At 37.9% G+C, this 279,956-nt stretch overlaps 15 protein-coding genes and 1 long non-coding RNA gene across 28 annotated transcripts; 11 read left to right on the top strand and 5 right to left on the bottom strand.

Annotated features, from left to right (window-relative positions):
• The first annotated feature begins 5,452 nt into the window (after nucleotides 1–5,452).
• LOC123877601 (cGMP-specific 3',5'-cyclic phosphodiesterase-like) lies at nucleotides 5,453–74,117 on the top strand. Of its 4 annotated transcripts, none has more exons than XM_045924411.1 (20): nucleotides 5,453–5,718; nucleotides 29,859–30,573; nucleotides 51,932–52,045; nucleotides 57,230–57,347; nucleotides 61,888–62,014; nucleotides 62,899–63,017; nucleotides 63,373–63,638; nucleotides 63,970–64,146; nucleotides 64,645–64,821; nucleotides 65,175–65,300; nucleotides 65,875–65,992; nucleotides 66,803–66,894; nucleotides 67,691–68,014; nucleotides 69,136–69,289; nucleotides 69,767–69,926; nucleotides 70,081–70,301; nucleotides 70,883–71,060; nucleotides 71,710–71,854; nucleotides 72,360–72,395; nucleotides 72,580–74,117. In XM_045924411.1, exons 2-18 carry the CDS (start codon nucleotides 29,944–29,946, stop codon nucleotides 71,846–71,848), a joined length of 3,240 nt encoding a protein of 1,079 aa, XP_045780367.1. In that variant the 5' UTR covers nucleotides 5,453–5,718; nucleotides 29,859–29,943; the 3' UTR covers nucleotides 71,849–71,854; nucleotides 72,360–72,395; nucleotides 72,580–74,117. The 4 variants fall into 4 exon arrangements, with proteins under 4 accessions (XP_045780367.1, XP_045780364.1, XP_045780366.1 ...); XM_045924408.1 differs by having other exon boundaries at nucleotides 64,645–64,830; nucleotides 71,720–71,854; XM_045924410.1 differs by having other exon boundaries at nucleotides 64,645–64,830.
• A 5,492-nt stretch (nucleotides 74,118–79,609) lies between these two features.
• Nucleotides 79,610–80,521, bottom strand: LOC123877626 (39S ribosomal protein L35, mitochondrial). Its single transcript, XM_045924451.1, has 2 exons — nucleotides 80,345–80,521; nucleotides 79,610–80,181 (listed from the first exon to the last, which is right to left on the bottom strand). The coding sequence occupies exons 1-2, from the start codon at nucleotides 80,364–80,366 to the stop codon at nucleotides 79,670–79,672; spliced, it is 534 nt and encodes a 177-aa protein (XP_045780407.1). The 5' UTR covers nucleotides 80,367–80,521; the 3' UTR covers nucleotides 79,610–79,669.
• A 168-nt stretch (nucleotides 80,522–80,689) lies between these two features.
• Nucleotides 80,690–92,739, top strand: LOC123877603 (MICOS complex subunit Mic60-like). The gene is made up of 18 exons (XM_045924416.1): nucleotides 80,690–80,786; nucleotides 81,407–81,585; nucleotides 81,991–82,147; nucleotides 82,680–82,770; nucleotides 83,833–83,904; nucleotides 84,703–84,872; nucleotides 85,092–85,218; nucleotides 85,685–85,848; nucleotides 86,494–86,619; nucleotides 86,933–87,005; nucleotides 87,287–87,375; nucleotides 87,890–88,000; nucleotides 88,253–88,370; nucleotides 88,984–89,118; nucleotides 89,551–89,654; nucleotides 90,433–90,534; nucleotides 91,229–91,314; nucleotides 91,692–92,739. The coding sequence occupies exons 1-18, from the start codon at nucleotides 80,742–80,744 to the stop codon at nucleotides 91,867–91,869; spliced, it is 2,127 nt and encodes a 708-aa protein (XP_045780372.1). The 5' UTR covers nucleotides 80,690–80,741; the 3' UTR covers nucleotides 91,870–92,739.
• A 1,384-nt stretch (nucleotides 92,740–94,123) lies between these two features.
• On the bottom strand, nucleotides 94,124–99,759 carry LOC123877514. Its single transcript, XM_045924316.1, has 2 exons — nucleotides 98,992–99,759; nucleotides 94,124–94,720 (listed from the first exon to the last, which is right to left on the bottom strand). The coding sequence occupies exons 1-2, from the start codon at nucleotides 99,757–99,759 to the stop codon at nucleotides 94,223–94,225; spliced, it is 1,266 nt and encodes a 421-aa protein (XP_045780272.1). The 3' UTR covers nucleotides 94,124–94,222.
• A 3,314-nt stretch (nucleotides 99,760–103,073) lies between these two features.
• On the bottom strand, nucleotides 103,074–103,474 carry LOC123877628. The gene is made up of 2 exons (XR_006798632.1): nucleotides 103,214–103,474; nucleotides 103,074–103,138 (listed from the first exon to the last, which is right to left on the bottom strand). It is a non-coding gene; the product is annotated as an uncharacterized LOC123877628 (long non-coding RNA).
• Nucleotides 103,475–105,736: 2,262 nt separating this feature from the next.
• On the top strand, nucleotides 105,737–119,649 carry LOC123877605 (MICOS complex subunit Mic60-like). Its single transcript, XM_045924417.1, has 18 exons — nucleotides 105,737–105,832; nucleotides 106,503–106,690; nucleotides 107,454–107,647; nucleotides 108,359–108,394; nucleotides 109,216–109,379; nucleotides 111,293–111,419; nucleotides 112,003–112,166; nucleotides 112,822–112,947; nucleotides 113,921–113,993; nucleotides 114,507–114,607; nucleotides 115,390–115,500; nucleotides 115,801–115,918; nucleotides 116,669–116,806; nucleotides 116,919–117,022; nucleotides 117,104–117,205; nucleotides 117,469–117,560; nucleotides 118,365–118,545; nucleotides 119,482–119,649. The coding sequence occupies exons 1-17, from the start codon at nucleotides 105,740–105,742 to the stop codon at nucleotides 118,540–118,542; spliced, it is 2,109 nt and encodes a 702-aa protein (XP_045780373.1). The 5' UTR covers nucleotides 105,737–105,739; the 3' UTR covers nucleotides 118,543–118,545; nucleotides 119,482–119,649.
• Nucleotides 119,650–122,355: 2,706 nt separating this feature from the next.
• Nucleotides 122,356–132,517, top strand: LOC123877610 (cytochrome P450 4C1-like). The gene is made up of 11 exons (XM_045924426.1): nucleotides 122,356–122,572; nucleotides 123,142–123,293; nucleotides 123,808–123,897; nucleotides 124,491–124,601; nucleotides 125,316–125,501; nucleotides 126,167–126,363; nucleotides 128,154–128,223; nucleotides 128,746–128,938; nucleotides 129,698–129,849; nucleotides 130,739–130,918; nucleotides 132,294–132,517. Exons 2-11 carry the CDS (start codon nucleotides 123,152–123,154, stop codon nucleotides 132,455–132,457), a joined length of 1,485 nt encoding a protein of 494 aa, XP_045780382.1. The 5' UTR covers nucleotides 122,356–122,572; nucleotides 123,142–123,151; the 3' UTR covers nucleotides 132,458–132,517.
• Nucleotides 132,518–133,839: 1,322 nt separating this feature from the next.
• LOC123877512 lies at nucleotides 133,840–227,352 on the top strand. The gene is made up of 21 exons (XM_045924315.1): nucleotides 133,840–133,996; nucleotides 134,580–134,742; nucleotides 135,175–135,264; nucleotides 136,031–136,141; nucleotides 136,374–136,559; nucleotides 137,403–137,599; nucleotides 138,250–138,319; nucleotides 138,416–138,608; nucleotides 139,228–139,379; nucleotides 140,104–140,283; nucleotides 140,733–140,891; nucleotides 142,266–142,415; nucleotides 143,724–143,813; nucleotides 144,480–144,590; nucleotides 144,963–145,148; nucleotides 168,305–168,501; nucleotides 169,073–169,142; nucleotides 169,824–170,016; nucleotides 170,734–170,885; nucleotides 171,367–171,546; nucleotides 226,839–227,352. The coding sequence occupies exons 2-21, from the start codon at nucleotides 134,595–134,597 to the stop codon at nucleotides 227,000–227,002; spliced, it is 2,979 nt and encodes a 992-aa protein (XP_045780271.1). The 5' UTR covers nucleotides 133,840–133,996; nucleotides 134,580–134,594; the 3' UTR covers nucleotides 227,003–227,352.
• Nucleotides 153,420–161,085, top strand: LOC123877612 (cytochrome P450 4V2-like). Its single transcript, XM_045924434.1, has 10 exons — nucleotides 153,420–153,720; nucleotides 154,943–155,032; nucleotides 155,449–155,559; nucleotides 156,443–156,628; nucleotides 157,770–157,966; nucleotides 158,319–158,388; nucleotides 158,556–158,748; nucleotides 159,387–159,538; nucleotides 159,874–160,053; nucleotides 160,864–161,085. Exons 1-10 carry the CDS (start codon nucleotides 153,573–153,575, stop codon nucleotides 161,001–161,003), a joined length of 1,467 nt encoding a protein of 488 aa, XP_045780390.1. The 5' UTR covers nucleotides 153,420–153,572; the 3' UTR covers nucleotides 161,004–161,085.
• On the top strand, nucleotides 170,234–198,990 carry LOC123877608 (cytochrome P450 4C1-like). The gene is made up of 12 exons (XM_045924424.1): nucleotides 170,234–170,245; nucleotides 186,809–186,813; nucleotides 192,788–193,008; nucleotides 193,298–193,387; nucleotides 194,108–194,218; nucleotides 194,512–194,697; nucleotides 195,057–195,253; nucleotides 195,860–195,929; nucleotides 196,361–196,553; nucleotides 197,339–197,490; nucleotides 197,941–198,120; nucleotides 198,816–198,990. The coding sequence occupies exons 3-12, from the start codon at nucleotides 192,861–192,863 to the stop codon at nucleotides 198,977–198,979; spliced, it is 1,491 nt and encodes a 496-aa protein (XP_045780380.1). The 5' UTR covers nucleotides 170,234–170,245; nucleotides 186,809–186,813; nucleotides 192,788–192,860; the 3' UTR covers nucleotides 198,980–198,990.
• LOC123877606 (cytochrome P450 4V2-like) lies at nucleotides 173,322–190,885 on the bottom strand. 3 transcript variants are annotated; one of them, XM_045924418.1, is made up of 11 exons: nucleotides 190,669–190,880; nucleotides 190,154–190,246; nucleotides 189,861–189,971; nucleotides 188,678–188,863; nucleotides 187,950–188,146; nucleotides 187,383–187,452; nucleotides 186,584–186,776; nucleotides 186,158–186,309; nucleotides 185,462–185,630; nucleotides 174,359–174,369; nucleotides 173,322–173,990 (listed from the first exon to the last, which is right to left on the bottom strand). In XM_045924418.1, the coding sequence occupies exons 1-11, from the start codon at nucleotides 190,814–190,816 to the stop codon at nucleotides 173,815–173,817; spliced, it is 1,506 nt and encodes a 501-aa protein (XP_045780374.1). In that variant the 5' UTR covers nucleotides 190,817–190,880; the 3' UTR covers nucleotides 173,322–173,814. The 3 variants fall into 3 exon arrangements, with proteins under 3 accessions (XP_045780374.1, XP_045780376.1, XP_045780375.1); XM_045924420.1 differs by lacking the exon at nucleotides 188,678–188,863 and having other exon boundaries at nucleotides 190,669–190,885; XM_045924419.1 differs by lacking the exon at nucleotides 174,359–174,369 and having other exon boundaries at nucleotides 185,475–185,630; nucleotides 190,669–190,883.
• Nucleotides 201,218–224,047, top strand: LOC123877619 (cytochrome P450 4C1-like). Of its 2 annotated transcripts, XM_045924444.1 has the most exons (9): nucleotides 201,218–201,241; nucleotides 201,581–201,783; nucleotides 207,204–207,323; nucleotides 209,621–209,710; nucleotides 210,937–211,047; nucleotides 211,802–211,987; nucleotides 214,406–214,602; nucleotides 223,449–223,523; nucleotides 223,878–224,047. In XM_045924444.1, exons 2-9 carry the CDS (start codon nucleotides 201,624–201,626, stop codon nucleotides 223,905–223,907), a joined length of 969 nt encoding a protein of 322 aa, XP_045780400.1. In that variant the 5' UTR covers nucleotides 201,218–201,241; nucleotides 201,581–201,623; the 3' UTR covers nucleotides 223,908–224,047. The 2 variants fall into 2 exon arrangements, with proteins under 2 accessions (XP_045780400.1, XP_045780401.1); XM_045924445.1 differs by lacking the exons at nucleotides 201,218–201,241; nucleotides 207,204–207,323.
• A 7,584-nt stretch (nucleotides 227,353–234,936) lies between the features above and the next one.
• LOC123877609 (cytochrome P450 4C1-like) lies at nucleotides 234,937–244,578 on the bottom strand. Its single transcript, XM_045924425.1, has 11 exons — nucleotides 244,424–244,578; nucleotides 242,622–242,839; nucleotides 241,907–241,996; nucleotides 241,649–241,759; nucleotides 241,276–241,461; nucleotides 240,745–240,938; nucleotides 240,160–240,229; nucleotides 239,065–239,257; nucleotides 236,963–237,114; nucleotides 235,854–236,036; nucleotides 234,937–235,107 (listed from the first exon to the last, which is right to left on the bottom strand). The coding sequence occupies exons 2-11, from the start codon at nucleotides 242,770–242,772 to the stop codon at nucleotides 234,950–234,952; spliced, it is 1,488 nt and encodes a 495-aa protein (XP_045780381.1). The 5' UTR covers nucleotides 242,773–242,839; nucleotides 244,424–244,578; the 3' UTR covers nucleotides 234,937–234,949.
• Nucleotides 244,579–246,189: 1,611 nt separating this feature from the next.
• On the top strand, nucleotides 246,190–260,005 carry LOC123877607 (cytochrome P450 4C1-like). Of its 2 annotated transcripts, none has more exons than XM_045924423.1 (10): nucleotides 246,190–246,357; nucleotides 253,230–253,319; nucleotides 254,163–254,273; nucleotides 254,382–254,564; nucleotides 255,644–255,843; nucleotides 256,862–256,928; nucleotides 257,010–257,211; nucleotides 257,788–257,939; nucleotides 258,139–258,318; nucleotides 259,722–260,005. In XM_045924423.1, the coding sequence occupies exons 3-10, from the start codon at nucleotides 254,183–254,185 to the stop codon at nucleotides 259,889–259,891; spliced, it is 1,245 nt and encodes a 414-aa protein (XP_045780379.1). In that variant the 5' UTR covers nucleotides 246,190–246,357; nucleotides 253,230–253,319; nucleotides 254,163–254,182; the 3' UTR covers nucleotides 259,892–260,005. The 2 variants fall into 2 exon arrangements, with proteins under 2 accessions (XP_045780379.1, XP_045780378.1); XM_045924422.1 differs by lacking the exon at nucleotides 246,190–246,357 and adding an exon at nucleotides 248,351–248,841.
• A 2,031-nt stretch (nucleotides 260,006–262,036) lies between these two features.
• On the top strand, nucleotides 262,037–271,911 carry LOC123877611 (cytochrome P450 4C1-like). Of its 6 annotated transcripts, none has more exons than XM_045924427.1 (11): nucleotides 262,037–262,186; nucleotides 263,439–263,612; nucleotides 264,227–264,316; nucleotides 264,869–264,982; nucleotides 266,235–266,420; nucleotides 267,353–267,543; nucleotides 268,130–268,196; nucleotides 269,061–269,247; nucleotides 270,463–270,614; nucleotides 271,100–271,279; nucleotides 271,740–271,911. In XM_045924427.1, the coding sequence occupies exons 2-11, from the start codon at nucleotides 263,471–263,473 to the stop codon at nucleotides 271,901–271,903; spliced, it is 1,473 nt and encodes a 490-aa protein (XP_045780383.1). In that variant the 5' UTR covers nucleotides 262,037–262,186; nucleotides 263,439–263,470; the 3' UTR covers nucleotides 271,904–271,911. The 6 variants fall into 6 exon arrangements, with proteins under 6 accessions (XP_045780383.1, XP_045780389.1, XP_045780384.1 ...); XM_045924428.1 differs by having other exon boundaries at nucleotides 262,047–262,122; XM_045924431.1 differs by having other exon boundaries at nucleotides 262,047–262,186; nucleotides 263,453–263,612.
• Nucleotides 271,912–272,297: 386 nt separating this feature from the next.
• On the top strand, nucleotides 272,298–279,691 carry LOC123877617 (fumarylacetoacetate hydrolase domain-containing protein 2). Its single transcript, XM_045924439.1, has 6 exons — nucleotides 272,298–272,902; nucleotides 274,691–274,910; nucleotides 275,440–275,604; nucleotides 277,676–277,842; nucleotides 278,239–278,426; nucleotides 278,610–279,691. Exons 1-5 carry the CDS (start codon nucleotides 272,628–272,630, stop codon nucleotides 278,393–278,395), a joined length of 984 nt encoding a protein of 327 aa, XP_045780395.1. The 5' UTR covers nucleotides 272,298–272,627; the 3' UTR covers nucleotides 278,396–278,426; nucleotides 278,610–279,691.
• The last annotated feature ends 265 nt before the right edge of the window (nucleotides 279,692–279,956 follow it).

Genomic DNA, 279,956 nt, shown 5'->3' with positions numbered 1-279,956 from the left:
AGTTTCCTGATGTTTTCCTTTAAGTATTTTTATTGTTAAGTATCTGAATTATTTAGAGTGACCGAAATATGTAACGTAAATAAACGAATTTTGAATATGGGGTCACTTTTTTAAGGCAACTTTAGAAAAAAAAAAAAACAGAAAATAGTTCTTTACTTAATAGACAGGAAAATCCTTAGGAAGTCTTTACGCAAGTACCTTCAAAATAACACAGTAAGTCTCTCAGTATAGACGAACACAAAATATCCATCGTAAGGAACCCAGTCCTCACGAGTTCATTTCGCTCTTGCCCGGTTTTTTACAACTAGGTACGAAAACTCAACTTTATGTAGGTACTAGGTAGTGCGGTTGCGTGCGGCATTTGCGGTAATGTGCCCTCACCTTTATTTTAAATATTTAATATTGGCCTTTTGCGTCGCTTGCTACAATATCCTATCAGCTTAATAATTTTCCAGCTTGAAAATATTTTTTAATAAAAGCTCCAATAGCTCTTTTGTTCCTCTAACATTCTCGCATTTCATGTTTCAAAAGACATCCAACTTTGTGTCGCTTTACTGACAATGACGTAAGACCACAAAGAACTACGGGCGCGTCACACAGGATGCGCGAGTAGGCGTGTATGATTTGTCAAACTTCAACAAGTTTTTTTGTACCCTATCGCTATCTGGGGGCAGTTCGCGGGTAGTAATCGGTTTTTAGTGTTGTTCAACTTTATCTTGTTTACTTATCTTAAGTATTTTATTAAAAATATGTAAAACCTAGCCTACATGTAGTATAGAAGCAGGCGTTATTTTGCGGAAGTCCATGTCATACAAGGAACCAAAAGATTAATTTGCTATAATCCCCCAAACCAAAGAAATCTGTATGGTGCAACATGCAGCATGCGACATGCACCGCCCTCCCACTGATAAACATGCAGGAAAAGCCTACCACCAAGCAAGGCCCAAGTACCTACAAAACAAGAGTGAATAGGCACCTTCTAGGTAAACGCGTCCCATCTTAGACCACATCATCACTTTCCATCAGGTGTGATTGTGGTCAAGCGCTTACCTATAGTGAATAAAAAAAAAACCACCACGCAATACCACACAAACCCACCAGAACACATTCAACGCACGTTTCGCTCCGACTCCGGAGCATCCTCAGGAGATGTAGACCTTACAATGCACGATTGCAAAGTACTTAGTTAAGTATAAAGGGGCCCACGCACTGCAACTGAAGTCTGAACTGAGCGTCGCGGCTGGAGAGAATATCGTGCAGAGCGCTACCGCGACGCGCAGTTCGACTGCAGTTCAGTTCGAGTGCGTGGGCACCTTAAGTATTCCGTGGTTAGAGTTATAACATTGTAAACTCGACCCTGCCTGATCCCAAGACTGTATCGATTAAAACTTTGGGTTAACAACAGACTTGTCTAAACTTTAGAACAAAAGCAATTTCAACTCTTTGAGATCTTATAAATAACGCCGTTGACTCAGGGTTGACACTTATCTAGCTGCTCTTAGCTAAACCTTAGATAGAGTATGGCACTTTATCTGATAAGTGAGTGATAGTTACGTATAGTAGTAGATCGAGATGGTAATTGGGGTGGGGATACCCCGTAACCCGCCCTGCCCCCGCGTTAACCCGGTACGGGTAGCGCGGGTGACATGCGGGAGTACGGGGCATCCCCGCTTCTCATACACCGATAGCCATCTCGATCTGTCGCGTACTATAGCTACTAAGACCGTAGGCGCTCATAGAACCTGACAGAAAGAGTATACTGCTTCGTGTACTTTTTTTTCTAAGTAAAGTCCGCGGCAGGTCAAGATGGCAATTGGGGTGGGGTCACTCCCCAGTTCCGCTCTCTCTCAGTTCTGGGGTCCGCTCAGAATGACAGTGGCTATCATAAAGTTGTTTTAGATCATGCCCGTGACTCCGTCCGTGTGCATGTACCTAGGTTGTGAAAATCCCGCGAGAACTCTTTGATTTTCCGGGATAAAAGTAGCCCTGTGCGTTAATTCAAAGTATGTATGCCTAAGCTATTTTCGACCCACACAGCCAAATCAGTTATGTCGTGAAGGATAACAAATATATACAAACTTATAGAAGTAAAATCTACTTAATTTATTTTTAAAACGATAGAAGTAATTATTTGATTTTTTGTTCTCATCGTAGCCAACTTTATTGTCATCTCTTACATGCTACAATGAATAATCCTATCTTTCTAATACTTTTGCTAAAAATCAGTTTCGTTACGGCCCCTTCGCTTCAAAACCATCGCGGGTTGTGTGTGAACAAGTCTTTATATTTACTTAGTCTTTTCACTGAAAATGACGTGAAAGCCTTTACTGTTTTCACTTTTTCAACCACAACGTTATTGTTTGAAAGAATAAAGGAGTAACTTTTAGTATGCAACTATTCAGTAAGTACATCACAGTAGTTTTATAATAGCCTGAAGTTTATACGGCTTTTATAAGTAGAGAAAAAACAACAGTTTTCATTATTTTAGCGAGCTTTTGTTCTGCATGAATAAGATGTCTAGCTAGCCATAAGGTAGAAATATCATAAAAGTATGTATATGTTACGGGCAATTTGATAAGTCTGGGCACTATTAATAATGGCCCGTCTGTATTCATAATGCCCGACTAAATTAGACAATGTGATTAAAACATCATGATTAATCACTTTTCCCGGCCATTATCAAAGTCCAAGTGATAAATTCAAGCTATCTCAAACACTGACTTATTACATGGACCACAGGCCGTCGGGCATTATTAATAATGTCCGGTCAAAGTGATAAATTAATCACTTTGCCCATCGCTCTTGGGCATTATTAATAATGGCCGGTCCTTATTAATAATGCCCAGTTAATCACGTTGCCCGTAACATATAATATATGTATTTACGTAAGTTCATTATTTGTATATATTTTTTTAACAGAGTATTAGCCATGCTATTCATGACTAGTACTCCCTTTTCCCGTTTAGGCGATGGCCGTGGGAGCCGAAAAGTCCTTGAGTGGAGACCGCGTTTAAGCAAACGTAGTGTGGGACGCCCTCCAGCACAATGGACCGATGATATTAAGCGGCTGGCGGGAAGTGGCTGGATGAGGAAGGCTGAGGACCGGGTGTGGTGGCGCTCTTTAGGGAAGGCCTATGTCCAGCAGTGGACGCCACAGGCTGATGATGATGATGATGATGATGACTCCCTTTTCCCCTCCAATTAAGCGTAAAGCTTGTGCCAGGAGTGGATACGACAATAGTGCAACGGGTGGGGCTTGAATCGCCGATCTTTTCGGAATTCAGTCCGTTCCTCAACCGTTGAGCTATCGAGGCTCTAACTCTACTTTAATAGTAGAGTTAATAAATATTAATTACCTACATAAATCTAATCTTGAATATTATTTACATAAATCCCATTTTCTACCTTTATCATACCTATTTTTCTTCCTCTACAACCTTCGACTGCCAAGGGTCACTATTTTCAAAATATTTTGTCTATCTGTCTGTCTGTCCGCCCGCCCGCCCTAAGGGAGTAAGAAAATTAAAGTTACTTAAAAACTGGATTTTTTAACTACAAAATACAATTCAATACAATACAAAAGTGCAATATTTATTCCCGATTGGGAATTTTCGCAATAGTATATTTCATTACAAGTGCGGAAAGGCTGTCATTGCAAAGAGTTCCGACAAATGTCTACCCGAGCCGAGGCGTAGCTGAAGGCGAGGGTTGACAGTCGGAACGAGTTGCAATGACGGTTCCGCACGTGTACTGAACGACTATTTTTAATACAGTTGCGAAAAAATGAAGCAATTTAATAAAATAATAAAAACACAATAATCTCAACTAACTTAATTTAATTTAATTTAAAACAACTTTATTGCTAATAGATATAAAAAACTAGGGTCGAAATTACTCATTTTAGGCAACCAACAACTAAACTCGCAAAGAAAATTTCTGAAAAATGGCGCCAACCGTAGAATATAAGCAGAGTTTTTTTTTTCTTCACCCATTCTGGTAGGCAAAGGGAACTATGCCCATACAGCCAAGTCTTCAGTAGAAGTTTTTATTGATATGAAATGAAAATGAAATTTAATGAGATGAAATGAAATGAAACCTAACCAAACTCATTCAATCAAATCATTAAATCTGATATTGAAACAAATTAGTAGCTTCTTATTAGAAATACGTATTTGCATGAATCATAAAAACTTCTATGAATTTTTTTAGTAAAAACTTCTTGGTTGGTTTTTCTTTTTAATATTTTGACAGTTGGGAAAGAAAAAGCACGAGTGCGGGAAAGGTAAAGAAAAAGCACGATTATGTAATAGCCCACATCCCGAACGCTATACGTCCCTGCAATACGCCACTTTTTGAGCAACTGTATTAAAAATACCTTTTTGTTTCACTGAAATTTTTTTCACCACGCGAAAACCCCTAAAAAAAGTAAGCCTGTATCTACCACTAAAATTTATGATGATAGTGATTACCTATTTCCTAGTCAGCTAAAATGTGGTAAATACGCTGAAGATTGGAAAAAACTGAATCCTAGACTAATTGTTTCATGAATCAAACCCATTTTTAAGCCTGAACAAAAACCGTAGGGACTACGGAGCCAATATACGGCATAGAATAAGTTATTGCCAGATAGGTAGTTACTATAAAACATCTAATTGACTCTGTGAGACTAGTCGCCCGGCAACTCGGTCGACGGCGACCGTTGCGATTTGCGAAGTCTGCGTGCATATAGACACGTTGACTTCCATACAATATTTGCAGTCTTTGAATCGAAAAATGGTTTTCACACCACGCAATAGTATTTTTGAAAGACCTTTCCCAACGATACCTCACACTAGAGATCTAATAGAATAGAATAGAATATATTTTTATTAAAATAAACTTCTACCCAGTGCTTTTGAATCGTCAAAATAATTTACCACTGGTTCGGAATGCCGTTCCTACCGAGAAGAACCAGCAAGAAACTCGGCGGTTGCTCTTTTCAACTGTACAATTTACAATAATATGCAATACTATACAAGCAATTGCAGCCCCGCGCATTGCTGGAGCGAGTCAAATCCTTGCTTTTTTATTATTTTCATAATCTTCGATTGTATAATAATATGCTTTACGAGGCGAGAAAATAAATCGATTTCCAAAATTTATTTTTCGACTTTGAGATGTCAGTGATAGACAGTTCAACCTCATAGGTATTTGCACTTCTGTGGAACCGCCCAGACACTATTTTCTGATCGACGAACTTCTATTATCTTGAGACATCACGGTTTACTTCTGATAGAATGTCTTATGGAAAATTTAGGCAAGTGGCATTGAAAATTCGGAAAATCTTTATGAAGAGTGGTCTTGTCTTATCTTGCGAGTAATACCATGTCGTATCTGCACTTGGGCCGAATTATCTAATCTATGCGTATCGTTTGCAGTCCGTGCCTGGGCGGGCGCCGGGCAAAGGGGGGGACCGTCCGATTGGCCCGGTTCACCTCAGCTAAAGCCTTCAGTCTGCCTCCGACAGGCGTACGGGGAGAACGCATGCCGTCCTGGCGCTGCCCCATCCGTGTGACCTAACAACGCAAAATCTTCAATAAAATCGTGTGTGAAACCTATATTTTCCCCCTGTGATTTGTTTATTATCATCCATGACGTATCTCCAGTACGGGGGAACTGCTAAATAACAAGTGAAAACTCCGAGAGTAACGCAATAGCGATACATATTTTTCGGGAAAAGTAAGTAGCTACATAGAGTAGATGTTTAATGTATTTGTGCTAGAAATAAGTTAGGGTTTGCATTATGTAATTGCTTTATGTTGTTACACTGTGACCCTAGCGCGAGATTCGTAGTGATATGACGAGATAATGTGCCAAAGTAGAGAGTAGAGACAATCAATGCGGTGTGCGAAGACTTATAACAGGTAAACACAGTAAATGTTTATTGAATAATGAATGGTTTCAATTGCATACGGCTTCGGGGGCAAGGTTTCACTTATCCCTTTAACGAACAAAGAGATACGGAGACCACATGTGTATGTAGGTAGGTCCTAGTAAACGCTCCGTAGTTTATGTGATGAACGACCGGTCTAAACGTTTTCCGGTGCACGATTTTCTTGTCCTAACTACCTAAACTAGCAAAACGCCTGTGACTTCTCTTCAAAATATAAATAGGTTTCTCAGAATAAGAGAAGCTATGACTGATCTATCAAAGCAAAGCTCAAACTACGGGACAGATCGAGCTGTTTGGCATGCAAGTAGCATTGTAAAGAAAGGATCGACTAAGAAAAGATTTGAAAATTCATCCCCTAAGGGTGTAAAATAGGTCAACACAACTGTTGTGGTGGTAGGTGCGGGTGAAGGTAGTCGATAAAAATATACATCAGAAGTGGGATCCTTATTCCTGATCCCACTTCTGAAAAAGAAACATCAGAAGTGGGATCAGGATTAAGGATCCCACTTCTGACGTCTCTTTTTCAACACAGAATGTCTCAAGGTACTTGAACTTTAAACTTTATCGCATTAAATAAAGAGGCCTGCAATACTTCTTAAAGCTAAAAACTTAACTAACAGGTGGGTTCCACTCAAAGTACCAGCAACGCATCAAGCTAGCTTCGTAGAACAAATTAGCGATTGACGTTGCTTAATTGATCCAATGAACATAGTAACCTATACTATTTACCCACTTGTTCTAGAGCATGCATAGTGCATACACGATAGAGCATATGGGCACACTTCACGAAAGTTAGGGAACTTCTGACAAAACGTCGACGTGACTGGCAGGCGTCAAATGCTGCTCAAATGTTAGTACATTTGACGCAAGTAACTCTATCATAGCCATATTTTTCTATGATTTCACGCCGCCGTACCCTAATATTTGACATATTGTCCATTCAGGAAGAATGAAGTGGGTTTATGGTATAGGCTCGGTATAGGTCCATATTTTCGTAGCTTATGGGGCTTGAAAAAAATATGAAAGCTGGTGCCATAATTTGCAAGTTCATCATATAATTTTTTGAGTGGCAACAATAAAAAGAATTTTCATTCTTTTTTTTACTGTCCACATCCATTTTTAGCACTTTCACGCTTAGTTGAAGGGGAAAGAGCACGTTAAAATATATATTTAGTAAGTATTTAGTTATTTACCTATCCTCGAGGCTCGTAGGTAGTTTCTCTGCCAAAACAAACAATCGATCAATGTTTTCCTTATTAAGTATCGGTTACAGGTCATTGTGCATTGTTTGAATTATTAATTGAATTTTGTTATGGTTCGGCCCCACTACCGGTTCGGCAAATGACTCGTGATATCGCAAATTGGGATGCCTATGTCAAAAATGAATTATTTCTCCGTGACTATACCTAACTATTTTTAACGCCCGACCCAAAAAGAGGGGTGTTATAAGTTGACTTGTGTATCTGTGTGTCTGTGTATTTCTCTGTGGCATCGTAGCGCCTAAACGAATGAACCGATTTTAATTTAGTTTTTTTTTGTTTGAAAGGTGGCTTGATCGAGAGTGTTCTTAGCTATATAATCCAAGAAAATTGGTTCAGCCGTTTGAAATTTATCAGCTCTTTTCTAGTTACTATAACCTTCACTTGTCGGGGGTGTTATAAATTTTTAATTTACACTTGTAAATTATCGTTTTAACGAAAAACTCAACTTATTTGTTAAACTTGACTCATTGAATTTATAAGTTCAGATTTCATGCTTTTCCTTTCATTTAATTTATCAAGTTTCTTAGAGAGATTTTATCCTTTTAAATTAATCCTTACGATCTATGCAATAAAAGTACAGGTTGTATTTTTACAGATTTTAGTAGGTTCGATTCCCGGTTGTGGCAAGCGAATTTTCGAAAACCTTTGAATGCTATTCTCTTTCTATTCAAAAATAAGGAATGTTTCTTTGAGTAAAATTTTCTATCTACAGTATTAAGAGTATTTTTCTTTCAGGTGGCATCCACCCTGTATAATCGTAAACCATAAATATCTAAGAAATTCCTCCAAAGTGATTCCTATAGAATGCAAAAATCTACATTAAAATGAGTCGTCCTAGTGACGTTTCAGGAAAATGGTAACAGGCAAATACACCCACAACACAGCTCAGTCATAAATCGTAATTCTGTCTCCGGTCCGTACTGAATGAAAATACGTTTAAGTAAAAAATGCCTTAAAAAAGTTCCCTTTAGAACAGCTTTGCGTCACCCATTTTGTTTTCAGTCAATAAGCGTACAGAGAATCAGCCATTTTATAACTTCGAAAGCAAGCTACTTCTATACAAAATTTCATACAAATCGGTTAAGTGGATGGGTCTTTAGGAATCCCGCGGGAACTCTTTGATTTTCCGGGATAAAAAGTAGCCTATGTCCGTCCCCGGAATATAAGCTTACCCTGTACCTTTCGTCAGAATTGGTTACACTGTTGGGCCGTGAAAAGGTAGCAGATAGACAGACAGACACACTTTCGCATTTATAATATTAGTATGGATTTACTATGACAGGATTTTCAGAAATCCCTCCTGAGAAATTTAATCAATCATTCAGCCAATTTGCGTTATGTGGTGGATATAACCTTTTCCGAGAGCTCGCCACCATATACGATTCTCCACCTTCTACATCCACCCACTTCTCGCCACTTTAACGTCGTCACTCGCGAGTCAATTTTTTATTAATTAGATACAAGTTAGCCCTTTCCTACCTAATTTAGTTACCTACAGTATACATATAGCAGTAAACTGTAATCTCACCTGGTGGTATGTGATGATGCAGTCTAAGATGCAAATGGGCTTGCTGGATTGAGCGCCAGCGCGTTTCAAACCTTCGTTATTTTATAAAAGCTAAAGGTTTCTGTGCGTATTGTCCCCAACACAGGGAGGTACGATCAGCGACTATGAAGTTCGGATCATGGTGGCTTTGGGAGACAGAATACGCAAATAAACTTTCAGCTTTTATAAAATAACGAAGGTCTGGTACACGCTGGCTCTCTCTTTGTCAATCAATCAACCAGTTTGTCATGTTCTGGATATAGGCCTTCTCGAGAGCTCGCAACTGCTTTCTCCATCCACCCACTTCTCGCCACTTTAACATCATCACTCATCAGTCCTGTGTTTCTACACCGCGCTTGCTGATACGCGGTGTCCACTCCAAAACACTGCCCCAATGGCCATCGGTTCTGCGATAGATACCTCATCATCACCATCTACAGCATGTTGCACTTCTTGCACGCCATTTACTTCTCATTATAAGATCATCCATCTCTTTCTCGCCACCTTTTGCGATATCGTCGTGCCATCATGCACGTGGTCATCCAATGTTTTTGTCATCTGTGGCCATGTTATTCTATTTCTAGGAGCTCTTAGCTGTAGCGTCCTTCTTCTTACGATATACTCACTCTTGTTCTGGGCCGCTGTTCTTTGAGCGATATCATCCCCGTTTTCTTCCTTATCTCCATATTAGGTAGGAATAGTGTAAGGTTATTTTTAAAAATTGATTTGAGTTGTCAAAAATAATATAAAATTATTAATTTACCTAATGCAGGTAGTTTGATAAAATCGATATTTGGCTCATTCGATGTCATACAATCTGTTGCTAGGCGGTCAACAAGATTGAACTTGCATAAATACGGGTGTTTCGAAGGTTTTAGTTCAGTCTCCTTCCGAGATTCGGAGCGATATCGCATATTTTCGGTATTTGAATTGTGAACTGGATAATTAGATGTTGTGATAGCAATCACGCTCTAATTAAATTATTTATTTTGGCATTAGTTTGTTTAGATTAAAACTCTCGGATAACCTTACACATTAAACTTGTGTTTTTTTGTGTTGGTTTTGGAGAGGACATTCCAATAATTCGATAAAAATATTTAAAATAATACCTGCTTTTCTGAGTGACGCCAATAATAGGGACCCTACCAAAGAGAAACAGGCCTAAAATTATATTACCCTGTTCCAGACCTAACGTTATTTTCGTTAAAATAACTACTCCCTAACTGATATATTTCAAGCGCGGCGTTGAAGTCGACTTGACCTTTGCAAATTAATAGGCAGTGCGCTTTCCTAGGCAGCTAGGTAACAGGCAATATACTCAGATTAATTGGATGCATGCGTTGCACGTGCAGGGTTGGCACTCCTGAAATTATACGTATCATTCTTAGATTTTGTGTAACAATAAATTGAGATGGATTGAGGTCGATGGATTGCAAACTAATAAGAGACAGTGGGCTATGCCTAGCAGGTAGATAGGTACTGGGTCATACTCAGATTAATTGGCTGAATGCTTTGCATGTGCAGGGTTGTCAATTCTGAAATTATGATGCGTATCATTCTCTGTAGAAATGGAGATGGATGCAGGTCTTGAACTTTGGAAATTAATATGAGAATAAGAAACGGTGCGCTGCCCCAGGCAGATAGATGGTTAGGGAGTTACTAGGTCGTATTCAGATTAACTGATTGAACGCGTTGCACTAGCAAGGTTGTTACTTTTAAAATCAATCGTATCATTCTCTGTGTAACTATAAATAGAGATGGATGGTAGGCCTGGACTCTGGAACGTTACAAATTAATAAGGAATTGTGCGCTGTCCTAAGCAGGTAAATATGTAGTTATTAGGTCGTACTCGGATTAATTAATTGGTTGAATGCGTTGGCCGTTGCACAAGAGGGTTGTCACTTTTGAAATTATACGTATCATTCTCTGTGTAACTATATTTAAATGGACTTGGATAAAGGCCTTGAACTAGGCTTGAATAAGGCACGCTGTCCCAGGCAGCTAAATACCAGATGCGTTGTACGTGCAGGGCTGTCACTTCTAAAATTATACGTATCATTTACTTACTTTGTGGCTAAAAAGAGATAGATGCATATAAGGTAAATCAGAGAAACCACGTATTATTGAAATAGTTTCAACAAATAATTGGAATGTCCTCCCAAAACATTCGCGAGGTATACAGGGCACAACGCGTATCATGCGTAACAGGTAATCATTAATGGCAAAATAAATTATTTAGTTAGAGCGCGATTGCTATCGAAATTCGCGACATCTAACTATCCAGTTCATGATCTAAACACAGTTTTTTCAAAAATCGTTCTGAGTCTTAAATTATTTCCAAAAACTCAAATCAATTTTTTAAATAACCTAACACCTACCTACTTTAGAATCGGCAAATAAAGTTTTTATGTTATTAATATACTTAAATATGAACCATTCATTCATGGTGGTATTTTTTGAGAGGAGTAGGTAGGTCTGGTAGGGTTTCAGTTTTTCAACAAAACGAAAGCAATATTACTTAGGTATGTAAATACCAACAACCATTCGATTTTGAAGATATTAAGAACCACGCGCAGGAACCACGGAACAAATGTATTGTTTCTATTCTATTGATTTGAACTGATAACATATCAACACTTGACTCAGAAGAGTATTGTGTTTATCTTTACTTAACCTACATAAATACCTACATAATACAATTCCATAAGAATGTTATAAAGGCAAAAGTGTGTCTGTCTGTCTGTTATAGGTATTTAACACAAAACAGACAGACAGACAACAAGTGATCCTATAATAAGGGTTCCGCTTTTCACTTTGAGGTACGGAACCCTAATAATGTAAAAGAACGCCAACAGCAATAAATCGATTTGCTTAGATATTAAGTACTCGTAACTAACCACTAGCCTAATTCTCTAAATATTTAATTTAGGTTTAGATTCTAAAGGAGGATCCACATCTGCGAACTGATCGTCTCGTGGTCGTGAGTCGCTCAGTTCGCTGGTGTGGACGGGCTATAAACTTAGCAACAACTTCAATTTGGCCCACGTACACATGTACGAGCTGAGCAGCTCATGAGCCTCTCAGCTCGCAGGTATGGATGGATCTTCTTTAATATTTTTTACTATGTTTATAATAGTAACTTAAAACATTATTATTTATTAGGTATGTGCTTACTTACCAACAAAAATGTTTTATAACCTAAGCTATAATAAAGAGGACCTTGTAGTGTAGGTAATCACTCGTCCAGTCTACTGACGAATTTTATCATTTCTCTGTAATTCGCGTACCTACGCCTTGCCATTTTACCTTGAGGAAATAAAGGTAAGGTCAATTCATCCATAAATGACACATACCTAGTAAGAAACCGTATCTATAGGTATGTAGATTTTAATGTCAATCTTATCACACTTCACACTAATATTATAAAGGAGAAAGTTTGTATGTGTGTGTGTGTGTATGTTTGTTACTCCTTCACGCAAAAACTACTGGACGGATTGGGCTGAAATTTAGAATGGAGATAGATTATATCCTGGATTAGCACATAGGCTACTTTTTATCCCGGAAAATTAAAGAGTTCCCACGGGAATTTTAAAAAACCTACATCCACTTTTCTTTATAGGTACATATTTTCGTCCATATTAGGTACTACGTGTAGGAATGGGAACTAATTTATTTTTGTCATATCAGCTTAGCCAAATTAAATTTAAAGAACCTACATTTACGTAAGAACAAAACAAAATAATTTAACAAAATAATTGTTCTGTAAACATATCAATCATTTATACAAAAAAATCTGTACCAATTTTTAGTATATTTATGTACCCAATCCAGTTTAATAATCCTATATTATAATCCGTAATTTTCTAGAATAGAATTTTCTCATATTGGGCTCAATGTAGTGCGTAAACAGCCTAAGATTTCATTTACACGAAAGCTTTTTAACGTTCGTTAAAAAAGCGTCAAAAAAAATGTTTTCCCAAGTATATGTTCACACGTCAATACATTTTGTTCTATTTGGACGCTTTTTTAACGGACGTTAAAAACCCCGTGTAAATGAGGCTATATTGTCGAATTCAGCCCGTGTTAGGCAGGCCACACGCGTGACGTGTACGTGCAAACATCACATATTATGATGCGATTATGTGGATTTTATCGCTATCAAAGGCGTAAAATAAACCCGTAGTTTTCTAGATTAGAATTTTCTCAGATTCGGATCGATGCAGTAGGTAAAGAGCCTTATTATCGAATTCAGCCCGTGTTAGGCAGGCTGCACGCGTGACGTGTACGTGCAAACATCACATATTTATGATGCAATTATGTGGATTTTATCGCTATCAAAGGCGTCATAAGTCCGTAGTTTTCTAGATTAGAATTTTCTCAGATTCGGATCGATGCAGTGCGTAAAGAGCCTTATTATCGAATTCAGCCCGTGTTAGGCAGGCTGCACGCGTGACGTGTACGTGCAAACATCACATATTTATGATGCGATTATGTGGATTTTATCGCTATCAACGGCCATAAAAAATTTGTGCCAGATGCAACGAACAGACTCATAATATTATTTGTGTACATAAACATTTATTGTGGGCAATGAAAGCGAAATATTGGGAAGAGGAGATAAAAATATGTTATTATTGATATTACTAGCTTCTGAGTAGGTACCTACTTCGGTATCCTTAAAAAAATAGTAAAAAAATAAATAGTAAAATAATTTATTTTAAGTGTATGTAAACAATTAAATGTAGATAGGTATTATTATAAGATATAACTAAATGTGTAGGTACCAACTCCAAAAAACTTTAAAGATATTTTTAACCCCCGACCTAAAAAGAGGGGTGTTATTAAGTGTGAATTTTGAAGTGTTCCCTTTTCATTTATCTAGCTGATTTGTTTTATTTTAACGTTTATGTTACTGTTATTTTATGCTTAACATACTTAAACATTTATTTAAGTGGACTAAATATTCAAATCAAACGCATCATTTAATCATATTCAATCTTTTTCAATGAAGCTTCAAAACTCCGGAACTCCGGACTTGGAACGCTCAGCTTCAAAACCCGACTCCGGAGCTGAAAAATAGTCCGATTTTAAGCCCCAGTACTGAGCTGGGCGCTGCTCAGTACCTATTAGGTGATGATGATGGTGATGATAAGCATTGCTTCACGAACGTAGGGAATAGGGATAGGTATGGATAGGTACCTACCCAACTGAATAATTGTTAACAAGGTTCACAAAGGCAGTACACGCTACATACATGTTTATCTGTGTGGGTTATCCGGTCGATATAATATCTTCTCGTTGAGATAATATTATGATCTTTTGATAGCTACGTCGCGGACACTTCAAGACTGTTCTACACTTATATGTGTTTCAGCGAAATGGCATAAATCGAGAGTTGGCCATAACTCTCAGGGATATAACCGGGAGATGTTAAAACGACAATTCAATAAGACCATTTCACAAGTGTAAATTAAAAATTTACAACTCCCCCGACAAGTGAAGGTTACAGTAACTAGAAAAGAGCTGATAACTTTCAAACGACTGAACCGATTTTCTTGGGTTATAGCTAAGAATACTGTCGATCAAGCTACCTTTCAAACAAAAAAAAAAAAATCCAAACCGGTTCATTAGTTTAGGAGCTATGATGCCACAGACAGATGCACAAATACACAGATACACACGTCAAACTTATAACACTCCTCTTTTTGGGTCGGGGGTTAACTAAACAAATCTAGTGATATCATAGAATACTGTACACCGTAATGACCACCATATTGTACGAGGTCAAGTAAAGGCAAATCTAAGCACGCGAGTGTCCAAACGTGATACGCATCAAACATAAGCAATCAGTAGTAAGGACTTTTATTAGTAAAGTGGGCAACAAACCGTACGTATTGTGTACTAAGGTTTCTCAGTTGTGGCATAGAATAAAAAACATTAATAGAAGGTTCACAATTGTTACGATATATTTTTCTAAGCCCCGACTCAAAAAGAGGGGTGTTATAAGTTTGACGTGTGTATCTGTATGTCTGTGTATCTGTGTATCTGTCTGTGGCATCGTAGCTCCTAAACTAATGAACCGATTTTAATTTAGTTTTATTTGTTTGAAAGGTGGCTTGATCGAGAGTGTTCTTAACGATAATCCAAGAAAATCGGTTCAGCCGTTTGAAAGTTATCAGCTCTTTTCTAGTTACTGTAACCTTCACTTGTCGGGGGTGTTATAAATTTTTAATTTACACTTGTTGAATTAAATACTAAGAAAAATACTAATTTAATAAGTACTTAAATATTTGTTAATTTAAATATTAAGTAATTTACTTTAAACAAGTAGGTGTAGAGCTTAATTAAATCTAGATTAATTAGGTAGATCTATTACGAATTTTAATAACACTTATTTCATAACCAGCCAAAAGTTATATTTTTTAATTTGATTTGATTATTTATATTACTAAAAATGTAAAATATAATTTAGTGAATAAAATATAATGTCGAATATTTTTCATAAGGTCAAACGACATCGATTAATCTTATTTCTGAAATTCTACGCACGCGCCTTGCACGCGCGTTCAAAACCGGTAAAAAGCATGTTAACAAAGACCTTAACACTATTTTAGCACCTAATTAATGATTATCACTACTAATATTAAAAACGCAAAAGTGTGTTTGTTTGTCCTTCAATCACGTCGCAACGGATCGACGTGATTTTTGCATGAGTTAACAGGGCTCTCTCCGTCACTTACTCCATACAATCGTAGTCCCAATTTCATTTGAATATTAAGCAACCAAAGTCCATGAAATTTTGCAGACATATTCTAGAAACTAATACCTGTGCCTGTGGTGTTTTAGATTTTTCTAAAAATATGTAGTTTTAAAATTACAGGGGGTCAAAGATTTGTATGTGAGTTTTTAAGACCGCGTAACTTTGAAACCGAATATTTTAACAGAAATCTGGAAAACCACAGGCATAGAAATTAGTTTCTAGAATATGTCTGTAAAATTTCATGGACTTTGGTTGCATAATATTCAAATTAATGTGGAACTACGTTTGTATGGAGCAAGTGACGTAGAGACCCCTGATAAATACAATGCTGAAGTTAAATAACGAAATAAAATTATAAAAATTTCCATACAAATTTTTTTTTTTTTTATGTCCAAGTTTTCATGGCCCTAACGTGCCCTAACCAGAGACGTGCTACCTAAACATGATTGTGCACTTCAGCTTTAATTCCCTGCAAAAATAAATTCTGTTGCATTAGCATAAAGTCCAATTTCTAATACAATTATGATAAGCGGAAAAACGAGCCGAGCGAGAGGTCTCTAAATTGGAGTGTGTCACTGTCTAATGGATTGCAAGCATAAAAAAATATTTTCTATGGTACGAATTATGATGTAGCTCACAAAGTTCTTATTCATTGTTTATTTAATATCAAACAACAAGATTACTTTCTTTTGTTTTCGCAGTAATTTTCATACTGTTATCTATATTTTATAATGTCATTAAAATATCATTTAGTTTAAAAAGTATTATAAATATTTTTTTAAATTAATAGGATGACAACACTGGGTGTCAAGCAAAACAATATGGCGAACATTCTGTACTATACTATACAGAAGTAGTAAGGTAACCATAATTTGATTGTTTAATGGAAGTGTTTTTTTCTGTTTATCGATAGATTTCCCAAAAATAAAGACTTAAGGCAAAAATGGATCGCTGTCGTTCCAGGAAATATCACCAAATATTCGGCAGTTTGCGGAATGCATTTTAAAGCGGAAGATTTTGCTACAGCTTCGTGTGCACTGAATGTTTTTTTAAAAAGAAACGCTGTACCATCAATTTTCCCAAAAGTATGCCTTGCTTACGAACTTCCTAAATCTGTTTAGGACCTAAACACATGCACCAGATTATACAAAATAATTTTACTTACCTATATTATAGGTACCCATACTACTTTTTCGGAGAAATTTAACAAAAAAAAATTGAATTTTGCTACTTTTTTATCTACAGCACGGCAGACTATGGCCTAAACCTTTATCATTCTGAGAAGAGACCCGTGCTCAGTAGTGAGCGGCGATGGGTTATCATGATGATTTATTTCTCCTATTCTCATATAATCCGTCAAATGTCTTACATTATCAAATCGTGTTGTCACCCTAATAGAAAGGGACACACTCCAATTTAGCGCTATCTCAATAGGCTCGTTTTTGGTGTCTCAGTGCACAATCTTGTTTAGGTAGCATGTCTCTGGCCCTAACTCACTGAGATCGTTGGCCTTGGACCATCTAAACATGGCCAACGATCTCAGTGAGTTTTAGCACGTTAGGGTCATGAAAACTGTGACATTTTTTTTTTTGTATTACCAATTTTCCTCAAAACTAATGGGCTGTCAAAAGATTAAAGACAAACACACTTTCGTATTTATAATTTTACGCTTATAATATAAGTACTTAATAATTAATAAGTATAGATTAAAAAATAAATATTGTCCATTTTTTTTAAGGTCAAACAACTTTTTATTCAAATTAAAAATTTTAATTCTATGCACGCGTGTGCAAAACCGGTAAAAAAATGTTTATATAAAATCTTGTATGTAATATACGTATTTAAATAGCAATATTATAAGTACTGATTATAATTTATAATTAATTAATAATAATTTATAATGTCAATTATTTAAGGTCAAGTTTAAATTAAATGAATTCAAAGCACGCGCGTGCATAACATGTATATGTATAATATACTAGAAAGTGCCCGCGGCTTCGCCCGCGTGGATTTCGGTTTTTTAAAATCCCGTAGGAACTCTTTGATTTTCCGGGATAAAAAGTAGCCTAAGTACTAATCCAGGATATTATCTATCTCCATTCCAAATTTCAGCCAAATCCATTCAGTAGTTATTGCGTGAAAGAGTAACAAACATACACACACACACACACACACATACAAACTTTCGCCTTTATTATAATATTAGTGTGAAGTGTGATTATATACGAATTTAAATAGCACGATTAATTAGTTAAGTAACTGATTATAATTTACAATTAATTAATATTAATGTCAATTCAGCATTTTATTCAAACATTTTGAAGTAGGTATATGCCGATATTCTACCGTCAGCCATCTTAATGGAAGGAATAATTTCAAAAAAATATTGACATAGTTGAATTTGTTAGCAATTAGCATAGTTATCTTCGTTTCATTTTGTGCCATGCGTTTTCCTTATGGTCTTATGGTTAGGTATGATTCATATACTTAGTACTGCTACTAGGTACCTACTTGTACATAGTACTATCACTAACAAATTCCCGTAACGGTTTTACCAGTAAGCGGAAATAATATGAGTTGCTCAAAGGTCATAGCTCATTAGAGCCACGCGGCACCCGATTTACACTGCCTCGCCTAATTCGGTTAGTTTTTCTATAATATGGCTTTCTATGGACTAACGTTCACTACATCAACTACGTAGCGTCAGCGTATCGCCTCGCTCGCAAGCTGTCTATGCGCGGACCGTGACTCTGGTCACATGCTTGCCTTGAGTTAACTGCTCATTGCCAACGCGCGGGACCCGAGTTGACCACGCGCTGCCCGCGACTGATTAATATGCTAGGAATATTTGAGACATAGTGTCAACAACTAACAGACTAATCGAAAATTTGTAGACCACGCGGTATCCATTTTTTGACCACGCTACGTTCACTCGTTGACCACCCGATCATCTGTCGACAACGAGTGGACACCGAACGACGAGGTGGTGCTCATCGGGTGCCAGGTGGCTCTTATGGAATATAAGCTTTAAAGTTTGGACCACGTGATATCTATTCTTTGACCACGCTACGTTCACTCGTTGACCACCCGACTACCTGTCGACAACGAATGAACGCCGAACGATGAGTTGGTGCTGGTCGGGTACCAGGTGGCTCTTATGAGCTATGACCTTTAAATTTTAAGCAGACACATAGCGCGACGCAGCAATCGCAACTGCACGTCAGCCTGTCATTCTTAGGGCCGAAATTCATACTAATATGATAAATGCGACAGTGTGTCTGTCTGTCTCTCTGTCTGCCTTCTAGCTTTTCATGGCTTATCTATTTCAGAAATATGTACTCTATGCTTTTACATATTTTTTACCTGCAGACGCAGAACAAACTGTTTGAAAGTGCGGCATTTCTTGAAAGAGAAAATTGACGATAGCTTCATCGTCGGCAGGCAGTAATTGTCTACATCATCTGACTAGTGACTACCAATGCTATAAATGTAGAGGTTATGGCGTGAGAACAGATCAATATTTATTGCTTTCTCGGGCGCGCCTATTATCCTGATTCATCATCATGACAAACTACCGTTACCGATCAACCCATCGCCGGCTTATTACTGAGCACGGATCTCTCTCGGAATGAGAAGGGTTTTGGCCATAGTCCACCACGCTGGCCAAATTACCTGCACAATTATTATCCCCATTGAGACGTTCTGAATCTACCACTAATGAATGCGAGACGAACCAGCAAGAAACTCGTGTGTGTGTGTGTGTTACCTTTTCACGTTTTGATTTTCCGGAAAGCGGATATAGACTAATTTTTATCCCTGAAAATTGAAGAGTTACTGGGATTAAAAATCTAAATCCTAGCGGACATTATAACATTGTACCTACTGTTTTAAATAAACTGCACCATACCTATTAGTATACCGTTAGTAATGATATGAGTATATTCCCGATCCAATTCCAATTTACCAAGATTTTTCAAAGGTGCCACCTGCCATCCACAGAAATCGATTTAGGCCACGTTTTAGCATAATAACGACCCAATCCCGTCGCTATTCACAATCCACACACTGCGATTCGACGATAGGGGTTGATTGACATAGGTAATGTTAGAAGTTCTTAGAATTTGGAAAGCTACTACCTACCTACTGATTTTTAGCAAAAATGTAACAAAGATTTATTTACTGACTAGCTGATGCCCGCGACTTCGTTCGCGTGGATGTAGGTTTTTTAAAAATGCCGTGGGAACACTTTGATTTTCCGGGATAAAAAGTAGCCTATGTGCTAATCCAGGGTATAATCTATCCCCATTCTAAATTTCAGCCCAATCCGTTCAGTGGTTTTCGCGTGAAGGAGTTACAAACATACACACATACACACTAACTTTCGCCTTTATAATACTTACTAGAGAATGCCCGCGGCTTCGCCCGCGTGGATATCGGTTTTTTATCCCGTAGGAACTCTTTGATTTTCCGGGATAAAAAGTAGCCTATGTCCTTCCCCAGGATGTGTCCCAAGTCTGTACCCATTAATATCGGTTCAGCGGTTGGGCCGTGCAAACGTAGCAGACAGACAGACACACTTTCGCATTTATAATATTATAGTATGGATTAGTATGGATTAGTGTGATGCTTACGCATGCAAGTAGTGTATGTAATAATATAACGCCTTCATATCTAATATATTTCTGTTAAAGTCAAGCCTTTTACCATTTCACATAAGCTCAACGATTTATCTTCAATTCGGTACGAGGCGACAGAAATTAGATTCAGGATTTAGTATTCAAAGGGGTACATTATATGATTATTTTGATCACCCACTTATTTCTGTAGCCTACGAGCTTAATCAAATAACGTGCGACTATGATATTCGATTTTCCACTAAGAGCGGTTACGCACTAATCCGATCTCTGATTCAAATCCAAGCTATTCAGTGGACATCTTTGACATATCTACGTCATATTATGTCCGATTTAAATCCGAGGCACATCCGAGATATTCTCACGGATGACGGAGAGAAATCGGATGACGGAAGTCGGAGCGAGTATGTATTTGTATGGTAGCTGCTACCATACAAATAGTTCTATGACTACTTAGGAACGTATTTTCACGGATTCGTATCGGACGCAGTGCGTAGGTGGTAATCGCCCTTATGCGCTTCTCCATATTTACCTATTATTTTATGATTTATTGTTCTAGATCTAAAACTAAGCCAGATATCGATTTATCTTTCCATTTTGCATGGCCTAAAACAATAGATATCATAAAAAGTTTATTTATTTTAAAAGTTTTGACTGAAAGATGAGTAAAGAAGTAATCACTTACTTTTAAAAGTAATAAGAATATACTTTATACAAAAAGAAATACAAAAAGTTTTTCCTTACTTTCAAAATATTTTTTTCAGTTAAAATGGAACAGTAGATAGCTATCTGCTAAAATATGAACAAAACGATGAAATCTCCTGAGAAGGGTCGCTTTGCCACAACTTCAAATAAATACAGAATTCCGAATGAAGCCCGGGTTTGGACGGGAGGACGTTAATCTAAAATTTAAGACTCGCTTCGAACTCGAAATTTAAGAAGTCACAAAAAGTAAATTTACGGGTAGGTATGGCTGTAAGCCCGTTCTACACGTGCACGTTAATCCATCGCAATTTAGATTGCGATTAGAGCGTCGATAGCTCAACGGTTGAGGAGGACATAGGCTACTTTTTATCCCGGAAAATCAAAGAGTTCCCACGGGATTCCCAAAAACTCAGCCGCTTAATCGATTTGTATCAAAGGTACCGAGGCCGAGGTAGCTTGCGTCCCTGTAATTGACATAGGCAACTATTTATCCCGGAAAACCAAACAGTTCCCACGGGATCTTCAAAAATCTAAATCCACGCGGACGAAGTCGCGGGCATCCTCTAGTAAAATATAAATTAATATCATTCTTCACTCGCAGTTTTTTAATTTTAACCAACTTTCAACAAAAAATAGGTTCTCAATTCGGTGCGTTTTTTCACATTCTAGCTCACAGTTTTACTTTGTTACGAAGTATTACCGAAATAGGGCGGGGAACGCTGCGAAACATTTGCACTATTATGTCGCGGTTTTCGTGGGCTGCGAAAACGTTTTTCTTAGCGTCGCGGCGCTAAGATGAGCAGGCTTTAAATAAAATACGAATCGGAATGTAGGTAGCCCGGGTTTGAACAATTTGAAAACAAGTTAAAAGAAGATGGAAAGAAGTCGCAAAAACTTTTACTGGTGGTATAATATTATTATCTTTAGGAATGGAAATTATATTTTAGGTAGACGAGCTTTTCCCCACGACTTATTTGTTTTTAGGGTTCCGTTCCTCAAAAGGAAAAACGGAACCCTTATAGCATCACTTTGTTGTCTGTCTGTCTGTCTGTCCGGCTGTCTGTCGGTCTGGCTGTCTGTCTGGCCTCAGTCCGTCATGTCTGTCAAGAAACCTATACTATAACCTATAGTATTTGGTAGGTAGGTAGGTCTTATAGCACAAGTACAGGAATAAATCTGAAAACCGCGAATTTCTGCTTACATCATTTAAAAAAAAATTAAAATGTGTTTCAATTTTCAAAATAGCTGTACCAAGTGGGGTATCATATGAGAGGGCCTTTCCTGTACATCCTAAAACAGATTTTTATTTATTTTTATGTACAATAGTTTTTTATTTATCGTGCAAAATGCTGGAAAAAATACCCGAGTACGGAACCCTCAGTGCGCGAGTCTGACTCGAACTTGGCCAGTTTTTACATTCGTTTATAATTTACTAGTCGATGCCCGCGACTTCGCCCGCGTGGATTTAGGTTTTTTGAAATCCCGTGGGAACTCTTTGATTTTTCGGGATAAAAAGTAGCCTATGTGCTAATCCAGGATATTATCTATCTTCATTCCAAATTTCAGCCAAATCTGTCCAGTAGTTTTTGCGTGAAGGAGTAACAAACATACACACACACACACACATACAAACTTTCGCCTTTATAATATTATAGTGTTAAGTACGTCCGGGGAATTTCAACTACGTACAGATGCAGACCTTGACGATGACCTGCGGTACGATGATAGAAAAGTGAAGGAGGAACCAAGTCAAAAACCTTATGACTTTTTTGAGAAGTTGCGAGCTTATAAACGACTAGATGATGCCTGCGACTTCGTCCACGTGGATTTAGATTTTTTTAATCCCGTGATTTTTTTAATCTAATTTTCCGGGATAAAAAGTTGCCTATGTCAATTTCCGGGACGCAAGCTCCCTATGTACCAAATTTCGTATAAATCGGTTAAACGTATGGGCTTGAAGAATCCGATGGGAACTCTTTAATCATCCGGGATAATAATAGCCTATGTCCCTTCCCGGGATGTAAGCTAGCTGTACCAAATTTCACCAAAATCGGTCAGTCTGTTGAGCCGTGGAAAGCTAGAGACAGACAGACAGTCAGACAGACGCACACTTCCGCATTTATAATATTAATATGGATTTCTAGTTTGCCTATCGTGTACTTTTTTTTTAAAAGAATATTAGCCATTTTAATCATGACTAATATTCCCCTTTCCCCTCCAACTAAGCGTAAAGCTTGTGCTAGGAGTGGGTACGACAATAGTGCAACGGGTGGGGTTTGAACCGCCGCGCGACCTTTCGGAATTCAGTCCACTCCTATAACCGTTGAGCTATTGAGGTATATGTACTGTGTATAGATCACCGATTTCTTCTCGAAGGCATATTTTATCGTATACTTTTAAACATAAAATAATAGTAAGATGTATTAGAGAGATAGAGAACCCAGAAGATTGTTTTCATATCCTGCAAGGGTTTTTCCTCGCGAAGTCGCCGAAGCGTTGCGTTGAGGGTTTTCTCATTGAAGATCAATGAGGTTTGAAAGTGGCGGGTTTATGGAGACGGATGTGTGACATGACTGAGCCTTTGTTTTATGGATATTGTGACAGGGTGACCATTCTTTCCGTCGGGATATGTGACAACTCCTAGGCGCTCGCTAGCTCCTATAAGCGCTATTTTATAATAAAATTCCACAATCAATTTTAGACTTGCCTTTACACAAGTTTAAAAAATCTATTAAAAGTATGCTCCTGAAATAAGCTTATTTTCTTGGATGATAGCTAAGAACACTATCGATCAAGCCACCTTTCAAACAAAAAAAACTAAATTAAAATCGGTTCATTCGTTTAGGCGCTACGATGCCACAGACAGATACACAGATACACACGTCAAACTTATAACACCCCTCTTTTTGGGTCGGGGGTTAAAAAATATTTTGAATTTGAACTCGATTACGGTAGAATGACAGCTACAGTGTGACGATCGCAATCACCTCTGATTGCCGACACTCGCTCACACGCACACAAAATATGTAAGAATACCATAAATTCAGCCAATCACAAGAATTGCGATTGTAATAATGATTGATGCAAGTTTTCTAGAATCGACTTATTCTCACTCTGTATGCATGCCTCGACCCTCGATCCTCAGTCGACCTAATAAACATAACGAGGTTCATTCACATACCTACTGCTAAAAACATAACCGGTCGTTTTAACTTCGCTGCAATCGGATAAAAAATTGGCAATGTTTTTGTATTCTTCTCATCAGCCACTTTCATTTGATATAATACGGTTATAATACGGACATCAAATTAAGGGGTGTCCAAAACATAATTTATTTATGATAATTATTATTATAATCCAATATTTTTGAGCAGATTTAAAGGCATTTCCCATAGGTATAGAAAGTATCCTTTACTGATACCCAAAATTAAGCCTCAATCGCTCAGCGGTTACAGGAGCGGAGCGGTCGGGCGGCGGTTCAAACCCCACCCATTGCATTATTATCGTACCATAGTGGTCTGTGTATCGTACCCACTCCTAGCACAAGCTTAACGCTTAAATGACTAATATTCTTTTTTTTTAAATTAGATAATTTAATTCAATGTTTAAATATCTATTTTGTGTAATATTTACACGTACTTACCTTTTTAAAATATTTCAATCTAAAATGCAGCGGCGACTCTATTCGACGGTTCGGAGTCAATGATATTAGATCGGAGTTCTCAAACATCTCTAAAGTTTTCGAAACCATATGCGTTTTGAGCAATTAAATATTACTTGATTTAATGATGAAGGAAAAACAACATGCTTTTTGCATGTCTGCAAGGTCTTCTTAATGTCCCTAAAGGTTTGTGAAATCGGCCAATCCGAACTTGTCCGCCGAGGTTGATTATGGCATAATCCCACAACATTCTGAGAAGACAACAACAAAGTATTAACGGATATTAATAAGACGTTGACAACCCTACAGTTTTGTCCCATTCTTGACCTATAAAGCGGTCATATTGCGAGCCGAATCAAAACACGACATCCTTTGATGTCCATTCTATTAGGGTTGCCTGTTATTTCAGTGCATCGGAATTTCTACCAATATTGATCGAAAATGATCCCGAGCTATTACTGAAAGTAACCATCGCATCTGCATGTTGTTGTAAAAATAAACAATCCTTATTTACCCGACAACGGATCAGTTTCTTATTTGCACTATTTATGATACTATAAATAAACGATTATGGTTATGGTTTTTAAAAATTGTTAAGTACCTAATTGTATAATAACCTAGACTTAATACATTGTTCAACAGTGTTTAAATTTGTGTGTTTGTGTGTGTATGTTTTGCTCAATCGGCCACCCTGGCGCAGTGGTAAAGCGCTGTGGTCTTAAAAGTGGAAGGTCCCGGGTTTGATTCACGGCGAGGTGCTTCGAATTTTATAGTTTCTAAACGGGTCTGGTCTGGTGGGAGGCTTCGGCCGTGGCTAGTTACCGCCCAACCGGCAAAGACGTGCCGCGAAGCGGTACGTTCCGGTACGATGCCGTCTAGAAACAAAAGTATGGGTTTAATGAAAACTGCAATACCCCTTCCAGGTTAGCCAGCTTCCATCTTAGACTGCAGCATCACTTACCACCGTCTATCGGTTGACAATGATGGTGTCATACCTACATTTGAAAATTCACTTAATAAATATGACATACGAAATGACGATCGTATTTACAAGCGAAGTGAGCGAGGCCGCGCAAACAACCCAACGTTACCCACCAATTACCCGATATTGTCTAGTTTATTTCTGGTTTGGGCCCGGCTTTGACGCAATGTCTCTCAGAGACACTTTCCATTGCTACGACCCGATAATTTAATCGTCCGATTTATTGCCGTCCGTTAGTTTTGTCTAGAAATCCCAACCTTATTGCCAATTAAATCAATGATCCCTTGGGAAAACACTAGGGAACAAAGGAAAACGTTATTTGCTTCAAAACGGTTATATTCCAACTACTGACGATTGACTATCGTAATTGGTGTTAAGTAATAGCCACAACTACATCATTATATTACACAATTCTACTTTATTATCATACCGGTCGTCTTCGCACCGCTGGATGTTCACCGGACATAGGATAAGGTATAAGTCGGTATCATGCAGGGTTTTGAAACTCGACGGTCTAGTATTGCATGTATCTATCTATCTGTCAACCTAGTGGATGCTGAAGGGTCTACACTCTACCGATATTAAAAAAAGTATTTATTCCACAGTTGTATTCCAAACTACACTTTAACAGATATATTGAGTAGTTGGGTTTTTATGCCTCGATAGCTCAATGGTTAAGGAGCGGACTGAATTCCGAACGGTCGGCGGTTCAAACCCCACCCGTTGCACTATTGTCGTACCCACTCCTGGCACAAGCTTTACGCTTAATTGGAGGGGAAAGGGGAGTTTTAGTCATGATTAACATAGCTAATATTCTTTTTAATAATTTATTAATAATAATAGTCATGTAAATTTTGTCTGCCTTTGCTTGTTTTTGTCCTCGTATTGGACAGTGGACTATCGGAAGTGACGTTACGTTAAAATATAACCGGTAACAGCTAACAGTGGAAATAAACTGTTATTGACCGACATCTTTATAAGGGCTGTAAGTGGTTTCATATTATGACCGGCCATTTGTCCACGATAACATCTATAATCTTCTTTATGAGGTTTTAAAGTGTAAAAAAAACTAAACTACTTCTTTGATAGGCTTCTTTGATGAACTTTGCCGCTGTATGTTGAGTTTGAATTTCACTTCCCATTAGATATTTTGAGTTTCTTAAAGTTGCATTTTCAAAAGCAGATTGCAGGTTAGAATAATAATGTACAACTGTACACATATTAACAAGTAATATAATTAAGTTATAGTGTAAGTAGGTATTAAATACTTATGTTAAAAAATTAGTAAGTATAGTAAGTAGTTAATATTAAAATATTATAATGTATGGTGTAACCTTAAGTAATGACTTCCAGCAAATAAACCGTATGTGGTTTTAGCTGGAGCCAACATTTTCATTTGAAAATTTAAAAAAATACTTTAAATAAATAAAAACCTTTTTAGGTATACCATGAAAGTCCCATCAAAATCGATAGAATTTCAACAGCTTTCTTGCTCTGCGTACTTGTACGTATAGTACGCGACAGGTTGAGATGGCAATCGGGGTATGAGGCGGGGGTACGCCCCCGCCTCATACCCCGATTGCCATCTGTACCTTTGGTCAGAATCGGTTAAACTTACATATCTATGGTTAAACTGTTCGGCCGTGAAAATGTAGCAGACAGACAGACAGTTAGACACACTTTCGCATATAAATATCAAGTATGGATTTGTTCCCTAAATTTAAATGAAATTAAATCCATTTCAGCTGTTTTATAAAGAACTTGTACATAAACAAAAGTTGGACTTGAGAAAATAAACAAATTATGCCTCCATTAGAGAAGTCCTTCCATAAATTGCCCTGTAAACTGTCCACCTATTTGCAGCTAACACCAGTTTATTTCTAGCCCTGTAATCAGGGTTGCCACCAGTTATCACACTAATATTATAAAGGCGAAAGTTTGTATGTGTGTGTATGTGTGTGTGTGTGTGTGTGTGTGTATGTTTGTTACTCCTTCACGCAAAAACTACTGGATGGATTTGGCTGAAATTTGGAATGAATATAGATAATATCCTGGATTAGCACAAAGGCTACTTTCTATCCCGGAAAATCAAAGAGTTCCCACGGGATTTCGAAAAAGCTAAATCCACGCGGGCGAAGTCGCGGGCATCGGCTAGTAGTAACTATTGGGATGATGTGTATGTCAAAAGTAAATTATTTCTTAGGTATTACTTATTAAATACTTCATAAATTCTTGAAATCCGCGTCCACTGTTAGTTTTAAGTTCCATTTTAAATTATTTATTTAACAAAAAAAAAAGTACGTCAAATTACTGATAAAAAGTCGCTGATTTGACTAGTAGTCATCATCCCTATTAACAATCTCTATATTTCACACTATACTCTATCATTTTGCCGCACGGTTGGTTCGTCAGTCAATCTTTGGTTCTGTATCAACTGTATCTAGATATGACTAGAATAGGTCAAAGTTGAGTCTGTTATATCACGAAATGTAAACAAAGTTGCCCTGAAAACAAACAAGATTTTAATTAAATTCGCGTCAAAATTGAGTTTGCAAGCCAATTTTAACAACAGTAGGTTTGACCCTTAGAACAAGTAGGTAGGTACTCGTACGTACTTATATAAATTAATTTGACCTAAATCATTGTTATGTTAGGTAACCCAAGTTAGTTTGTTAGGGTATTTGTTGTTGTCCCTTCTCATTGTGAAGGGAAACCCGTTCTCAGTAGTGGGCTGGCAATGGGTTAAAATGATGTTGATGACGATTTTTGTAGATTGTTAGACTAGTAGCTAGTGCTTAGACTTGGTTCCTGACAAACTCAAAATTTGTCAAAAAGCTATGGAACGCAGCATACTTTTTTTTTAAATACCGAGCAATCGGGTCACCTGATGTTAGGTGATTACCGCCGCCCATGAACATTTGCAGCACCAGAGGAACCGCCGATGCCGGCCCTTTAGGAATTTGTTGGTTCGTCCCTTGAATAACCCCATGTTGTAATGTATACTTGGATTAAAACTAGCAAATCGAATGCAGTGAAAGAGGAAGTATGTAAAGGGAGATGTGGAAAAATAAGAGTGGTTTGTTCTTCAATTACGTTGCAACGGAGCAACGGATCAACGTAATTTTTTTATGCTCTATACGAGTAGTTAAAGACCTGGAGAGTAACACAGGCTATATTTTATCCCATAAAGTCAAAGAGCTCCCACGGGATTTTTAAAAACCTTATTTCACGTGGACGAAATCGCGGGCATCAGCTATCACACTAATATTATAAAGGCGAAAGTTTGTATGTGTATGTGTATCTGTGTATGTTTGTTACTCCTTCACGTAAAACTACTGGACGGATTGGGCTGAAATTTAGAATGAAGATAGATTATACCCTGGATTAGCACATAAGACACTTTTTATCCCGAGAAATCAAAGAGTTCCCACGGGATTTTTAAAGAACCTACTTCCACGCGAACGAAATCGCGGGCATCAGCTATTTTACATAATATAAACAATACATGTAAAATGAATTGCGAATTTTATCTTTCAGCATATTCGTGCCCTCTTCAAAAGGGCGGAATCAAGCTTGTAGCTTTTTTGGCAGCCCTATGTTATGCCCTTTTAATATTCATTATCAGGCAAACACTTTTTATTTGACTCCATTTACGCTTTATTTTCCTCATGTCTCTACATAGCCCATTACGGAAAATTCGGTGCTTGAATAACTTGGTGCGGAATAGCGCGGATGACGTATGGGTGTGCGGGGCGTCCCCCCCGCCTCTTACCCCGATTGTCATGTCGACTTGTCGCGAACTATAAGTACCTACAACGTATATTTCGTGTAGGTAACTGATGGAAAACATCAGCAGAACTCACAGACATACAGGTTTCTCACATTTAATTGATTAAACTGCACATTGCTCCGAAAATTTAGAGCGCCCGGGATCGAACTCCCGACCTCCCAAAAAAACTACTTAACCACTAAGCTATCACCGCTCAAAGGTGTATGAAGTCTCCCAATCTACACTGAGCCAGCGCGATACACTATACATACCCTTCTCATTCCGAGTTGAACTATAATGAAAAGATTACTTTTAATTTATCATATTTTAAAAATTCATTCTATTTTTAACCCCCATCCCAAAAAGAGGGGTGTTATAAGTTTGACGTGTGTATCTGTGTATCTGTCTGTGGCATAGCTCCTAAACTAATGAACCGATTTTAATTTAGTTTTTTTTTGGTTTGAAATGTGGCTTGATCGAAAGTGTTCTTTGCTATGATCCAAGAAAATCGGTTCAGCCGTTTGAAAGTTATCAGCTCTTTTCCCGTTACTGTAACCTTCACTTGTCGGGGGTGTTATAAATTTTTAATTTACACTTGTTGTTTCAGATATGATTGCGGTGCCAAAGAAAAGATGTCCCAATATACAAAAATCGTAAACAGTACCACCGCAACAAACTGAACCGTACCTGCCATGACATCCGAGGAACCAATCGATGTGGTCGCAAAGAAGGCTGACGCTAAGAAACCAAATGCAAACTTCCCCGACGACAATCCCGAAACCAAAACGGATAAGCATCAAGAACACCTCAAACGTACCCATCAGTTAATGCAACTAGTGTACGAACTTCCAGATGAACTAGAAACAGTCCCAGAAAACAACAACATGCTTAAAGAAAACCCACCGATAACTATCGTCGAAATCACGGAACAGAATGGTTGTGAAACTGAATTAGGTAGTGCGAGATGTGATAGTGATTATTTCCAAGAGTCTAGTCCCGATTTAGGCAATAAGGTCGTATACGATGTGTTAGAAACTAACGAACTATTAATGCAATGTGCGGATGAGTTCAAAGAGGTTATAGACAGGACTTCACCTGATGATACGACGGATGAGGATTTGCTAGAGTTGAAATCTTTATTGGAAAGTAAGCCAAAGTTGTTGGAGAGGTATATTAGGGAGTGTGCGAGTGTAGATGAAGTGAATAGGTTGCATAAGATAACTTCGTGCGGTTCGCTGTCACCGAGGCCACATCATGAAGCGAGGAGTACGTCGGTTACGTCAGATCTCTTCCAGTTATGGCTGTCTTCGTCGCCGGTTAAGGTGAGTGAATAGTGTGATAATAGTTTTATTATGTCACGTTTCAAGGCCACTATAATTAAATTATTAACCTTACAGACTGATAAACAACACGAAGTAATCTTTATCTATACCTTAATAAATAAAATTGGAGTGTCTGTCTGTAATTTCGAAATAACTACCGCATATTAAGGTCATATGGTTATTTGAACGATACTATAACTGAATCACACGTTTTTAAAATTTTTGTCTGTCTGTCTGTCTGTTTGTTTGAAAAGGCTAATCTTCGGAACGGCTGAACCGATTTTGACGGGATTTCACAGACCAGTAGAGAATTGACCAGGCAGTAACATAGGCTACTTTTTTAACCGACTTTCAAAAAGGAGTTGTGTTTTTCTACCTATGTACACCTAAATCTCCGAGATTTCTCAACCGATTTGCGTCATTTCTTTTTTAATCGATAGAGGAACTTTGTGATATTGTTTCATAAAAAATTTGGATTCCAACTCTTCAATCCTGATGCTACAGGGGATCTGACCAATTCACGCGGGCGAAGCTGCGGGCATCAGCTAGTATAATATAAACCTACAATAAAATTGAAAGATAATAATTTGGAGATATTTAGGATTTTTTACAATTCGAACCGAGCGAGTCGTCTCATTTTCACCATCAGGAGTAGGATAATAATTTTAGGGTTATTTAGATACTAGCTGACGCCCGCGACTTCGTCCGCGTGGATTTAGTTTTTTCAAAATCCCGTAGGAACTCTTCGATTTTCCGGGGTAATAAGCAGCCTATGTGTTAATCCATGGTATAATCTTTCTCCATTCCGAAATTTACAAAGAGTAACAAACATACATACACACAAACTTTTGCCTTTATAACATTATAGTAACAATACATAAAATTAAATAGACTCTACATTTTCAATTTTAACAAATGACACGAGAACGAAATATTCTCCTTGTAAAATGATTGATTTTTTAATTTTATTTTATTTGACTAACCAACAACTTTTGCGATTGTCTCTCGTAAAAAAACCTAAAGCCCGTATATTTGATGCTGGTAACCCTTAACAGGGCTCTCTCCGTCACTCGCTTCATACAATCGTAGTTCCAATTTCATTTGAATATTAAGCAACCAAAGTCCATGAAATTTTGCAGACATATTCTAGAAACTAATATCTGTTTCTGTGGTGTTTTAGATTTTTCTAAAAATATGTAGTTTTAAATTACAGGGGCTCAAAGATTTGTATGAAAATTTTTAAGACCGCGTAACTTTGAAACCGAATATTTTAACAGAAATCTGGAAAACCACAGACATAGATATTAGTTTCTAGGATATGTCTGCAAAATTTCATGGACTTTGGTTGCTTAATATTCAAATGAAATTGGAACTACGATTGTATGAAACGAGTGACGGAGAGAGCCCTCTTAAATCAATAAGCGACAGGTGACAACCCTATATCAAAAGTGTTTTTATTTCCATTTCTTCTATTTCATTTCTATTGATTGGCATAGCGATTTGAGTGCAGCGCAACGCCAGTAAACAGATAATGCTATCACCAGTGCTTCACACTCGAGCATCTGATAATAATGTTTAAAAGCCTCTAGTACTTCCATACACTGTTATCAATATCAGTTACGATACTAGAGCACCTCTGAAGTGGATTATTCATATCAATAACACCTACTCCTATATTTTTATACCGAAATGCCAAATATTCACAAAGTGTAAATTAAAAATTTATAACACCCCCGACAAGTGAAGGTTACAGTAACTAGAAAAGAGCTGATAACTTTCAAACGGCTGAATCGATTTTCTTGGATTATAGCTAAGCCACCTTTCAAACAAAAAAAACTAAATTAAAATCGTTTAATCAGTTTAGGAGCTACGATGCCACAGACAGATAGATACACACGTCAAACTTATAACACCTCTCTTTTTGGGTCGGGGGTTAATTACAAAATATTTATACTCCATACAGTATGTGATAGTAGGTATTAATTAATATCACTTGTTTTAACGGTAAAGGAAAATATCGTAAGGAAACCTGCTTGCTTGAGGGATCTCTATAATGATGCTTTCATAGGTGTATGAAGTCTGCCAGCCAGCCAGCCAGCCAGTGCGGCGTGGCTGACAGAAAAAGAAACCGGTTTTTTTTTTGCCCTAGCATAATATGTGGGGTATCATTGTCTAGAAGTAGAAGTCATTGAGTAGAGTAAGAATATATTTTTATTAAAGAAATTGGGGGCCATCAAAATTGTCAGTTTAGACCGTTTTGGTGACGGGGTCTATCTCAAAAACTAAACTAGTTAGGAATATGAAATTTCGGTATATTATGTAACATATACAGACCTACTTTACAATAAATACCGAAAACAATCTATACTAATATTATAAAGAGGAAACCTTTGTATTTTTTGTATTTTTGTATGTTTGTATTGAATAGGCTCAAAAACTACTGGACCGATTTCAAAATTTCTTTTACCATTACTTAGAGGGATTCTTCCGAATCCGTATAGGCTATATTTTATCCGTATAGGCTATATTATTAATATTTAATAGATAGAATTTATCGTGGTAGTGAAAATTGTGGAGTAAGGCGTCGAAAAAACTGCCGTACGTTAACGATTCTCGCGAACGCTGCCTAAATGGTTAGAGATGTATGGTTGACTTCTATAGAAAAGTTGTAGAACTCAATAATGCCTACAAAAAAGTCCGCGATAGTATAAACCAAACATTTATATTTTAGCCATTATAACCACTTTTCCATAGAATAAAAGTAAATGTCCACCCGTGCGAAGCCGGGGCGGGTCGCTAGTAATTCATAAAATAGTTAGTAAGCTGTGACCAAAACAACTAAGTACGGAACGCTAAAAGACCGAGGCTCGACTCGCATGTGGCTAGTTTTTTGGATTTTACGGAACCCTTTTCGTCCACTCCGCCTAGCCATCAGTCCGAAAGCCATTCGGCCATTTTAAAAATAAACTAGATATAGGAGCTGGCAAGTTGAAATTTAGAAAAAAAGTTTTTGGGATAGGTACCTCCTAATCATGAAAGGGAGCGAAACCGTGGTCGGTTGTTAGTATAGGCTGTTAGAAGCCTAAGCGAAGGTATAATTTATCCTATTATAAGATTGAAACTGTTTATAGCACAATGGCGTATCGCGTTACCCGTAACGTCGTTCACAATGGAGCTTTCATATTATATGAAACGTATTTACATTCCATTTTCACCTTACATGTCACGAGGTCATAATATTATGATACAAACTAAGACGAACTAGTTAATGCCTGTAACTTCTCCCGTGGGATATAATTTTATAGCACTCAGGGATGATGTAGCTATCTCTCAATGAAATAATTTTTGAAATCGGATGAGTATTTTCGGAGGCTTCCTTAAGTACCTCATACATCTATACGGGAGCTGTGTTTCTGTATGCTCGACCGTAGCAATAGGGAAATTTCCCTCCGAGCGGGTGTTGTGCTCGGGGCGCCAGCTGGGCCGCGGGTCGTGACTCGTGAGTTATCAGGCTGAGGTTCGTGTTTCGAGCGTTGTTGATTGATTGAGTTTAGAAGCGACATCTTGTGAAGGTGGCAACCGCTACACATCGAAACTTACAAACTTTACCTCTTTATTATATTACTAGATGCCCACGACTTCGTCTGGATTAAGGTTTTTTAAAAATCCTGCAGAAACATTTTGATTTTCCGGGATGAAAAGTTGCCTATGTCAACTTCTGGAACGCAAGCTACATCTGAACCAAATATTCATATACTTAAATCGGTTAAACGGATGGAGCTTTATGAGTCCCGTGGGAACTCGTTGATTTTCCAGGGTAAAAAGTAGCCTTTGTCCGTTCCCGGAATGTAAGCTGACTCTGTACCAATTTTCATCAAAATCGGCTAAACTGTTGGGCCGTAGAAAGCTAGCAGACTAAATGTAATTAATAAAGTATGGATTGACTTACTTAGTTGTAGCATAAGGGATTTTTCTATATTCCTAGGGGAGCGAAACCGCGGGTAGTTGCTAGTAGGTTTTCAGAAACCTAATCAAAGGTACTTAATTAATTCTATGAAGCTGCTTACGGTACAATCTAGGTATAGGTGTTAAGCTTTTAAAAGTTCCCTATATACTTAGCGGGCTCAGGAAAATAAACTTTTGTATATAGTGCCAAGCTTTTGAACCGTTTCTAAACACGGCACGGCTTTACAAATGCTTTTCAATGAAAATATAATGTGGGACCTCGTGAAGGCTTTAAAATAGTGTAGGTAATTTTCCAAGAGCTAACATTCCTTCCCTATGGAGGATTTACTAACTCTGTTTTGTATGGCACTGGGTGGACGTACGTTAGATGGTTAGTTTGTCCTTCTATCACGCCGCAACGGAGTATCTGGTCGACGTGATATTTTGCATGGACATAGTTAAAGACCTGCAGAGTGACATAGGCTACTTTTATCCCGGAAAACCAAAGAGTTCCTATGAAAACATTGTGAGGAATCTTGCATGCCTGAGAGTTCTCCAAAACGTTCTCAAGGGTGTAAGTATAAAGTCTGCCAATCTGGATTTGGTCAGCGTGGTGGATTATGGCCAACCACTGATTATTCTTAGAGGTGGTCCGTGCTAAGTAGTGAGCCGGTGTTTTTTTTTTAAATAAAAATAGCGAGCAAACAAGCAGGCAGATCACCTGATGTTAAGTGATTACCGCCGCCTATAAACATTTGCAGTACCAGAGGAACCGCCAATGCGTTGCCGGCCTTTCATGAATTTGTTGGTCATGCCCCATGATGCTATGAGTTAAAGATGATGATGCGGATTGGCAGACTTCACCCACCTTTGAGAACTCTCAGGCATGCAGGTTTCCTCAGATGTTTTCCTTCACCATTAAAGCAAGTGATATTTAATTGCTTCAAACGCACATTAACTCGAAAGTTAGAGGCGCGTGCCCAATATCGAACCCCCGATCTCCCGAATAGGAGGTGGTAGTCTTACCACTGGACTATCACGGCCTCAGTACACAAATACAGTAACTTTATTTTAACAGAGAAACGGCATGCCAAAAATAAAAAAAGTCTCTTTCGCGTCAATTTCCGGGACACTCCGTTCCGAAACAACAGGAAATGAGTCGCTACGTAAATCGCATTTTCTTCTCCGACCGCTCCTACTGTGCATTTCTCATTTAGTTAATGGAAATTTTACCCACTCTTGATTTACTTTTTTAAATGGGCAAAACATTGCAACAAGCTTGCAACCGTTGCTTTTTTGGGTTCCCTATCTCCAGAGAAAAAACCGGCCAAGTGCGAGTCAGACTCGCGCACCGAAGGTTCCGTACTCGGGTATTTTTCCAATATTTTGCACTATAAATCAAAAACTATTGTGCTTAATAATAAATAAAAATCTGTTTTAGAATAGCCAAGTAAAGCCCTTTCATATGATACCCCACTTGGTATAGTTATCTTACTTTGAAAATTTTAACATATTTAATTTTTTTTTCTGTGATGTAACCACAAATTCACGGTTTTCAGATTTATTCCTTTATTTGTGCTATAAGACCTACCTACCTGCCAAATTTCATGGTTCTGTTGAATGAAGCAGGCAGCCATGTCTTATTACAAAAGGGAAGCGAAAAATCCGAAATCCGTGAATTTTTGGTAAATCACAAAAAAAAAGTATTTAGGAGTATTTATTATAAATAAAATACATATATTTAATATTTGTTCATAGAAATATTTAATAAGAAAATGACAGACAAACATATTTTAATTTAAAACTTTCAAACCTCGTGAATTTAGGCGCCAGTTCTGTATCACTAACATTATAAGTTGTTAATTTAAAAATTATTATTTTTCGTCCTTTTTTAGCAATATGAAAAAGAAGAAAAAGATGCAGATATTCTAAATTTAGTTTAGAGAAGATTATCAGAATCGACGCCATTATCTCTAACATTATTATTATAGGTACTTATCACACTTAATATTATAAAGGAGAAAGTTTGTATGTGTGTGTGTGTATGTTTGTTACTCCTTCACGCAAAAACTACTGGACGGATTGGGCTGAAATTTAGAATGGAGATAGATTATACCCTGGATTAGCACATAATCTACTTTTTATCCCGGAAAATCAAAGAGTTCCCACGGGAATTTTATAAAACCTACATCCACGCGAACGAAGTCGCGGGTATCAGCTAGTAATACCTATAAGGTAGTTAGCAGGTACTATCGGGTGTCCATGCACATCCCAGAGCTTTTAAGTTTAGAGAGCCGTAACGCAAAAGCTTTTATGGACTAGAGTACGGCTGCACTTCAAATATAATTTTCTTTTATGCGGGCTTTTTGAATCTATATCAGGTACATACCTAACTAACTTTAAAATTAGTATCTTGTCGACACTAGTTGAGCTGCCCCGGCTTCGCTCGCCGAATTCAACCGAATCCATACTAATATTATTAAATGCGAAAGTGTTTTTGTCTGGCTGTCTGTCTGCTACGTTTTCACGGCCCAACCGTTGAATCGGTTGTAATGAAAGGTACAGAGTACAGACTTGAGATACATCCCGGGGAAGGACATTCGTTCGCGTGGATTTCGGTTTTTTTCAAATCCCGTAGGAACTCTTTGATTTTCGGAATAAAAAGTAGTCTATGTCCGTCCCCGGGATATGAGCTAATCCTGTACCAAATTTCGTCAGAATTCGGTTAAACTGTTGGGCCCTGAAAAGGTAGCAGACAGACAGACACACTTTCGCATTTATAATATTACTAGCTGATGCCCGCAGCTTCGCCCGCGTGGATTGGTCAGATCCCCTGCAGCATCAGGATTGAGGAGTTGGACTCCAAATTTTTTATGAAACAATGTCGCAAAGTTCCTCAATCGATTAAAAAAGAAATGACGCAAATCGGTTCAGAAATCTCGGAGATTTCGGTGTACATAGGTAGAAAAACACAACTCCCTTTTTGAAAGTCGGTTAAAAAGTAGCCTATATTACTCCCTGGTCAATTCTCTACTTGTCTGTGAAAATCCCGTCAAAATCGGTTCAGCCGTTCCCAAGATTAGCCTTTTCAAACAGACAGACAGACAGACAGACAGACAGACAGACAAAAATTTTAAAAATGTGTGATTCGGTTATAGTATCGTTCAAATAACCATATGACCTTAATATGCGTTAGTTATTTCGAAATTACAGACAGACACTCCAATTTTATTTATTAGTATAGATAGTATGGAGGATATGTCGGATTACAGGGGGTGCTGGATCAGACAGGGGCCGGAATACCGGTGGGTCCACTGTATTAGTAGGTATGGATAATGTGGATTGATCAGAAAAGCAATAGGTACAATACCCACCGCTGTGAGAACTGAGACGTGTCGTATAAGCCCTAATCCCTGCTAATAATGACACGGACGGCGCTAACGACCAGTCGTTTGTTATCCCTTAATGACTACTCTGAATTAACATTCATTGGCATTCGAGCTGTGTTCATTTACGCTGAAAAGGCTCGGGTAGCCACGATTAGCGTTCCGGTACGATATCCCGTAGTATCATGATCAACCGATTTTTTTAAAATAAGAAACCGGCCAAGTGCGAGTCAGACTCGCGCATTGAGGGTTCCGTATTCGGGTATTTTTTCTGACATTTTGCACGATAAATCAAAAACTATTATGCATAAAAATAAATATATCTGCTTAAGAATGTACAAGTAAAGCCGTTTCATATGATACCCCACTTGGTATACTTATTCTTATCTTACTTTGAAAATTTAAACACATTTTAATATTTTTTTTAATGATGTAACCACAAATTCAAGGTTTTGGATTTATTCCTTTACTTGTACTATAAGACCTATCTGCCAAATTTCATGATTCTAGGTCAACGGGAAGTACCCTATAGGTTTACTTGACAGACACGACGGACGGACGGACGGAAAGACGGACGGACGGACAGACAGACAGACAGACAGACTGACAATAATCCTATAACGATCTTATAAGGGTTCCGTTTTTCCTTTTGAGGTACGGAACCCTAAAAAGCTATCTTTGTACAAACTAGATGAGGCCCGCGACTTCGTCCACGTAGATTTCGGTCTTTTATGAGCCGTGGGACTGGGAACTCTTTGATTTTCCGGGATAAAAAGGTTATGTTGTCATAACACAAAAATAATTTTCTATTAAAAAAACACAATGCAACGAGAGCAAAAATTATAATTGGTAGCCGTATAACAATGTTAAGTAAATAATGTTATAATAATGTTATATTTATTTAAATAAAGAATTGTTTTCGGTGTTTAAACTGTAATTTGCAATAAATAATTAATTCTTCCGTTTTCACACACAAACTGTTTTACCATTTAATGAAAACGTTGTGCTTACAAACAATATGTGTAAAATAACATAGAGTAAACAAGGAACCAAAAGCTTAATCCATACCTACTAATATTATAAATGCGAAAATGTGTCTTGTCTGTCTGCTACGTTTTCACGGCCCAACCGCTGAACCGATTTTAATTAAATTTGGTACAAACTTGGGATAAATCCCAGGGAAGGACATAGGCTACTTTTTATTCCTGAAAATTGAACAGTTCCTACAGGATTTAAAAAAAAACCGAAATCCACGCGGGCGAAGCTGCGGGCATCCACTAGTTTGCTATAATCCGCTAAACCAAACAAACTGTTGGTGGAATATGCAGCATGCGACATGCACCGCCCGCCCTTCCACTAATAAACATGCAGGAAAAGTAAAATTGCATTTGGAATTAGGCCTTGTAAGGTCAATATCTCCTGAGGATGCTCCGGTGTCGGGGCGAAACGTGCATCGAGTGGTTTTGGGATTTGTGTGGTGTTGCGTGCTGGTGGTGCGTATGGCTTGCTTGGTGGCTGACTTTTCCTGCATGTTTATCAGTGGGAGGGCGGGCGATGCATGTCGCATGCTGCATGTTGCACCATACAGATTGGTTTGGTTTACCGGATTATAGCCAATTAAGCTTTTGGTTCCTTTTACATATGTATATCATGGACTTCCGCAAAATAACGCCTGCTTCTCTACATAGAGTAAACAGATGTAGATTGTAGGTAGACCGTAAATTAATTGCATACTCTGCGTTTACCGTTCTCTGCGGTATGCCTTAACAGGGCTCTCTCTGTCACTCGCTTCATACAATCGTAGTTCCAATTTCATTTGAATATTAAGCAACCAAAGTCCATGAAATTTTGCAGACATATTCTAGAAGTTAATATCTGTGTCTGTGGTGTTTTAGATTTTTCTAAAAATATGTAGTTTTAAAATTACAGGGGCTCAAAGATTTGTATGTAAATTTTTAAGAACGCGTAACTTTGAAACCGAATATTTTAACAGAAATCTGGAAAACCACAGACATAGATATTAGTTTCGAGAATTTTCGAGAAAATTTCGTGGACTTTGGTTGCTTAATATTCAAATGAAATTGGAACTACGTTTGTATGAAGCGAGTGAAGGAGAGACCCCTCTTAACGCAAATAAATAAGACGAGAGAATATACAGGGGAATAGTTCCCAATAACATCATGTAGGTATCTACACAACAAAATTGTTCTGCACTCTGCAGTCTGCATTAGTGCAAAAGCGATAATATATTGTGCAAACTGCAAACACTTCAGTTACATAGATAGACACTAAACAAGTGTAAATTAAAAATTTATAACACCCCCGACAAGTGAAGGTTTCAGTAACTAGAAAAGAGCTGATAACTTTCAAACGGCTGAACCGATTTTTTTGGATTATAGCTAAGAACACTCTGGATCAAGCCACCTTTCAAACAAAAAAAACTAAATTAAAATCGGTTTATTAGTTTAGGAGCTACGATGCCACAGACAGATACACAGATACACATGTCAAACTTATAACACCTCTCTTTTTGGGTCGGGGGTTAAAAATACGATTACAATAACTATAAGGTACGCCTACCAATACCTAATAGGTACTATGGGGATGATCGACGCTATACTTTTATCTAATGTTATGTCAAACTTCTACAGGAATTTTTTTATTGTTCTAATTATTTCTTCCATATTTTTAGGGTTTCGTACCTCAAAAGGAAAAGAGAAACACTTATAGAATCACTTAGTTGTCTGTCCTTTCTTAGTTGTCTGAAACCTTTGGGGGTACTTCCCATTAACCTAGACTCATGTATATGGCAGGTAGATAGGTCTTATAGCACACGTAAGAGAAAAAATCCGGAAACCGTGAACTTGTGGTTACATTACAAAAAATTAATTAAAATGTGTTCATGAACAAATAAATAATTAGTATTTTCAACTTTCAATGTAAGATTAATATACCAAGTGGGTATCATATGAAAAAGCTATACCTGCACATTCTAAAACAGATTTTTATTTATTTTTATGCGTAATAGTTTTTGATTTATCGTGAAAAATGTTGGAGAAAATAACCGAGTACGGAACCCTCGGTGCACGAGTCTGACGCGCACTTGGCCAATTTTTTTATAGTCACCATGCACTGTATCAATTTGCCTTTTTATTTATTTTGCCGTCTTCAATAAAGTAAAACAGGCGGCGCGCGGCGGTCGCTTCGATCGTTAAGAATTTAAAATGATTGTTTTCCAATACCGTATAATATAGAGTCCGTAGTATGTACGAGGACCCATGTTATGGGCCAAGCGCCAGGTTGTACAATGTTGACAATGCCCGGGAAAACACAAGAAACCTCCATGCTTGAGGGTTCTCCAAAATGTTGTTTATAGGTCTGTGATGAATGCCAATCCGCATTTTTTTTTACGACCATCTTATTCTGAGAGGAGACACATCCTCAGTAGTGGAGTCGGTGATAGGTAGAAATGGTGATGATGATGATGATGACGGTGACAGCCCTAGGCGTTACAACTGTGATGACGGGTCTTCCGGAATCATCAAAGCCGTTGGCTCACTGTAAGGTTTTATTACTAAGCCTCCGCTGTCTGTCCGTCTGTACGTTTGTCAGCGGGCTGTATCTTGTAAACTGTAATAGGTAGAGACTTGAAATTTTCAAAGAATATGTATAACCAATAACTATTGCCGTTATAACAACAAATAATGCAAATTTCAAAACAACCGAAAAAGTATTATTTCTAGTTCTACGGTACGGAATCCTTCGTGTGCGAGTCCGATTCGCACTTGACCGATTTTCTTACTTGTCTTACTTTTTGTACTTAATGCTACTGTTACTTACTGTTTGTTGGGTACTTGTTGTCATCCCTGCCGGGCATTTTCAACATCGCACATCCTACAGACTTGTTCGTAACATACTTATTATACAAATTGCTGCAACACTCTTTGTATTTTCTAGACAAGGAATGCAATTGAGCGTAGTTCAATGCAGAATGCAAAGAAATTGCATTCACGTGAAGTCCGATCTAACAAGATAAAAAATACACGGGATACTAGTATATCTTTTCAAAATAACGTTAACATTGCGTAAATGTCATTTTTAGGGTTCCGTACCTCAAAAGGAAAAACGGAACCCTTACTATATAGTATCACTTTGTTGTCTGTTTGTCTGTCCGTCCGTCGAATCTGTCAAGAAAACCTATAGTTCCCGTCGAACAACGGCGACAGAAAAACAATTTTACAATAATATTTCAGCGTTTATTAAGACGATCGCAGTCGGGTTTTAGTTTTCAACTTTATTTGGAAATTCAATCCCTAAAGAGGTAAAACAGGGGTGTGAAATTTGTGTAGCCCTCGCAGGCGAAATGAAATGAAAGCTAGTTAGGTATTTATGCTTCCAAAGAAGAGATTACATCGAATTAAGCTCGCTTGTGCATACAGAAATATTTTATGCGGACTTTAGAGATATTCATCTTCTTAGCAGACAACTTTTACCTCCATTTTATGCTAAAAGGCAAAGCTTCAATAGGGATAAAATTAATTGGACGTAACTGCGAACGTTATTAAATTTCTATCAAAGAGCCATTTTTCCCCCACTTTTTCCTATAAAATCTGAAAGTTACTTTTTACCACGATTCTCGATGAAGACCTTCTAACTACTAGGGTTACCATACATCACACATACGAAATTGGGATGTCCTGACAAAAAAGTTCTTATAAAAACTGAGGCTTCCCGTGTTCGAAAGGAATGTGCTCATAACTGTATTTGGCCCAGTCTAGTCTCAGTCAGTCAGTGACTTCCCTGGTTTGATGCCAAATATAAGGGTCGTTAAAATTATGAACAGGGAGATGGCTAAGCAGACCAAAAGGTCGGCCAAAAATAGCATTGAATGGAATGCGTAAAAGAAGACCTGAAGAGAATGAGAGACAAACTCGAGAACGCAGACGAAGGACCTCGATACATGGAAGAAGATTGTGGATAAGGCGGGGATCCACAAAGGCTTGTAGCGCCGCAAGATCATGATGATGAGGATGATGTTAAAAAGGTCTTGCACCAGAGTTTAACAGCTACAGTGTGACGATTACAATCATCTATGATTGGCATGACTCTTTTTACTGTTTACAAGGATGTAAAGTTGTAGCAAGAGTACCATAAATTCAGCCAATTATAAGAAATGTTGGAATGTAAGAATCATAACTTATGCTTTAGCCTTCCTGGTTTCTAATGCTAAGTCCTGGCATTGAATTGACTAATGTAATATTATGCATACATTTAAGGATAAGTTACATTAACTGCCTACATAATATCAACATACAGTTTAAATCGCTGGATCTAGAGACTTGAGTTTTTTTTTTATTTATGTAGGTTTTCTATGTAACGTAAACCTCTAGTAGAAAAAGATTTTCAAAAGTTACACCTGATCGATTGCGAGACGTGTCACCTTATAATTAGGGATGTTATGGATATACATATAATTTCGGATCCGGATATGGATATGGATATTGGTAAAAAATAATATCGGTTTCGGTTACGGTTATGGATATTAAATTATTTCGGATTATCCGATAGTTTCGGTTACGGATATTAATTTTTTAAGGAACTGTAAAATGTGAACTGATGAATGTGTCGCATTCCAGCGGAGTGCACAGTTAATTCGTACGAGTGTAGTATTTAGTTAGACCCCGCCCTATCCGAAACTATCCAAAACTAATATTACGGATTCAGTTACGGTTACGGATATTTTTTTATTTCGGATATCCGATAGTTTCAGTTACGGATATGGATATCCATAACAACTACTTATAATTAACATAAAAAATGATTCATACTCAAAAATATTGATATTGTCAAACCCAGCTATAATTTTGACAAACAACTAAAAATCCTGACAAGTCGTGATAAGTTCTGACGTCTGGTTACCCTACCTCTATCGCGCTATTTGAAATATGCGCGTTTAATTTAATTCCGCTGCTCTTTTCCAACTGGTACAAGTTGGAATTAATTGCATCGGGCTTTTAAGCTCTATTCAATTTTACGTCGTATTTCTCATTGATGATCCCTAGGTAGTAGTCATTGCTGATGTCCGTGACCCCAGGGTAATTAATACTGAATGATAAGGGTCAGTATTTGATTGGAATTGCAATGTGCTTTCCGCTTCATTTCTTCTGATACTACTCTATCAAATTAGATTTATTATTTTGACGATTGTTGAGATAATGAATGATGCTCGCAATTCCGTCCGCGTAGATTTAGGTTTTTTCAAAAATCCTGTGGGAAATCTTTGATTTTTGGGGTCAAAAAGTAGCCTATGTTCATCCCCGGAATGAAAGATATTTTTGTAGTCGTTAAAATCAGTTATACGGATCGCCCGTGAAGTGATCACCCCCTATCAGATAGACGGAAAGACAGACACTTTTACATTTATAATTTAACTAGCTTGTTCCCGCGACTTCAGCCTCGAGGACTACACAAATTACAAACCCCTATTTTACCCCTTTAGGGGCTGAATCCTAGAGGATGTCTACGCCATAATAGCTATTGCATGCCATTCAGCCCGATCCATCCAGTAGATTGAGCCGCGCATTTATAGATCAGTCAGTAAGTTAGCTTTTCCTTTTATTTATTTAGATATTATTAGCTATGAGTTAAGGTAGATTTAGAACAAGTGACAGAATGCTCGCTTTATCTCCAATTTGTTAAAGTCTCTTTAGATAAACAAAGAACGAACTCAATCCCTGAATTATTTAAAGAGAACTTGACAGAGTGGGGATAGAGGCTTGAGCAAGCATTCGCTCGCTTAGCCTAGATCCACTGAATAAGTAGCTTGGAAATAATATAATGTGCATTAAATTTTAATTCCTCTGCACTTACTCAAGTTATACGATTAATTTCTCCTGGGCTTTTGTGTTTATTTTACACAAGTCTCTCATTACTTAGGGTCCTGATTGTTTTATATTTTAAGAAGTTACATACTCCAAACAATGCTATCCTTCTATCTTCAGTCTTTACCGACAAATCCAAATAAATCCTGACATCTGGTTACCCTACCTTTACCGCGCCATTTTACATAATGCGCATTTAAGTAATTCTAAATTGTACAGTTAATTCCTTTTGGGGCTTTTATGTTATTGTGTTTTTTCATTGTTTTATAGAGCCGTGATTGAAATGGTGGAGCCGTGAGAGCCTCCTATTAGCGTTTGAAGTAATTTTATTAAAATTGCTTGCTATAACAGCGAAGGAAAACATCTTGAGGAAACCTGCATGCCTAAGAGTTCTCCATAATGTTCTCAAAGGTGTGTCAAGTGCCAATCCGCAATTTGCCAGTGATAGCCAAACCCTTCTCATTCTACGAGGAGACCGTTCTCAGTAGTGGGCCGGCGATGGGTGTATCATAATTAATAATCATGTTTAAGGATCAAGGATCAATAACTCATTGCTGAGGGTCTTGACCACATTTCCAGATAATCCCGAAATCTGGTTACCCTACTTCAACCGCGCCATTTGAAATAATGCGCACTTAATTTAATTTCGCTGCCCTTTTCTAAGTTGTATAATTAATTGCTTTTGGGGCTTTTATGCTCTTTTTGCACGAATCTCTCTCTGCGTAGTTTTCCTCATTGTTGAAGGTCGTGTCCGTTTCCACTAATCACATAATGGTTGGGGTTTAATTGGGATAGCGGTCAGCTTCATCCTTCCGCATACGACTCGTCTAGCGAAAAGTATATGGACGATGTTCAGAGTTCCGTACCCAAAGGTGCCCACGGGGCCCTATTACGTTTCCGCTGTCCGTCCGTCCGTCTGTCTGTCTGTCATTGGACTGTATCTCGTAAAAATTACGAAAATAACAAAGAATCTAATCGAAGAAATCTTTACCGAGTTTCTTGCTGGTTCTTCTCGGTATAAAAGGCATTCCGAACCAGTGGTAGATGCATTTGACGTTTCAAAAGGAAGTAGATCCTTGTAAAAGTTTAAGTGCATAAAAAATATTTTGCTTTTAACTTTATTATTTGTTATTTATTACTAGCTATAACGCCCGCGACTTCGTCCCCGTGGATTTAAGTTTTTCAAAATCCCGAAGGAACTCTTTGATTTTCCGGGATAAAAAGTAACACATGTGTTAATCCAGGGTACAATTTAACTCCATTTCGAATTTCAGCCATATTATCCGTCTAGTAGTTTTTGCGCGAAAGAGTAACAAACATACCGCATACACAGATTCATATACCTACATGCAAATTTTCGCTTTTATAATATTGTGTGAAAGCGGCATTAGAAATAAACAAAGAAATACTCTTTGAAAATTTCAACTCTGCCTTTTGGATTGGATGGAAGCTTGGATTTGACTCGCTCCAGATTCCAGCAATACACGGTGCTGCAGTTGCTTGTTTAGTACAGTATGGGGCATATCATTGTAACTTGAACACTTGAAAAGAGCAACCGCCGAGTTTATTGCTGGTTCTTCTCGGTAGGAACGGCATTCCGAACCAGTGGTAGATTATTCTGACGATTCAAAAGCACTTTAAAAGTTTGTTTGAATAAAAAAAAAATTTGAAATTGAATTTGAAATTTGAATATTACGAGATAACAGCTCGCTGACAGACAAAAAGAGGGATGGATGGACAGCGGAGGCTTAGTAATAGGGTCACGTTGGCACTCTTCGGAACGGAACCCTAAAAAGTGTCATAAAACATACTCGTAAAAATCTTATGCCAACTGCCAACATACGAACAAATGAAGCCACTCACAAAACTACTATCTCAGCAAAGAAATGACTCTTCAATCGCTATTCAACTGCCTTCTTTCCTTTGTCACATAAGCGAAAACCAAAGAGAATGTGAAATGTGATAACTCGAGTGTTTCTGAACATGGAATAGGAATATTATTGGTTGGGACTAAGAGCCCGTGAAGGCCAGACCTTCGTTATTTCAAAAGCTGAAAGTTTCTTTGCGCACTATCCCCATCACAGGTAGGAACGATCAGTGACTATGAAGTTTGGATCATCGTGGCTTTGGCAGATAGCAGGTAACAAAGATGAATAAAATATTTCGTCAAAGTATAGTGTCATTTTTTAACCCCCGACCCAAAAAGAGGGGTGTTATAAATTTGACGTGTGTATCTGTGTATCTGTGTGTCTGTGTATCTGTGTATCTGTCTGTGGCACCGTAGCGCCTAAACTAATGAACCGATTTTAATTTGGTTTTTGTTTGAAAGGTGGCGTGATCGAGAGTGCTCTTAGCTATAATCCAAGAAAATCGGTTCAGCCGCTTGAAAGTTATCAGCTTTTTTCTAGTTACTGTAACCTTCACTTGTCGGGGGTGTTATAAATTTTTAATTTACACTTGTTTAATATTTTCTTCGGATCGTGGCAACCATGCCAATAACTTAATAAATCATTCTTATTATCTCATTTTATACACTACTACCTGTCATCTACCAAAGCCACGATGATCCAAACTTCATAGTCACTAAAGCTCTGGTTTCCTCTAACAGCCAGCAACGCGATGTGCAACGGCGTTTCCCGTTAAACGTAGATTCAACCACGATCAACGTACAACGGCATTCACGATGCCGTTTAGCATTAGACGATTTTAAATCCAATTCTAATTGGCATTAGACGTGGCCACTCAGTTTTAACGCGTTGATTATCGCGATAATTATGGTGTCGTTGGGAATCGACGTTAACCTTAATGCAGCTGCAACATTATAAAATAACGAAGGTCTGGCCCTCATAGGCTCTTTTTCTAGTTTGGTAAAAGTCCGTAAAAGTAATATTTGCACGAATTCCTACTCTGGGAAGGTAACAGGTGTAAGGTTCCAATTTGGAGCACGTTCTTATTGGAATTTTTAAGGTTCATTTTGTAAGGAATATTTCAAAGAAGAAGCGGTCGGGTGCGAGTTGGTCTCGCACACATAGAGTTCCGTAGGATCGTACATAAAATAGCACATTTCAATTTTTTTAATTTTTATTGCGGCCATTTTGAATTTCTTATTATTTGTTGTTACAGCGGCAATAAAAATACTCATTCTGTGAAAATTTCAACTCTCTATTGTTGCGGTTCATGAGATACATGACAGACAGGCGACAGACGAACGGACAGCGAAGGCTTAGTAATAGGGTCCCGTTGGTATCCTTCGGGAGCGTAACCGTAAAAATTAGCATTTTAAAGCTTAATATTTTGGAAACAGATCCCTGAATCGCAAAATAGTTTCCATACACCCGCAATATTTTTGAAAGACCTATCTGGAACCCTAAGATCCTGAGTAATTGTCAAAGACTCTATAATATAAAGGATCTATCACAGGCTCTAGAGATCTCTAGCTTAAGGTACGTACAGGTGTTCAAGGCACAAAAGAAATCTGCACTTTTGTCGCGATTCTTTGAAGGGAAATCAATATTTTCATACAACCTTATTTATTCGCGTCACGTAAGCAACGCAATACCCCGACAAAGAAATCCAGTCTGACCCGGAGTGATTTAGGTAAAATATGAGGTCTCCAATCTCCCTAGAATGTTAATTAGTTATTTGTATAGGTAGGTATTTTTGTTCGATCACAGACACGCATCTTTTTTTTAGGGTTCCGTACCTACCGGTCGGTCTGTCGGTCGGTCCGTCCGTCCGTCCGTCCGTCCGTCCGTCCGTCCGTCCGTCAAGAAAACCTATAGGGTACTTCCCGTTGACCTAGAATCATGAAATTTGGTAGGTAGGTAAGATCCCGCCTTTGGTAGATCCCGCCGGGGATCGAACCCGGGACCTCCCACTAATAATACCACAGCGCTTACCACTACGCCAGGGAGATGGTCTAAACTAACTTTTCGGACGTTTCATGCAAATATTTACACATTTATGCAAATATTAGTTCGCGACAGATTGAGATGGCCACCGGGGTGGGAACGCCCTGCTTAGCCCCGCGCTCACCCGCTGCGGGTGAGCGAGTGACGTGCGGGTGTGCGGGGCGTCCCCCCGCCTGACATCCCGATTGCCATCTCAAACTGTCGCGTACTTTTAGTTCCACTCTCACACAGTTATATCGAGCATTATGGCCGCAGTAGGTGACGAGTTTTAGAGCAAAGCGCCCTGGAGGTTTCGTTTATTTGGCAAAGCTTCGTTTGCGGAACAGCGATGCTTTGTGTGTTTTTGTTCACTTGCAAAATATTTGCACATTGTATCCATTGTGCATTGTGATATATAATAAAGAAAAAAATTAAAACAAAGTAATGTCTACCTACATAGTAAACAAGTGTAAATTAAAAATTTTCAACACCCCCGACAAGTGAAGGTTACAGTAACTAGAAAAGGAAAAGAGCTGATAACTTTTAAACGGCTGAACCAATTTTTTTGGATTATAGCTAAGAACACTCTCGATCATGCCACCTTTCAAACAAAAAAAAGTAAATTAAAATCGGTTCATTCGTTTAGGCGCTACGATGCCACAGACAGATACAAAGATACACAGATACACACTTCAAACTTATAACACCCCTCTTTTTGGGTCGGGGGTTAAAAAAACCTACTGCAGTTTGCCTTGCAGACTTTTCTGGTTTAATTAAAAAATTAAAAAATAAATCATTACTTACTTAGCTTAAGATAATATTAGATCGATAATATCGCTACGATATACGACTATATTTCACCGTTTATTATGAGGAAGTGAGCTTTTAATTATCGTCAAAGTGATGAAAGTGAGGTCAAAGTGTATTTTGGTTCTGTTTCAGAATATTCATATTATATTATTGGATCAATTCTGGGCGAGTGATCTTGTGATAAAGGTCAATCTAAATTATATGAGGGACGTGGTGGTGAGGAGACGTATAGTTAGCGACAGGTCGACATGGCAACCGGGGTGGGGACGCCCCGCACACCCGCACAGCCCCCGCTCTAACCTAGTGCGGGATAGCGCGGCCGGGTGATGTGCGGGTGTGCGGGGCGTCCCCCCGCCTCATACTTACATACTTTAAAAAAAAAAAAAACTCCGATTGCCATGTCGACCTGTCGCGAACTAATAGGTACCTGTGTTGTACCTACCTATGTACATTCTAAAACTGATTTTCATTTATTTTTATACATAACTAGCCGATGCCCGCGACTTCGCCCGCGTGGATTTAGGTTTTTCGAAATCCCGTGGGAACTCTTTGAATTTCCGGGATAAGACGTAGCCTATGTGCTAATCCAGGATATTATCTATCTCCATTTCAGCCAAATCCGTCTAGTAGTTTTTGCGTGAAGGAGTAACAAACATACACACTACACAGACACACACACACATACACACAAACTTTCGCCTTTATAATATTGGTATTGGTCTATGATTAGTGTGATGGTTTTTGATTTATCGTGCAAAATATCGAAAGAATACCCTACGGAACCCTCGGTGCGCGAGTCTGACTCGCACTTGGCCGGTTTTTATTTATTAGTATAGATACAGATATACATTGTTCATCCTTTGCTCAGTGACCTGTTTACTCAGAGCTGAGCGTTTTAGCCTTTGACGTGGCTTTTCACGGCCCAATGTTTGTCAAAGCTTGCTTTTCGAGGTCGGGTGTGTTTTCGTTCGATGAAAAAAAGTTAAACGGTTCTATTCTAGACAGCTAAAGCCAGGGTAAGCATATTAAAGTATGAATTATTTTTTGGCAGGTCATAATGGCAAATAAGTGTTGATTTATTACAACTAGGGTAAGCAGTGCTTTTATACTTCTATGAGCTGCACGCCACTGGCTATAGCGGTGATAGCCTGCTGGTTAGGAGGTGCCTTCTTTCGAGAGGTCGGGGGTTCAATACCGGGCACGCACCTCTAACTTTTCGGAGTTATGTGTAAAAGTAGCTAATACCCGCGACTTCGTTCGCGTGGATATAGGTTTTTAAAAATCCCGTGGGAACTCATTGATTTCCCGAGATAAAAGTAACCTATGTGTTAATCCAGGGTATAATCTATCTCCATTCCACAGCCAAATCCGTCCAGTATTTTTTGCGTGAAAGAGTAACAAACATAGGTACATCTATCCATACATACAAACTACTCATCTTACATATATCTATCTATACTAATATTATAAAGAGGAAACCTTTGTATTTTTGAATTTTTGTATTTTTGTATGTTTGTAATGAATAGGCTCAAAAACTACTGGACCGATTTCAAAATTTCTTTTACCATTACTTAGAGGGATTCTTCCGAATCCGTATAGGCTATATTTTATCCCGGAAAATAGATAGGATTTTTCGTGGTAGTGAAAATTGTGGAGTAAGGCGTCGAAAAAACTGCCGTACGTTAACGATTCTCGCGAACGCTGCCTAAATGGTTAGAGATGTATGGTTGACTTCTATAGAAAAGTTGTAGAACTCAATAATGCCTACAAAAAAGTCCGCGATAGTATAAACCAAACATTTATATTTTAGCCATTATAACCACTTTTCCATAGAATAAAAGTAATTAAAATTATTAGCCTATGTTTATTGATCATATTATCGTCAAATACTAATCCTTATCCAAAAAAACTATTTATTGAGCAAGATTGTTTCAATAGCTATAAATTACTTTTTATTTTATTCCAATCGGACAATCCATTCAAAAGATATTACGAATTTAAAATTGTAATTGGTATTAAAAGGAATGATGGTGTCGCACGACTCGCACGGCGAAACCGCAGGGGTTCAGAGAGCTTAAAAAATAAATGTCCACCCGTGCGAAGCCGGGGCGGGTCGCTAGTCCTACATGCTATCCAGCTTATATGTATAAGCTATCCAGCTTGCTTAACGGTGAAGCAAATCATCGCGATCGTGACGAAACTGCATGCCTGATGAGAGTCCTCCACAATGTGCTCAAAGGCGTGTGAAGTCCGCCAATCCGCACTGGGCCAGCGTGGTAGACTATGCCCTAAATCCTTTTCATTCTGAGAGGAGACTGGTGCTCAGTTGTGAGCTGGTGATGGGTTGATCATGATGATGATAATGATTCTATACCAGTCGTGAGCCTATTATTTAGAGTTAGAAGTACTTATTAAACTATTTTAAACCCTATTTTCTTCTTTATAGAGATCGAGATCGCCCAGCAGCTCAGCGCAGAGGCAGCTCGAAGAGGCGGATCTTTTTATGGACCTCATCAAAGACGTGGCCAATGAACTGGACATTGACGTTTTATGTCATAAGGTATGTTTACAATCCTTTTGCCCTGTCCATCCATATTTTGCCTGTCAGATATCTCATAAACCGTTGGATAGTTAGAGAGTTAATTTTTTTTACAGAGTGTAGAGAGTTCTATTGCCGCTATAACAACAAATGGTAAAAATTTCAAAACTGCCGACATGCAAGTTAAGAAAAATTTAAAAGTAGGTACAAGGTACATAGTTATATCTTGTACGATGGTATAGATCGTCTGCAAGTCTGACTCGCACTTGACCTGTTTTTTAATAAAACTAGTATTTTAATAATACTAGAGGATGCCCGCGACTTCGTCCGCGTGGATTTAGGGTTTTAAAGATCCCGTGGGAACTGTTTGATTTTCCGGGATAAAGAGTTGCCAATGTCAATTACAGGGACGCAAGCTACCTCGGTACCAAGTATCATAAAAATCGGTTAAGCGGATGGGATGGGTCTTTAGGAATCCCGCGGGAACTGTTGATTTTCCGGGATAAAAAGTAGCCTATGTCCGTCCCCGGGATTTATGCTAACTCTGTACCAAATTTCGTCAGAATCGGTTAAACTGTTGGGCCGTGAAAAGGTAGCAGACAGACACACACTTTCGCATTTATAATATTAATATGGATATGGATTCTAATCAAGTTACAAGGTAATAAAAATAATATTTATAACATTAGGTATAGGACCACTGATTTTGGTGGGTAGGATTAAACCTTTAAATCTGGACGGCTCTGGTAAGTTCCGGAAAATATTGTGCTCGCGGCGGAAAAACTTATGTCACACATAAAAACAGGGTTCGGACAAATTGGTACGCTACGGGAATCCGTGTTACAAGCCCCTTTACACATTGCTACATAACGACTTTTTTCAGCGCAGTCATCGCATTTTAACGCCGCGCCGTAGCAGTGTCCGCGCATGTCGCATGCGATAATGAAACGTCCGATAAGTAGCTGTGATAGTCTAGTCAGAGTGAACAAGAGTAAGACAAGTGTAAATTAAAAATTTATAACACCCCCGACAAGTGAAGGTTACAGTAACTAGAAAAGAGCTGATAATTTTCAAACGGCTGAACCGATTTTCTTGGATTATAGCTAAGAAAACTCTCGATCAAGCCACCTTTCAAACAAAAAAAAAACTAAATTAAATTCGGTGCATTAGTTTAGGAGCTACGATGCCACAGACAGATACACAGATACACACGTCAAACTTATAACACCCCTCTTTTTGGGTCGGGGGTTAAAAACTCTCGGTTTTGATCCTGAATCGACATCTGTCAAATATTAGGCCGGGGGTGACGTGAAATCATATAAACACGAAGTACTATACTACCTACTTATGGTAAAATACCTACACATGCGTGAAATCAAAAATATACCTAGTAGTATCATAGCCTACCTAACGTCAATTAACGTAGGGTAACATTGGACGCTTTCCAGGCCTGTGAAGCCTCCGTTTTGTGATAAGTTTGGACAAATTGAAACGCCACAGTAATCCGTGTTACAAGCACGTTTACACATTGCTACATAACGACTTTTTTCAGCGTAGTCATCGCAATTTAACGCCGCGCCGTTAGCCTGCACAAGTGCACACCCACGCATTTCGCATGCGATAAGGCTCCGTTTACATGAATCCGGTGCCACACCTTCAACCACTTTAAGAGGGGGTTTTTTTAATAAGAATATCGAGCAAATGATCAGATGGGTCACCTGATGTTAAGTGATTACCGCCGCCCATGAACATTTTATTCGTAGTGCGAAAAAACCGTTTTGGCTCTGATTTGAATATCAATCAAACTCTATAGATTACGGTTTAGACACTAATATCTGTCTGCTTGTGTGTGTGATTACACCAGACCAGACCAGAGAAATTATAAATTCATAAAAAGCCCCTACCGGGAATCGAACTCAATACCTCCCACTGGAGGTCGTCGGAGGTCTAGTAAGGTCTTGCAGTGTAAGGACCTTCGTGTAGGTAGTTCAAGACCCAAGGCTTCTTTATAATTCAAGTCTACTAACAAAATAAAGTCTGAAACTTTCAGAAGTTGGTAAGGAAAACTTACTTGGTTACATATTTTATCTACATCATGCCCAATTTATTATTCGTAAAGTGGGTGGAAACGTGGGTGTTTCCAGTTTTCTACAAATCACACTATAATATTATAAAAGAGAAAGTTTGTATGTGTGTGTGTGTGTGTGTATGTTTGTTACTCCTTCACGCAAAAACTACTGGACGGATTGGGCTGAAATTTGGAATGGAGATAGATTATACCCTGGATTAGCACATAGGCTACTTTTTATCCCGGAAAATCAAAGAGTTCCCACGGGAATTTTAAAAAACCTACATCCACGCGAACGAAGTCACGGGCATCAGCTAGTATATTATAATCTTACAAGGAAACTTGTAAATTCGAAATCTACCAATTAACCCCCGACCAAAAAAATAGGAGTGTTGTGAGTTTGACGTGTGTATCTGTGTATCTGTCTGTGGCATCGTAGCTTCTAAACTCATGAACTGATTTGAATTTAGTTTTTTTTTGTTTGAAAGGTGGCTTGATCGAGAGTGTTCTTAGCTATAATCCAAGAAAATCGGTTTAGCCGTTTGAAAGTTATCACCTCTTTTCTAGTTACTGTTCGCACTTGGCCGGATTTTTAAATCCCGTAAACTAAAAAAATAAACTCTTTGATTTTCCGCGATAAAAAGTAGCCTAGTGTGTAAATAATTTAAATAATAATGAACTTACAAATCAGCCTTTCAAGTCTTATGGCGGCAAGGGTTGAAAGCTTGGCAAATTACGAGTATTTTGGCGAAAACCGAGCCGCTTTCTTGTTGTTTAATCAATATTATGCAAATTAATTTTGTGTACGCCCAAAGTTTCGGATCCAAGGTTGAAACAAGGGCTTTTTCTTACCGACTATTTATAGAGTAGCCTGTGTTTAAGACGAATTAGGTACTCATTAATTAACCTCGCAAGAGGCTGGTTTAACAGGGCTCTCTCCGTCACTTACTCCATACAATCGTAGTTCCAATTTCATTTGAATATTAAGCAACCAAAGTCCATGAAATTTTTCAGACATATTCTAGAAACTATAATATCTGTGCCAGTGGTATTTAGATTTTTCTAAAAAAGAGCTCAAAGATTTGTATGTCAAGTTTTAAGACTGCGTAACTTTGATACCGAATATTTTAACGGAAATCTGGAAAACCACAGACATGATATTAGTTCCCGGAACGTTTCTACAAAATTCCATTTAGTATGATTGGTTATTATTCCAATGAGAGACGAACTACGTTTGTATGGAGCGAGTGACGGAGAGACCCCTCTTAGGTAGTGCAACAAGGATGTTGGAAGGGGCTGAAAATATTGCACTTTGATTTGTCGGTTTTAGGAATATAGTTTTCGATGGCAATTGGAGCCATCGATAAAGGCGATCTTCTGATGAAATCTGAATTGCATGGAATTTACAATGAATTTAAAAAAAAACCGGTCAAGTTCAAATCGGACTTGCATACGGAGGGTTCCGTACCGTCGTATAAAATTACATTTTTTTTACCTCACTACGGCAAAGCCAAAAGGAAGGGTAATGATTTGTATGTTATGTATGGATTGGATATGTATGTATGTAATTTTTTTGTACGTATTGTATGTATGTATGTATGTATGTATGTATGTGTATATTATGTAGGTTTGTATTTATGTGTGTTCCACCGTAGCGCCTAAACTACTGAACCGATTTTGATGAATGAGGTGTCAGATAATTCGTTATTGTGGTACGGGTGACATGAGCTACATTTTGTCGCAAAAAATCGACTTGACGGATGTTACATTCAAAGTTTTTTTTTGCTATTAAATCAAATTTAGTGGGATATCAAATGAAAGAGGAAAAAATTCTGAGTTCATAAATATAAATACTATAAGTACCTATAATGTTAAAATACCCCGCCGACAGAAAAACTATTTTATACTATACTTACCTATCTATCGCTATTTATCGGCAGTTCGGGGTTAGTCGGGTTTAGTGCTGCTTTGTGATGTACCTAAGCACAATTTCAGTTTTCAGATTTTTCCCCTTACGTGTGCTATAAGACCTGCGTTTCATGATGCTAGGTCAACGGGTACCCTATAGCTTTCTTGACAGACTATCCTATAATGGTTCCTTTTGAGGTACGGAACCCTAAAAATGTACCTATAGTCTATACGTAATGTAGGCGCTCTCTCCGACAAATGAAATTGTTTCGTTCGCTCCTTAGATTAGCTTTATTCACCGGGTAGCTACTTCACTATCCATTTTCTAAATGAATTTTGTCGTTTCTACTTTTGTATGCTTATTTTGCGGAGGCAATTCCGTTTGCTAGAATACTAAGGATTTTACGTTAACGTTCAAGTTTCGTGATAGCTTTCAGGTAAGTACCTACTGAGTTTTTTAAAACAAAAAAATAGCGAGCAAACGAGCAGGCGGGTCACTTGTTGTTAAGTGATTACTGCCGCCCATAAACAGAGGAACCGCCAATGCGTTGTCGGCGTTTCAGGAATTTGTTGATCTGCCCCTTGAATAACCCCATGTTATAATGTAGTGGGAACATCGCCGAAGGGAGTTGGTTCCAATTTACATGTGCGTGGAAAAAAGGATCTGGTACAATAGGTGGCCGAAGTGCACCAGGCACCCAGGTGGTTAGGGTCAAATTGCTTACAGTGGCGTGCGGTGCGGTTGTAGAAAAAGGAGAGTGCAATGATTTCGTTTAGGTGCTTAAATTCATAAAAAACTTCGTCTTCGTCGTTTTTCGCGAGGAAAATCCGTCATGGATACGACGGATCGCCCCGTGTCTATCATCCACAGGTCCTCCCGAGGGCTAGGGTTTGCGGGAAGGGCAATTCCCTTTCATCGTTACCCATCCTCAGCATCTCTCTCGCCCGTCACCAAACTGGACAGGCGAGAAACTGATGGGACAGCCAGTGATTGGATGAATGATGAAACACTCATCACCAACCACCCAACACAGCCACACCCTCCGCTCCTGGGGCTATGCCCCATGGGTGCGTCTACTGCGCCTTCTGCTCGGGACACTCTGACCTAATCCAACCAACCTTTAAGTAGTACGTGTAGGGTAACATCAAATAAATTGAGCTTCGAAGCGACAACCTCCCTGGTATAATGGTTTTTTTTTGATTCATAGACCATCTTGCTTCTTTTTCAGATCCTGGTGAACGTCTGCCTCCTCACAGCGGCTGATAGAGGAAGCCTGTTCCTGGCAAAAGGCACCCCGCCCCACAGGTACCTGCAGGCGAAACTATTTGACGTCACCAGGGACACAGGTTAGTGAGTATTCTAGTATTTTCTATCTTCTTCATATCACTATCCTATGCCACGTAGAAAGCGATCAGGAGTAAGGCTAATTCTGTTGTATATACCACCACACCACGACAGCTCTACATATACCTATCGCTGTCCCTTTCATAATGCTCCTTGCAGAAAAAGAAGGTACCATAATCACCTATTGTTGTCATCGAACTATTGAATATTTTATGCTATTATCACCTATTGTAATCAGACTATTGGATATTCTGTGCTATTGGAAACAGCTGAAAAATCTGATAAGTAGTACCTACCCAATTTGGATGAAATGATAATACACAAACAAACCAACCCAATAAAAAGCTTTTAAAAGTTTGTCTGTCTATTTCTTGTGTGGTCTGCGACTTATACATTTTTGGGTAGGTACAAGGTATATTATATTGTTTTGATGAGCGTCTATACAGGCTGTAATAGGCCACTATTCACACATTATGAGGTCGTTTCAATGAAACATTAAAAGTTATTGCATAATGATTGTCATTATGTATTATTCATGAGTTATGACAGTGTCTTTTGTTCTACATTTATCCTATTCAAGATGATCACCTTTAATATAATAAGTTTAAATTTAAAACAAGTGTAAATTAAAAATTTATAACACCCCCGACAAGTGAAAGTTACAGTAACTAGAAAAGAGCTGATAACTTTCAAACGGCTGATTGGTTAAGCACACTATCGATCAAGCCACCTTTCAAACAAAAAAAGTAAATTAAAATCGGTTCATTAGTTTAGGAACTACGATGCCACAGACAGATACACAGATACACACGTCAAACTTATAATACCCCTCTTTTTGGGTTGGGGGTTAAAAACTTAATCCGTGATAGCCTAGTAGATATTCAGAAGGTCGGGGTTTCGATCCCGGGTACGCCGTACGCACCTCTAACTTTTTGGAGTCATGTGCGTTTAAAACTGCTTTAACGATGAAGGAAAACATAGTGAAGAAACCAGCATGCCTGAGAGTTCTCCATAATGTTCTCAAAGGTCTGTGAAGTCTGCCAATCCGCACTTAGCCAGCGTGGCAGACTATAGCTATAACCCTTCTCATTCTGAAAGGAGACCCGTTCTCTGTAGTGAACCGGCGATGGGTTGATCATGATGATGACTCATGACAATAAAGCAAATGAGTCCAAATTCGATTGTTCTACCATAATATGCCGCCCGTTGTGCCAGATCCTTTTTTCCAAGCAAATGCAAACTGTGGGATCAACACCCATCGGCGGAGTTCCCACTTGATTACAACAATATGTGGTTATTCAAGGAGCGGACCGACAAATTCCTGAAAGACCGGCAATGCATCGGCGGTATGTTCATGAGTGGCAGAAATCACTTAACACCAGGTGACCCACCTGCTCGTATACGCGCTATTTTATTATAAAAAAAAAATGCTTTTCTTGAAGGCACCTTATTTTTTTACGATCTCTGTGTACCGTACGGTAATTTTCTTTTGAAAATTCCTAAAATGAATAAGTGAATAAGTTTTTAACTAAGTAGGTATGTAATAGGAAAATATTTCCATCTCTCAAGTCTCAGCGATGATGATTAAAAAATTTTCCTCCACCTTTGATTACATTAAAAAACTTTTCGCCTCGGTATTAGGATTGCCATAAATAAAAACTGAAAATCAGGATTAGACAGATCCTCACATTTTGTAAATAAACAGGTACCTATTTAGAAAATGTATGTAACCACGTAAATAAATACGTAGTTGAGTACTTTTTGTACACTTGCTGATTGTCAAAGAATGATGTAGTGGTGATAATGAATTACGTTAAGTTAAAACTTAAGCTACGAAGGTTCCAAACGCGCCCGATTCTGAGAAGAGCCCACAACAAACTCAGCCGGTATCCTTTTTTTAACCCCCGACCCAAAAAGAGGGGGTGTTATAAGTTTGATGTGTGTATCTGTGTATCTGTCTGTGGCATCGTAGCTCCTAAACTAATGAACCGATTTTAATTTAGTTTTTTTGTTTGAAAGGTGGCTTGATTGAGAGTGTTCTTAGCTATAATTCAAGAAAATCGGTTCAGCAGTTTGAAAGTTATCAGCTCTTTTCTAGTTACTGTAACCTTCACTTGTCGGGGGTGTTATAAATTTTTAATTTACACTTGTTATTATCACCACTTTATAAAATCACTTATAAGTACTTATTAGAACTATCAAAGCTGTTTAGCAAGTCATTCCCAAGCTTTCTTATCATTTAAATAATCCTTTACATGGGATGAGCTAATATGGAATGATATTTATTAGGCTTTCGAGATGGTTAAGCACATAGATTTTTGCTTGAGCCAAGCAGGTTAAATTTATTGATCGTTTACAGTGTTTGCTTGATGCTTGAGTCAAGCATTTACGTGCTTGACAGTGATTGATGCGATATTATTGTTTGATGCGACGTTCGGACAGAGTTCGAGAAATGAGAAAAGTGACGTTTGCTGGCTTAAGTTGCTTGAGCAAGCAAAACCGAGCTACTTGCTTAACTGCTTAGTAACAGTAAGACGCTTGATCGTCTCGGACCAGCCAATTTTCAGATTTAAAAATTAAAAAAAAAAATTAAAATATTTTCATTCAATTAAACTTTTACAAGGGCTTTTGAATCGTCAAAATAATCTACCACTGGTTCGGAATGCCTTTCCTACCGAGAAGAACCAGCAAGAAACTCGGCGGTTGCTCTTTTCAAGTATTGGAGTAGATAAACCATTGCGATCGGAGGAATCTACTTTATCTATGGAGTAAACCAGGACGGATGGTTACCCTATCAAGGCGTAGGTAGATTATAGCCATCTGTAATATAATCCGAACAGAAACAACATTTACAAACAAACAAGAGGTAAACTTTTCGTATTGTTGATCCGGGTCCCTAATGAGAAATCGCTGCTGAAACTTGAGCGTTTATTAGCATTTCTTTTGTTTTCCTCCAAAGGAATATAAATAAATGTCAAAGTTTTCAGTTTTGGGAGAACTTCTGAAATAATATTTTAGTAATGTGCGGATAAATGGTGACTTTATCAGCGTGGTTTTAGGTTTTTAAGGCATAACAACTCTTTGATTTGATGATTGGGATAAAAAGTAGGCTATGCCTGTCTCTGGGATGAAAAATATCTCTGTACCAAATAGATGACGCCTGCGACTTCGTCCACGTGGATTTAAAATTTTCAAAAAGAGCTTACCTCTTTTACAGAAATAGCTTATACCTACTCCTGCGTACAAGCTATATTTCTGTTCCTTTCGTGAATATCGGTTAAACGGATGCGCCGCATAGCTAACAGACAACAGACAGACCGACATGAGACACTCTTTCGGATTTTTTTAATATAGTAGGTAAGGAATGTACTCAAAAAATTACATTTTCCAAAGAGATCCTAGCTTTAATCTTCGGGTCGAACAAAGGATAGGTATTTTTATCCCAGAAAATCAGAGTTTTAGACTATAGTAGAGTAAAGAGACTAAGCTGTGAGTATTAACTAGTTAGTGACATAAACTTTTTAAGCGGACTTCGTCTGTGATGGCGTTTGCTGGCGCGCGTGCTGTGCTTGTTTGGAGTGTTTTTTTTTTGTTAAGAGTGGCTGGTTTTTGTGTTAGTTGGTGTTTTTTGGTGGTGGAACTGACTGGGAAGCGCTCTAGGGAGGCGCCGCGCGTGTGTCGGCGGGCGCCGGCGCAGACGGAGTCCATACTTGTATAAATTCAATAACTTGAAAATATCTACACACTTGACATTGGCTAATCAGAGTAAAGCCAGATTTAAAGAAAAAAAAAAAAACTTTTTAAGCTGGAAAATATAGAATTTTATTTAAAAATCCCTCGCAAACTAGGTTAAGTGCATAGTGAAATGAGCAGCTGGATAAAATCTCTAAAAGATGCGTTTATGTTACAAGTGCTCCTGCTTTAGCATTCTCTTCTGCTTTCCCTCGAATGCAAAATAGATATTTAATTGCTGGAGGTTTAAAAACGTTGAGCAGGCTTTTTGGTCTTTTGTGAAAGTTTTCAAAAATGGAACATTTCATCGCTATCGTCATGTTATCATTCAAACCCTTGCCGGCACTCTAATGACCACAATCTCCTAATCTCCTTTTAGAGTTAAAAGAGTTTATGCCATATTTCACCACACTGCCCAAGTGCGGATTGACAGACTGCACACACCTTTGAGAACATTTTATCTAGAACCTTCAGACATGTAGGTTTCCTAACCATGTTTTCCTTCATCGTTATAGCAAGTGATAAGTATTTGATTGCTTAAAACGCAGTAACTGAAAAGTTAAATAAAACCCCGAAGTAATGAAGTTCTTCAATTCACTTTCTTGGCTTTCTAACAACGATACGACGATATGACATAGTTAAAATTCTATATCAATGGTTTAAGAGAAAGAGCTCCGGAAGGCCAGACCTTCGTTATTTTTAAAAAAAACTGAGGTTCTGTGTACCCAAGGACCTTTATATCTATGGCCAAGGACAATCCTGGTTTTTTTTTGTAAATGTGATAACCATAACCTCTGTTCTTCTTCACAGATCTCTTCACTGCACTGCGGATAGCACAGACGCAAGAGATCAGAATCAACTTCGGTGTAGGAGTTGCTGGGCTAGCGGCTCAGACGAAGCATCCTATTAACATTAGGAATGCGTATGCTGATCCTAGGTAAGACTGCGTTGGCCACACAGGCCGCGTATGCGTCGCGTAAGCGTAGACGTAGCGCGTACCATGACGTTGTAATGTATGGAACTGTATGAGACATGGCATACCGCTTCCGTGACGTGAACGTTCGCGTAGACGTAATGCGTTAGTTATGTCTATGGGTTCACGCGCGTCACTACGCTCTTGTCACGTGTACGTGCTGCATACGCAATTGGTGTGAATCGGCCATTAGTCAGTTTTGACAGTTTGTCTATGGATTCACGCGTTGCGTGGTCACTTGTACGTGCTTGGTGTGAATCGGCTCTTAAGTGGCAAATACTGATCTCGCAGAGGGGGAGCTTCTTTTAGTCCGTATCTTTAGAAAAAAAGAAGTCAAAACCTAATCTACCTATATGGAACTTCCCTTTGACCTAGAATCATGAAAGGCAGGTAACAATGTCTTATAGCACAAGTAAATGAAAAGTCCGAAAACCGTGAATTTGTGGTTCCATCACAAAAAAAAATGTTATTTTTGATGCGATGTGCTTGCCCTCTTGTGCGAGGCTGACTCGCACTTGATGGGGTTTTTAACCCCCGACCCAAAAAGACGGGTGTTATAAGTTTGACGTGTGTATCTGTTTGTGGCATCGTAGCTTCTAAACTAATAAACCGATTTTAATTTAGTTTCTTTTTTATGAAAGGTGGCTTGATCGAGAGTGTTGTTAGCTATAATCCAAGAAAATCGATTCAGCCGTTTGAAAGTTATCAGCTCTTTTCTAGTTACTGTAACCTTCACTTGTCGGGGGTGTTATAAATTTTTAATTTGCACTTGTTTGTGGATTATGTCATGTGATACTGCGTCGTAGCTCAAAGTTGCGTCGGAGATAAAATTGTGATGTCTTTTCCAGGTTTAACAGTGAAATAGACGCGCGAACAGGCTACAAAACAGAGCTAATACTATGTATGCCGATTTGCAACTACGAGGGGGATGTCGTTGGAGTTGCACAGATTATAAACAAAACAGATGGTAAGTTATTCATCTACTATTGAAAAAAAAAATTAAAAAAATCGACTGCCCAACCCAAAACTAAAAAAAAACTCATTTGAAAATGGTGCCATGTGCCATACAAACGCCATAATTTTATACCCAGTGTCACTCTGTATGATGTAAGAATTCTAACGATAGCTCATACATTTAGATCTGTTCTGGCATCTAGAAGATATTTAGGTATATGGTTGAATAAAGAATCTGACATTAGGTGTACCTAGTACGCGACAGCTTGAAATGGCAATTGGGGAGGGACCATCCCTCAAGCCAAGTTTCTAGAGTACCACTTCCACAACATTTTTAAAGCTTTAGTAGAGTTTATATTTACTTTCAGGTTCCAAAGAATTTTCCCCGCGTGACGTGGAAGTATTCCGACGGTACCTCACATTCTGTGGCATTGGCATCCAGAACGCTCAGCTCTTCGAATCCTCAGTTCTAGAGTACAAGAGAAACCAGATCCTCTTGGCATTAGCGAGGAGTATATTTGAGGAGCAGAGTAACTTGGAATGTTTGGTGACTAAGATTATGACTGAAGCGAGGGAACTGTTGAAGTGTGAGCGATGTGCGGTTTTTATTTTGGATACGGATCATTGTGAATCGGTAAGTTTATTTTCAATGTTTTGCAGGATGATACGCTGACTCAGTGAGCATCACTAAATGAAAGGCATAAAACTCATTTGACATTGGTTGGTTTTACGTTGCTACTTCACTGCGCGATATAAAAACAATGTTTTGTAGCAAACCTTCAATGGATTAAAAATTAAATGCCAAATGAGCTCAGTGGCTTTTACTCAGTGATGTTAGCGAAACACCTCAATGAACTCCTATTATTTATTTCGGCCGGTGAATCGGCCATTAGTCAGTTTTAAGTATTCCCTTATTTGTCGGTAGTTCCTACTGACTGCCAATCATTTGTTATTATTTTTTACAGAGTCATCTAGAACGAATAGTGCAAAGGCCGGGCGGGCGTCGCAGCGAGATACCCGCGTTACCGCCACCCGCACCCACGCGGTTTCACACGCTCTTCGAGCTTGGCGCTAAGCATACGAGGACGACGCTAACACCGCGACACGACATCAAGTCCACACTGGCGTGTATTGCGCTTGCGGTAGGTATTCTTTAGTGTCCGACCAAACCTTCGGCTTCAGTCACCCTCGGCCAAAACTACCTTCGGCCAAACCTTCGGCTTGGACCAAAATTTTCGAAGTTATGGCAAAAGCCAAAGGTTTCTATCAAGCGCTAAAATTGACCGAACTCTTACAAATGCGTTAGCGCATTGGAAGAGATGACGTGCGGGCACAAACTATGTTGTGCGCGACACCTTGCTTCAAAAAAATAAGAAAAACTAGCTGATGCCCACGATTTTGTTCATGTTAATAGGTTCTTTGAAAATCTTATGAGAATTCTTTGATTTTCCCGGATAAAAGTAGCCTATGTGTTAATCCAGGGTATAATAATCTATCGCAATTCCAAATTTCAACTAAGTTTTTGCATGAAAGAGTAACAAACATACACACACACACACACACGCACACGCACATAGGTCCAAATTTACATCTTAACACAATTAGTGTGGTTAATTAAGATTAAGTTTATTTTATTCTAGGTGGCCCAATCAAACAAAGCACTAAACATATCGGATGTGGACGAATGGCGGCAGGAAAACGGCATGGTGGTAGCGGATATTACAGCAGACGACGCAATCAATGTCAGGACCATGCTGTGTATGCCTATTGTCAATGCGAATAAGGATGTTATTGGCGTGGCACAGTTGATTAATAAAGTACGTACAGTAAGTACTACCATTTTTATAAGTTACGCCGATGTACCTGTGCAGAAATCTTATTTTTGAAGGACTTCCGATGAGACGGCAATCTGACACGATCGGAGAGACATCAAGCGTAGAGCCAACGGCCTTACATGCTATCATAATAATTATAGCTCGTTTATACAAGCTGCGTAAGCGTAGACGTAGCGCATTGCTTTGTAATGTATGGAACTGTATGAAACATGGCACACTGTTTGCGTAAAGCGTGGACGTATGTGTAAACTGGTGTGTTAGGGGTTTACGCACGTCACTACGCACGAGTCACGTGTACGCAATTGGTGTGAATCAGCCTTTACTCATGATTTCAGGAAAATGGATCGCAGTTTACTGACGGAGACATCTCAATATTTGAGGCGTTCGCCATTTTCTGCGGGCTCGGAATCCATAACACACAGATGTATGAAAACGCTTGCAAGCTGATGGCGAAGCAGAAGGTAACTTGGTTTTGATTTAAACTAAGTACATAAATCAGCGCACTAAGGCAGTCTCTTACTTTTTAGGGTACTGTGCTCCAGTGAAAAAAGGAATATTTATATATACCTACCTTATATGATCACATCGTTGCCTGTCTGTCGTGTCTGTCAGGACCGGTCAAGAGTAGGGTACTTTCCATTGACCTAGAATTATGAAATGAAGGTAACACTGTCTTATGGCACAAGTAAAAGAAAACATCTGAAAACCGTAAATTTGTGGTTACATTACAAAAAAACCGGCCAATTGCGAGTGAGACTCGCGCACCGAGGGTTCCGTACTTGGGTATTTTTCCAACATTTTGCACGATAAATCAAAAACTGTCATGAATAAAAATAATTAAAAATCTTTCATATTATGATACTTCACTTGGTATAGTTATCTTACTTTGAAAACAAAAACAACAACTTTTCTTTTGGGTATCTTTTCTTTCAGTATTAATCGATTCCCAATGATCTATCTGACACATTGCGTAATATATTCAAAAGGACATGAATAAGCCGAGAATTATAACCTCATTTAAAATTTTGTTATCAGGTAGCGCTGGAATGCCTCTCCTACCATGCGACGGCGTCTACCGAAGATACTAGCAAGCTGTGCCAAGACATCATTCCCTCGGCAGAGATCTACAATCTTTATAGCTTCCAATTTCATGGTAAGAACTACCTCATGATCAACCCATCACCGGCGCACTACAGAGCACAGGTCTCCTGAAGGGTTTTAACCATAGTTCATCACGCTGGTGTGGATAGATCCATCAAGTGTGGATTAGCAGACTTACACACTTTTGAGAACGTTATTGAGAATCCTCAGGTGTGCAGGTTTCCACATGATCTTTGCAAGTGATATTTAATTACTTAAAACGCACATAGAGGTGCTTGCCCGGGATCGAAACCCTGACCTCCGATTAGGAGGTAGATATCAATAGGCTATCACAGTTTAATAACTACGTTCAAAATATAACAAGATACAGTATGACTGTCAGTCAACCTTATGGTGCATGAGACGGGACTGCCGAAATTCAAATTTAATTTGGTTTTTCGCAGTTTGTAAATTAATACGACAAAGTAGGCTTATGGCTTTCTAATTCCACCAATGGCAGTATCATCTTCACAGGATTACATAAAAATGTTAACTTGAAAGTGTTCAAAATAATGAGTTTGACATGAGTTACTCACAAATTAGTCGATACTATGACTAAATTCTTAAACTGGACCCTTTCAAGTAAAGATTTTTATATAAACCTGTGAGGATGATACTGCCATTGGCACAGTTAAAGTGCCATCAGCCAACTTTGTCGTATTAGTTTACAAATAGTGAAAAACCAAATTAAATTTGAAATCGCGGGCAGACTTGAGACCAAGAATAAGGTGCATGCGACAGGCATGTAAGGTGCACCTTATTCTTGGTCTCAGGGTAGCATGCATTGAGCATTCCAGAAATGATAGATTATTATTGGTTTTAGATTTCGATCTATCTGATGAAGATACCTGCAGGGCGACGCTACGTATGTTTTTACAATGCAACCTAGTCGAAAAATTTCATATACCTTACGATGTGAGTACGACATAGTTTACAAAGTTGTTATAAGTATACAGAGTGTTTGGTAATTAGTTTATAATGACGACACGTACCCATACTACTTTGATCTAATAAATACAATGCTGAAGTAAAATTACGAAATAATATTATAAAAATTTCCATACAAAATTTTAATTTTTTTTATGTCGAAGTTTTCATGGCCCTAACGTGCCCTAACTCACTGAGATCGTTGGCCTTGGCCTATCTAAAGATGGCCACCGATTTCAGTGAGTTAGGCATGAGTTAGGGCACGTTAGGGTCATGAAAACTTTGACATATTTTTTTTTTTAAATTTTGTATGGAAATTTTTATAATTTTATTACGTCATTATACTTCAGCATTGTATTTATCAAATCAAAGTAGCATGGGTACGTGTCGTCTTTATATACTAACTAGTTTATATACTAATTACCAAACACCCTGTATAACGCGACAGATTGAAATGGCAATCGGGAGGGAACACCCCGCACAGCCCCTTACGCTAACCCGAAGCGGGCAAGCGCGGATGTGAGTCGCAGCTGAACAGCTGGATTTAGGCTGGATCCCTGTCCAGCGGTGGACATCCATCGTTTGATAATGATGATGATATATGAATCAGTACAAAAACGAAACCCCGCTGGAGCGCTGGCTGTGGATGTATGGAAGACATTATGCTTTAAAACAATTTTACTTTGACCATAAAATACTCCAACGCTCTAAGTCTAATCCTATCAACGTTGGTAAGATGTAAACTGTCATACTAACTAAGCTACTATCAGGTGTATTTTCGCAGGTCCTCTGCCGATGGATACTAAGCGTAAAGAAGAACTACCGTCCAGTCAAATACCACAACTGGAGACACGCCCTTAACGTTGCTCAAACCATGTTCGCGATGCTGAAGACGGGCAAAATGGAACGGTTCATGTCCGATCTAGAGATCCTGGGTCTACTGGTCGCTTGTCTATGCCACGATCTGGACCATAGAGGGACTAACAACGCGTTTCAAACGAAGACGGAGAGTCCTCTGGCGATTTTGTATTCAACATCGACAATGGAGCATCACCATTTTGATCAGTGTGTTATGATTTTGAACAGCGAAAGCAATAATATTTTTCAGGTTAGATATTATTTACTTGCAAGTTTTTGTTTCTCTCTCGTCTGGCTTTACACTGATTAGCCAATATAAAGTTTATAGTTATTTACAAGTTAGGGAAACGAAGTCCATACTTATACATATGTATAAGTATGGACTTCGTCTGTGCCGGCGCCCACCGACATAGGCGCGGCGCCCCTTTAGAGTGCTTCCCAGTCAGTTCCACCACCAATAAACACCAGCAGAATACAAAAACCGGACACTTTTAACAAAAAAGCACTCCAAAAAGGCACAAGACGCGCGCCAGCAAACGCCACCACAGACGAAGTCCTAGTTGCAAGTTAGTATTTTATGCTTGAAGTGACAAGACAAAATTTTGTAACTACCCGCGGCATCGCTTCGTGGGATTTTTTTGCAATTTTTGAATTTTTTGAGAACCTGGAGAGAAGTCAATTTTGCACATCGAACTTTTTTTTTTTTAAAGAATATTAGCCATTTTTAATCATGACTAACATTCCCCTTTCCCCTCCAAGTAAGCGTTAAGCTTGTGCTAGGAGTGGGTACGACAATAGTGCAACGGGTGGGGTTTGAACCGGCGACCTTTCGGATTTCAGTCCACTCCTATAACCGTTGAGCTATTGAGACTTTAGGAAGTTTCTGCTTGGTAGAGCGTCGTCTCTGTCACTCATACCTATAGTGCGCGACAAGTTGAGATGGCAACCGGAGTGAGGACGCCCCACACACTCGCACAGCCCCCAAGCTAACCCGCTGAAGGTGAACTTGATGTGCGGGCATCCCTCCGCCTCATATCCCGATTGGCATCTCAACCTGTCGCGATGTGTCGTGACTAGCGCTTGGCTGTAATCAGACCTGCTGGCAAGTGATGATGCACCCTAAGATGGAGTGCCCTTGCCTAGAAGATGCCTATAGTCACTCCTGACTTGAGGTTGACTTAGAGGGGAAAACTAATGCTGGAAGGGCGTTTCGTCGGTCTCATCGTCAGAGACAACGCTAAACGAAAAAAAAATCCTGCTGGTTTTACTTACTGTAGGTAAATTGTGGACTTCGGCTTTGCTTTTCCTTACGTCTACTTCGTAAAGCGTATGGTACCTATGTAATTAATATCCGGTAAAATTATTTTTTAGGCCTTATCACCATGTGATTATAAGAACGTAATGCGTGTAGTGGAGACGGCAATACTATCCACGGACCTCGCTATGTACTTCAAGAAGAAATCAAAGTTCCTAGAGTTAGTTGAAAACGGCGAGTTCGATTGGCAGAGTCGGGAGAAGAAAGAATGTAAGTTGACAGTTTTTAAAACTAACAAAAGTAACTTTAGGGATTTTTCTAACCATTTTCATTTTCAATGACAACACAGAAAAAAACATGTCTCAGCAGTTGGTCGAACGGTCGTAAGGAATTCTGATTGTCTGAGGTTGAAATCTATAGAACGCACTTTGATTTTGCTTAGACTTGTTTCAGTTGAAAAAAGAGGTAGATATATTACCAGCGGTATAACGCTGTCTCGTTTTAACGTCTATAGATCTCAATTCTCAGCCTAAGAACACTAAATCGCCTTGTGGCTTGTGGTAAGTCTTTGGTAGGGAGAACACATCGGCTCAAAACCTTCCACAGAACCAGACCGTATGCAATCTAGAAATAATAAATGCCCAAATTGCTCCTGGCGGGAATCTAACCCAGTCTTGCCGTTTATATGACTACACTCACAATTGCCAGAGACATCGTCATTTAACACTAAGTATTTGGTATTTTCAGTGCTTTGCGGTATGATGATGACAGCGTGCGACGTATCAGCGATAGCAAAACCCTGGGAGGTGCAGCATAAGGTCGCCAAACTAGTTGCTGACGAGTTCTTCGACCAGGGGGACTTGGAGAAGTTGCAGCTTAACCAGCAACCCATTGCTATGATGGACAGGTAATTTTTTATATAAAGAAAATACAATACAAGTTAGCCCTCGACTGCGATCTCACTTGGTGGTAAGTGATAGTGCAGCCTAACTTAGAAATGGGGTATAACTTGGAAATAACTCGTAGGGTGCATACATTTTGATGCCTTTCAAAATTTTCAGGGAGAAGAAAGACGAGCTACCTCAGATGCAAGTAGGCTTCATAGACATGATCTGCCTGCCGCTGTACAAAGTACTGTCAGACACGTTTCCCTGGATCCAGCCGCTGTACACTGGCACGATGGAGAACAGGCAGCGCTGGCAGGACCTCGCGGAGAAGGTGGAGATGGGGCTCACGTGGATCGACCATGACACCATCGACAAACCCATAGAAGAGTTCACAGGTTTGTAACTTTGTACCCTACTGTTTTAGTAAGGTGTGATGTGGGGTTTGACAATAGGAAGCTCGTCCGAGCGGTTGTTATTTGCTTAAGGACCCCTGGTCCAAAATTGTATTTTGAAAGTTGTATTAGTCTTCCAAAATTATCACATGGTTAGCGCGATTCAGGCTGTCTGTCTGTCTGTCTGTCTGCTACCTTTGTCACGGCCCAACAGTTTAACCGATTCTGACGAAATTTGGTACACGGTTAGCTTATATCCCGGGGACGGACATAGGCTAGGCTTTTTGTCCCGGAAAATCGAAGAATTCTTACGGGATTCCCAAAAACCCATCTGCTTAAGCAATTTGTATGAAATTTGGTACCGAGGTAGCTTATGCCCCTGTTATTGACATAGACAACTTTTTATCCCGGTAAATCAAACAGTTCCCACGGGATCTTTAAAAACCTAAATCCACGCGGGCGAAGTCGCGGACATCCTCTAGTATTTCTATAATAAAAAAACTTTTTGTATGTTCTTTAGATTTATGAAGAAAATAGCCATCAAAACTTTCAGTTTCAATGACAAACTCTGTATATCATTGCAGCATCAAACGAGCCCATCAAGGATGTAGAGTTCACGGTGACAACGCTGAACTGCGCGCGGCCAGTGTCCGACACTACCAGCGTGGCGGTGGTGAAACCAATCAAACCGTACTTCCATTCGCTCAGACGAGGGAAAAGTGGGAGCGTTACTTCACGCCCTGCTAGAAGTAAACTTACTAGGTAAATGTTCTATTTAAACCCAATATTAGCAATGCTAATCATGACTAATACCCCCCTTTCCCCTCCCATTAAGCGTAAAGCTTGTGCAAGGAGTGGATACGACAATGCAACGGGTGGGGTTTGAACCGCCGGCCTTTCGGAATTCAGTGCGCTCCTCAACCGTTGAGCTATCGAGACTATACTTTTACCTAAGTTATTCTATTTGAGTAAAATTTAAGACAGTAACCCAGCGCTGCGGCTCAGTTGATTGAAGCCGTCGACAACTTTGCCGGGCAAAGTTGCCATTGGCAAGGTCAGGCCTATAGAACATGTCGGGTTTTTTTTTTTTTAGAAATGATCGTTTTTAGTGTTCCGTAGAAGACTTAAGACACTGTTAAAATGAGACAGCGTTATACCACTGCCATAAATCTGTCTCGCTTTAACTGAAACTTAAGTCTAAGCAAAGCCAAAGTCCGGTCTATCCATTTTAACCTTAGACTAAGGACTAAAATCGTACCTTTGACATGACAGTTGACACAAAGCAAATATGGCGAGTGCGTACACAAATTGTATGTACTATTTGCACAGTTTCTCCTAGTCTATCGAGTCACCAATTTCACCCACGAACAGTAAGGACTCTGGCAGTCATATAATCGGAGTGAACCTAAAGTTTCCTTCAGATCCCTCTACGCGGCGCCAAGCTCGCGCGAAGAGAAAGATCCGCTGACGGTGAAGCCGACGCCGCGCGAGCGCAGCCAGCCGACGACGCCGCAGGAGCCGACGCCGCTGCCGCACAAGCAGAAACATAAAGGACGGTGCGTCAAACACTTGTCGCGTCCGTAGCATCACACTAAGACGAAGATCTGCCATGTTGTATTTATTGGCTCCAACCCACAAATTTTGCTTGCGCTCGGTCTTCGAAGTTGCACAAGATACTGGGACAGCAAATCTGTAACAGCGTTTGTCATTGTGCGGTCAGCCAAAATTTATATTTCAAATTTTATGCTAGTACACAAATATTAGCTCAAGCTCAATGTTTTATGCTTGGAGATGGCACTCTAAAATCCTTACAAAATGACTTCTCACGTGCTATTTCTCTACTCGCTAACTCTCGAACTCTATTGGTCAGCTATCATATCAAAAGTACGGCTCCCATTTAAAATAAGGACTAAAATCGTACTTTTGAAATGACATTTTGACACATAAAGTTAATATGGCGCGTAAGAACTCATTTTTACACATTATACTATATTATATTGTCAAAACAAATTATTCAATCTAGTGTTCTGGTGTTCTTATAATATTTATTTTTGTTTTCAGGTTATGCCATATGTTGTGACGGTTAAGTTTCAACTGGTAAGTTTAAAAAAAAAATATAGTACCTAATAATAAATATGACGGAATTCTATGTGCAGGGTCTGAATCATCTGGGATGCATCTGGGCAAAGATACCTTTGCGTTGCTGATGTTTGATTACCATGTTGTGAATGAAATTAGGGAGCAGTAATGATAGCATAATTATTTGTTTTGCTTGTTTCAGGAGTAGCCAGAGCAGTACAGATAAACAGGACAGAGTGAAACCGTCCAAATCAATCGACTAAACGAACCGAGGGGCTAACACGGAAGTTGTTATCACATAGCGACCATCGCAATCGTTGTAATTGGATGATTCTATAGCATTTTCGCTTTAACTGTGGATTCTAGCCAACAGTGAGAGAGTGAGCCAATCAAAGGTGATTGCGATTGTCAAATTGTAGCTGTCCAACTTAAGTGCTATGCCTACAGAAGGAAAACGCGCTGAATGAGTGACTTTCTTAAATAGTGTTGTTTCTTCGAGGTTATTAGATTATCTACTATTAGAACGGACCTACTTAGTAGTAATAAAGTAGATTTTTTATCGTCTGATTGAGAAAAAATATAATTATTGAAATAAACTATCTAGTACTTACTTACCCACGTAGGTAATTTTATTAAATTTTTTTTCGCAAGTAAATTTTTAGCACAATTCGTTTTTTTTTTTTTTTCAATTTTTAAGTACATAGCAAGCAATAAAATTAACAAGGAACGTATGCCACGTGCACACTGTATGGTGAATAATGTGCTTTCGCAACCTTAACATTATTTATGAATTGAAAATTAAGTGGGTAATTTTATATTCACTTTATCAAAGCTAAACTTTATTTGAAACTTTGTTCAACGAAACGGAGCTTATTAAGCAATAAATATTTCTTCTTAACTCATGTAACTATAAATATATTTTAATAGACATAGAATTTTAATAGATACAATTTTGATAAACTAAGCAGCTTTTCTTGATCAGACGAAACTTTAGAAAAGTTAACTACCTATCTAGATTGTAATTTATTTGCATTAAGAAAATAGTGATTTTAAGGGGTACATACATCGGATCGTAGCATCAAAATAATATCACATGAGCGTTTGAGATAGATTTAAATATCTAAATACTATACTATACTAAGTAAAATGGATGTAAACTGCATTATTTTAAGGCTCGAGTTCATTCAGTCACCAGCGCACCAAGTGGAAACTCTGTGAAATAAAAATAATAGTAATTCTGGAAATAGGATTTTAAAACCAAAGGCTTTAAGTCCATTTTACTCGTGACATTTTAGTGTTCCGATAATCAAAATCTAACAACGTTGTCGAGATGAACGAACTTGTACTAAGGGGTCGAGGATGTTATTTCTAAGGATAACTTAACTATTTTCACAATGCAAATAAACTACAGCTATTTTATCTATACGTCGTTTTGACGTGAAAATGTTTTCCTGTAAAACTACTCTTAGATAAATGTTTACGTATTTAAATATAGACTGTGATCTAGTGTTACTTCACGAGATATCTATTTTAAACTACTCTGTATATATGTGACTAGTGATGTCAATGACATATATTTCAATAAAAAGTGTTACCTGTCTATTTTGCGCAAATGGGCAATGTTAGATACAAAACCGGTAGTTGCCCGCCCGCAAATTGCATTGATGTGGGGCCGTGAAGGCCTATTTTTCACTAAAATTGCTGTGTACCTAGTTACCTAAACTGTTGTCATCTTAACAAGAAAAAAATTGTACTATTAAGTCTATATTTTTTTTCTTATAACAAGGAATATTATTATTTAATTATTTTATGACCTTTTTTGAAATATTTTTTGTGTTGGTAAACAAACTTACGGTATTTGTATGCCAATAGGCAGAGTTTTGCAGATCCTACTTACTTTATTCATTAATTTTATCAAAATTATCAGTGTAGGTACTTACTTTTGTGAGTGGAGTTAGCAGATGCCAGACTGCCTATTACCATTTGAATAGGGTAGGGTACTACTAAAGCATGAAATACTTTTCAAAAACGTGATGAATAAATTAATTATTTATTTTGATAATTATTTACCTACTTAAATGAATTTTATTTTATACAATTGAGTGTTTAAAACTGATTCATACAGATTTGAATCAGTTATGAATTTATTCGCAATAACTATTTACTTCAAATCAATTTAAATATTTGACATTAACAGTTAGTATAGTTATCTATTATTATTTATTTATTTATGATACAATTAGTATTACCTATGAATTACAATTTAAGACAGCCATATTAAATGCGTTTCAAATAGTTTCAAATAAGATGAGCTCCGACATCCGACATGATGGTTTGAAATTTTTTATGTTTGCTGGTACAGATTTCATACGCGAGTTACAAAGTGTCTTGCTGATGTTTTTCTTATTTGAAACATAGTACCTAACTGTTAGTTACGCGATATATTATCATGTTGCGATAAAAATCTACTTACCACTTGAAATTGTTAAGGTACCAGCTGTTGAATAATAAATAAACCGGGGTTGTTACGAATTTTATGAGTTACCTATGTGTGTTTACATTTTCAACTTTGTAATAGAGAATTATGTTACTAAAGATAATGTACGATATATTCAGTTTATTTTTCCTTAAATGGTAAAAGATAAGGAAGTCGGTTGTCACAAAAACTTGTAAACTACCTAAGCCATTTGTATCAGCCGTTAGCTGCATTGTTGTATTTTCGTTGTTTCAACCCTAGAATAAACCTTACCAACGTTTTGTATTTATAATTTAAAAAATACCCAATAGGGGGCTAACACGAAAGTATGATTATCACGTTGCGATAATCGCAATTCTTATGATTGGCGAATTAAGGGCATTTTTTCTGCGATGTGTATTCAAACCAATAGTAAGAATATCAGCCAATCAGAGGTGATTGCGATTGTCTCACTGTGGCTGTCAAATCTTGATACTACATAGTTACTAGTAACAAGGCCCACTTAAAATTATATCGAGTTTAAATCTAAAAACGTATGATAATGTTACAGAATATTTCAATTCAGTTGGTCAATTATTGATTTGTATTAATACTATTTTATTATTAAGCAGAAAGTATTATGATGCTAGTCGATTTATTTAACTTAAGCTGTTAATTATTACAAGGCTCATGTGATTATACAAACGAAAGATTAAAAAATACTGTATGAGTTATGACTATTCACAATAATGCCCGTGCCATTTGCCTAACTTTGCCAGCAGCTGGTTTCAAAACTATAATATTGTGTCAGTGCTGCGGATCAAAGTTCAAAATGGCTAAAGATACAGGATGTTAGCTAAATATAAAAGGTATATGCCAATTATAACATAAAGATAAACCTTCCACCAAACATTAAATCAATTAGACCAATATAGTTTTTGATTTTTTGACCATACTGTCCTAATTAACTGAAAGTTCTGTACCTGTTTAAACAAAACTACAACAACTACTTACTCAAAAAGTTTTTACAAGTAATAGGTGACTATCAGGAGACGTTTTATTGAAGGAGCAAAACATCTTTACCAAAAATAGTGGCTAGCATATATCAGTAATGGGCAAAGTTGGAGAGTAAGGAAACTCTGCCTAGCAAAGGCTTACAAAGTTTACACGTCCTGGGCAGTTTTAATTCCACATAGTTAAATACATACTTTTCCAGTGATGTAACATTGCCTCTTACTGATTTCGCTCCTGTTGACTAGGCAAAGTTAGGCATTGGGTAAGGCGTAACTTCAGTCTATCTTTTTTTGACTAGTCTGTTGTAAAACAAGAAATAGGTATGTTACAAAACGCAGAAAACTCAGAGCAAACGACCAGTGCACGAGTATTGAAAGGAGAAATGTCTCTAGGTTGTTATCTAAAGAGCGCACTTTGACTTGGCTTAGACTTAAGTTTCAGTTAAAACGAGACAGATTTATGCGAGCAGTATAACGCTGTCTCTTTTTAACAGTGTCTTAAGTCTGTATAAATCTCAACCTCAGGCTGAGGTTTCTTGCATACCTTGACTTTGCTATCATTGACACAAATGTGTCTCGTTTTTACAGCGCTTTCTCCGTCACTTACTCCATACAATTGTAGTTCCAATTTCATTTGAATATTAAGCAACTAAAGTCCATGAAATTTTGCAGACATATTCTAGAAACTAATATCTGTGCCTGTGGTGTTTTAGATTTTTCTAAAAATATGTAGTTTTAAAATTACAGGGGCTCAATGTTTTTTATGTGAATTTATATGACCACGTAACTTTGAAACCGAATATTTTAACCGAAATCTGGAAAACCACAGGCATAGATATTAGTTTCTAGAATATGTCTGCAAAATTTCATGGAATTTGGTTGCTTAATATTCAAATGAAATTGGAACTACGTTTGTATGGAGCGAGTGACGGAGAGATCTCTCTTAAAACGAGACTTACTTTGTAGAGACGTAAGTAAGGTACCTACCTACTTAAAGTATCTAATTAACAGGGCTCTCTCCGTCACTTGCTTCCACTCGCTTCATACAATCGTAGTTCCAATTTCATTTGAATATTAAGCAACCAAAGTCCATGAAATTGTGCAGACATATTCTAGAAACTAATATCTGTGTCTGTGGAGTTTTAGATTTTTCTAAAAATATGTACCTAGTTTTAAAATTACAGGGGCTCAAAGATTTGTATGTGAATTTTTAAGACCGCGTAACTTTGAAACCGAATATTTTAACAGAAATCTGGAAAACCACAGGCATAGATATTAGTTTCTAGAATATGTCTGCAAAATTTCATGGACTTTGGTTGCTTAATATTCAAATGAAATTGTAAATACGTTTGTATGAAACGAGTGACGGAGAGAGCCCTCTTAAGTTTTAGATCTCAGCAAAGCCAAAATACCTACTCTCTAAAGATCTCGACCTTAGTGCTTTCCTACATTCATGCGCTTGTTCGATGAAACTACCCAACTACATATTCTAGATTTTCTTACTAACGAGATTTACTTATAATTATTTATTCAAAAATTCGAGCCTTACGTCCAATTCGCTTATGAAGTTTATTGTGCAATAATAAAAAAAAACTAAAGAGAATTATTTTTAATAATACTTATTCTATTTATTTCACTAATGACAAGTGTTTTTGATTTTTGAATACTATATTTAACTATAAGTACTATAGTTTTTAAGACTTTACCAACATATTTGTTTTATTAATTTTAAATCTTGTATTTAAATAAATGACTACCTATTTGTTAATTTCATATTTGGTCTTTCTTAATTTAACGTATCTACCTACCTATAGTTCGCGATAGGTCGACATGGCAATCGGGGTATAGTGCGTTTCATCAAATAGTACCTATGGCGTTATGTTGGCTCCCCTGTCTGTTGGGTGGTCATTGGCACCATATTGGCATGAGAAGACGCAGATTTTGTTTATTTTCATTTCATTAATTCAGGAAAATCAAATGAAAATAAACAAAATCTGCGTCTTCTTATGCAAATGACTTGGACAGACAGGGGAGCCAACATAACGCCATAGGTACTATTCGATGAAACGCACTATATGAGGCGGGGGGAGGGCCCGCATGTCACTCGCGCCGCGTTATCGCAGGGGCTGCCCCCACCCCGATTGCCATGTCGATCTGTCGCTAATACTACCAACCTTTCTAGTTTCTACTTAGATGCAAGATAAACAGCACTAAATTCAAATTCAATTCAAAATATCTTTATTCAATTAGACTTTTACAAGTACTTTTGAATCGTCAAATGAATCTACCACTGGTCCGGAATGCCTTTCCTACCGAGAAGAACCAGCAAGAAACTCGGCGGTTGCTCTTTTCAAAGACTTGATACCTATAATATTATGCCATGTATAAAAGTAATTAGTCTCGACTCTCGCGCATTGCTGGAGCGAGCTGCAGGTCAAATTCACTCTCTTTTATCATTTACATAATCTTCGATTGTATGATATGCTTTTCTCAGGAGCATAGTTTTAATAGAATAGATTTTTATTCAAATCAACTTTTACAAGTGCCTTTGAATCGTCAAATAATAATTTACCATTTACCACTGGTTCGGAATGCCGTTCCAATCGAGAAGAACCAGCAAGAAACTCGGCGGTTGCTCTTTATAGAATAGATTTAGAATAAAATAAAACACGACTACTATTCGCGAACTGCTGATAGATAGCGATAGGTAAAGTATAAAATTGTTTTTCTGTCGCTTGGTTTAAGTACCTACCTACCTACTTATATTTATGAACTCAATTTTATTTAATATCCTACTCGACACGAGACCCTCACCTTTTTAGATGTAACATCCGTTATGTCGATTTTTAGGGTTCCGTACCTCAAAAGGAAAACGGAACCCTTATAGGATCATTTTGTTGTCTGTCTGTCCGTCCGCCCGTCGTGTCTGTCAAGAAAACCTATAGGGTACTTCCCGTAGACCTAGAATCGTGAAATTTGATAGGTAGGTACCTAGGTCTTATAGCACATGTTAAATATAGCCTATAGTATGTATATAGACATGTAAGTACAGTAGCCCGCAGGTAATATTGTACATCAACCTTGAGAAAGGGATTTCAGTTTAGTAGTGTTGTCTCTATCACTCATACCTACGTGACGTTTTGTCAGTCACAAGGACAGAGACAATGCTCTACAAAACCACTTCTCTTTCTAAAGGTTGATGTACAGTATTTCTTGCAGAGTACTCTACCCTTGCTAGTAAGGGTACCTGCATTTTAAACTGTAGTTAGATACTGTCTTGAATTATGGCACAGAGTATTAGGATGGTGCTACAAATGTTTATGGGCGGTGGTAATCACTCAACATCAGGTGACCTGCCTGCTTGTTTGCTCGCTATTTTATCATAATTTAAAAAAAATAAGATAGGACATAGTGTAGCCAGTTCACACTTGATATGTAATTACTCAGGTCCTAAGTTTGATTCCCAGTTAGTTCAATTATTTATGACTTCTTGTTTAGCTTAAGTCCAATCTGGGGAGGTTTTGGTCGTGGCTAGTTGTCACCCTACCGGCACATCTGTGCCACTAAGTGATTAAGCTTTCTGGTACAATGTGTAAAAATGGTTAGCATGGATTTAATAAGAACTGCTATACCAGATTCGCCCGCTTACATCTTAGAACGCATCATCACTTACCACCAGGTATGATCACAGTTAAAGGCAAACTTGTAGAATATAATTCACATGATTTTGATAAATTGAATGTATGAAAAGTAAAGATAAAGTATAAAATTCTAAATTATTCTTTATTGACTAACATAAATTAACAATATGATGGGCATAACGTCTAGTACGTCTCTCTAGGCTTCTTCCTTGTCAAATGAAACTCTTCCCTTGTGTGGTACGGTTCGTAAGGGTCATCCACATAGTACTTGGGTCTCTTCCAATACTTGGTTACCATTTTGTCTAATAACACAGACTGTGTGGAGTTAACGAATACATGTTGACGTAAACGTCTTTTCTGTGCCTGAGATTTTCTCCATAACTTCTTATGTCTACCAATTTTGGTCCTGATCCAGGCGCCCCAATGTAGCCTAAAGAATCTTTTAACAGCTGCTTTGACCGTCTTTCTTTTTCCTTTTTTCAAACTGAACTTAGTTACTGATCTGGTTGGGACTATTAAGTTGTTAGACACATCTAAAACTTGCTTGTTATTCACCAAAGATATGTTAGAGTTGGTACAACCAGTGTAAACAATTGAATTAATTCTTGTATTCAGTGCAGAGAAACTTCTTGGTTGGTCATAAATAATCCTGGCAACGTGATTTTGGATCACAATGGGTCGTATGGTCCGGATAGCTGAAAATTGGTGAAAAAGGAAACATAAACATAACCTAAAACTGAGACAGAGTAAATTCGCAAAATTAAAACAGACTGTAATAAATTTTCAAAGGAACACTTTGTATTTGAATTATTAACTATCTAAAAGTTTACTAAAATATAGGAATTTGCATTTATTTACCAGTCAATGCACAACGGAACATTTTACAATTTGTTTTTTTATATGAAATGAATAAAATTTTTAATAGTGTTGTAACTAAGACTGTAAAATCCAAATCCTGTAAAATTGACTATGACTTAATGATAAATCGGTAACAAACCATCACAGTTAAATCGGTGACTTTTTGAAGTTTGAACAAAAGTTGTAGAAATAAAATCAACCTTCTCGATTGTTCAATCTCACCTATCATGGCTAATTAATTCATAAACTGTTAAAAAATAAGTTTTCAAATTAAAAAAATCACTTTTGTTATTTTATCGGTTTTGATGAAGCACTAGTGACATTTTGTTTTCTACTTGTCTATGGCCTCCTTTCAGTTGCTTTTGACAGCCCGAGTGGAAGAAATTCAGTGCCGAAAATGTACAGATTTACAAACCATTTAACAAATCCCAATTTAGTTTTGGTAATTATAACTTTAACATTTCTATTTCCATTATTAAGTGGCCTTTCTAAAATAGTTCGTAAAGCAGAACTCATCTCTTAACATTCGCTTTTATTTCAAAGAACGATCATGTTTTTGGGTTAATAATATTGTTTAGATGTTTTTCAGCTTGTTTTTATGTAAAGGACTATTACTTTTTGGTTTTGGTTCTTATTTAAAATGTATTATCATAGCTAACATTGTTATTGTTGTCGCTTACATAATCATATAACGTCATTCTTAATTCTTGCAAAATAACCTAGAAAAATATTTGAAATTAGCGATGGTTCGCCGATCAGCTGGTTAATTTAATTAAGTTAAAAAATAACAGTGTCCAGTTTTTGTCATCCTTATGGTATTATTTATTAAACCATAATGGTATCACTTACTAAATATATACATATTATAGGTTTGCCATCACTAGATTTGTCCGAGTAGGGTTTTGTATCCTGCAAACTGAAACCTACATGCCTGAGAGTTATAGAGTCCATAATATTCTCAGAGGTGTTTGCCAATCCATACTGGGCAAGCATAGTGGAGCCAAACATTTCCTCATACTGAGCGAAGATCTAATGATAATAAGTATTATTTTTCTACCATAGGTTAGAAAACAAATAGGCGACGGATCATGCGCTGCACTGATAGTGATGCGGTCGCCGCGTCGGCAATACGCTCAGCAAGAGAGGTGCCCCCCGAATGAGAAGAAGCCAAAATCCAGGAAATTGTTCTGGGGGACTGTTGGTGCTACTGTATTGACTGGCGCGGCGGTTGTTTATGCTAAGTATGAGTTTAATTTTTCATAATCTAGATGACCGAAAGTGCTAGAAGGGTGACCTTACACCAGGAAGTGCAGCATTTGAACCCCTTAGAGTGAGTATCTTCTCAGAGTGAGAAGGGTTTAGGTCATAGTCTGCCACACTGGCCCAATGCAGACTTCACACACCTTTGAGAACATGGAGAACTCTCAGGCATGCAGGTTTCCTCACAATGTTTTCTTTCACCGCTAAAGCAAGTGATATTTAATTGCATAAAATGTACATAACTGAAAAGTTAGAGGTGCGTACCTGGGATCGAACCCACAACTTTCTGATTAGAAGCAGGACGTTCTAGCCCTTAGGCTATCACATTTTCGCTTTTCATGACTATGAATATTGATTTAGAATTCTGTGGTGTTATTTAATTGTAGATCAAGCCCTGATGCTCGTAATTGGCTAGAATCAAATGCACCATGGGCAAATGACTTCGTAGCACTCGTATACCAGGAGAACACAACATATTGGAGCTCCACTGTCAACCAGTTGAGCAAAGCATCCAGTTATGTCAGCAACTTCTTATTTGGGAAGGTCTGTATTATTTATTCATTCATTCGTTTATTTTACTTTCTTTCATGTACATTGATTGATTGAATTTAAATCTAAATATACATGAAGCCCTGTCAGGGCATCGCAAATACAAAATATTGTAGAATATGATATTATGAGTATTTATATGTGAGGATATGTTTAGTAGTTGTACATGTTTTAGTTCATTGGTTGCCATGGTTACCAAATTACTTAATCGATTTCGATAAAACAGGATTGTTAGTTTTTTACCTATTCTGTTACTAGTTAGCACCTTCGCTTTTGTGGGAATTTTGAAAATATGGCCTTATTCCTAGTCTATATTATTTTGGGACCTTAGTGAAAAATTTTCACTTTGTCCTAGGGTTTGGGCTGGGCATTGATGAGTAAATCAGTCAATGAGTGAGACTTTTTCATATTTGTAGCTAAAGAATAGCTTTCTCTGTCTGTGTCGTACATACTAAGAGTGATTATCTCTGTCATTGATCAAGTAATAAAGGGGATTTTCATGAGGTAATTATGCTACTTTTTGCAGGAAGGTGTATCCCCACTAGATTTCAAACAGAGGTCAGAGCAAGACCTGGAAAAAGATGCAGCTAAGATCTTTTCTAGCAAAACATACGAATGTGAGTAACATTTACACTAAACTAATTAAATAAATAAACACTTTATTTACATACTAGCTGATGCCCGCGACTTCGTTCCCGTGGATATAGGTTTTTAAAATCCCGCGGGAATTCATTGGTTTTCCTGTATATAAGTAGCCTATGTGTTAATCCAGGGTATAATCTATTTCCATTCCGAATTTCAGCCAAATCCGTCCGTTTTTGCGTGAAAGAGTAACAAACATACACACACACACAAAATTACGCCTTTTAGTGCGATGAGGCCTGTCTAGTCAAAAGCTACCCTATTACTATTGTTGATCTACAATATTTTGTAAAAAAAGATTTACCATGGAATTATACTGGTTTTTACCAGACTACGGCAAATCCAAAAGGAAGGATTATTTAACACTTCTCAATAATTATTATGCCCAAGGTATTTTTGATTGAATGAGCACATTTTTGCATTATGCTTATTTGTCATTTTTACATGCAGCATCGGATAAAAAACCTTTACAGGAAACCTCTAAGGCTAAAGGTAAATCTTGTAAAGAAATAATCTTTATGCTAGTTGTCAAGCGATTTTGTCAAGTGAAAGCCTTTCCCTTGTAAAAAGTAATTAGTGTCTTTTAAATTGCAAACAATTGTAAAAATTAAAAAGTTAAGTAGTTAAGTTAAAAATTTTCAACACCCCCGACAAGTGAAGGTTACAGTAACTGGAAAAGAGCTGATAACTTTCAAACGGCTAAACCGATTTTCTTGGATTATAGCTAAGAACACTCTCGATTAAGCCACCTTTCAAACAAAAAAATCGGTTCATTAGTTTAAGTGCTACGATGCCACAGACAGATACACAGATACACAAATACACACATCAAACTTATAACACCCCTCTTTTTGATTCGGGGGTTAATTAGTATAGACTATAGATTCAAAAGTATAGAAATCAAATTCTCTGTCCTTTCCTCACTAATATTATGAGAAAAGGTTCTGATTAATACAACAAAATTAACACTACTGATATACTGAAATATGACTGAATAACTGAAATAGCAATATTATCATGTCATCTTTGTCTGACAGTACCACCGCCGCAACTCGAACCATTGTATGTTGAAGAGAAGAAGCTGGACACGCCCGAAGTTGAAACACCAGGTTGGTTACCATTTTCATCCCACTATGAATACGTAGGGAGTTTAGTGGTCTGTTAGTATGTACGTTTCTCTATTCTTTCGTACCTCCCAAAGTCTCAATTTGATAAAGAGGAGGTATTGTATGCCTTGGTTGTTCAAGTGTCATAGGTTATCTGACGTCATGGTACATCAAATATGGCGAAGATGACAAAAGTATATAAAATAAAGAAATAAAATTAAATTTCATAATTTTTGTTTTTAGGGTTCCATACCTCAAAAGGAAAAACGGAACCCTTATAGGATCGCTTTGTTGTCTGTCCGTCCGTCCGTCGTGTCTGTCAAGAAAACCTATAGGGTACTTCCCGTTGACCTAGAATCATGAAATTTGGCAGATATTTAAATGTACGAAAATGTAAGTCATTCTTCTGTGACTAGAGTTGGAGTGAAAGAAAACCTTGTTTCAAGACGAAACAAGTTAGAGTATTGAAATAAAATATAGTTACCAGAATTACATTTTATGGCTGAGATATTTTCGCGTCATTCAAAACTAAGATTTCTGTGCAGGTACATTGGCATAACTTATAGAATAAAATAGATTTTTGTTCAATTAAACTTCTTAAAAGTGCTTTTGAATCGTCAAAATAATCTACCATTGGTTCGGAATGCCGTTCCTACCGAGAAGAACCAACAAGAAACTCGGAGTAGAACCAGAAAGAAAAGTATTGTACACCAGTTTATTAAAAAAAATTGGGTGGATTTTCGTGTTTTACTTGTTATACTATTTTACTTATTATATCATACAAATGTCCTTTTTTTATAGCTACGGTAATACAGACAGAAAAGTGCGAGCCTCAACAGCCGACCGTCATAAGGATAACCAAAGACATGGTAGAGTTGGAGCATGACATGCACGAGAACACAAAACTAGCCATAGACAACTACAAGAAGGCCTTACAATACTGCGCCGACTACAATAAAGCTTTGTATAAGGTAAGAATTTCAGTGTTGGCTTTTTGCAATCAAAAATCCAACACTACTGTTTGGTGTTGAAAGGATCTGCTTGAAGGATGATTGCTTAATATAGATAATGAAGAGATAAATTGATATATGGCTTAGTTTTAGATTCAGAATAACAAAAATTAAAAAAATCTGCATAATATGTGTGTGTGCGCTTGAGAACTTTTATAAAGGATGTAAGTTTTGTGGCAGGTTGTGGAATCATCTCTGAGCGATTTGGACAAGAAGCACTTCATGGCGCTGCAGGGCGCGCGCAACGAACGTGACGCTTACCTCGCGAAGGCTAAGGACGCCTCTGCTAAGGCCAAGTGTGCTATCGGTATGGACAACTTTCCACCTCTCACCATCCTGTCAGTTATATGAGCCGGAGTCCACTGGTACTTGCTCTTTGTGGGTTTCCTGGGGGCACCTTCTTGGCTCCCTTCAAATTACTTATCTCTGTCCATGACCCTTGTGAGTTTCTCCCATTTCTGGGGGAGACGTTCCTAAGTACGCAAAGCCCCGCGTGCCCCAAGTGGGTGTCATGTTTAGGGCCGTGGGTATCTTGGAACTTGTTTGGCTTCTAAGGTTAACACTTCATTAAGGTAATTCAGGGTTCATAGTGAGTGATCGAAGATAACCTGTGGTACCTAGTAAGGCCGTACACCGCTTGCTATACAGTTTAGTCATTATACAAATACATAGGCCCTAATCGTTCTAGCTTAAAATGTTTCGACAACATGTGATGTGTGTGTGTGTGATGTGTAATGACAACTTTCTTTGATAAAACAAACATTTTTGCGTAGAGACCCTGGACCGTATGATAAAAGCGGGCGTGCAAGCGCCGCCAGAAAGTATCGCGGCTACAAACAGATACATCAAGCAATTCCGTGCAGACCTCAGCGACGTTGAAAACCAGTTCAAGGAGTGCGCGAGGGAATCTGTGCTGAGTGACAGGTACTGGAACAAGGTAATTATTTACTTCCATCTTTATACGATAAATGGCGCTGTACGAAGTTACATCGCGCTATCGAAGTTAGCTTGAGTGGTATGGAAGCAAAATGTCAGATCGTGCAGCCCTCAGCAATGTTGAAAACCAGTTCAAAGAGTGCGTGAGTCAGTCAAAACAAAGTCAAAGGAACAACGTTACTATCTACTACAACTTTTCTACGATAGATGGCGCTGTATGAAGTTACAGCCCGCTATCGAAGTTACTCGAGAGGTTTTTTTAAATTACCAATGTACCAGCGTAACAACAGTTTCTAACAATTAAACAAAGAAGATGAGAAGTGGATAGGGAAGCACTTAACTTTATAAGAGATCTCTACCAGTGATCCCTTGTAAAGTAAAAATAGGTACAACTGACATAGATATATAGGTAGAATAAATGCCTTATACTAATAAGAAGAATACTAGGGCTTGTATAAATGATTTTTAAGGGAAGTGTGACTCAAGTCATTGAGGATAGCCATACTTATCTTACAGAGCATCTAGTACTGATCCCATAAGTCCATTGAGTCCATATACTAAAAAACTGGATCATAAAAAAATCGCTATTTAAAAAAAACTTTAAAAATCTTCCACCTCCACCCTAATAATAATTTTTTGCCTACAGGTGGACGAAGCCCGAAAAGCATATAAGGAAGAGCTGCAAATGTTGTTCCCTGGACTGGACCTCAGTTCTCGACAACTGGATATCAAAGGAGATACGGACCTTCTGTTGATGTATACTTTGAAACAGGTCAGATATTCACTAATTTTATGCGAGTTCCGTTAGATTTTCTTAAAGGCCGATTCACACCAAGTACGTACACGTGACATGTGCGTAGTGACGCGCGTAAACACACCGGGTTACGCATTCGTTCACGCATTACGCAAGCAGTGCGCCATGTTTCATACGGTTCCATACATTACAACGGCCGCAATGGTACGCGCAACGTCTACGCTTACGCAGCCTGTGTGAACGAGCTATAAGTTGATCTTCTCACGCTGATTTTGTTATTGGTTCTTAGAGTTAACATGTATGCATTCTCTAATTCTTTAATTTATTTCAGATTCAACACTTGCAAAATGAAATTGCAGAACTTCAAACAATAAGGGAATTGAAAATAAACAGGGCAATCGAATGTGAGCATTTTTTTAAAAATAGTAACAATTATAATTTACTAAGACAATAAAAATAACATAGTTCCATAGGCTTAGGTTGAAATCTATAGACAGCACTTTGACTTTGCTTAGTCTTAAGCTTCAGTTAAAATGAGATAGATTTATGAAACTTAAGGCTAGCCTTGTCTAATTAGTATACAAATAATGTCCGCGTGGAATGGTGCCAAGAATACTGGCTGCATTTCCGCGCTAGACAACCAGGCTGATCCGTTGACAGTGACACTATGTAATTTGTTTTCCAGGTCATGACGAGAAAGCCATCATTGAAGCGAAAGTGGAAGACATGATCAAAAGAGAGAGATTAGCAAAGGAGAGAGAATTCCAAATAAAGGTGAAAACAAAAAAAACACTGGTCAAGCGCGAGTCGGTCTTCACACGAAGGGTTCTACACCACTGTATAAGAAATACTATTTTTTAGGGTTTCGTACCTTAAAACGAAAAAAATAACTCTTATGTCTGTGAAGAAAAGGGAATCAAAACTTATAGGGTACTTCCCGTTGACCTATAATTATGGGCAGGTAGGTAGGTCTTATAGCACAAGTAAAAGGAAAAATCCGAACACAGTGAATTTGGGTTCACATTAAAAAAAAAATTAAAATGCGTTTACGAAGAAATAATTAGTTTACTAAATCACGTATAGAATCTATACATGTTTTAGTGAACTAATTATTTCTTCTATGTTAATTATATCTATACTATAGATAGCGCTGTCCGTCATTAACTTGCAGTGTTGCACATAAGTGTTATATCTTCACCACGGAACCCTTCTTGACCGTCCGACTCGCACTTGGCCGTTTAAAAAAAATAAAGTTTTTAATTAAATTTGAAAAATCGTTTTGTTATAGAGTTTGGAAGTTCAAGCGGAAGCGAATAAAAAGCTGAAGGAACAGATGAAGAAGCAGTTCGAAATTCAACAAGAGGTTATACAGGACAGGCTCGCTCAAAAGGAAAAAGAGGTACTTAAGAGGGGTCTCTCCGTCACTTACTCCATACAATCGTAGTTCCAATTTCATTTGAATATTAAGCAACCAAAGTCCATGAAATTTTGCAGGCATATTCTAGAAACTAATATCTGTGTCTGTGGTCGGTCTAATGTCACTCTGCTGTCTGTCTGACAGACAGACAGCAGAGTGACATTAATCGGGCTTCGTTTTTACGCTTTGGGTACAGAACCCTAATTATAAACACTTACCTATTGTTTTTATTAGGTAATGGGCAGATTCAGTCGCTCGGTGTCTGAGCAAGTGGAGAAAGAGCGAGTGACGTTCAAGAAGGAACTCGCCGCCATGGCGGGGAAACTACAGGCGATCGAACAGACGCTCAAACGTAAGTATATACCATTGAATTGGACATAATATCGTCGTATTTTACGAATCCACTCTGACCGTTGGGGCGATTTTAGGGTTCCGTACCTCAAAAGGAAAAACGGAACCCTTATAGGATCACTTTGTTAGCTGTCTGTCTCTCCGTCCGTCCATCCATCCATCCGTCGTGTCTGTCAAGAAAACCTATAGGGTACTTCTCGTTGACTTAAAATCGTGAAATTTGGCAGGTAGGTAGGTCTTACAGCACAAGTAAAGGAATAAATCCGAAACCAAGAATTTGTGGTTACATCATTAAAAAAAATTAAAATGTGTTTCAATTTTCAAAGTAGATAACTATACCAAGTATAACTTATACAAAGTAGATAACTATACAAATTAGATAACTATACCATATGAAAGGGGTTTACCTGTATATTCTAAAACCGATTTTTATTTATTTTTATGCATAATAGTTTTTGATTTATCACGCAAAATATCGGAAAAATTACCCGAGTACGGAACCCTCGGTGCGCGAGTCTGACTCGCACTTGGCCGGGTTTTTTTGCTGATTTCAACAAACAACCACACTTTCGCACTTATAATATGAATTTTGATTTATTTGTTTATTTAAACAGAGAGAGCGAAAGCGGAAGCGGAAGCGCGTCGCTCACAGTCTCTATGGGCGGCCGCGGAGGCGTTGCACGCCGCAACCAGGCGGAATACCCCCGAAACTAAACTAGACAACGAGATCAAGGCGCTGGAGACCGCTGGTAAGTCCCAACATTATCTTGAGAGTGATAGCAGACAGGACATGGATGGACTGGATGTCTGCATTAGTTTGTAAGTATATTAATTATATTAACTAGCATAGAATAAGTTTCTCACATGAATTTTATTTATAGTTACTAACATAAGAAAGGCCGATTCACACCAAGCACGTACACGTGAACCGTGCGCAGTGACGCGCGTGAATCCGTAGACATAACTGCACGCATTACGTCTACGCGAACGTTCACGCCACGCAAGCGGTATGCCATGCCTCATACAGTTCCATACATTACAACGCAATGGTACGCGCTACGTCTACGCTTACGCAGCCTGTGTGAACGAGCTGTAAGATGGCTACTAACATTGTATTGTGGGCCTTTGAAAAGAAAATTGGCAAATAGGCTGTCTCATGAAAGCTAAGATTTTGTTTCCAGGTAAAGACGACAAACTAGTACAAACAGTATTAAAAGGCATCAACCCTGAAGTACGAGAGAAGGGTATAGTCACAGAAAAGACCCTAAGGGATAGATTCGATACGGTAATCATATTTTTATTACTAGATTTTGTCTGGTAGGCGGCCTCGGCTGTGGCTAGTTACCACCCTACTGGCAAAGCCGTGCCGCCAAGCGATTTAGCGTTCCGATACGATGCCGTGTTGAAACCCAAAAGGGTATGAGTGTAATAAAAGCTACCATACCCCTTCCAGGTTAGCCCGCTTACATCTTAGACCGTATCATCACTTACCACAAGGTGAGATTGCAATCAAGGACTAACTTGTATCTCAATAAAAAAATAAAAAAAAATGATTATTTCCGCGATTTCGTCCGTGGATTTATGTTTTTAAAAAATCCGTCCAAGATACTGTGCCTGCTCACACAACTGCTAGAACCATGGACTATTCTAGAATAGAATAGAATAGAATAGATTTTTATTCAAATAAACTTTAACAACTTTTTACTAGTTCAGGGGTTCAAAATACTAACCCATCCTCCATACAGCCCAGATTTAGCTCCATAATATTTTTTCCGCCACGATGAAAGAATGCTTCGTGGGCAAAAATTTATCACTGCAGAAGAGGCAGTCGAAGAATTTGGGCGGTTATAAAATTTTTCGAAAGTTGATTCATCCGAATGCAACATTGGGGTTGGAAGGGAATATTTTGTGAAGCTACAAACAACTTTTTTCACATTGCTTTTCTGTTCTCAACTGTTTTTTATTTCATTAACAATTTCTGGAACAGTCCCCGTATTTTATTATAGTATCAAAAATGTAATTAATGAATCGATCAAGCTTTCAAGTATGGATTGTTTTGTTAGGTGGAGAAGACAGCCGCCAAAGTGGCCTTAGTCGGACGTGAAGGCGCCTCTCTACCTGTCTACTTCCTGTCATGGCTTCAATCCAAACTAATATTCCAGAAGGTCAGTAAAATATGTATAGTAGGCGACAGGTCGGACACGGCAATCGGTATGAGGCAAGGTCACCAGCGCTATCCCGCACTGGATTAGCGCGGGGGCTGTGCGAGGCGTCCCTACCCCGATTATACATCTCGATTTGTCACGTGCTTTATCAACATGCCAGGAAAGATGACATTTTTGTAAGTATCACTCAGAAAAGCGAGCATTATTGAAATATTTTAACAAAAAATAATAAATACACTGAATATAATTTGTTGTAATGGACTAAGAGCCAGCGCGTCCCAGACCTTCGTTAATTAATAAAAGCGGAAAATTTCTCTGCATATTGTTCCTAACACGGGAGGAACGATATTTAAAGTTTCGGGGTGTCTGGCAGGAGGTTGCCACAATATCAAGTGTCTGGGAATGCATGACGTGATTTCCGAAGAAAATGAAAAAAAAAATACTTTATACTTTGACGTAAGATTCTTTACACCTTTATTACCTGTTATCTCCCAAAGCCATGGTGATCCCAACTTCATAGTCGCTGATGGTTCCTCCCTGTGTTGGGAACAATACGCAGATAAGCTTTCAGCTTTTATAAAATAACGAAGGTCTGGCACACGCCGTCTCTCCCTCTATTACATTTTAGTGTCTAGATGTAAGATAAGCAATTCTATAAGTTAAAAAGCGAGTTATTTCTTTCCTACTATTTCAGTTGGCGGAAATCCCTAAAGATGAGCTAGATAATCAACCAACAGACTTTTCCAAGTTGGACACCTTTGACATAATTCAACGAGCCAGGTGAGATTTCAATGAAGCTTTTGATAGTCTCCAACATGAATTGAACAAATAAATTGAATGTTTATAGTGTTGAAATTACTATTTAATGTACCTGATGATATTATTAATTAATTAGATTACGCCCGTGAATTCGTCCGCGTGGATATAGATTTTTAAAAATCCTGTGGGATCTCTTCGATTTTCCGGGGACAAAAAGTAACCTGTGTTCGACTCCGATATGCAGGCTATCTCTGCACCAAATTTTGTCATTTGCAGTTCAAAAGATGGACCTTTATGGATAAAAATTGGTTTTGTAGATGGGCTGTGAAAAACTAGCAGACAGATAGACACACTTTTGAATTTATGGGCACTAGTGTGAATTTTTTACCTCTTTTCAGGTATCACATGGACCACGGCAACCTTTCAATAGCTTTACGTTATGTAAACCTTCTGCAAGGCGCTCCCAGAGCCATAGCAAAACCGTGGTCGGACGCCGCGCGCCGCCATCTTGAAATCAAACAAGCCGCCGAAGCTGTCATGGCGCACGCATCCGTTTCCGGATTATTGTACCTCTAGTCTGACAGTTCCGGAAATTGATATCGAGTCGAAACACACTCGTATATGGGTTTTAATTAATGACATTTAAAATTAATGATACAGACATTATGGCTTATTTGTTTTCGAGCAAAAATCGCAAATAAAATTAAAAAAAAGAAGGAAACGTTTTAGTTGGAATTTAGTTTTAATTTACAACATAATCACCACACTGAACTGTCAAAAACAATAATTGGCGCTCAAATGATCAAATTAAATAATACCAAATTATTGGTCAAAAGATAAAGGATTATTACGAAATTTTTTAAGATCCTTCGGCTAGAAAAATTAAAGGACACGTGTTTCCGGATTATTGTTACCCGTAGTCTGACATTTCCGGAAATTGATATTGAATCGGAACATATTCGTATCTTCATTAATCATTCATTAATGGTACTTAAAATAAACGTGAGTTATTTTACTATCGTTCATATGCTATCGATCAAAGATCGCAGATAAAATTAAAATAATAAACGTTTTTGATGGAATTTGGTTTTGATTTATACCATAATTTATAGTAAATAATAATAATTGGCGCCCAAATTATCTAATTAAATAATAATATGAAACGATTGGTCGAAACTTTATCTCAATTAAGAATTATTTATTGCATCTTGAAATGTAATAAGATTCTGGAGCTAGAAAAATTTATATGACGATGTTTTCCGGATTTATTGTACCTCTAGTCTGGCATTTCCAGAAATCGATAAGGAATCGATCAATTTTACATCGAATGATAACGTCACTAATTAAAGTAAATCGAGTAATATTCACTAATCGAGTAGAGTCACTACTTAAAGTAAATTTAAGAAAATTATTACTGCTTCTTCTGAATGGAAATCGCAGATTAAATAAAAATAGAAATAGTAAATATAATATAGTCTGGAATTCGGAAAATTATTACTTTAACTTAAAATGCTGTAGAAATGCCTATAATAATTATTATTATAGGCATTTCTACAGCATTTTAAGACCCGTAATTAAAATTACAAATCAGATAAAAGCATTTCTGTACCATTTTGAAATTTTTTAAGTTTCTTAATTCCATTGTTGAGAATTCTGGAAATCAAAATGCTAAAAAAGTATTTCGATCTATAAGATTATGAATTATTTATTTTCAAAAGAATACTACAATTTAGGTTACTTTGGTTCAAAACATAAGACGGGTAAAAGAACTTAAAAAAATGTTAAGCATAAAAGGAGGGGGTTTTGAAATAAAAAGCATACTATTTATTGTTATATATTTTATTTACATATATTATTATTTAAAGTTATATGAGTTGCGTGTGACATTTTAATTCGACACAAAGCAAAAGTGGTTTGATTTGATGACTTTATGATAAAAAATTGGGACAAGTACATCAAAGAGTTCAATATATAAAACTGCCATAATTTGAGTTATTGAAAAATGTACCTTACGATAATGTAACATAGATTCAAATTAAGTTTTCCTGCCACTTAAATGCATTTAATTGAAATTGAAAATGAAACGTCGACTTACCCATATTACGCCTTGGTATTGAAATTGTTTGTAATAAATGCACTGTGGTCATTTTAGTGAGCTGTGTAAATATAAAACAATGAATTTAAAATTAAATGAATAAAATTAGACAATGATTTTTATTTGCTAGTCATTTTATTCTACTGTCGATCTTAAGTGATTTTATTTGTTTAAAAAAAAAACTATGATCCCTATCTTCTTAATATTAATTACTTTAATTGCAGTACTAGTGAATATACGCAAGTACACTCAATTCGGGTTTTAATATTCAATTCGTCGATAACTGATAAGTTACTTAGCAACTTTGTTAGATCTTGTCTATTTTGAAATGACGCGCCCCACTACATAATTTTGCGTAGTAGTGATGTGTAAATTGCGGTGGTGGGGCGCGTCATTTCAAAATAGACAAGGTCAATTCTACCAATTTGCCAAAACAGATCATACAATTTTTGTCAGATAACAACGTTGCTTAACTCATTCAGTAAGATGGTATGAACTACTACATAACCAAACTACAAATTATAGATATCTTGAATATTGAAGCCCGACGTCAGATGAAAAATTATACATAATATCAATCAACAAGTGTAAATTAAAAATTTATAACACCCTCGATAAGTGAAGGTTACAGTAACTAGAAAAGAGCTGATAACTTTCAAACGGCTGAACCGATTTTCTTGGCTTATAGCTAAGAGCACTCTCGATTAAGCCACCTTTCAAACAAAAAAAAAAACTAAATTAAAATCGGTTCATTAGTTTAGAAGCTACGATGCCACAGACAAATACACAGATACACACGTCAAATTTATAACACCCCTCTTTTTGGGTTGAGGATTAATAACCGTCATCGTGATTGCGGGCATGCCAATAATGCATTGCGATTTCTTCCGAAGGATGTAAACTTATTTCTTTTAATATCTTTTGTTTCAGAGCTGTTTCATCGTCTTCAGACATACAATTGTAGCCTGAAATTAGTTCCATTACCAATAAATAGCCTTCAATAAAATCTTTGCTATCAAGGAAACTTTTTAAGGCAGTCATTTTATAAATTTTATCGTATTGAACATACTTGTCGAATATAAGTTTTAAAACATGCGCAAAAATTAGGTAAACTATTGGCCCACTGTTTACAACATCTTCCTTTAAGTAATCCAAACACAACCTGCCAAAAACAGGCGCTGTTTTTTTGTACAGATGTATCAACTCTTCAGACTTTTCTTTTGAATCATTAACTTTAGTTTTCAGGTCATACAGAGTCGTTATGAATCCTAAAGACAACTTTACATATGACAAGAGAAAATAATTTTCTTTTATCGATAAATTACTTTGGAGTTTATTTAGAACATCAGTATATATGGCAATGGGAAATACCATTTCTTTCTTCAAAACTAAATCTTCAAATTCCGTACTCATATACTCAAATATATCAAGTAAATTGTTTCGAGTGTAATAGATATTAACGTGTCGCTTATCCCACATAGCAACAGCTTTTTCCACTAGTGGTACAAATATTTGTTCATAACGCTCTCTTTGATCTGATTCAGACTTAGTTGAAAATAAATACAGGGCTATTTTTTGAGTGTATTCATATTTCTGCGTAGAAAACTTTTTATCAAAATTTTCGAGAAACATTGTTCTCATAAAACCAATATCTAAAAACTCCATGATATCGTTCATTTTAGTATTTAAATCATCGATAAAGATTTTACAATTTAATTTGGCTGGCGCTTTTTTTAAAAATTCATAACTCTTCATCCAAAATGCCGCTCTAGCAGACAGTGGAATCTTTTCAGCTTTGGTTAGAGTAAAGTATATTTTCTTGTTTTCTTCAAAACTTAGTTTATCGATAAACATGCTCAATAGCTCCCATACGTTTAAAATAACTGTTTCATTATTTTCTCTACAAAGCCTTTTATATGTCTCGCAAAAGATATCCTTTCTTATACTTCTGTTTTTACTAGATTTCCAAAACTCTGTAAATATATGTTTAAGCTCCTTATGATCTAGCCTAGCAAATGCAACTCGAATGCCATGTTTTTGCAAGGACACTGGTGTATTAAGAAGTTCCGCTACATATTTGCGAATGTGATCAGAGCTCATGTTATAAAATATTGCATTTAATGATGGTAGCACATAATGCAAATAATCTCCTTTAGCGTACAATAAGGCTACTCGGAGAGGGGGATGAAGTCTTGCTCGGTGCATACATGTAGCGATATTTTTGCAAATGCTGATCAATAAGTCGTCAGATTCACTGGGGTCAATTTTTGCTTCTTCCGGCACATATTTTTGAACAAAGTTCACCAGTTCTTTTTGTGAAAGTAATGTACATAGTCCTTTTATTGAAGTCTTATGAATGCTTCTTTGGTTAAGGTTCTCGTTAAAAGTCGTTTTGAATGAGTCTGCTAAAGGTCGATGCCAATCAATTCGAATTTTTTTCAGAAACCTCTCAAATGGTACGTTATTATTTATGTATGAGTTTATTTCCTTTCTATAATTTTCCAATAACTCTGGGTCATGTTTAAGAGCGTTGATGCAAGTATTTTGAGTGGGGCTTAAAATAATAGATTCAGGAAATAAAAGTCTCCTCCAGGACTTTTTGAAATGATACACACCCGATAGATCGCAACTCCAAGAGTTTTCTTTTCTTGTAATAATTAGGTCTTTAATTTTCTGCAGAATGAATGGATAATCCTTGAGTTCTTTGTTCCATTTCTCGAGAAGTTTGAAAACTATTAACATAATGTCCACAGTCTTATCAAATTCTTTTTCACTTTTCATATTATTTGTAATTTTTGAAACGTAATATTTGTAAAAGTAATTGAATATTTTCTCTCTTTCTTCGATGTTAAAATTATAATTTATGTATTCATACTTTATAAAATATTCAGAATCAAATTTATTTTCTATGTCTTCGGGAATATCTTTACCATGTGCTGCGTTATGTAAAATAATGAATTTCACACATGTTTCCACACTATCTTTGGATCTAGTAGACACTTCCAAGCTGTTAAAAATATAATTGAAATATCGCAAAGTTTCTTCATCGTAGTTGTCTGAGTTAGTTTTGGTAATGACATGGTTTACAAACTGAACTTTAAATTTAAAGGGTTCGCTGATATGATGTTCGTAGTAATATTTTAATAATGTGCGTATATTTTTGTTGTCATTGCCAGCGCATGTAAGCATTGTTCTCAAAATCCATAGTCTATCAGTAGGATTCGATTCATTACGAATCAAATGTTGCAAATCTTCAAAAGCCTTATCAAATGGTGCATACACGTACCAACTCCATATATTTTTAGACGATGATACATTAAATTTTACGGGTAGATTACAGTACTCCACTATATCATCCCATGTCTCATTTACGAGGTCTTGATCTTCACAAGATTTTTCAATAAACACTTTATTAACAAATTCGAATCTTTCCTCAAATGGTAACCGGTTCAAAAAGTATTTAATTTTCTTAAATGTGAACCATGAACGCGTTTCCTTATTTTTAATGTGAGTTAGTATAAAACCTTTAACTTCCTCTTTTTTTACATATTTGGCAAAAGTTGGAATATGAAGGAAATAGACGTATTTTTCAAGATTATTCATTACTCTTACCGGGTATTCTTCCATCACTATTCTTGTATATTTCGGACCAAAGCGAAAACTTTCACCACGTTTTAGCGATTCTATAATATACAGGAATTTTTCAAGGTTTCTTTTTAAAAGAAATTTTCCCGGTTCAATCATACGGTCTACGTAATACGTAGCTGTATAATTACGTAATAGTATTTCCAAAATAGAAATGGATTTTTCATATAGCCGTTTCAATACGTATTTTGGCATATCATTAGCATTGTTTTGGATAATTTTTTCAATAAAGGGAACAGAGCAACCCGGAAGCCACTTCAATGATTTTTCGAAATCCTGTTTGTAATAGTTGAAAAATTCTTCAACGCGTTTTTCGTCTTTCAAATTCAGCCTTACGTGCAGAATGAGTTTATTAAAAGCCTTCGATGTCATACGTGGATATAGATGTTGGTGTAAATATTCAGGATTAATGATATAAGAGTATTGCTGATCGGTTATCAGCCATTTGGATTGCTTGATAATCCGAGATACGTATAACATGTCTTCACATTTAAGCGCTTCAAGAATGTATTCTACGTTTCTTTTCTTGCATGCCATATCAATTTTAAATAGGTTATCCATATCAGACTCTTCGTAATTAATTGCTCTAATTTGTTGATCTGGATTGTTTTGGATTGCTTCATTTACTAAGTTGTTGTAGTTTCGATGTTTTTGTCCTAACGTTTCACCCTTTAGTATAAGAGGCTCCATTTTGTTCTAAAAAACAAGAAAAAAAAATTCTGATTAAAAGTTTAATTAAACATGTAACCTTACCTATATCATACAATTCTTAGAATCAATCAGGAAAAACGCTTTAGTCTTGTTATAAAATCAAAGCCTTTTGTACGAAATGCGTACGATTGTACACAGTTTGATTGTAAATTGTTGAATTTGTAAGATTGATATAATGATAATTACGCAAACTTCAAACGAAAGCTACAAGGGTTCCAAAGATGCCCTGATCTGAGAAGAAGTTCACAAATTACGACGCAATAAAGTGCAATTCACCTTATTCATCTCGCACAGCGCTGCGGCATAAAATTTAATAAACACCTCTCTTTCTATCGCGTAAACGCTTATCTCTCTCTCTATCTCTCGTGTCGCGCAGGGGTATGTATATTTATCGGGTCATTTGTTCAAGTTAGCACAGCTTGCTAACGTCTTAAAAGTTAGGAGTCTTTACTATTCTCTACTAGGAGCTCTGGTAAAACAGACAGGTATCTTGGGGCTATAACTGTAGTCTTCCTATATTCATTAGGCAAGATTTGTGGCCTGAATTCTGATAGCCAAGCTGGGCTGGAGGAATGGCAAAAGAACAGCGTTGGTGTTGGGAGGCTACAACTAGATCAAAACAAATCTAAATTTTTGATTTTTTTTGTTTAATAATGAATTTTAGCCCCATAAACTACCACTATACAAAACATCACATTATTTTATTAGGTACTACAGTCCAAGACCATTATGCATTTCAATTAAAAATCGTTACTGTCCTTGCATGTATGCCAATAATGCATTGCGATTTCTTCCGAAGGGTGTAAACTAATTTCTTTCAATATTTCCAGTTTTAGGGCTCTTTCGTCGTATTTAGGAAAATAATTGTAGCGTGGAATTAGTTCCATTACCAATAAATATCCTTCAATAAAATCTTTCCTATCAAGGAAACTTTTTAAGACAGACATTCTATAAATTTTATCGGATTGAAGATACTTATCGAATATGAGATTTAAAACATGTGCAAAAATTTGGTAAATTGTTGGTCCATGATTTGTAACATCTTCCTTCAAGTAATCTAAACACAACGTGCCAAAAACAGGGGCTGAATCTTGATACAGAATTATCACTTCTTCAGACTTGTCCAATTTTTCTTTAGAATCATTAACTTTAGTTTTCAGGTCATGTAAAATATTTATGAATCCTAAAGATAACTTTACATAAGACAAGAGAATATAATTTTCTATTATCGATAAGTGACTTTGGAGTTTATTCAGGACATCAGTGTACATGGCGATGGGAAATACCATTTCTTTTTTTAAAACTAAATCTTCAAATTCTGTACTCATATAATCAAATATATCAAGTAAATTATTTCGAGTGTAGTGGATATCATCGTATTGCTTATCCCACATAGCAACAGCTTTTTCTATTAGTGGTACAAATATTTGTTCATAACGCTCTTTTTGATCTGATTCAGACTTAGTTGAAAGTAAATACAGGGCTATTTTTTGACAGTAATCATATTTCTGCGTAGAGAACTTTTTATCAAAATTTTCGAAAAACATTGTTCTCATAAAATCAATATCTAAATACTCCATGATATCGGTTATTATGGCATTTAACTCATCAATACAGCTTTTACAATTTAATTTGGCTGGCGCTTTTGTAAAAAATTCATAGCTCTTCTGCCAAAATGCTGCTCTAACAGAAAGTGGTATATCCTCAAAATTGCTTAGAGTTAAGTATATTTTCTCATTTTCTTCAAAACTTAGTTTATCGATAAACATGCTTAACAACTCCCACACGTCTAAAATAACTGTTTCATTACTTTCTCTACAAAGCCTTTTATATGTCTCGCAAAAGATATCCTTTCTTATACTTCTGTTTTCACTAGATTTCCATAACTCTGAAAAAATATTTTTGAGTTCATTAGAATCTAACCTGGCAAATGCATATCGAATGCCATGTTTTTGCAAGGATACTGGTGCATTAAGAAGTTCCGCTACATATTTGCGAATGTGATCAGAACTCATGTTATAAAATATTGCATTTAATGATGGTAGCACATAATGCAAATAATCTCCTTTAGCGTACAATAAGGCTACTCGGAGAGGGGGATGAAGTCTTGCCCGGTGCATGCATGTCGCTATATTTTTGCGAATGCTGATCAATAAGTCGTCAGATTCACTGGGGTCAATTTTTGCTTCTTCCGGCACATACTTTTGAACAAAGTTCACCAGTTCTTTTTGTGAAAGTAATGTACACAGCCCTTTAATCGAAGTCTTATGACTGCTTTTTTGGTTAAGGTTTTCTTTAAAAGTCGTTTTGAATGAGCTTGCTAAAGGTCGGTGCCAACCAGTTCGAATTTTCTTCAGAAAGCTCCCAAATGATACGTTATTATTTATGTATGAGTCTATTTCCGTTCTATATTTTTCCAATAGCTCTGGGTCATGTTTAAGAGCGTTGATGCAAGTATTTTGAGTGGGACTTAATATAATAGATTCGGGAAACAAAAGTCTCCTCCAGGACTTTTTGAAATGATACACATCCGATAGATCGCAACTCCAAGAGTTTTCTTTTCTTGTAATAATTAAGTCTTTAATTTTCTGCAGAATGAATGAATCATCTTTGAGATCTTTGTTGCATTTCTCAAGAAGTTTGAAAACTTTTAGTATTATGTCCACAGTCTCATCAAATTCTTTTTCACTTTTTATATTACTTGTAATTTTTGAAATGTAATATTTGTAAAAGTAATTGAATATTTTCTCTCTTTCTTCGATGTTCAATTTGTTTTTATATTTGTTATAATCATACTTTATAAAACTTTCAAAATCAAATTTATTTTCTATATTTTCGGGTATGTCTCTGTCATGTGTTGCGTTATATAAAATAATGAATTTCACACATGTTTCCACACTATCTTTGTATTTAGTGGACACTTCCAAGCTGTTAAAAATATCATTGAAATATCGCAAAGTTTCTTCATCGTAGTTGTGTGGGTTAGTTTTGGTAATGACATGGTTTACAAACTGAACTTTAAATTTAAAGGGTTCGCTGATATGATGTTCGTAGTAATATTTTAATAATGTGAGTATATTTTTCTGGTCACTGCCAGCGCATGTAAGCATTGTTCGCAAAATCCATAGTCTATCAGTAGGATTCGATTCATTACGAATGAAATGTTTCAAATCTTCAAAAGCCTTATCAAATGGTGCATACACGTACCAACTCCAAATATGTTTAGACGATGATGATTTTTGTACAGGTATATTACAGTACTCTACTATATCATCCCATGTCTCATTTACAAGATCCTGATCTTCACAAGATTTTTCAATAAACACTTTATTAACAAAATCAAATCTTTCCTCAAATGGCAACCGGTTTAAAAAGTATTTTATTTTCTTATATCTGAACCAAGAACGCGTTTCTTTATTTTTGATGTGAGTTAATATAAAGCCTTTAACTTCATCTTTTTTTAAATATTTCGCAAAAGTTGGAATATCAAGGAAATCGACGTATTTTTCAAGATTATTCATTACTCTTCCCGGGTTTTCTTCCATCACTATCCTTGTATATTTCGGACCAAAGTTAAAACTTTCACCAGGTTTTAACGATTCTGTAATATCCAGGAACTTTTCAAGATTTCTTTTTAGAAGAAATTTTCCCGGTACTATCATATGTTGTTTATAATACCAAGTTGTATAATTTCGTAAAACTGTTTCCAGAATAGTGATAGATTTTTCATATAATCGTTTCAATAAGTACTCTGGTATATCATTAGCACGTTTTTGGATAAAGTTTTCAATAAAAGGCACGGAACAACCCGGGAGCCACTTTAATGATTTTTTAAAATCTTGTTTGTAATAGTTAAAAAATTCTTCAACCCGTGTTTCGTCTTTCAAATTCAGCCTTACGTGCAGCATAAGTTTATTAAAAGCCTTCGATGTCATACGTGGATATAGACGTTGGTGTAAATATTCAGGATTAATGATATACGAGTATTGCTGATCAGTTATCAGCCATGTGGATTGCTTGATAATCCGAGACACGTATAACATGTCTTCACATTTAAGAGCTTCTAGAATGTATTCAACGTTTCTTTTGTTGCATGCGATATCAATTTTAAATAGGTTATCGATATCAGACTCCTCGTAATTAATTGCACTAATTTGTTGATCTGGATTGTTTTGGATTGCTTCATTTACTAACTTGTTGTAGTTTCGATGTTTTTGGCCTAACGTGTCACCTTTTACTTTAAGATACTCCATGTTGTTCTGAAAAAAAAAAAACAACAAAAATAAAGTTTGAGTTAAATGTTTAAACAAACATGGACCCTCACTCATTTGATAGAATACTTACTTAGGATCACCCAGCAAAGACGTTTAAACAAATAGCGACTCTTCGTATAAAGTCAAAGACATTTATTCAAAATTGTACACTTTTTGATTGTAAATTGTTGAATTTGTAAAATATAATTGATGTAATAGTGATCCCATCAAAACATTTAATGTTTTGGTTGCCAAGACTAATTATTATTAGTTCATAATGCTTTCACTGTTAAAAAAGTGTTTCACTTTTAAAAAACTTTCACTGTGAGATTAAAATACGATGGTTCTAAGCCCAGAAATTACGACGCAATAAAGTGCCATTCAGCTCCTTTTTTTTCTTTTGTGAAGAAAACTCGTCATGGATACCACCGGCCACGGGGGTCACAGTGTTTATGAATAATTATGTCGCAGCGAAATGGCACTAACCGGGAGTTGGTCAACTCTCTTAGTGTCCGTTCACACAGACCGGCTCGGACCGGACAGCGGGTTTTGATAGCGATTAAAATAGAGTGTTGGATAGTTGAAATAAGGTTTATTTTTACATATCACCTCTTTTGTTATTGAGAATGCCGGAGAGCAAACCTTACGCGGTTAGTGTGAAAAAATAAAAGGAGCCGACCGGCTACGTATGATTTCTGATGACGCGCTCTTCGGCTCTCGCGCAGCCGAATAGCTTCGTTTGTTTGAACAGTGCTCTTCCAGCCGGTCTATGTGAAACAAAGCTTGGTCGCTCCGGCCAGTTCCAACCGTACGCGCACCGGAGGTCTGTGTGAAAAGAAGAGCACCGTCCGATTCTGCCCCAGCCGGTCTGTGTGAACGGACACTTAGGGATATGGCTAACGCCCGGGACATGTTAAAACGACAACTCAATTAGTGCATTTCACTAAACTTAAAACACACTCACTAACTAACTCCGAAAAGTTATAGGAAACGCCTGGAATCGATTTTAGCATTACTCGGCGGCAACTATTTAAAGACAAAATTAGGATTACATAATGTTAACAAATAAAAACGTACCTTTAACAACTCTGTTTAGGTTGTGCAATATTATATTCAGTCCAGGCCGGGCACAGAAGTTATTCTGTAGACACCAAAGACATGGATTAACATTTATATCGCTGAATGAAATAGATAGGTTTCTTATATAGGTACTTACCTTACTTATTTATATCAACAGTGTATTTATAGGTTTTCACACACAAAACTATGGAATAAAAGGTAAGAATATTATGTTCAAAGAAGTCCTATAGTTTGCTACTAGCCAGAATAAATTCACACCGGCTCGCGATGTGGTCGATGAGTCAAACAAAACATTCTATCGAAAACATGAAGGTCACTGTACAAGCTGTTTATCGTTCCGTCGCACTCATATCGCAAAGATAAAAACGAGATAAAAAGTGTGCGTGGATGTGGTTAAGCTATATTATGTAGGTAAATTCAAAATTGTAGTGATTCATAGAATTTTTTTTATTGTGCAATTGGATTTGGGTATATAGGTACCAAATGTTAATAATTACCTATTTAAAAAATCTGTCGCACTGTCCGTCCGATAATAAAATTGTAAGGTTTTGGTACTAAGTTTTTGCAGAGAATATTCAGACAGGCGCTCGATTTCTTCATCTCGCGCAAAGAATACCTGCAGTATTAGCTGCGGTATTATATTCCGTACAAAATGAGAACCATCGATATAATATGATGAGAACTCACTCGCCATTTTAACTATGTGTCAACTGTCAAGTCAAAAGTACATGCAACATAAGTACATGCACCATCAACCTCACGTGGGATACGAGGGCGGCACTGAAAATTTCGGGAATCAAGGAAGTGACACAACATTACTATTTAAAAATGTATTTATTGCTTTTCGAAGTATTCTCCGCGAAATTTGACACATTTTTCCATACGATGGAACCAATCTTTGAAGCAACCATTCCATTCGGAAGTTGGGGTCTCCAAAATGTCCGTTTTGTAGGCGTCCACAGCTTCTTCAGGTGATGAAAATCTCTGACCACGCAATGTTAGGGTCGTATGCTTATTATTGAGATTAATTACTAATATGTGATATAATTCTATGTGTAATAATATTAATTAAGAGCTTATGAGGCGCATGATGTATGAATTGTATGTCTGTATAACTTACGTTAGTTAATGATATAAAATTAATGTCATTAGTAAAACCTCTTTGAAATGGATTGCATAAACGATTATAAAAACTATAATGTCATAAAATGTATTCGACGTTCGATTCGGGGTTGACATTCGAGTAAGAAGACAAGATGGAACAGAATATGTTTTTATAGTGCAAATGTTCGACGAAATGTTAATTTATTTTATTATTAATAAATGATAAGAGAAGTAAGATTATAAGATAGAATGATAAAGTAATAAATGAGTTGTAAATATTGATGGAGTTGTTTAAGCTTTTGGCCGATGCCAACAGCAATGTATGCTTTATTTTAGGGAAAGTACAGAAATCATTAGGGCTTAGGTCGGGGCTGTACGGCGGATGGTCTAATAATTCTATGTTTTCTTGCTCTAAAAACTCTTTTGTTCTGTGCGCGGTGTGAGAACTCGCATTGTCGTGATGGAGGATGATGCGGCGGTTGCAGTTCTCTTTACGGAGTTCAGAAACGACCTGTGGCAAACAAATGCTAGCATACCATTCTGCATTAACCGTTCTTTGTCCCCCAAGAGGAATAGTCGCAACATGGCCGGTTTTGGAGACAAACGTGGCCACCATTTTTTTTGCAACACTTCGTGAACGAACAATTTTTGTTGGCTTTAACTCATTTTCGAACACCCAAACTCGTGACTGGTTTTTTGTTTCGGGTTCGTACGCGTATATCCAGGATTCGTCACCTGATACGATGTTGTATACAGCATTTGAGGATCCTGCGTGGAATCTTTCGAGAGTTCTGACGCACCAAGTAACGCGAGCCGCTTTTTGCTCTTCACAGAGCAAATGCGGTATCCATCGGGAAAACAACTTTTTTACACCTAATTGTTCATGCAAGATTATTTGTATTTGACTCATGCCAATGTCTAAAGTTGCCTGAATTTCGCGGTATGTCACATGTCGATTTTCTTCAATCAGCTTACGCACAGCATCAACGTTTTCTTGGGTGACTGCAGTTTTTGGACGACCTTGACGGGGATCATCACTGAGCTTGACACGTCCACGTTGAAATTCAGCAAACCAGCGATAACATGTGGTTTTAGATGGGGCTTCATCACCAAATGCAGAAATCATCCGGTCAACACACTGTTTTTGTGTTAAACCACTTCGAAAGTCATAATAAATCATCGCTCTAGAATTTTCTCGAGTCAATTCCATTTTCTCAACGACTTTACAATTTCGACAAGACCTTGTGAAAAGACCGAGAATCTTTTTTTAAATAAATAAATGGTATTCGATTTTTAAAACCAAGGAGTTTCCAATTAAAAAGCTTTTAATATGACAGGGACAGTGGAAATATTCCATTCCCGAAACTTTTAGTGCAGCCTATGTAAGGTCAGGAAGAAGATATTATATAGATACTGGTCGCACTAATATTAGTTTAAAAATGACTAACTTATGATTGATCAAACATGCTGTATAGCTAGGACTGCTAGGTGTATCTTTCACGCGAGTGAAGCCGGTTGCATCAACTGGTTTAAAAATAAAGTTGGCAGACGATGTCAGATGCAAGACAGAAGAAAAAAATGTATGACAGTATCGAATTTTACAGCAATGTTTAGAATAAATACAATTTTATGGACTGCAAGATCTTTACTGGTAGGTAAGCATTTTCAAGTCCGACAAGTCACGAGACACGGATAAAGCTCTGGTTAAACAAAACGCGTAACGGAAATGTCGTGACTCGTGACTCTAGGGAAGACGTCTGCTCGTCCACTTGAGACTGGTTGAACTGCAACCAGCTATATAAATATACGCAACGGTGTGCCAAGCATTTTGTGTGTACCTATCGTCCCGCCGTCTCTACGACACCCTTTCATATAAAATATCCTACCTACCTAGTTCCTAGAGGCGGATTTTTTAACCCCGACCCAAAAAAAGGGGTGTTATAAGTTTGACGTGTGTATCTGGGTATCTGTCTGTGGCACCGTAGCACCTAAACGAATGAACCGATTTTGATTTAGTTTTTTTTGTTTGAAAGATGGCTTAATCGAGAGTGTTCTTAGCTATAATCCAAGAAAATCGACTCAGTCGTTTGAAAGTTATCAGCTCTTTTTTAGTTACTGTAACCTTCACTTGCCGGGGGTGTTATAAACTTTTAATTTACACTTGTATACGTAAAATATTGAATTTTTAAAAAGTGCAAATGCCAAGTTTCTCGCTGGTTCTTGCCGGTAGGAAGGGCATTCCGAAACAGTGGATTCACTTTTCGATACGAAAGCACTTGCAAAAGTTTATTTTAATACTAATTACATACTTTTCTATTTAGCGTTACCGATATCTAGAAGTACGAACAGCAAGTGTGTCCAGATGTATGACGTCACAGAACAAAGTGCAAGTCCGGGACCCATGTCCACCGCCGCCGCCGCCGCCACCACCAAAGCCGAAAGATGACAGCGCCTTTTGGGCGGCTATGGCCGTTGTATTTGTTGCCGGTGGATTCGTGGTCATTGCTAAGTTAGTCAAAGTCCTTATCAAAGTCAAAGTCACAGGATATGTGACGCCACAATACAAAGTGCAAGTCCGGGACCCATGCCCACTGCCGCCGCCGCCACCACCAAAGCCTTAAGATGACAGCGCTTTCTGGGGCGCCATGGCTATGTGTTTCTTGCCGCTGCAGAATTCACTGTCATCGCTAAGATAGTCAAAGTCCTTATCAAAGTCAAAGTCGAAGTCCGAAATGTGTGACGTCACAAAACAAGGTGCAAGTCTGGGACCCATGCCCACCGCCGTCGCCGCCGCCACCTCCAAAGCTTAAAGATGACAGCGCCTTCTGGGGCGCTATCATGGCCGTTGTGTTTGTTGCCACTGGATTCGCTGTCATTGCTAAGTTAGTCAAAGTCACACACTTTGACTTTAGTAGAACGTCACGGGAAGTGTGACGTCAAAATACAAGATGCGCTCCCGAGTCCTGCCTCTCGTAATCCCAAAGATGATAGCGCGATTTGGGGAGCCATGTCGCTATTGCTATGTCGGATACGCTGTCATTGCTAAGTTAGTCCAAATCAAAGTCGTTATCAAAGTCAAATTTTTACGCGAGATATACCTATTCATATGTGTGACGTCACAATACGAAGTGCACGCCCGAGAGTCCTGCCACTCGCAATCCATATTTCCATATTAATAACAAGAAAGAAAGAAAGACAGACAGACACACTTTCGCATTAAAACGTTTTTTTCAATATTAGTATGGATTAGTTGACTCCTCAAAACCTTTCAGACGTTCTCCAGAGATTCGCGATTGGCTTACAATCCACGCTCCATGGTTCGACGACATAATAGCCGTAGCTTATGAAGAGAACTACACGTACGGGGAGTTTGCCCAGCGATGCTTGGAAGACCTGAAGAGCTACTTGAAGATTGTCATGAAGAACGAGCCCTGTCCGCCTGAGGGGGCTCCTAAACCGGCAATAAGTACGTTGTTATCATTATGATCATCGCCAGCTCACTACTGATTACTGAGCAAGGAAACTCTCTCACAATGACAAGTGTAAATTAAAAATTTATAACACACCCGACAAGTGAAGGTTACAGTAACTAGAAAAGAGCTGATAACTTTCAAACGGCTCAACCGATTTTCTTGGATTTTAGCTAAGAACACACTCGATCAAGCCATCTTTCAAACAAAAAAACTGAATTAAAATCGTTTCATTAGTTTAGGAGCTACGATGCCACTGGCAGATACACAGATACACACGTCAAACTTATAACACCTCTCTTTTTGGGTCGGGGGTTAAAAAAGCGTCAGGCTACTAGATAAAGTTGCGACACGATTACGACAAAATCCTGACAAGGTTGATACAAGACTACGACATTCGTTTTTCTAACAAAGGGTAGCGGAGTATAATAGAATAGATAGAACTATTTTAAAGTACTTATCTGCCTAAATAATATCTATATGCCTATATAATCGTCATATCTGCGAATGGGTTGATCCCAGTCAGCCTCGCTCACCATCTCAGGCGCCTGGGGTTCCGTGGCAGTTCGCTCGCAGCCAGGATGCAAAAAGCGGTGTTGCTGGACTCTGCTAGGATAGTTTCAACCTGTCGCCCTGACCCCCGGCCATTTGACCTCCGTAATCCTCCGCCCGATACAGATTATTAGCTATCAATTTTTCTTTTTCAGCCGTGCCTACAGAGGCTGAAGTCGAAGCTGAAAAAGGTAGGAACAGTTACTGAGGATTACTACCTATCCTAATTAAAACAAAAACTGGTTCGCTTTTGTACGAAGACTAAAAAGTCACCGTGTATAATATGATGTAGTCTATCGTATCGGGCTAACTTGGAAGGGATATGGCAGTTTTTATTCAACCCATACCCTTAGTGTGGTTTTACAGTGACGCTTTCGGTAGCGCGGTTGGTAAGCGTCGCGGGCCACGAGCTTTGCGACTCTTGGATCGTTACATAGTCGCGCGGATGGTCCGCGCTGACGGCAATTCGGCCACCGCGCTTACCACCCGCGCGGACGGTAAGCGTCACTGTAAAACCAGCCTTATCGGTTTCTACACGTTATAGTACCGGAACGTTAAATTGCTTGGCGGCAAGGCTTTGTCGCTAGGGTGGTAACTAGCCACCGTCGTAGCCTTCCATCAGACAAATATTAAGTATGCAGTTTATTTTAGACTGTAGTTTTTTATACTGTATTTGTAAGGCTGATTTTAGTCTCACTCTCACCGTCAGCGCTCAATGCTCAGCGCGTAGTTCGTCAGCGCTGAGGCTCAGCGTGCCTCGTTTCAGTATCGTACTGTCGGCGTGAGACAAAATCAGCCTAAAACTGTGTATATGTATAGGTTTTGTAAAACTAAGGCTGAGATCTATAGAGCGCACTTTGTCTTTGCTCAGAAGACACCGTTAAAACGAGACAACGTTATACCGCGGCATAAATCTATCTCGTTTTAACTGAAACTTAAGTGTAAGAAAAATCAAACTGCACTCTATAAGTAGATTTGAACCAAATAAATCACCCTGTACAACTTGACACAGAAGGAAAAAACGATGACACAGAGGATGGAGAGTCGTGTGTGAAGCCCCCGCCGATCGTAGTAAGAAAGACCGCGTGTGAAATTCTCGAGCGACTGAAAGAGCGCGGCAATGAGGCGCTGAGTAACTACTACACTGCACACAGAGCCTGCCTACTTTACAACCAGGTAAATTAAACGCATCGGAAAAGTTGAAGCAGATGGGTTGTCCACGAAGATCTCTTCAGTCTTGGCCAGGGCTATAGCCATTTTCGGTGAATTTGACTCCGCCGTCTACTACTACAGGCCGCTCACTAGATGGGACCACTGGGCCGTGATGTCTTATCCGGGGATTTCACGGTACACTGCGTGAATTCGCGAGCGATCGGCGAACTTCAACGCAGAGTGGTAGGTATATCCATTTTGGCTTACACCCGTCACTCAGCGAGATAGAGCAACCGTTAGCCAGCTGCGAGAAAGCGATTATGTCTACTCAGGGGATCAGATCACATGGCAGACCTCTTAAAAGTTTGACGGTCGCCGATGCCCTGCAAATGCTGGTCAGTGGATGGAGAGCCGTGCCTGAAACTCCCGCCTATCGTAGTAAGAAAGACCGCGTGTGAAATTCTCGAGCGACTGAAAGAGCGCGGCAATGGGGCGCTGAGTAACTACTACACTGCACACAGAGCCTGCCTACTGTACAACCAGGTATTAAAACCCGGAAAGTTGAACAAGTAGTAATTTTTTTTCAGTAACAAGATAAAGTTGAAAACTAAGACCCGACTGTAGTCGGGTCGCCTTAATAAACGCAGAAATATTATAGCTAATGTAAGGCTGATGAGGGTGATGTAAGGCTTCCAACGATGTCCCATACATCCAAATCTGTTCAAGCGTTTAGAAGTTATGGTTGAACAAAGAAACTCGAAGCACGCACCTCTAACATTTCATGCTTTGACGGTGTAGGAAATCGTCAGGAAATCTACATGCCTGAGACTTCTCCATACCTAATGCTTTCAAATGTGTAATGAGTCTGACAATCGCACTTGGCCAGCGTGACAGACAATGGCCAAACCATAGACAAAAGTTTCTTTCTTTATCTATGGGCCAAAACCCTTCTCATTCTTAGAGGCGACGTGCTCTGGATTGATCATGATCCCCACCATGACCCATTTCCACCCCACTACTGATACGGGTCTCCTCTCAGAATGAGAAGGGTTTAGGCCATAGTCTGCCACGCTGGCCCAATGCGGATTGGCAGACTTCACACACCTTTGAAAACATGCAGAACTCTCAGGCATGCAGGTTTCCTCACGATTTTTTGATCACCGATAAAGCAAGTGTTATTTAATTGTTTAAAACGCACATAACTGAAAAGTTAGTATCGCGTGCCCGGGATCGAAGCCCCGACCTCCGATTAGGAGGCGGACGTTCTAACCACCAGGCTATCACAGCTTCATCATGCTGATGGTGAAATATTCCAGTTCAAGGCCACACGTGCAAAGTCTAATGTCCTATTATTAGTATATAACTTAGATACATATAAACCTAAGTGTATTATTTATCATCAATTGAAAACTATTTAAGCTAGATAATAACAAATGATTAAGTTATTCCCAACTTAACAATTTGTTATTTACTTCGGGAAGTAATAAGTGGAATCATTGCCCTGATATTAGTACCTACTACGTATTTATTTAAACTGTATTAGTGATGGTGCGGGTTTATAAGTATCCAAGTAAAATTACAAATAATGAATTGGTTGTTCACCTATTGTTTACTGTGATGACTTTATTATCCTGTACTTAGTACTTACTTAATTTAAGTAGGTTTGGATTGGTACTAAGTAAATTACCATAGTCTACCACGCTGGTAAAGTGCGGACTTAACACACCTTTGAAAATATTGAGAACTCCCAGGCATGTTGGTTTTCTCACGATGTTTTCCTAAGTGATATTTAATTGTTAAAACGCACATAACTCCGAAAGTCCGACGCGTCCCTGGAATCGAAACTTAGACCCTCCGACTGGAAGGCCGAGGTTTTAACTACTAGGCTATCAGCGCTCGCCATACCAATATAATATATTAATAAATAATTGTTCTAGATTGTGGACGACACCATGCAAAACTTTTCCATAAAAACCATGAAAGAACTCCATGGTCACTTGGAGGAACGTGTGAAATTAGTTACTGAGGCTGTGGAGAAGGCCAAAGAGGCAACTGCTAATATTGGTATTGTTAGGTTATTTTTAAAAATAAAAGGGCTCCGCACTCGAGTATTTTTTTTTTACATTTTGCACGAAAAATCAAAAACCTATGCATAAAAATAAATAAAAATCTGTTTTAGAATGTACAGGTAAAGCCCTTTCATATGATACCCCACTTGGTATAGTTATCTTACTTTGAAAATTGATACTTGTCTGTCGGACATACCTACAGACAGACAGACAACAAAGTGATTCTATAAGGGTTCCATTTTCCCTTTAGAGATACGGAACTAAAAATTAAAGTGGATTCAGTTTTTTGAAAAACTTTTCGATTTCTGGGATAAATTGTACCCATATCCATCTACGGGATGTATGCAGCTATCTTTGCACCTTTTATATATAGCCTGTAACAGACATACAGACAGATAGAGGCACTTTCGCATTTATAATAGCAGGGTTTAATGTAACTGCCATACACCCCTTCCAAGTTAGCCCGCTTCCATCTTAGACTGCATCATCACTTACCATCAGGTGAGATCGCCAAGGGTTGTATCAGAATTTATAAAGGTATAGTATGGATGAAATGTCTGCTTTTATTCTCATTGCAGAAGAACTAACACGCTATATTGACTGTGGAGTCATGGGACCTAAGGATGAAGTAGAGAACCTCAAAATTTTGATGAAAGATTACTTGCAGCAAATAGAAGCTGCAAATATTCAATACACATGGGAAGATGATAAATCCAAAGTGCTAGACGTTCAGTGGCAGAAGGTACTTAGGTTTTCCGTTTTTTTAAATTATTATTATTCATTATAGGCAAGCGCTTGACCACAATCACACTTGATGGAGAGTGATGATGTGGCCAAGATGGGATGTATTCATTATAGGCAAACGCTTGAACACAATCACACCTGATGGAAAGTGATGATGTGGCCTAAGATGGAACCCGTTTACCTAGAAGATGTCTATTCACTCTTCAAAATTAAAAAAAATAAAATTATTTTCGGTAATAGGAGATTGGAGAAGAAAGATAATAGGTTGGAGAAGAAAGAAAATAGGGCTACTTTAGTACTAAAATTTGAAACCTGCCAGTGATGTCGAAGTCTCGACGTTTTGTTAGAAGTTCCCTCAGAACTTTGACAGTGTTAATACGGCGAAAGGTTTTTTTCTCTCTCGTCTGGCTTTACAAAGATTAGCCAATGTCAAGTTTGTAGTTATTTGTAACAAGTTAGTTAAACTATACAAGTATGGACCCCGTCTGTGCCGGCGCTCGCCGACAGACGCACGGCACCCCCTTAGAGCGCTTTTCAGTCAGTTTTAACAAAAAAAAAAAACACTCCAAAAAGGCAGAGCACGCAAAGGTAAAGTTTCATTCAAAAATATATTTTAACAATTTTTATTTAGTTACTGAGAGATTAATTAACAGGTGGAGAGTACAATAGATAAGTATTCGGAAGAAAACCAGACAATGTTCCCAGAAATAAATTATGAGCAGAAAAAGTTGCAGCTCAGTGGAGATACTGACCTATTACTCCATCATACCAGTAGATATGTGAGTGATTAAGATTAAGTTTATCACTACCCATCATTCCCCACATTATAAATGCGAAGGTGTGTTTGTGTTTTGTACATCAATCATGTCGATGGAACAACGGATCAACGTGATTTTTTCCGAGGGTATATACAGGGTGTTTTGTAATTAGTATATAATGACGACACGTACCCATGCTACTTTGATCTGATAAATACAATGCTGAAGTAAAATGACGAAATAAAATTATAAAAATTTCCATACAATTTTTTTTTTTTTATGACCAAGTTTTCATGGCCCTAATGTGCCCTAACTCACTGAGATCGTTGGCCTCGACCTATCTAAAGATGGCCAACGATCTCAGTGAGTTAGGGCACGGTAGAGTCATGAAAACTTTGACATGATTTTTTTTTTTAATTTTGTATGGAAATTTTATAATTTTATTTCGTCATAATACTTCAGCATTGTGTTTATCAGATCAAAGTAGCATGGGTACGTGTCGTCATTATATACTAATTACCAAACACCCTGTATAGTGATCAAAAACCTGGAGAGTGACATCGACTACTTTTTATCCTGCAAAATGATAAAGTTCTCACGGGATTTTCAAAAACCTAAATCCACGCGGACGAAGTCGCGGGCATCACTTAGTTATATGTACAGTCAGCAACAAAACTAGGATTACACCCGCCAGTACAAGTGACTATGGACTGGTGCAAACTTAGCTTTGTTGCTGATGTACTTACGATATACTAGCCGATGCCCGCGACTTCGCCCGCGTGGGTTTAGGTTTTTTGAAATCCCGCGGGAACTCTTTGATTTTCCGGGATAAAAAGTAGCCTATGTGCTAATCCAGGATATTATCTATCTCCATTCTCAATTTCAGCCAAATCCGTCCAGTAGTTTTTGCGTGAAGGAGTAACAAACATACACACACACACACACATACAAACTTTCTTCTTTATAATATTAGTGTGATTCTTTGCATTTGCAGACACGCCAACTGAAGGCGGAATTAAATGATGTGGTGGAAGGAATGACGGAAAGAGTTAATAGAGCCTACGAAAGTAAGTTTGTAAAATATCTTCATCTCTCTTTTGTTCATTCTTGGCAAAGTAACACCCGTATTCACAAACGTTACTATGAGGTCTCACAGTGCGCTCGAACGCACAGTGCAGGTTCCACCAATCAGATGACTGGGTCACGTCAATTTACAATGATCTGATTGGTGGAACCTACACTATGCGTTTGAGCGCACTGTGAGACCTAGACCCATCCTAGACCTCATAGTATGATTGTGAATACGGCCTCGATGTAAATCGTGGTTATGAGTTATCTTTTACTGCGGCTATTGTGATCTCAATTCAGCGACTCCTGTTGGCGGCATTACATACACACTCGGAGATAGACGAATTTGTTGACGAACGGATTAAATCCATTCATCTTGTTGGGTTGTAGTTGATAGGTGATGGTGATGCGTCGGGCATATTTTGCGAAGAGAGCAAGGAAGCGGTGTGCTGAAGTGGCGCTCCAAACTAAAACCTGGACCTAATATTTTAAAATGTTTTTAAACATTGCAGTGCTGCCTCAGGGTGAGAAAGAGAGAAAAGAGAGAGATGCGATGGTGCAATCTGTTCTCAAACAGAAGAGGGCTGAGATGGACAAGGAGTTTAGTAAACGGGTAAGTCTGCTGAAATATAAGACGAGAAACAGGAAACTGGTGACAAGTGACAATGCAAAGCTCAAACTGAGCTAGAATCTCAAGATTTTGCATGTAACACTATAACGTAGTGACCCATCTAAGAAGGGATTTTTGATGTTTTTGATGCTCCCTTAAAACGCTGACGAAGTCGAGAGAAAAATCTAGTTTGCGTAAGTAAGTATAATATTAGCGAAAACTAGTTTGTTTAAGTAAAGTAAAGTGTTGTACAGTTGCTAATTATAACAAGTGTAAATTAAAAATTTTCAACACCCCCGACAAATCATTTTCAAATAAATAATTATGTAAATCTAGGCAACGTCCATCTTGACAGCTTGACATTTGTCAATTGACACTTGAATATTATGAACCTAAGGGTTATTTAACCTTCTTTTCTACAAGAAAACTAGAAAAGAGCTGATAACTCTTAAACGGCTGAACCATTTTTTTTGGATTATAGCTTAGAACACTCTCGATCAAGCCACCTTTCAAACAAAAAAAAGTAAATTAAAATCGGTTCATTCGTTTAGGCGCTACGATGCCACAGACAGATACACAGATACACAGAAACACAGATACACAGATACACACGTCAAACTTATAACACCCCTCTTTTTGGGTCGGGGGTTAAAAAGGAAGAAACATGATCCTGGTTAAAAGAAAAATCTTATTTAAAAATTGGTAATATGCTAGGATCATTGTCGAATTGGAAGAAAGAAGTAAACGAAAGTAAAAAATATTTCAATGACACATAAAAATTGCAGTATGCTGATCAGCGAGAAAAGAATGATAATATATTGAAAGACTCCTTGAGGAAGCAACTTGAAAGACACCAAGACACTTTAGAAAAGAGACTGGTCGAGAAAGAGAAAGAGGTTTGTGTATTTTCATTTAACGATACACCAACTTAAATTTTTTATCCATACTAATGCAATAGTGTAAGGAAAATCATCTTTTGATAATAATCTTTTATCATCAGTCTATCGCGATTATAATAAATCTGTCGAATTTTGTTGTCTGTTGAATTCAATTCGCTATCTTTAAAGAAATTCTCCAGATATAAAAAGATCAGCCCCTCTTAAATAAAGGAAATCGTCAAATCGGAACTTGGAAATACATTATGCATTTTAGCTAAAAATATTAATTAGAATTAAAAATACTGCCTTAATTTTTAGGCTACCAGAAAATTGGACAAGCTTGTCGCTGAAAGGGTGGCGTATGAAAAGAATCAATTTGCCATTGAGCTTAAAGAAATGGCTATGAAATTAGCACTCATTCAGGACAAACTTAAAGGTTACTTAACATATTCTCTCTCTGCACAGTATTTTTCATTATTCTAATATTCACAGAAGGGTAAGGGGTTTCTTTGTTTAATAATGTGGTAGATTCTTACGGCCGTATTCACAAACGTTACTATGAGCTCTCACAGTGCGCTCGAACGCATAGTGTAGGTTCCACCAATCAGATCATTGTAAATTGACGTGATACAGTTATCTGATTGGTGGAACCTACACTGTGCGTTCGAGCGCACTATGAGATCTCATAGTAACGTTTGTGAATACGGGTGTTAGATCCTTCCCTATAAGATGATTTTGATGTTATAAAATAACCACGACCAACAGTTTCACATACACTCCAGAGCACGGAGGAAACGAAACTGCTATTTTGGACCTCCGAACTCAGTCACTCATTCTGGTACCGACTTGAGTAATCATCACCATCGTCAACTAAAAGACCACTGCTGGACTTTGGACACAGGGCTCCTGTAGAGACTTCTACATACCACAGTCTTTCGCCGCCTGAATCCCTGATGCCCACTTACTAGGACTTCCCAGTAGGTGGACAGTCATCAAACACATCAGCGTTGGCAGACAAAGTTGCGATTTCCGCTACGAGGTCGCCCCTTGGGACCCCAACATCTATCGATTTTTGAACTATGTGCCTTACCCATTGCCACTTTAACTTCGCAACCCGTTGAACCGACTTGGGTGAACGTTGCATCAGCACGACCTAACCGCATTGAAATTTTTATTTGTCAAATAGCATGCTTAAAGATAGAGCGAGAAACAAGACGATCCCAAGATTTGTGGGTTGCTGGAGCGTCGTTACTGGCAGCGACGAAGAAAGGTGACCCTTACGTTAACGTTGATAAGGAGCTGAGGGCTATTGAGAGAGCTTCAGGTATGTCCTTCCTGTTCAAGATCAAAAAAAAAAAAATTTATCTGCACACATTTAAGCCTATCGTTCTCAGAACAGATTGCGCAGGGTAGCAAATTATCTGACGTGTTCACAGGAGATGGCGATAAATTAGTGACCACTGTATTACAAGCGATACCTCGATCGGTGCGGGAGCAAGGATTGGTACCAGAGAGTGTTCTAAAAGACAGGTACCACCAGGTGAAGATGAACTCAATTTTTTCTTTAATCAATTAAACTTTACCAGATTCCTAATTATAATGAACAAACTATTTCTGGCAGATGGAGGATATTGCCCTCAAAGTGGCATTAGTGGAACAAGAAGGAGCGTCTTTTCCAGTTTATATCCTTTCGTGGTTGCAGTCGGCTTTACTTTTTATGAAGGTGAGTTTTAACGTCTCCAAATCATGCGAATTTCAGAATGAAACTTGCGTTGAGAATGTTTTAGAGGATTGGTGACGTATTGCTTGTTTTTGTTGCATGGATGATGTCGTTGTACCATACAGTATACAGATTTAAGTGGTTTGGTGCATTAGCAAATTAAGCTGGTTGTTTCATGTGTATCGTGGACTTTGCAAAGTAACGCTTGCTTTTATAACATTCTTGTGATATTCTGCTCAGAAACTCATGGTAATAATTCATTTCAGTTGTCAGGAATACCCCAGAAAGAGATTGACAATCCACCAAAAGAGCCTCCGTATAAAGAACTGGACACTTTCGAGTTGTTGCAGAGAGCTAGGTATTTATATGAATATTAATAAGCACTGAAGTGGAGCGCAGCGGCGCAGAGTGGAGCGGAGTGGATTAGAGTGGAGCGGACTGTATTATGTGTTCAGCAGAACAATCGCATAATTCAAAGATTATGAGAATTATACTTTTTATAAATTGATTTTTGTGTATTCTGAGTGGTTCACTGACAATGACTCCGCTCCGATTCACTTCAGTTGTCATCCAGTTTTATGCCGGATTGGTAAGAAAATCCGGTACAGCTAGGCTTTGGCCCTCTTCATTGGTCTTCATTGGCCCTGAGGTGATGATGGAATATGGATACGGAATAAATCGTCGCTGTGGCAGTGGCCAATGTTTGAACAAATAGTTCGCGCTCTGCTTTGCCTACCAACAGCCAATATACATGCATACCAAGTAATAGGAACCTACCTTGATGGAATCTATTTATTTATTTATTTATTTAAACATCTTTATTGCACAAAATTACAAAGAAAATAATAAATGATACAGATAAAAATACAAAGGGTGACCTTATCACTAAAGTGATCTCTCCCAGGTAACCCGTATGTTCGAACCTAAAGGATAAGACGAGGAGTCATCATGTACCTATATATACAATTACGTATACATAGACATACACTCTAATAGGTACATACTATACAATAAATATATAAATAAATAAATCTACCCCTATTTTTATGAAAAAGCCACAGAAATCTGTTTATGTTATAAAGGTTCCCGTGGTATACCAAGTAATAGTTATTGTTTGGTTCTATCCTTCTGTCCTTCATGCGACATTGTTTTGTTTTTAAAGGTTTTGGATGGAGCGCGGTAATCTCTCCAACGCTATACGGTACATCAGTGCTCTGGAAGGCGCGTCGCGGGCAGCCGCCTTGTCGTGGCACGACGCGGCACGCTCGCATGTGGAGACACGACAAGCTGCCGAGGCCATACTGGCACACGCTGTGGCCTTGGGCCTGCAGTATATCTGAACAGTGAGTTACCCTCCTAACGAACGCTATACGGTACATCAGCGCTCTGGAAGGCGCCGCCGCCTTGTATTGGCACGAGGCAGCGTCACGTGGAGACATGACAAGCTGCCAAGGCCATACTGGCACATGCTGTGGCCTTGGGCCTGCAGTATATCTGAACAGTGAGTTACCCTTCTAACGAACGCTATACGCTACATCAGCGCTCTGGAAGACGTTGCCTCATTGTGCCCTGACGCTATAGGTATAGAGCATAAGGGCCGGCGCACATATGGCGGAGCGCAGCGGAGAGAATTTTTCACAGTCAAAATATTATCGACATTACCCTCATTGAAATAATATCTAAAATCAATTGTACATTCGTGCGGATACTCGCGCATCCGCGCGCAGTCCCGCGCGTGCTCGCGCATTATCTGGTATAAAATCACGCGATTAGAAAACTTCGCGGGCATACTCTGCGCTGCGCTCCGCCATATCTGCGCCGGCCCTAACTGAGCAGACTTGTGGCTCCTGCAAGTAATTGGAGTGGTGTGGGAGGGGTGACAGCTGTCACAAATTGAATAATCACTGAGCTCTCTCGTTACGTCATCACACCCTCTCGCACCGCTCCGCTACCGCAGGAACCTTTTTTTTTATTCAGATACAAGTTAGCCCTTGACTGCAATTTCACCTGGTGCTAAGTGATAATGCAGTCTAAGATGGATGCGGGCTAGCCTCAAAGGGATATAACAGTTTTTATTAAAACCCATACTTGCCCCTTTGGTTTCTACACGGCATCGTACTAGAACGCTATTTCGCTTGGCAGCATGGCTTTGCCGGTAGTTACCTACTTAGTTAAATGCGTTATGCCTGTAACAAAATTTATGATCTCTATGGTAGATTTTTTTTAAATAATCATAACTCGGAGGCAAGTCAGGATTCATAGTTTTTATTTAATTTCAGGTTACGTAACACGTAGCAGATTCGGAAGGGAGGCGAAAAATTGGCACATGTTTGGGGAAGGCTTTTGAAAAAATTGATTAAGTAAAGTGTTTTCTGTTGTTTTGTTAACATCTGAAATTGTAAAATAAGTCTATTTTAAAACATTCAATAAAAATTGTACCAATGTAATTCTATTCTTTTATTTTCCTTATGTCCATATAATTAACATTTCTCACAGTTCCTTCAATTCACCTTTAGTTTTTATATTGTAGACTAGACGATGCCCGCGACGTCATCCGCGTGTATTTAGGTTTTTCAAAATCCCGTTGGAACTCTTTAACGTTGGACTCTCTTTCTTTCTTTCCGGAAAAAAGTACCTCGTCTATGTCCTTCATCGGGCCCGATGCAAGCTGTCTCTGCAGCTGATTGGTTAAACTGTAAAAAAACCAGCCAAGTGCGAGTCAGATTCACACGCCGAGGGTTCCGTAATCGGATATTTTTTTCGACATTTTGCACGATAACTCAAAAATTATTATGCATAAAAATAAATAAAAATCTGATTTAGAATGTGCAGGTAAAGCCCTTTCATATGATACCCCACTTGGTATAGTTATCTTACTTTGAAAATTGAAAACACTAATTAGTTGTTCATGAATACATTTTAATTTTTTTGTGATGACACGGATTTTTCCTTTACTTTTGCTATAAGACCTACCTACCTGCCAAAAGGTCAACGGGAAGTACCCTATAGATTTTCTTGTCAGACTAGACAGAACGGACAACAAAGTGATCCTATAAGGGTTCCATTTTCCTTTTGAGGTACGGAACCCTAGAAATTAGTTAAACAGTGAAAAGGGTAACAGACACACACATTCGTATATAATAATTATTAGTATTAGATTAAACTTTTCCATTTGGCTTTGAACTAAATGCTAAACACGTATGTCGACACCGAACGCGATATGAAACACGCAGGATGTCTGTCCGTGCGTGACGGCTGCGTGAACGTGTAACTATGCTGGAAACATACAAACACACAACCTCTAACCCCAAATATATTTAATGAATAACTAGATGATGCTCGCGACTTTGTCCGCGTGGATTTAGGTTTTTTAAAAATCCCGTGCGAAATCTTTAGATAAAAAGTTGCCTAAGTACCTATGTAAATTCTAAGATGTAAGCTACATTGTACCGAATTTCATAAAATTCGGTTAAACGGATGGGCCTTTAAAAATCCTGAGGGAACTTTTTGAAATTTTCCGGGATGAAATGTCGGGATGAAGGCTAATTTGGAATTTTATTATTTCTTAATTTCCTCTGGTCTGTTCTGGTGGAAGGCTTCGGTCATAGGTAGACTTACCACCCTTGCAAAGCCGTGACGCCAAGCGATTTTGTGTTCCGATACGATGCCGTGTAGAAACCGAAAGGGGTAGGTATAGTTTTGATGAAAACTACCAAACCCTTTCCAAATTAGCCCTGCAATACCACTTACCACCAGGTGAGATTGCAGTCAAGGGAAGAAAAAAAAACATGAAATGAAGTTTGTGCACTGTCCTCGACATAGGTTCATTGCGATGTTACTACATAATAGATTAACCAGAAAAAAAGGCAATTAAACAAACTCGGCCTACATAATGTGGGCAAATAAACGGAAATGACCACATATTCCTGATGAAAATGTTCAATCGAATTGCTTGAAGTAGGTATCACACTAATATTATAAAGGCGAAAGTTTGTATGTGTGTGTGTGTGTATGTTTGTTACTCCTTCACGCAAAAACTACTGGACGGATTTGGCTGAAATTCGGAATGGAGATAGATAATATCCCGGAAAATCAAAGAGTTCCCACGGGATTTCGAAAAACCTAAATCCACGCGGACGAAGTCGCGGACGTCAGCTAGTGAACTTATACACGATTTAATATACCTACCTGAAGTATTGTGTCGCAAAAATAATATCGGTGCAGTTTTCACATTGGATGGAGTTTTAATCCATACTAATTACTATCCATACTAATAGGTACTTAGATATTATAAATGCGAAAGTGTGTCTGTCTGTCTGCTACGTTTTCACGGCCCAACCGGTGAACCGATTTAAATGTTCGGGTACAGACTTGGGATACATCCGGGGAAGGACAGGCTACTTTTTATCCCGGAAAATCAAAGAGTTCTCATGGGATATTAAAAAACCAAAATCCACGCGGGGTAAGCCGCGGGCATCCTCTAGTTTTTCTATAATGGAGCCAATGAGCAGACGACTTATAGTTTGAGGCTCAAAAATATCGAAATTTTAAAATTAACATGCGTTAAGCTAACATAGCACATAACATAACAATGATAGCCTAGTGAAATTTGATGGCCAGTGGTAAACGCTGTGGTCATATTAGAGAGAGGTCCCGGGTTCGATTCCCGGTGGGGATTTGGAATTTTATAATTTCTAAATCTCTGGTCTGGTCTGGTGGGAGGGTTTGGGCGTGGCTAGTTACCGGCAAAGAAGTGCCGCCAAGCGATTTAAAAGTCAAAGTCAAAATCAATTATTCAAAGTAGGTACAATTGTACTTACTCCTTTTGATGGTCGAAATTGTTCAATTTGTATGATATAGTGGTGGTAATTATTACGTAACTTAAAATTAAAGCTACGAGGGTTCCAAACGCGCCCAAGTCTGAGAAGAGCCCACAACAAATTTAGCGTTCCAGTGCGATGCCGTTTAGAAATCCAAGGGTTATGGGTTTAATAAAACGGCCATAACCCTTCCAGGTTAGCTTCCGCTTTCCGCTTCCTGATGATTCATCACTTACCACCAGGTGAGATTGCAATCGAGGACTTATTTGTATCGAAAAAAAACCTACCTGCAATAAATACAGTCGATGTGAATAAACCTTACAACAAATCGCGAAACTGCGGTATAAAGAGTTACAGCCGAATGCACTCAAAACCTTAGTTATTCTATTACAATATCAGAACTAAGTACGAAGGGTACGGAAAAGTACGGAAAAGTGTGAAAAGTGAATAATAAATTTTCAAAAAAAAAAAAGACAAGTGCATCTAACATTCTTCCGGCATCGCTTTCATTAATTTAATCTGTTTTATATGAACACTATAGTTTATACAGGTAAATAAAATTAAATATTGGATATCTTTATTCCTACTCTCCTAGTTAGCGAGATATTAGTAAATAATTCTAGTTTAAATAAAAAACCACAAGTAAATATTATTAAATCTAATAAATAATAATAATTTTTTCCCATTTTCTTGAAGATTTATACTATATCTTCAAGAAACTGAAGATATTAATAAATTGAAATGATTTCTTCTGTATGAAAATTGAAAATAAGTACTAATTATTATTTGTTCAATAAAACATTTTAATTTCTTTATGATGTAATTTTGTGGTTTTTGTGGAACTGAATGGAATTAAAATGCCCTGTATATGTATAAGTTTAATAAATTAAATAAAAAAATATCCACAAATTCACGGTTTTCGGATTTTTGCTTTACTTGTGCTGTAAGACCTACCTATCTGCCCATGATCTAGGTCAACGGGAAGTACCCTATCGGTATTCTTGACAGACACGACAGACGAACAGACAGACAGACAGACAACAACATGATCCTATAAGGGTTCCATTTTTCCTTTTTAGGTACGAAACCCTAAAAAAGGCCTAAACTGTGTTTTCCAAGTTTGTACAGAATGCTGGCGTTGGTGCTGATATTCCTGGTATGTGGTCTATGGGCCTGGTGGCGAAGGAACACCAACAAAGACGAACCACCAGCCTTCCCCGGCGGCTTGCCACTCATTGGTCACGCTCATCTTTTAATTGGAGATAGTATACGTAAGTGTTTGATTCTGAAGTATGAAATCAAGTATTTTTAAGGTTCCGTAGCCAAAGGGTAAAAACGGGGCCCTATTAACGTCATTTTCCGTCCGTCTGTCTGTTTGTCTATCCGAAACATGTCACAGGTCTCTAGCTTGTAAATTAAATGAGTTACAAACCTGAAATTTTGGTATTTGGTGTAGAACGTTGACCTAAAATATCTCTCCCAAACATGAAAAAGGAGCCCAAGAAAATTTTTTTTTTCTTACCCTAGCATGTGAAGTATTCATTGTTTAGATCTCATTGAGTAGAGTGTGAATATGTATATTTTATTTCATTATGAGATAGCTAGCCTGCGTTTGACGACAATCATGCCTGATTAAAAGCAATGGATGAGGCCTAGACGATTTCCAATGAATACCTAGTTATTTGCTCTAATCCAAGATGTTATTATTTACTTTCATAGAAATTACCTATTTCTATGAAAGTAAATAATATAATTACCTATCTTAGTATCATTTTATTCTTACAGAATTATGGAACTCAGTGAAAGAGCTTTCGTATGAAAGCTTGAAAGCTGGTGGCGCTATATCAGCTTCTATTGGGCCGAGGACAATTTACGGTAATTTTTTTTTCTCATAATATGTTATACTTCTCATAATGTTCACTTTAGTTAAATAATTCGTTGACCAGATTTTGTTTTCTGTTTTCGTTTTTTCCCTCTATTCTCCCTTCCCCCAGTCGTTTTTTTTTGTTTTTAACCCCTGACCAAAAAAGAGGGGTGTTATAAGTTTGACGTGTGTATCTGTGTATCTGTCTGTGGCATCGTAACTCCTAAACTAATGAACCGATTTTAATTTCGTTTTTTTTGTCTGTAAGGTGGCTTGATCGAGAGTGTTCTTAGCTCTAATCCAAGAAAATCCGTTCAGCCGTTTGAAAGTTATCAGCTCTTTTCTAGTTACTGTAACATTTACTTGTTGTTATAAATTTTTAATTTACACTTGTTACTATGTAAATCTGTGAAAACTTGTTATCAGCTTTAATTTTCTTCTGTTCTTTTGTTTTTGTATCTTTTCTTCGTCCAGCGCGGAAACGCAGCCAGTATTCTTGGCACCATTCCACGCGGGCATGATTTGTATAGTAATTAGATTAGGCTAGCTTTAAGTTTTTTCTGTTCTTATCTATTTATATCTATAATAAAATCTTGTGTCTTAGTTGTTACCGACCCAGACGACTATTTGACGATCGCCAATACATGTTTACAAAAGGACAACTTTTACGAATTTGCTAAGCCCTGGCTAGGCGAAGGATTAGTGACTGGTGATTGTGAGTAGATTCCTTTTTTTATAAATTGATATATGTTATACTAGCTGATACCCGCGACTTCGTTCGCGTGGATGTAGGTTTTTTTAAAATTCCCGTGGGAACTCTTTGATTTTTCGGGATCCAGGGTATAATCTATCTCCATTCAAATTTCAGCCCAATCCGTCCAGTAGTTTTTGCTTGAAGGAGTAACAAACATACACACACACACATACAAACTTTCTCCTTTATAATATTAGTGTGATGTGATGTGATTTATTTCATAGTTTTTGCCTTCAGGGTTTAGGAACATTACCATAATATCATATTTGTGAAAATCTAGAGAATATCTCGGTATGTATCTAGATAGAAGGTGGAACTCTTTAACGGAGAACAGCTTCCAAAATTCAAAAATGTTTAACAGCAATCAAACAAACAGACAAGTAATTGTGATACCACCGGTGTTTTCCCGGATTTTGAGAAATTTATTTATGTGTCCCTTGAAAACTCACAATATGATGCTACAATATTGTAGGGTAGGTACCTTTATGAATAACTTTATGTGTAGAAAATTGGGAAAGCTGGATCTACAATCTTCAGGTACCTGGTTGAAAATACCTGGAATAGTACAATAATTGGAAGAAAACCAGGCATGTGGTGGTGATACCAATGTTTTATGGGTGGTGGCTGATGGGGTGGGCCTGGTTATTTCTAATCCTAAAGTTTTATTTCATCTAGTGCCAATATGGAGAGTGCATCGCAGGCTGTTGAACCCAGCGTTCAGCCAGGTAGTTCTGGACGGCTTTCTGGGCGTATTCAACGGACAGGCTCGCCGTCTGGTAAAAGACCTGGAGGCAGAAGTCGGCAACGGACCGTTCGACCATTGGGTTTACACTCGACATAATGCTTTGGAAACTATATGCTGTATGTACCTAAACTATTTTTCGCTCATCTCTTTCCTCTAATAACTAGTAACGTTTCTGAGACAAACTAGAGTCTATAGTTCATAGAAGTGAAAAAAAAACACACACACATACACATAGGTACACACAAATTTTTGCCTTTATAATATTAAGTGTGATAATGTGATCAATTCCTCAATGCCTGAAAACAAAAGTCTTCAACCAGTGTGTCCTTCCCGTCATCACCTATGGTGCTGAAACGTGGACACTGACAAAAGGCCTTGTCCACAAATTCAAAGTTGCTCAGCGAGCTATGGAGAGGGCTATGTTAGGAGTTTCCCTGAGGGATAAGATCCGAAACGAGGAGATCCGCAGGAGAACCAAGGTCACTGACATAGCCCAAACTATTAGCAAGCTGAAGTGGCAGTGGGCAGGCCATGCCTGTCGTAGAGGCGATGGCCGTTGGAGCCGGAAAGTCCTTGAGTGGAGACCGCGTTTAAGCAAGCGTAGTGTAGGACGCCCTCCAGCACGATGGACCGACGATATAAAGCGGCTGGCGGGAAGTGGCTGGATGAGGAAGGCTGAGGACCGGGTGTGGTGGCACTCTTTAGGGAAGGCCTATGTCCAACAGTGGACGTCCACGGGCTGATGATGATGATGATGAATGTGATCCTATTACGGTTTTAGTGACTGCTTTGGGAGTGGACTTCACAGACAAGAGCATGCTCAACAGCGAGTACGTGAACGCGGCGGAGCAGATGTTCAACATCCTGGTGGACAGGTTCCAGAAGTTCTGGCTGCACAGCCACTTCATATACAGCTGGTCTGCGCTGCGGAAGAAGCAGGACCAGTGTCTGAAGATCTTGCACAATATGTCATACACTGTATGTATTTTTCCGTATGTAAGGTTCCGTACCTCAACAGGAAAACGGAATCCTTATAGGATCACTTTGTTGTCTGTCTGTCTGTCCGTCCGGACATTCCACACCTTAGCGGTTCGTATCAAAAACATTGAGAAAAACGTTTGATGCGAGTTGATTAGATGTCGAACTATCGAGGGTAATAATTATCCATTATGTTATGGCTAGACTTACGTGATTAGTCGGAGTATGCCCGACTAGTTTCGAACCCGACCAGGGTCCTTTTCAAAGAGGTCTCTGCTCGCAACGGACGCTATGTAGGGAGCTGAGCTAGTCCGTCAAACCCAAAACCGCACTTAGCCAGCGTGGCGCAAAATGGGCTAAGCCCTTCTCATTCTGACAGTAGACCTGTGCTCAGATTGAGCGAGCGATGGGTTGATCATGATGATAACGAATGAATGTTAGTACTGGGTGTTTTTTTTAGAGGTATAGAACTTCGAATTGAAATAAAACACAAGAAAATCGTTTTAATGTCCATCAATTTGGCTTTATTGGAAGGATAATTTTATGCCATTAACGTTTAAATATGATTTCGGGCATGTGGCCGCCGCGGCTGGCTCGAATAAGGCCAATTCTACAGGTCCAATTTTCAACCACTTTTTCGAGCATATGGGGCCGTATGTTGGCAATAACGCCACGAATGTTGGCTTCCAAGTCCCCTAACGTTTCTGGTTTGTTGGCGTAGACGAGCGACTTCACATATCCCCAAAGAAAATAATCCAATGGTGTCAAATCACACGATCTTGGTGGCCAATTGACAGGTCCATTCCGCGAAATTATGCGCTCATCGAATGTTTCCTTCAATAAATCGATTGTGACGTGCGCTGTGTGGCATGTAGCGCCGTCTTGTTGGAACCACAACTCATCCACATTCATGCCATCCAATTCGGGAACAAAATAGTCGGTTATCATGGCTCTATACCGGTCTCCATTAACGGTAACTGACTCTCCAGCATTATTTCGGAAGAAGTATGGCCCAATGACTCCACCAGCCCATAGAGCACACCAAACAGTCAGTTTTTGTGGATGTAATGGCGTCTCAAGGGTCTCATGTGGATTCTCTTCACTCCAAATGCGGCAATTTTGCTTGTTGACGTAGCCATTCAACCAAAAATGAGCCTCATCACTGAACAAAATTTTGCGATGAAAATCAGCATCGAGATCAATCTCATTTTCGGCCCATACACCAAAATCACGACGCATTGCATGGTCTCGCGGCTTTAATTCTTGCACAAGCTGGATCTTGTAAGGTCGCAAGCCAAGATCTTTGCGCAAAATCTTCCATAAAGTTGATGGACAAAGCTCCAATTGCTGTGCACGGTGGCGAATCGATTCATTCGGGTCCTCTTCAACACTTTGCTCTACAGCGGCAATTGTTTCTTCGGTGCGCACTGTTCGACGTCTCTGCGGATGCGTATTATCACATAGAGTAAACGTAGTGCGAAAACGATCCATGGTTAACCGAATTAATTGCTCTGATGGACGATTATGTCGACCATAAAATGGACGGAGCTTGCGGTAAACTTCGCGAACTGAACCATTATTTTCGAAATAAATTTGCACGATTTGCAAGCGTTGTTCTTTTGTCAACCTGTTCATGATGAAATGGCAAACCAAACTAAATATTAATCACTTGACAGCTGACAAAATGGCCGCCAGTTAAAAAAGTGATGCCAACTTAAAGTTCTATACCTCAATAAAAAACACCCCTTAGTATAAGTAAATAAATGTTAAAAGGTCATTTAACTTTACAGGTATTACAAAAGAGAAAAGCAGATTACTTGAAAAATAGGAACTGCACGGAGGTCGAGGAGAAGACAAAAGGTAAGACAAAATAGTAGTAGTAGTACTGTGGTAGTAGCATTTAGAGCCTCGATAGCTCAACGGTTGAGGAGCGCACTGAATTCCGAAAGGTCAGCGGTTCAAACCCCACCCGTTGCACTATTGTCGTACCCACTGCTGGCAAAAAAAATCCGCTTAATTGGAGGGGAAAGGGGAGTATTAGTCATGATTAGCATGGCTAATATTCTTTAAAAAAAACCTAATAAACAATAAGTAATGCCAATGAGCGCCGTAGTCTTATAAGTGAAGGTCCCTCGTTAAATTCCCGGTAGGGGTAATTCATTTGGGAATTTAAAGTTGGTTTTATGGGAATCTTTAGCTGGGGTTGGTGGGTTTAGGTGGGCTTAGTACTTACCATTCCCCTTTCAAGTTAGTCCGGTAAGCTTCCATTTAGAGAAATCTGGTGCATAAGCTGGTGAAAACCAACAAGTGAAATCTTAGTCCAAGCCTAAGTTGTTCTAGAATAAAAAACTAGCCAGATGACAATGGAACCCTTAATTCCAGGTCCAAAATTCAAGCCGTTCATGGACCTCCTTCTGGAACTGTCAATAGAGAAGGGCGCCTTTAACGACCGGGAGATCAGAGAACACGTAGACACCATGATCGTGGGGGGTCACGACACTTCGGCCAGCGTGCTCATGTACACTATGCTGCTCATTGGATCATATCCTCATGTCCAGGAGAAAATTTTTGAAGAGTAAGTTTTGTCTGGAACCCTCAGGGAAGGAGAGATCGTAGCCAGTCTTAATAAACTTGGGAGCGTCTGTACTGATGGAGGTCTCGAGGATAGGGATGACGTAGGAAGAGAGTGACAGAGAAGTAGTAGAGAAAAGAGTGATAGAGGAGTAGTAGAGAAGAGAGTGAAAGAGAGCGTACATGAGTTGTCGAAACCGTTCGAGATGGCGCAGTACTGTAATCATGCATTTATTCCAAACCAGTAGAAGATGATTTTGACTATTCAAAAGTATTTATAAAAATCTATTGAATAAAAACGTTTTGTTTTTTTTTGAATTTTCGGTAGTTGTCAGTGAGATGAAAATTTGAATTTGAATTTGAATTTGAAGAGAGGAGTGTTGTCTGAGGAACCATTGAGCATTGGAGTCGACTTTTACGAAAAAAAATCGCCAACCGATCAAACTATTAAAAAAATGTTACACAGCTTTTTTAAAAATCGGGGTACTTACGGAGAATGGAATGATAAAGACGCCTTCTCATTTTTCAAAATCTGCTCTATAACAATAAGTTACCGCATTACAGCAACATAATTAGAGCCTCGATAGCTCAACGGTTGAGAAGCGGACTGAATTCCGAAAGGTCGGCGGTTCAAACCCCACCCGTTGCACTGCCGTACCCACTCCTTGCACAAGCTTTACGCTTAATTGGACGGGAAAGGGGAGTATTAGTCATGATTAGCATGGCTAATATTCTTAAAAAAAATAAGAGTCACATGTTTCAGGTTACACGTCGTTTTCGGTGACGACGACAGAGACGTCACGAAGCAAGATCTGTCACAGCTGGTGTACCTGGAGGCTGTGCTGAAGGAAACCATGCGCTATTACCCCATAGTGCCTGTTACTGCGAGACGACTTGATCGAGACGTCAAGCTACGTATGATAATCTTTTCATTGGTAGTTAGCTGATGCCCGCGACTTCAATCGCTTGGATATACAGGGTGAAATTTTGTAATGCCATCTAAAGGGAAAGCGCTCTTAATGTACATAGAAAAATTTACTCAAAGAAAACATTCCTTTATTTTTGAATAGAAAGAAAACTGCATTCAAGTTTTTCGAAAATTCACTTGCCACACCCGGGAATCGAACCTACTAAAAATCTGTAAAAATCAAAAAATTAAAACCTATACTTTTATTGCATCAAATCTATCCAAGAAACTTGATAAATTAAATGACAGGAAAACCATGAAATCTGAAATCATTAATTCTGAAACTGATGCAATAAAGTATAAGGTTGTAATTTTTACAGATTTTAGTCGGTTCGATTCCCGGGTGGGGCCAGCGAATATCCAAAATTTTGTGAATGCAGTTTTCTTTATATTCAAAAATAAAGGAATGTTTTCTTTGAGTAAAATTTTCTATGTACAGTTAAGAGTAGGTACTTTCCCTTCAGGTGGCATTACAAAATTCCACCCTGTAGATTTGTTACAATCCCGTAAGAACTCACAGATTTTCCGAGATGAAAAGTAGTCTTGTTAATACAAGGTATAATCTATTTCCATTCTAAACAGCCAAACCCGTCGAGTAGTTTTTGCGTGAAAGAGTAACAAACATACACACATACCTTCATACAAACGTTCGCCTTTATAATATCATATAGTGCACTCCAGGAGCACGTGCGTCGGTGTTTCATCGACCTCCATGCATGTCCTACACAGAGGACTGTCGGTAACACCTATAACGAAAACGTGTTTGTTTAGTAGGCTATGCCCTCTTATGAGTACCTACCACAATTTTTACATCTGTGTCTTTATATTTTGTTACAGGAAACTGCACTCTAACGAGAGGTCGAACGTGTTTCATGTTCGTTTATGGGGTCCATAGACACCCCATGTGGGGTCCAGATGCTGAGGAATTCAAGCCAGAACGCTGGTTGGACCCTGCAACGTTGCCAGAATGTCCCACTGCGTTTGCTGGCTTTAGCATGGGCAGAAGAATTTGTATAGGTAATATCGATAAAGTAGGCTTCTATTTCTATAGATCGTATTATGTAAAGAGTTTTGGACTACAGTGCAGAACTAGTGGTAACTAGCTACGGCCGAAAGCTCCTGGTGGGGGCTTCGGCTGCGGCTAGTTACCACCCTACCGGCAAAGCCGTGCCGCCAAGCAATTTAGCGTTCCGGTATGATGCCGTGTAGAAACCAATGGAGTATGGGTTTAATGAAAACTGCCATACTCCTACCCGGTTAGCCCAATTCCATCGCAGACTGTATCATCACCTACCACCAGGTGAGATTGCATTCTTTCTTAGACTGTATCATCACCTACCACCAGGTGAGATTGCAGTCAAGGGCTTACTTTTATCTGGATAAGAAAAAAGTCTGCGCTATCGCATGGCAGTATAGACACTCCCACCGTCGCGCCTCACTCTGACCACCACCACCAAATAGATCGATAAATCTATCACTGCGCAGATAATAATTAATGTCAATTTAATTTAAGAGCGCCTTGCTTTATTAACAGAGCAATATCTAATTATTATCTAATTACAACATTACAACATTTCATTCAAATAATAAAATGATCTGACATGATGACAACATTTCATTCAAATAATGAAATGTCTTAATAGAAATGATATTTTTTATCGTATGGATGCCCATGAATACCACATGGATATGCCACAGAACAAATTATTAATAAATAGATTTTAAAATTTTGAAAATTTTATTATTTTTATTAGCGGCAATAGAAATAGACAGTGAAAATTTCAACTCTCTACCTATTAAGGTTCAAGAGAGATGCATTTGACGATTTAAAAGTATTTGTAAAAATTTAATAATTAAATGATAAATCCGAAATGAGGAGATCCGCAGGAGAACCAAGGTCACTGACATAGCCCAAACTATTAGCAAGCTGAAGTGGCAGTGGGCAGGCCATGCCTGTCGTAGAGGCGATGGCCGTTGGAGCCGGAAAGTCCTTGAGTGGAGACCGCGTTTAAGCAAGCGTAGTGTGGGACGCCCTCCAGCACGATGGACCGACGATATTAAGCGGCTGGCGGGAAGTGGCTGGATAAGGAAGGCTGAGGACCGGGTGTGGTGGCGCTCTTTAGGGAAGGCCTATGTCCAGCAGTGGACGTCCACAGACTGATGATGATGATGATGATAATAATAAATAAATAAAAAATATTTTTATTTGTTTATTTAGATAATATAGCCCATTTATTTACATATAGACAGACGGACAGACAGACAGACGGACGGACAAACGGATGGACTGACGTACGGGCTGTGGTGGCTTAGTAATTAGGGTCCGGTTGGCACCCTTCCAGTTCCAACCTTGAAAACGAGGAAATTGACTTCCATTTTTTTCTATTTTCAGGAAAATCATACGCGTACATGTCAATGAAGACCACTCTGGCGCACGTGTTCCGACACTACAAGGTCTCCGGGGATCACACAAAGCTGGTCGCCAAGATTGACGTCATGTTGAAGCCTGACTCGGGATACTACATCACCATAGAAAGGAGGAAAAAATCCTGTTAAATTTAATTATAAGACAATATTGTATTTAAATCAAAATTAAATATAGTTAGTTATATTTAAATAAAATCGTTGTTTGTTCTTATTTATACCTTTGATAAATAAATGAAATGAAAATTTATTTATCTAAAAAAAAGGTAAAAACAATATAAGCTTAAAACTAAAATACAATAAAAATATTTTTTTGTTAAATTACAATACGAATGATTACTTAGTGCCGCAGCCGGAGACGTTTATTTTTAGCAATCAGTAGTTTCTACTATTGTATGTCTACGGCAATGATACTGTATACCTATATGTATAAGAAAATGTAATTTCCAAAAATCTTGAAACATTTTATTTCTTCATTTTGAAGGACAGAGGCTTGAAGAATAACAGACTTTCATACATATAATTTCATCCCCTATATTTTAAATTAATCCTTTTTAGGGTACAATTTCCGAAAATTGTAAAACAAGATATTTCACAATTTTTAACCAAAATCCCAAAAAATAATTTTCATGGGCATACGAGTAGCTTGAAGGTAGACGAACTTTCACATAAATAAGAATGGAATTTCTAGAAATAAGTAGGTACTTTTTAACCGACTTCCAAAAAACGAGGAGGTTCTCAATTCGTCAGAATCTTTTTTTTTAGTGAATGCCTACGTCATAAAAGGAATGCATTCCTACTATCAAAATTTCAAGTTTCTAACTCCAGCGATTTAGACTGTGCGTTGAGTGAAGTCAGTCACTCAGCACTCAGGACAAGTCTTTTTATTTTATACTAGCTGATGCCCGCAGCTTCGCCCGCGTGGATTGGTCAGATCCCCTGCAGCATCAGGATTGAGGAGTTGGACTCCAAATTTTTTATGAAACAATGTCGCAAAGTTCCTCTATCGATTAAAAAAGAAATGACGCAAATCGGTTCAGAAATCTCGGAGATTTCGGTGTACATATGTAGATAAACATAACTCCCTTTTTGAAAGTCGGTTAAAAAAGTAGCCTATGTTACTCCCTGGTCAATTCTCTACTTGTCTGTGAAAATCCCGTCAAGATCGGTTCAGCCGTTCCCAAGATTAGCCTTTTCAAACAGACAGACAGACTGACAGACAGACAGACAAAAATTTTAAAAACGTGTGATTCGGTTATAGTATCGTTCAAATAACCATATGAGCTTAATATGCGGTAGTTATTTCGAAATTACAGACAGACACTCCAATTTTATTTATTAGTATATTAGTATAGATTATGTAGATTATAGCATAAAATACTACTAGAAACATAGAAAGGTTCAAGGTTTCATGATTCCATGTCAAGTAAACGGCATTATTTTTCATTTCATTACAATTTATAATGAGCAATTACTGTGTAAGTAGGCACCTGTATTATGTATCCGTCATCAGTTTCTTCGCTTTACTTGACCACGGGTGTGTGTAATTAGCTATTTTACTAATATTACGTTTTAAAGCTATTTTCCCTAATTTTTGCTGTTACCAATTGAGTTCCGTCCATGTATAACTCCAAAACTATTTACTAAATCTTTAATGAAATCAACCTGAAAGTAAGACAAACTATGTAAAAAAACCGGCCAAGTGCGAGTCAGACTCGCGCACCGAGGGTCCGTTTTACAGTCGTATTTTTTCGAAATTTTGCATGATAAATCAAAAACTATTATGCATAAAAATAAATAAAAATCTGTTTTAAAATATACAGGTAAAGCCCTTTTCATATTATAAATATGAAACCACTTGGTATAGTAATCTTATTTTGAAAGTTGAAAATACAAATTATTTGTTCATGAACACTTTTTTTTTGTGATGTAACCACACATAATCATTTACGGTTTTCGGGCCCTCCAATTACCTACGTGTGCTATAAGCCCTACCCACCAAATTTCATGATTCTAGGTCAACGAGAAGTACTCTATAGGTTTTCTTGGCAGACACGACAGACGGACAGACGGACAGATAGACAGACAGACAGACAGACAGAAAGGCAGGCAGACAGACAGACAGACAACAAAGTGATACTGTAAGGGTTCCGTTTTTCCTTTTGAGGTACGGAACTCTAAAGCAGGGTGAAAAACCCTTCGTATATATATCCGACTCGCACTTGACTGATCCTTTGTCTAACTCTGGTGCTAGAGAGGGGCTAACGTAATGTTGACGTCGGTACTCATACTCATCTTTGTGGCGTGTGGTATATTCGAGTGGTGGCGAAGAAACAGCAATAAAGACGAGCCACCAGCTTTAAATGGAGCTTTACCACTTCTTGGTCACGCTCATCTACTGGTTGGAGATTGCAAGCGTGAGTATTGAACATTTTAAAGGTTCCGTATCAGATGGGTGCCAAGCCAACGGGGCCCTATTACTAAGCCTGCACTGTCTGTCCGTCTGTCTGTCAACAGGCTGTATTTCGTGAACTGTAATAGGTAGAGAGTTAAAATTTTCACAGAATGTGTATTCCTATTGCTGCTATAACAAAAAATAATAAAAAATTCAAAATGGCTGCCATAAAATTAAAAATAATTAAAAAGTGTTACTTCCTACGATGTTACGGACACCTTAGTGTGCGAGACCGGCTTGCACTTGACCGGCTTTTTAGGGTTCCGTACGTTAAAAGAATAAAAGAAACTCCTATGGGATCACTTCGGATGCAGTGCGTAATCGCTCTAAGAGGTCGAGACTCGTGCTCAATATTAGCTAACGATGGGTTGATGATAACCATTTACTCTTACAGAATTATGGATTTTTTTGAAGGAGCTCGCTTATGAATGCTTGGAGGAAGGTGGAGTTGTGTCGGCTTTTATCGGACCCAAAACAGTTTACTGTAAGTAATTTATAATAATGAATAGACATCGGAAAAATTGGTCTCTCTCCGTCACTCGTTTCATACAATCGTAGTTCCAATTTCATTTGAATATTAAGCAACCAAAGTCCATGAAATTTTGCAGACATATTCTAGAAACTAATATCTATGTCTGTGGTTTTCCAGATTTCTGTTAAAATATTCGGTATCAAAGTTACGCGGTCTTAAAAATTTTCATACAAATCTTTGAGCCCCTGTAATTTTAAAACTACATATTTTTAGAAAAATCTAAAACACCACAGACACAGATATTAGTTTCTAGAATATGTCTGCAAAATTTCATGGACTTTGGTTGCTTAATATACAAATGAAATTGGAACTACGATTGTATGAAACGAGTGACGGAGAGAGCCCTGTTAAAGGAACAAAGAAAGAAACGTACCTATACATCAACGGCTCCAGCACCTCTCCCTGAAGAGGTCCAATAACATCAGTCAACATAGGAGGTCATTTTTCATTCATATTCGTCAGGAAAAATAATAACTGTACCTTCTTATACCTAATATAAAATTATAAATTTATCTAATGAAGGTAGTTTAATGAAATTGATATCTGGCCATTTTGGCTCATTCGATGTCATATTACGATCTATTTACTAGGAGGCTACCTCGAGTGAATTTGTATAAATGCGGGTGTTTAAATAATACCTGCTTTTCTAAATGACGCTTATAATATAAGTTAATTAAAAAAAAATTAATAATATTATATTAATAATAATATATTTCAGTTGTATCAGACCCCGACGACTTTATGAAAATCGCTGACACATGTTATGAAAAAGTAAAGTATTACAAATTCGCTAAACCTTGGCTCGGCGATGGATTAGTAACGAGTACCAGTAAGTATATTATTATTTTTCTGCACTTATTAAAAAAGTTTCAAAACGATAAATAAATAAAACAATAGGCTTATTTTGGAAAACGTTAGTAAGTCACAAGAATTTTCATAAAATAATATTATACCTATACTAGAACTCTGCTTTTCAAGCACAGCGGATCGGGCTGAAAGGCATGCAGATAGCTACTATGTATGATGTAGATCCACTATAGCGGGCATAAATTTTTTTTCAGTGCCTATATGGAAAAAAAATCGCAGCTTATTGGATTCAGCATTCAATCAGACCGTTACAGACGGATTTCTGGACGTTTTCAATGGACAGGCTCGCCGGTTGGTCGAGGAGTTGGCGGTGGAAGCTGGGAAGGGACCGTTCGACCATTTGGTTTATATTCGGAAAAATGCTATGGAAACTACATGTTGTATGTATTTTTAAGTTTTATGTAAAATATTACGTTCGTGATTTGTTTTCTCCATTCATTTTACGAGTGCTCATACAAAAAAAAAAGTTTCTATGCATCCCAAAATCGCTTACAAGCCTAAAGATTAGCCGACTGCAGCGAAGCCCAAACGGAGGGTTATGTTTTGACCTGGTATGTACATTCGTATGTTCGGTTCTAACTACCGAAGCTGTGATAGCCTAGTAGTTAGGGCGTCCGCCGTCTAATCGGAGGTCGGGGGTTCGATTCCGGGCACGCACCTCCAACTTTTCAGCATTATCTGCGTTTTAAGTAATTAAATATCACTTGCTTTAACGGCGAAGGAAAACATCGCGAGGAAATCATGCAGGTTTCTTCACGATATTTTCTAAGAGTTAGCAATAGTATTCTCAAAGGTGTGTGAAGTCTGCCAATCCGTAGGTACTAGGCCAGCGTGGTAGACTATGGCCAAAACCCTTTTCACTCTGAGAGGGTTTGTAGTGAGCCGGTGATGAGCGGTCTGAAAAAAATGCAGTGCAAATCGCAGTCTGGGTTTTTTCATATTTTTAAATTACTTGTTAACCCCCGACCCAAAAAGAGGGGTGTTATAAGTTTGACGTGTGTATCTGTGTATCTGTGTATCTGTCTGTGGCATCGTAGCGCCTAAACGAATGAACCGATTTTAATTTAGTTTCTTTTTGTTTGAAAGGTGGCTTGATCGAGAGTCTTCTTAGCTATCATCCAAGAAAATCGGTTCAGCCGTTTGAAAGTTATCAGCTTTTTTCTAGTTACTGTAACCTTCACTTGTCGGGGGTGTTATAAATTTTTAATTTATACTTGTTTTAGTAACTGTTTTGGGAGAGGAGTTCAGTGACAAAAGCGTAGTTAACAGCACCTACGTAGGAGCAATGGACCAGATGCTCGACATCCTTGTTCAAAGATTCCAGAAGCCCTGGTTCCACTGCGACTTCATGTACCGCTGGTCTTCGTTGAAGAGGAAGGAGGATGGATGTCTGAAGATCTTGCAAGATGCTTCAAACGCTGTAATTAGCTTTGTAATTACCTATATAATGTGGTGCTGGAGACAAATGCTAGGAGTTTCATGGACTGAATTTCGCACCAAGAACTCGGCAACAACGTCTTTCGGCGTATGTACAGAGTCGCATACTAAAGTTCTTCGGACATGTATTCCGGCGTGAGAGTGACTCTATTGAGCGTCTTGTAGTGCAGGGCAAGGTGGAGGGTACCAGAGGGCGAGGAAGGTCGCCTACGCGATGGACCGACCAAATTAAGTCTGCTGTGGGCGGTGCCGTGTACAAGTGTATCAGAGGTCAGCAGGGAGAACTGACGAATGCTCGTGAGGCGTATAACATCTGCCCTCAAAGACGTTGCTTCGTGATGACCACGACCGCTCTGCCAAGAGTGTTACGACGAAGAAGATGTCCATGATTAAGATTTGGTCTAATTAAATCTTGATAGTATGGCTTCCCAAAAACGTATACTTATTTTGCACGTTAGTCATAAACATAGTTATAGATTGGAAGTAAATAGATTAGTTCCATGAAGTCTTGAAAATAAAATGTGACACTCAAACACTCGATATGATTTTTGCCGTACCTACCACCTCCAGTAACTTTAACGATATTTTTTTTTTAATTTAACATTTTAATTTTCCATCAATTTCAATTAACAGGTTCTGAAAAAGAGGAAAGCAGATTACTTGAGAAATAGAAGAAACAAGAAAACTGAAGAGGAAACAAATGGTAAAAATGTATATCAGTTAAAAACTTAGGATCAATCTCACAGGGAACAGTTGAGAGTTCCAGATAGATTTAATAAAAAAGAACCCTTGATTTCAGGTCCAAAATATAAGCCCTTCGTGGACCTTATCCTAGAACTGGCAATAGAGGAAGGTGCCTTCACCGACCAAGAGATCAGGGAGCATATTGATACCATGATGTTTGGTGCCCACGATACAGTCACCAGTATGGTAATGTGCACGATGCTGCTGGTTGGATCCCATCCTGATGTTCAGGAGAAAATCTTTGAAGAGTAAGCAGCTTTTTGGCAATTTTGGCGTACATGTTGAAACTTTGCTTTACAAAAATAGCTTATATATAATATCCGCGATATCGTTCGCGTGAATTTCAGTTTTTAAAAATCCCGTGGCTTTCCAGGATAAAAAGTTGCCTATATCAAGTTCCGGGACGCAAACTACCTCTGTAGATATAAATCGGATAAACGGATGAGCCTTTAAGAATACCGTGGGAACTCTTTAATTTTCTGGGTTAAAAAGGAAGTCGGTTAAAAAGGAGCAACAGCCAATTTTCATGCCGGTTCTTCTCGGTAGGAAAGGCATTCTGAACCATGCAGTGGTACATACATTTGACGATTCAAAAGTGCCGTCTCTGGGAGTCCACGGGTGACCGGAGGTCTGGCAGTTACCTTGGTCAACATATTAGTCTGCCCATTCAACGAAGTAACGCAGCCAGCGTTCTGGGCACCCTGCCTCGTTACAGTGATTTGGATGACATTCTTGTTTTATTATTTTTATTTTTAAGTATTTACAGTGTTTGTGAATATTGTGAAAGTGCCTACTTGTAAAAGTTTATACGAATAAAAATATTTCTATTCCATTTGATTCTATTCTAATTGAAGATGACATTTTCAGGTTGCACGCCGTTTTCGGTGACGAGGACAGGGACGTCACGAAGCAAGATCTGTCACAGCTGGTGTACCTGGAGGCTGTGCTGAAGGAAACCATGCGCATTTACCCCATAGTGCCTGTCATTACCAGACATCTAGATCAAGATGTCAAGTTAAGTTAGTAGTAACTACTAAGTAGAAAGGTACAAGATAGAAGAAACTACAAGGTAGAATAAGATACCACACAAAAGTCACGAAAAGATAAAATTATCTTGTGTTTTTAAAAAGTTCACAATAAAACATCTGACTGACGCTAGAGGTCAACGATCGTAAATAGGCCACTTGATGTCAATGCCGCCTCGTAGGTGGGCCATTGACCCGAGTTTTATACGCTATATACAATGCGGGTTTGAAAAATACTAAATCACTAAAACTACAAGATAAGGCAAATAGTTATTGGCATTATAGTAATCCATACTTCCATACTAATATTATAAATGCGAAAGTGTGTCTATCTGTCTGTCTGTCTGTCTGCTACCTTTTCACGGCCTAACAGTTTAACCGATTCTGACGAAATTTGGTGCAGGGTAAGCTTATATCCCCGAGACGGACATAGGCTACTTTTAACCCGTAAAATCAAAGAGTTCCCACTGGATTCCCAAAAACTTATCCGCTTAACCGATTTGTATGAAATTTGGTGCCGAGGTAGCTTGCGTCCTTGTTATTGACATAGGCAACTTTTTATCCCGGAAAATCAAACAGTTCCCATGGGATCTTTAAAAACCTAAATCCACGCAGACGAAGTCGCGTGCATCCTCTAGTAATAACGCTATGCTAGCGTTCTATTTACACCCTGTATGTACATAGGTATATATGTATAAAGCAATTTTTATCATTCCAGAAAACTGCACCCTGAAGAAAGGTAGAACGTGCTTATTGTTCATCTTTGGAGTCTATAGACACGCCATGTGGGGGTTCGATGCTGACAAATTCAAGCCAGAACGTTGGCTGGACCCTGCATCAATGCCTGAATGTCCTGCCACACTTGCTGGCTTTGGCATGGGAAAGAGGAGTTGTATAGGTAATTTTTAGGGTTTCGTACCTCAAAATTTAATTATCACGAATTAAATAAAAAAACTAAATTAAAATCGGTCCATTTGTTTAGGAGCTACGATGCCACAGACAGATACACAGATACACACGTAAACATATGACACCGCTCTTTTTGGGTCGGGGGTTAAAAATAAACTTTTTACAAGTGCTTTTGAATCGTCAAAATAATCAACACCAATCTATTACTACTACCGCCATATTTTATAAGCAATGCCCGGTATGGTTGCAATGCGACTCGCGCACCACCTATTGTACGTTGATGATACCTACTATGTTAAGTAGGTACTATCCCACAAGCTCCAACGACAATTGTACAAAGTTTCAACTCAGTCAGGTAGGTGAACGATGCGCTAACGCATAGGTATATTTTATCGAAGGTAGATCTTGGATGTATCTACTACGTACTTCTGATTTCAGGAAAATCACATGCTTCAATGTCAATGAAGATCACCCTGGCCCACGTATTCCGACGGTACAGGGTGTTCGGAAATCACTCGACAATGGCGTCTAAGGTCGACGTTATGCTGCGGACAATATCGGGACACCATGTATCAATTGATATGAGGAGATTTAAATAAAATTTAATTTTTATTATTCATTAAAATGATTACCTATTAAAATTATTAATTAAAATGATTTGTTATCATTAATACTCAAGGTTCAAATATAAATTACATTTTCAAATGTACGAAATACGAGTTTGCAGTGGACTTCAGGTGTCCAGTATACTTGACTGTGTATGGCTATCAACCGATAAGTTTGCAGAGGACTTGAAGGCGTTCAGTAAACTTGACGGTGTATGGCTATCAACCGATAAGTTTGCAGAGGACTTGAAGGCGTTCAGTAAACTTGACGGTGTATGGCTATCAACCGATAAGTTTGCAGAGGACTTGAAGGCGTTCAGTAAACTTGACGGTGTATGGCTATCAACCGATAAGTTTGCAGCGGTCTTGAAGGCGTCCAGTAAACTTGACGGTGTATGGCTATCAACCGATAAGTTTGCAGCGGACTTGAAGGCGTCCAGTAAACTTGACGGCGTATCAGTGTGCACGACGAGTCGTCTCGTCGAAACTCGACGGTAAACTTGATCGTTTTTGGCCAGCGTAAACTTTGAAAATGTAGATTTCTCTTGTAAATTTAAAATTCTTGTACCGTAGGACCTATTCCACGTATTAATGCGCCTTACTCACAACCTTCAACGGGAAGCTGGAAGAAATCTCTGTTTAGAGATAAGCATTTCCAATGTACTTAGCTTAATTTATTAAAACTTTGTAACTACAATTTTGGTACATCACACTAATATTATAAAGGTGAAAGTTTGTATGTGTGTGTGTGTGTGTGTATGTTTGTTACTCCTTCACGCAAAAACTACTGGACGGATTGGGCTGAAATTTAGAATGGAGATAGATTATACTCTGGATTAGCACATAGGCTACTTTTTATCCCAGAAAATCAAAGAGTTCCCACGGGATTTTTAAAAACTACATCCACGCGAACGAAGTCGCGGGCATCATCTAGTGAAAAATAAATATAAACATATAAATATAAAGGATAGAGAACTTAATAAGATTTTTCAAAGTCTAACGTGCTCTGATGTAAAGCTAAGAAAAATTAAATGTTATTTCTTGCGACCGTGTCAAAGTAACTAACTGACGTATAAATTAGTCTAGACGATTATTATTATTAGAATAGTATTTGACGTACGTTTGAGAAGTACTAACCAAACATAAAACAGGTCCTGGAGTCTGGTTTTATCATGTAAGTCCGGTTGGGTGAGGTTACGTGATCAATAATTTCTTGTCAATAGAAAAGATCACTTGTGGTCAGGCTATTTAAGAATTAAATTTAAAAAAAAATATATTTTTTTTTAACAGTCGCTTACCATATACGGCCTTTTATATATTACGGCAATTAGCTTGTTTTTTTGTTTTTTAAATTGTAAATAAATTACGATGTTGACCGTGGCACTTTTACTGGTATTTCTGTCGTGCGGTATATTGGCGTGGCGGCGGAGAAACAGGAATAAAGATGAGCCCCCACCGCTCCCGGGCGCTTTGCCACTGATTGGACACCTTCACCTTTTACTTGGAAACAGTTCACGTAAGAATTTCACTTTAACAGGGCTCTCGCCGTCACTCGTTTCATACAATCGTAGTTCCAATTTCATTTAAATATTAAGCAACCAAAGTCCATGAAATTTTGCAGACATATTCTAGAAACTAATATCTAGGTACATAGTTTATCGTGAAATTGAGGTCATATAAGTATAGTAAGTGCAGTTAATTACGAAATAGTTCATTAACCCCCGACCCAAAAAGAGGGGTGTTATAAGTTTGACGTGTGTATCTGTATATCTGTGTATCCGTCTGTGGCATCGTAGCGCCTAAACGAATGAACCGATTTTAATTTAGTTTTTTTTGTTTGAAAGGTGGCTTGATCGAGAGTGTTCTTAGCTATCATCCAAGAAAATCGGTTCAGCCGTTTGAAAGTTATCAGCTTTTTCTAGTTACTGTAACCTTCACTTGTCGGGGGTGTTATAAATATTTAATTTACACTTGTTTATGTCATGAAAACAATTTTGTGTGAGCCATTGTTTGAGTTTTCGCCTAAAGATCCTATCGTTATTTTCATCTGTAATATATTTTGGGATTTCGTTATAAATGTTAGTTGTTCTGTATAATGGGCCACGCACGGCAGGAGATTTTAAGCTTGTAAGTGGGGTATGCGAGTTTGTTTTGCAAACTTGTACTTACTTCTTTCGTGTGTCTTTCTGTTTTCCACAGTTTTGTATAAATTGTAATGCTTCCTACCAAACATAGCTGCTTCCATTGTATAGATTGATTGATATCCATCCATTCCCACGATCCATTTTATAAAATACTAGACGATTCCCGCATCTTAGTCCGCGTGGATTAAGGTTTTTAAAAAAAATTATGGGTACTCTTTGGTTTTCCTAGATAAAAATGGCTTATGTTCGACTCCGGGATGCAAGTACCAAATTTAGTAAGGAAATTTTATTACTAAAAGAAATTCATCCAGCGGATGGGTTGTGAAAAGGTAACAGACGGACAGATAGACACATTTTCGCATTCCGTGAAACTGAATTATCAACACAAAACACTTCGCATTTAAGTAAGCCCTGTTAACCAGTTCATTGATAATTTTCTGTAAAATTGACAAAAAAATTGATTGTGCAATTATGCATGTGGAAGGAAAAAAGAGAAGAGGACGACCAATGAAAAGGTGGATGGATTGCGTGAAAGAGGGAATGCGTATAAAAGGGGTAGACGATACAGTTGATGGTTGACAGAAGAGAGTGGAAGAAGACATGTTGTACCGACCCTACGTAGCATGGGATATAAGGTCTTGGAAGAAGAAGATGAAGAAGAACTTGACTTTTTCTGACAGAATTATGGAATTTGGCGAAAAAGACGTGCTATGATACCTTGAACGCCGGTGGAGTTATATCTGTCTATATTGGACCCAGAACAGCATATAGTAAGTCCTAACCTAATAATATTGTATTATTATTTTCGATGGATGCCCAACGAGTCACACTCAAACGGGTCACAGTGTGACTAGTTGGGAATTCATCGATTTTTTTCATACAAGATGTAACCTTGCCATACTTTATCTATTTTACCTATTTTTTGCGTTATTCACTATATTAAATACTAGTAGTTGCCCGTGACTCCGTCTGCGTTACAATAATCACCATCAACCCATCGCGAGCCAACGCCTCTTAGAATGAAAAAGGCTTAGGACATAGTTTGCTACGCTGTAACGTACGGATTGGCAGACTTCACACACCTTTGAGAACATTATGGAGAACTCTCAGGTATGCAGGTTGCCTCACGATGTTTTCCTTCGCCGAAAGCAAGATAGTTCCGAAAAGTTAGACGTATGTTCCCGGGATCCAACCCCCAACCTCAAAGTCTTTACCACGCCCTCGTAAAATTTTCTAATTTACCATGAGATTTTCCCACTCTCAAAGGTAAAAAGGTCCCACTCAGTCTCACCATAAGTGTGAGTTCTTTTATTATAAATGGTATGGAATCCTAAGAATTCCACTATGGATCGACTTCATACAACTTTCATAGGTACAACTTCCACCAGGCAAAATCCTCGCTTGTAGAACTAATAAAATCTAATATATTTTTCTAGTGGTAACAGACCCAGAAGATTGTTTAACTGTCGCCAACACATGTTTGCAAAAGGACAGCTTTTACGAATTTGGGAAACCCTGGTTTGGTGAAGGATTAATTACTGCTGACGGTGAGTAAATATTTTATTTACCTACTTAATTTTTTCTCATTCCTACTAAAATATTTCCGAACCTCTTTTAGATTAGAGCGCGGTTCAATTTCGGACTTCATTTTTCACTTAAGGCTGAAATACAGCTTACAGCTGACTCGCACTTGATGGCAGCATGGGTACATTCATCGGAAGTCAAAGTAAAATACGCAAATCTTAAATCACACTAACAAAGTTTTTTGAAATCTGCATTATACATAGAAGTTTCAAGATACAACCGTTGGCCCAGCTTGCGCCCCGAGCTCAACACCGCTCGGAGGGAAACCCTATTGCTACGGTCGAGCACACAGTCACCACTCCCGTAAATAACTTTATTTCCATATTTTCTTGCAGTGCAAATATGGAAAGTACATCGGAAGCTTCTGAATCCAGCATTCAATCAGTCTATTCTTGATGGATTTATAGACGTTATCAACAGACAAGCTCGTCGTCTGGTCAAGAACCTAGAAGTGGAAGTTGACAAGGGCCCGTTCGATCATTCTGCCTATATTCTGCTCAATGTCCTGGAAACCACATGCCGTATGTATTATTGTATTAGTACAATACGTTTCAAACAAAAAGCCCTTCAGCATGCCCGTCAAATGCCGTCAAATCGTGATTTCTATTTTTAACCCCCGACCCAAAAATTGGGGTGTTATAAGTTTGGCGTGTGTATCTGTGTGTCTGTGTATCTGTGTATATGTCTGTGGCATCGTAGCTCCTAAGCTAATGAACCGATTTCATTCATTTTTTGTTTGAAAGGTGGCTTGATCGAGAATATTCTTAGCTATAATCCAAGAAAATCGGTTCAGCCGTTTGAAAGTTATCAGCTCTTTTCTAGTTACAGTAACCTTCACTTGTCGGGGGTGTTATAAATTTTTAATTTACACTTGTGTCATAATATGTATGTGCATTGTGCATGTTATATATGTATCATATTTACAGTTGAATTGTTATTATTAAATTATAGTTAGTGTCAGGTAAAAAGAGGTCTCGATAACTATTTGGGTGGCTTTATATGCGAATAAATACGTAGCCTTCCTGCTGTACTTTCATACTGTGTGAGAAGTAAATATTATTATTGACAAACCAATCGCCAAATAGTTAAACCACCCACTTTCATCATCAGCATTAATGTACAAATACAAAGTTTTTTTTCCTGATACTAACTGTAATTTAGAGTTGGAATAGCAATATGCAGTTTTATGTCTCTGGTCTATGGTTATGTCACACAAAATGATCCCTTAATATAATTTATCAGTGAATGTCATGGCAGTGGACTTCAGCGACGAGAGCTTGTTGAACAGCGAATACGTACATGCTGCAGAGGATATGTTCAAATGCATAATAGAGAGGTTCCAGAAGCCCTGGCTGTACAGTGACGTCATATTTAACTGGTCCTCCTTGAAGAGGAAGCAGGACGAGTATTTGAAGATCTTGCATAATATGTCAAACACTGTAAGCACATAATATGCCATAAAGATATATCTTCAAAAAAAAAGATCAGCTTACTCCTGAGACTTCATCCTTGTGGATTATGTTTATGCCAAAATGATTCCTTAGTGGATATCTGTACGCTATAAGGAAAATTTACATTCAAAATACCCGACTCAGCGCGACAATTTGAGCTGTTAGTCAGTTATTAGGGTTCCGTACCTCAAAAAGAAAAACGGAACCCTTATAGGATCACTTTGTTGTCTGTCTGTCTGTCTGTCTGTCTGTCCGTCTGTCTGTCCGTCCGTCCGACCATCCGTCCGTCCATCTGTCTTTCTGTTGGCCTAGAATCATGAAATTTGGTAGGTAGGTAGGTCTAATAGCACAAGAACAGAAATATATCTGAAAACCGTTAATTTGTGGTTACATCATTTAAAAAAAGTCAAAAGTCAAAAGACACGACGGACGGACGGACGGACAGACAGACAACAAAGTGATCCTATTAAGGGTTCCGTTTTTCCTTTTGAGGTACGGAACCCTAAAAATTTTATACTTTACTTTATTATAATAGTCATTTTAATTTCACAGGTCCTTAAAAAGAGAAAAGCAGAATACTTGAATAATAAACTTGACAAGAAGACTGAAGACACGACAAAAGGTAAAACTAGTACCAATAACGGACACGTACGAAGCGATTCGATTCTTTATTTATGCACTGCTGTATAATTGCTGTGTATGTCATAACTTAAGGTCTCTCCGTCACTTACTCCATACAATCGTAACCCCAATTTCATTTGAATATTAAGCAACCAAAGTCCATGAAATTTTGCAGACATATTCTAGAAACTAATATCTGTGTCTGTGGTGTTTTAGATTTTTCAAAAAAATATGTAGTTTTAAAATTACAGGGTCTCAAATATTTGTATGTGAATTCTTAAGACCGCATAACTTTGAAACCGAATATTTTGATCGAAATCTGGAAAACCACAAGCATAGATATTAGTTCCCGGAACGTTTCTACAAAATGCCATTGAGTATGATTGGTTTGTATTCCAATGAGAGACGAACTACGTTTGTATGGAGCGAGTGACGGAGAGACCCCTCTTAACACTGGGTAAGATAGCAATCAAGCCAAAGCCAAGTCTAGTTATGATAAAAATTCGATTCATTGCAGGTCCAAAATTTCGACCCTTCATGGACCTTCTGCTTGAACTATCTATAGAGAAAGGCGCTTTCAACGACCGGGAGATCAGGGAACATATTGATACCATATTATTCGGTGGTCACGACACATCATCAAGTGTACTTATGTACACGATGCTGTTAGTTGGATCCTACCCTGAGGTTCAGGAGAAAATTTTTAAAGAGTAAGTGTACAGGCTATTTGGTAATTAGTTTATAATGACGACACGTACATGGGTACGTCTACTTTGATCTGATAAATACAATGCTGAAGTATAATCTATACTAATATTATAAAGAGGAAACCTTTGTATTTTTGTATGTTTGTATTGAATAGGCTCAAAAACTACTGGACCGATTTCAAAATTTCTTTTACCATTACTTAGAGGGATTCTTCCGAATCCGTATAGGCTATATTTTATCCCGGAAAATAGAAAAAAAAAGGTCCACCCGTGCGAAGCCGGGGCGGGTCGCTAGTGACGAAATAAAATTATAAAAATTTCCATCCAAAATTTGAATTTTTTTTATGACATCATTTTCTCCGCCTATTAAAAGATGGCCAAAATTGTAATCTTAGATGAGTCACATGAGTTAATATCAGTTAATCAAGAATCCCTGAGCATTTTGAAAAAAAGTTAGTTGTAAATTTAGATTGGGCATATTTCAGGTTGCACGATGTTTTCGGTGACGAAGACAGGGACGTCACGAAGCAAGACCTGTTGCAGCTGGTGTACCTGGAGGCTGCGTTGAAAGAAAGCTTACGCATTTATCCCATCGCGCCTTTTATTATAAGACATCTCGATCAAGACGTCAAACTACGTAAGAAGATTTTTTTAGTATAAAGTTCGCCCTTGACTGCGATCTCATTTGGTGACTTATACCATCAACGAAATGATGCTGTCTAAAATAGTTGGGGGCTAGCCTGGACAGAATATGGCAGTTATATTGAACCCACCAGACCAGAATTCCTAAATTGAATCTAATATGAATTGAATCAGTAACATTTCAATATATATAGACTGCAGCGCTCAAAGCTGTACCAGGAAGGTGGTTTCATTTCACCAATGTTTTTTATCAGGCTTCTACACAAAAAAAAAAATGTTTTTAGAAGAAGCCTAGTAAAACAACATTGAGTTGGAGATACTGTTTTGATTTTCTCATTGGTTTTTTTGCAGGCAACTGCACTCTCTCGAAGGGTCGAACGTGTTTCCTGTCAGCTTATGGAGTCCACAGACACCCCGTGTGGGGTCCAGATATTGAGGAGTTCAAGCCAGAACGCTGGCTGGACTCTGAAACGTTGCCTAAATGCCCCACTGCGTTTGCTGGCTTTGGTATGGGAAGAAGATACTGTATAGGTAACGTAAAAATTAATGTTGGCTTGCACATAATATTATCCATACTAATATTATAAATGTGAAAGTGTGTCTGTCTGTCGGTCTGTCTGTCTGTCTGCTACCTTTTCACGCCCCAACAGTTTAACCCATTCTGACGAAATTTGGTACAGAGTTAGCTTATATTCCGGGGCCGGACATCGGCTACTTTTTATCCCGGAAAATCAAAGAGTTCCCTCGGGATTTCTAAAGACCCATCCGCTTAACCAATTTGTATGAAAGGTGCCGAGGTAGCTTGCGTCCCTGTAATTGACATAGGCAACTTTTTATCCCGGAAAATCAAACAGTTCCCACGAGATCTTTAAAAACTTAAATCCACGCGGACGAAGTCGCGGGCATTTTTTAGTACTAATATAATAATATGTCATCACATCATCATCATCATCGTCAGCCTGTGGACTTTCATTGTTGGATGTACTCGTATACCAAAGCTTTATCTAATGACCGCTTTATGTAGAAAAATCATCCTCTTTCCGCTTCTTTTATCCAGTCTCTTCTCGCCATCCTCTTAAGTAACGTAAATATTGATCTGGGCGTGAACAAAATGATATCCATTGTAAATATAAGTATAAAAGGAAAAGGGGATTGACTGCCTGTATGACTGATCTATCAACGCATAACTCAAACTACTGGACGGATCAGACTGAAAGGCATGAAATTTTTTCTGAAAATTCAATCCCTAAGGGGGTAGAATAGGGGTTAAATTTTGTGTTGTCCACGCGCACCAAGGTGGCTGGTATAAGCTAGTATCATATAATATTATGTCATCACAAATTCATCATCGCAATTTTAATTATTTATATTTTCAGGAAAAGTATATGCTTTTATGACAATGAAGACCATCCTGGCTCATGTGTACCGACGCTACAGGGTGTCCGGAAATCACTTGTTAATGACAACGAAGATGGATGTCATGCTAAAACCAGTATCGGGGCACCATGTGACAATTGAATTGAGAAAATAAACATTATTCATTATTATTTAATAAAACTATAACGGTATCTTATTAATATTCAAGGTTTGAAAATATATAAAATTTTTAAATGGGACATACTTATTCAAATAGTAGTAGTTAGAAAAGTTTTGATATAAATAAACTTTTACAAGTGCTTTCGAATTGTAAATTCAAATCAATTACCATTGAAGCAGAATGCCTATCCTACAGAAAAGAAAAAGAACCAGTTTTTTTTTTTTTTTTTTTTGAATTCTTAGCGCCCTGAAGTCTTGGCGACTTGTCTGGGCGCTGCACATTCCTCTAAAAATTAACTGTATGATATACGGGTGAGACTACTCAGTACACTCAATACAAAATTATGTCGGTATAAGATAATATTATATAGATGGACCGACGATATAAAGCGGCTGGCGGGAAGTGGCTGGATGAGGAAGGCTGAGGACCGGGTGTGGTGGCGCTCTATAGGGAAGGCCTATGTCCAACAGTGGACGTCCACAGGCTGATGATGATGATGATGATGATGAAGATAATATTATATTATGCAAGGAAGGGTACCTACTCGGTTGCACAGCGCAGTAAGAAACTTTGTCTGGCAAAATTAGTAAAGAAGAAAATTAGTAAGTAGACAAAAATTGTGGTCGCTTGGTCGCTAAAATATATTATGGACCTCATAAGAAGAAAGCTTAGAGTCACTCAGCGGGCGATGGAGAGAGCTATGGTTGCAGTTTCTTTAACATAATCAAATCAGAAATGAGGAGATCCCTTGGAGAACCAGAGAAACCTATATAGCCTCAGCGGGTTGCGAAACTGAAATAGTAATGGACATCACACTATCACACTAATATTATAAAGGAGAAAGTTTGTATGTGTGTGTGTGTGTATGTTTGTTACTCCTTCACGCAAAAACTTCTGGACGGATTGGGCTGAAATTTAGAATGGAGATAGATTATACCCTGGATTAGCACATAGGCTACTTTTTATCCCGGAAAATCAAAGAGTTCCCACGGGAATTTTTAAAAACCTACATCCACGCGAACGAAGTCGCGGGAATCAGCTAGTGGCACATAGTTCGAAAAACCGATAGACCTTAGGGTCCCAAAGTGCTGGAATGACGACATCGCACCGGAAAGCATAGCTTTGAAAGACCGCCTACTATGTGCACAGACAACTTCATGATACGCAGGGTGCCGCTAAATTTAGGCGGTCCAAGACCGTGGCGTGTGGAAGTACCTACGAGGATGTCCAGCTGTGGACGTCTGTCGGTTGGTGGTGATGATGGTGTATCAGCTTTTCGACCTTATGAGACGTATGTATATTGTATGTATGTAAATACTTTATCGCACCTCAAAATACAAATGACAGGTTACAAAAAAGTAAACTTAAGTAGGTAGGTACTTAAAATGTGTGTTAAAACCATTGGTTATAACCAGTTATTGATTATTTATTATTGTTTATGTCTTTATAAACATAAAAATACTGCTATTAAAACATTAAGGTCACGTTAATAACTTCTTAAAGTAAACTAATCCATATTAATATTATAAATGCAAAAGTGTGTCTGTCTGTCTGACTATCTGTCTGTCTGCTACCTTTTCACGGCCCAACAGTTTAACCGATTCTGACGAAATTTGGTACAGGGTTAGCTTATATCCCGGGGACGGACATAAGCATTTGGGAATCCCACGGGATTCCCAAAAACCCATCCGCTCAACCGATTTGTATGAAAATTGGTACCGAGGTAGCTTGCGTCCCTGTAATTGACACAGGCAACTTTTTATCCCGGAAAATCAAATAGTTCCCACGGGATCTTTATAAACCTAAATCCACGCGGACGATGTCGCGGGCATCCTCTAGTTTCTACTAAATTTTAAATTTTAATATTACTCGACCTTTGAATTTTTATAGGTAAGTGTAAAGGTACTTTATACTTAACAGGTTTTTAATATTTTTAGGGTTCCGTACCGGAATGGTAAAAAAAGGAATTCTTATCAACTTTGTCCATCCGTTACTGTTGTTTATTTCAGTAACAATTATTGCTATCAATCTGAAATTTGGAATAATCCATATACATACTTACGTATGCAAATAAAATAAATGCAAAAGTGTGCATATCAGTCTTCTTTTTTTTTTGTAAGAATAGACAGTAGACGAGTTGGCGGGTCACCTGCTAAGTGCTTACAGCCGCCCATAAACATTTGCAGCATCAAGAGGAACCGCCAATGCATTGCCAGCTTTTCAGGATTTTGTTGTTATTGTTAAATTAAATTGCTATTGTTAAAGAATATTAACCATGCTAATCATGACTAATACTCCCCTTTCCCCTCCAATTAAGCGTAAAGCTTGTGCCAGGAGTGGGTACGACAATAGTGCAATGGGTGGGGTTTGAACCGCCGACCTTTCGGAATTCAGTCCTCTCCTCAACCGTTGAGCTATCGAGACTTTGAATTTGTCGGCCCGCCCGTTGAATAACCTGTCTATCGATATGTTTTCACAACCCATCCGTTCAACCGATTTTCATGTTTGGTACATTACATTAGTTTTATTTCAATAACACAATATAATGTTTTGGAGGTCAATCATCTTTACTTGACCTTCGGATAGGACTTGAGAGATCTTGTCGAGAGATTGAAAAATAATTTAATTAAATTGACATCTGTAAAGACAAAAACTGCTCTTTTTTGCGCTCACCCATGTAGGTATCACTCATTCGTGTTACGATTTTAACCAATGGTAACATTGGAGTTCCTCATCCACTGAAGATAACAAAAATCGGTCAAGGAACCAAAAGCTTAATTTGCTATAATCCGCCAAACCAACGAAATCTGTATGGTATTCTGTGTGTTCCACCGTAGCGCCTAAACTACTGGGCCGATTTTGATGAATGAGGTGTCAATCGATTCGTTGTAAAGGTCCGTCTGACTTAGGCTACATTTTATACGAAAAAAATTGACCTAGCAGATATTACATGAAAAAAAGTGCGGGTTCCCAATTTTTTTTTTGCTATTGTACCGTGTTGGGTGTCAAATGAAAGAGGAGAAAATTTTGAATTCATAAATATAAATGTACTGCAATGTTAAAATAGGTATACCAAGCGACCGAAAAACAATTTTAAGATAAGATAAGATAATTTATTTGGCACAATAACAAATATAACATAAACATAACAATGCATTGACTTAAATTAATTATACCTAATAACAAAACATTATTGTGCACCTGTATCCCGAACTAGTAAAACTGTGTCTCGGGAAACAGGGCTTCCAAACTCAATAATATTTCAGCGTTTATTAAGACGATCGCAGTCGGGATTTAGTTTTAAATTTTTTTCTTGTTCTTTGTTGAAAAAATCAAAGTTGGATAACTCAAAATTTCGAAAACCCCACGACACAAAAACCTCTATAAGAAAACTAGAAAAGAGCTGATAACTTTCAAACGGCTGAACTGATTTTCTTCGATTATAGCTAAGAACACTCGATCAAGCCACCTTTCAAACAAAAAATACTTAATTAAAATCAGTTCATTTGTTTAGGAGCTACGATGCCACAGACAGATACACAGATACACACGTCAAACTTATAACACCCCTCTTTTTGGATCGCGGGTTAATAAGAATACTTATTTAAATCATTGACGCGCTCTCCTCTAAAGTTACAAAAATTGAGATAGGTAAGTAGGTACGATGTTATTCCTTGGAGGTGTCAAAATATTAAATAACTAACTGAAAAAGCATATTGTATTGTGTGAAATTAACCTTCAACAAGTCCTTCCAAGGTAGATAATCGAACCCTTGGTAAGCGAGTCTGGTTTCATGTTTTTAAAAAATCTGAGTCATTTCTTGTCAATGGAAAAGATCACTCGTGTTCAGTGCTATATAATATTTGTTCAACTTTATGAATTAAAGTGGAAATTTTAATATTTTTTAACAGTTATAATACGACATTCGGCCTTTTATAAAAATTCCTTGTTTATATAAAATTGTAAATTAATTAGTAATTACCTACAATGTTGACGGTGGCTCTTGTGCTAGTATTTCTGTGGTGCGGTATATTGGCGTGGCGGCGGAGAAACAGGAATAAAGATGAGCCCCCACCGCTCCCGGGCGCTTTGCCACTGATAGGCCACATTCACCTTTTATTTGGAAACAGTTCACGTAAGTATTAGTATTTGATTAGGACTAGCAAAAATAGTTTTTTTTTCTCTCTCGTCTGGCTTTACAAAGATTAGCCAATGTCAAGTTAGTAGTCATTTGTAACAAGTTAGGGAAACTATACAAGTATGGACCCCGTCTGTGCCGGTGCTCGCCGACATACGCACGGGACCCCCTTAAAGCGCTTTCCAGTCAGTTTTAACAAAAAAAAACACTCCAAAAAAGCAGAGCACGCCCGCCAGCTAACACCAACACAGACGAAGTCCAAAATAGTTCTACCTTCACCATTTTGTTAACCAAATGAAAAGTATGTCTATATCAATAGTTAACCCATCCCAGCATCGCACGGGGTAGGCTTACGTATTTCATACGCAAAATACTATGAATACGTTATATTACAATACGATAATCTTCTTATTGAATTTTTCTGAATGAATGAATGAATGAAAATTCGTAATTTTAAATAGCTGAAAGTTTTTCTTCATGTTGTCCCCAATACCTATAGGGAAAAACGCTCAGCGACTATGAATTTTTGATCATAATGGCTTTAGGAGATAATAGGTTTTTACACCTTTCTTACCTGTTATCTCCCAAAGCCACCATGATCAAAACTTTCCCTCTTCTTCCCTGTGTTGGGGACAATACGCAGAGAAACTTTCAGCTATTATATTAAAATAACGAAGGTCTGGCCCTTGCTGGCTCTCTCTCTTTCTCTCTCTATAATGAAACTCTTGAGAAATGAGCATTTAATCATTTTATCTAAGGTGAGCAGTAGTTTTGTGTCTCTTTGACCTGCACCCCACTGGACAGGAACCAGGAGTGGTAGCAAGCAATCCTGCAAATTCGAACCATTGGAAAATTTTATAAAATACGTGATTATTCTCGCGACTTCATCCGCGTGTATTTAGTTTTTATTTCCCATGGAAATGGTACTCTTACATTTTCTAAGATTAAATTGCCCTACGTCCGACTCCGGGAGGCAAGTACCAATTTCGTCAAAATTGAGTTAGGGGATGAGTCTTTTGACCTGAACACTTTTGCATAATAACTGAATCTTCGATATGGTCCAAGATTCCATTAGTGCCAGACGTGCCTTATTATCTCAGTAAAAAAAATTTCAATGTTCCCAGTTCGTTGATATTCTTCTCTAAAATTAAGTAGGCAAGTAATCATAATAATTTTACTTGGCGATAACACAAAACAAGAACCTGAGTTTTTCTTACAGAATTATGGGATACAGCGAAAAAGGTGTGCTATAGTTCCTTGAACGCCGGTGGAGTTATATCTGTTAATATTGGACCCAGAACAACATATCGTAAGCCCTTATATTATAATATATATTTTTATACTTATTACACATTGCATACTTTATTTATAACCCAAGATTTTTTGCAAGTCAGGTTTTTATACTTAATTTGGGGAATACTAATAAAAACGGCTATTTTTTTTAAATAATGGTATGGCAACCAGGTCAATAATTTGAGATATGGGACGGTGCTATCTCAAGACATTACGGCTTGAAATGCGGTATCAAGCAAGGAGGGTTGTGCTTCCCTACATTTTTCAATCTTTGTGTAAATGACCTTATTGGTGCACTGAGCAGCATTCGCGTAGGATTTCAGTATAACATCGATGCAACATAAGTCTGCTTTGCCAGTAGCCGGTAGCACGATAACTGGCACCAGACATAATCAGCGCTTATATAAATAATAAAATCCATTATTTTTCTAGTTGTAACAGACCCAGAAGATTGTTTGACTATCGCCAACACATGTTTGCAAAAGGACGGCTTTTACGACTTTGGAAAACCATGGTTTGGTGATGGATTAATAACTGCTGATGGTGAGTAAATTTATTTTTGGGCTTACTTTTTTCTCATTAGGTACATACTATCAAAATGTTTCCTTACCCCTTTCAAAATAGAGCGCGTTCAATATCAGACTCCATCTTTCACTTTAGCTGAAATACATCTTGAAACCTAAATAAAAAAAATAAGCAAATAAGTTTTCATCTCTGCTTTTCCTATAAGGAAAAGTCCATTTTAACCGCTAGAGTTAAAAGTACATTTGAAATCTGAACGTGATGAACTGCGATCTATGGTTGGCGTACTTACCTTTAGATTAAGGAAGTAGTTACCTTACTTTTTTCTTTCTTTTAAATACCACATAATAAAAAGTTCAGGAACGCGGTTCGTCTTTACAGTCTTTACTATTATAGGTAGGTAAAATTAGTGATTCGTTGGAATGACTTATTTTTATTTTTATAATACCTACCTATAAACAATATTATAATGAAGTTCGTTGAATAGTGATTATTTTGACATTTATTTTTTGCTCTAAGAATTTTAAATTTGAATTCTGAACGCACCCGAAAAAAAAACTTTATTCATTTAAAGAATCTTCTAGAATTAGAATTTCCTTCACGGTCTAAGACTTGCACATTATTAATATAAAAACTTCTTGTTGAAACCTCCACAGTACTGGCGCCTTTTGTATCAAGCATCTTTTTCCTCTATTATGGCTACTATTAATTTATTTGCGCTTATACCTTTGAGTTCCTTGCTACGCTCAGGATTCTATTTTTGAATCACTCGCTTCGCTCATGGTTCAACCTGACTCCTTCGCTGGCTCGGAATTGAAGACATACTCATAACTCTAACACCAAAATAACAACTCTGCAGCCAGGCATAGCAAATAACTATAATTATTCCCTTATTTTCTTCTAGTGCAAACATGGAAAGCACATCGGAAGCTTCTGAATCCAGCGTTCAATCAGAGTATTCTCGATGGATTTATGGACGTTCTCAACGAGCAAGCTCGTCGTCTGGTCAAGAACCTAGAAGTGGAAGTTGGCAAGGGACCGTTCGATCATTTTGCTTATATTCTGCTTAATGTCCTGGAAACCACATGTCGTATGTATTAGTACAATGCGTTTCAAATAAGAAGTCGTAAAAACACAGGTTATAAAAAGGCGCTTCAGCGTGCCTGTCAAATCAAGATTTCTGTTTTGTTCTGTCATGTGCAATTCTGCTCTTAACAGTTGACTTGTTAAATTATAGTTGGTTATGCGCAAAGGTTTACTTACGAACCAATCGTCAAATAGTTAAATCACTTACGATAAGTTACCATCCGTTACAAGGACAGAAAATATGAAACAGATATTTTACAAAGGCAATAAATACCACAACCAAGGTTGTTAAAACTTCTAAAAATCAGACCCCCGGTTATTGTGAGGGGGAGTGTCATAGATACATAGATATAGATTTTTAAAATGGTGACATTTGGTTACTAAATATTCAAGTTCTTTTTTTAACCTCCGACCCAAAAAGAGGGGTGTTATAAGTTTGACGTGTGTATCTGTGTATCTGTGTATCTGTGTGTCTGTGTATCTGTGTATCTGTGTATCTGTCTGTGGCATCGTAGCGCCTAAACGAATGAACCGATTTTAATTTACTTTTTTTTTGTTTGAAAGGTGGCTTGATCGAGAGTGTTCTTAGCTATAATCCAAAAAAAATAGTTCAGCCGTTTAAGAGTTATCAGCTCTTTTCTAGTTTTCTTGTAGAAAAGAAGGTTAGATAACCGTTAGGTTCATAATATTATGTCAATTGACAAATGTCAAGCTGTCAAGATGGACGTTGCCTAAATACATAATTATTTATTTGAAAATGATGTTTTGGAAAACTCAGATACTTTAGATCGTAGGCGCGGAATAGTCAAATAAAATCAGTTCAGCCGTTTGAAAGTTATCAGGTCTTTTCGGTCTTTTCTAGTTACTGTAACCTTCACTTGTCGGGGGTGTTATAAATTTTTAATTTACACTTGTTATTAATTTAGATACAAGTTAGCTCTTGACTGCAATCTCACCTGGTGGTAAGTGATGATGCAAAGATGGAAGCGGGGTTAACCTGGTTGTGGAACGGGTAGGGCAGTTCAGAGTTCTTTTTTCCTGATGACAACTGCAATTTTGAATCGCTAAGATCTGCAGAGTTCTTTCGCGTCTATTGCACATCACTGGCGAGATCACTTAATAAAATTATCCCACTATGTTTTCAGTAACTGTTATGAAAGTCGATTTTAGTGACGAGAGCTTGCTGAACAGCGAATACGTACATGCCGCAGAGGATATGTTCAAATGCTTGATAGAGAGGATCCAGAAGCCCTGGCTGTACAGTGACGCGGTGTTCAACTGGTCCTTCTTGAAGAGGAAGCAGGACGAGTGTCTGAAGATCTTGCACAATATGTCAAACACTGTAAGTATCGTAAATTCAAACAAGATATTTAAGAGGATCAGCTTATTGCCACGACTTCATCCTTGTGGATTAAGCTTGTGTCAAAATGTTTCCTTAGTGGAAGTCTACGCTATAAATTTAGACCCAGCGCGACAATTTGAGTTGTCAGTCAGCCAGTTTCCCCTTTTATATTTACAGACTACTACATGATATTCACGACAATAACGTTGACATACTTAATTGATTTTTCTGAATAAAATACATGTATGGGTAGAATATTCAATGTTATATATATTTGTAAGCTGTTACCTATAAAATTGTATATTTTGCATTCTTATCAAAAGTTGTTATTTTAATATTTGTTTGTTCACAGGTCCTTAAAAAGAGAAAAGCAGAATACTTAAATAATAAACTTAGCAAAGAGACTAAAGACACGACAAAAGGTAAAACATACCAATCTCAAGATTTGAAATAAATGCTTCAAATGCGGCCCGAAAAATAGGAGCCTGTGGTGTTAATTTCAAATTATTCAAAATTTTAGACTTATTGCTTAGGTGTTATTTTATTTTTGAATAAAATTTAGTTATGATGAAAATGGAATTCTGTACAGGTCCAAAATTCCGACCCTTCATGGACCTTCTCCTTGAACTAGCTATAGAGAAAGGTGCTTTCAACGACCGGGAGATCAGGGAACACGTTGACACCATATTGTTCGGTGGTCACGACACATCAGCAAGTGTGCTTATGTACACGATGCTGTTAGTTGGATCCTACCCTGAGGTTCAGCAGAAGATTTTTATAGAGTAAGTTATTTGTGGTACTTAGTTGTGAAATATTCTCATCATCTTTCATTAATAAGATTTGTGATCCCTTCCAATAATAATAGACGGGGTTTTCTTAGAATAGCAATGAGGCGAGTTCTCAAATCCTTCCGTAGAAACTAAAACTAAGATAAAGATGTTTTAACAGGATGATAAGGATTGCGAGGCTTATGATGATGCTGGTTAATACTTGGTACGCTGATGGGAGACCAAAGGTAGACTGAATTTGACTCTCATAATTCCGCTGTGACTTAGAGAGCCCGTTTGAAGACCCGTTGTTACTTGTTAGATATCTCTTACATCTGATTAGGGTTCCGTGGCCAAATGGCAAAAAACGGAACCCTTATGGATTTGTCATGTCTGTCTGTCCAGCCATACGTATGTCACAGACACTTTTTTCCGAAACTATAAGAACTATACTGTCAAAACTTGGTAAGTAGATGTAGTCTGTGAACCGCATTAAGATTTTCACACAAAAATAAAAAAATAAAAACAATAAATTTTGTAAGTTCATGAAAAAGAAATCCCTGAGCATTATTAATAAAGGAAGGAGTCATGATGCACTTCAAGGATCGTAACAGAGAAAGAGTTAGTTTTACATTTGAATGGGCATATTTCAGGTTGCACGATGTTTTCGGCGACGAAGACAGGGACGTCACGAAGCAAGATCTGGCACAACTGGTGTACCTGGAGGCTGTGTTGAAGGAAACCATGCGCATTTATCCCATCGCGCCCTTTATTACAAGATATCTCGATCAAGACGTTAAACTACGTAAGATTTTTTTAAAAATTAACGACAAGAAATTAGCCCTTGACTGTGATCTCATCCAGTGGTAAGAGACGATGTTGTCTTAAATTGTGGGCCAGCCAGAAAGAGTTAAGGCAGTTATACTAAACTTCTTCTCGCCCCTGTTTCCGTGCTTTGTGAGGTGGACCAGTAAATTTTATCCCTTGTCAGTAGCTATAATCACGGGATTAAATTTTGACCTCCTGCCCATGCCAGGGGTGCTGGTATTTCCAGAACTTTAGTTACTGTTTTTCACCGACTTCATAAACTGTTTTCAGTTCGAAATACTGTTTTGATTACCTCATTGTTTCTTTCTTCAGGAAACTGCACTCTCTCGAAAGGTCGAACGTGTTTTCTGTCGACCTATGGAGTCCACAGACACTCCTCGTGGGGTCCAGATGTTGAGGAATTCAAGCCAGAACGCTGGCTGGATCTTGAAACCTTGCCTAAATGTCCGACTGCGTTTGCTGGCTTTGGTATGGGAAGGAGATCATGTATAGGTAACATAAATATTGATTTCGGCTTGGACAGATGATGCTAAAATCTTAATTGTTATCATATCACCATCATCGTCGTTCTTACACTGTTTGACACACTAAAGTTTTACCTAATGAGCGCTACCACACAGTTTCTCAGCCTCTTTTCGCCGTGCTGAAGGGCAGCCCGCACTGCTGCACTTTTTGGCTCGATCATACGTTGAAATGTCTTACCAAAAGGTCCCTAAGACGAGCGTGGTCTGCAGCATTGCCACTAATTCAGTTTGCGAGCCAATTGTTTAGGCTATGTCGTGTCCTTAGCTCTCCTGAGGATCTTTTCATTTCGAATATTAGATACCCGTCAGGAAAACCCCTAACATAGACATCCCCATAGATGGCTGTGTAATTTTGGATTTGTGTACGAGGCGTTTTGTCAATATATTCAAGTTTCAGCGTTGTTTTGTTTTTCAATATGCTTTACGGCTCTGGGAGCCCTTTTAAACTTTTAGTGTCATAATATGTTATATGTCAGGATTATTAACTATGTATCTAATACAATTTTTAACCCCCGACCCAAAAAGAGGGGTGTTATAAGTTTGACGTGTGTATCTGTGTATCTGTCTGTGGCATCGTAGCGCCTAAACGAATGAACCGATTTTAATTTAGTTTTTTTTTGTTTGAAAGGTGGCTTGATCGAGAGTGTTCTTAGCTATAATCCAAGAAAATCGGTTCAGCCGTTTGAAAGTTATCAGCTTTTTTCTAGTTACTGTAACCTTCACTTGTCGGGGGTGTTATAAATTTTTTATTTACACTTGTAATGATTTTTGTTTCCAGGAAAAACATACGCTTTCATGTCAATGAAGACAACTCTGGCTCACGTGTTCCGACGCTACAGGGTGTCCGGAAATCACTTGTTGATGATAAGTAAGATGGACGTCCTACTAAAGCCAGTATCGGGACAAATGAGGAAATAAACAGACGATCATGTATTATCCTATTAATATTCAAGGTTTAAGTCGGTTTTATGGTTATTTTATTTAAATTATGGTTTTAAACTAATATAGTTAAAAACTTATTACTTAGTATTCGTTTTTATTTAACCCCCTTTCAACGGAAAATAAAATTATTTTAGAGTTCAGTTCAAAACCTTGCTTTTACAATTACGTAACATTAACGAACGCTCACAAACCAGTCAAGGCAGGACCAATAAACGCCTTTTACAAGTACAGTTTCTCTTAACCTTACTACCAACATACTTACCGAAACTTAAAGTGAACTTGAAACATAATCCTACTCTATGCTTGAAACGTTCGACCATCGACTATTGATTACTTCGATCCGCTGCTCCGTAGCGGCGAGATTGAAAGACAAACCAACAAATAAACACACTTTCGCATTAATAATACCTATTAGCAAATATTTTTTTTAATGAACAGTAGAAGTTTCCGTAGTGGTCCCATAAAAAATTCTGGATCCAAATCCTTAATCCTGATGCTGCAGGGTTACTGCCCGCCTTAATTATCAAGATTCAAGAAGTGTTCATAGTGAATTAATATTGTAGGCACCAAGCAACCACTTCATTGAACATGAAGTCCTAACTCTTCCACCCTGATGATGCAGGGTATTTTATTTAAAAAAAAAATAGTAACCCTGCAGCATCCTGATGCTGCAGGGTTACTACCCGCCTTAATTATCAAGATTCAAGAAGTGTTCATAGTGAATTAATATTCTAGGCACCAAGCAACGACTTCATTGAACATGAAGTGCTAACTCTTCCACCCTGATGAGGCAGGGTATAGTACTCCTAAAGTATAGTGATTCAGGAACTGCGGATGGTGCAGTATTATTTTATGTACCAGGCATAGACTGCATAATTTAACTTCGGATCTCAACTGTTCAATCCTGATGCTGCAAGGTACTGAACTCCTAAGCCGTGTGGATTTGAAAAGTCTTGCTGGTGAATTGCTATTTTAGGTACCAAGCAATGACTAATTTCACTAACAAGTGTAAATTAAAAATTTTCAACACCCCCGACAAATCATTTTCAAATAAATAATTATGTATATCTAGGCAACGTCCATCTTGACAGCTTGACATTATTGTCAATTGACACTTGAATATTATGAACCTAAGGGTTATCTAACCTTCTTTTCTACAAGAAAACTAGAAAATAGCTGATAACTTTTAAACGGCTGAACCAATTTTTTTGGATTATAGCTAAGAACACTCTCGATCAAGCCACCTTTCAAACAAAAAAAACTAAATTAAAATCGGTTCATTCGTTTAGGCGCTACGATGCCACAGACAGATACACAGATACACAGATACACAGACACACAGAGAAACACCCCTCTTTTTGGGTCGGGGTTAAAAACACACACGTTTGTTTGTTTCTACACGTGTATGTATGTATGTAATGAAGGCGGGCGAGCATAATTAAAAAAACTAGAAATCACAGCGCGAAGCTCGCCCGACTTCATACAAACATACACGTGTAGTAACAATTTTTTTTTTCCTTTGTAGAGATTTTGGACGTCCATTTTTAATTTTTTTTTTTGATAATGCCTAGTATATTTGCTGACCATGCTGTTTTATTGCCGATAAAAACTTAGTACCTACTTGAGATGTTTTTAAATGATGATGAATAGGATAATTATTCTTGCGAATGGCGAATAACGTACTAATTACTTACTTCCATTATATACAGGGTGTTTGGTAATTAGTATATAATGACGACACGTACCCATGCTACTTTGATCTGATAAACACAATGCTGAAGTATAATGACGAAATAAAATTATAAAAATTTCCATACAAAATTTAAAAAAAAAATTATGTCAAAGTTTTCATGACCCTACCGTGCCCTAACTCACTGAGATCGTTGGCCATCTTCAGATAGGCCGAGGCCAAGAATCTCAGTGAGTTAGGGCACATTAGGGCCATGAAAACTTGGTCATTAAAAAAATTTAAAATTTTGTATGGAAATTTTTATAATTTTATTTCGTCATTTTACTTCAGCATTGTATTTATCACATCAAAGTAGCATGGGTACGTGTCGTCATTATATACTAATTACCAAACATCTTGTATACCTACTTATATACTTATAATAAAACTGTAACTGGACGATTTCTGTACATTAAAAATATTCTGAAAATTTCAATCGGAGGAAACATTAATATTGACATAGACCCCAAAACTTTTTTTGGAACTTTTGTCTGTCTGCCTATGTGCGCGCATCACGCGAAAACTACTGAACGGATTTAAATGGAATTTGGTACACTGGTAGCTGATGATACTCCGGTTTTATGAATAGGGTAGTTCCTATCCCGACAGTAATTAAGGATTCTTCAGATACAAGTTCAAATTTTTTATCAATTTTACTCGATAACTCCTCAACCAATTTTCAAAATTCCCTTTTTTACAAATATTGTACTATGTCACTTTCTGTTAGTTAAAGACCCGGAAAGTGACATAGGCTACTTTTTATCACGGAAAATCAAAGCGTTTCCACGGGAATTTTATAAACCTAAACACACGCGGATGAAGTCGCGTGCATCAGCTAGTTTAAATACTGTTTATCGTTTCTTATTTCGTTCGTTCTTGTTTCGTTTTGTTAATTTTTCGTTCGGTTTCGTAACTCTTTAGGTGCTATTTACATAAAATGGCATAATTATTATAAACTAGATGATTCGTCCCGGCTTCGTTCGAGTGGAATTTTCGATAACCAGTGAGGCTGTGAAATTACCAGAAAACCTGAAACACGTAGGTACATCTACTTCTTTATTTTTCTAATATTCTCTCTAGGATTTTTTTAGGGTTCCGTACCTCAAAAGGATAAAAATAACACTTATTGTTGTCTATCTGTCTGTCCGTCTGTCGTGTCTGTCAAAAAAACCTATAAGATACTTCCGGTTGACCTAGGATCATGAAAGGCAGATAGGTAGGTCTTATAGCACAAATAAATTAAAAAATCCGAAAACTGTTAATTTGTGGTTACATCACAAATCCCAAAAAAAATATGTTCATGAACAAATAATTAGGTAGTATTTTCAATTTTCAAAGTTAGATGAATGAACTTATACCTACCAAGTGAGGTATCCATACGGAAAGTTAACAGACAGAAAGACACATTACGTGTTAATTATTAATAGTACCTATGGAGGATAAATTAACACTATGTAGACGTTAGTTTGCAACCTCGAAACATTTAAACAAATAAAGTCTATACTTATAATAAAACTGTAACTGGACGATTTCTGTACAAATGTATTTTTAAAATTTTAATCGGAGAGCACATTATTATCGACTAGCTGATACCCGCGACTTCGTTCGCGTGGATGTAGGTTTTTTAAAATTCCCGTGGGAACTCTTTGATTTTCCGGGATAAAAATTAGCCTATGTGCTAATCCAGGGTATAATCTATCTCCATTCTAAATTTCAGCCCAATCCGTCCAGTAGTTTTTGCGTGAAGGAGTAACAAACATACATACACACACACACACACACACACACACACACACACACACACACACACACACACACACACACACACACACATACAAACTTTCTGCTTTATAATATTAGTGTGATATAGACCCCAAAACCATTTTATTGGTTTTTTTTTCTGTTTGCCTGCCTATCTGTCTGTATATGCGCGCAACGCGCGATAACTACTGAACGGATTTAAATTAAATTTGGTACAGTGATAGCTGATACTGGTTGGTAGCTGATACTGGTTGGTAGCTGATACTGGTTAGTAGCGGTTAGCATAATAGAGTAGTTTTTATCCCGAAAAAAAATTGGGATTCTTCGGGATACTGGATCAAATTTTTTATCGACTTTACTCCATAACTCCGTCAAAGAACCGATTTTCACAATTCTTTTTTTACAATGGTTTTATTATCATTATGAACAGTTTCTGAAATAGTGGATGGAACTCTTCAACGGGTAAAAGCAAATCGATCACAATCAGTTTATTAGCTTAGTAAAAAGAAAACTCTTAACCATATACCTACTGTACAATAAATTTTCATTTCTGCCCAATTAGTAACAGGTTTGATTCCGGTAAAAGAAACTGTAGTAGCTAAGTAGTAGGTACGCACCCTTTCTCAGTGCAATGCAATACGGATTTCATTGTATTTATACCCATATATTTTTGTCTATAGAATAGGTACCTAGGCTCCCCGTGCGAAGCCGGGGCGGGTAACGAGTATAAAGTATAGGTATAACAAGTATATAAAGTACCTACCATTAAACTGATTTTAAAAAGAACATTATTTAACTCATCTTCAATGTTGACGGTGGCACTTGTACTGGTATTTCTGTGGTGCGGTATATTGGCGTGGCGGCGGAGAAACAGGAATGAAGATGAGCCCCCACCGCTCCCGGGCGCTTTGCCACTGATAGGACACCTTCACCTCTTACTTGGAAACAGTTCACGTAAGAATTTACCTTTAACACCACGGACAATACAATTCATATTAAAATATATATATTTTTATATATACTTAATAAAACCTGTAAGTATAAGTTATTTTGAAAAATTCCCCTAAAGGGTGGTGAAATAGGGGTTGAAAGTTAAGAAAAGCTATATGGATGCTAAAAATTTCAGCCGATTCGTCCAGTAGTTTGAGCTGTGCATTTATTTAGATTATGTAGAATATCTTGCACTTTTTCTTACAGAACTGTGGAATAGAGTGAAAAAGATAAGCTATGACTCCTTGAATGCCGGTGGAGTTACGTCTCTTTTTATTGGACCCAGAACAATATATTGTAAGTCTATTATATAATATATTCATCTATACTGTATCTATTTAACTTGTCATCATCATTCTTAACAGCTAGATGTCCACTGCTAGACATAGGTCTCTTAACGTTATATTGATGACGACGATTATGATCGCGTTATGATATAACTAGCGACCCGCCCCGGCTTCGCACGGGTGTTCCGGGATAAAATATAGCCTATACGGATTCGGAAGGATCCCTCTAAGTAATGATAAAAGAAATTTTGAAATCGGTCCAGTAGTTTTTGAGCCTATTCAATACAAACATACAAAAATACAAAGGTTTCCTCTTTATAATATTAGTATAGATTAATATGACGGTTATGGTCAGACTCGCGCACCGAGAGAGTTCCATACTCGGGTATTATCTATTACCCGACAGACGGACGGACGGACGGACGGACGGCCAGACAGACAGACAACAAAGTGATCATATAAGGGTTCCGTTTTCCCTTTTGAGGTACGGAACCTTAAAAAATGGGAAATATACCCGATTGGATTCTGCGCAGCATCGTACCGAGTGGTAACTCCCACCAGACAAAATTACGCTTGCAGAAATACTAGAATATATATAATAATACTAGAATTAAATATTACTATAACTTATTCGGATAGTGAGAAAGACTTATTTTGTTAGATTAAGAATTTTGTTGTATTGTTGTATTTAATTAGATTATAATAGGGCTGACATGTACTTTAATGTATCAAAGCCCTTAAATAAATAAAGAAAAAAAAAAAAAAAAAACTAAAATCGAATATTTTTTTAGTTGTGACAGACCCAGAGGACTGTTTGCATATCACCAACACATGTTTACAAAAGGACGCCTTTTACGAATTCGGAAAACCCTGGTTAGGTGATGGATTAATTACTGCTGCTTGTGAGTAATTTTTTTTACTTAATTTTGTTACATAAATCACTTGTATTTTCCTTAATTTTACAACGTGCTCTCTCATAAAATTAATGCGAACAGGAAATCGGGATTGTATAAAAATTAACTAAGCGAAAACTTTTTGATATTATTTTAGCTCTTAGATTTGAAAACGAATATAAAACAAGTGTAAATTAAAAATTTATAATACCCCCGACAAGTGAAGGTTACAGTAACTAGAAAAGAGCTGATAACTTTCAAACGGCTGAACGGATTTTCTTGGATTATAGCTAAGAACACTCTCGATCAAGCTACCTTTTAAACAAAAAAAACTAAATTAAAATCGGTTCATTCGTTTAGGCGCTACGATGCCACAGACAGATACACAGATACACAGACACACAGATACACAGATACACACGTCAAACTTATAACACCCCTCTTTTTGGGTCGGGGGTTAATAATAGGTATTTGAATGATTAAAAATATTATCGTTAAAGTTGTTTTTATTAACCGAATATATTTGAGATTTCATTAAGACCTCAAGATTTTAGGCCCTTTAGGCCAGGCGTCCCTCCGCCACTTTTTTTTTTAATTTATGGACTAGCGCACTGCTGTGATTAGCCCTGGTGGAAAGTGATGATGCATCCTAAGATGAATGCGCTTGCCTAGAAGATGCTTATTCACTCTTGACTTAAAGGTAACCATATTAAAATTGGAAAGTAAAACTGATGCTGAAAGGGCGTTCCATTGAGTACATATGTAGTCAATGGGGCGTTCCATATCCTAGCGGTTCGAATGAAAAACGTGGAGGCAAATCGCTTCATACATGTACAAAATGTGATTAATAATACATCAATGTTTACGATACGATATACCCAGATAGTCGGTGAACTTAAAAATAAATACATTTTCTTCTAGTTCCAATATGGAAAATACATCGGAAGCTACTGAATTCAGCATTCAATCAGTTCAATCTAGAAGGATTTATAGATGTCTTCAACAGACAATCTCGTCGTCTGGTCAAGGATCTAGAAGCGGAAGTCGACAAAGGACCGTTCGACCAATTTGATTATCTTCTGCCTAGTTCCTTGGAAACCACATGCTGTACGTATTATCAAATTGCTAGTTGAGGCCCGCGACTTCGTATCCGTAGATATAGGTTTTTTGCACGATAAATCAAAAACTGTTATGCATAAAAATTAATAAAAAGTGTTTTAGAATGTACAGGTAAATTCATATGATACACCACTTGGCATAGTTATCTTACTTTGAAAATTGAAAATACTGATTATTATTTGTTCATAAAAAAAAAATCATTTGAAATTTTTTTTTTGTGATGTAGGTAGCCACAATTTCACGGTTTTCGGACCTTTATTTGTGCGATAAGACATACGTATCTGCCAAATTTCACGATTCTAGGTCAACGGGAAGTACTCTATTGGTTTTCTTGACAGACACTACAGACGGACAGACGGACAGACGGATAGACAGACAGACAACAAAGTGATCCTATAAGGGTTCCGTTTTTCCTTTTGGCGTACGGAACCCTAAAAAGTGTTAATCACAGATCTTGGGCTATGCATATTTAAGTGCACTATAACTGCGCTGTTTCAGTAACTGTTATGGCAGTGGACTTCAGTGACAAATGCTTGCTGAACAGCGAATACGTACATGCTGCGCGGAGCATGTACAAATGCGTAACAGAGAGGTTTCAGAAGCCCTGGCTGCACAGTGACGTGGTGTACAACTGGTCCTCCTTGAAGAGAGAGCAGGATGAAAGTATAAAGATCATGCAGAATATGTCAAATACTGTAAGCACATATAACGACTGACCAAGACTACGACTACTTTTAAGCATGCATGGCTTGACACATCTTAGTGAATGTGAATGGTGGCTAGATAGGCACTCGTATATAGTTTTTGATAATGTCACCAACAAAAAAAAAACTCCGTACTCGGGTATTTTTCCGACATTTTGCACGATAAATCAAAAACTATTATGCTCAAAAAAAAACTGCTTTAGAATGTACAAGTAAAGCCCTTTCCTAATATGATACTCCACTTGGTATAGTTATATTACTTTGAAAATTAAAACACATTTTTTTTCTGTGATGTAACCACAAATTCACGGTTTTCAGATTTATTCCTTTACTTGTGCTATAATACCTACTTACCTGCCAAATTTCATAATTCTAGGTCAACGGGAAGTACCCTACAGGTTTTCTTGACAGACACGACAGACGGACAGACAGACAACAAAGTGATCCTATAAGTATTGCGTTTTTCCCTTTGAGGTACAGATCCCTAAAAAAGATTAAATTATGAGAGTGGAATAACCCATTGCTTGGAGTTGGCTGTACTTGTAATATGTTGATTTCACAGGTCCTTAAAACGAGACAAGCACAATACTTCAAGTATAAAAAGCAGGCAAAGATCGAAGAAACAGCAAAAGGTAAAACAGACGTAGAGGACTCATGTTTTGGCTATTAGGATTAGTCACTTACGATGGAAGTGTTATTCGAAAGAGTTTTCATTAGCCGATCAATACCTAGACGTATCTGGATTGGCTGTTCGGGCTAGGCACGTTATAGGTCATAGCTTTAATAAAATTTATGAGGTCACAAGATCATTGTACCAACGGGCTGTGTCTAGGGTTGACAACTAATAGTTTTAAGCAAAGCTTTATGACCTCGTATCTCCCACGGGTATCACGCTATGAGGCTCATTGTATTTTTACCCGACTGCGGCAAAGCCAAAAGGAAGGGTAGTGATTTTAGCAGTCTATGTATGTATGTATCCAGATTCTGTGTGTTCCACCGTAGTGCCTAAACTAATGGATCCCAATTTCTCAATTCGTCGGTTTTTTTTAATGTTCACCGACTACTCAAAGACGCCTGGACCGATTTGGGTTTTTTTTTTGTTTGAAAAGGTATACTTTGCAGGTAATAAATTTGGTGAAGATCCGATGAATATCTTCGGAGATGATAGAACTCCTCAATGGATAAAAGTAAATTACGCGCGATTGGTGTAATAGCTTAGTAATCAGTAGGTTTGTAACTAGACAGCATATGTACAGTGGGTACAGTGGGGACACAAAAAATTGTGAAATAAAAAATTAACCCTTCAATTACAGGTCCGAAATTCAGACCCTTCATAGACTTTCTCCTTGAACTAGCGATAGAAAAAGGTGCATTTAGCGACCGGCAGATTAAAGATCACGTTGATACCTTATTGCTCAGTGGTTATGATACAACAGCGAGTGCACTTATGTACACCATGCTGTTGGTTGGATCATATCCTGATGTTCAGGAGAAAATTTTTGACGAGTAAGTGGTTTGTGGCTTAGATATTTTCTTTGGACTGTATTCCTCATTGCCATTATGAACCCTTCCTGCGACTCGTTGATATCGTCGGTCCATCTCGTGCGAGGTCTTCTAACGCTGTGGTTTCCGGTGCGAGGTTGCCATTGGTTGGGAACCCAAGGTCTATCGGTTTTTAGGGTTCCGTACCTCAAAAGGAAAAACGGAACCCTTATAACGGATCACTTTGTTGTCTGTCTGTCTGTCCGTCCGTCTGTCTGTCCGTCCGTCGTGTCTGTCAAGAAACCTATAGGGTACTTCTTGTGACCTAGAATCATGGGCAGGTAGGTAGGTCTTATAGCACAAGCAAAGGAAAAATCCGATAACCGTAAATTTGTGGTTACATAATTTAAAAAAATTAAAATGTGTTTCAATTTTCAAAGTAAGATAACTATACCAAGTGGGGTATCATATGAAAGGGCTTTACCTGTACATTCTAAAACAGATTTTTATTTATTTTTGTGTAGGTATAATACTTATAATTTTTGAGTTAACGTGCAAAATGTTGGAAAAATACCCGAGTACGGAACCCTCAGTGCGCGAGTCTGACTCGCACTTGGCCGGTTTTTTTTAACTATGCGTGTTTTGTGCTATAAAGCCATCTTCATCATCATATAATTATCACATTCGCGCTCATCTGGGGGCTCTGAGATCTTGCTCTATATTCCAGTGTTTGTGGTTCAGGTTGCACGATGTTTTCGGTGACGACGACAGGGACGTCACGAAGCAAGATCTGTCACAACTGGTGTACCTGGAGGCTGTGTTGAAGGAAACCGTACGCATGTACCCCCTCGCACCTATCATGGCGAGAAAACTCGATCAAGACATAAAACTACGTAATTTGGCTTATTTTTTTAGGGTTCCTTACCTCAAAAGGAAAAATGGAACCCTTATAGGATCACTTTGTTGTCTGTCTGTCTATGTGTCTGTCTGTCTGTGTGTCCGTCCGTCCGTCCGTCGTGTTTGTCAAGAAAACCTGTAGGGTACTTTTTGTTGACCTAGAATCATAAAATTTGGCAGGTAGGTAGGACTTATAGCAGAAGTAAAGGAATAAATCTGAAAACCGTGAATTTGTGGTTACAGCACAGAAAAAAAATATTTAAATATGTTTTAATTTTCAAAGTAAGATAACTATATCAAGTTGACTTTACTTGTGCATTATAAAACGGATTTTTATTTATTTTTAAGAATAATAGTTTTTGATTTATCGTGTAAAATGTCGGAAAAAATACCCGAGTTCGGAACCCTCGATGCGCGAGTCTGACTCGCACTTGGCCGGTTTTTTGAATAAAATTGTGAAAATAGTGTTTTTTACAGGAAATTACACTCTTTCAAATGGTCGAACGTGTATGTTGTCGGCCTATGGACTCCATCGACACCCCATGTGGGGTCCAGATTGTGAGGAATTCAAGCCAGAACGCTGGCTGAACTTTGAAACTTTGCCTCAATGTCCCACTGCGTTTTCTGGATTCGGTATGGGAAGGAGACTCTGTATAGGTAAAGTAAATGTTGATCTTGGCTTGGAAAACAATACTAATAGCAATGTATACCTAATACAATAGGGTATTTTATTCTAATTTTGTTATTTCTTTATTATAAACTAGAATAAAAATAATGACGTAAACTGAAAAAACTAATTAAATCGATCAAATTAAAAAAAAAGTTATAAGCATTTATATATTTCTGATTAGACAGAGATAGCGATAATAGCATTATGATGTCACTCCGTCACTAATGCCATAGTAGCTTCGTGCGGTTTCACACAAATTTTCGTTTTGCGAGAAAGGGATAGAAGACCCTTCCACTCCATAATTAAAATGCCCGTAACTTTGTGAATCTTTGTTGGATTTTAATATTTTTTTTCAGCGTACGTCATTATTTTTATCCTAGTTTACAATAAAGTAATAATATTTATCAAATTCAAAAGTAGGCAAATACCCAATTTCAATTATTTATATTTCCAGGAAAAGCATACGCTTTAATGTCAATGAAGACCACTCTGGCTCACGTGTTCCGACGCTACAGGGTGTCCGGGAATCACTTGTCGATGACGACAAATTTGGACGTCATGCTAAAACCAGTATCAGGATATTATATAACAATTGAAATCAGAAAAAAACCATAATATTTATGTTTGTTAATGAAGTTAATTAAAATGTAAATTACGTTAAAACAAATTAAATTAAATTTATGTTCAAATTTTTTTTATTAGTCCCGTTCAAGGTAACAAACATTATGCGTCACACTAATATTATAAAGGCGAAAATTTGTGTGTATGTGTAAAAAATATTTTTAGAGTTCCAAACGTCAAAATAAAAAACGAAACCCTTATAGGATCACTTTGTCTTTGTTGTCTGTGTATCTGTCTGTCTGTCTGTCAAGAAAACCTATAGGGTACTTCTCATTGACCTAGAATTATGAAATTTAGTAGGTAGGTAGGTCTTATAGCACAAAAACTTTTTTTTGTGTGGTTACATCACAAAAAAAGTCTCAATTGTCAAAGTAAGATAACTATGTATATCAAGTGGAGTATCTTTACTTGCACAACCTAGAACAGATTTTTGTTTATCTTTTAGCATAATAGTTTTATCGAGCAAAATGTCGGGAAAATACCCGAGTACGGAACCCTTAGTGTGGGAGTCTGACTCGCACTTGGCCAGTTTTTGTTTCTTCGCATGTATATAATATGTATCAAGTCAGGCGAGCTTCACGCTCAGATTTCTAGTCTCATTTATTATGATCGCCGGAATTCATACTTTTAATATTATATTTTATTTTAAGCTTATTAGTGTAAGTAGTCATTGCTTACATTAGTAAGCTTAAAATAAAATAAAAACTTTCTAAATCCACACGGCTTAGTAGGAGTGCCTACCTTGCTGCAACAGGATTGAGGAGTTGGGATCCAAAGTTCAATGATGTAGTCTATGCTTGGTACATAAAATAATACTGCATCATCCGCAGTTCCAGAATCACTTCAGTTTAGGAGTACTGCACCCTGTATCCTGATGATACAGGGTACAGTTGAGGAGTTGGGACTTGGAGTCAAAGCACGAAGTCGTTGCTTAGTGCCTACAATAATAATTCACAATGAGCACTTTCTGAATCTTGAAACTTAAGCGAGCAGTTACCCTGCAGCATCAAGATTAAGAAATTAGATCCAGAATTTTTTATGGAATAACCACGAAAACTTCTACTATTCACTAAATATTTTTTTTGCAAATCGGACCAGAAAACTCGAAAAATACGGGCCGAATTGAGCCTTTTTAAAAGGGGTTTTCATTATTAGAGCGTTCGATCTTTGAAATGAAATAAAACAACCTGTATTAGTGATATAACCACAATTTTTATATTACTTTAAAGGACATTCAAGGACATAACGTACGAAATATAATTTCAGCCAAGTACCTAACCGCCGGCCGCCGCAACTACGCTGTAGGTGGCTTATCCTGGTGGACCAATTTTTAAACGACTTTTTCGCTTAAATGGGGCTCAAATCTCAATCACAGAATCTACACCGAACAATGACTTTTTCGGAGTTCGGTGTGGACTTGATGAATCTTGATGGACGGACGGACGGACGGACGGATGGACGGACGGACAGACAGACAGACAGACAGACAACAAAGTGATCCTATAAGAGTTCCGTTTTTCCCTTTGAGGTACGGAACCCTAAAAAACGGGGAAAAAATTAAAAAATCCTGTATTTCATTTCAACAAATAAATAGATTTTGATTTTGATTTAATTTTGATAATTTTATAATGTAATTATGTTTCATTTTTAACCGATTTCTTCCTAATTTCAATTGCTATATGGTGTCCCGATACTGGCTTTAGCATGACTTCGAACTTTGTCACCATCAACAAGTGATTTCCGAACACCCTGTAGCGTCGGAACACGTGAGCCAGGGTGATCTTCATTGACATCATAGCGTATGTTTTTCCTGAAAATATAAATACAGATGATAAACGCGACTTCTTCCCCGTGTATAAGGTTTCCAAATCCAAATCGGTCCGTGTCTTTAGTAATCGGGTAAATCGGTAAAAAAAAAGCATCTGACGAATTTAGAACCTCCTTCTTTTTGAAGTTGGTTAAAAAGAACTACAGTATAGGACGGACTTCAGGATGATGGACCGACGATATAAAGATGGTCGCGGGAAGTAAGTTGATATGGCCGAAGACCAGGCGTGATGGCAGTTGGCACTCATTAAGTATCTAAGTCTCATTTGCAACCGTGGACCTCCACGGCTGACGATGTTAAAGGTTGATAACACTATGATCATACTATGATGTTGATATTTTTTACGTTACCTATACAGTATGTGATGGTACGGTGTGATCGTCTATACTAGTGGTTAAGATTAGGCATTATGAAGAGATAAATAAGAAATAAACTCAGCTGAATTATAGAAACACCTAGGTATTTAAAGTCATGAGTTATTTACAAGTAATTAATTGGTACAGTACGTTGGGTGAACACGTAGACTTCTCGACCAGCTAACAGGTTTACACGGATTGAATTATAAAAAATTAATGTAAAATTTCAACTCCTCAAAATAGATATAATGAGTGGAGAGATTTGCTAATTTAGAACGTCCTGTTAGTGTGGAAAATCAGTTGATACGTGTATTTGCCTTATTTAGGCCATCGGTTTGAGACCAACCGGCATTCCTCAAGCACGGGGGGAGCCCTACACTGAAATCTCAGTCTTTTAGCATTGTTATCGGGGCACAGCACTTGGACTCTCCTATTTCGCTGCGAAGCGTTTTCAATTTGCCTAGGTACGGAAACCTAGGTTCTTTTCAATGAGCTCTGGGCTCGCCCCAAAACCATGGTATTTTTGTATATTTATATATTTGTTTGATTGATTGTCAATAAATTGGCCAATTTATTAGTTCGGAGAGTCCAGCTGTATAAAGACATGACGTGTTTGCTTTGTGCCGGAATCTCGCTGCTGGTACGTCACCAATCAACCATGTACCATATAATATCAAGCAAAGGAATTACAAAGTACAGCAAAACTAGTATTTTTATCTATTCAAAAACTCGGTGATTCACAAATTCAGCTGGCGTCGGTTTTAACAGATAATGTTACCTAAAATGCTGTTTGGGAAAGATCGGTACACCATAAAAAAAAAGGTACCTACCTGCCTCGCCATCTGTCCTCCGGAGGCAGCGTGTATTCCATTGTCTCGTTCAGGGTATTTTAGTAGGTAGATGAAATTTAGCTGTTACTCGAAAGTATCCTCGACAAGGTCCCTTTAAGGTGTCTTTAGCCTGGGATTCGAACCCAGCCAACCCTATTATCTTTAGTAGTGGAGAGCATTCTTGGTATATTAGTACTAATCGTTTTGTGATAATAAAAGTATAAGGAAAAACCATCGTGAGAATTTCACATAATGGTATAAAATACCATATGATGAAGGTAAACTTGATCGAGAGTTCTCTATGAAGTCCGCGCTCAGTAGTGAGCCGGTGAAAGCTGTTCATGTTGATGAAGACGATGTTTATACCGCGGTAGCTAGTAGTTTATAGCACACCACCTTATTTTAGCTATTGAGTAATTTTTCTACCAAATCTATAATTGTAACGACAAGTGTCATTCCATCAGACTGCATTAGACTGCTAATTCAATTTTATTCCCTATTTAATGCTGAATAAGAGCTAGTATTATAAATAGGTGCACTGCTGAAAAAAAAACCTAACCTAATTTTTACTTAATAATAGGAATTGTGATTGGTAAATAGGTCATATGAGAAAATCTTAATATTGGAGCTCAAGTTAGTTCGATACATGGTTTCTTCGTATCTTTGGCTTTGTTAATATTACAATACGATAGTCTAGCCTCCAAACAAATTGAATCTCCATTATTAAATGTCTAGGAAAATGTATCTAAATATAGCAAATAAAAGATGATAGTTATACCCAAGTGCATTTATTTCTGGTAAATAATTGTTTATTTACTCATACAGTTGAGTATTTAGAAAAAAAGAAGAGAAACTGAATTTATTATTTAGACTGGGAATTAAGTAACTTTATTACATTAATTAATTCCCGGCCGAATATTTGCTTCCTAAGCCATACTAATTATTGAAAGGGAAAAGCAAATATTCAAACAAAAAAACCCTTTCGGCTTTATATAATATTATGTACACCATTTTATCTAAAATACACACATGCCCACATAATCAATAGAGATATTATCTATAATTCTTACTTCTATAATAAAGTAAATTTTAAGGACACACATTATGCGTAAATTATAATATATTCATTATTTATTCTAGATATATTTGAATCCTAGTTCCACAAAGAGAAATGTCCCATTTCTATAATTTTGGATGCAAATCTAATAGTTATACACAATATTGTAACACCTCCTAATATCCAAATAATAATATCATCTCTAATTTAGTTTGTAAAATAATTCTTTACTCAAGATTTTTGGAACTGATTTTCAAATAATCTAGTTTAAAATTAAATGTAAATTAGTACATCACCATATATCAGCTTCTGCTGGCCCGGATACACACTATTTTATTCTATTTATAATTTTTCTATTATTAACTATACAATTGCAATATATTTCTACACTTAATTAATATTCACTGTTAGGCTCTACTGCACGTTGAGCCAGACCTCAATCGAATGTCCCCCTCGGTCCCCCAGTGTAGACTTAAAACGTCCACACGGATATCTTTGTCCACGCCCATGATCTGAAATGCAAAAAAAAAACCAGCGAAATTTCGGTTTCTGATTGGTTCACTCTTGCGCACAGAATTACCCTGGCTGATGGCTAATTGGCTGAAAATAAAATGTATTTCAAACATCCCTTAATGGGCCGTACCTTTTGCTTTCTCACGCTCTTGCCTTGTCTAGACCACTCTTATAACACGTGATTACAATTTTGTACACTTGTAGAGATTTCTAAGTTAAAATTTACGACTTTTATCTAATTTATGACCGACCCTAACGCAATTTAGCTTTAGAGCAATTTATTTTGCCCTTTTTGTTTTTTATACTTCCTTTCCTACAATTACTCAGAATCTTAACTAATTTATTTCTTTTCGTGCGAGATTTTTGTTTTTAAGAGCAAGGCTTCAAATTTCCGACAGTCATAAAACCTTATGACGGATGGCAAGGCCATCTCACGCTCCCCCAAAATAGATTTTTAATACACGCAGCTCCTTTTGTCCCTGCAGCTGTGCTAGTCGTTTCAAAATATATTTTTCCCCTTATCTGTATTAGAATGCTAGTACCAAACCTCCTACGCCTATCTATTATACCCTCGGGCATGACCATAACTATTTAACTCAGGTATCTCTTTGTTTAGTGTACCCCAAACTACCTGTTTTCTGTCCCTTTTAATACTCTAGTTTTACCTATCCTTCTAGTTATCTACATAGTACCTAAACAAATGAATGGCATTGTAGTTACCCTTAACTTTACCAGTATGAACGTCTATTAATGTATATACATTATTATATGGAACTGCCCCTATTATGTACGGTCCTTCATATAAGCGCATGAATTTTTTTGTCAACTTTTTATCCGCATCTGACTTCGTAAAAGTCTTAAGTTTCACTAAATCTCCGATTTCGAATTGTATTAACTTATGATTTTTGTTATAATGTAATTGTCTACTTTCGGCCGCCTTATCCATGTTTTGTCGTGCCTGCTGTCGAATCTGTTCTAACGATTCACCCTGTAAGTCTGCCCTCACCGATGAGTCAGTGTTGAAATCAGTCGATAGCAGAGTACGTTTTCCATATATAATCTCGTTTGGCGAATATCCCGTTGTAGTATGTATTACCTGATTGTAACAATCTTCTATATCCGATAATAGATCTACCCATGAACGATGTGGTTTGTCGCAATACGTCCTGAATAATCTACCTAACTCTTTATTAACCCTCTCTGTCGAATTTGGCCGCGGATTTCTAACAGATGTGTGCGTTAATTCGATACCTAGTTGGCGAATACCTAACTCGAAAACTTTTGAAGTAAAATTCGCGCCTCTGTCTGAACATAATGTCTTAATTGTGACCTGCTTATGAAACTTTTTTACACAAGTTAAAGTAGCCTTCCCACTAGCCTGGCGTAGTGGGTATAGTCTGATTAACTTACTATAAGCATCTTGCATTACGAATATGTATTTAAAACCAAATCGTCCTGCCGGTAAAGGTCCAAAAATATCGCAAAAAACTCTCTCCCCTATTTCCTTCGCTATTACAGTTTTTATCGGCCCCGTGTGCGTTTCCAAAGCATGCTTTGACTTTTGACATGCCTCGCAAGCTCTTACAACACGACCTATTATACGAGACATATTTGGGAAATAATATTGACGTTTCATCAGAGCATAAACCTTGTATCGCCCGAAATGACCTACTTCTTCATGTATGCTAACTATCAAATCCCTTAGTATGTTCTCGGGAACATATAACCTTAAGATATCCCCTTTTATGTCTCTTCTATAAAGAATCCCTTCTTTAAGCACGTAGTACTTTGATTCAGAAGTGTCTGCTGTTTGCACGCGTCTAATTATCTCACTAACAGTCTTGTCGCGACTTTGATAACTACCTATCTCTCTCCATCGCTCCCGCACTAATCGTCCTAATGATGTTTTAAATAGATTCATTTCAGGCCCCGTGGCCTTGTTAGTTAATACATCAGTGGTCCCCTTTAAGTGTCGAGACAATACGTCTGCTACAATGTTTAGTTTACCTTTCACATGTTCGACTGTGTAATTAAATCGCCCTATATAATGTACCCAACGTATCATCCTAGCGCTCAATAGTTTGCACGTCTGCAAGAAAATCAGACTTTTATGATCAGTCCTAATGACTAAATTCGCTCCTCTCAAATATGTTTCAAACTTTGACAAACTGAAAATGATGGCCCATAGTTCTTGTTCAGTAACTGTCCATTTGCGTTCTGTCTCTGTCAATGCTTTACTACAAAACCCTAATATTTGTTCTTCACCTGCTTCATTCAATTGATAGACATAACCCGAAACCCCCAAATTACTGCTATCGGTTTGTAAATAATAAGTTCCCTTAGGATCTGGGTGTACAAGAAGTATCGTGTCTATAAACAATTTCTTGACCCTTTCAAAACAATCATTAATTTCCTCTGTCCATGACCATTTCGTATTTTGTTTTAATAGGTCACACAGTGGTTTAACCTCTTCGCTATATTTTGAAATAAATCTTCTGAAATAATTTATTAATCCCAGAAATCCTCGTAATTGTTTTATAGTCCGAGGTATAGGGAAGTCTAATATGGCTTTAACCCGTTCAGGATCCATACGTACCCCGTTAGTATTTACTATGTGTCCTAACAACTTTACCTCTACACATAAGAACCGACACTTCTCTAACCTTCCAGTTAAACCTGCGGTTTCTAATTTATCTAACACTCGATCTAAATGTTCTAAGTGTAACTTTATGTCCCCCGTAGTGAATATGACTATGTCGTCTAAATAGTTTACGCAAAACTCTCGTACTCCTACTAGGATATAATCCATTGCTCTCGAAAACCCTGCTACAGAAGTCTTTAATCCTTGAGGTAAAACATTATAAGTATACGTCTTCCCCATGAACGAGAACCCAGTATACTTCCTAGAATCTTTATGCAAAGGTATTTGAAAATAGGCATTATTCAAATCAATTAAACTGATATAATTTACTCCATGAAAGGATTGTAAAATCTCAGATGTGAGTGGAGGCGCGCCCGCGTCACCTACCATTTTCTTATTCAACTCTCGTGCGTCCAATAAGAGTCTTATTGACCCATCTCGTTTCTTTGTGAAAGTGAGAGGACTACAGTAAGGAGTCGCTTCCTGTCTGATCACGCCTAGTTTTTCTAACTCTTCTAATTCGGTTTTTACCTGTTCTCTATACGCCAAAGGTACCGGATAACTGTGTTTTACAAAAGGTGTTTCGTCTAATAGCTCAATAACGTGTTCGTACTTGTTTGTCAAACCTAAACCTTCCGTAAATACCTTACAGTGTTTGTTTAACACAGGTAGTAATAATTCCTTTTGTTCATTACTTAAGTTCGCGTCATCTAATTTTAATCCCTTAAATTTCTCATTATCTAAATTCATGTCTGATACACTTTGTTCCACTGGCCTAGAGTTTTGATTTAATATTAAATTAATCGTGGCTGCGTTCGTCTCTCCCCCTAACCTTTCGATTTTGCAGTCCGAATTCAGCCTAACACAAGACCTAACGCCCATATGTTCAATAGTCAAAGTGTGTTCACCATTACAGTTCACTATTCCTTTTACCCGCTCTAACCAATCGTATCCTAGAATCAATGACCTAGGAAGACGTCGCATAACTAGTACAGGTGCTTCAACTAAAGTACTACCTAACTGAAACTCTATTAGCACTAACCGATTTGTGCTTTCACTTCGCGATCCAAACGCGCCTTGTATTTGAATTGCTGGAATAGCGATCTCTGGCAATGTCCCATGTTCTCTTAGAATAGAGTCGTACAATTCCCTAGTTATTCCACTAATCTGACTTCCCGTATCTATGAGTGCACTCATACTTCTTCCATACAGTCTAACACATACTTCAGGTAACCTAGGTAAAGAATAATCAACACTCACATCGGTTTGTTCATCTAATTCATGATACATCGTGTACACATTCAAACCTCTCCTCATACAAGTTTCACAAGTCACGCCTAACTCATTACACTCTGTTACATTTTCAAACTGGTTTTCCAATAAGATTCCTATACTCCTAAATTCAAATTGACTACTATACTCGTTATAATCAACGCCGCCTCTTAATAACCGCTTAAGTCCCTTATCTCCGGTCCCCAAACTCTGTCCTGGCTTCCATCCACTATTAATTAAGATTCTATAGACTACACCTGTCCCTTCGTGATCTGAGGTCTTTCTGACGCCCGTGCCACACAAGACTAACTGACTTGACCTCGTTTGTGTTGGGCATTCTAGTTTTTTGATGAACCCTCCCCCACATTCTTAGACACAGTAAGATTCTCGCCCTCTTTCACGAACGTGATAGCCGGCCTAATTTGTTTAGATTCGGATACCGTAGGCCTGTTAAAGTTAACCCTAGAACCTAATCGACCACGATAGCCGCGTCCCCTCGTCGAATTTCCCCTAGCTCTCCAACTTCTTGTTGACATTGTTGCTACAATAGGTCGTCTCGATGATGACTCATTGTATCGTCTACCTCTGTAATTATTACTAACAGTACCTCTCGTAATTTGCCTAGGTTTTTCAACAATATTTTGCTCTATGTTTCGAAGAAATTTCGCTCCGTTCATGATGTTAACTTCTTCTGTTCTAGTAAACCATAATCGCTGTATATCTATAGCATAATGTCGCATAATAGAATTGACCAAATCTCTCTCACTAAACGCAATAGTTAATGACTGCATTGATTCTGCTTGCTCAGCAAAATGTTCGGACATCGACATTCCCGAATCGCTTGAATATACCGCATTAATCAATTTATATCTTATAGATTCCTGAATTTGTTCGGTCCAATAATTTCGTCTAAAATCAATCTCGAAGTCAGCGAACGTAGTCCAGCCCTTCGAATACAAGTCCATAACCTTCCGAGCATGCCCCGAGATGCAACCTAACGCTATATCTATTTCGCGATCTAATCCATTTACCGCCCTTATATATTTCTTTAATCGTTTAAGAAAAACGATGGGGTTAGTGAATGGTTTTCCGTCGAAATTTGGTTTAGTTACTGACGGCTGTACAACATATAAATTCCGGGTCTCAGATAATGTACTTGTGCTCGCGGTTTCAAGATTCGACCCCTGCCTATCAGATTTTTCATTTTCATTAATCCCGTTCGACTCGTGTGAAGAGACGCTCGCGATTTCATTTGAACCGGTATTTGAATTTAACTGATGTAATTTTGCTTCGAACTCGGTGATTTTTTTCAAAATCAACTCTAATGTAGCATTCCCTAAGGTCGTTGTTTGTTCGCTCGATTCTACGGTACTAACATCGCTTTGCCCCGCACCTACTTGCTTTGTTCTACGTCCCTTCCTACCTGAAGACATCTTTTTTTTTCAATTTGACCCTATTTCTTTTACCTACCCAAGTGCCAACTTAAATTTTATTTGAATAACTTTCATAAGTCGCGAAGCCGTATTTTTAATACTAATATATTACTGATACTAATTGCAATCACATGTTTGGGTCTGCTTCGATTATATGTATTCTCAGAGTTTGAAAAAAATTAAGTCTGAGAAATAAGCAAGGAATAATAGCTCGATCTCTGTAGTATCTTCTGAAAACCTGTAAATTTTACATTTATAAGACATACAGCTTATTTCTGCTCTCCTGCTCCCCCTATACATAAATAAATGTAAATGTACAACATATAAATATAAAACAACATGCAGTGTGTCCTTAAAACTTATAATTTATAAATAGCAATGTAAGTTTATAAATTTTTCTCTCTCAAATACCCAATCACAATTTCTACGTTGTGTTATTTTTATGTTAATGTAAATCTAGTCATATCGTTATTTCGAATACGTACATAGATCCCTGGTCACTCGGCATCAAATTTCTGTGATGGTACGGTGTGATCGTCTATACTAGTGGTTAAGATTAGGCATTATGAAGAGATAAATAAGAAATAAACTCAGCTGAATTATAGAAACACCTAGGTATTTAAAGTCATGAGTTATTTACAAGTAATTAATTGGTACAGTACGTTGGGTGAACACGTAGACTTCTCGACCAGCTAACAGGTTTACACGGATTGAATTATAAAAAATTAATGTAAAATTTCAACTCCTCAAAATAGATATAATGAGTGGAGAGATTTGCTAATTTAGAACGTCCTGTTAGTGTGGAAAATCAGTTGATACGTGTATTTGCCTTATTTAGGCCATCGGTTTGAGACCAACCGGCATTCCTCAAGCACGGGGGGAGCCCTACACTGAAATCTCAGTCTTTTAGCATTGTTATCGGGGCACAGCACTTGGACTCTCCTATTTCGCTGCGAAGCGTTTTCAATTTGCCTAGGTACGGAAACCTAGGTTCTTTTCAATGAGCTCTGGGCTCGCCCCAAAACCATGGTATTTTTGTATATTTATATATTTGTTTGATTGATTGTCAATAAATTGGCCAATTTATTAGTTCGGAGAGTCCAGCTGTATAAAGACATGACGTGTTTGCTTTGTGCCGGAATCTCGCTGCTGGTACGTCACCAATCAACCATGTACCATATAATATCAAGCAAAGGAATTACAAAGTACAGCAAAACTAGTATTTTTATCTATTCAAAAACTCGGTGATTCACAAATTCAGCTGGCGTCGGTTTTAACAGATAATGTTACCTAAAATGCTGTTTGGGAAAGATCGGTACACCATAAAAAAAAAGGTACCTACCTGCCTCGCCATCTGTCCTCCGGAGGCAGCGTGTATTCCATTGTCTCGTTCAGGGTATTTTAGTAGGTAGATGAAATTTAGCTGTTACTCGAAAGTATCCTCGACAAGGTCCCTTTAAGGTGTCTTTAGCCTGGGATTCGAACCCAGCCAACCCTATTATCTTTAGTAGTGGAGAGCATTCTTGGTATATTAGTACTAATCGTTTTGTGATAATAAAAGTATAAGGAAAAACCATCGTGAGAATTTCACATAATGGTATAAAATACCATATGATGAAGGTAAACTTGATCGAGAGTTCTCTATGAAGTCCGCGCTCAGTAGTGAGCCGGTGAAAGCTGTTCATGTTGATGAAGACGATGTTTATACCGCGGTAGCTAGTAGTTTATAGCACACCACCTTATTTTAGCTATTGAGTAATTTTTCTACCAAATCTATAATTGTAACGACAAGTGTCATTCCATCAGACTGCATTAGACTGCTAATTCAATTTTATTCCCTATTTAATGCTGAATAAGAGCTAGTATTATAAATAGGTGCACTGCTGAAAAAAAAACCTAACCTAATTTTTACTTAATAATAGGAATTGTGATTGGTAAATAGGTCATATGAGAAAATCTTAATATTGGAGCTCAAGTTAGTTCGATACATGGTTTCTTCGTATCTTTGGCTTTGTTAATATTACAATACGATAGTCTAGCCTCCAAACAAATTGAATCTCCATTATTAAATGTCTAGGAAAATGTATCTAAATATAGCAAATAAAAGATGATAGTTATACCCAAGTGCATTTATTTCTGGTAAATAATTGTTTATTTACTCATACAGTTGAGTATTTAGAAAAAAAGAAGAGAAACTGAATTTATTATTTAGACTGGGAATTAAGTAACTTTATTACATTAATTAATTCCCGGCCGAATATTTGCTTCCTAAGCCATACTAATTATTGAAAGGGAAAAGCAAATATTCAAACAAAAAAACCCTTTCGGCTTTATATAATATTATGTACACCATTTTATCTAAAATACACACATGCCCACATAATCAATAGAGATATTATCTATAATTCTTACTTCTATAATAAAGTAAATTTTAAGGACACACATTATGCGTAAATTATAATATATTCATTATTTATTCTAGATATATTTGAATCCTAGTTCCACAAAGAGAAATGTCCCATTTCTATAATTTTGGATGCAAATCTAATAGTTATACACAATATTGTAACACCTCCTAATATCCAAATAATAATATCATCTCTAATTTAGTTTGTAAAATAATTCTTTACTCAAGATTTTTGGAACTGATTTTCAAATAATCTAGTTTAAAATTAAATGTAAATTAGTACATCACCATATATCAGCTTCTGCTGGCCCGGATACACACTATTTTATTCTATTTATAATTTTTCTATTATTAACTATACAATTGCAATATATTTCTACACTTAATTAATATTCACTGTTAGGCTCTACTGCACGTTGAGCCAGACCTCAATCGAATGTCCCCCTCGGTCCCCCAGTGTAGACTTAAAACGTCCACACGGATATCTTTGTCCACGCCCATGATCTGAAATGCAAAAAAAAAACCAGCGAAATTTCGGTTTCTGATTGGTTCACTCTTGCGCACAGAATTACCCTGGCTGATGGCTAATTGGCTGAAAATAAAATGTATTTCAAACATCCCTTAATGGGCCGTACCTTTTGCTTTCTCACGCTCTTGCCTTGTCTAGACCACTCTTATAACACGTGATTACAATTTTGTACACTTGTAGAGATTTCTAAGTTAAAATTTACGACTTTTATCTAATTTATGACCGACCCTAACGCAATTTAGCTTTAGAGCAATTTATTTTGCCCTTTTTGTTTTTTATACTTCCTTTCCTACAATTACTCAGAATCTTAACTAATTTATTTCTTTTCGTGCGAGATTTTTGTTTTTAAGAGCAAGGCTTCAAATTTCCGACAGTCATAAAACCTTATGACGGATGGCAAGGCCATCTCAAGTATCTCCTTCCCATACCAAAGCCAGCAAACGCAGTGGGGCATTTAGGCAACGTTGCGGGATCCAGCCAGCGTTCCGGCTTAAATTCCTCAGCATCTGGACCCCACATGGGGTGTCTGTGTACTCCATAAGCCCACAAAAAACACGTTCGATTCTTCAAGAGAGTGCAATTTCCTGTAAAAGAATCTAATAAGATTCCTAGAAACTACCCAATTTTTCCTAAACATTAAGATTATAATTTCTTTAAAATGGACGTATGTCGTTTAGTGGTACGTTTGTTGCTGAATTTGCTGAGGACATCTTATCCTGAAAATTTCAGCCTTCTTGCGTCATCTGGACCGAAGCTAAGACGGGACGGGACAAACGTTTCCACAAAATTTAAAAAAACAGACTTCAATAACCACAAACACTAAAGAGTAAAAAAAATATTTTTTGTTTCTACACGTGTAATGTAGGTATGTATGAAGTCGGTTTCTTTTTAATTTTTTATTTCACAATTTTTAGTGGCCCCACTATAATAAAATGTTCTATGCCTGGTTAAAAACCTACTGTTTACTAAGCTATTCCACTGATCGCGAGCAATTTACTCTAATTTAAATTGAGGACTTCTGTGTTCTATCTCCGAAGATATTCATCAGATCTTCACGAAACTTATATGGGATAACCTGGAAGGTATACCCTTTCAAACAAAAAAAAATTACGTAGTTTTATGTCTTGATCTAGTTTTCTTGCCATGACGGGCGCGATGGGATATATTCGTAAAGATTCGTTCAACACAGCCTCCAGGTACACCAGCCGGGATAGATCTTGTTTTGTGACGTCCCTGTCATCGTCACCGAATACGTCGTGCAACCTGAAACATATACATATATACATTACATATATATATATATATATATATATATATATATATGTAATGTATAATATATATATATATATATATATATATACAGTAAATATATACATTCAAGATTATGAGTAAGGTTATCAGTATTAATAAGTGGAATAGGTCTTACGGTACTAGAATTATAAAATGATAGTTAGTCCATCGTGCTGGAGGGCGTCCCACACTACGCTTGCTTAAACGCGGACTCCACTCAAGGACTTTCCGGCTCCAATTTACTTACTCTTCAAAAATTTTCTGCTGCACCTCAGGGTAGGACCCAACTAACAGCATAGTGTACATAAGTGAAGTTGATGTTGTGTCGTGGCCAGCGAACAACATGGTGTCAACATGTTCCCTGATCTCCCGGTCGCTGAAGACACCTTTCTCTATTGTTAATTCAAGGAGAAGCTCCATGAAAGATCGGAATTTTGGACCTGTAAAGATTCAGTGAATTAGCCAGCTGAAGTGGCGGTGGGCAGGTCTGCCGCAGAACTGATGGCCGCTGGGGCAGACGTGTTCTGGAGTGGAGACCACGTATCCACAAGCGCAGTGTGGAAGACCTCCGACCTGGACTGACGGCATTAAGAAGATAGAGGGAAGTGGGTAAGTAAGTGGGTGAGTAAGGCTGATGATCGTGTGTGGTGGCGCGCTCTTGGGAAGGTCTATGTCAAGCAATGGACGCAAACAGGTTGATTAATTGATTGAAAGGATTCGAACTATTTGATAACTATGCTTGACTTTGGCTTGATCAATGCTATCTCAACCGATGATAAGTTATAATGCAGTCTAAGGTAGTACACACATGCCTATAAAGCTTGTTGAAACCACTTTTCAAAATACATAACACAAATTGACCTTTGTACCACGTAATGCAGTCTTAGAATAGGGCTTAGAAATTATCATGAAAATGAATGAATGAATATGAATAAACAAACATCGCTCAGTAAGTACCTTTTGAATATCGTGATAAAGTAGGTAGTTAAAAAATTACAATAAAATGTAACCTATGTAATGAGTTTTTTTGTTGATATTTGTTTTACCTTTTGTCGTGTATTCGGTCCCCTTGTGAAGTTTATTATTCAAGTATTCCGCTTTTCTCTTTTTGAGGACCTGTGAAATTATAACAATAACAATCCATATAATACAAGAGTAAATTAAGAATTTATAACACCCCCGACAAGTGAAGGTTACAGTAACTAGAAAAGAGCTGATAACATTCAAACAGCTGAACCAATTTTCTTGGATTATAGCTAAGAACACTATCGATCAAGCCACCTTACAAACAAAATAACTAAATTAAAATTGGTTCATTAGTTTAGTAGATACAATGCCACAGACAGATACACAGATTCACACGTCAAACTTATAACATCCCTTTTTTGGGTCGAGGGTTAAAAACTGTAACCAGACGATTTTGTACATTAAACATATTTAGAAAATTTTAATCAGAGTAAACTTTACTATCGATACATCCCAAAACCAATCCCCATCCCAAGGAAAAATTTTGAGCTATGAAATCTTCAAATAAACTTTATCTTCATGGAAGAAGTAGCACTAGTCCTCTCACAGCTATTTCTTGAAGGAACGGTTTTGATTATAATACTTACAGTGTTTGACATATTGTGCAAGATCTTCACATACTCATCCTGCTTCCTCTTTAAGGAGGACCAGTTGAACACCGCGTCACTGTACAGCCAGGGGTTCACTAACCTCTCTACCATGCTGTTTAACATATTTTTTGTAGCATGTACGTATTCGCTGTTCAGCAAGCCCCCGTCGCTGAAGTCCACTTCCATAACAGTTACTGAAAATAAAATGGTATGATTTTACTAAGTTACATCTTTAGCGGTGTGCAATAGAACAAAAAACTGAAAGCAGAGTGCAGACCGTAGCTATTCTAAATTAAAGTGCAGTTGTTGTCAGGAAAAAAGACTTGAAAAGAAATTGCTTTGCAATTTGGCATTGTAAGAAATACATCTCCTGAGGATGCTCCGGTGTCGGGGCGAAACGTGCGTCGAGTGGTTTTGGGATTTGTGTGGTGTTGCGTGGTGGTGGTGCACATTGCTTGCTTGGTGGTTGGCTTTTCCTGCATGTTTTTGAGTGGGTTATATGTTGCACCATTAAGGTTTCTTTGGTTTAGCGGATTATAGCAAATTAAGGTTTTGGTTCCTTGTATATCATGGACTTCAGCAAAATAACGCCTGCTTCTATACTACATCTTTCTTTTTCTTTTAACTTAAGTGAGTTTACAGTAAACAGCAAAAGTTTACATAACAGAATAAAAATTAAATCTCGATTTGCTTGTATCTCATCGGATACTAAACTTGATACATACGGCATGTGGTTTCCAGACCATTAGGCAGAATATAGGTAAAGTGATCGAACGGTCCTTTGTCGACCTCCACTTCTAGATTCTTGACCAGACGATGAGCTTGTCTGTTGAGAACGTCTATAAATCCGTCAAGTACAAACTGATTGAATGCTGGAGTCAGAAGCTTCCGGTGTACTTTCCATGTTTGTACTAGAAGAAAGTACCACTATTAAAGTTTGAATGGACTTTGTCTGTGTTGGTGTTGGCTGGCGGGCGTGCTCTGCCTTATTGGAGTGTTTTTTTTTTGTTAAAACTGACTGGAAAGCGGTCTAAGGGGGTGCCGTGCGTATGTCGGCGAGCGCCGGCACAGACGGGGTCCATACTTGTATAGTTTAACTAACTTGTTACAAATAACTACAAACTTGACATTGGCTAATTAATCTTTGTAAAGCCAGACGAGAGAGAGAAAAAAACAGTTTCAATTGTTGTTTGTCAAAAGAGAGCCGCAGCGCCTTCGGCTCTGCCAGTGAACCAGCCAATTTTATTGTTATACGAGATCGAAACTGTCGGCATCTTTTAGGTGCAAATAATAGGCTACAATCCATCACTTCCTTGATACCGAACTTGAATCCTTTTTACCCGACTGCGGCAAAGCCAAAAGGAAGGCAGTTAGTAGTCTATGTATGTATATACGTGTGTATGTATGTGTGTGTGTATCTTTGTATCCAGATTCTGTGTGTTCCACCGTAGCGCCTAAACTACTGGACCGATTTTGATGAACGAGGTATCAATCGATTCGTCGTAAAGGTCCAGGTGACATAGGCTACATTTTATACGAAAAAATTCACCTAACGGATGTTACATGAAAAAAGGGGGGTTTCCAAAAAATTTTTTTGCTATTGTATCTAGTGGGGTGTCAAATGAAAGAGAAGAAAATTTTGAGTTCATAAATATAAATGTACTATAACATTAAAATATACCAAGCGACAGAAAAACAATTTTACTATAATATTTCAGAGACGATCGCAGTCGGGTTTTAGTTTTCTACTTTATCTTGTTCACATTCATGTTTTTGGTGGGATACATAATTGCCTTGTCATTGTAGGATATGAACGAGAATGTTTAAACTTTCCTTAGAGAATCACTTTGCTGGAAGAACTATTTTTGGTAACAAGGACTAAAGTAAGTAAAAAGAAAATTTACTTACAATCAGCAGTGACTAATCCATCACCAACCCAGGGCTTTGCGAATTTGTAAAAGTCGTCCTTTTGTAAACATGTGTTGGCGATTTTCAAACAGTCGTCTGGGTCTGTTACAACTAGATGGCAGATATGGCAAAAAATATACCATGTCAAAAAAAAATACAACTTGAGATAAACAATGATTATAATCCATCGAATTTGGGATCAAATAAATATTAATATAAACATTAATGTCGATATATTATGTCAAAGATAAGATATATATCTTTGGTATATATAGATTAAAATAATTACTTACAGTATACCTTTCTGAGTCCGATATTACCGGATGTAACTCCGCCAGCGTTCATGGTTCTATAGACCTCCTTTTTCACTGTATTCCATAGCTGTTCTGTAAGTGCAAGCTATTCTTCAACAATCGCACAGTAGTTCATAATAATTATACCTAATTGTATTGAAGCCGCGATAGTCCAGTGGTTAAGGGTTAGGAGGTTAGAGGTTCGAAACCAGGAACACACATCGTGAGGAAACCTGCTTGCCTGAGAGTTTTCCCTAAGTCCTTAAGGGCGTGTGAAATCTATCAAATCGCACTGAGCCAACGTGATGGGCGATCCGTGTTCAGTAGTGGGCTGGCGATGTGTTCATCATGATGATGATCAAATTCAAGCTGGTCAAGAAACTACTAATGACGCCGACAGTTATTTCGAAACGTATGTCTATCGAACAAACAAAGATTCATGCAATATGATTCAAAAATCTTAGCGAAATGGGGAACCGCTAAGCGAAATATGTTAGCGGTCCCTCGACGCTTACGTGGATCGATTCCAAGGAACAAGTAAATATGTCCAATCAGTGGCAAAGCGCCCGGGATAGTTGGGGGCTCATCTTTATTCCTGTTTCTCCTCCGCCACGCCAATATACCGCACGATAGCAACACTAGTATAAATGCCACCGCCAACATTGAAGATGAGTTGAAAAAATAATGTTGTTTAAAAATAGTATTCAAGCAAATATATGCTGTTATTAACTCCTTCATTACTAAAGGTTAAATTCAAAGTCGAAAGATTATTCTTTATTTCTCATAAAGTGCAGTTTAATAGGTATATTATGTAGAATTACGGGGGCAGAGATGTTACTAATTAAAACACGGTGCCGGCCGGTTGATGCAACATTGACAGCTGCAAGGAACAACGTTGTATAGAAAGAGAGCCGGCACGTTCAAGACCTTCGTTATTTTATAAAAACTAAGTTTCTCTGCGTATTCCCCAACTCGGGGTGGAACGATCAGCGACTATGAAGTTTGGATCATGGGGCATTAGCATAATGATAACTGGTAATAAAGGCATAAGAAATGTTACGTCAAAGTACTATAAAGTCTAATTTACTTTATATTTTCTTCGGAATAGTATTAGAAATCACGTTATGCATTGCCAGACACTTTAGAGTCGTGGCAAGTCGCAACCCTCTGCCAGACAATTCATTATTTAGATTAGACTAGCTGATTTGTTCAGTGAAATAAGGTAATCAATCAACGAGGTAAGGTAAGATAAGGTAAGATGATACGGTAATCTGCTGTTGCCCGTGCATAGTTCTGAGTCCTTACACTAATTCTGGGTTACCACTTTAGAAGATATCGGGCATCTCCTAAGAACTGAGAATAAAGAATTAAACACAATTCCTTAGTACCTATCTCATTTATTAAGCGTGTTACCAATGCAATGATGAAGTGAGGACTGACTTATGTAAAAAAATAATTTTCTTTGCGGCGCGCCGTATTACATACACTATGCATATTATGTCCCTAATATATATAATATATAATATAGTATTCGGCTTCTTTCGGTATTTTCTGATATCCTTAGTAGATAAATTCGCAAATTTGAATATTATGTAGTCAAATAAATGAAATAAAATCACGGATATCGCAAATTTACATTTTTCACATCACAAAATCGTGGGAAAAATATTAAATTATTATAGTCGCGGGAATTTTTTACACAATAATGGGAAGGTAGGTGCCTACTTCAATACTTATAAGTCTGTACTCTGTACTCATTCCATCTTATTTAATTTTCATTGTTTAGTGGTGATTTTACTATCAGATAAGCTTTATAACATTTAAGGTGCGGTTTATACAGAAAAGACGAGAACAGAGATATTGTGGTGTCTTAGACGTAACTTTTATTATATTTCCGCCGAAGACCATCAGATGGAGCGTGTGTATTATGAAGATACACAGTACAACACTAAAATAACAGGTAACACACACAAAACACACGAACCACAACCGTCTCCAATGAACGTTTACACCCATTAAACAACTTTTGTACAAAACTAAATAATCGGGTATAGCACACGTAGGTACAAAAATGAAACGAATAAATACAACTCTAACTAATGTACAAAATACAACTACAACAAAACAAAATACAACAAACCTAACAAAATACAACTCTAAATAATGTAAGTACATAATTGTTATACCTAGATTTTAAGTATTATAACTAGATTAATGTAATAACAATATCCTCAACTCATAAGAACTGACTTTATTCCATCGCTACACAATGCATGATAAACTTTAACTTTAATTCTAAACTACTAACTTCTTGAAAACATATTAATAAATTCCAATCTTTTCTGCTTCGAATCAATCCACCGTTTTTCTTGCAGCCATTTTCCCATCTCCCAATTGTCTTTTCTTTTTTTTTAATTCAGCTCTAGGCAAAGGTAAAATCGCTAACAAATGTGTTACGTGTAATACCTATTGTCGACGATACCTACAGGTGTGCGGTAAAACTCAAGTGGCGAGTTAATGAATACACCTGATTTAAAAAAAAAACCATGTTCCACCCTCGCCGATTTTGTATAAACCGTTCTTTACGTGTTATAAAATATTTTTTTGTTTGACTTTGAATAATTTAACCTTCAGTAATGAAGAACAAAATCGCAAAATAAATTTGCTTGAACACTATTTTTAAACAACATTTATTCATTTATCTTCAATGTTGTCGGTGGCTCTTGTGCTAGTATTCCTGTCGTGCGGTATATTGGCGTGGCGGCGGAGAAACAGGAATAAAGATGAGCCCCCACCGCTCCCGGGCGCTTTGCCACTGATTGGACACTTTCACTTGTTCGTTGGAAACAGTTCACGTAAGCATTTGCTATTCCAACAACTTCAAAAATTATGAATTACTAGCTCATTCCCGCGACTTCGTTCGTGTGGATGTAGGTTTTTAAAAATCCCGTGGGATTTCTTTGATTTTTCGGGATAAAAAGTAGCCTATGTGCTAATCCAGGGTATAATCTATCTCTATTCTAAATTTCAGCCAAAACGAGTAACAAACACACACACACATATACACACAAACTTTCGCCTTTATAATATTTGTGTGAAGTGTGATTGTGCGTTATAAAACAATGACTGTACTTTTTCTTACAGAACTATGGGATTCAGTAAAAAAGCTGTGCTATAACACCTTGGACGCTGATGGAGTTGTATCTTTTTATCTTGGACCCAAAACAGTATACTGTAAGTAAACCATACTAACATAATAAATGCGAAGGTGTGTCTGTCTGTCTGTCTGCTACCTTTTCACGGCCCAACAGTTTAACCGATTCTGACGAAAGGTACAGGGTTAGCTTATATCTCGGGGACGGACATAGGCTACTTTTTATCCCGGAAAATCAAAGAGTTCCCACGGGATTCCCAAAGACCCATCCGCTTAACCGATTTGTATAAAAGGTACCTAGGTAGCTTGCGTCCCTGTAATCGATATAGGCAGCTTTTTGTCCCGGTCAAAATCAAACAGTTCAGGAATCTTTAAAAACCTAAATCCAGGCAGACGAAGTCGCGAGCATCCTCTAGTAACTAATACGTTTACATTATTTTCATCCAGACACCCTAACTTTTAAACTTAGGTAAGTGTCTGCCGTCTGGCAATGCATGAATTGATTTCTAATACGATTCCGAAGAAAAAAAATTAGACTTTATACGTATACTTTGACTAAGATTTTTTTACACCTTTGTTACCTGTTATCTTCCAAAGCCACTACTATCCGAATTCCACATCACTGATCGTTCATCCCTGAGTTGGCGACAATACGCAGAGAAACTTTCAGCTTTTATAAAATAATAACGTAGGTCTGGCACGCGCTCTCTCTCTCTCTATCCCGTAGCTAGATTAAAAAATTTAAGTTCAAGCCCTCGCACAAATACCTAGTACCTATCTAAAATCTTATATTTTTCTAGTTGTAACAGACCCAGACGACTGTTTGAAAATCGCTAGCACGTGTTTAGAAAAGGACAAGTTTTACAAATTCACAAAGCCCTGGCTAGGCGAGGGACTATTGACTGGTGATTGTAAGTAATTTTTTTTTTTACTTAGGTACTTTCTCATTGTTAATAAAAACACTCCTACCCCATCCAGCAAAGTGATTCTCTAACGAACGTAGTTTGTGATGCTACATCATATCGTATGATGATAATCTGTATCAGTCTTATCACCTGTCTTCATTTTTGCTAGTGTTAGAACAATTATTATTACACCCTCTGGCCTTTATAGATCAATCATTACATCATCAGAATGAATTAAGTATGAATTAGTGACACCATGTCAACTACTACATGTGACTAAAAGTTGTATTTTCTTCTAGTGCAAATATGGAAGGAACATCGGAAGCTTCTGAATCCAGCATTCAAGCAGTCTATCTTAGATGGATTTATAGACATTTTCAACAAAGAAGCTCGTCGTCTGGTCAAGAATCTAGAAGTGGAAGTCGACAAAGGACCGTTTGACCAATTTGCCTATATTCAGCCTAATGTTCTGGAAACCATATGCTGTATGTCGAGATTTCGTTTTTACTGTTTTAGTTGGTGCCGGATAAAGAGAGTTTTCGACGACAATTATGGTGATTTGTGTGCGCATAGGAAGTAAATTCTGTTCTTTCATACTTTTTTTATTTTTTTATTCAGATACAAGTTAGTTCTTGATTGCAATCTCACCTGGTAAGTGATGATGCAAGTCTAAGATGGAAGCGGGTTAATCTGGAAGGTGTAAGGCAGTACCACTTTGGTTTCTACACGGCATCGTACTGAACAAATCCCTTGGTGGCATGGTTTCGCCGGCATTCACCACGGAATTGAGTAGCTTGTTTCATATTGTACGGGAAGTTTAATAAAATACCATTTATATTTTCAGTAACTGTTTTGGCAGTGGACTTCACTGATGAGAGTTTGCTGAACATCGAATATATAAATGCTTTAGAAAATATACTGAAATGCGTAGTAGAGAGATTCCAGACGCCCTGGCTGCACAGTGATGTCATGTTCAACTGGTCCTCCTTGAAGAGGAGGCAGGATGAGTGTCTGAAGATCTTGCACAATGTGTCAAATACTGTAAGTATTATAACCTGAAATATCCCTTCAAGAGAGAGTATTGAGAGGACTAACATAAGCTACCTTCTTACAAAATTTTCTATCTTTCCTTAGTGAAGAATTTATATATTATGAACTAGATGACGTGTCGCGACTTCGTCCGTTTGGATTCAAGTCTCTGAATATTCCGTAGGGACTCTTTGATTTTCCGGGATAAAAAGTAGCCTATGTAGTATATGTTAGTTACCGGGATGCAAGATACCTCTGAACCAAATTTCATATGAATCGGTTAAACGGATAGATCTTTAAGAATCCCGTCCGAACTCTTTGATTTTTCGGGATAAAAAGTAGCCTAGTGTTAATCCAGGATATTATCTATTTCCATTCCAAATTTCAGCCAAATTCGTCTAGTAGTTTTTCCCACGGGATTTCGAAAAACCTAAATCCACGCGGGTGAAGTCGCGGGCATCAGCTAGTTTATAGTATTAGTAAGTATGGATAGAGATAGTTGAGACAATCTTCTGAAGTAAGCCCGAGCCCATAAAGGTCCGTAAAGCCTTATAATGAGAAGATTAAAAGTATTATAAAGATGCATCACATTACTAATTTGCTGTGATAATTTTACAGGTCCTTAAAAAGAGGAAAGCAGAATACTTGAACAATAATCTCAACAATGGGACTGAAGACACGACAAAAGGTAAAACCAATAAACAAAAAGTAGGACCAATAAAAAAAAACCACTAGGTTAAACTTTATTGTGATAATTCTATAGGTACTACCTACTATAATATTACAATATTAAAAAGGAAATAATTATTCGATAGGTTCTTCGCTATCCTAATGTAAAAAAAAACATTCCGACGAATTGAGAACCTCCTCCTTTTTTGAAGTCGGTTAAAAAAAGCCATTGATGCCGTAGATAATTATCCATCATGATATCTCCAGGTCTAGTGAAGCACACAATAACTATTGAGTTATTTTTTTGGGATTACTTTTACTTGGTACAGGATCGATTGTGTTATGTTTTTAGAAAAAGTAATTGACTAACTTTACATCTGTGATTTTAGGCTACAATTAAACCAAAGCTATGCTATAAAATAGTTATAAAGCAGTTTAAATCTTTGGCAGGTCTGAAATTCCGTCCCTTCATGGACCTACTCCTTGAACTAGCAATAGAGAAAGGCGCCTTCAGCGACCAGGAGATCAGGGAACATGTTGACACCATGTTATTCGCTGGCCATGATACAACAGCAACTTCACTCATGTATATGATGCTGTTAGTTGGATCCTACCCTGAGGTTCAGCAGAAAATTTTTGAAGAGTAAGTAAATTGGAGCCGGAAAGTCCTTGAGTGGAGTCCGCGTTTAAGCAAGCGTAGTGTGGGACGCTCTCCAGCATGATGGACCGACGATATAAATCTGCTGGCGGGAAGTGGCTGGATGAGGAAGGCTGAGGACCGGGTGTGGTGGCGCTCTTTAGGGAAGGCCTATGTCCAGCAGTGGACGTCCACAGGCTGATGATGATGACGATGAAGTAATTTATTTGTGGCTGAGATATTTTCATCATCTCTCATTGCTAAGGTATAATATGATCCCTTCCAGTATTGGTTGGAGTTTTTTTAGAATATGGTGGGACCCAAGAAGCTTCGTATCGATAATCACTTAACATCAGGTGACCCGCATACTCATTTCTCGCAATTTTTATTTAAAAAAACTCTACTGCTTGTCTGCCTGCTGTCACGGGTCTCTAGCTCATAGACGAAATGAGTTAAAACATTATGAATTAGTAGCTAATGCCCGCGAATTCATTCCCGTGGATATTGATTTTTAAAAATCCCGTGGGAGCTCATTGATTTTCCGGGATAAAAAGTAGCCTGTGTGCTAATCCAAGATAAAATCTATCTCCATTTCCAGTCAAATCCGTCCAATGTTTTTGCTTGAAGGAGTAATAAACATACACACATACATACACACATACAGACAAACTTTTATTATATTAGTGTGATAGTGTGATTAATGAAAGGGTCACGATTCATCCAAGATCACGATCTATAGCAAAGAGGATCAGAGGCAGGGCAGTTTTAACATTAGAATGGCCATGTTTCAGGTTGCACAACGTTTTTGGTGATGATGACAGGGACGTCACGAAACAAGATCTGTCACAGCTGGTGTACCTGGAGGCTGTGTTGAAAGAAAGTATGCGCTTTTACCCCGTCGCGCCCGTGATTATAAGACGTCTTGATCAAGATGTTAAACTAAGTAAGATTTTTTTATTTTGATCACAAGAATCTTTTGGCTGTGACCTCACCTGCTAGAATTAGCTGTCTAAGATTAATAACTAGATAATGCCCGCGATTTCATCCGCGTGGATTGAGGTTTTTTTAAAATCCCGTGAGAACTCTTAGATTTTCCGGGATAAAAAGTTGCCTATGTCAATTAATGAACGGAAGCTACGTCGGTACCAAATTCCATATAAATCGGTTAAGCGGATGGGTCTAGTGGAATCTCGTGGGAACTCGTTGATTTTCCGGGATAAAAAGTAGACTATGTGCGTCCCCGGAATATAAGCTAAGCGGTTAAACTGTTGGGCCGTGAAAAGGTAGCAGACAGATAGACAGACAAACAGACAGGCAGACAGACAGACACACATGCTTTCGTATTTGTAATATTAATAAAGTATGGTAAAGTTTTTCATGGACTATTTTACAGGAAACTGCACTCTCTCGAAGGATCGAGCGTGTTTTCTGTCATCCTATGGAGTCCATAGACACCCCGTGTGGGGTCCAGATGCTGAGGAGTTCAAGCCAGAACGCTGGCTGGACTCTGAAACGTTGCCAAAATGCCCCACTACATTTTCTGGATTTGGTATGGGAAGGAGAATCTGTATAGGTAACCTAAATATTGAGTTTAATAAGAAAAATTCATAGCCATAACGCTATTGCCTTCATCATCATCATCGTCAGCCTGTTCAACATAAGCCTTAAATAATGAGTACCATTACACCTGGTCCTCGGCCTTATCAAGTTACTTCTCACCAGGGTCTTTATATCATCGGTCCATTGTCCTAGAGTTCATCCGCGTCCTTCACAGTGGCGCTTTATGGCTCCAACGGTCATCGGGTCGAAAAGCTTCCTGTAATAAGCGTAGCATCCCTGCAACCATTTCTTTCCCATGCTTTGGACCTTAGTGTTCCTGTGAACTTTTTATTTTTGGATCTTATCCCTCGGGAAAAAGTCCTTTCATGTCCCTCTCCATAGCTCGCTAAAGGACTTTGAATTTGTGGATCAGGGTATGGACACTGACTTGCGAGTCATACGCGAGACAATATTACAAGGTACATAACCTTATACAATTATTTTCATCCATACTAATATTGTAACTGCAAAAGTGTCTGTTTTTTTCAAGGCCCATAAGTTTAACTGATGTTAATGAAAGATACAGAAATAGCTTGCCTCCTTGAGAGTACAAGGCACCATTTATACCGAAAAATCAAAGTGGTCCCAGGAAATTTTAAAAATACTTAGTCCGCGAGGATGAAGTTGTGAGTATCATATTATACCTATTCATATTATTCATATTTTCAGGTAAAACATACGCTATGATGACAATGAAGATCGCCATGGCTCACGTGTTTCGACGCTACAGGGTGTCCGGAAATCACTTGTTGATGACGACTAAGCTGGACGTCCTGCTAAAACCAATATCCGGACACCATGTATCAATTGAAATTAGGAAAAATAAAACATAATTATAAAATATACTATCAAAATCTATTTATTTATTGAAGTAGGTAGACTTAAATAAGATGATTTACTTAGGACTTCATAAGTAAAATACCATATTATCGCAAGCTCGAAAAGGTCGCGCGGTGCGAGTCTGCCGCGGTTGGCTCTGCCGGGCTCGTCGCGTTGCTGCCGACCGCTGCCGTTCCGGTGTGAATTGGCCCTTAAAGCTCTGGTTTCCTCCAAAAGCGGTGCCATCATGTAGCGGCCGTAATACAGCGGTGAATGACGTCACTGGCGCAGCATATGGCGCGGTTTCCTAGATAACGGTAATTGACACCGTAACGTCAAAAAGCGGTACCGCCATTTGCATGACGGCCGTCTTGCCGGTGTCGAAGTGTCTGTCAACGTTTTTTTCATGTAGCGGTGAAGGTATTTTCAAGCGTAATATTAATTTGCGTGTCATTTTAAAATATTTATTGTTCAAAATAAGTTTCATCAACTGGACCAGCGAGGATGATGTAATTTTAATTGATTTTGTGCGGGTTCATGATGTGCTATATATGTGTGTGTGGTCTATTCACCGTAATAAAACGGCCAATGCAGTCTCGAATATTCCACATGTTTACGGCCGTCTTTTTGAGGTCATCATATTGCGTCCGTTTAAAAACGGCACCGCTTTTGGAGGAAACCATAGCGAGAAAAAAAGAAAATGCATTTATTTGTTGTTGGTGTCACAGATAAAAAAAAGCATACAAAATATTATGTACATTTTCATCTGTGACGCCACCCCAAATGGGTGTACACTGTACAGCTCAGCATTACGTCCTGCATCACATGCATTAAAACGCATTAAATTCAGGACGCTGATTTTCAGCTGTGACCCTGTGAAGAGTGTTCTTCATATTCGGTATTCGGCTTCTTTCGGCATTTCGTGATCTTCGTAAATTTGAATATTTTTGTGTCATGCATAGCATTGTTTGAAAGATATTTGTGCAATATGTGATAAACAAGTGTAAATTAAAAATTTATAACACCCCCGACAAGTGAAGGTTACAGTAAGAACTAGAAAAGAGCTGATAACTTTCAAACGGCTGAACCGATTTTCTTGGATTATAGCTAAGAACACTCTCGATCAAGCCACCTTTCAAACAAAAAAAATGAATTGAAATCGGTTCATTAGTTTAGGAGCTACGATGCCACAGACAGATACACAGATATACACGTCAAACTTATAGCACCCCTCTTTTTGGGTCGGGGGTTAATAAAATGAAATCACGGATATCGACATTTTCCACTTTACTAATCTCAAAATCGCTAAATAATAATAATCAAGCCCTTCATTTACTGAACTTAATAAAATGAAATTTCAAGATATTGTTTCACAAAATCGATGTACATATTAATTTTTTTTATTAAGTTGGCAGCCATTTTGAAATATTAATTATTTGTTTCTATAGTGGCAATAAAAATACACAATCTGTAAAAATTTACCTTTAACTAATACGGTTCATGAGATCCAGCCTTACACAATAATTCAGGGCTCTTTTTATCAAAAAACTCATCAATCTAAAAATATAATACAGGGTGTTTGGTAATTAGTATATAAAGACGACACGTACCCATGCTACTTTGATGTGATAAATACAATGCTGAAGTAAAATGACGAAATAAAATTATAAAAATTTCCATACAAAATTTTAATTTTTTTTTTATGTCAAAGTTTTCATGGCCCTAACGTGCCCTAACTCACTGAGATCGTTGGCCTTGGCCTATCTAAAGATGGCCAGCGATCTCAGTGAGTTACGGCACGTTAGGGTCAGGAAAACTTTGATATAAAAAATTTTTTAAATTTCGTATGGGAATTTTTATAATTTTATTTCGTCATTATACTTCAGCATAGTATTTATCAGATCAAAGTAGCATGGGTACGTGTCGTCTTTATATACTAACTACCAAACACCCTGTATAATAATATATCAGGTACTTTTTAACCACTACAAAGTACTACGAATAAAATGTCATGTTTTTCAAGAAATTTCTATACCTAATTAGCATGTACTTATTAATTTTGAATGCAGTTTGGCATGCAGGTTATGATAATTATTATTTTTATTGCGATCATAAAAATAAAATGTTTTTCTAAACTTCCGAGTCCATTCATTTCAAAGCTGACCCTGTTTGCAGGATCAGTGAAGGTAAATAAATAACTAGGTCAAAAAAATACCTACATTAATTCAAAATCAAAGTTAAATAATATATAAGTACTTATAATTTTTTGGTTTACGGTAAGATAGCTTTTTTAAGTAGACTATATTGAAATAAAATATTTTTTAGTTTTTTTTCGGATCATTTTCGATTTTTTTTTAAATAATTCATATACAATACCTGTGACCATACTTCCATACTATCTATTATTATAAATGCAAAAGTATGTCTGTCTGTTAGATTTTCACGGCCCATCTATATAGCCGATTTTGAATATTAAGAAATTGAGGAGTAAGTATTAGTAAATGCATGAATAACAAAATATAAGGGGTCAAATTGCTCAAAAATAAGCTAAACCAACGTCACCCAACTGACTGCTGTTTTTTTTTTTGGGTAAAACTAAGTACCTATGTGTGTAGTTTTGAAGAAAACGCTTTCAAGACAGACTTGCACAGTTTGATAATGTTGACGGCGGTGCTGGTACTACTGGTGCTCGTGTTGGTGCTGAAACTACTGACGTTGGCATCCTTCCGAAGAAATAGTGGTAAAGATGAACCACCCGTGTTACCGGGAGCTGTACCACTGATTGGACATGCCTATCTCTTAATTGGAGACAGTTTGAGTAAGTCCGTACAAAAAAAGTCAATCACACTATCGCACTGTGATAGTGTGATAGATCACATCACACTAATCACACTTCATCATAATTCAAAATTCAAAATTCAAAATGTTTTTATTCAATTAGACTTTTACAAGTTCTTTCGAATCGTCAAAAGCATCTACCACTGGTTCGGAATGCCTTTCCTACCGAGAAGAACCAGCAAGAAACTCGGCGGTTGCTCTTTTCAAAGATTTGATATACAATATTATGCCATGTATAAAAGCAATTGAAGTCCTGCGCATTGCTGGAGCGAATCGAAGTTTAAATCCACGCTTTTTTATCATTTACATAATCTTCGATAGTATAATATGCTTTTCTCAAGAGCATATTTTTAATAGATTTTTTGAACCTGTGTAAAGGCAAGTCCAAAATTGACTGAGGAATTTTGTTATAGAAGATTATACCCATTCCCACAAATGACTTTTGGACCTTCCTGAGACGGAGCGTAGGAGTCGCAAGCCTGTTACGGTGTCTAGTCAGCCTGTTGTGTAGATCGCCAACCTTCTTGTAACTAAGAATATTTTGTCTTACAAAAATTATGTTGTTGTAAATATATTGAGAGGCTACGGTAAGGATACTTATTTCCTTAAATTTTTCTCGAAGTGAATCGCGTGGTTTTAAGTTATAAATTGCGCGTATTGCCCTTTTTTGTAATACAAAAATTCTCCCAATATCTGCCGCTCTACCCCATATTAAGATTCCATAAGACATAATACTATGAAAATAAGCAAAATATACTATCTTTGCGGTCTCCACGTCAGTTAATTGTCGAATCTTTCTAACCGCGTAAGCAGCAGAGCTTAGTTTGCCAGCAAGAGTTGATATATGGGTGCCCCATTGCAGCTTCGCATCTAAGGTTATCCCCAAAAATGTAGTAGTCTCTTCTATTTTCAAAATATCATTATTTATCCTTAAATTAATGTTACTTGTGTTCTTGGTATTGGGCAGTGCGAATTCAATACACTTAGTTTTTTTTGCATTTAAAAGTAGATTATTTACAGTAAACCAGTGAGTTACCTGAGATATGGCACCATTTATATCGTCAAAATTGTCCTTATTTCTATCGACTTTAAAAATCAAAGACGTATCGTCAGCAAATAGTACGATATCGCAAATATTTTGGACTACATATGGTAAATCGTTTATGTATACTAAGAACATGAAAGGACCTAGAATAGAGCCTTGAGGAACACCCATTAGTGAGGCTGATCCGGATGACTTCACATCATTCACACATACTGTTTGAATACGATCACTAAGATAGGACGCAATGAGACCAAGCGCAGTGTCTTTGATTCCATAGTGGCTCAATTTAACTAAAAGAGTCTCGTGCTCAACGCAATCAAATGCCTTGGATAAATCACAGAAAATACCAATGGCATTCTGTGACCCCTCCCACGCATTGAATATATGCTTTAACAGCATTGCGGCCGCGTCGGTTGTTGATCGACCTTTAGTGAAGCCATACTGTTCAGAATGGAGTAGCTTATTAAAATTGAAATGCTGAAGCAGTTGATTGAGCATGATTTTCTCAAATATCTTGCTCAGTGTTGGCAAAATTGAAATTGGCCTGTAATTGTTTGGGTCACTTTTGCTACCCGATTTAAAAAGAGGTATCAATTTACTACATTTCATGAGATCTGGAAAAGCGCCTGTATCCACAGACTCATTAAAAATTAAGGCTAGATATGGCGCAATAATATCAATAATATTGTTAATTATTTTTACTGATATTCCCCACAGATCTCCGGTTTTTTTGCTTTGTAAAGATTTGAACACTTTAACAATGTCATATGGAGTAACGTATTCAAACCTAAACAACACACCGCATTCAGTGACATTGGCCCTGAGAAGATCATAGGCTTCTGTTGGTGAAGAGCTAAGGGAACTAGTAGTGATGACTGGAATGTTCTGGAAAAAATTCTCAAATGTATTTGCAATTTCAATATTGGAGTCAATAATACGGTTATTAATTTTTAGCTCCAATTTATTGTTATGCACTTTTTGTTTCCCAGTTTCATCCGTGATGATATCCCAAGCTGCTTTAATTTTATTATCAGAATTAATAATTTTTTGCTTTATGCAGAGTGACTTTGCTTGTATGCAAACCTTTTTGAATAATTTTGAATAATTTTTTACATATTCAACAAATGTGGGAGTGTAGTTATATTGTTTTTCTGCATACAAGTCGAACAACTTATTTCTACTTTTATAGATGCCAACAGTAGCCCAGTCACTAAATTTAAGATTTTTAAACAGTTTTTTTTCTACAATTTTAAAGGTAGAATTAAATTGAGAGTTTATGAGATCAAAAAAAGCATTATAGTGTTCATCCGGACCACCCTGAGTAAAGTCAAGTTTAGGTAAAGCAGTTAAAACCTTTAGTTTGAACTGCTCTACCTTCTTAGTGGTTACTGGCCTATACTTTATTAACTTTGTTATGTCTTGATTATCACTGGGAACAGATATCATTTGTCCACAGTGATCGGATCTTAGATTCGTCATGATCGATTTTGCGACAATCTTACAGTCACAGAAAATGTTATCTATACAAGTGGCTGAATTTGCAGTTATCCGTGTTGGTTCATTGAAAATTTTCTGTAAATTAAAGCTTTTAAATAAATTGAGTAATCTGTCAGTAAAAGAAGTGTGAAGCAAAATATCAATATTGAAGTCTCCACAAACTAATATCTTTTTTGATGACCTACATATCCGCCTCAAGGCCTCTTCCATAACGTCCTCAAACAGAACAAAGTCACCTGAGGGGGGTCGGTACACGCAGACGACAATATAGCGCTCCAGCTCAACACAGGACAGCTCAATAGTGCGTTCCAATGAAAGATTAACAATGTCTTTCCGTTCTTTATAATTGATATTGTTGCGGGTTAATATTAAAGACCCTCCGCGTATAGCTTTCTTTCTAGAGAACGCACTTGACAATTGATAATGTTTTAAATTTACTATTAATTGATAACTATTGAGCCAATGCTCAGTGAGGCATAAGATGTCAATATCAAATTTTTTAATAAATAGTTCTATCTCATGTTCTTTGCCAGATAAGCCCTGAATATTTTGGTGTACAAGATTGATTTTACATAGCTTATCTGTTGTCGCACTACTTAGTTTAAAATCTTATTACTGTTTACAGTAGTGTCCATGCAACTATTTGTATCCAAACTATTATAATAGTTTGTATCCAACGTAAAAAAACTGGAATTAGTAGTATTACTAATTAGGTCTATATTATTAGTACAACATGTACCGTTTTCAAAAGAACTCAAGCTAAAAATAGCTGTGTCTTGTATATTACAAGCTACCAAGGTAGCTATTTGTTTCTTATAACTAAGGGGCAAGTACATTGTATCCTTTGTCAGTGAAAATTTTTTTATAAAATTATTCGTGTCTATTATGTGAATATAATCCCTATGGCCAAAACTTAAATTATTAATAAGCATGTTGAGTTTATAGACATACCTATTTTGTGCTGGGGTTAAAGTGCAAGAGTAAGGAAAAGTGCACAATATGAATTTACAACCCGTATTTTCTTGTAGGTCCAATAGGTATGCAAAACTTCTTAAAATTTGTTTTTTTGTTATTTGCATGCTGTCACCTATCAACAAGACAACTGTACTATATTTATCTAAACAGCAGCCTTTTAAATTTTCAATTATATATTCATATGGTGCCCCTGGGTTACATATGTTGATCACTGTTTGATGTAATTTATTACTTATTAAATGACCAAAGTCTTTTCCCAATCCATCTGAAACAACAAATGTTTTCCGCTGAGGGCAATGTAACGAGGAACCATTGTTTTCACAGCCTTTTTGTTGTCCTATACACTGACTGTCCACTGGCATTTCGTCCGGAACCTTATTTGAGCACTCACATCTATTAATCAGAGAGTCAAGACGATCTATATTATAATTACTTAAGGCTAACAGCTCATCAGCGGCCAGTATATGCTCACCGACCTGTTTCTGTGACAGCTCGTACTGGGAAGTAACTGTTTTCAAGGAGTTTTCCAGTTTTAGAATCTCCTCATTAAGACTCCGAACGTCAGTTTCATATTGAACTCTCATCTCTTGCAGTGAGGAACAATATGTATTGAGCTTATTTAATAAATCTGAACGTTCTTTTCTAAGCCTAATGTTTTTATTACATAATTTCTGAAATTTTATTAATTTTTTCGTTTTTTTAATTAATTTACCAATTTTGATGTATTTTTTAATTTTTTTGTGACTATTTAAATGGATAGTTTCTGAATGTGGCTTATTATTAGCAGCACAAGGGCTGTCACAGGTCAGGTCAATTGTCAACACTGGTGCTGTTGAGGATGAAGCAAGCAGCTCATCATACAAGTTATTTGTTTTTTGAATACTAATATTATAAAGGCGAAAGTTTGTGTGTATGTGTGTGTGTGTGTGTGTATGTTTGTTACTCCTTCACGCAAAAACTACTAATCGGATTTGGCTGAAATTTGGAATGGAGATAGATAATATCCTGGATTAGCACATAGGCTACTTTTTATCTCAGAACATCAAAGAGTTCCCACGGGATTTCGAAAAACCTAAATCCACGAGGGCGAAGTCGCGGGCATCGGCTAGAAGATTATAAAGGCGAAAGTTTGTGTGTATGTTTTTTACTCTTTCACGCAAAAACTACTAAACGAATTTGGCTGAAATTCGGGATGAAGATAGATTATACCCTGGATTAATACATAGGCTACTTTTATCCCGGAAATTCGGGATGAAGATAGATTATACCCTGGATTAATACATAGGCTACTTTTATCCCGGAAAATCAAAGAGGGATTTTGAAAAACTTAATCCACGCGGACGAAGTCGCGGAAGTCAGCTAGTTTCGTGCGAGTCAGACTCGTGCACCAAGGGTTCCATACTTTGGGTATTTTTCCAACATTTTGCACGATAAATCAATTATGCATAAAAATAAATAAAAATCTTTTTTAGAATTTACAGGTAAAGAAGCCTTTTCTTTTGATACCCCACTTGGTATGGTTATCTTACTTTGAAAATAGGTACTAATTATTTTAATTATTTTTTTGTGACGTAACCACAAATTCACGGTTTTCAAAGCATTGATATATGGAAGCAAGAGGTAAAAAATTGTAATTTTTCATATTTTTTTCTTTTTAAAACATTAATAAATGCATATATTATTTCCCAGATACAGTGATAAGAATTAGATATATGAGCATAATGCATGCACTTTGTTATAAACGTCTTCGCACTCGCCAATTTAATATAAACCATTCCTTACGTGTTACGAAGATTAAAATCGCAGATTTAATTTGTTTAAATACCGATTTTAAAGAACATTTTTTAACTAATCTTCAATGTTGTCGGTGGCACTTATACTAGTATTTCTGTGCGGTATGTTGGCGTGGCGGCGGAGAAACAGGAATAAAGATGAGCCCCCAGTTCTCCCGGGCGCTTGGCCATTGCTTGGACACATTCACTTGGGTCTTGGAAACAGTTCACGTAAGCATAATTGATAGTTACTAAACGACATGTAAAAAATCTAAAAAAAAAATTGTGTTTTAATTTTCAAAGTTAGTCACACTAATATCACACTAATATTATAAAGGAGAAAGTTTGTATGTGTGTGTGTGTGTGTGTGTGTGTATGTTTGTTACTCCTTCACGCAAAAACTACTGGACGGATTGGGCTGAAATTTAGAATGGAGATAGATTATACCCTGGATTAGCACATAGGCTACTTTTTATCCCGCAAAATCAAAGAGTTCCCACGGGAATTGTAAAAAACCACGCGAACGAAGTCGCGGGCATCAGCTAGTTAACTATACCAAGTGGGGTATCATATGAAAGGGCTTTACGTATACATTGTAAAACAGATTTTTATTAATTTTTATGTATGACTAGCTGATACCCGCGACTTCGTTCGCGCGGATGTAGGTTTTTTAAATTCCCGTGGGAACTCTTTGATTTTCAGGGATAAAAAGCAACCTATGTGCTAATCCAGAGTATAATCTATCTCCATTTTAAATTTCAGCCCAATCCGTCCAGTAGTTTTTGCGTGAAGGAGTAACAAACATACACACACACACACACACACATACAAACTTTCTCCTTTATAATATTATAGTGTGATAGTTTTTGATTTATTGTGCAAAATGTTGCAAAAAATGCCGAAGTACGGAACCCTCAGTGCGCGAGTCTGACTCGCACTTGGCTGGTTTTTAATGTGATTTAACGATAACTAATGATTATCGGATTTCTTCCTTTATTTTTGCTCTGAGACCTCACTTCTTCTTCTTCTTCTTCTTCTCTCTGGGCTGGTTTCCGCACTTAAACGTTTCCGTCTACTCTGTTGTGCGTGTGTTGCCCCTCCCCGCCGAAATGAGACCTCGCTTCTTGCTTCTTGCTAAACATGACTAGTTCTAAGGCAACGTGATGTAGGTACTGTATCCTATAGGTACCTACTACCTATTGATTTACTGGCGAACACCAAAATTGCGGTACAGCTCTAAATAAAAATTCAGTATATAAGTATGCAGTATTGGTGTAATTTTTTTTTTAAGTTTTGGCTGGCAAATTTTTTGCGCAAAGGGTCAACCTGGCTGTTCAGCGCGGAAATGCAGCCAGTATTCTTGGGCACCATTCCACGTGGGCATGATTTGTGCAGTAATTAGATAACGCTTTAAGTTTTATTGTAACATTTTTATTAAAAATTAATATAATTTAAGGCCGTATGACCTAGCATGGTACATAATGTATATCCGTCGATTACACTGATTAGATTAAGGTTACCTTAGTCAGTAAAATAAAATAAAAGTAACTAGATCAGTAGATTCCAATTTAGCCTCTTCGTTTCCTACGTGCCTCGGAGAGACATTAGAGCCCTTGGTGCTGCGTCTGATTTTTCTCCGGCTGTGTCAGTCTGCTGTCCCATTGAAATAGAAGAAAAAGGGAATACAATGTGATTAATTAATACTTTATACACACATTGAGGGTCAAAACTCTGTGGTTTTTGCAATTCGTGCTACCTGATATTGAATTGTTTCTGTATACTTATGTAGATAAAAAACTTAAGTTAATTGTGAATTAACTTAAGTTTAGCTTGCACTTTTTATATCTATACTAATTTAATTATAAAGAGGAAACTTTTGTATTTTTGTATGTTTGTATTGAATAGGCTCAAAAACTACTGGACCGATTTCAAAATTTCTTTTACCATTACTTAGAGGGATTCTTCAGAATCCGTATAGGCTATATTTTATCCCGGAAAATAGATAGGATTTTTCGTGGTAGTGTCCACCCGTGCGAAGCCGGGGCGGGTCGCTAGTTGTAGAATAAAAAGGGTACATACCACGATTTTAGTATTTTAAATGCTGATAATGATATTACAATACCCAATCTATTTACAATATAAAATTACATTAATATAAAATACAATATAAAATTACATTAATATAAAATTAAATTAGTTATCTACAATATAAAATTTAATTAAACTACGAAATAAGCTTAAAATCATTAACTTGCACTTTTTTAACCCCCGACCCAAAAAGAGGGGTGTTATATTAAGTTTGACGTGTGTAGGTATCTGTGTATCTGTCTGTGGCATCGTAGCTCCTAAACGAATGAACCGATTTTAATTTAAGTAGTTTTTTGTTTGAAAGGTGGCTTGATCGAGAGGGTTCTTAGCTATAATCAAAGAAAATCGGTTCAGCCGTTTGAAAGTTATCAGCTCTTTTATAGTTTTCTTATAGAGGTTTTTGTGTCGGGGTTTTTTTTTAATTTTGAGTTATCTTACAGAACTGTGGAAAGTAGCGAAAAAGCTGTGTTATGACAGCTTAAACGCCGGAGGAGTTATATCCGTTTATATCGGACCTAGAACAGTTTATCGTAAGTAATCATCCATAGTCTTATACTACCATGCTGACCAAGTGGGGACTGGCAGGCACACCTTTGAGAGCATTATGAAGAACTCTTAGGCTGAGATTTATAGAGCGTACTTTGACTTTGCTTAAACTTAAGTTTCGGTTAAAACGGGATAGATTTATGTCGGCGATATAACGCTGTCTCGTTTTAACAGAGTCTTTTAAGTCTAAGCAAAGTCAAAGTACGCTCTATAGGTTGCGGCCTTAGGCATGCAGGTTTCCTCACGATATTAACCGCCACCGTTAAATCATTCTATTTTTAACCGACTTTAAAAAAGGAGGAGGTTCTCAATTCATCGGAATCTTTTTTTTTTATTGATATAACTGGTATAGGTATACGAGTAACATTATTTTAATCTATAGTTTATCTTTGATGGCTAGACAATTGTGTTTTTTTTACATTTTTTTTTTAAATTCATAGGCGTAGGCAAGCGCTTGACTATAATCGAATGATGATGATGTGGCCTAAGATGGGACAGGTTTACCTAGAAGATGCCTATTCACTCTTGTTTTAAAGATACCCAGATTGTTATTGGTAGGAAATACAGATCACGGAGGAGTATTCCAAAGCTTAGCCATGCGTATTGAGGAATTATGACGCAAAACGTTTCGTGCGTGTTAGATAAGGATGGAAACCCGCCCGACCTCTTGCAGTCCGGTGGTTAAATGGTGAAGGGGAACAAGATCGAAAAGTTTAGCACACAAAGACAGTAGACAAACACGTGGTAATCTGCTTTACTAGGAAAAGCCCCAAAATCCGCCACGCTTGCAAAAATCCATATAATATTATAAATGCGAAAGTGTGTCTGTCTGTCTGTCTGTCTGCTACGTTTTCACGGCCCAACCGCTGAACCGATTTTAATGAAATTTGGTACTGACTTGGGATACATCCCGGGGAAAGACATAGTGGTTAAAGAATTTTATTCTCAAAAGAAATTATACAAATTTCACTTAATGAGAAATTACCGTAATAAACTTAATATAAGCAAATTTTATCTTTCGGCACAGCGGTAAGAAACAACACAATCGTAAAATAGTAGCGGGTAAGGTAGTCTAATATCATCAGACATATGCTACTTTTTATCCCGGAAAATCAAAGAGTTTCTACGAGATTAAAAAAAATCGAAATCCACGCGGGCGAAGCCGCGGGCATCCCCTAGTTTTAAATAATGAAATCCAATGTTTTTCTAGTTGTCACAGATCCAGATGATTGTTTGAAAATCGCCAACACGTGTTTACAAAAGGACAACTTTTACAAATTCATAAAACCCTGGCTCGGGGAGGCTTTATTGACTGCTGAGTGTGAGTATAACATTTTCTATACTTCCAAAAAGGAGGAAGTTCTCAATTCGGCGCGTTTTTTAAGTGATGGGCGATTTTGTAATAGGTAAAAACTTCAAGCTCGCGTTAGAAACATGCTTATTTTTGGTGAAAATAAAGTTTAAATTTATTAGCAGCAAAATGAAGTGAGTTTAAGTTCGAATACGAACATTGTTAAATAATTTATTTCATGATTCGATAACTTGCCATTAATTTACTTAAACAAACTTTATTTTAACGTTAAGTGCAGGTTGGACTCTCACACCAAGGGTTCCGTACCGTCGTAAACAAAAGTGAAGGGAAAATTCCGAAAACCCTGAATTTATGGTTACATCACAAAATTAAAATAAATACAAAGTGTTATTTCTTGTACGACCGCACGGAATGCTTTGTTTACGAGTCCGACTCGGATTCTACACATTTTTTTGCGTTGTGGATTAATTGAAGTTCACCCCAACCAACAAACCGTATCGTATTTATACCTAACTATATGATGCCCGCGACTTCGTCCGCGTGGATTTAGGGTTTTCAAAATCCCGTGGGAACTCTTTGATTTTCCGGGATAAAAAGTAGCCTATGTGCTAATCCTAGATATTATCTATCTCCATTCCACAGCCAAATCCATCCAGTAGTTTTTGCGTGAAGGAGTAACAAGCATACACACACACACACACACATACACACAAACTTTCGCCTTTATAATATTAGTATGATATTCTAGTCGTATTTTTTTTAGTACCAATATGGAAAGTACATCGGAAGCTGCTGAATCCTGCATTCAATCAATCCATTCTAAATGGGTTTATAGACATTTTCAACAGACAAGCTCGTCGCCTGGTCAAGAATCTGGAAGTGGAAGTCGACAAAGGGACGTTCGACCAGCTTGCTTATACCTTGCCGAGTGCTCTAGAAACTTCATGCCGTATGTATTATGTATTATTCTCGAGCTTCGTTCTCGATATTAGCAATATGTACAAATGTAGTTTCACGTCAGACTCGCCGATTCGCACTTTATTTCGGAGGAAGGTAGATAAAAAAAAAAACATCTCTCGGCCTGCACCTCCTCGCTCCAATCACGTCATTCACAGTTTAGTGCTTCGCTGGTTTCGTACGTTTGAAATCCAATTTAGTGTTTTTCGAGATAAAATGAAGTTTTTAACTTTTATCATCCTGAAAAGGAAGCAATATAGAAGTGATGATTGTGATTCAACGAAAATATTAAGAAAAATATTGAAGTCATACTTATGTAAGTATGACTTCAATATTTTTCTTCGTCACCGGGTAACAGTGAGTTATTCTTAGCGATAAAATTATTAATGTAGGTAATTCTTTCCTATGTAGGTACATATGGATGAATTTACGTATAATATCAGGTTTTTTGTTTTATTGAAGACAAACCGTCTAGAAAGTTGAAATTCTATAATTTTTGACTGATCGTATTTTCTTATCGAGGATACAACGATCTGATTACAATTCTATCTTGGATATTACCTATAGCAGGTTATGTTAGGTTCGAGTACCTACCTAAATCTATTGCCTATAGGAGCTATAGGATCATTAAGATTGTGAAGATGAACTTAAAAAGATATGTAGGTACCTACTTATTCTTATTCCAAAATGCAAACGGCAAAAACGTTTTACCTACTTAAAGCTGCTTAGATTATATTCAAAGAAGACGCTTATTTTCTTTTAAATGTAGTTATACTTACTTACATTAAGATTCAGTATTTTTTTCTACGTTTCAAACCATTTAAGATTATAATTACTTACGTCTATATTTAAGTGGGTAGGTAGTAGTAGGTACGTCATGGGTACCTACTAAAATTCGTAAATCTGTGTTATGACATGTTGCAAAACGATTGCGATCCATGGGATAGGTAATAAACCTACCTATTTGTCCACCTTTTATCTAGATAATTTACTTAAGTAAAGCAGTCTTAATTAATCGTTGGTTACAAAACATGGTTATAAGATTATAAAGCATATTTTAATTTCAATTTCAAGATCATTAATGGAAGTTTTAGTATGTATTATTAATACACATAAGTGTATTTACTTAGGTATTTACATGTAAACAATCCTATGAATTTGGGAAATTTTATAGATTCAATTAAAAAATTAAAAGTGAAATCTAATGGTTTAAAATCTTAAAAAGTTTTTATTATGGTTTTTGGATTTACTTTCCTCCGCGTATCAGGCCAGCTGGTTGGACAGCTGTGCGCAAGAGATTTTGAGGGCTAATAATATAGAGTCGATTTGACCAATCAAATAGTTAATGTTTTAGTTAAGTATATTATAAGTTTTTTAAATATTTACCTATTTTGTCTGATTTTCAGAAAAAATAATAATATTATAATTAAAACATCCACATAATATGTTTCACGCCAATTAAGTACTTTCTCTAAGCATCTACATTTGTACATATTGCTAATATCGAGAACGAAGCTCGAGAATAATTGATGATTAAACGAACTTACCTGTACGTGAAGTTCAATCATAATTATTCGAAGGGCTTACAGGTAAGTTCGTTTAATCATCAATTATCTTTACCACGCATTTGTCTCCTCTAGTGCGTAACAAAGGAATAAAATTAAAATTAAAACGAACCCCGAAAAATCCTAAATGGACGGTCCTAAACGGAAAAATGGTTGAGGAAACCTTGAAATGACCTTTTCAATGATACCCCATTTGTCATGTTCCATCAAGTTTCATTTTTTTATTTGTTCCAATATAGCACCTAGTGGACACTTTTTTGTTATTATTGCTTTATAAATCTACTTATTTAGCAATCATCAAAATCTGTCCACACGCTTATTTCCACGAACGAATAAAATTAAAATGAAACTTTGAAACCACAAAATTCCTAAATGACCACACGAACGGAAAAATGGTTCAGTTAAGTCAACGCCATATTGTTTTTTTAATTTTTACTTCATTAGAATTACTGTTCGCAAAATTAAGACAGATCTACTGCTGCAAAAAAACATCATTTCTCATTTAAATTTTTGCCTTCAGAGAAACTCCTAACACAGCTCTCCCAATAGCTCGCTGAGCGATTTTTCTCAAAGACGCCTGGACCGATTTGGATTTTTTTTTGTTTGAAAGGGTATACTTTGCAGGCGGTCCCATATTTTGGTGGAGATCTGATGAATATCTTCGCAGATGGAGAACAGAACTCATCAATGGATAAAAGTCCTCGCGATCAGTGTAATAGCTTAAAGTAAACAGTACGTTTTTAAGTGGGACCACTAAAAATTGTGAAACAAAAAAAAAACTGTTTTATTTATTTTTTGAAAATTTTAGGCTCTGGCTATAGAAAATTATTCCATTATATTTCCAGTAACTGTTATGGCCGTGGACTTCAGTGACGAGACCTTGCTGAACAGTGAATATGTACATGCTATAGAGAATATATTCAAATGCGTAACAGAGAGGTTCCAGAAGCCCTGGCTGCACAGTGAGGTTCTGTATAACTGGACTTCCTTGAAGAGGAGGCAGGACGAGTGTCTGAAGATCTTGCACAATATGTCAAACACTGTAAGTAGGTATAATTCCGGACCAAATTCCGAAAGGTCGACGGTTCAAACCCCACCCGTGCCAGGAGTGGCTACGACAATAGTGCACTATTGTCGTACCCACTCCTGGCACAAGCTTTACGCTTAATTGGAGGGGAAAGGAGAGTATTAGTCACGATTAGCATGGCTTATATTCTTTTATAAAAAAAAATAGCTTATTCCGGTGGCAGATTCGCGTAGACCTATTCAAGATTCCATTTCAATCAATAGAATAGAATAGAGTAGATTTTTATTCAAATAAACTTTTTACAAGTGTTTTTGAATCGTCAAAATAATCTACCACTGGTTCCAAATGCCGTTCCTACCGAGAAGAACCAGCAAGAAACACGGCGGTTGCTCTTTTCAATTGTTCAATTTTATATTCATCCAGCGTTGCCAGAATGTTACTTTTGTAACATTTTACGTTACTTTTGACCCCCTCATGTTTCCTCCATGTTACACGACTCAAAATGTTACTTTACGTTACTTTTAGGACTTCATAAAAATATTCAAATTTTTCCCAGCAAACCAAAAATAATCGTGAAACGGAACGCATCCAAAATAGTTTTCGTTTGTCGTAATTGGCCCATTTAGTTTATTTCACTTTCTCTAAGTTATTGGTTTGTTTTGTAATTACTCTGTGATTAAAAAAGTGTTTTGTTTGTTTTTCTCTGTGACTCAACTTTGTTTTGGATAATAAAGTTATTCGTTGCGGGGTAGTGATATTGTAGGTATCTAAGTACAAAAAAAAATTGTATCTTTATTTCGTCAAAATTCGAAAGTGATTGGTTTGTTATCCTTATCGACTGTGTATATGTGTTGCTAACACTACTTGCTTGGTAAGAAAATGTTGTATACAATGTAGTTTTAAGTAAATAAGTAAGTAGTTAACTAATTAGGGAATCAGTAATGCAAAAACAAAGTCATAGTATTTGCAACTGAAAGCAGTTCGTTTTTGTATTAACTGTCATCTTAATATTAAGTCACATTAGTTTCCAGAAGTTCATTTAGCTATTTACTACTTAGTTATTGTTGTAGGTAACTTCGGTTTTCTTTACAGGAATGAGAGCGAGCTGAGTAGATACCGGCCGGCGTAACTTAAAATTTGAGTTTTGCTATCGAATCTATCGATCTTTTTGCTGAGACCAAGGTAAGTAGTTAGGTACCTACCTAGTATTGTTCAGTTAACAAAACGAATTTGAAATTCCCGCCTAATTTTCTTCACTGCGTACCAACCTAGTGCGTTTTTTTTTAATTCTCTCGTCTGGCTTTACAAAGATTAGCCAATGTCAAGTTTGTAGATATTTTCAAGTTAGGGAAACTATATAGGTAAGTAAGGACTTCGTCTGTGCCGGCGCTCGCCGACATACGCACGGCGCCCCTTTAGAGCGCTTCCCAGTTAGTTCCAGCATGGTTCTAGCACCAAAAACGCCAGTGAAACACAAAAACCAGCCACTTTAAACAAAAAAAAAACGCTCCAAAAAGGCACCACACGCGCGCCATGAAACACTACACAGACAAAGTCCACCTAGTGCGTAGCCTCTCAAACTTAAACAGTCCTGTGTTGCCAGATCGCCCGATATAAGACGATTTTAATCTTTTTAACCCCCGATCCAAAAAGAGGGGTGTTATAAGTTTGACGTGTGTATCTGTCTATGGCATCGTAGCTCTCAAACTAATGAACCGATTTTAATTTAGTTTTTTTGTTTGAAAGGTGGCTTGATGGAGAGTGTTCTTAGCTATAATCAAAGAAAATCGGTTCAGCCGTTTGAAAGTTATCAGCTCTTCTCTAGTTAATGTAACCTTCACTTGTTGGGGTGATATAAATTTTTAATTTACACTTGTATTATAAATTGACTAGCGGCCCGCCCCGGCTTCGCACGGGTGCAAGTCAAAGTTATAATTTATCGTAAAACTAATGGAAAAGTGGTTATAATGGCTAAAATATAAATGTTTGGTTTATACTATCGCGGACTTTTTTGTAGGCATTATTGAGTTCTACAACTTTTCTATAGAAGTCAACCATACATCTCTAACCATTTAGGCAGCGTTCGCGAGAATCGTTAACGTACGGCAGTTTTTTCGACGCCTTACTCCACAATTTTCACTACCACGAAAAATCCTATCTATTTTCCGGGATAAAATATAGCCTATACGGATTCGGAAGAATCCCTCTAAGTAATGGTAAAAGAAATTTTGAAATCGGTCCAGTAGTTTTTGAGCCTATTCAATACAAACATACAAAAATACAAAAATACAAAGGTTTCACCTTTATAATATTAGTATAGAAGTATAGATTACCTAACAAAATAAGTTTTAGCTATTCAAAGACATTTTTAGATCCGTTGGTATATTATTATTTTACATATTGATTTGTTTTTCTTTTTCAGGATCAGCAGTCAATTTATTCAATCAACAACTATTATTACGATTCTTTTTAAGCTTAACTAATGGGACAAGAAAACTGTTTAAATTTTTGTATAATAAAGTGCCATATTAACCTGTGTACCTTATTACTTTTATTTTCCACGAAAAATAAGGTAATGTTACTTTTCTCGTGAAAATGTTACATTTTGAGATGTCTCGTGTTACAATTGACTATCTGCCACTGGCAACACTGTATTCATCACTTCTCGCGCGGACTAGGCGCAGGTAACATCGTAATGAAATTGCTCTGTGCTATATTTACCTATTACTCAAGTTAAAGTATTCGTACAAAAGTAAACCATACATCAAAATAATACATAGCATCTAGTGAAACCAGTGATAAAGTTATTTCTTCTAAAAAGTGTGTTTTTGACCCATAAAACAGTGTTAAATTATTATTTGCGAAATAGTAACGGTCACTGCGCGTCCGACGCTGCCGCAGGGCCGCGCCGTCGCGCCGCCGTGCAAACGTCAATAACATCGCGCTCACAGTTGTTGATCGGTGCGAATTTCTACCTACCAGGTACCTACTTATCTGTTTTAAAAATGAAATGCGCTGGGTGTTTAAAGAGCAGCAAAGAAGGATCGTCTATTGGATGTAATGGCCCAGTTTGCAAAAGGCGTTTTTGCAACGGTTGCATCAACTTAAACTCATTGACACCCGACCGTATAAAAAATTGGCTATGCCCTGAATGCAGCGCACAAGAAAGGAAGGGTGTTGACAATAGTTCAACTCCCGTTAAATTAAGCGTCGATGCACTCGATGCCCAAAATATCACGCTTCGTAAGAGATCAGAGCAGGCAACCGAGATTACTAATGTCTCTGATACATCCGAGGTACAAAGCCTATTATCAGCAGTGAGGCTACTCACGGGAGAGATTTCTTCTCTTAAAAATAGATTAGAAGAAGCCACAGCATCATTAAACCGTTGCAATGAGAGACTCGACACCTTGACGTCTTCGGTAGCCTCAAATGAAACGAGAATCTGTGCACTCGAGCGCCGCAATGAAGAAATAGACGTTCTGAAATGCACCATTGGCGAACTACAGCAGGAAATTAACACCCAAGCACAAAATCATCTCAAAAATGAAATTGAAATCTGTGGCATCCCCGAATGTCCCAATGAGAATGCAACCCATTTAGCCTTGCTTTTAGCGAAGAAAATCGGTGTGGAAGTTTCAGACCAAGATATAGACTGGACCTCACGGGCGGGCCCGCGTGTTTTGTCGGCTGTGAACGCCACGGGAAACGCGAGAAAGTATCCTCGTCCGATCGTCGTACGTTTACTGCGGCGGTCTAAGAGGGACGAATTTCTCAAAGCATCCAAATCACGCCGAAATATCACTAGCACCGACTTGAACCTACCCGGACCGGCACAGAAAGTCTTTATAAACGAGCGGCTTACGCAGAGAAACAGACTGTTATTTCGTGAGTGCCGCATACAAACAAAACAATTGGGATACGAATTCTGCTGGTGCAATAACGGGACTATCTACGTACGAGCACGCGAAGGAAAATCTGCTAGTGCTATCCGCAATCATGAAGATCTGGAACGACTTACCAATAAACCCAAAACAACATCCAATAATACAACATTATTATAAACTTTTTTATAGGTACAATTTTCATGTAGTGTGCGGGTATCCTTATGTTTCTACATGTTATTTCAGATCACTGCGGAAGAAAAGTAATCTTTGTTATGATATATATACAAATTACTGTAAAAAGCAAAACAACTTGTCATTGTATAACAAAATAACAGTCAATAATTTAAATAATAACAATTATTATTATTGGTGTAGGTTTGTCATTGCTACTCTTGCAAGATACTCGTACCTCTTATTATTGTTTGGAAAACTGTATTTCCTGGCAAAACCTAAACTAGTGCTGGTTCTTATAACATTATATGTACTGGAAAATATTAGAATAATTAGGTTTGTCGCTAAATTCTGGTTTTTTAATTTTATGAAATTATTATTGAATGTCTTATTACTTTATGTTTTTAGTATTATATCAGTGTTACTCAAAGATACAATTAGTATAAGATTGTCAGTTACTTCGCTATTTAATATTACTAATGTTAATAATAAGTTACATACAGGGCATCCCTACACACATATCTACATATACGGCTATAATACCCAAAGACTTACATTTAAGAATAATACTTTAAATACTCAGTTAATATTACATTTTATGCAATCTAAACAAATACAAAAAAACTATGGTAAAACTAAGTTACTAAGTTTTGTTATACTATTGCTTTATATTTTGCATTTATTATTGACATACTGCTGTGATTTAGGCACCAAAACCTGTAGGAAAATTGTTATAGAATACTTAAGGCACTATTTAAACCACTTATTAAAAATTATTACAATATTTTATGATAAAACTGAATTGATAAGTTTTATTACTCTAATGATACTTTATGTTCTACTTCTAAATTATGACAAGCTACATTTTCTACTGTCATGGTGCTATAATAATAATTTAAACACTGAAAAGTACAAGACAAAATATGTAATAGGTGTGACAAATGATGTGAATATAAGTGTGATAAAATATTTAAGGCACTTATTTAAAGCTATAACACTATTTTATCATAAAATTAAGTTAATTAATTTCACTATACTACTACTACCATATGTTCTAAATTATGATAAACTAATAAAAAAATCTGTAACTCTTCATTTTTTGCACACAGATAAACTACTAAGACTCAGCATAGGACTGTATATTTTATACCCCACCAACATGATAATGTCTGGTATATTAGTTATAATGTTATGCAAGGTTTTTGTAAGTTGTAAGCTGGCCATACCAGTTGTAAGAGAGTTAATACAATTTATAATGAGTATGTTGATTTTGAATCACATAAGCTCAAAAATTGAACTCAATGGCATAAATTGTAATAATAATTATAAAAGTTCGAGTAGGATGCATCCACACAGATATGCCAAACAGATCTATACTTTCCTATCTAAACTATTATGTTGTTATCTTAACTACATTAAATACTACAAATCATTGGAATCATACTCAACAAAAAACATTTTTATAGGTACAATTAAAACTAAACAACATAAACTTTTAGTATATTTTTATCACTTTTTAAATTCAATCATAACATACAGAACAGTTTAACATCTGATATTGATCAGCATACCTCAGTGCCGTGTACGGCAGTGGCTGATCCTGACACATTTTATAATACTTATATGTTAAGCAATAATACTACCTCACAGTACTTAAATATCTTAACCATGAATATTAGGAGTATAAACAAGAACCTTGATGATTTCCTTGTCTTCATAACACGATTACAAATAAAACCTGACATACTCGTTTTAACTGAATGTTGGACACAGCATATAGTGAATCCTCCACAAGTTGATGGTTATTCGAGCTCTCACACAAAAAATAATCATAATCAAAATGATGGAGTTATTGTATACATTAGAACACATATACATGCCTCGACTTTTGAAGCTTCAATTTCAGAGGCCAACTGTCTTATAATTACTTTCAAGGATATTCATATTATAGCTTTATACCGTCCAGCAGGCTTTCGTAACCCGCAACTGTTTTTGGAATCTCTTGGTACGTTTTTGGAAAGCAAAAAATATAGGCGAATCATCTTAACTGGAGACTTAAACCTTGACCTTTTACCTGATAGTCACTGTTCTTATAGCCAAGAGTATCAAAATATTCTCGCTTTAAATGCTCTCATACCAGCTGTCAATTGTCCTACGAGAGAATTACGTTGTCTTGATCACTTTGCTATCAAAAACATAAACGATTCAAGAACTTTTGTCTTTGAACCTACAATAACAGACCATGCCCCTATTTTATTAAATTTAAAACTACGTAACAAAGTAATACACTCATCAACACAAAATGTAACTAGGCATATTCACAACTACAAAGCTATGGAGGAAAGCTTAACACAGTTAGACTGGGTAAACTATTTCAGCTCAAGTGACACTAATTTTGCAGCAAATTTCCTAGTTGACAATATTAAGGACATAATCATTAGTAATACACATGTCTCAACTGTTCCTAAAAAACTAAAACCTATTAAACCATGGATTAATTATAGCATTGTTAAATGTATGAAAAAAAGGGATAGCCTTCATAGAATATTTAAAAAATCTCCAACAGAACTAAATAAAATTACATATACGCAGTATAGAAATGCTTGTAACTCTTTACTGAAGTCACTTAAACGAAACTACTTACAAGGAAAGTTAAAACAAAATGCAGGTAATTCTAAAGGCACTTGGGACACAGTAAAAGAAATTTGTAACCTACCTACATCAAATGCGCCTGCTACAGCCTTGATAAATATCATGAACACCCCTAAGGAGTCATTAGCTCAGGTTAATAAATACTTTACTAGTATAGGGCATAACCTTGCAACTTCAATTATTAATAAATTGGGAGCGCAGTGCAAAAATAATAATCCCAATATGGCATCCGATGCACCCCTTAATTCACTAATGTTCTATCCCACTGATATATGCGAAATTCATAAAATTATCTTAAAGCTAAAATCTAGCAGTGCTCCAGGCCATGATCAAATAGCTACGTACTTTATTAAAAGATTTAAAAATCTACTCTTAGAACCCATAGTTCATCTGGTGAATTTAAGTTTATCTACTGGTGTTTTTCCTGATAGTTTCAAAAAAGCAGTCGTAATTCCAGTATATAAAAGTGGAGACAAAGAGTCAATTTCTAACTACAGACCTATATCGCTATTAAGTGTATTAAGTAAGATAGTGGAAAAAGTGGTGAACGCTAGACTAATAAAGTACCTTGAACAGAAAAATCTCCTTGGATCCAACCAATTCGGTTTTAGAGCCAATAGATCTACCTTGGACGCGGTACTAGAAGTGACTAATCATATTACAAAGTGCCTTGATAAGGGAAGGAAATGTATTGGTATTTTCCTTGACTTGCAAAAGGCCTTCGATACTGTGTCAATCCCTATCTTGCTTGACAGACTTTCCGACATGGGTGTTAGGGGTATTACATTAGACTGGTTCAAGAGCTACCTTAGGGATAGACAACAATGCGTTAAAATTGGTAATGTTACCAGTGAATTTACTAACATTAGATATGGTGTCCCCCAGGGGAGTGTTCTGGGCCCCACCTTATTTCTTAGTTATATAAATCCACTTTGTAATCTGTCCCCAAAATCTGGACGCATATTTTGTTTTGCCGATGATACTGTGGTTTTATTTGAAGGCAGTGATTGGAAAGAAGTGAAGTTGCTTGCTGAAGAAGGTCTTAAGCAAATCACGACATGGTTAGAGGACAACCTACTTACAATCAACACCGTGAAAACAAAGTATGTGTGTTTCAGTACATCAATTCGGAATAACCCAGACAAAGACTTTAAACTTCCTATTCACACTTATCCTTGTAATCGGAAAAGTGGGCTAGACGCTTGTTGTAGCTGTGACATTTTAACCAAAGAGACAACTGTTAAATATCTTGGAATTACATTAGATGAACATCTTAGCTGGTCAACTCATATCCATAACACTTCTAATAAAATCAAGAAACTCATCCCATTATTTAGGAATCTAAGAGATATTGCCCCTATCGAAACAACTATGATGGTCTACAAGTCACTATGTCTTTCGATTATGACCTATTGCATATGTGCATGGGGTGGGGCTGGCAAAACTTTTATGTTGCGGCTAGAACGCGCTCACAGAACTTTACTTAAAACTATTTTTAAAAAACCATTTAGATATCCCACTGATGATTTATATAAAGAATGCAATGTACTTAATGTCCGACAACAATACTTATGTTCAATAATTTTGCGCTTCCACTCTAAAATTGATCCTTGCACTATAAACAATAGCAAAAGAGTAATCAAACTTCCTACACATTTTACAAATACATGCTTTGCTGGAACACAATTCGAATTTCGCTCATCATATGCATATAATATATTTAACAGGGTTAGCAAAGGTATCAACATAAGCAGAATAAATAAATTCGATCTAACCAGAGCAGTTAAAAGCTGGCTGGTAGCTAAGGGCTATGACGAAACAGAAAATATTTTAATAGTCAAGAAATAGCGCGCGAGCATACACACCGCACACACACACACACACACACACGCCCACACAAACAAACACAAGTACTTGTAGTAAACTTTGTACTCCTACCTTCTGCAATACAGGTATTTCCTAGTGCAGAAGGTAGGAATCTCAATCTTGATATGTAACCCATGTATAAGTATCAAATAAAATTATTATTATTATTATTATTATTATTATTATATCAATATGTTTCAATTATAAATGTGGGATAATATAATTTTTTCATACTATGTGAACTTGTTTGTATCATTATCAATTGTTGTATTTATTGATTCGCAGGTCCTTAAAAAGAGAAAATCTGAATACTTGAATGATAAACGATACAAGGAGATGGAAGACACAGCAAAGGGTAAAACAAATACCACTTTACGGTACATTTTTAGGGTTCCATACTTCAGAAGGAAAAACGGAACCCTTATAGGATAACTTTGTTGTCTGTCTGTCTGTCTGTCTATCTGTCTGTCTGTCTGTCCGTCCGTCTGTCCGTCCGTTGTGTCTGTCAAGAAATCTATAGGGTACTTCCCGTTGACCTAGAATGATGAAAGGCAGGTAGGTAGGTATTATAGCACAAGTACCTACAGGAATAAATCTGAAAACCTTTATCGTGCAAAATATTGGAAAAAATACCCGAGCACGGAACCCTCAGTGCGCGAGTCTTACTCGCACTTGGCCGAGATAAACTTGAAATCATAGTCAATCAAAGTATTGAATACGACCCTTGATGGATCTTCTCCTTGAATTATCAATAGAAAAAGGCGTTCTCAATGACCAGGAGATCAGAGATCATGTCGACAACATGCTGTTCGGGGCTCATGATACTACAGCTAGTATACTAATGTATACCATGCTGTTAGTTGGATCCTACCCCGAGGTCCAGGAGAAGATTTTTGTAGAGTAAGTGGTTTTTATAATATTTTTAATTTTATTCAGACGCTTCCAATTGTGATGGGCTCCTAGATTCTTCCACACTATATAACGAGACGTATTATTATGCGCAGAGTTGCATACTAAAGTTCTTCGGACTCGCCTCCCAGCGTGAGAATGACTCCATCGAGTGCAGGGCAAGAATTCCATTCCATTCCATCAACCTGTATGCCTCCACTACAGTTGGACATTGGCTTTTCCAAGAGCGCGTCACCAAACACGGTCCTCCGCCTTCCTCACCCACCCGCTCCCCGCCACCTTCTACAGATCATTGGTCCAGCGGGTTGAAGGTGAAGGTCGTCCTACACTGCGCTTACCGGTACGCGGTCTCCACTCCAGAACACGCCTGCCCCATCGGCCGTCGGTTCTGTGACAGACATGATCTGCCCATTGTCACTTCAGCTTGCTAATCCTTTGAGGTATGTGGGTTGCTTTTGTCCTGCTAATTTCCTCGTTCTGGATTTTAGCCCTGAGGGCTAACAACGGCAGGAGTACGTAGCTTTTATATTGGAGTCGATGTGTTTCAGGTTAGACAACGTTTTTGGTGAAGAAGACAGGGACGTCACGAAGCAAGATCTGACACAGCTGGTATACTTGGAGGCTGTGTTGAAGGAAAGCATGCGCATTTATCCCCTCATACCCTTCATTATGAGACATCTCGACCAAGACGTCAAACTGCGTAAGTAGATTAGGAGACTGCAATCTCACCGAGGGGTCTCTCCGTCACTCGCTCCATACTAACGTAGTTCCAATTTCATTTGAATATTAAGCAACCAATGATTAAGTCCATGAAATTTTGCAGACATATTCTAGAAACTAATATCTATGCCTGTGATTTTCCAGATTTTTGTTAAAATATTCGTTTTCAAAGTAACGCGGTCCTAAAAATTCACATACAAATCTTTGAGCCCCTGTAATTTGAAAACTACATATTTTTAGAAAAATCTAAAACACCACAGACACAGATATTAGTTTCTAGAATATGTCTCAATTCAATTCAATTCAAATTATTTTTATTTAATTAGACTTTTACAAGTACTTTTGAATCGTCAAAATAATCTACCACTGGTTCGGAATGGCGTTCCTACCGAGAAGAACCAGTCTGCATTTGGTTGCTTAGTATTCAAATGAAATTGGAACTACGATTGTATGGAGTAAGTGACGGAGAGAGCCCTGTTAACCTAGAAATATGTGATTTGATACAAACATACAGTGCGGTGTTCGCTTGAATATTTTGTGAAATGCTTCACCACGGAAATACTCCATATACGGAGTTGTATGACGCTCACCATACATTTGCATTGCGTGCAGGTGAATCCCGTAAAAATGGCTGTGCGGGCTAGGCCTTACTCTGTAAAATCCATACTAATATTATATGTCTGTCTGTGTGTTTGTCTGCTACCTTTTCACGGCCCAACAGTTCAACCGATTCTGACGAAAGGTACAGGATTAGCTTATATCCCGGGGACGGACATAGGCTACTATTATCCCGGAAAATCAAAGAGTTCCCACGGGATTCCTAAAAACCCATCCGCTTAACCGATTTGTATAAAAGGTATCGAGGTAGCTTGCGTCCCTGTAATTGACATAGGCATTTTATCCCGGAAAATCAAATAGTTCCCACGGAATCTTTAAAAACCTCGCGGTCTAAATCCACGCGGACGAAGTCGCGGGCATCCTTCTTCTTCTTCTTCTTCTCTCTGGGCTGGTTTCCGCACTTAAACGTTTCCGTCTGTTGTGCGTGCGTTGCCCCTCCCCGCCGAAGTCTTCACTCCAGCCATCCAAGCTCGCTCCAGAAGCCAAGTAGACCTTAAGTTAATAGTAATTTCACAGATTTTAACACCCAATTTTTAACCGCAATTTTCAGTTTGTAACTAGTTTAAAATTTAATTAATTTTTGACTACTTTGTTGATAGGTAACTGCACTCTCACAAAGGGTCGAACATGTTTCCTGTCAGCTTATGGAGTCCACAGACACCCCGTGTGGGGTCCAGATGTCGAGGAGTTTAAGCCAGAACGCTGGCTGGACTCTGAAACGTTGCCCAAGAGTCCCACTGCGTTTGCTGGCTTTGGTATGGGAAGAAGATTTTGTATAGGTGTGTAGTAATGAAGCCAAGAGCCTCGGAAAAAATAGATTTATAGAATAGAAACGAATTAATCATGATGATGACTTGAATATAATACAATTATATGATTTATATTTATATATTTTTTTTTTAAATCTAGCTTTATACTCTGATTAGCCAATGTCAAGTTTGTAGTTATTTTCAAGTTAGTGAATCTATACAAGTATGGACTCCGTCTGCTCCAGCGCCCGCCGAAACACGCGCGGCGCCCCTTTAGAGCGCTTCCCAGTCAGTTCCACCACCAAAAAACACCAACTAACACAAAAACCAGCCACTCCTAACAAAAAACACTCCAAAAAGGCACAGCACGCGCGCCAGCAAACGCCAACACAGACGAAGTCCATATTTATATTTATCATAATATAACTTGAACGATTCCAATAGGTATGATAACTATACCATTCAAATCAAACTTTTTATCAAACCTCAAATAAATACATATAATTATGTAACGTCATAAACATTTTACTTTTTTAGTTAAATCGATAATTTAAAAATGGTTAGCAAACTTAAAACCAACAGCGGACATGGGTTTTACGAATTTCGGAAGACCCTCTATTTTTTCTAATAAATAATTTATTTTGTACATAGGCATCCCAATTGTATTTTATATTTTCAGGAAAAACTTACGCTATGATGTCAATGAAGACCACCCTGGCTCACGTGTTCCGACGCTACAGGGTGTTCGGAAATCACTTGTTAATGACAATGAAGATAGACGTCCTGCTAAGGCCAGTATCGGGACACCATGTAGCTATTGAAATGAGGAAAAATAAAACGTAATTACAAAATAATAACCTGATGGAACTTTTTATTTTTAAGTAATGCTACTTGCATTCCAAACGAATAAATTTTCTTTTTGTGAATAATTACTTTATCAGCTACCCAGTCTAACTGTTATGTCATAAATATCTAGGGACATTGGACTAAGAGTCAGTGCGTTCCAGATCTTTGTTATTTTATAAAAAGTTTATCTGCGTTTTGCCACCAACTCAGGGAGGAACGATGTGCGACTATGAAGTTTGAAACATGGTAGTTTTGGGAGATAACAGGTAATAAATGTGAAAAAAATCTTACGTCAAAGTATAAAGTCTAATTTTTTTTTATATTTTAGTCGGAAGAGTATTAAAAATCACTTCATGCATTGCCAGACACTTTGTCTCGTAGCAACCAAGTTTTATTTTTTCTGAAGTTTTTTTTGTGGAGGATATTATTTATTACATAACCATGGTTTTTGCGTCTCTTTAGTTTGAAGTTTTTGTTTAATGTATGCTTTGAATATTTACGTAACAGGTCGAGATGCCATTCGTGGTGGGAACGCCCTACACACCCACGCTAACTCCGTGCAGGATAGCGCGGGTGACGTTCGAGTGTGCGGGGCGTCTCTCTGCCTCATACTCCGATTGCCATCTCGACTTGTCGCGTATATTGTTCTATGCGAGTGCGAGTGGGATGTTCACAGAGGTCAGGACTGATGGCTTTCATGCCATCATTCGTAACAAGTGTAAATTAAAAATTTATAACACCCCCGACAAGTGAAGGTTACAGTAACTATAAAAGAGCTGATAACTTTCAAACGGCTGAACCGATTTTCTTGGATTATAGCTAAGAACACTCTCGATCAAGCCAGGTGGCTTGATCGAGAGTGTTCTTAGCTTTCAAACAAAAAAAACAAAAAAAAAAATCGGTTCATTAGTTTAGGAGCTACGATACACACGTCAAACTTATAACACTCCTCTTTTTGGGTTGGGGGTTAAAAAGATGGCTCCACTCCTACAGCGCCGCCTTCAACCTGGTAACCACTAGATAGGATAGGATGGCTAATTAGTAAACATTGGGAGATGTGGCCATTGGGCGCCTTGAGTTGTCTCGGTAGGCTACGTCTTTATTTATTTACTTAGTACTAAGTATTACTAACATAATTACAAGGAAAAATTGTTATTGACACATTAACCTAGGTAAATCTATTTATAAACTAGTACTAGTATTTATTAGTTACTTAATTTATATGGATCTTAGTCTGAAATAAAAGAATGTTTCATTTTGTTTATTTTGTTTTATTTTACGTAAGTATAATAATGACAATTCTATAAAATAAACTTAAATCTAAATTAAAACTAAAAAAAGTATACCAAATTAAAAATTAAACAAATAAAATTAAATCTTTTTTTTTTTTTTTTTTTTTTTACACAGGAAATGCCTAACGCATACCCTTCCGTCAGGGGAAACGGAGGGGTTATGTGGGGCTTGCACCCACTAAAACCTGTGTTTGTTCCTCAACGGACTGGCGGTTGCGCGGGTCTCACTAAGGTAGTATTCACCGCACTCCCGCCAGGACTTGACCCGCCGCCAAGCGGACGGGTCCCATCGCTAGGCTGGCTGCTACCAGCTCCGTCTCAGAAGCGCACCCGGAACACGGTGCGCTACCTCCTGACCTGGTTATGTATCGGTTGACGAACGCCCCTTACGCCCGTCAACCGCAGGTCGGCAACTCATGGAGGCCGGAGGTCGTCGTTTGCCCTTCGGCGCCCGCTGCGTCTCCTGCGCAGAGAGGGAGGAGAGAGGGATCCACCATTGAAATTTCCCTCTCACGTTCCGCTGCCTCCTTTGCAGACATCACCTCCTCGCAAAAGGAGGCAGCGGCACTCCACGCTGTTTCGCTCCGAACCATCGCTTGCACGATGTTTGGGAGCGAGAGACCACCACCACCAACTGCCGCATCGAGTGTACGGCGCTGTTCTGCCCAAGCTTGGCACTCCTCCAGGGTGTGCTGCGCCGTGTCCTCAAGGCGGTCCTCACAGTGGTGGCAATCGGGCGATTGCTCCCGACCTATGCGATGCAGATACCTACCGAAACAACCATGTCCGGTAAGTATCTGCGTCAGCCGGAAGGTTAGGACGCCATGTTGGCGCCCCAGCCAATCCTCCATGACAGGCCTTACCGCCGCTATCGTGGCATGCCCTGCGCTGGGATTATCCAACCGCTCCCTCCATTCCACTAATAAGACCCCTCGGAGCTGGGAGCGATGCCGCGCATATTCTTGGGGCATCGGTAACTCACCCCGCCCGCGCACCTCCTTATTCCACTGGTACAAGGAGGCGAGAGATTTTGCCTCAAGATCCCAGGGTGGACATCCGGCAAGGAGGCTCGCCGCCTCGAAGGAGATCGTGCGGTACCCCCTTATTACCCTGACGGCCATCGATCTTTGCGGTCTCCGCAATATTGCGACGTTGCGGTCTGTCAGAGCTTCCGCCCACACAGGAGCCCCATAAAGGGCCATTGAACGCACGATCCCAGTGTAGAGCTTCCGACAGGAGGCGTCTGGACCACCGAGATTGGGCAGCAACCGAGCAAGCGCTCCCGCAGCTCCCATCAATTTGGGTAGAAGGTGCCTGAAATGTGGCCCAAAATTCCACCGGCCGTCGAGGATGAGTCCCAGATACTTCATTGTTGACTCGACGTCGATGCGAACGCCACCCACGATGATGTGGGATCCCGAAGGTGGCGCGCGTCGAGGGCCATGAAAGAACATCGCCTCCGACTTGTTAAGCGCCACCTCGAGACCCAGGCGCCGGATCCTCCCTACGACCTGTGCAACCCCAGCGGTTGCCAACAATGTCGCCTGCCGGTGTGTTTCGCCACACGCCGTAACCAGCGTGTCGTCAGCGTAGCAAGTGACACCGACGCCGGGCAGGAGTGCTCCGCGCAGCACCCAGTCGTAACCAATGTTCCACAGAAGTGGTCCCAAGACAGACCCCTGCGGAACACCGCACAAGCACTCTCGCCGACCCCAGCCATTCCGACCCGGGTACATGACCGCCCTATCCGCCAGATAAGCCCCAACCACAAGACGGAGGTTGTTTGGTACGCGATGGTAAACAAGCGCCTCCCTGATACAGCTCCAGGGTAAGGTGTTGAAGGCGTTCGCGATGTCGAGAGAAACCGCCAACACCACCTCGCCCCGGAAAACTGCTTCCTCCGCCAAGGCCCTCACGCGCATGATTGCGTCCACTGTGGAGCGCCCCCGGCGAAAACCAAACTGATTGTCCGCCAGGTCCGGCCCCACACTCCCCAAGTGCTGGACGAGGCGATCCGCTACAATTCTCTCGAAGAGTTTTGCCATCTCGTTCAACAGCACAATGGGCCGATATGCAGACGGAGTATCTGCCGGGCGCCCCTTTTTCTTCAGCAAGACCAGCTTTCCGACCTTCCAACTAAGTGGAAACTGGCCCCGCTCCAAGCACGCGCTAAAGAGACTTAACAATCGGGGCTCAAGAGCCTTTGAGGCCAGGACCAGGGCACGGCCAGGTATGCCATCGAGTCCTGGGGCGGTGTTTTTGGCCTGAAGTCTCCGCAACACTGCTCTCAATTCTTCCGGGGTCACTTCGTACACGTCATCGTCGTTGCCCGCGTCAGGCAATGCAAAAGGCGGAGCCATCGGTGGCGGGTTGTGTTCCTCTCTACATGGAAACAGGGAGCAGACCACGTCCTCCAGGAGCTGCGGATCAAGACTCTGGGTCAGCGGAGGCGCCGAAGGGCGAAGTTTGCCTCTTACCATGAGGTAAGGGCGCCCCCATGGATCAGTGTCCAGAGTCTCCAGCATCTCCTCACGGGCCTTGATTTTGGCTGATTTAATAGCTGCCTGAAGGGCCCGTTTTGCCATTTTATATGCTTCATATAGCTCCGCCTCTATAGCCGGCCCAAGCTGAGTTTGGCGACGCCTCCTGCGGTGCCTTTGGTACCGGCGCCTTGCTTCAACGCATGCGGCACGCAGGTTTGCGATATCTTGCGACCACCAGTATACCTGACGTCTGGCAGGAATGTGCTTGATACGCGGCATCGCCGCATCGCAAATCTGTGACAGTGCCTCTCGGAACCACTCTGCCTCCTCGTCAACACTGACTGGCCTAACTGGTGCAGAGACCCATGCCTGTACGATAGAGGCTTCCAGGAGTACCTCTTTATTTAGGCGTTTCAATGCCCAACGCGGGCTGCCCCCTCCCGAGGCGGTGCGTACATGAACGTCCAAAGCCGAAGGGGAGATATCGAATCGAATGTATCTATGGTCCGATAGTGTCTCCACCTCCTCCATGACACGCCAGCCCCGCACACGACTTGCTACAGCAGGGCTAGCAAACGAAATATCCACTATAGACCCGCCCCGCTGTCTCACGCACGTGTGAGCAGAACCTCGGTTCAGGAGAAGCAGGCCTTGCTCAACAGCCCACTCCTCTAGTACTCTTCCCCGCGCATTTGTCGTTGAGGAGCCCCAAGCCGCAGATTTGGCATTGAAGTCTCCAAGAACAAGCACAGGACTAGGACGGCTTCGACCAACGATGACGCCCAAATTCCCAAGTAAGTCCTCAAAGTTGGCGAGAGTGCTGTTGGGTGAAAAGTATACTCCTGCGACCACAACTCCACCTATCTTCGCCACTACGAAGCCCCGATCCCGAACGACACTTTCAAAGGACGGAGATTCAATGGTGGTCCGCAAAATCAAGGCCACTGTGCCCGACAAATCCTCCACCCAGTCATCCCTCTGAGGGACAAAATACGGTTCAGCAACCGCCGCGATATTGATTGACCACTGCGCCATGCTCTGGAGGAGCAAGTCCTGAGCTCTGGCACAGTGGTTGATATTCGCTTGGAGGAGGCGGAGATGTGGGCCCATTATTAAGTTTCCATACTCTCTCCCTCCTGAGCCCGGGATTGTGAAGGGTTTACCCCAGGTTTGTCTTTGCCTTTCTGTTTGGGCGCGGTACAGGTTTTTGTGCCTACCCGGTGATTCGCCGGCTTGTCTGCCGCCGCACACAACATGCAATGCGGCGTGGCCTCGCATGACCCTGCCTTGTGCCCTGGCTTGCCACAGCGGTAACAAAGGTTACTGCGGTCTATCTCCGAGGAACATTGGGCCCCGACATGCCCCTCCACGAGACATCGGTAGCACCTCATGGTCCTGGGCTGCAAGATCTTGACCTGTGCCAACACCCAGCCCACTAGGAGTCGGCCACCCTCAGCGAGTTTCTTGGCTGCCGCTACTGGACAGCTGACGACTGCTGTTCCCAGTCCATTGAAGCCCGACGAAATTGGACTTGACTTCACTTGGGCCGGAGAACAGTCTCCTACCCTGGCGATGGTAGCCTCCAACTCCTCAGTGCTTACTGAGTCATCTAGGCCCAAAATGCGTAATTCGGCGTTTTTGGTGGGCCTAGACACCTTGACTCCCATAGGCTCTAAAGACGCCTTCAACTTTTCAGCGAGAGCGTCGGCCTGTGGACCGCTGCTGGCACCCGCAACTTCCAGCATGCGGGCACCAGTCACAGTGGTTTTACACCGGACACCCGCAATGCCAAGCTCACCGAGTTCGATCTCTGCCTTCGCCTTAGCAAGGACCGTAGCGTACGTGAGGCCCTTCTCCTTGACGTTGGGCCGCAGCGTTAACACGACAGCCGCGGACCTAGGGGTGCGGAGCCGTGCCTGCTGCTTGGCGGTTTTTTGGGCCGCCTGTTTTGCCGCCTTGTTGGCCTTTGTTTTGGCCTTTTTGGCCTCCTTTTTGGCTCCCGCGGTCTGCCATTGACCACCGTTAGGCGGAGTGTTTGAGTGACTCTGATGTTCTGCATCAGAGGGGGCACTGCATCCTCCATGGGAGGTGGAGGGCTGCTCTGCATCAGGTGCTGGCGTGGCAGCAGAGGCCTTCCCCTTGCCTTTCCCCTTCCCTGAAGTGGCAGTCTCGGGTGTCTTCTGACTAGGCTGGCTGGAGGACTTCTGCGCAGCCTTCCGACTTTGTGGAGCCGACGTACTCGGCTTTGCAGCCATTTCCGCAAAAGAAGACGTCGCATTCCCTGCTACTCCTCTGTCCGCGGCCAATGGTGGGCGCAAAACCCGGCCCTCAATCACTGAGAAGCGAGCAGACAGGCTCGATACTTCTTTTAGGAGCAGGCGAAACTGCTCCGATTGGTACTCCTCTTGTGCGGGCTTAGAAGAACCCTCCTTCTCCCTCTTCCCCTGACGGATCTTTTGTAGGTCTGCCCGTAACTTCTCCTGTTCGAACCGAAGCTCCGCCATTTCCTTTGTAAGCTTAGCATTCTCAGCCTGCAGACGTTTGACTTCATCCGTTGAGGTAAGCCTCAGCAGTACCTCCGCGGCTTCCTCAATCGCTGCTACCGCATTTTGTAGGGCTTTCTGGTTCGTGCCTTTAAGGCCCTTGGAGGCTTTTGCCACTGTTTTGATGGTATTGACGGCCGAATGGACCCTGCTATTCAGTTCCATTCCCGTCAAGCCCTCGACTTCCATGCCGTCCGAAGCCGCAGAAGAGGTTTCCGACAGTTGACGGGCCCGCCCACAAAAGATTTCTGCCGTCAGTTCGGCAACCTCCTTGTTTTCGGTGGCTTCTATTTCTGCCTGCTCTGCGGCACGCTTAGCAGCCTCTAAACTCCTCTTAGCCTGTGCCAGACCTATATATTTGCCACTTGTAGGTGGCCTGCCTCGACCGCGTTTTTTTGGGTGGCACCTTTGGGTGCCACCGCCACCTCTTCTCCGCTAAGCGGCCTTTTTCTTGCCGTGCTCATTGTGCTTTCCGCACCTACGCTCATAAAGCTCGCCGCCGAGTCTGAGTCAGACCCAGATATGTCCACCTCCTTCGTCTCCACTTCGTTCATCTTAGGTTTGTTTGTGTTTTTGTCCATAATAAATCCCACGAGTACGACGGAATTACAGCTTAACAGGGGCAGAGCCGTCATTGCCCAAGAAGGTGTAAATTTGTAACCCAACCAGAGGGTCCACGAAAACTCTGGCTGGGGGTGCGCTAAAAACTGATCCCCCTCTGAGGATAGAAGCATAATCCATCAGCCATTCATCCCCTCGCCGCGCACCAAACTTGAGATTTGGATAATTTTTTATAGAGGTTTATTCCTCGCAGTCCGGGCGGTCAAGCCAAGACCCTCGGTCCCAGTATGAGGTCGTGAGACATGACCATGACGCTCAGGACTAGTTCCCACACAGCCTTCTCAGAGGCAGGGTAAGTGCACACTGAACTCGCCTCTCCCTCCACGAGGATGTCTCCCTCAAATCCACCCTCACGTCTCGTCCACTGTGCCCTCTGCTAGTCAGAAGGACACGTGGAGAGACCTCCCCCCCTGCCAGGTCATTAGCCATAGCTAACAATATCCCCAAACAGAAAATTATTAGCCATGTTACCGGGGCGCACCGGCCCAAATACTGCTCCTCCCCTCGGACGTATCCAAAAGGGACCAGCAGCACTCAGGCACACTGGGAGGTTACCTGGCTGGCACCCCAAATAAAAAAAAAAAAAAAAAAAAAAAAAAAAAAAAGATGAGGTTTTAGATTTAATTAAATAAAATTAAATCTAAAACCTCATCGTGACCACCGCATTTTATTTCGCACAATAAATATTTTTTTAATTGAAGTAGGTACCTATTCCTTTTTTAACCCCCGACCCAAAAAGAGGGGTGTTATAAGTTTGACGTGTGTATCTGTGTATCCGTCTGTGGCATCGTAGCTCCTAAACTAATGAACCGATTTTAATTTAGTTTTTTTTTTGTTTGAAAGGTGCCTTGATCGAGAGTGTTCTTAGCTATAATCCAAGAAAATCGGTTCAGCCGTTTGAAAGTTATCAGCTCTTTTCTAGTTACTATAACCTTAACCACTTGTTTAATTTGGGAGTTGGGACCAGGGTTTGAAAAAGATTGAGTACTATGGAGGTTATTTATTTTATTTTGTTCTCTTCTCAATTGCAATATAGTGACCCGAAACTGGCTTGAGCATTATGTTCATTTTAAGAGTCATCTTCTTGTGATCTCCAGTTAGCCTGTAGTGCCGGAATATGTGCGCTAACGTCGTCTTCATTGACATGTAGGCGAATGGTTGACCTGGGGAAAATAAATAAAGGAATATCACACAAATTATTAAACATCTTAAAAGTTTATTAATTAAGCAACTTAATTTTTTTAGTTAAAATTTAGATTTAAGTTTATTTTATAGAATATGCCTAATTCTGTTTGTAAATAAAAAATATTATGACAAAAAAAAACTCAAAAGTTGTATTATATCGAAAATAAATTTTATTCGCGCAGCGAGCCAATTTTGTTGTGCCATCTGGTTTTGTTCAGTATTTGAAATAGTTTAATCGCTTACCTCAAAACACCTTATTTACCTTTGTTAGTGTGCATTTAAAGAACTCCATAACCAGAATGAACGTCCAGCAATTTCTATTATTGTCGGGTATTGGAAATTGCCGGCGTGCTTACAGAAAATAACCGCTTGGCCTTTACCTTTATTTCATTAGTAAGCAATGATTTCCAAACAAGTGGGAGAATATTAATTTTAAAGGCGTAAACTAAACGTAAGAAGCATGAGTCGAAAAAAATTAAGTTTTTAGACAATTTATGAAAAAAAAAATTACTGTTTAAGAAAAGGGAAATGTTAACAAGTGGGAGAATATTAATTTTCAAAGTGTAAACTAAACGTGAGAAGCATGAGTCGAAAAAAATTATGTTTTTAGACAATTTTTGAAAAAGAATTACTGTTTAAGAAAAGGGAAATGTTGGTCATGGCTAATATTCTTTTTTTTTTTTCAAAAATGCTATGGAAACATGGACACTATGGATTTAGTTACCTAAGCAATTCCTCCTTCCCATACTAAAGGCAGCAAAGGGGATGATAGTACTTTCACGAAAGGTGGCAGGGTCTAACCAACGTTCTGGCTTGAACTCGTCAGCATCCGGACCCCACATTGGGTGTCTATGGACCCCGTAGATTGATAGTAAACACGTCCTTCCTTTTGAAAGCGTACAGTTTCCTGTGACAAAAGAGGAACCAACTTAAACAAGATTACTAATTTTAAATTTAAATTAAAAAAACATGACTACGTTTTGCCTGGTATGAATCATTTTTTTTCTTCAATGTTTTAAATTAAATTTTCTTTAATGTTAAAATAACGCGGATGAAGTCGCTTGCAAAAGCTAGCTTTTGCACGCGACTTCATCCGCGTTAACTATAATTTATAGCATTGCGGGATAATAAAGCCCTCGATCAGGGAAGAAATTTTCAAAATCGGACCAGTAGTTTCGGAGATTACCTACAAAGTTACCTCAATAAAAAAAAGATTAGGATCGGGCTGTTTAGAATGCAGATAGCTATCATGATGGGCATCCGCTTAGAAAGGATTTTTGAAAATCAACCCCTAAGGGGGTAAAAGAATGGTTTGAAATTTGTGTAATACACGCGGACAAAGTCACGGGCATAAGCTAGTCTCTTTATAATGTTAATGTAGACTGCAGATAAAACACAAGTTCTTTTATCACAAAAAACCCTAGAAAAAGGGATTTTTAGGGAGTTTTCTTTACGCGAATGAAAATGGGGGCCGATAGTGGTTTATATTCTTTAGGAACTGTGGTAACCTAAGTTTCCTTTTATCTAGTAAATTCTAAAAATGTTAGAAACAATTTAATTACGTTCATTTTGGACATATTTTTATCGTAATGCACCTACCTAGTTTTGATAGAGAAAACTGGCGATGAAAAATACTGAATGTTTCCACCAGTTTTCTGTATGCAATTTCTTCTACTGATATTATCATAAAAATATGTCTGAAATGATTTTATTGCTTAGAACTTGGCTGTTAAAAGTGTAGATACTGATCCATTCACAATCCCTGGAAACGTTAGAATATACGAGAGAGAAGGAAACTTATGTAACCACAGAGGATAAAAAAAAGCAACTAACGCAACTTGATATCTGTATCAAGATGTCTTATAACATAAGGTGCTATGGGATATATGCGCATTGATTCCTTCAACACAGCCTCCAGGTACACCAGCTGGGACAGGTCTTGCTTCGTGACGTCCCTGTCATCGTCACCGAAAACCACGTGTAACCTGAAATATGAAACTAAACTTAAGAGGGCTCTCTCCGTCACTCGTTTCATACAAACGTAGTTCCAATTTCATTTAAATATTAAGCAACCAAAGTCCATGTTTTGCAGACATATTCTAGAAACTAATATCTATGCTTTGGTTTTCCAAATTTTTGTTAAAATATTTGGTTTCAAAGTTACGCGGTCTTAAAAATTTTCATACAAATCTTTGAGCCCCTGTAATTTTAAAACTACATATTTTTAGAAAAATCTAAAACACCACAGACCTTTTTTTTTTTTTAAGGACCTGTCATCCCGTCTTGTGGAGTCCACGGGTGACCGGAAATCTGGCAGTTACCTTGGTCAGCATATTAGTCTGGCCATTCAACGAGGTAACGCAGCCAGCGTTCTGGGCACCCTGCCTCGTTACAGTGATTTGGATAATATTTTTGTTTTATAATTTTTATATTTAAGTATTTTTAACATTTGTGAAAATCTGTATTATTACTTTCTGAATAAAATTAAAATAATAAAAAAACACCACAGATACAGATATTAGTTTCTAGAATATGTCTGCAAAATTTCATGGACTTTGGTTGCTTAATATTCAAATGAAATTGGAACTACGATTGTATGAAGCGAGTGACGGAGAGGGCCCTGTTAATATTTTGAACCTCATCATCATCATCACCATCAGCTGCTATACGTCCACCGCTGGACATAGGTCTCTTGTATAGGGATCTCCAAAAGCCACGGTCTTGTACCGCGTAAATCCAGGAGTTCCCTGGGACTTTTTTTTGGTGTGAGGTCGCCATTCCAGTAACTTGGACCCCAATTTTTGTGAAAAATGGGAATTATGTACTACGGAACATTAAAAGAGCAAGGTCCGACTCGCACTTAACCGTTTTAAAGGTTCCGTACCTCAAAGGGAAAAACGGAACCCTTATAGGATCACTATATTGTCTGTCTGTTCGTCCGTCCGTCCATCGTGTCTGTCAAGAAACCTATAGGGTACTTCCCGTTGATCTAGAATCATGAAATTTGGTAGGTAGGTAGGTCTTAAAGCACAAGTACAGGAATAAATCTGAAGACCGCGAATTTGTGATTACATCATTTAAAAAAAAAGTTTCAATTTTCAAAATAAGATAACTATACCAAGTGGGGTATCATATGAAAGGGCTTTACCTGTACTCCTAAAACAGATTTTTATTTATTTTTATGTATAATAGTTTTTGATTTATCGTGCAAAATGTTGGAAAAAATACCCTTAGTGCGCGAGTCTGACTCGCACTTGGCCGGTTTTTTTTAATTGACAATTACCTATAGTCATTACAATCATATTTTTTTAAATGTTTACAAAAACAAAATTACTGAAACAAAAAAAAATAGAATAACAGAAACAGCAAAAATATAAAATTACAGACTACAAAAGGCAAAAGTTTGTGTGTATGTTTGTTAGTTATTCTTTCACGCAATTAAGCTACTGGACGGATTTGACTGTAATTTGGAATGGAGATAGATTATACCCTGGATTAACATGTGGGCTACTTTTTATCCCGGAAAATTAATGAGTTCCAGCGGGATTTTTAAAAACCTATATCCACGCGAACGAAGTCGCAGGTATCAGCTAGTTGCTAAATAATTTTAAGGACTAACTTAGTCTAAAATAACTAGTAAAACGTACTTTCGTGGTTGATAAATAAATGTTTTTATTCAATAAATGACATGTTGGCACTGTAAAATAATATAGGTATAATAATAATTTTATTGTGACATAATATTAATTTTTAACATCTTTTAAATTTTGACATTGTTCTACTTGACTAATTATTGTAAGTATTAATTATTATATTTGCATGCCAGAAATGGTTGAATACACTGGACTCATTGTATGCTATTTGTATCACCTTTTGTCAGTATTCAGCAAATAAAGAATTTGATTGATTGATTGATTGATTGATTTAAAACTTACTCTTTCCAAATTTCATCTTGAACATTAGCATATGATGCAACCAACAACATAGTAAACATCAGCACACCAGCCAACGTATCATAACCAGCAAAGATTATAGAATACATATGTTCCTTGATCTCGTATTCACTTAAAAACCCTTTCTCTATCGATAGTTCAAGGAGAAGATCCATGACTGACTTGAAAATTGGACCTGAAAACGAGCAAAAATTGATCCAAAAACGAGCAAAAATTGATCACATTAAACCTTTGAGCAACAGGATCAGGCCTTTGTCAAATTATGATTAAGTAGGCGACAGCAAGTGAAATGAATAAAACTATGTGAGTATAACAAATTAAAAATTTATAACACCCCCGACAAAATAAAGGTTACAATAACTAGAAAAGAGCTGATAACTTTCAAACGGCTGAACCGATTTTCTTCGATTATAGCTAAGAACACTCTCGATCAAGCCACCTTTCAAACAAAGAAAACTAAATTAAAATCGGTCCATTAGTTTAGGAGCTACGATGCCACAGACAGATACACAGATACACACGTCAAACTTATAACACCTCTCTTTTTGGGTCGGAGGTTAAAAACAGAATGAAAATTGGTTGTAAAACTCTTTTCTTTTTATCCGACTGCGGCGAAGCCCAAAGAAGGGTTATATGTGTTTGACATGTATCATGTATGTCCGTTTTATGTCGGCTTGTAACTACTGAACGGCTCAAGCACGCTCAAGCGATTTTGATAAGTGATAACTCATTAGACTCGTCTTGGCGCGAGTGTCACTGGGTACCGCACATTCTTGAAAAATCAAAGTGACGGGAGTGACGGATTTTATGTGCTATGTGCGAGCCAAAAAAAATTTTTTTCTAAGACCTTCGAGTGGGGTATCAAAATAAAGGGGTTTAAAAGGCGAGTTCGAAAATATATACAATGTATATGTTTGAAAGGAGTTTTGAGTGTTTAATCATAGAAAATACCCGTTCCTATGTCTTTGCTTTTCAGTTACCAGTAAGATTTGTTTTACGCAGTCGGGTTTTTAGTTTTTTTTTTAATATATTACGTTGTCTTTAATTTTATAGTCAAAATAACGTATAGCAGTTTACCTTTTGCCTTCTCCTCAATTTTCTTGCATTTTCTATTGTTCAAATAATATGCTTTTCTCTGGCTTACAATCTGCAAAGAATTGATTTTAGACATGTTCAGTTTAAAGTTTAGGTATGGCATGTATCACAGAAAAAACCGGCCAAGTGCGAGTCAGATGTGCGCACTGAGGGTTCCGTGCTCGGGTACTTTTTCCAACATTTTGCACGATAAATTAAAGACTATTATAGGTACATTAAAAAAAAACTGTTTAAGAATGAACAGGTAAAGCCCTTTCATATGATACCGCACTTGGTATAGTTAACTTGCTTTGAAAATTGAAACTCATTTTAATTTTTTTTAATGATGTTACCACAAATTCGCGGTTTTCAGATTTATTCCTGTACTTGTGCTATAATACCTGCCTACCTGCCAAATTTCATGATTATAGGTCAACGGGAAGTACCCTATAGGTTTCTTGACGGACACGACGGACGGACGGACGGATGGACGGACAGACAGACAGACAGACGACAAAGTGATCCTATAAGGGTTCCGTTTTTCCTTTTGAGGTACGGAAGCCTAAAAATAATGTTATATGTCCATACAGTATCTGGCATATTATGCATAATCTTAAGATACTCGTCCTGCTTCCTCTTTAACTCTGTCCAGTTGTATATAAAGTCGCTGTGCAACCAGACTCTCTGGAACCTTTTCATGAATACATCCATTATATCTTCTATTGCATTTATGTATTCGCTGAGGACATGTCTATTGTTTGTGAAGTCTACTCCGAGAGTTACTAAAACAAAAGAATTTACCATAAAATACTAATTTTTCAAAAAATCTATAACGATTTTTCCCTTTACTTGTGCTATAAAACCTGCTTACTTGCCAAATTTTATGATTCTAGGTTTTCCTCCCTTTTTCTTGACATGAGTCATGACAGACAGACAACGAAGTGATTCTATAAGGGTTCCTTTTTCCTTTTGCGGCAATGCGTAGATCCGCGTAGCCGAAACCCACTCGATATTGATCATGGCCGTAGCCAGGGAGGCAGGGGTTGGTTTGAAGATTGTCAAAGACACCCTTAAAAATAAATAAGGTATATTATTTAGAAATCGTATAACAATACATACAGCATAAAGTTTCCAGTGCATTGTGTTGAATACAGTGTGAATGGTCGAACGGTCCTTTTCCGATTTCAACCTCTAATTCTTGCACCAATCGGCGAGATTGTGCGTTGAAGATGTCCTGGAAACCATCTAGAACGACTTGACTGAATGCTGCATTAATTAGTTTTCGATGCACTTTCCATACTGATGCTAGAAGAGAAGAAAGTTTTATTAGTACGACCTTCCTGGCGCAGTGATAAGTGCTGTGTACTTATTAGTGAGAGGCTTCGGCCGTGGCTAGTTAGTTAGAATGTATAGCTGGTAACGTTTAACTATAACGATAACCTGACTTTAATCGCTTGATAATATGCTAACTGACTCTAAAAAACTTACTTACATGAACTCGTCCCAATTCCATTGCCGACATAAGGTTTTACAAAGTCGTATAATTTGCTTTTGTCTAAACAAGTATTCGCGACTTTCCAAAAATCATTTGGGTCTGTTACCCCTGAAAAAAAACATTAAGGGTCGGTAGCACCATAGAAAGTTACCATTAGTGTTATTCTTACATCCATTATTAAAGTTATATTATGACCAATAAGCGTGAAAAAAAAAACAAACTATGGGACGCAAACTACGGGACCTAGTAACTTACAATATAAAGTCTGGGGTCCCACAAAAGTAGATATAACTCCACCAGCTTTCAGGCTTGCATGTGACATTTTTTTAAAAAGCTCCCACGCTCCTGTAACATTTTATTAATTAATTAGCTCACATTAGGCCGCGATTAAGTACACCTGTAAGTTTTACTACGTAAGTAGCATTATGTAGTTAATTTACAAATTTACTAATGACAATGAACTTAGGTATAATAGTCGTAAGCTGCTTACGTGAGTAAAATTTACAGGTGTATGTAATTATTTGTCGTAAGTTAATCGCGTTTTGACAACTTTCTTCGTTAGATCGCTGTATTGAAATCACGCATTTTACCGTTTATTTAGTTGCTGCATCGCATTTTGACGAGAAAGTCGTCAAATCAAAATGCGTCAGCGTTAAATATTTTAATTAGTATAAATTATTTGAAAGCATCCTGTCGGCTGTGACCTTAATGTCTAACATGCATTGCAATACGACTCGCGATCTATCTTTCTACCATAGTCAAAATCGGTTAAATAGATGGGTCGTGAAAAGTTAGCAGACAGACAGACACACTTTTACATTTATATTATTAGTGAGGATGTAAGTGTTACATTGAGGAAAATACTATAAACAAAAACAAATACTTCTGACAAAAAGATATATTCTTTTAAGTGAAGTTTGAAGTCAAGTTTTTAGAAGAAACTTTTTTGTACTAACTCAACAATGCTTACTCAGTTTTTTTCCAAACAAAATATGGGCGTGTCCAATTAGTATTAAACCCCCTGGCAAAACCGGTGGTTCATCTTTACTTGAGTTTCTTGGAGACAATGCCAGTAGACCACATGCCAGGAGCACGAGTGCCAGTATCACTACCATTAACATTATCAGGAACGCGTCTCAGGTCTCTTTATTAAAAAAAACAGGCTCTTTTTTATGTGTGGGAGCCCCCCTGAAAAGTAATACAGGGCTCTCTCCGTCACTCGCTTCATACAATCGTAGTTCCAATTTCATAGTCCATGAAATTTTGCAGACATATTCTAGAAACTAATATGTCTGTGGTTTTCCAGATCTCTGTTAAAATATTCGGTTTCAAAGTTACGCGGTCTTAACACGTTAAACGCCGATGGAAAAAAATAAAAATCGTAAAAATACTTTTGGTCGTAATTTGTTTATTATGTTACGATACGTATAGAAAATAAGTTTTATTCAATTCTGTACATGGGTTACATAGTTACAGTCAAATACATAGCTGAGGTCACCGGTGCACCCCATGGCGCACAAATACAGAAAATATATTTTCCGGTACCCGGCGCCGCGCCGGCCACCCCGCCGGCCACCCGCTACACTTTATTTTATTTTTCTGAAAACTGATTTTTATGTTTGTATTTCATTAAAAAATAAAGACTGCTAATTTTCGTTTAAATAATAAAGACTAATTTGAATTATATATCCTGAATTTTTATTTTGGTTACTTTTTTCGCTATCTTTCATTTTTTCAATTCCTTACAAGGTATGTTTGTCCCACTGCGCAGTATAGTTCTACAGCGCCGTGCCGGTCACGGAGTACGAATAAAGTAACAGTCAGTATGGCCGGCGGCGAGAAAAAGTAGTTTGAATATGACTATACGTTGAGGTCACCGGTGACCCCCATGGCGCTATGATAGAGGAAGGGTGAGGTCACCGGTGACCCCCATGGCGTTTAACGTGTTAAAAAATTTCATACAAATCTTTGAGCCCCAGTAATTTTGAAACTACATATTTTTAGAAAAATCTAAAACACCACAGGCACAAATATTAGTTTCTAGAATATGTCTGCAAAATTTCATGGACTTTGGTTGCTTAGTATTCAAATGAAATTGGAACTACATTTGTATGAAGCGAGTAACGGAGAGACCCCTCTTATTCAATATCCAGTTTTGGGTCAACGTTCTCGGCTCGAGCTCTTTTTGAGGAAATTTCGAAATAGGTTAGGTATATAGTCAACTGGGGACCCGAGAGCTGGCAGTTACCTTGGGCAAAGAATTAGTTTGGCCATCCAAAGGGGTAATAATGCTGCCAGCATAATGGGTACAATGCCTCGCTGCGATGGTCTCGACTCTTGATGAGGTTTTAGATTTATTTAAGTTTTTAATTTAGTAAGCATATTTTTTATACAAGGAACCAAAAGCTTACCTAATTTGCTATTAACCAAACCTGGTATGGACACCGGAGCATCCTCAGGAGATGTAGACCTTACAATGTCTAATTGCAAAGATCTATCTAAAGGTCTAATTGTAAGGTCTACATCTCCTGAGGATGCTCCGGTGTCGGGGCGAAACGCGCGTCGAGTGGTGTTGGAATTTGTGTGGTGCTGCGTACCATACAGATTTCGTTGGTTTGGCGGAATAAAGCAAATTATGATTTAGGTTTCTTGTATATCATGAACTTCCGCAAAATAATGCCTGCTTCTATAATATATTTTTTTAGTTTTAATTTAGATTTAAGTTTATTTTATAATAAAAAAAATAAGGAAGTAAGTTAATTTATTTCTTACTTACTTTGTGTCGGCAACCTGAGTCAGCTAATATTGAAATGACTCTGGAGTTATAAAATCATTTTATTTTATAATAGCAATAAAAAGTGATAAAACCTTCATCCTGTTATAAGGTAGGTACTAATTTCAAAATCCGTAACTAATACATATTTAACAAGTGTAAATTAAAAATTTATAACACCCCCGACAAAGTATCTGAGTTTTCCAAAACATCATTTTCAAATAAATAATTATGTATCAAGGCAACGTCCATCTTGACAGCTTGACATATTTTGTCAATTGACATAATATTATGAACCTAACGGTTATATAACCTTCTTTTCTACAAGAAAACTAGAAAAGAGCTGATAACTCTTAAACGGCTGCACCAATTTTTTTGGATTATAGCTAAGAACACTCTCGATCAAGCCACCTTTCAAACAAAAAAAAGTAAATTAAAATCGGTTCATTCGTTTAGGCGCTACGATGCCACAGACAGATACACAGATACACAGATACACAGATACACAGACACACAGATACACACGTCAAACTTATAACACCCCTCTTTTTGGGTCGGGGGTTAAAAACCAGTCAAGTGCGAGTCAGACTTGCGCACCGAGGGTTCCATACTCGGCTATTTTTTTCGACACTTTGCTCGATAAATCAAAACTAAGTTTTAAAAAATGAACAAAATCTGTTTTAGACATAGACTATATATATGTTTTAGAATTCTAATTTCTAAAACAGATCCGAACAGGTTCAGATAACATTGGTCTTTTAAAAACAATTTAGATTTTAATAGAAATTTTTAACATAATTAATTACAATTAACACAGTCCCAATTTCATTTGAATATTATGCATCCAAAGTTCATGAAATGCAGACATATTCTAGAAACTAATATCTGTGCCTGTGGTGTTTTAGATTTTTCTAAAATATGTAGTGTTAAAATTACAGGGGCTCAAAGATTTGTTTGTGATTTTTTAAGACCGCGTAACTTTGAAACCGAATATTTTAACAGAAATCTGGAAAACCACAGGCACAGATATTGGTTCCCGGAACGTATCCAGTAACGGCCCAGTTTAACCGATTCTGACGAAATTTAGTACAGGGTTAGCTTATATCCCGGGGACGGACATAGGCTACTTTTTATCCCGGAAAATCAACGAGTTCCCACGAGATTCTTAAAAACCCATCCGCTTAACCGATTTTTATGAAATTTGGTAACGAGGTAGCTTGCGTCCCTGTAATTGACTTAGGCAATTTTTTATCCTGAAAAATCAAACAATTCCCACAGGATCTTTAAAACGTAAATCCACGCGGACGAAGTCGCGGGCATCCTGTAGTTAATAATAAGTTACAACATGTAGCCATTTATATTGATTTATTGTTGATATAAAATTGTTATTGGTAATTAATAAAATGGTAATTTACGACCCGAATTATTAGGTATTTGAGAAAAACTAAGTAAGTACCTAACTTTAATGTCAGTATATCATTATCATAGTCAACTGATATACATCCACACTGACATAGCCCAAACTATTAGCAAGCTGAAGTGGCAGTGGGCACGACGACGCGACGACGCGAGTGGGTGGTGTCGTAGAGGCGATGGCCATTGGAGCCGGAAAGAGTTGAAACCGCGTTTTAGCAAGCGTAGTGTGGGACACTCTCCAGCACGATGGACCGACGATATAAAGCGACTGGTGGGAAGTGGCTGGATGAGGAAGGCTGAGGACCGCGTGCGGTGGCGCTCTTTAGAGAAGGCTTATGTCCAACAGTGGACGTACACAGGCGGTTGATGAGATGCCCACTGCTGAACATAGGTCTCTTGTAGGTATTTTCCACACACCACGGTCTTGCGCCGCGCCGCCTGAATCCAGCTGCTCCCTGTGACTTTTGATGTCATCTGCCTGCCTAGTGGGCGTCAACGCTACTCTTTCCACTGCGAGGTTGATACTCTAGTACCTTGGGACTCCAACGTCCAACTTTTTTAAAATTTAGATACAAGTTAGCCCTTGACTGCAATCTCCCCTGGTGGTAAGGAATGATGCAGTCTAAAATGGAAGCGGGCTAACCTGGAAGGGGTATGGCAGTTTTAATTAAACCCATACTCCTTTGGTCAACTCTCCTGTCCATTGCCACTCTAGCTTCGCAACCCGTTTAGCTGTGGCTGTCTGTTACTCTGGTTCTTCTGCGGATCTCCTCATTGCTGAATATCGTTGCTAACGAATCACAATGTAACAAGAATGTAACATCAATTTTCACCAGCCTAAGTTGAATGTCGTTTGCACATTATAAAACTACAAAATTTATTTAGTTTTTAGGGCTCTAAGAAGTCTTAATGTCTTATGGTCTTAAAATCATCATCATCATAGTCAACCCATTGCCGGCTCACTACTGAGCACGGGTCTCTTCTCAGTAAGAAAAGGGTTTGGTCATAGTCCACAACGCTGGCCAAGTACGGATTAAAGAGAACTTTCAGGCATGCAGGTTGCCTCACGATGTTTTCCAAGTATTGGCGTCACTCAGAAAAGCAGGTATTATTTAAATATTTTTATCGAATTATTGGAATGTCCTCTCAAACCAACACAAAAAACATCAGGTTCAATGTGTAGAGGTTATCCGAGAGTTTTAATCTAAAAAAAACTAATGCCTAAATAAATAATTTAATTAGAGCGTGATTGCTATCACAACATCTAATTATCCAGTTCACAATACAAAAACCGAAAATATGCGATATCGCCCCGAATCTCGGAAGGAGACTAAACTAAAACCTTCGAAACACCCGTATTTATGCAAGTTCAATCTTGTTGACCTCCTAGCAACAGATTGTATGACATCGAATGAGCCAAATATCGATTTTATCAAACTACCTGCATTAGGTAAATTAATAATTTTATATTATTTTTGACAACTCAAATCAATATTTTAAAAATAACCTTACAGTTCGGCCGTCCTGAATTTAACACGTCCTCGTGTTTCTAATCAATCTTGTCATGTCAGTCGCGGGCTTCCCTGCCCTAAGTCAAATCCAAATCATGGGCTATCCTGCCCTCCGTCAAATCATTAAAACCTATCCATGAACTGCCGAACTATCAGTTTTAATATCAAATCAATAATAAATCCAAACGACTAACCTCTCATTCGATGTACACGAAATCTGAATTACTTACTGCAAGTTACTTTCCACTTCACAAAAGACTAAATTCTTTAAAAAAAAAACTAAAAATTTTAATCACCAAATCAAACTCAATAAAAATTTTAATCAAATGTGGGTTGTTTACAAAAAGATACCAAAGCGAAATTAAGACAACGTGAGACACGTCCCGCTTCTGAATTATTGGCGTCACTCAGAAAAGCAGGTATTATTTAAATATTTTTATCGAATTATTGGAATGTCCTCTCAAACCAACACAAAAAACATCAGGTTCAATGTGTAGAGGTTATCCGAGAGTTTTAATCTAAAAAAAACTAATGCCTAAATAAATAATTTAATTAGAGCGTGATTGCTATCACAACATCTAATTATCCAGTTCACAATACAAAAACCGAAAATATGCGATATCGCCCCGAATCTCGGAAGGAGACTAAACTAAAACCTTCGAAACACCCGTATTTATGCAAGTTCAATCTTGTTGACCTCCTAGCAACAGATTGTATGACATCGAATGAGCCAAATATCGATTTTATCAAACTACCTGCATTAGGTAAATTAATAATTTTATATTATTTTTGACAACTCAAATCAATATTTTAAAAATAACCTTACACAAGCAAGTGATATTTAATTATTTTAAACGCACATAACTCCGAAAAGTTACAGGTGCGTGCCCGGGATCAAACCCCCAACCTCTCAATCATGAGGCGGACGTCCTATAACCACTAGACTATCACGGCTTTTTATTCATTTTTTAATAAGTACCTAATTTTAAATAACATGGTAATTAATGATAAATAACATGCCAATATTGTGCGTACACACAACACACAGACAGTGCTTACAGATTCATCGTACGGAACCCTCTCCACGCGAGTTCAACTCGCGCTTGTCCAGTTTTTATGCAGTCGGCTTGCACTACAATAACTAATGTAGACCATCTTGGCACTTGTTTTAATCTATGTCGACATAACTTCGACTTGTTCGGTAGTTATACGTAACGACCTATTATGCAATAACTCAAGGGCTATTCCAAACTTACCGGTTATACCACGTTGTACTTACTTGGTTAACTCAGTCGGTGTTTTAAAATCGCTTGGAGACCTTGGACGGCCACTTTAGTTTAAGATGTTTATTTATTTACTTTTGTTTATTGCTTTTACATTAATTAGTTTATACTTGCGTTATGTGAACGTGCGGTTGAATAAATTAATACCGACCGTACCTAATGCTCTGTCTATTTTCGAAATTGGATTATATAATATCGATATGCGAGGTAAGTAATATTGTCTTTTCTTTAATTCAAAGGTAAGTTTAACCCCCGACTCAAAAAGAAGAGTGTTATAAGATTGACGTGTGTATCTGTGTATCTGTCTGTGGCATCGTAGCTCCTAAACTAATTAACCGATTTAGTTTAGTTTAGATTTACTTAATTTAGTTTTTTTGTTGTTTGAAAGGTGGCTTCATCGACAGTGTTCTTAGCTATAATCCAAGAAAATCGGTTCTGCCGTTTGAAAGTTATCAGCTCTTTTCTAGTTACTGTAACCTTTACCTGTCGGGGGTGTTATAAATTTTTAATTTACTCATGTTCCACCAGAGATGTGCTATGCTAATTTTTAACCCCCGACCCAAAAAGAGGGGTGTTATAAGTTTGACGTGTGTATCTGTGTGTCTGTGTATCTGTGTATCTGTGTATCTGTGTATCTGTCTGTGGCATCGTAGCGCCTAAACGAATGAACCGATTTTAATTTACTTTTTTTTGTTTGAAAGGTGGCTTGATTGAGAGTGTTCTTAGCTATAATCCAAAAAAATTGGTTCAGCCGTTTAAAAGTTATCAGCTATTTTCTAGTTTTCTTGTAGAAAGAAGGTTAGATAACCGTTAGGTTCATAATATTCAAGTGTCAATTGACAAATGTCAAGCTGTCAAGATGGACGTTGCCTAGATATACTTACATAATTATTTATTTGAAAATGATTTGTCGGGGGTGTTGAAAATTTTTAATTTACACTTGTTGTTTTCATCCCCTGGCTATCTCGCACGAGGATATATTATTTTCCAAGGGATATATTTACTCGTGTTTTGAGGTATAAAGGTGTTTATTTTTATAAACACCTTGATGATATGATTTTGTGATAATCACACTAATATTATAAAGGAGAAAGTTTGTATGTGTGTGTGTGTGTGTGTGTTTGTTACTCCTTCACGCAATAACTACAGGACGGATTGGGCTGAAATTTAGAATGGAGATAGATTATACCCTGGATTAGCACATAGGCTACTTTTTATCCCGGAAAATCAAAGAGTTTCCACGGGAATTTTAAAAAACCTACATCCACGCGAACGAAGTCGCGGGTATCAGCTAGTAAAGTACTAAATGGTTCAAAAGTTCGACGGTCAGGAAGTTTGGCTTGATTCAGAAAGGTTTTGGCTTATTCTAGTGCACATAATCTCTAAACTAAAATATCATTAAACTATTTTTTTCATAATGCTACCTGCGGGAAAGGACAGTACTAGATTTAGCGTTTATAATAAAAATGATAAATGCCTTGAGTTTTAGATGTTAAAAATGTGTTAGTACTTAGTTACAAACGAATTAGCCACATTTTTATTATAGCTATTACTAGCACTATGTTTTTATAGGAAACTAGCCAATGCCCGCGACTTCGCCCGCGTGGATTTAAGTTTTTCGAAATCCCGTGGGAACTCTTTGATTTTCCGGGATAAAAAGTAGCCTATGTGCTAATCCAGGATATAATCTATCTCCATTCCAAATTTCAGCCAAATCTTTCGAGTAGTTTTTGCGTGAAGGAGTAACAAACATACACACACACACACATACACACAAACTTTCGCCTTTATAATATTAAGTGTGATGTGATTTTCAAGCAAATGCCAACAACGGCTGTACAAAGATTTAACTCGACGTGCGAACACATAGAAGATGGGACACACAAAAGTATTAAAACTAAGCAATATTTTTCTATTGTTACAGATCGAAAGACCAGTAGAGATCAAAGAAGAAATCATACACGGTAACCATGAAGTTATTATAGCCGAAGATGTATGTGAGAAGAACACTGGAAATAGGTTCAGAGACGGTTAAGAAGAAAAAGATGAAAACTCACTTAATCCAACAGTTAATACAGTAACTAAGTAAGAATGCTCAATGAAAAGTTATCCAGAACAAGGATTGTGGTAGCTTGTGACAATGAAAATTGTTTGACGAGATTTAGACGCGAAAGATAAAGGTAGGTATTGGATAAATCATTATATTTTTCGGTTCTTAGAAGTGGTACCCAATGGTTCCTTAAGCGCCAAAAATTAAAATGTTAATATTAATCAAAAAGAAATTGTACCAAGACTATCATCAATTTGAACGGACTTAATTCAATCATAGGTATACTAAGCCAAAAATTTGAATTTCTTAAAAAAAAAACTAGATTCTAATAGATTTAATAATCACAACACATATTTTTATCATGTCTTGTGACTTAGAACACAAGTTTAAAACTTATCTAAGTATCAGTGGCTCAACCTATTAAATTCCTCATCACAATTATTAATGAATGTTTATTTTTTTATTAATAGATATTTTATAAATCGTTATTTTATTACTGATTTTTAGGGTTCCGTACCTCAAAAGGGAAAGCGGAACCCTTATAGGATCACTTTCTTGTCTGTTTGTCTGTCTGTCCGTCTATCCGTCTGTCGTGTCTGTCAAGAAAACCTATGTGGTACTTCCCGTTGACCTAGAATCATGAAATTTGGCAGGTAGGTAGTTTTTAAAGCAAAAGTAAAGGTAAATTCCGAAAACCGTGAATTTATGGTTATATCACACACAACAAAATTGACATGTGTTCAAAAAAATGCACGGCGATAGATGGCGCAGACCGTTATTAACTTGCAGAGTTCTGCATAAAGGTGTTAGGTATATCTTGTACGGTACGGAACCCTTCGTGTGCAAGTCCGACTCGCACTTGACCGGTTTTCTATTAATATTACAATCTAAAATCCAGACTGCCCCTTATGGATCAAGTAAACGTGACCCAGAACCTGACGAGCAATGCGACGGAGGTGGAAGACCCAGAATGGACGCAGACTGTGATGTTCAAGCTGCGGACCGCGGTGCTGCTGCTGATCGTGATCATGGCGGTGCTCGGGAACATGCTGGTGATAGTCAGTGTCATGCGGCACAGGTAAATATTGATAACTAGCTGACGCCCGCGACTTCGCCCGCGTGGATTTAGGTATTTCAAAATTCCGTAGGGACTTTTTGATTTTCTGGTATAAAAAGTAGCCTATGTGGTAATCCAGGGTATAATCTATCTCCATTCCAAATTTTATCCAAATCCATTCAGTAGTTTTTGCATGAAAGAGTAACAAACATACACACATACATACACACAAACTTTCGCCTTTATAATATTAGTGTATGATTCGTAGCTAATAGACTCGCATTACAAGCGGTAAGCTCTTTCGAAGTCCAAGTATAAAGGTAAGTGTCCAAGAATGGACGCAAACGGTAATTGAAGATTATTAATTTTGGTAGTATGTACCTTACTAAAAAAGTAGCTTATTCCCGCGACTTCGTCCGTGTGGACAACACAAATTTCAAACCCCTATTGTATCCCTTTAGGGGTTGAATTTACAAAAATCCTTTCTTAGCGGATGTCTGCGTCATAATAGCTATCTGCATACCGAATTTGAGCCCGATCCGTCCAGTAGTTTGAACTGTGCGTTAATAGATTATTCAGTCACCTTTTCCTTTTATATATTTAGATAATGATAGCTAATATAATAATTATTTATTACCCCAAAGAGTAGAATCTGGTTATTTTCATCATCTCGTTGTAAAACCCTTGAACCACTTATTCTCAAGAGACTGCCACTTCACTCTTGGATGAAATGGGATCAAAGGCTATATCCGGCCTTTGAAAGCTGTAAAATGACTCGTACAAATCGCATAGACTGGATTCTAGAGCCCTGACTATTGACCCTTGCATAGATTTTAATTGACCATCCACAGGTTTCAGAATAGTCCCGCTAATGATTAAAGAAGCATCAATAATTCGCGTTATTAACCCCCGACCAAAAAAGAGGGGTGTTATAAGTTTGACGTGTGTATGTGTGTATCTGTGTATCTGTGTATCTGTCTGTGGCATCGTAGCTCCTAAACTAATGAACCGATTTTAATTTAGTTTTTTTTTTGTTTGAAAGGTGGCTTGATCGAGAGTGTTCTTAGCCATAATTCAAGAAAATCGGTTCAGCCGTTTGAAAGTTATCAGCTCTTTTCTAGTTATTACTGTAACCTTCACTTGTCGGGGGTGTTATAAATTTTTAATTTACACTTGTTTTTTATTTGTACCAGAAAGTTGTAACAATAAAGAGAAAAAAAAAGTGTAAGATGTAGCCACACATAGCCACGATCAATGTACAACGGCATTCACAATGCCGTTTAGCCAGTGTTAGCATCAGATGATTTTAAACCCAATTCAATTGGCCTTAGATGATAACCGTTCAAGTGTGGCCACACAGTTTTAACGCATTGATTATCGTTATAATTGTGGCGTTGTTGGGCATTGGCTTTAACCTTAATGTAGCCGCAACATTACAGCACATCTTTGGGTACGGTGTCCTAAAAATGTCTTTTATTCCTTTTATAGAAATATTCAAGAAAATCACGCACATAGGTGAATGGACAAATAGCAATGGCGGTGTCACTAAATTCACCTTTGGACCCATCGTAGTGTATGGTAATTATTTAAACATAGGTTTTTATCATAAAAATCTTCTACTTGCGCTTATTATATGCCACTATATGATACCCGCAACTTTGTCAGCGTGGATGCGACGATATAAGTTTTTTTTTATCCGAAGAAACTTTGATTTTCCGGGATAAAAAGTATCCTTATGCCCATCTCCAGGCTGCAAGCTATCTCTATATTAAATAGATGATGTCCACGACTTTATCCACGTGAATTTGGGAATCCCGTTTGAACTTTTGTATTTCCGGGACAAAAAGTATCCTACCTACGAGTATAATATGTCAGTGTCCGAGATACTAAGGCTGAGATCTATAGAGAGCACTCTGACTTTGCTTAGACTTAAGACAGAGTTAAAACGAGACAGATGTATTTCTCTCACATAAATCTGTCTCGTTTTAACTCGGTCTTAAGTCTGAGCAAAGTCAAAGAGAGCTCTATAAATCTCACCCTAAGCCTGTATGCTGTCTTTGTAGTTTGTATTTGTAAAAATCGGTGCGACATCTTTGATTATATCCATACGTAAAATCACAAGAATTTGATTTATACGAATAATAGAGAAGATAGAGAGAGAGAAATAGTAGAGAAGAGATAGGTTATCCATACTAATATTATAAATGCGAAAGTGTCTCTGTCTGTCTGTCCGTCTGCTACCTTTTCACGGCCCAACAGTTTAATCGAGTCTGATGTTTGGTACAGAGTTAGCTTATATCCCGGAGATGGACATAGGCTACTTTTTATCCCAGAAAATCAAACAGTTCCCACGGGATCTTTAAAATCCTAAATCCACACGTAAGTAAGTAGGTACAATGCCAAAAATTGTTTATGTTCCAGTAATATCCTCGGCGCCAGATATGTCAACAGTTTTAACCCGATGCCTAGACAAAATGTTCATATACGACCTGATAAGGCCTTATGTTGGCGCTGAAATGGTTGCTGCTAGTGGTAAGGTCCTTTCAATTATCTATTTTGAGATGCTTTTCTATGCAGTATATTTCCTTTGCTAATAGATAGTTTAACTTAGTATGTATTAGGCTATAATGCTTGTTACAGTACCTGTTTGGAAACGAAACAGACGAATATTAGATGCCGCGTTCAAACCACACGTACTGGATGGCTACATCAATTTGTTCAACCATCAAGCAATGCGTCTCACTGAAACTATGGCTAACCACGTGAATACGGATATGGACTTTACTAAGATAATAACACGAAATCTTTTGGAAACTGTGAGCCGTGAGTATTGAGTAACTACCATCTTTTTAGGTTCGTCTGTCTGTCTGTCAGTCTGTGAGTAGGCTGGGACAACCCACCAACCTCTCTGTGATATGGGCCGAATCACGGGAGAGCGCCTGTTCGATACTTGCTCTTGGCGTTTTCTCAAGGCGCCTCTTGACTCCTTAGAAATTATTCTATCTCTCCTCCTTGTACCTAATATTCACACACCCCCTTTGGGGGCTAGGGCTCAGTAGCACAGCGATACCTACTGCTCACTCAGTGGTTTCGGCCTGACACTTGTTTACGCTGTATTTCATGAACCGTAGATAGATAGATAGATAGAACACTTTATTGCACACAAAAACACATGTAAAGGAACACAACACAGAAAGAAGAAAACAGAAAAAACAATTGTGTGCATAGGCGGCCTTATTGCTCGGAGCAATCTCTACCTGGCAACCTTTACCGTAATAGTTAGAAAGTTGAAATTTTCACAGAGAGTGTATTTCTTTTGCGGCTATAACAACAATTATTACAAAAGTTCAAAACGGCCGCCATGCAAATTAAAAAAACCGGCCACGCGAGTCTGACGCGAGTCAGACTCGCGCACTGAGGGTTGCGTACTCGGGTATTTTTTCCAACATTTTGCACGATAAATCGAAAACTATTATACATAAAAATAAATAAAAATCTGTTTTAGAATGTACAAGTAAAGTTCTTCCATATGATACCCCACTTGGTATAGTTAAGTATCTTATTTTGAAAATTGAAACACATTTAATTTTTTTTTAAATGATGTATAACCACAAATTCGCGGTTTTCAGATTTATTCCTATGTAGTACTTGAGCTATACGACCTACCTACCTACCAAATTTGATGATTCTAGGTCAACGGGAAGTACCCTATAGGTTTCTTGACAGACACGACAGACAGACAGACATCAAAGTGATCCTATAAGGGTTCCGTTTTTGCTTTTGAGGTACAGAATCCTAAAAATAAGAAATGCTAATTATACGAAGGTACGGAACGCTTCGTGTGCGAGTCCAACTCACACTTGACCGATTTTTTTCAGTACTTAAATGTTTGTATTTTGCAGAAACTACGATGGGTATGAAGATTGATGGTGAAGATCTCATCACAGACAGTTACTCCAAAGCCGTAGACAAGGTGATGGAAACCATCACCGACAGGTTCAGATACCCTTGGAACATACTGGACTTTGTGTTTAATAACTTCAGCACCTTGAAGAAGGAACAGGATGACGCGTTAAAGATAATTTGGAGTTTATCTGATCAGGTAAAGATAGATAACTTTACCTATATACCTACCTATCCTATACTCTATCAATGGAAAGAAATTATTGTGGCGCTCTCTCTGTTACGTAATCCCATACGAATGACAGAGACAAAAATATCCATGGGTATTTTAACCATTTTAAGAGGGCTCTCTCCGTCACTCGTTTCATACAATCGTAGTTCCAATTTCATTTGAATACTAAGCAACCAAAGTCCATGAAATTTTGCAGACATATTCTAGAAACTAAAACCTATGTCTGTGGTTTTCCAGATTTCTGTTAAAATATTCGGTTTCAAAGTTACGCGGTCTTAAAAATTTTCATACAAATCTTTGAGCCCCTGTAATTTTAAAACTACATATTTTTAGAAAAATCTAAAACACCACAGACACAGATATTAGTTTCTAGAATATGTTTGCAAAATTTCATGAACTTTGGTTGCTTAATATTCAAATGAAATTGGAACTACGATTGTATGAAACGAGTGACGGAGAGAGCCCTGTTGAGTAACTAACCAATCGCAAACGAAACTATGTTAACCAATTGAGTTTCGGATGTTTATGGAAACCATTTTGGAATTGAATTTCGAATGTTTTTGAAAACATTTTTGTGATTGGTTGGTGTCTAGTGACTCAAAATGGTTAATGCCCACTGAGATTTTGGCTCTGTCATTTGTATGGGATTACGTAACAGAGAGAGCGCTATACGAACTTCTTTCCGTGGATAGAGTATAGGACAGGTAGGTTGTCACAAGTTGAGGAATCACTGTGCTCTCGCGTCACGTGATCACCCCTCCCGCACCGCTCCACTACCGCAGCAACCTACTCAGTTATGCGGTATGCCTGTAACATACAAAATGATATTATGTATGGAACTCTAATTTTCATTATTTTTGATTTATTATGGAGTGGACCATGGACGGACCGACAGACAGCCAGACAGACAGACATCCAGACAGCGAAGGCTTTTATCATCCATCGGGAAACTGGCTGATTATTATTATTATTTAAAAAATTACAGATGGTTAAACAAAAGAAGGAAGAAATTTTGCACAAACATAGTCATAAGCAGGATTACCAAAACAAAGGTAAAGGATCGTCGTTTGTATACTTAACTTACCTACCTACGTAAAACAACAAGCTTTTGATCTATTTTTTTTTTATTCCAGGAGTAAAGTTCCAGAGTTCACTAGAAATACTTTTGGAGAATACAATGAATTCAGAAAACGACAGTATGTTAACCGATTTACAACTAAGACAAATTGTGGATAATCTTATGCTGGCGGGCTTTGATACGACTGCGCCTACGATTTTGCTGGCTTTGGTGTGTATTGGCAGTTATCCACGCGTCCAAGAGAAAGTTTATAATGAGTAAGTTATCCAAACTGTAAATAAAAATCCTAAGACCAGGCAACTAGATATAAATGTTCAAAGTATATCAAGAAGATCGTTTGGCTAAGTTTGTGTGAGTGCACTCAAACATTGTTAAATTGTTATAGTGTGCGTTGTAAATGCGTTAAGGCCTCATTCACACGAGAGTTTTTTTAACGTCCGTTAAAAAAGCGTTCAAAATAGAACAAATTAATGCATTCCCAAGTACCTGTTCACACGTCAACGCCGGGTTTTAACGCAACGCTTTTTAACGCTCGTGCGAACGAGGGCTAATGCTATTACAAGCAAGGCTGAGTGGTCACCGTGAAATAGTCTAGTCTAGAAAAAATCAAATATCTTTGACTATATAAGAAATTTTCCCACAAGGTGTCAACTACAACTGCTTAAAGTTGCACTTAAATCGGCTGAACGATGCGCAAACGCAAATTTATGAAGAAAAGTAACGAACTGGAGAATATACTGGAATCTTGCTCACTGGATTCTATAAAAAAATCTCACTAACACAAACAAATGCTTAAAAAATCTTAAACCATTGTTTGAATTTTCTACCACCAGGATAATAAATGAACTTGGTAAAGAAGCAAGACCAATCTTCAAGGATGATTTACCAAAACTGCCATACTTGGAAGCGGTGATGAAGGAGACATTAAGGCTGTATCCTTCTGGGACGGTAGTAGCCAGGACTACCACTACAGAGGTACAATTAGGTAAGTTGGTAAATTATAAATGTTATATTTCTCGATGACCGGTCAGCCCGTACAGACGAAACTGTAAGGGTTCCTTCTACTATTGAATCCTACAAAGGGTCTTCTAACTAAAAGAACTAGTAGCATTCAAACTCTTGGTTCCTGCGAAATCAAAAAGCATCTTAATCCACACCTCTTAATTCGGTTCCCTATCTTCCAGAAAACTTCGCAATACCTGCAGGCTGTCATGTAATGGGTCACATCTGGGCGCTGAACAGGAACAAGGAGTACTGGGGTCCAGATGCTGATGAGTTCAGACCTGAACGCTGGCTGGATGACGTTGTGCCTACCCATCCAGCTGCATTCGCGACTTTTTCCCCTGGAAGAAGGAATTGTATCGGTGAGCTCCTAGCCTATAATAGCCTCTATAGGTATAGCGCATAACCACAGTTCACAACAGTTAGGGAACTCCTAACACAAGTGTAAATTAAAAATTTATAACACCCCCGACAAGTGTAGGTTACAGTAATAACTAGAAAAGAGCTGATAACTTTTAAACGGCTGAACCAATTTTTTTGGATTATAGCTAAGAACACTGTCGATCTAGCCACCTTTCAAACAAAAAAAAGTAAATTAAAATCGGTTCATTCGTTTAGGCGCTACGATGCCACAGACAGATACACAGATACACACGTCAAACTTATAACACCCCTCTTTTTGGGTCGGGGGTTAAAAATAGCGTGGTTTCCTAGAGAGCGGTTTCCATCCTTCATCCATCAGTATCAACAAGTGTAAATTAAAAATTTATAACACCCCCGACAAGTGAAGTTACAGTAACTAGAAAAGACCGAAAAGACCTGATAACTTTCAAACGGCTGAACCGATTTTCTTGGACTATTCCGCGCCTACGATCCAAAGTATCAGAGTTTTCCAAAACATCATTTTCAAATAAATAATTATGTATCAAGGCAACGTCCATCTTGACAGCTTGACATTTGTCAATTGACATAATATTATGAACCTAACGGTTATATAACCTTCTTTTCTACAAGAAAACTAGAAAAGAGCTCATAACTCTTAAACGGCTGCACCATTTTTTTTGGATTATAGCTAAGAACACTCTCGATCAAGCCACCTTTCAAACAAAAAAAACTAAATTAAAATCGGTTCATTCGTTTAGGCGCTACGATGCCACAGACAGATACACAGATACACAGATACACAGACACACAGATACACAGATACACAGATACACAGATACACAGATACACACGTCAAACTTATAACACCCCTCTTTTTGGGTCGGGGGTTAAAAATAGGTCTTCCTAGCGGTGCTGTCAAATGAAGTATGTGGGAACCCACCGCATTATTATCCCATGATTACCCTTATCATTATATGGTTTTGGAAAGAGTCATGATCATCAGCAATGGGTAGGATGGAGTAAATGGTTTTAGGATACCTAAACCGGCACAAAGAGTACCTATTTTTTATATATTTTTTTATTCTAATATTTTTAAGGGGCTTTTATAGATGTCCTATATGCCAGCCCCATCGGCACAATCTAAATTAAAATTGTTAGCCTTTTTTCCCGCTGGTAAAAATGCAATTACGCATGCCGCTCAAAAGCGGGTATGTGGGGCTCACTAGCAATGCATTTGATGCTGCATTCATATAGCATACCCACTAAAAAACCCAGTGGTGCCGTCCACGTCAGGTTAGAGACGTCTCAGGATCCCGGGTGTCGTATGCGACTGAGACACCTATTGTTAGCCTAGTCACTTTACCGATTATTTGTATTACAGGTAAATCATATGTGATGACGCTGATGAAGATCACCTTAGCTCACGTCATCAGAAAGTTCCACATCACAGCAGACGATTCGAAGCTCGAACTGGAGTTTGTGATACTGCTCAAACCTGCGGCTGGTCATTCCATTCAACTAGAACTGAGGAGTGATGAAAAATACAGATGATAATAATTCCAGCAAGTAAAACTACGTGGTTTCAGCTGGAGTCAACAATTAGTATGTGTAAATAATGTCTTTTTTTTTGTAATTTTGAATAATAAAAAATATATATCGATATATTGGATAAAGTGGTGATTTTTATTTTGTAATGCAGTATTACAATATCCTTTCCAACTTCAATCAAGCGTATTATCACACTTCACACTAATATTATAAAGGCGAAAGTTTGTATGTATGTGTGTGTGTGTGTGTGTATGTTTGTTACTCCTTCACGCAAAAACTACTTGACGGATTTGGCTGAAATCTGGAATGGAGATAGATACTATCCTGGATTAGCACAAAGGCTACTTTTTATCCCGGAAAATCAAAAAGTTCCCACGGGATTTCGAAAAACCTAAATCCACACGGGCGAAGTTACGGACATCGGCTAGTGACCAATAAATGTGATTAAATAAAAATAAATCTTCCCAACGAGTGACACTGGGAGCTACAACGTGACTGGTTGGGAATGCTAATGGACAAATGGTTGCAACTAGTTATATCTAACAGTGTGACTCGTTGGGGAAAAAAATCGATGAGTTCTCAACGAGTCATACTGTGACCTGATTGAGTGTGACCTGATGGGAACCTAAAGGCAAACATCTTGCACATTGATAGTTACTATGCCAATCGTTTGAAATGGCCTTCCTAAAATCCTAAGGAGAAGACCATCAAGAAACTCGGTGGTTTTTGTTTTCAGCGGCATTTTTTTTTTCATTTCTACAAAATTAAAATAGGTAGTATATAATATATTTCGAAGTCGGGTATTAAGTGACTTTTTGGGAAAAAAGATTATATTGAGGTAACTACATACCTACTAGTCATTCAAAGACACATTACAACGAGTATTTATTCATCCAAGATTACAACATGTTTTATGACTGTGTAAATTAATTATTGTAAACGAACAACTATTCACAGAGCCTTAAAAACATAGACCCAACATATTGCTTTCAGGACTGTGAAAATTAAATTTTCATAGTCCTCAGCGATAATTGTGCATAAAATATTATTTTGTGATATTAATGATACAATAACCAACACTAAATCGCTTGCCCGGCTTTGCCAGTAGAGTATCCATAGTAACTAGCCACGGCCGAAGCCTCCTTGCAAAAGACGGTGCTGCGGTCTTTTATCATTTACATTATCTTCGATTGTGAATATGCTTTATTCAGGAGCATACTTTTAATAGATTTTTAAAACTTGTGTAAAGGCAAGTCCAAAATAAATTGCGGAAGTTAGTTATAAAAGGTTATACCCATTCCCACAAATGACATTATTCATCAATTAATTAACCTACATATGGTTGCGATTTAAAATTATAAAAAGTAACTGTTTACTTAATTAATTACTAATACTTAGGTAATTATTGCAAATATATTTACATACAATGAACAAGACATAACTTATTCAAGTGAAGTACAACAAGTAAACCTTTTACGAAAAGCAAAAGGAGGGTTGTGTTTTTGAATTTTTTACCAATACCTTTGGTCCGACTTAACGGGGTTCCTGGCTGTGGTTCCTGGTCCTTAAAGTTTTATCTTTCACTTTGACAGTAGGCACGATAGAAATTAACCGTTCATAAAAGCGCAAGCGAAGCGAGCGCGTACTTTTTTTTTTAATTTAAAGACTACGCTTGGCTGCGATCAGACCCCCTGGCAAGTGATGATGCAGCCTAAGGTGAAGCAAAAAAGAGTAAAATTAAACACTTGAACAAACGATCACAGCGAATGAAAATTTTGGATTTTCACCGAAAATTATTCGAAAGTTCATTAACTGAACATTTTAAAAATTTATTTCGCTTTATGTCTGGGATTTCGGGTATTTTCGGGACCTCTGAAATAAAAAAAAATCCCTGAAATTATTCGGGGGCAAAACCTAATCTAAATTCTAAGGTGTAAAAGGACGTGAAAAAGGATACAACGAGGTTCAGAAATTTGAGATTTTGCATGCTAGCTACTAGCTAGATTATTTCTTTAATATGGATATCCCACTAATATAGAGTTTTCAGAACAAAAATACGACTAAAGCGAAGTCGGGGCGGATCAACTAGCAATGTATATGAGTCCAGTAAATAAACATGTAAGTAAATGATGACATACTTATTGCTTTCATAATGAAGTAGGTGCCATAAATCGCACAACTTTGACTTCAGTTGTAACTCAAACTCAAAGTTGTAATGTTTTCAAGCGGAAAAGGTGAAATAATTTTATTTAAAAAATAGGAAGTAATATTAATTAGTTATTACTTTTCAGAATAAAGGTACCTATACTATATATGTTTTTTTAAAATGATTACTAACAGGGCTCTCTCCGTCACTCGTTTCCACTCGTTTCATACAATCGTAGTTCCAATTTCATTTGAATATTAAGCAACCAAAGTCCATGAAATTTTGCAGACATATTCTAGAAACTAATATCTGTGTCTGTGGTGTTTTAGATTTTTCTAAAAATATGTAGTTTTAAAATTACAGGGGCTCCAAGATTTGTATGAAAATTTTTAAGACCGCGTAACTTTGAAACCGAATATTTTAACAGAAATCTGGAAAACCACAGACATAGATATTACTTTCTAGAATATGTCTGCAAAATTTCATGGACTTAGGTTGCTTAATATTCAAATGAAATTGGAACTACGATTGTATGAAACGAGTGACGGAGAGAGCCCTCTTAAATAATTATGCTTCAATTACCTAAATAAATCGAAAAATATGATCACAAATAATAATTAATTAATAGTTTTAGTCATTGTTTTCATTCGTTTTTATAATAATTATTAATTTTATTCCATACAGCGAGCTAATTTTATAAATAGGTACGGTACATTGATAACAAGATATTTTAAAAATATTTTTGGCCATTTTGGCCGAAGACGAAGGTTTGACCAAAGGGTGTTTTTGGCCGATGGTGGCTGAAGCCGAAGGTTCAATCGGTAGTGTCCGATTAAGGCCTTTACGCACTGTATCCGCTATGAATCCGACTACGGCAACATCGGATCGGATTCACGATCCAAATCGGATCGATCGGATGCAGTGCGTGAAAAGCTTCATCCTCATATCAACAGGTCATTTTATTTTTAGGTATATAGGTAGGTAGGTTATATTTTTGTACCTCAAAAGGAAAACGGAACCCTTATAGGATCACTTTGTTGTCTGGCCGTCCGCCCGTCCGTCCGTCGTGTCTGTTAAGAAAACCTATAGAGTACTTCCCGTTGACCTAGAATCATGAAATTTGGCAGGTAGGTAGGTCTTATAGCTTAGAATCCGAAAACCGTGTATTTGTGGTTACACGATAAAAAAAAAATGTGTTTCAATTTTCAAAGTAAGATAAGTATACCATACCTTTCATATGAAAGGGCTTCACCTGTATATTCTAAAACAGATTTTTATTTATTTTTATGGATAATAGTTTTTGATTTATCGTGCAAAATGTCGGAAAAAATACCCGAGTACCCTCGGTGCGCGAGTCTGATTCACACTAGGCTGATTTTTCAAACATACACGGTGATTTTTCAGTCATCTTACAGAAGCTGTCCTAAGACGTCAAAATGCCATGGATAGTGTTGTTAGTCGTGGCGTCTCTTTTGTGCTGGATCTGGTATACGAGAAGGAAACCTGGTGAACCACCCATGTACCCGGGCTCGTGGCCTTTCATTGGGCACGCGCATTTGTTCATCGGTGGCCCTTTGAGTGAGTGAATATCTAACTTGAGAGAAAAAAGGAACCCTTATATTCAAATTCAAAATATTCTTATTCAATTAAACTTTTACAAGTGTTTTTGAATCGTCTTCAGAATGCCGTTCCTACTGAGAAGAAGCAGCAAGAAACTCGGCGTTTGCTCTTTTCAAGTATTCAATTTACAATCATATGCCATAGGATCTGATATAGGATCTGATATATATCTGAGATATAGGATATGATATAGGATCCGTTGTCTGTCTGTTTGTCTGTCAAACCAAAATCAAACCTATAAGGGTACTTCCCGTTGACCTAGAATCATGAAAGGCAGGTAGCAATGTTTTATAGCACAAGCAAAGGGAAAAATCCGAAAATGCGAGTGAATTCTTGCTTCTTTTTCAAGCTTTTTTAAAGAAGTTCTATATCGCATCATTCAGAATTTGAAACGTGTACCTACTTTAAAACACCTAATTCATATAAGTGTGCTTTTAAAGAACTGTGTTACCAGTTTGAATCCGTCCAGCAATTTCTATCACTGTTCAGTTAGAAATTGCTGGGTTTTTAAAATAATAAAGCGATTTCCGAACAAGTGGGGAAAAATGATAATTACTTGTGATTGTTTTCAGACTTTTGGATTCAATTAAAAAAAATAACTAATGTGTGCATGAATTTGGGACACGCCTGTTATTTTCACATGGGCCCATACAAATTTTACGGTAAGAGAAGTAATTATTGACATGTTTGATCAAATTATTATCATCAGGCTCACGTGCACTGCATCCTATACGAATCCGATTACGGCTACTTCGGATCGGATCGGATGCAGTGCGTAGAGAGCCTCATTGTCATAATAATATCAGCGGGTCATAACTCATATTATTATCATTAATTCTCAATTATACTGTACCCAAGCTAGTAACCATTAGTTATAAAAAAAATTAATGAAGTACATAACGGGTAAGAAAGGATTTCCAGAAATTTCATTCCTAAGAGCTTGTGGACGATCCCAAACTAACCAGCTCGTTGGAGAGCCTTGAGCACCGCAGAGATGTAAGCTCTCTTTGCGTTTTTATCGCCTTTATGATGGGGAGTGCTCTGAAGAGCTGTTTGACCTCATTCTACCCTCCTCTTTCTACAACCGCACCGCACGCCACCGCAAGCAATTTCAACCTCATCGCCTGGGTGCCTGGTGCACTTCGACCGCCCGTTGTGGCAGATCCTTTTTTCCATGCAAACTGTGGAATCAACTCCCCTTATATTTATTTCAGCTTTAACACATCCAGATGACATTTACACATTATCCAACACTTGTTTTGAAAAAGATCAATTCAGTTACGAATTCACGAAGGAACTACTTGGGGACGGTCTTCTGTTCTCACCGGGTAAGAAACATGCACAGAATAAAACCTACCTATACTTACCTCTATAACTATATTACTTATTAATGCAAAAGTGTATGTTTGTTGTTTATTAGTTTACAAGCTGATGCCCGCGACTTCATCCGCGTGGAAAAAACCTAAGTCCATGCGCGGTAACTCTAGCCTCAATAGCTCAATAGTTATAGGAACGGACTGAAATCCGAAAGATCGCCGGTTCAAACCCCACCCATTGCACTATTGTCGTACCCACTCCTAGCACAAGCTTTACGCTTAGTTGCAGGGGAAAGAGGAATGTTAGTCATAATTAAAATGGCTAATATTCTTTAAAAAAAACTCTTTGATTTTCCGGGATAAAAAGTAGCCTACGTCACTCTACAGGTTTTTAATTATACCTATCCATGCAGGAGAAACCAACAAACTAATAAACTAACACACTTTCGCATTTATAGTAATATACTGGATAATGCCCGCGACTTCGCTCGCGTGGATTAAGGTTTTTTAAATTCAGTGGAACTTTTTGATTTTCCGCCCGGGATTTGTCCCCGGAATGTAAGTGAAACAGTGGGTTTAAATAAAAAGAGCAAATCAGTATAATCGCACTAATTTATTTTATCACTTCACTCAACACACTAATAATTACTCTCATATTATATTTGTTACTAATACACTTATTTACTTATTACACTTATTTACACAAACCGGCAGTATTTCAGCTTATAATGCGTACGATACAATAATAATACTATAAATGAGCTCGCATGGCTTTATATGGCGTTATCCCCACCGAAGGCATTCGGCAGTGGTGGCTGAGCTGCGTTCGGCTGTCAATGGCGCTGGCGTTGATTGGCTGTCATGGCGGCAGTAGCCTATGATTGGCCGTCTTGGCGGTTATTTGCTGTAACAGGCGGTGATTGGCCAGCTTGGCTTGACTCGGATAGTCTGGTTGGCGTTGGCGCGTTGCGATTGGCTGTGTGGCGTTACATTAGCTAACTCTGTACAAAATTTCATCAAAATCGGTTAAACTGTTGATCCGTGAAAAGCTAACATACAGACAAACAGAAAGACGGACGGACGGACGGACGAACGGACGGACGGACGGATAGAGAGATAGCCAGAGAGACAGACAGACAGACATATAATATTAGTGTGGATTAAGTATGATGGTTCGTTTGTTGGTTTGTCCTTCAATAACACCGTAATGAATCTATGGATTGGCGTGATATTTTCATGAATATAATTAAACATTTTTGTCTAGTTTCAACATGGAAACGACACAGGAAGTTAATCAGTCCTACCTTCAACCAGCACATCCTCGACGGCTTTCTGTCGGTTTTCAACAGCCAAGGCCGACGCTTGGTGTCGCAACTGGCATTAGAGGTGGACAAAGGTGCTTTTGACCATTCGCCTTACGTGAGGCAGAATTTTATGGAAACTATTTGTTGTAAGTAGATTGAATACCTATAAGTACCTACATCATCATCATCATCATCAGCCTGTGGACGTCCACTGTTGGACATAGGCCTTCCCTAAAGAGCGCCACCACACCCGGTCCTCAGCCTTCCTCATCCAGCCACTTCCCGCCAGCCGCTTAATATCATCGGTCCATTGTGCTGGAGGGCGTCCCACACTACGTTTGCTTAAACGCGGTCTCCACTCAAGGACTTTCCGGCTCCAACGGCCATCGCCTCTACGACAGGCATGGCCTGCCCACTGCCACTTCAGCTTGCTAATAGTTTGGGCTATGTCAGGTGACCTTGGTTACATAATATTGTTGTCAGTACCTACATAATATTTAAAATTCAATAAAAAAGCGGTAACATCGGCCTCCTAGTCAGAGGGTCTGGGATTCAATCCCAGACACGCACCTCTAACCTTTCAGAGGTACGTACCTACTCGTAAATGCTTTAGTACCACTTATTTTAACGGCGAAAGAAAACATCGTGTCGTCTGTCCCTTTTTGGCAACTACGGGGCAAAAAAGGACAGACGACAAGGTCTAGAAAAATTATAAGTATAATAACATTATGATAATTCAACCAAAAATAAAAGTCAGATGAGATAGTTTGTTTGATTAGTGTTGTTTATTTTGATTTTTGATAAATTTGGCTCTGTTTTCGCAAATAATCAAATTGGACCTTTCAGCCCCATCCTACCCTACATCTATACCTACTTCTATACTAATATTATAAAGAGGCAAGTAAAGTTTGTAAGAAGTACGTAGTACTTAAGTAGTTTCTGAAACTTCGAACCGATTTTGAAAATTCTTACACCAGTAGAAAGCTACAGTATTCCTGAGTGACATAGGCTATATTACATTTTCCAAAAATTAGAGATCCCCACAAAAATGTAATAACCTAAGTTATACCTATTTCAGTAACAGCATTAGACGACAGCATAAGCGAAGAAGAGGCCCTGAACTACGTGAAGTCCTTTGAAACGTACATGAACTGCAACATTTCTAGGTTCCACAGACTCTGGCTCTACCCAGACTTCTTGTACAAGTTCAGTAGCATCAAGAAAAAGCAAGACGAATGTGTAAAAGTCCTGAATAGAGTATGTGATTCGGTGAGCATGTTTTATTGATTATCAACCAATAGACATCCGCTTCTGGACATAGCTATCACTTAAAGGGTCTTGTCCGGTGGGAGGCTTCGGTCGTTGCTAGTTGCCACCCTACCGGCAAAGCCGTGCCGCTAAGTAACTTAGCGTTCGGGTACGATGCCGTGTAGAAACCAAAGGGGTATGGCTTTAATAAAAACTGCCATAGCCCGCTTCCATCTTAGACTGCATCATCACTTACCACCAGGTGAGACTGCAGTCTTGCAGTTGCTAACTTGTATCTGAATAAAATTTTAAAAAAAAATGAAAGGGACTTCCAAGTTCCACATGACTTCCAGACTTCCATCTTTTATTAGGTACGATGTTTCGCCTATGGTGTTAATCAAATTCAAATTCAAAATATTTTTATTCAATAATAATTAGACTTTTACAAGTACTTTTGAATCGTCAAGAGCATCTACCACTGGTTCGGAATACCTTTCCTACCGAGAAGGACCAGCAAGAGAGAAAAAAAGAAATTCCATTGTGTATTTTGTCCCTCGTCTGTACAGGCATTATTTTGCCCAAATAATTCTCCTTGTTATTTCAACAGGTACTCCAAAAGAAACGGGCTCAGAGAAGACAAAACAAATCTTTTGAAACTAACAAAGACCAAAATGGTAAGTATTTACTGGTATTTTTTAACCCCCGACCCAAAAATAGGGGTGTTATAAGTTTGACGTGTGTATCTGTGTGTCTGTGTATCTGTGTGTCTGTGTATCTGTGTATCTGTCTGTAGCATCGTAGCTCTTAAGCTAATGAACCGATTTTAATTTAGTTTTTTTTGTTTGAAAGGTGGCTTGATCGAGAGTGTTCTTAGCTATAATCCAAGAAAATCGGTTCAGCCGTTTGAAAGTTATCAGCTCTTTTCTAGATACTGTAACCTTCACTTGTCTGGGTGTTATAAATTTTTAATTTACACTTGTTTGAAAGTAGCCAAAGGTAGCTTGACCTTTTTCTTATAGCATCAAGGGACCAATGACCTCAGTATCACAAAATAAATTCAATATGGTAGAACAGACGTGTATTTTAATTTTTTTAATTACTATAATACAGGATGTTATTAGAAGGCTAGCAAAAAAGCGCTATAGGTATACAACCATCTAATACCAAGTAGGTACCATTTGCTATACCTACTTGTAGTTTTAGTGATTTAGTGTGTTTCAAACCCGCAATAAGTAGTGTGCAAAACTCGGGGTCAATGCTCCACCTACGACGTGGCATTGACGCCGTGGTACCTATCTGCGCAACGTACGTTGATCCCTAGCGTCAGTCAGATGTTTTATTTGCAAACTTTAAAAAATACCAGACCTTTTTATATATTATTTTTTTCGGATTTTTTTGTTTTATCAGAGCAGTCAATCATCAGTACTATAACTTGTCTTCATTTTTGCAATTTGCTAGCGTTCTAATTACCCCTTGTCTATACTTACATGTTTCCTTTTAGGTACCTACAGAACCCTTATTTATTTTCTTGTTAACAGGCCCTAAACTGAAAGTATTCATGGATCTTCTTATGGATTTGGACGAAGGTGTACTGACTGACAGAGAAATAAGAGATGAGATGAATACCATCATAATGGCAGGGCACGATACGTCCGCTAATGTTACAGTGTTTGCCTTACTGTTGATCGGATCCTATCCGCAAGTGCAGGAGAAAATATATGAAGAGTATGTATTCAATTTTAGAAATATTTCGACCTATACAGGGTATAATTATTATTAGAACGCAAACAAAAACTTAGCGCTACCATTATAATACTTACCTGAAAATTTCAACTCTCTGCCTATTATGGTTCACGAGATACAGCCCACTGACAGACAGACGGACGGACGAACAGCGGAGGCTTAGTAACAGGGTCCTGTTGGCACCCATTGGGTACGGAACCCTAAAATTTGATTGGCCTACCAATCTCAGCCGAAATTACCAACGTCAGCTGAAATTGTGGTCTAGCTATTTTTTTTTTTAATTTAATAATTTATTTATTATCTATGTATAATGAAAAAAGATTATTAAAAGATTAAAAGATTTTCAGAAATTTTGTCTGAGTGAAACAGGGGTAGGCAACCTTGTAGGTAAGTCTATCACACTAATATTATAAAGGCGAAAGTTTGTATATGTGTGTGTGTGTGTGTGTATGTTTGTTACTCCTTCACGCAAAAACTACTGAACGGATTTGGCTGAAATTTGGAATGGAGATAGATAATATCCTGGATTAGCACATAGGCTACTTTTTATCCCGGAAAATCAAAGAGTTCCCACGGGATTTCAAAAACCTAAATCCACGCGGGCGAAGTCGCGGGCATCGGCTAGTACTCTATACTAATATTATAAAGAGAAAACCTTTGTATTTTTGTATTTTTGTATGTTTGTATTGAATAGGCTCAAAAACTACTGGACCGATTTCAAAATTTCTTTTACTATTACTTAGAGGGATTCTTCCGAATCCGTATAGGCTATATTTTATCCCGGAAAATAGATAAAATTTTTCGTGGTAGTGAAAATTGTGGAGTAAGGCGTCGAAAAAACTGCCGTACGTTAACGATTCTCGCGAACGCTGCCTAAATGGTTAGAGATGTATGGTTGACTTCTATAGAAAAGTTGTAGAACTCAATAATGCCTACAAAAAAGTCCGCGATAGTATAAACCAAACATTTATATTTTAGCCATTATAACCACTTTTCCATAGAATAAAAGTAATTAAAATTATTAGCCTATGTTTATTGATCATATTATCGTCAAATACTAATCCTTATCCAAATAAACTATTTATTGAGATAGGCTACTTTTTATCCCGGAAAATCAAAGAGTTCCCACGGGATTTCGAAAAACCTAAATCCACGCGGGCGAAGCCGCGAGCATCGGCTAGTTATAAATATTTGCAGATTACATGAAGTATTCGGCGGCACCTACAGAGATGTGGAAAAGCAGGATCTATCGAAGCTCGTGTACTTAGAAGCAGTTCTCAAGGAAACCATGAGATATTACGTGATGGCGCCATTCGTTGGCAGGTATATTGACCAGGATGTCAAACTGAGTAAGATTCTTTTTCTTCATCACCATCATCGTCATTAACATATATAGCTTTTTTTATATTCACATACAAGTTAGGCCTTGACTGCAATCTCGCCTGGTGGTAAGTGATGATGCAGTCTAAGATGGAAGCTGAGCTAACCTGGAAGGGCTATGGCAGTTTTTATTAAACCCACACCCCTTTGGTTTCTACACGGCATCATACCAGAACGCTAAATCGCTGGACATATGCCTCTGGTAGGGTCTTCCACACACCACGGTCTTGGGCCGCTTGAATCCAGCCGCTTCCTGCTACGATCAAATCAGAAATGAGGAGATCCATAGGAGAAACAGTAACACAGCTCAACAGGCTGAGAAGCTGAAGTGGCAAAAAACGCATTGGCGGTTCCTCTTTTGCAGTGTTCATGGGCAGTGGTAATCACTTATCATCAAGTGCTCGCTTCCTCGCTGAGTAGGTAATTTAAAAAAATATTTTTGGAAATTTTCCAGAAAACTACACACTTAAAGCTGGTCACAACTGCATGTTGATATTATACGGCATTCACCGAAATGGAATCTGGGGTGCAGATGTGGAGGAGTTTAGGCCTGAGAGATGGTTGGATCCAGCTAGGCTGCCCAGGAACCCTAACGCCTTTGTTGGATTTAGCTTGGGAAAAAGAAATTGCATAGGTAAACACCTAAGCACCTATAACTTTAGTTTTCCTTAGCTGAATTAAAAGATAAACAATCACAGAAACCTTGGCCGTGTTGGCTGATACATATTATGTCAAAACAAATTATTTCTTAGTAATTAAATAGAGGATCTTCCAAGATTTGTAAAATCCACGTACGCTGCTCGTTTTAAGATTGCTATCTATTTTATAAATTACCTACTTATCGATTTAACTAAAAAGTTTACGTCGAATCTATGTATTTCATACAACGCATCGGCGGTACCTCTAGTGCTGCAAATGTTCATGGGCGGCGGTAATCACTTAACACCAGGTGACCCGCCTGCTCGTTTGCTCGCTATTTTTTATTTAAAAAAAAATCATTTACGATGCGTTTTGATGTTTGATAAAAAGTTGCTCATTTGACTAGTAGGTAGGCATCATCCATATTGCCGTTTTATAACATCTTTGGGTTCCAGGCAAAACCTACGCGATGATGTCCATGAAGTCTCTCCTAAGCCACGTGCTCCGAAGATACCGACTCCGCGCAGACCATACCAAGGCAGTGATCAAGCTGGATGTCCTTTTGAAGCCCGTCTCCGGACATTTCGTTTCTATTGAGGATAGATTAAACATATTATAATAAGTTTATTGATTTTTTTTAATTGTTTATTACTGCCTACATCTATTTGAGACGCCTACTCAATAGTCAACAGCAATGAACATTAAGGATAGCTGCTGTGTAATTGCTATTTGTTTTACAGTTTTGTTTCAATAACTTTATCATGAGTACATGAATATTAGTAACAATTTTTTTTAATATAGAAGTATATTTACATTAGTTACATATAATTATTATTAAACTTTTTAAAAAAAATTATAAGATTCAGCCGCATATTTTTGAACGCTATTCAACTTTGACGTTGACAACCAGCAAACGTCAAACAAAACGGAATCACGAGTTCAAGACTGAAACGTAATATTCATCTTATCATTTGCTAATGTATTTTCAACTATGTTACAACGTAGTAAGAACTGGTATTGTACTATTTAAATGATTAACTTATGTCAAAGTGCTGTCAAATTTTATATCAGCCGGTCAAAGATCAACAAATCTTGTTTTTTTTACTGATTAATTTTAGTTACGCTATCGTTAAACTATATAAATTAGTGCCTTTAAGAGCTATATACATAATCAAAGCTATAAACCTTAAAATTGACTATAAGTTCAAATTGTGTGAGAACTATAAAATAAATAGCTGACCTGAACAAAACCTCTACGCTCTAATTTATTATTTTTTAGCGGTTACAGCGATTACGTAATTTGTTTGTTTATTGAGTTGTGACGATTAGACGTCCACTTCAAAATGAATAACACAATCTGGGCTCGGCGCGCGATAACGTGTATAAAAACTCGGTTTCCTGTGAAAAAGGTTATTAGTACGACAAGTGCTCGAAACTTTACTGTAAGCTCGCGTAGAAACATGAAGCTCGTTCAGTTCGTTTACAAAAACAATCCCAGCGAGATTCGCGCTGGAATTCTGAAAGGGGACAGCGTTGTGGACATAAATAAGGCGGATAATAAATTACCTAGCACCATTTTGGAGATTCTTAGGAATGGTGACATTGAAAAAGTTAAAAGGTATATACCTACGTTTTTTTTTCCTCTCCCGTCTGGCTTTACAAAGATTAGCCAATTTCAAGTTTGTAGTTATTTGTAACAAGTTAGTTAAACTATACAAGTTTGGACCCCGTCTGTGCCGGTGCTCGCCGACATACGCACGCCACCCCCTTAGAGCGCTTTCCAGTCAGTTTTAACAAAAAAACACTCCAAAGAGGCAGAGCACGCCCGCCAGCTAACACCAACACAGACGAAGTCCCCTATGTTCTTATTAGAAACTAAAGCTACATATAAAAATACTTAGTGGTGGTGCCACTTGGTTCTAACTTCTATCTCAACCGGGTAGGAGGTGCATTTAGGGTTGTTAAGTAGTCCAGGCTTTATTGGACACGTTTAGCTATTAACATATGTCTGGGTTTAAAGGCAAAAAGGCTTAGTACAGCACAGAGTCCAGCTTTAGTAGTTGAGAACCTGGTAACCAAGTAAGATCCCAATTTTTTGATGTTTGCTGTATAGACAAATTGCTAAAGACAATCTAAAGTTAAATCGAAACTTGAGGTTCTTATTTTTAATCCCCGACCCAAAAAGAGGGGTGTTATAAGTTTGACATGTGTATGTGTGTATCTGTCTGTGGCATCGTAGCTCCTAAACAAATGAACCGATTTTAATTTAGTTTTTTTTTGTTTGAAAGGTGGCTTGATCGAGAGTGTGCTTAGCTGTAATTGAAGAAAATCGGTTCAGCCGTTTGAACATTATCAGCTCTTTTCTAGTTTTCTTATAGAGGTTTTTGTGTCTGTGGTTTTTTTTAATTTTGAGTTATTGTTGATAAAAAAGTGTTTTTCTATAATATATTTAAGTAATTAATGTGATGTAACCAATTCAAAATTTATGAAATCCAATCCTATGGCAAAGTCTATGTCAAATCCAGAGTCTATGGGAATTTATGTTTAGTTTACGTTGACTAAATATTATTTACCTTCTTACATTGTAGAGTAATTACTGTTTTAATTCAAATGAAACAAGTAAAGTATGATTAGGTTTGGTAATTAGTTTTGGAGGTCAGATGTTAATACACTGCAAAGTAATTTTGTTAAGTTCTATCTTCCTTTAAAAAATTATTTCTGTAGAAAAAAAGTATTATTATTACAAGTGCTTTTTTTGCAAGTGCAATTCGTAACACCAATAAATTATGAATGAAAACATAAATAACAATTATTATTAAAACAAATAAAAATCTTTTAAAATAGTATCTACTCTATTAAGTCTTCATTATTTTAATAGCGAAAGACCCTGTGACAGCTAGACTTTCGTTATTTTATAAAAGCTAAAAGCTTCTCTGCACGTTGTCCCCAACAAAGGGCGGAACAATGCATGTGATTTCTAATACTATTCCAAAAAAATATAAAAAACTAGCGACCCGCCCCGGCTACGCACGGGTGGACATTTATTTTTTCTATTTTCCGGGATAAAATATAGCCTATACGGATTCGGAAGAATCCCTCTAAGTAATGGTAAAAGAAATTTTGAAATCGGTCCAGTAGTTTTTGAGCCTATTCAATACAAACACAAAAATACAAAGGTTTCCTCTTTATAATATTAGTATAGATTACTCTTCATACTTTGATGAATGATTCCATACATGTTTGTTACCCGTTATCTGCCAAAGGCATGATGATCCAACCTTTATAAGTCACCCATTGTTTCTATCTGTGTTGAGGACAATGTGCATAGAAACTTTGAACTTTTATAAAATAACTAAGGTCTGGTCCTCACAGGCTCTTACTTAACCCATAGTTAATTTAATTTCAGATTACAATCTACCTCTGCAGCCCTAGTACCTCTATCATCAGTAGATCTGGCCGCGCCGGTGCACGGGAATGACAAAGTGCTGTGCGTAGGCCTAAATTACAAGGATCACTGTGAAGAACAGAAGTTAACACCCCCTGAGGTGCCCATGATCTTCAGCAAATTCTCCAGCGCCATCGTTGGGCCTAAGGATGCTGTGAGGTTGAGGACTCAAGTCACTGATGTAATTGAATTTTTTTCCCCTCTATTCTTTATATTATATCTTCTAACTGCAATCACTCCTGGGACTATATACAGATTTGAGTTCTGTGTGACATCCCTTCAAGATGAAGTTTTTTTTTTCTTTTTTCTTTCTTCTTTCTGGGCTGGTTTCCGCCCTTAAATGTTTCCATCTGTTGTGCGTGAGATGAAGAAGATGAAGTATTAATATGCTGGCCAATCTTGTCCTCTTAAGGGGGATACCTGCAGCCTTTGGTGTGGATTAAGGTTTTTATAAATCTCATGGGAACTCATTGATTTTAGGGCAAAAAGTAGCCTATGTTAGCCCATAGATTAGTGAAATTCTATTGTACTTGAAACACAGAACTCTCTATACAAACTCTGAATAGTTAGATGTGCATACCCGGGATCAAACCCTTGATCTCCCTCCTAAGAGGCTAACCTCTTCACCACTAGGCTACCACCGCTTAATATGGGAAGATATTTTTTTTATATACATATAATATGAGTAATTTGCATACGTATGTCCTCAGAAAGTTGACTGGGAAGTGGAATTAACAGTGGTAATCGGGAAGGAAGCCAGCAATGTTAAGGCAGCCGATGCTTTTAACTACGTCGTTGGCTACACCATAGCTCAAGACATCAGCGCACGAGACTGGCAGAAGGCTAAGAATGGCGGACAGTTCTTACTTGGCAAGGTAAATGATTTTATGCATATAATACTTGTGACCCGCCCCAGGCCACCCGGTCATGTCAACCGAGCCTTTACAACGAATCAATCGACACCTCATTTATCAAAATCGGCCCAGTAGTTTAGGCGCTACGGCGGAATACACAGAACCTGGATACAAATATACATACATACATACATCGACTGCTAAAATCATAACCCTTCCTTTTGGCTTTGCCGCAGTCGGGTAATTAACAAAATCGATTATTAAATATTGACGCGGGTTTACGCATCTTTCAACACTTACGAGCTGCTTCAAAACATGGCTGAACCCAATCGTGATAACGGATCAAGATTGCTATCACTATTATATAGGTATGGAAGTATGGATTAGAAATCACTAGCTGATACCCGCGACTTCGTTCGCGTGGATGTAGGTTTTTTAAAATTACCGTGGGAACTCTTTGATTTTCCAGAATAAAAAGTAGCCTATATGCTAATCCAGAGTATAATCTATCTCCATTCTAAATTTCAGCCCAATCCGTCCAGTAGTTTTTGCGTGAAGGAGTAACAAACATACACACACACACACACACACACACACACACACACACACACACACACACACACACACGCACACACGCATACACACACACTCATATACAAACTTTCTCCTTTATAATATTAGTGTGATAGTGTGATTTGTAAAATCAAAATGCATCAAACAGAGAAACTGAAAAATATATCTTGTCTTTAGGAATATGTCCGTGTCATTTAGTTTCGAGACATTATCTCGAGTGCATCATTATCGTTCACCAAACAATAAATTATCTGCAGAAATAAGATAAATATTGCATAAGACTAAAAAAATCATTTGTTACTATACAGAGATAATAACAGTATTTTGACTGTCGAGATAGAAATTCATGTAACACTAGCTGACGCCCGCGACTTCGTCCGCGTGGATTTAGTTTTTTCGAAATCCCGTGGGAACTCTTTGGTTTTCCGGGATAAAAAGTAGCCTATGTGCTAATCCAGGATATTATCTATCTCCATTCCGAATTTCAGCCAAATCCGTCCAGTAGTTTTTGTGTGAAGGAGTAACAAACATACACACACACACATACACACACATACAAACTTTCGCCTTTATAATATTAGTGTGATCATAGAAATATTAAGTATATTAAGAGGGTTTTTTTTTTGTAGTGTACTCTGAAATATCATTTGTATGGGACTACGTAACAGAGAGAGCGCTACACTCACTTTTTCCGCGGATACTACCACCTTAGTACCACCATAGTACCATCATACCACCTTCATATTTCCATGCATAACATGCACTTATTACTTGCAACCACCGCACCGCACGCCACCGCACTACCACCGCCCATTGTGCCAAAACCTTTTTTCCACGCACATGCAAACTGTGGAACCAGGCGGTGTTCCCATTAGATTACAACATGAGGTTATTCATGGGGCGGACCAACAAATTCCTGAAAGGCCGGCAACGCATCGGCGGCACCTCCGGTGTTGCAAATGTTCATGGGTGGCGGTAATCTCTTAATATCAGGTGACCCGCCTGCTGGTTTGCTTGCTATTTCTTATTAAAAAACAAAAAAGCGGCCAAGTGCGTGTCGGACTCGCGCACCGAGGGTTCCGTACTCGGGTATTTTTATCGACGTTTTGCACGATAAATTAAAAATTATTGTGCATAAAAATAAACAAAAATTTGTTTTAGAATGTACAGGTAAAGCCCTTTCATATGATACACCACTTGGTTTAGTTATCTAACTTTGAAAACTTAAACACATTTTAATTTTTTTTAATGATGAATGAATGAATTCATTTGGATTTCACCAGTTTTTGGATTTATTACTTTGCTTGTGCTATAAGACCTACATACCTGCCAAACATGATTTTAGGTCAACGGGAAGCACCCTATAGGTTTTCTTGACAGACACGACGGCCGGACGGACCGACAGACAGACAGACAACAAAGTGATCCTATAAGGGTTCCGTTTTTCCTTTTGAGGTACGGAACCCTAAAAAACCTGAAAATCTCGTAAAATAAAAGAAATGCATTTCCTTCCTTACAGTCCATGGACACATTCTGTCCACTCGGGCCCTGCATCACCACGAGCGATGAGATCGGCGACCCTCAGAACTTGGAGATCAAATGCAGCATCAATGGAGTCCTCAAACAGAAGAGCAAGACTGACCAGCTCGTTCACAAGATTCCCAACATCATTGAGAGATTGACTTCGTAAGTATACTTGCCAGTAGAGACAAGTTTAAACTGTGCCATCCCTTTTACAATGTATCCCTTGGAAAAGTATCCCTAAAGAAGAAGAAAATTCCAAATACCTAAATCCACGGTGAAATCGGCATCGGCAACACCTAGTTGGTGTTGTCAACCAACAAGTGGTCAACCGTTGTCCAACAGTGGGATTTTATTTTGGAGTGGTATTTTATTTTCCTTTACATTATGAAGGAAAATAATATAATCTAGATTCTGAGATACTGGTTACTTTTTTCGGAAACTCTTAAAAAGACTCAAAGGAGAAAATTTTAAAAATCCAAATCCACGATGGAATCGTGGGCAACATCTAGTAATAAGAAGTGGTCAACCGTTGTCCAACAGTGGGACTTTATTTTCCAGGGTAATGACGCTTCTCCCGGGCGATATTATCCTCACGGGAACTCCGGGCGGCGTGGGCATGTACCGCGACCCGCCTGAATACCTGAAACCTGGAGACGTCATACTCAGCGAGATACAGAACATTGGCGTCCTGGAGACCAGGGTACAGGCGTTTTAGATAAGACTGTGATTCATCCATCCATCCATCCTCACCACCTCCTCACCAAAGTCTGTAAATAATGTTCTGCTAAGATAATAAAGATTTATTTCTTCTTTGTCGCAACACTCTTGGCAGAGCGGTCGTGGTCATCATGAAGTGACGTTTTGGGGGGCAGATGTTACACGCCTCACGAGCATTCGCCACTTCTCCAAAGATTTATTTACTATTTATTATCCATCCATCCATCCACCCATCCATCCATCCATCCACCTGGTTCGTCTTCTTAAACCTTCACGCACACATCTCGCCACCTTGATATGGGACACCCGACAGAAGCGAAACTTCTTATTGTAATTGTTTTTTATCTCGCAAACTCAAACAGTTCCCACAGTAATTTTAGAAACATAAATCCACGACGAAGTAGCGGGCATCATCCAGTATTATATAAGAAGCTTTTGCCCAACAGTGGCATTTTGCTTTATTTTGCAGCTGGAAAAACTGCATCAATCGTCATTTCTCAATCTCAATTTCTTGTGATTGGCTGAATTTATGGTATCCTTGGTGCAATAATGCATTGTAGCCAATAGTGAGCGAGCTACTAATTAGAGGTGATTTCGAACGTTATATTTCAGCTGTCATTCTACCGCAATAGAGCCACAGGGTAGCGACATTTTTCCCGGGTGACATACGGCCGTATTCACAATCATTACTATGAGTTCTCATAGTGCGCTCGAAGGCATAGTGTAGGTTCCACCAATCAGATCATCTATTGACGTGACACAGTCATCTGATTGGTGGAACCTGCACTGTGCGTTCCTATGTCCAAATGTTACTATGAGACCTCATAGTAACATTTGTGAATATGGGTGTGAATCTTCATTCACACACACATCTTGCCACCTTCTTGTCACAGGACAGAAGGGAAACTTTTTACTGTTTCATTCCACTCAACAGCCGTTCTACTATAATGTGTACAATTCACTCTAACCACACTAAACGCTACGACATTTAAATATGTTTGCTAGGGCCTAGGGGTGCTTTTCAATGCTTCGTTCGTCTGTTTTATTTTTTACACGTTATGTCCACATCTCATACATCCGTTAATTTTCGCTTCAATGTGTTTATAAAACATACAAACGAATTTATTGTTCTTAATATAAAACATGAATTATAAGCCTTTCTATTGTCAATGTTTTTTAAACACATTTTACCATACAAAATAATGTACAAATATCAAACGAATCAAAATGTAATTATTATTATAATTTTGAATATTGATCTAAGGAGATAAATAAAATATAAATAATGTTACTATCGAAATCTTTAATTTACAATACTCATCATCCTGATCAACCCTCGCTGGACAACTACTGAGTACGGATCTCCTTTCACAATGAGAAGGGTTTAGTTTTCACAGTCCACCACGCTGGCCAAGTGCGGACTTCACACACCTCTGAGAACATTTTGGAGAACTCTCTGGCATGCAGGTTTCCTCACTATGTTTTATATTTACAATACGTACTAGAAAATGCTATCGTTGTACCATTCCAGTCTAATCTATCAGCCTGCATTCGTCCAT

Source organism: Maniola jurtina, chromosome 24 (assembly GCF_905333055.1).
Source record: "Maniola jurtina chromosome 24, ilManJurt1.1, whole genome shotgun sequence".
Classification (NCBI taxonomy): domain Eukaryota; kingdom Metazoa; phylum Arthropoda; class Insecta; order Lepidoptera; family Nymphalidae; genus Maniola; species Maniola jurtina.
Note: the sequence above shows the minus strand (reverse complement) of the source record. Positions and strands in the feature narration are given on the sequence as shown.

What these genes read in the sequence shown, in the direction of transcription:
- LOC123877601 (XM_045924408.1), top strand. Translation starts at nt 29,944, where the DNA reads ATGACATCCGAGGAACCAATCGATGTGGTCGCAAAGAAGGCTGACGCT. An exon ending in TGACGTCACCAGGGACACAG is followed by an intron (nt 57,348 to 61,887) that starts GTTAGTGAGTAT and finishes TCTTCTTCACAG; the next exon opens with ATCTCTTCACTGCACTGCGG. An exon ending in AATGCGTATGCTGATCCTAG is followed by an intron (nt 62,015 to 62,898) that starts GTAAGACTGCGT and finishes TGTCTTTTCCAG; the next exon opens with GTTTAACAGTGAAATAGACG.
- LOC123877608 (XM_045924424.1), top strand. Translation starts at nt 192,861, where the DNA reads ATGTTGTCGGTGGCTCTTGTGCTAGTATTCCTGTCGTGCGGTATATTG. An exon ending in TGTTCTGGAAACCATATGCT is followed by an intron (nt 194,698 to 195,056) that starts GTATGTCGAGAT and finishes TTATATTTTCAG; the next exon opens with TAACTGTTTTGGCAGTGGAC. An exon ending in CAGCAGAAAATTTTTGAAGA is followed by an intron (nt 196,554 to 197,338) that starts GTAAGTAAATTG and finishes GCCATGTTTCAG; the next exon opens with GTTGCACAACGTTTTTGGTG.
- LOC123877605 (XM_045924417.1), top strand. Translation starts at nt 105,740, where the DNA reads ATGCAAGACAGAAGAAAAAAATGTATGACAGTATCGAATTTTACAGCA. An exon ending in ACAAGGAGTTTAGTAAACGG is followed by an intron (nt 114,608 to 115,389) that starts GTAAGTCTGCTG and finishes TAAAAATTGCAG; the next exon opens with TATGCTGATCAGCGAGAAAA. An exon ending in GGCTATTGAGAGAGCTTCAG is followed by an intron (nt 116,807 to 116,918) that starts GTATGTCCTTCC and finishes ACGTGTTCACAG; the next exon opens with GAGATGGCGATAAATTAGTG.
- LOC123877603 (XM_045924416.1), top strand. Translation starts at nt 80,742, where the DNA reads ATGTACAGATTTACAAACCATTTAACAAATCCCAATTTAGTTTTG. An exon ending in GTGACAGGTACTGGAACAAG is followed by an intron (nt 85,849 to 86,493) that starts GTAATTATTTAC and finishes TTTTGCCTACAG; the next exon opens with GTGGACGAAGCCCGAAAAGC. An exon ending in AGAGAGAATTCCAAATAAAG is followed by an intron (nt 87,376 to 87,889) that starts GTGAAAACAAAA and finishes GTTTTGTTATAG; the next exon opens with AGTTTGGAAGTTCAAGCGGA.
- LOC123877626 (XM_045924451.1), bottom strand. Translation starts at nt 80,366, where the DNA reads ATGTTCCGTTGTGCATTGACTG. An exon ending in GTTCCGTTGTGCATTGACTG is followed by an intron (nt 80,182 to 80,344) that starts GTAAATAAATGC and finishes ACCAATTTTCAG; the next exon opens with CTATCCGGACCATACGACCC.
- LOC123877607 (XM_045924422.1), top strand. Translation starts at nt 248,694, where the DNA reads ATGTTTATTTATTTACTTTTGTTTATTGCTTTTACATTAATTAGTTTA. An exon ending in TTTGGAGTTTATCTGATCAG is followed by an intron (nt 255,844 to 256,861) that starts GTAAAGATAGAT and finishes AAAAAATTACAG; the next exon opens with ATGGTTAAACAAAAGAAGGA. An exon ending in GCAGGATTACCAAAACAAAG is followed by an intron (nt 256,929 to 257,009) that starts GTAAAGGATCGT and finishes TTTTTATTCCAG; the next exon opens with GAGTAAAGTTCCAGAGTTCA.
- LOC123877512 (XM_045924315.1), top strand. Translation starts at nt 134,595, where the DNA reads ATGTTGACGTCGGTACTCATACTCATCTTTGTGGCGTGTGGTATATTC. An exon ending in TGGACCCAGAACAGCATATA is followed by an intron (nt 143,814 to 144,479) that starts GTAAGTCCTAAC and finishes ATATTTTTCTAG; the next exon opens with TGGTAACAGACCCAGAAGAT. An exon ending in TGCAGAATATGTCAAATACT is followed by an intron (nt 168,502 to 169,072) that starts GTAAGCACATAT and finishes TTGATTTCACAG; the next exon opens with GTCCTTAAAACGAGACAAGC.
- LOC123877514 (XM_045924316.1), bottom strand. Translation starts at nt 99,759, where the DNA reads ATGAGTTCTGATCACATTCGCAAATATGTAGCGGAACTTCTTAATGCA. An exon ending in ACACTGATGTCCTGAATAAA is followed by an intron (nt 94,721 to 98,991) that starts CTCCAAAGTCAC and finishes GTTCTAAATAAA; the next exon opens with CTCCAAAGTAATTTATCGAT.
- LOC123877619 (XM_045924444.1), top strand. Translation starts at nt 201,624, where the DNA reads ATGTTGACGGCGGTGCTGGTACTACTGGTGCTCGTGTTGGTGCTGAAA. An exon ending in GGCTTTATTGACTGCTGAGT is followed by an intron (nt 211,048 to 211,801) that starts GTGAGTATAACA and finishes TATTTTTTTTAG; the next exon opens with TACCAATATGGAAAGTACAT. An exon ending in AAGACACAGCAAAGGGTAAA is followed by an intron (nt 223,524 to 223,877) that starts ACAAATACCACT and finishes ATCAAAGTATTG; the next exon opens with AATACGACCCTTGATGGATC.
- LOC123877609 (XM_045924425.1), bottom strand. Translation starts at nt 242,772, where the DNA reads ATGTTAATGGTAGTGATACTGGCACTCGTGCTCCTGGCATGTGGTCTA. An exon ending in TGATACAGATATCAAGTTGC is followed by an intron (nt 236,037 to 236,962) that starts GTTAGTTGCTTT and finishes CTTTTGTCACAG; the next exon opens with GAAACTGTACGCTTTCAAAA. An exon ending in GGGAAGGAGGAATTGCTTAG is followed by an intron (nt 235,108 to 235,853) that starts GTAACTAAATCC and finishes TATTTTCCCCAG; the next exon opens with GTCAACCATTCGCCTACATG.
- LOC123877611 (XM_045924427.1), top strand. Translation starts at nt 263,471, where the DNA reads ATGCCATGGATAGTGTTGTTAGTCGTGGCGTCTCTTTTGTGCTGGATC. An exon ending in GGGCCCATACAAATTTTACG is followed by an intron (nt 264,317 to 264,868) that starts GTAAGAGAAGTA and finishes TATTTATTTCAG; the next exon opens with CTTTAACACATCCAGATGAC. An exon ending in CAGGAGAAAATATATGAAGA is followed by an intron (nt 269,248 to 270,462) that starts GTATGTATTCAA and finishes AAATATTTGCAG; the next exon opens with ATTACATGAAGTATTCGGCG.
- LOC123877610 (XM_045924426.1), top strand. Translation starts at nt 123,152, where the DNA reads ATGCTGGCGTTGGTGCTGATATTCCTGGTATGTGGTCTATGGGCCTGG. An exon ending in CAGGAGAAAATTTTTGAAGA is followed by an intron (nt 128,939 to 129,697) that starts GTAAGTTTTGTC and finishes CACATGTTTCAG; the next exon opens with GTTACACGTCGTTTTCGGTG. An exon ending in GGGCAGAAGAATTTGTATAG is followed by an intron (nt 130,919 to 132,293) that starts GTAATATCGATA and finishes TTCTATTTTCAG; the next exon opens with GAAAATCATACGCGTACATG.
- LOC123877606 (XM_045924418.1), bottom strand. Translation starts at nt 190,816, where the DNA reads ATGTTGGCGGTGGCATTTATACTAGTGTTGCTATCGTGCGGTATATTG. An exon ending in CGGACTCAGAAAGGTATACT is followed by an intron (nt 189,972 to 190,153) that starts GTAAGTAATTAT and finishes TCTGCCATCTAG; the next exon opens with TTGTAACAGACCCAGACGAC. An exon ending in AGATCAAGACATAAAACTAC is followed by an intron (nt 185,631 to 186,157) that starts GTAATTTTTTTT and finishes ATTCTTTTACAG; the next exon opens with GAAATTGCACTCTCTTGAAG.
- LOC123877617 (XM_045924439.1), top strand. Translation starts at nt 272,628, where the DNA reads ATGAATAACACAATCTGGGCTCGGCGCGCGATAACGTGTATAAAAACT. An exon ending in GACAGTTCTTACTTGGCAAG is followed by an intron (nt 275,605 to 277,675) that starts GTAAATGATTTT and finishes CCTTCCTTACAG; the next exon opens with TCCATGGACACATTCTGTCC. An exon ending in ATCATTGAGAGATTGACTTC is followed by an intron (nt 277,843 to 278,238) that starts GTAAGTATACTT and finishes TTTATTTTCCAG; the next exon opens with GGTAATGACGCTTCTCCCGG.
- LOC123877612 (XM_045924434.1), top strand. Translation starts at nt 153,573, where the DNA reads ATGTTGACGGTGGCTCTTGTGCTAGTATTTCTGTGGTGCGGTATATTG. An exon ending in TGGATTAATAACTGCTGATG is followed by an intron (nt 155,560 to 156,442) that starts GTGAGTAAATTT and finishes ATTTTCTTCTAG; the next exon opens with TGCAAACATGGAAAGCACAT. An exon ending in TGCACAATATGTCAAACACT is followed by an intron (nt 157,967 to 158,318) that starts GTAAGTATCGTA and finishes GTTTGTTCACAG; the next exon opens with GTCCTTAAAAAGAGAAAAGC.